Genomic DNA, 288,358 nt, shown 5'->3' with positions numbered 1-288,358 from the left:
TTCATGGCCGCAAGTAGAGGCCCTGAAAACCCTGACATGTAAAATACCAGGTAGACCTTATGTCTCACTCACTGATGAGCAGACAGCAAAGCGCTCACACTGCCATCTGAAACCTCTGAAAATTGCAATAATCCTCCTTTCCATGCGCCCCACAACTGTGAAGTTTAAACGCTTTAAAATCTTACAAGTTGTAAAAACAATTACGGCCATAATTTAAAAAATAAGCAGAAGGCGGCCTTCAAAAGAACGTGAACCTTTAACACTTCACAGCTAAATGGGGCCTTGTGCTGCCGCCGGGAGGAGGCCGGGCCTGAGGAAACGCAGAGGCGTCCTGTGAATTTGTTGATGCCAGTTCAGACGGCTGTTTATTTTCATGATTTCATGGAAGAATTTTAATTTAATGAGTGGTTTATACACTAATGTAAAGCGCAGTTTCGACCCTATAATTATTGTGTCAAGAGATCCTAGCTTAAACAGCAGCAGCTGACTGCAGAAATGTGATTTGTGCCTGATTTTTGCCAGGAGGATCGCCCCCAGAAAGGTCAGTAGCGAGGCGTCCATGCTGCCTTGCAATCACCCAGGTTTCAGCAAGCGTGAAGCGCCGCGCTGTAATTCTACTATTTGCTGCGGGGCACCCCATATATAACATATAACGTACACAAATCGAATATTTTTGTTTTTACAGCTACGAAAATCTGTCATTACAGAGTAACGTGTCACCTCTTTTGAGTGTTTTTTTCCCTTGGAATTCCATCTCGGGCTGTAATGTAATGCTGCAGGCGAGTGGGCAGAGCACTCGGGGTAGGTAAAGGAATTATTATTATTAGGGCACCAGATCTATTTATTAGGTCTTAGTGATAAATTGCAGTATATTTAAAAATGCAGGATTTTACGCGGGGCTCTAAGCATTCATATCTATTTGTAATATCTGTGTATATATTTGTATATGTGTTATAAATTCCATATAATCATCTACGGAATTGTAAAACAGGTTAAGCAAATGGTAAATTAAAGAATTACACAATATTATATGTAAGTACCAACATTTGGAAGCAAGGGGAGATATTTGCTTTGTTATGGTTATTTTTACTCTTTCATGAGCAGTTTCAGTGTTGGCTTTGCTAGCACCCATGCTGAATGTTGGTTGGTATTTTTAAAAGGCAGAGCGCTTCCAGCCGGGCCCCCCTTGCTCCAGCTGCTGAACAATGAAGTTCTCTGCTAAAGCAAACTCATCTTTCTACCCCACTTTGTGGCATCTTCTATTACAAAATGAAATCATTCTCTGAAACAACATACTCCTGCCTATTACTGACTGGTCGTACATAGGTGGGATTTCCTTTTGGATACAAACACTATACTTAATATATAAAGGATTCCTATTTTCACTGCTATAAGAAAAGTTTGCACTTTTGCCCTCAGCCCATAACTTTTAAATCATGATAAAGACCCTTGCCAAAATATCAAAGTAAAGTTGAAATGTGTTAACAATGATCAGAGTGATGTTTTTTGTTTGTAATTTTCCATGATGGACGAAGATAATATTGGTATGCCCCACATTACTCACTCTGTGTTGTAAATATGGTAATGTATACGTAATGAGTGTTACGTATTGGTTGCTAAGCATATAAGAAATCGCTCTTTGAGAATGTTAGTGTACAACTTGTGTTTTAATTAGTATTTGTCACAAAAGTGGTAAAAAAGTACTTAAGCAGTTTTGCGGAAGTAATTACCGTGCAGTCATATTTCTTTCTGTCATCCCGTTGAAACACATATAGTTGACAACCAACATGCCAACTCACTTCATGGGTGGATCAAAGTTAATCTATAATAACAAAAGAGTGTCTAAGGGTCAGAAAGAGCTCAACTATGTAGAATGTCCGAGACACAACTAATGGAAAGACCTACGAGTGATTGGGGAGAATAGTGCACCAGTGAATCTTAAAAGGTGCAACAAGGTACCTCTAAGGTGTAAAAGGTACCCATCAGTTTCCGCTCGGTACCGCCCTTGTCATCATTTGGGTTCTCCTTATGCCCAGGAGAATATGCTATCTGCCACAAGATGTTGGTGTGACTGGCGCTCAGCCAATGAAAGCTGTATGTGTGGGGAGTACCAAAAACAGTATATGTAAGGGTAACTGATTTGCAGTGCGTAAGTGACAAAGTCCAATCCCTACTCCCCTTGTGCCACTAACGAGAAGTGACATGACATTGAGAGGGAATGGAACATATTCTTCAAGGTTGGACTTTTGAGTAGAAAGATAACGTTTTAAATATAGTGTTATGACACAAGTTATTGTAGTACACTAAAGCAATGCTATTGTATTCCACTGATAAGGTCCTACAACAGCATGAAATGGAGGTGTACAATTTGAACTTCAGAGACACAGAGACAATAAGATAAATGTGCGTATATAGACCCTTGACCTTTGCAGCAGAAACTGCTTGACCTAATGACCTTCAACACCAATATCACATATTTTCATCACAGCTCACACATCCAGATAAGGCTATAGCCAGCCAACGAAGAAATGTAACATCGTAATTCTGACTGCAGGGAAGGAATGGTTCCTTAACCACTTCAGCAATTGTAACACCGCCAATGTGGTGTATAGATTACTGTGCTGCTGTGGTCTCCAGTATATCGGATTGACCACAAGAAAAATTAAAGTACGTATCCAGGAACACCTCAGTACCATCAAGGCAGGGAAACTGACTACTAAATTGGTCCAGCACTGCCATAAAGAAAAACATGGCTTTACTTGGACTGTGCTTGAAACAGTGAAGGGCAACCCACAGAATATGGAGGCAGTGTTACTGAATAAGGAAGCGAGATGGATCTACAGAGAACACAGTGACGTAGTAGGTCTGAACGAAATTATTGAGTGGAATAGAGTTAAATAAACAACCCCCCCTCTGTCATATCCTGATGGATAGTGGCTCGTAGACTAGTAATACACTTCCTGCTTATACAGGTGCCTTTGCTGTCCATATGGAGATATACAGGTGCATTTGGGTTGGCCAAACTTATCCTCCGACCTTAAAATGTACACAACCCGGCTTTAACGCACCCTTATCTTACCCAGCGTAGTATGTAGTATTATACACAACATGAGTGTAGGTCTGAGGTATCTAAGGCTGGTTTGCCTTCTTCCTATAGAGGCAACAGTTCTGATATCATCGGTATCACCAAAAGTATTATGTCTAATAATTCTACACTTGCGTGTTGCAATTAGTATAAAGATGACAGTGGTATTGGATCAAAATCTAGTTGCGCATGTAACATCTGAAATGACACGTTCCTTGAAGTGAATAACAACTTACTCCACTCCAAGATGGCGCCCGTGATCTATGTACACAAGCAAGCGCTTCTGAGCATGCTCGGTAACCCACGTGACCGGACATTCCCGGCCGGGCAGCAATTAACACTCATTTAAATAACACCGGCAGCGAGCGCACGGCGTTCCTGGGATGATTTATGGTCCTGGCTACACTTTTGTACGGTGAGGAGATGGGTCAAGGGTTTAAATCTAAATAAAACGTGCCAATTACGGACACTGAGAGATTGAGGCAAGTGGCGGGATTACGATCAATTGGTGTATTCCATCAACGCAGGCACTGTGAATTTTTCGCAGCGCTGCCTTCTAATGGGGAGGAAACTAATCCATCTACACAGGGAGCTATCTGTGTTGTGTTAGACGGCTGTCTTGAAGTGGGATGTAAGTTCGATAGCAAGGCCGTTTGTGACCTAATTGGCATAGAAGTGTAGGAAAATACACCGGTGTGTTTTTCTCATGCAGCACACCGATGGAGGCTCTAAGTACTTCCTTTTGTATAAATTTTTTTATATTTATTTTCCAGATTGATGTATCAACCGACAAAATAAAGGTTGGACGGTGGCTTGATCAGCCGGTATGAGATGACAGGGCTGATTCAGGGTAACTGTCCCAGATATTGGTATTAATATTCTAGAAAATGAGATATTCAGATTGGTCACAAGAACGGTTTCTGATGGTTTTTAATGGGTGTGTTTCTCAACTCAACAGTGTCCAAAAAAGAAGTTCAAAATGGGTGCAGTGACCGAGTGACCGAGTGTTTAATACCCTGATGAATCTGCCAAAAGCATTGGGGCAGTGAAACATGTCGGTATCAGGTAGTGGTATGCAAGATTAAGCTACCAGCCGTTTTAATTCACCAGTACACACTAGTATGAATAATAAAGTTATATAGTGAGTGTGTCTGATGATTTTATATCACTCGTATATGTTGGTCACACTAGTGAGCTATTGTTGTAAGCTTCTTGTCTAGCACCTTCTTGCACGCATTTCTGTTTATATGTTGTATAATTTCTGTGTTTTGTACACTGTTTTCGTTTGGAATTGGAATGGCAACCAATGATGAGAAAGGGGCATAGAATTGGTATCATCTACCTAGCTCCCCGAGGGTTGTTCGCCCGTGAGGTGCCTTCCTTTCCGCCACACATTTTTTCATTCCTTTCATTGTTTATTTGAGTGTGGGTGGATGGACTGTCTGATTGAGGGCAGACATCATTGGATACGTTGAGTTGAGGGCTTCCCTGAAATGTAAGGTTTTTAGATGCAAACAGTGGTTTGTTGCGGACACAAGACATTAGAGAACACACACCTCACCGTGAAGAGGAAGGGGGGTTGTTCTGGTATTCTGTAATAATATAACCAGAATAGTGTACACTCATGTTGAGTAGATAAAAACTACTAACCGTCCCTGGTACAGGGATCTTTTTGTGAATTGACTGATCAGAGTGGAGGGCGATCCCTGTTGTACCTTATTGCTCCCTCTTGGCTCCTTTGTGTTTTTGTATAGCCAGACCCCACCTGACTGCTTAATGGTTTTTGTTACCAGGTAATTCCCAAGCAAAAACCTCCTTGGTGGCAACAGAAAGGAGTAGTGTCCATGTTAGCCTAGATAATGCTTTTTTGGCCGCGCCTGGGCAGCGCATGCGCTGCTCTGCCAGGCATGCTGCATTCAGGTATGGACTTGAAGCTCCACCCATTTTCCATCCATCTTTTTATTTTAATTGGCTCTTGTCACTGTCCTTTGTAAACTGTGGCTTTTCTTTGGTCAAAAGTCATAGTATTCCCTCCTTAGTATCGCCTTGTCCCATCTTGTAACCTTCCATAAGGACTGGTCCTCTTATGTGTGTTGTTACTCATTAGGCTTTAATTACAGCCTCTGAGCACTATTTGGCTAAATGATTTTCTTGTAACACTTCTTTTTTGTTTTTCATAGCACCGCACTCCTCAGATGATATAACGGCGGGCGGGCGTGCCTTTGGTTTGTAGTTTGTGGCGCCGAACGTGGGCACATGTTTTTGTCTTCCTATTTGATCACTTTTTTGTCTTAAAGCGCCCCATTCTGCACTTTCATTTTAATGGCGGGCGCTTCCCTTTCTTTACACACGGCTTGTCTAAAGAAAGGAGCGTGGCCACCATTAAAGTGAAAGCACGGCATGGGGTGCTTTTACCCAAAAAAACATTTGTTTGTCAATTTGACAAACAAATGCTTTTTAAAGAACAAGCGCCCCATACAGCGCTTTCACTTTAATGGCACCTGCACACTTTTCTTTAGACGCGGCTCGGCTAAAGAAAAGGTTGCGGCCACCATTAAAGTGAAAGAGCGGCCTGGTGCTCTTTCTACAAACAAGCATTTGCAATGAAATAGGTCTTGCATTTGCAAGAGTTTAAGCTATTGGCAATGTAAATGACAATGCCTTTTATTAATCTGTTTTCAAAACCAACAGATAAATCAAAGGTATTGTCTTTTTACAAAGCCAATAGCTCAAAATTTCGTAAATGCGAGACCTATTGCATTGCAAGTACTTGTTTGGAGACGGTTGGCAGGTTTACCACTTCTCCTACTGCTCAAATCAGGAAGGTAGGATCTGAAACCACAGTCAGCTTACAAGCCTGTGGTCAGGGCAGAAGGCTGGGGATGGCATCGGACCCGCCGCATCTATGGCAGTCGTGCCGGTCCCCCGCAGAGGCAAAAGGAAGGCGGAGGTGAGCCGTGCACATGGGTGACGCAGCGCCTCGCCTCCCCTTCTAATTGGCAGTTTGGCGCGCAAGCCGTAAGCAATTGGAGTCTCTAACGGGTCGTGCGTCAGAACAGCGTTGCGAAGCAGGTTAGAACTGGCTCCCGGCGTGAAAAGGGAATAAAAGCTGGGGGAGCTGCGAGGACGTCCACTTTCCTCGCCGCCCCCACAGCCGACCGCAAGCTAGGACGTCGACCTCGCACGGAGGTCCCCACAGTCAGCTTACAAGCCTGAAGTCAGGGCAGAAGGCTGATGTCTTCACAACTGTCATGGTGCCAATACACCAATCACACTCTGTCCGTACATTGACTCCTGCATGTAGTCATAATGGAATTAAGAAATATAGACAAAGTAACACTGGTCCCTCATACAAGTGCCTTTCCACCCTCCTACCCACACAAAATCCACTAGGTCCACAAACCAGATCACAGGGTGCATTGCTTGGTTCCCTGTAGAATCTTTTTAAAGACATAGATTCAATGATTCTCTTCCCAATTTAGATAAATGAGTATCTGTCTTATTATTTTTCATTTTAGGTACTCATGATTCCCGACTTGAGAGGCACAGCATATAAAAAGTTCATATTATGTATATAATGATATTCCTTTACTGTAAATTATGAGGCTGTAAGGTACAACGTTATTCTTGCAGCTTGTAATCCACAAAATCAACGGCTTGAGGATATTTTGTTTCTTACCAGAATCACAAGGTGCTTCATAATGCTCTTCACAGCTCTTATGTCACAACGTACCATTGGCCTAACAACAATACGTTCAAACTCCTCTTATGTACGTAATTAATCACGTACATTAAATTCTAGTTTATCTTTCTAACTAACCCAACGGATCCAAAGTTACGTTATTTCACTCACAAATAACCTGAGATGCAATGCATGACATGGTTCATCTTGAGAACACAGGAGTGAAATCTAAGAATTTCAATCACAAAAATCCTAGTAAAATGCATAGAATGGTTTGTCATCTGAAAAGTAAAACGGGAAAACTTACTTAGCGATTTAAAGAAATAAATAACCACTAACACTTGGTGTCAGAGTAGTATGTTACTTGCCGGAAAGCACTTCAACGCCTCTTCAAGAGTTGTAAGTTCTATATACATGCAGTTAAAAAAAATACAATACAGCATTATGACTCCCCTTTAATCCCCTTTAATCTTTGCGTGACTCTTGATGGCTATGTGACTCTTTAGAGTCCAGTTGCAAAAAAGATGCGGTGGATATGTATTCACTGGATGTAAGATTTATAGTTAACGCACCAAATACACACAATTGCAATGTATGCCTTTTATATGTTTTGAGGGTTTGTTCATAGTGCTACTAACTGCTTTGCGTTGTGCATGCTTGCATTTGAATTCCACCTACCTACACTAGGTGGGTTTAGTCTCGATTATCAAATGTGAAATCTTGACTTACCATTATAACTCCGCATCTAAGTACCTTGATGATCCGGGCTGGCGCTAGGCATAGGCAGTGTGGGCAGCTGCCCAGGTCCTCACGCATGTTAACATGCAAGAAAACGAGTTACTTACCTGTAACTATGGTTATCCAGTATTGGTATCTTTCATAGATTCACATGCCTGAATCATTCCCCGTCGTCGAGGCGGGAGTCCCACGGTAAATAAAATATATAACAGCAGTGCCTAAAATTTCTTGTAGTAGGCTGGAAAAGCCTAAAGGCCTAACTAGGCCTCAAAACTTAGCAGCCTATCTACATCATTATGTAAAAAGACCTGAAATAGTAGCCTCAGCCAATCAGCTGTCCTCACCCTCTAGAACCTTCCCAGCTCAGGCAGTTCTCCTCAGATTTTCCCAGCACAAGTGAGAATTAGTATCCATAGACAGAACTGCCCTACCGGGGAGGAGGGTGGGTGCATGTGAATCTATGAAAGATACCAATACTGGATAACCGTAGTTACAGGTAAGTAACTCGTTTTCTTATCCAGTATTAGGGTATCTTTCATAGATTCACATGCCTGAATCAGAATAGCAAGCAGTAACATCATGCCTGTCGATAGAGGAAGGTGGGAGACAAAGAAAACATAAATCTATCCCCACTCAACCAGGAAGGTAATAGAGTACAAAACTTGTTAACATAACATATGTATCAAAACCTTCAAATATAACAGATAGGACAGCATTATAAATATGTAAAGTTTAAAGCAGTATAAGAAAAAATATAAGCTTTCCAACCTTAGTGAAGAAGATGCTGCAGCACTGCATCACCAACAGCTGTGTCATCTTGAACTGCCGACTGCAGACAGTAATGTTCGGTAAAAGTGTGCACACTTTTCCAAGTAGCAGCTCGGCAAATGTTCTCCAGCGTCACTCCAGCGAAAAGGGCCGTAGATGTCGACACTGTTCTTGTGGAATGAGCTTTGACCTTCCTTGATAAAGGTCTATTGGCCTTGTCATGACAGAAGGTAATTGTAGAAGACAACCACCTGGCAATAGTTGCTTTTGTGACAGCTTGACCGAAGGTGGGTCTTCCATAGGCAACAAACAGTTGTGTAGATTTACGGATGTCTTTCGTTTTCTGCAGATAGAATTTCAGACACCTTTTCACATCCAGAGAATGTAAAACCCTCTCTGCAGGAGTTTTTGTATCCGGGAAAAAGGTTCTGAGTTTGACCGGTTGATTAATGTGGAACTGAGTTGGCACTTTGGGAATGAATTTAGGATTGGTCCTAAGCGTAACAAAGTCCTTAGAGAATTGCAGAAAAGGGTGAGTAATAGTGAACGCCTGTATTTCACTAACTCTGCGAGCAGAAGTAAGAGCCAACAAGATTGCAACTTTCCAAGTCAGAAACTTCAGTTCTGCTTTATGGATCGGTTCAAAAGGCCTTTTTAGAAGTTGGGAAAGAACTACATTAAGATCCCACTCCGGAGGAGGAGGACGAACTGGAGGGAAAGCTCGGAATAGTCCTTTAAGGAATTGTTTGATCAAGGAGGATGAACATAAGGATGGTTTGTTGGAATTCTTCCTGAATCTGGATATTGCTGCCAGATGTACTTTAATAGAAGAAAAGGCTAGACCTGATTTAGCCAAAGAAAGCAGGTATGGAAGGATGGCTTCAGGAGGAGCCTGAAGTGGATGAACCTCATTATCTCCACACCATGAACAGAACCTCTTCCACTTGAAACGATATGTTTTGATGGTACTTTGCGCACGTGCTTGCGACAATATCTCCCTGCAGTCCGAGGAGATGTTTAGGTCTTTGAACTCTAGGAAGTCAGGAGCCAAGCGTGCAAGTGCAGCGATTGAGGATCTGGATGATGGATTTGACCTCCCTCTCTTGTCAGCATCGACACTGTTGGTTTGAGCCGAAACGGAGGCTGTTGAGACAGCAGGAGAAGCTCCTGAAACCAATATTGTCTTGGCCAACGGGGAGCAATGAGGATGAAAGTGCAGTGTTCCCTCTTCATCTTTTACAGGACCTTCGGAATGAGCGGAATCGGAGGATAAGCGTACGCAAACATTCCGGTCCATCTCATCATGAGGGCGTTTCCTCTTGACCCCCTTCCTGGGAACCTGCTGGCATAAAACAGGCACTTGCTGTTTTGCTGCGTGGCAAACAAATCCAGCGTCGGTCTCCCCCAAAGCCGAAAAATTGTTTCCACTTGATGTTGTTCGAGTTCCCATTCGTGACAGCCCACAAATGTTCTGCTGAGACTGTCTGCTAGAGAGTTGCGAACCCCTTGTACATGCTCTGCTTTGAGGGATATGCCGTGACTTAAGGCCCATTCCCACATCTCCTGAGCTTGCAGTGACAGGGTAAGAGATTTCGTTCCTCCCTGTTTGTTTATGTAGAACATGCTGGTGGTATTGTCCGTACGCACCAGCACGGACAAATTCACGATCCTTGGTAGAAAAGCTTGTAGGGAAAGAAAAATGGCCCTTAGTTCCAAGATGTTGATGTGCATCTGTTGGTACTGATGAGACCATCTTCCCTGGATCTGAAGGTCCTGAAGGTGACCTCCCCAACCTTCCATGGACGCATCCGTAGTCAGGGTGAACTCCGGAATCTCTTGGAGGAAGGTGAGGCCCGGCGACAAGTTGTACCGCCTTTGACCACCAGAGAAGAGCCTGTTTCATTTTGACAGTGACTTTGATGCGGTCGTCGAATGATCCCTCGACCTGCTTCCACTGACGAAGTAACTCCTCTTGCAACGGTCTCATTCTGAGTCTTGCCATAGGAATGAGGTTGATCGCAGATGAACACATCCCCAGAAGGGAAGCATATATCCGAACTGAAAGCAACTTTTTTGCGGATATCTGTTTTGCTAGTTTGACGAGCTTGTTTTGTCGCTCCTGTGTCAGGTATGCCTTGCACTGGCATGTGTCTAAGACTGCTCCCAGAAAAGTCAATCGTTGACGAGGTTGGAGCTGAGATTTCTGTGAATTGAGGGTCAGCCCTAGATTCGAGAATAGTGAAAGTGTCCTGCTGACCGCCTCCATTGTCGAGTTTCTGGTTGGACCCTTTAACAGCCAGTCGTCGAGGTATGGGAACACCTGGAGTCCCAGGGACCTCAACATTGCAGCCACTGGAGCCAGGCATTTTGTGAAGATTCTGGGGGCCGATTTGAGGCCGAACGGGAGGACTTTGAATTGGAAATGGACGCCGGCCACTTGAAACCTTAGGAATTTGCGGTGGTTCGGGTGAATAGGGATGTGAAAATATGCATCTTGCATATCCAGAGAAGCCAGAAAGTCCCCTTCGTTGAGACAATTCAGAATGTCCTTCAATGTCACCATGCGGAAACTCTGTTTCTTTAGATATTTGTTGAGTTTGCGCAGATCCAATATTGGACGCCACTCTTCCGAATTTTTCTCCACAAGGAAGAAGCGAGAATAAAAGCCCATCCCTTTCTGAGAAGGATGGACTCGTTCTATCGCATTCTTGCGTAGCATCTTTAAAGCTTCTTTGAAGAGTAAGCGCAGGCGAGGGGGAGGAGGACCCCTGGGCGGCGTTGTTGGAGGCTTCTGCAAAAACTCCAAAGTGTGTCCCTTGCTGACCAAATCCAGGACCCACTGATCTGAAGTTATCTTCCGCCATTGATGGTAAAAGGCGGAAATCTTGGCGCCCACGGGAAGGGAAAGGGGGGTGGCCGACATCCGGCAAAGCTCATTGGCGCTTGTTAGAATCTCGTCCTTGATTGCCTGAGCGCCGTTTCCCTCCTTGCCGAGAGAAAGAACCAGAAGCAGGCTGCCTGTTAGAAGATTGGTAGTAGGGCTTGTTGTAGGTAGATTGATACTGTCGATTTTGTTGGTTTGAATAATTGCCTCTGGAGGAGTATCCACGACCTCTTGCTCCTCTAAAGGATCCCCTCTTGTATTGCAGGGTTCCAAGAGATTTCGCTGTATCGGTATCAGTTTTAATAGCCAATAAAGCGTCATCAATGTGCTTCCCAAACAATGACTCACCATCGAATGACATGTCCAAGATCTTGGTTTGGACCTCAGGTCTAAAAGTGGTAGCCTTGAGCCAACCTTGACGTCTAAGCACAATTGCCCCAGCCAATTGTCTAAAGTTGGTATTAGAAATGTCTAGGGCGCAATCAATAATTTCTGAGGCCGCCCTTTCGCCTTCCTGCACAATTCTGCGCACCTCCATCTGTTGATCCTCCGGGATCAGCTCAAGATATTCCGTGATCTCAGACCACATTTGTCTATCATAACGAGCCAGGATAGCTAAAGAATTAGCCGCCTTAATAGATGCTGCTGCGTTTGCTGAAAACTTCTTTCCAATTGCATCAAGCCTTCTTCCCTCCTTGTCAGGTGGCGTTGAAATGGGAGCAGAAGGATTTTTGGACTTCTGCTGCGCAGCCTGAGAAATTACCGAATCCGGTCGAGGATGACCGATTAAACAAGCAGGAGTATCGGATGGTGCTCGATATTTTTTGTCTATCCTCGGCCAAACTGCCGGAATGGAAGCTGGAGTTTTCATTATATTGAGACCTTCCTTCCATATATAATCGATAATAGGTATGGCTCTGACCACTCTCCGATATCCCTCTTTAAAGTCATGTAGAAAGCAGTCCGACTGCTCAACTGTGACAACTAATTCAAATCTATTAGCAGCTCTCTGCATAATATTGTGAAAACCCCCAATATCTTCAGGTGGAGAGTCTGAAGGACGGGGAGGAGGTGGAGAAGGTGTAGGGATGACATAATCCTCCCAAGGATCCACCGGAGTGTTATCCGGTAACTCTCCCTCTTCCCTACTTTCGTCACCATCAGTGGAAGAACTGTCTACAACTTGAGGAATTGGAGAAGTATGTGGTTGTGGTGACAATGGAGCTCTTGGCGACGGAGGTCTTGGCACAGGAACTGGAGCAGGTGACCCAGCGGGCGCACCTTCATTGGGTGGAAATCTCTGGCGATAATCTGCCAACATAGCCTGCAAATCCTGTATTAAGGAAGTTGGTAAATGTGTCGTGTCCTCAGACCGAGGAAGTCTAGTATGAGGTGACTGATATGGTGTTGAATAAACGTCATGCGTATATTGCTCCTGAACCTCTTCTTCATCATCCTCTTGAAATTTAATATTCAACTGAGAAGGGTGACAGGCAATCCCAAAGGGACCATCATCCTCTTCCCCTTCATCTGACTCCTCTTGCATGTATGTCTCCAAAATGTGCGATGGCAAAAGTGGAGAAATATGTGAATAATCCTGCCTTTTATACGTTTTCATTTGAAAATGAGTGAATTGTATCTTTGCTGGCGGGGAACTGTGCAGCCGATGAGCAGAAGTCCCAGTAAACGGATTCTCCATCGACGGTGCTGTCAATGCTAAAGATCTTGCCGTCGACGAGGCCGTCAATGGTATTTTCGTCGACGAGTCCTTCGTCGTCGGGACCGTCGACAATGCCGTCGTCGACGAGGCCGTCGTCGTCGGGTCCCTCGTCGTCGAGACCGTCGATGGTATCTTCGTCGACGAGTCCCTCGTCGTCGGGACCGTCGACGGTATCTTCGTCGACGAGCCTTTCGTCGACGAGCCTTTCGTCGACGGGACCGTCGATGGTATCTTCGTCGACGAGCCTTTCGTCATCGGGGTCGTCGATGGTGTCTTCGTCGACGAGGCCTTCGTCGACGGGTCCGACGTTGGTGTCTTTGTCGACGAAATCTTCGTCGACGAGGCTGTCGATGACGTCTTCGTTGACGACGAGGCCGTCGATGGTGGCTTCGACGACGAGTCCGTTGGTGACAATGTCTTCGTCGACGACGGCCTTGCGGTCGTCGACGGAGCAGACGATTTAGTCGACGGAGCCTTCGTTGAGAAGGATTTCGACGACGGTAACTTGGTTTTTGACAGCAAAGGTGGTACAGACATCGAAGGTGACGTGATAGCTGAAGTGGTAACCACAGAAGTAGAAGAGGAGGTAGAAGTCCAAGTAGTAGTAGGTACAGACACCAGAGAGATAGTCTTAGCCTGGGTTGTACTCACATGTGAAGAAGCCGATGCACTCATAGAGGGTTCTGAAGCTTTCTGAGAGGTTTTCAACATTTTCTTTCTCTCAGGAGAAGCATTGTCCGTGGATCTAGCTCTCTTGCTAGAAGTAGAGGCTTTGTCCTCCTCATCAGTGGAGGAAGACTTCAGCCACAAAAGAACCCTTGCCTCCCTATCCCTGATGGTTTTCTGAGGGAAGGTACGGCAAATTCGACAGTCCTTCACCACATGTGAAGGGTGCAGGCAATAAATACAATCCGAGTGCTTGTCATCCACATGGACTCTCTTCTTGAAGCAGGTTCCACAAGGTTTAAAAAGAGCCTTCCTTTCAGACATTTTAAGGTTTGAAAATCCAAAAACTGAGTAGGCACTCAGGGAGACTCCCTTACACACGAAGTGCGATGAAAATCTTAGGAGAACTGCCTGAGCTGGGAAGGTTCTAGAGGGTGAGGACAGCTGATTGGCTGAGGCTACTATTTCAGGTCTTTTTACATAATGATGTAGATAGGCTGCTAAGTTTTGAGGCCTAGTTAGGCCTTTAGGCTTTTCCAGCCTACTACAAGAAATTTTAGGCACTGCTATTATATATTTTATTTACCGTGGGACTCCCGCCTCGACGACGGGGAATGATTCATGCATGTGAATCTATGAAAGATACCCTAATACTGGATAAGAGGGGCATTGCAGCAGTGCCTTTTAAGAGATTCTGTTAGGATGGTGTTGCAGTGCTGTGAGGCCCAAGGGAGGGGGCCCCTCCCCTGGGCCTCGCAGCTATCAGTCGAAAGGACTTCAGTATGACAACTGTGATTAGATGGGTATTAAAAGTGCCCTCAGGAGTGAAGTGAGCCGAGCTCCCTGCATAAATGAAATGCAGAGTTTCCTTCAGGGCTCACAATAAAAGACAGAAACACATTGCATCACAATGAACATTGTTCACCTTAGGGTTGCCAGCTTTCCAAGAGAATAAAAATACCGGCCATTTGTTGTTTTTAAGAGTTTGCAAAAGGCTCAGACCTTACACTAAATAGGACTTTAACCCCCGGTAATTCCGCTGCGGCGCTAGGGGGGTCGCCACGGGCACGCTGTGCTCATGACGGAGTGGTTCCGTCACGGCCCCACCCGCTCATTAATTCAGCCTCCCAGGTGCGGAATTGATGCAGTGTGGGCGGAGCGGCCGCGGCGTGACGGAACCACTCCGTCATGAGCACAGCGCGCCCGTGGCTCGTGATGGAGTGGTTCCGTCACTAGCACTGAACGGGTTAAAATAATAATATGTATTTATTTGTAACATGACTTTTCTAGCTTTCTTTACTTTAACTTAGAGTCTGGTATTATTAATGCATCTCTAGAATACATTTAAAAGTACTTTTAATTTATACTCACTGTTTGAAGCAGGTACAAGTAAGGGTTAAAAATACCGGCTTTAGGAAAAGTTGTTTTCTTCTTCCAGTCAGGAATTGAAAATACCAGTGGTGCCTTAGAAAACTGGCAAGGTGGCAACCCTGTTCACCTAGGATAAAGGAAAAGGGTAAACGAAGAAGAGAAAATAAAGGTGCAGTGCATCTAAAGGGGGTACGACAAAGGAAAGAACTAAGATAAGAGGGGGGAGAGTGTAAAAGTACATCAGAGAGATGAAAGATGCACGTAATGGGGGCAGAACAGAAAGAAAGAGCACGAGGCTTGATGAAACAGGAAGAGGAAGAGGAAGAGGAGCAGTGTATGTGATGGGCAGAATCGGTTAGAGAAGGGAAGAGTCTGGGCTGGCGCTAAGCACTGGCACTGTGGGCAGCTGCCCAGGGCCCTGCTTCTATGTGAGATGCCACACTATCAGTCATCCCACCTGCTCCTCCAGTGCCACCCCCCAATCTGATCACATCACAAATGTATTTTTCAAAGGTGGTGTTTTGACCTCCATCATCCAAGGGCATGGTGGAATTGCTGGGGGTGCAGGGTCGGGGAAAGGAAAACTGTGGGTGGGGAAGTGGGCAGCAGTAAAGCCAACAATTGTGCTGGCCCACAACCTCAGGAGCATGGCAGCACTTCCCTTAAAAACCTGACCTGAAGCCTTGCCTGCCTTTTCTGCTTTGTTTTGCCAGGTAACAAAAGGGCCCTTTGTTCCAAGGACCAGCCAGACATTATCATGTGAGGTGAGGTAGGTTGGGCGAGCAGGGAACAGCGAGAAAAGACTGGCAGGGTAGGGTTTAGCTAAGCTCAGTCAACTGGGCTTTGGAGCACGGCATCAGTCTACAAGGTCCAGTTATGAAGCCCCCACTCTGGGTCTTGCTGCCATTATCCAGTGCTGTGTGGCCCAGGACTGGGGCCCCAGTCTCGTTGTCTCAGTGCTGTGAAGCCCAGGTGATAAAGCCCCCTCACCTGGTCCGTGCAGCACATGGAGTAGTTTAATGGAAGACGGGAACCAAATACAGGTTCCGGCATCAGCTCTAAATCCTGTGATTCTGAGCAATCCATTAAACTTTCCCATGCCTAAAACCCCCCTGACCTTTTGTAATGAGACTGGTACTTTTGTAAAGCACTCTTTAGACATTGGGCTGCTTTTGTGCTATATAAAAGTGCACAAGGAGGAACCACAACGCAATGTCAGAGTCACCTCACATCCTGGCAATATCCATCACGCATGACACGTGAACTCCCCGCTGAATGGATGGGTGGAAGAGTGGGTGGATGGATGGAAGAATGAAAGGGATGATGGATGGATGGAGTGAAAAGGTGGATGGATGATGGAGTAGTGAAATAATGAATGAGTGGATGGGTGGATGAGCGAATAGATGGATGAGTGATAGGGTGGATGTAAGGAAGGATGAGTGAAAGGATGGATGGAGTGAGAAGGTGGATGGATGGAGTGAAAGTGTGGATTGTTGATGAGCGAAAGGATAGGTAAATGTGGGAAAGGATGGATGGTTGTAAGGGTGGATAAGTGAAAGAATGGATAGATGAGTGAAAGTGAAGGTGCAGGGAGGATGGAAAGTATGGATGCAAGAGTGAAAGTATAAATGGATGGATGGATGAGTGAATGGATGGATGAGTAAGGATGGTTGAAAGGGTAAATGAGTGGATGAGGGAAAGGATGGACTACACATGTGGCTGGATGGATGATTGATAGGATGGATGGATGATGAAAAAGATGGCGGGATGGATGAGTGAAATGATGGATGGACAGGTTTGGCTATGGATGGGAATATGATTGGACGGACATACAGAATGGTGAAAGACTGTATTATGGATGAAATAATTAATGGATGAAAGAATGTAAAGGGGAAATGGTCGATATCAGCAGGTGGATTAAAGGATGAATGGAAAGATGCATAGTTGGAAGAGACAAGATATCTCTTCTGGGGAGGGTTGCAATGGCTTGTTTGGCTTGCTTGGTGCCATAAAAGATTTAGTTCAAAGTGAGGGGTATTTTAATTTTCTGGCTATCCCTTGCCTATGTGTGAAATTTCTGTATTTGTCCTGTGTTTACTTCTGTCATATCTACTTCATATGTATGAAATTTGTAGGGCCACCCAACTGCTACTCGAATTTTACACTATTAATTATACATTTTAGCATGTTTTGTTTTAAGTGCAAGGAGAGCCTTATAGTGCCATGAGCTGCGCTTGAGGTGCATATTGTGCTTGTAGCAATAGGCAAGGTGTCCAAAATAAAGTGTGTAATAGTGGATGTTGTGGGTCAGTGCAAGGGTTTTTTCTCTAGGAGAGGGCGCACAGCTATGTAATAACGCTAATATACCAAAAATTGGTGGTTCCCTGTAGAGTTGAGGTGCAAGCGGGTGAGGAGATATGCCCTATAACCCCCCAGAAAGTACTAACAGACGCTAGTACATTGCTCCGGATATGGTCACCAGGTGACCATATCTGGCGCACAGAAGAGACACTGCTTTCGGACGCACCCGTCCAGAACCTTATTGGGATCGTTGATCCACGTGCTTTTACTACGCCGTGTTTCTATCCTTCTGACCACACACCAAATTGAACGCTTAAACTCTAATATATCATTTTCATGACCCTACTGGATACCTAATAAGACACTTCCTTTCTGGTATTTATCCATCTTCAAGACGATTATTATCCGGTCCAGGGCCCTGTCGGGTCGGAATTATCACCGACAGAGCAACCTTCTCATCCCAAACTCTCTTTGTACAGCCCTGAAGAGTCGCAGGCTGATTGTGCCACGTGCGACGAAACACGTGTCGGCTGGATTTTCCGTGTCTGAACATTAAAAGACACTTCACATCAACGCCTGAATCGTCTAAATATTCAATCATTATTGTGTGTTTTCTCAGGCCTTTGTCTCTGTAATGGTTCACAAGCCGATACTGATATTACTGTCTAACTTATTTTTAGAGTGTGCATGGGTATTTTGTTTTGAAAGTGTGTAATAGTGTTTTCTCTGTGCCTTCTGCAAGAGAGCTGCAGAGAAAAGCACCTATTTGACCCCAGCCAGCCAGTCCAACCTCCCGGTATGGCAAACCTATTGCAGCTCTATGCACTGTACCACAAAGTCTGTCTCCCTGTTTTAAATTCCAACGGTTGATATACTTATAATGAGCCCTGTATAGTAGTTGCTCCAAAGTAGTTCAGCCCTTTGTTCACCACCAGAGCAAGAGCTCCTCAGTAACATCCCCTCTGCAATGCAATGTAAGCACTTGACTCCAAGAGCATATACGTCCAATTCTCTGTGTATGAGTAAGGTGTCAGCTTCCAGTTTCTAGTAAAGAACATGAAATGTTCCACAGTAGTTTTGAGGCAAAAGCTAATTGCTGATATTGTTTCGCTGTCCAGATGATACAAAGGCATAAACTCTCATCTATTAGCGGCAGCAGGAATAAATAGTATGGGTAGATTGGTGCAACTAACCCACACACTGGCTCGAACACAGTCACACCAAAGCTGTCCACTGCCTTATCATCACAACTGGCTTTACTAGTGGTTCCAAAATAAAAGCATCATAAAACTTTTTTTCCAGTCACTGTGCAAGGGATTTATAAGAAAACTTTAACTCTCACTACCACAGACTTCCACCAGAGGAGGTCTCAAGTTGCGTCTTTAAACTACATGTAAGTAGTTCTGCTGTTATTTTTATGCAGCAGTACAAGATTCAAATGAAAGGACTACATGAAATGACGTGAACGTTTGGGAACTGTAAAAACTCACATTTTAAACAGCCTTTTCAGTACAGGGGTGATTTTAACCCTTCTTTGATTCAGCCTCACATGGAGGCAAAGCACTTGTCTACATGCTTAGCTTTACTGAACTTTGCTGCCCTTTTAGTTCTGACTTGTGATTTATATAGCTTTAATAAAAATGAAAAGGTACATGTATTTGCGCTCAACTTATTTCGCTATATGCGGTTGCATAATTTTTACCATAGTGATGACAATCAAATAATATTGCACACTGCCCTAGACCTTTTATCATGCACTAAACTGTAAACGATCAGTTAATATTAAGTAAGGATGTGCATCTTTGTGAGGCCTGTGTCTATCATTTCCATTCAATGTGAATATTGCAGGGGTCTACAACCTTTTCAGTAAAAAGAGCTACTTACTTTTAATGAAAACCATCAAGTGCTCCCAATAGTATTAGTGTTGTAATAGTGACCATGTTAGACACGATTACATTAGTGGCCACAACATGCAAGATATCTAGAAGTGATCGACTTGGTGCACCAGGCAAAGTTGCCAGCACTAATGTAAAAAAAAGACTGTCAATCTTGAACGCCTCTACATGGGTGACACATAACCACAATGTCTGCAATGTCCCTGGTACCAATGTGATTATATTAGTAATAAGTCTTTCCTGTGCATGATGATGTTATCATTCAGATATGAGCTTTGAATATATTTTGGAAATTCAACCATTTTTCTGCAAACACCAACCAATGACTTTTGAAAATACATAAAATTTTGTCTTGAATACACAGTCTCAATTTTGATATACATATATTAATTCAACCCAGCAAAAGCTTCTAAGTTGGTAGGCTGATCTACACAGACAAGAGCTACCAATAGCTCACAAGCTATTCGTTGGAGAAGCCTGGACTAATGTAATCAACCTAATACAACTTTAAAATAGACAGACATTTCATTTGTGTATTTATCGTTTTATCCATGTTACTGAAATGCGCACACAAGGTCCCGTGGCGACACCAAAGAAGATTAGAAGTCATCTGATGTCACTTTCTGTGATGTCACTTCTTGCAATGTCACATGGAAATTAGAGGGGCTTCACATCTTCCCTTTTGCTCTGGCTCAAAAAATCCTTGGACCTACCCTATTGACGATACATACAATCAAGGGCCATATATATAGAGTTAAGCATAGTAAATCTATAATGTTTGTCAATATTTTGTTCTCGATAGTTTGTGTTCTATATTATGGTAATTTGAAATTTCACACTTAACATTCCGTACCTGCACCCACTGATTATCACGCTTAGGCCAGCTGGCAAGACTCCTTTTAGTGGGCAGAACAACAGAAACTCAATAACTCTATACCACCCATCACTAACAATGAACTTTGCCCCTGCACACACTCAAGAAGTTGTAGAGGTTGGAGTCCACTTATATCACTTATACCTTAATTTTTTATGGTGCACTGCTCTTCTGCAATGGATGATGGGATGTGGTCATCCTTTAGCTATCATACAATATCAAACAAATAGTCATGCTGAAAACGTTCATGAATGAAACAAAAACAAAAAGGACAAAAAATTGAGAAATGCAGAAATGAGGAAAATCTATTCACATATAACATGAAGAGTACTTGTATAGAACAATCATGGCCTTGTAGCTGAGTGTTGCACTTGTGGACTCTGCACCCGGCACTCGACACTGGCGTAGCTAGGTCACCTGTTGCCACAGGGTAATTGAAACTGAATGGATACTTCTGGGGCGAATTCCCGGGCTGGAAGGGTAAATTGCTATTCTGCCACTGGATGCCAGGTTGGAGAGAAGTACTGGCATTGGCTGGCACAGACCAAATCTGGACCACACACCACAGCAGAGAAAAACACCAAAGAAAGCCAAGACCTAGAAGTGGAGGGGAGGACACGGGAGAGATGATAGTAGGAGACAAACATGTATTAAACAAGCATTATCTATGCAACAGGTCTCGCAATTGCGAGATATTGAGCTATTGGCATTGTAAATGACAATGCCTTTTATTTATGTCTAAAAAACCTGCAGTAATAAAAAGCATTGTCGTTTTAAATACCAATAGGTTAAAGTTTCGAAAATGCGAGACCTATTGCATTGCAAAGGCTTGTTTGCTTAGCATTGTGGGAGTTGTAGGCAAGATGTTATACTCAAATCAACAATGTCACAAATTCCAGAATGCATAGAAAAAATCTTGACCTACCCACTCATAGCGCAAGGAAAGTTGAGTAATTATCCTTCAGCACCATGTCAAAAACACCCACACTCCCTGAACTAAAAGCCATCACAGCACGAAGTCTGCTCAGTAGGTACTGCATCACCATAAGTCAATCTAGTATTGAAACCATGCCTCGTTCTGGGGTTTCTGTTGACCTCCTCCATTTCATGGCCAAAAGGAAGACCAAAAAGCCAGAGGTTGGCGGCATGAACTGTGTAAAAATAACCTGTGTTCCAGGTGCGTCCCTGCAGCAGCTGTGCCAGGGAGCGATTGGGGGATGCGCCAAAAGGAGCACAGTGAACTAGATGGGGAAAAGCAAGCATTGGTAAAGCCAAAGATCCCACCTTCGGGGCAATTGATTTCTCAATGATTTTTAGCCATGCCGCACAGCATCTCTGATGTTGTGCAGTAAGGTTAAAGAAAACAAACCAAAAAAAGGTGCTATGATGTGGTGGCTGCGTTAGCTTGTAGGCACACTCACCATGCATGTGTGCACCTACAAAATAACACAAGCATTTACTTTTTTTAATTTAACACAATGGATCAATAAATAAAAGAAACATTAAGTAGCATGCAAATGTTTTGATTTTTTTAAGTGAATGTGGGGTGAAGCAACAAGAAAGACATACATGGCTGGGGGTTAGCTTCTCAAAGGACGATGGTGCTGGAACCACAACGCAATGTCAGAGTCACCTCACATCCTGGCAATATCCATCACGCATGACACGTGAACTCCCCGCTGAATGGATGGGTGGAAGAGTGGGTGGATGGATGGAAGAATGAAAGGGATGATGGATGGATGGAGTGAAAAGGTGGATGGATGATGGAGTAGTGAAATAATGAATGAGTGGATGGGTGGATGAGCGAATAGATGGATGAGTGATAGGGTGGATGTAAGGAAGGATGAGTGAAAGGATGGATGGAGTGAGAAGGTGGATGGATGGAGTGAAAGTGTGGATTGTTGATGAGCGAAAGGATAGGTAAATGTGGGAAAGGATGGATGGTTGTAAGGGTGGATAAGTGAAAGAATGGATAGATGAGTGAAAGTGAAGGTGCAGGGAGGATGGAAAGTATGGATGCAAGAGTGAAAGTATAAATGGATGGATGGATGAGTGAATGGATGGATGAGTAAGGATGGTTGAAAGGGTAAATGAGTGGATGAGGGAAAGGATGGACTACACATGTGGCTGGATGGATGATTGATAGGATGGATGGATGATGAAAAAGATGGCGGGATGGATGAGTGAAATGATGGATGGACAGGTTTGGCTATGGATGGGAATATGATTGGACGGACATACAGAATGGTGAAAGACTGTATTATGGATGAAATAATTAATGGATGAAAGAATGTAAAGGGGAAATGGTCGATATCAGCAGGTGGATTAAAGGATGAATGGAAAGATGCATAGTTGGAAGAGACAAGATATCTCTTCTGGGGAGGGTTGCAATGGCTTGTTTGGCTTGCTTGGTGCCATAAAAGATTTAGTTCAAAGTGAGGGGTATTTTAATTTTCTGGCTATCCCTTGCCTATGTGTGAAATTTCTGTATTTGTCCTGTGTTTACTTCTGTCATATCTACTTCATATGTATGAAATTTGTAGGGCCACCCAACTGCTACTCGAATGTTACACTATTAATTATACATTTTAGCATGTTTTGTTTTAAGTGCAAGGAGAGCCTTATAGTGCCATGAGCTGCGCTTGAGGTGCATATTGTGCTTGTAGCAATAGGCAAGGTGTCCAAAATAAGGTGTAGATGGGGCAAACACCAAGGACGGCAGGGGAAAGAATGAAACACTGAGGGCGGATGCAGGGGATAGAAGCAATGGGTGAGAGAGACCAACATATAGCCAGTGGTCGAAGTGGGCAGGATCGGAAGGGCACAACGTGACCCTACTTCTTTTATTAAAACGATTCCATTCCCCTACTTTTTCTTTTCAAAACTGTGTCCCGGGACGGCAGAAATATCAAAGGCATTCAGATAAGGCTTGGCTTGCTTTCATGGACGTTCGGGGACAGGCAGAGAAGGAAAAGGACTCTGTCTCTTCCTTACTGCCCAGACATTGTCCTCTTCTTTTCATTGCTGGCAGCTGGCCCCCACCCTCTTGCTATTATTCCCTCTCTTTCTGTCTTGCTCCTCACTTACTGAAAACCATGCTTGAAGAAACGATTCACAACCTCTCTTTCCTTCTTTCATTTAGTTGCTTCCCTGTGAAATGTATCCAAAAAAGAAAAAGCTGTCTCCGTGGAGCCGACGGGGATGGAAAGTGAAAGCGCGCGATGCGAATGTGAGCATGCGTTGGGAGCCAGAGAGGAGACGCCATGCGGGTGCGCCAGTGGGAGCGTGTGAAGCAGAGGAGACGCCATGCGCGTGCACATCAGATGTCTGTGCGCGCACATGGTTTGTCTCCCTTCGCTAGGAAAAACCACAACAATAGAGTCTCGCCAAGGTGAAGCTGCGCATGCGCTGTGTTCGCTAGGCAAGACCTAAAAAGAATATATCATGTATAGGTACACTGAAAAAATGGTTTTAAAATGAGTGCGTTAAATTGAATTCAGCAAAGTTACATTTGACAATTTCACTCAGCTTTCCAACCTTGAGAATCAGTAAATATTTCCTAAAGTACTGTCTCTGTTAATTCAGTGTACACTGCCTTTGGGTGGGGGTCATTTCTGCATCATTGTTGGCTTCAGGGCTTGTGACACACAACGGGCCAGACTTATCAAGACGTTGCTCCACTTCAAACTCAAGCAAAATGAAGCCAACTAGCATTAAGTCTTGATAAAGTATTTACTTTCTAGCACAACATTGTTTGCCCTTGAAAGTAGCCCAAAAGTAATGCAAAGTAGTGCAATTGAATAAGTTGGCTAGTTTGTGTCAAGGAGGAGTACCCAGGATGGTACATGCCCACCAATATTTTTGCATAAATCTCAAGCTACTAGAAAGGTTAAAGAAGGGTTTGAATCAAAACAATATATCTCCTCAAGGAAGGCATAATATGTGAGAAAAGTTTCCTTTTCTCAAAATTGTCTTAATTTGCATGTATGCTGTAATGTAAAGCACACGTAGACATACACACAGACACACACGTGTGTGTTGGTGAAAGGCAGCCTAAAGTATGACAGTGCTGAAGGGTAGAGAAATAGTGCCATATTTTAGCAGATATGGCTCTGTTCTATTCTCTCCCTTTCACGCAACTTTGGTTTCTGTGCTGCATTGTGTGAAAAATAAGAACATTCGTCCCAGTGTCTGAACACTTCATATTCAGACAAATTGCAGCATGTTTGTTTTTCTGTGTGTTCATTATAAATGAGTGCCATCAAGTACTGATTACACTGATTATGTGCGTCTGCTGACTGCATCGAATAACTAATACACGTGAAAATGTCTCCAAACTTGAGCCTTGTGTCATCAACACGTGTGATCCTGCTGACTCTCTATACAAAGGAGAATAACTTTGTTTTATTCTTAGCTAGATACCCTGTGGTATGAGGTATTTGATTATGATCATTGGTCTTCAGGAAAATCAGTTTGCTGGATTTCAACCCCAATATCTACAGGAGAGCACATTGTTTCTCTAAGAAACTTGTCAGGGGCACAGATAAAGATATTATGCATCATCCGTTCCTTCATTCATTCCTTTATTCTTTCTTTATTTCTCACTTCCTTATTTACTTTCATTCTTTCTTCACCCCAACCTGTTTCATTCCTGACTCCCACTCCGTCACTTCCTTCCCGTCTCCCTCCCTCCTTTGCTCCCTCCTTTCCTACCATGCTGTTTTCCTTCCTTCCTTCCTTCGATTCTGCCCTTGCAATGATTGGATTTCAGTATTCATTAGAACATCAATCCGCCTTGAGCCGTATTGTACATTGTACCTGTGCACACGCTTTGTCTGCAGCAGGAGCAGAGGGGTTTTACAGGATTGGCCACAGATGCATGTGCATCCCTTTCTGTAATACTGATAGAGCCTGCGCACATGTAGCACTAGGGCTATCATGAGAGGGTGTTCCCTCATTTGCATCGAGATGTAGCCCCATGGAAATGAGGGTATCACTTGGCGTCCGCTCCGTATTACCAACGTGGGCGCAGAGGCAAACATGTACCTTTAGGTGGTACACTGAAAGTGCACCACAAAAAGGTGGAGCACTTTCAATGTGCTTCCTATATTCACCTCTCTGGGGGTAGAAAGGGTCCCATGGAAAATGTGCCGTAATCATAATGCGCCCCAGATTGCCAGGCTTATAAGCACTTCTGCCTTCACATTATCATTTTCCTGATTAAAATAATAAGAAAGAAATAATAACGGACTGTCTGACCCTCGATTTTAATAGGAAAATCCCATTTTTGGAGCATATTTCCAAACTATTAACCTATTGTAAAACTGACTTTCACAAAAAGAATCCATCGACCATCCAAGAGATTAGTAAAAGGGACCGAGGGCTAGATATACCAAACTTGTGGAAAACGATAGAGATATAGCTGCTAATTCTAAAAAAAAGTGTTGTCTCCTACCATGAACGGGTGGTTACGGTTGGCTTACCCTTATGCCTTGTATTGGTGGCAAATATCCAGCAACGATTCTACCTAACAAGGTTGAGGATGGATACCTTACATTTTTTAGTAGCCTTCCCTAAAACGGAAAAATGGTATTTCAGCTTAACTAACTGCCCATGTGATGAAAGATCTGCACAATCAACCATGCACTTTATCCTATTTTGTAATTTTTATACAGACCTACGGAAATTGTTTTTAAAGCCTTTATTTTTATCTAATAGACTTTTTAATTATAAACATGCTTTCCGCAATATTTGTAACCTGGAAACGTAAAAATCATTAATTCTGTGATCAGATATGTACAATGTGCAATTAGAAAAAGAAAAGACTATACCTATCTGGAAGCCTTATTATATGAGATCGACGATGACATTATCTAGCTGTGGAAATATAAACTTTCATAAGACTAACTTGTAGAGAGAATTATAGCCCGTGAAATATTATATATATCCCATCTTATACACAAGTATTTGTATTTTATGTAGGAAAATTATTTCTGAAATGTTGTCTTATCATTTTTATACTGTATGAATTGAAATTGTTATGTTTTTATGGTGACCTCTGTATACACCGAATAAAGCTTAAATAATTGAATTGAATTGATTAAAATAATACATTTTGTTAGTTAATATTCTGATTTATATTCCAATTCTATAAAAGGGGAATCAGTCTTTCTTAACAAAAGTGTTCCCATACACTGTGAAACTGTACAATACCTGTTATTGAAAACCAGACAGATCTACAATAGCAAAGTGCTAACGTGTTACTGTGCACTAATTGGTTAATAGTTGCTCGTAAAATTCTGAGCTGGACAGACACTTTAAATAATAACCCACATAGCACCAGGCCTTGTTTTCATATTTCTTGTCTGTAAGGATCACAGAGTTTTAACAAATAACTAAGGAGCATATTATCAAGACAGGCGATAAAATGATTGCTGTTTTAGCGGCAGAAAACGATAATGGGCTTGATAATATGCTCTATGGATTTCCAATTGAAGCCCATGTTAGATGTCCTTCACATTTAACATGGGCTTCAATGGAATTCCATAGAGCATATTATTGAATGAATTATACCAAATGCGATGCAGTGCGCGCAACGAAATTAGTTTTATTTATTTATATGTTTACTTACCTGTTAAAGTCCGTAATCCATACATTACTACCCCCCACCCTGCCCATCCCCCTCCCCACGTCACCGCCCTGCAGTTACACCTACTACCGGTTGTGGCTGGAAAGGAACACTTGCCTTGCCCAAACAAAATGATCTGCATCCTTCCATTACTTAGTAATATATGTTCAAAATGTTTTCAGCCAATAAAATCGGAATGTGGTATAAGAAAAATCGATAAACCATGTACCTGCAAAGTTCTTCAAAACATGTTTGGTATATAAAAGTTCAAACAAGCACAGAGTAAATTATTAATTGCTTAAATACATGAACTCCAAACTGAGCAATACAGTTCAAAAACAATAGCAAAGCAAAGAGCATTGGAGCATCTACAGTACACTACGAAACTGGGGAGGCAGAGGTCGTCTGGGAGTTCGAAAGCAGGAATATTAGTTTTAGTGAGCACTGGATCTCAATTTCCAGGACTTGTTTTTTTTTAGTGCACAATGAATTAAAGTATTTAGCTACTTTATCAAAGCACCTTCCTTGAGCAAGGGCTACTCTTTGCATACAGTTACTGTTAGTTGACTTTGAAACTATCCATTTTGATGTACATAATGCATATGTGAAAAATAAAAGCTGTTTTTCTGCATTTCAATAATAAATAAAGCTTAGTTGGGACATTTGACCATCAGTGGAAGTGCAGAGGAAGGGATAAAAAACAAAATCAGAAATGCAAACAGAAAGAAATGAAATATTTCCAAACAGCACCTCTTTATCTCTTTTGCAGGCTGTCCCTCCACTGGGCACAAACCCAGTATTTTTAAACATGAGATGTGCAGTAAACAAACAGATGTGCAGCCCCTGAAAAAAATAGCTTCTTCCTAAAAATTATTTTATTTTCAAATTATAAGATGTAGGAGGTTTAAAGCAACAGAAGGGATGCCCAGGTGAAACAGGGCTAAAAAGAGGATTTTGGTTCCTAGTGGGCAAATCTCTCGGCAACATGCCTGTCATGGATGCTTTATTTTTGTATTAGACCATCAATACACATTTTAAGCAAAACAGTTCTTTATTAGAACTCTGGAGTGAAGATAAGGTCGGAATCAATTGATAAACTGTTATTGTGTCAGGTATAACTTTCGTACAACATGTCGGAGTTTTCCTGAAACGTCTGAGGAATATATTCTGACTTTACATAAAATGTATTCTCATTTTCGATTGTTGAAACTACATAATTTACATAAAAACATCAGAAAGCTGTTTTCTCTCAATCATTGTGTATCGAGTATCAAGGAAGCGTAAGTTACATCTTGCATACAGTGAAACCTCCTAAGAAGTTGCCCCAACTTCAAAAATCAGGGTAGTACCACCAATAAATCAATTAAATTGTGCCCAAAAGCCACCATCATCTGTTTTATATGATCGTTTTTCGTCACGCCTCTCGAAATACTAAAAAGAAAAGGGGTACAATTATCTTTCATGCAACTCTCTCTACTTAAAGACACCTTGTGGAAACTATTGGGAAGTGCATACAAATTTTCAAGAGCGTGATTTCAAAATAGAAACACTATTGAACTGGCACTGCACAGCCAGGTAGTTATGGATGAGGTGATGCAGAGCCCAGGCTTCACCTTCGGCCCTTTTTCTCCACTTGGGTCCGGGTGAAATTTAAATAATGCTGCAAAGTGTATGTAATTTCTAGCATTATGATTTAATTAGGGGTAAAAAAAATCCTATTGAGGGGGCACCAGAACAATGCAAATTGTCAGAATGCAAGCAGCACTTGTTAGTTTCACTTGTATTTTTAGCACCTTACTGTGCAAAATGTGTCCTCAAATACAGCTTGGATGTGGGGATGCACTTAAAAGGCACAAAATGTGAGATTTAAATTTTTTACAATTTCATGTGATTTTTCCAAAACTTTGCATAGTTACACAAAAGGAAGATGCATGAATTTCGTGCACCCGTAGCCCTGCCACAGTCAATGCATGAATGCAAGTACCCTCTCCACTGCCAAAACTCTTCACGTGTAGGTCTTCAGAGCTATAACACTGTGTGCAATATGATTGATTGGTTGCTTGTCGTTTTCTAGCGAAAAGTTGGAATTGATCTGGAAGGAAAAGAGACTGAGAGTGGGTGTGGTCTCTCTGTAAAAGCATTTGGCAGGTGTTGTGGGGTGCAGGGTTGAGAGTCTTCTCTTTCTTTCAGGTTTCATCAGTGTGTGTTGTGAAGACAATCCCCTGGGGTTAGGGGAAGCCCCTCACACCGCGTCTTTGGAAGGTTACCTCTCCCTCTGTATGGTTTGTGAAGCTCTTGCACCTCCCCATATACAATCCACCAGTGGCTGCTACCGGATGGGAGAGGGAGGAACGGGTTAGGGGGAAACGAAGAAAATGAAGAAAAAAAACACTTACCCAGGCCGACCGCCATCTCCTTCCTCTGCCCTCTTCTTCCTGTCTCTGCCGGCAACAGGAAGCACCCGGGCTCCTGGACTCCCACGCTCCCCACAGCCAATCGCAACGCTGCAATGCAGCATTGTGATTGGTCTGTGTGCCATGGATCAGCGCTCAGACGGGGAATGGGAGGTTTTGCATGTTCCTCCCCAGGCTGATGGGGAAGATGCAAAGTGCGCAGGACTGTTTGGCTGGTCGGAGAGGGCCGGCCGAGCAGTCATGCACACTTCAGGAGTATAAACCACTCCTCTCCCTGATCTGGCCAGCCCCGCCCACCCTGATAGCCACTGACTCAATAGGAAAAATCAAATGATAATAATAATACTTTATTTTCATTTTATTTTTCCTTTTGAGCAGTGGGGCAACGCGCCTCCGCCTTAACAGAGGAGCCGCCACTGATACAATGATAAAGGGGACGAGAAGGGTTGTGGACATCTAATGGAATGGGGCCTGCTGCCAACACCAGAGAACATTTCTGATTGTCACTAACCAACTCCTGTCACTGAGGAGTGCTGTTTACAATAGCAATACTTAACAGCAGGACTGGGCTCTGACAACTAGGAATTGACTTGTGCAATCTTTATGACCCTTGGCGTTTCATTGGGTCATCTAAACTGACTCCTGGCCAATGCCTTTTACAATATTGCCCAGACATTAGGTAACTACTAATTCAGCGATACTGTTGGGCAGAGCATTTGGGGGACAATTTGCACCTTCAAAGTTCTTGGAATTGTGAACAACAAGCCTGTGCTTTTCCTCACTTAGGTTTCGTGCAGTTTCTCCTGGTGAAAATCATACAGGCAAACACTGACAGTTTGCACAATTAGTTGTGATCTCAATTTGAGGAAAAAAGGATGTTTTCACCCAAATCGGCATTTGCACCCCCCTGTAATGCAGCCCTAATTATAATGTTCACTTCTCAAACATTTGCTTGTCGTGACCATTTTTTCGAAAACGAATTATCTTCACTCATATGAAAAGCATTTCATAAAATGAACGCACAAACCAGCTACATATGCACAGATGTGATAGAATCTCATATTATGCACATTAAAAATATGACACTCCAAATTTTGCTGGACGCTTTCTTCTACTCAATCTGACCTCCCTTTGGACATACTACATTTCAGCCTCCTACTCTGAAAATCCATAACTCGAATGGCACTTTTCAAAATGTAAGTAAATGCCATTACTCTGTGTCTTAGATGTTTTCCCCAAATAGCTGGGTAAAGTGAGATAATTCTATGTATGCTAGTATTTGATTCATTTTTGGTGGCATATTTGGTAGGCAACACATTTGTATGAAAACCTCCCTCGAACACACCCCCAGATTTGAGTGACCTAAAAAAAATACATTCCAAAATGAATGGTAAATGTTCTGCCCGTGCTAATATTGGCTTATAAGGCCATGAGTAATTCTGGTTTTGCAGGAAACAGCCTTTGGAAAATACGCAGCCGTCTTATTCTGTACTTTAGATCCCACTAAATTGCCCGTTGGCTTTATTTCAAAGCCAGCGAAGAAGCAAACGATTGGAACCCTTTTGCTTTCGTTGCTTTTTTAACTCAATTATGTTTTGACAATTCTGTACGAGATCTTGGTGCTTGCCTTTGTTTAAGCTCCACGCCTTCCATAGGGCCAGTCAAGCGAGGGTATATGGCCAGTGTCAGGCCTAACGGGGTTTGACAAGGCCATTTAGCGGTTGTAACTCAAATCTAATTCAGAACATCTTAGCGCGGGACCTGTCAAGTAGTTGAAATGCGCAGTAATGGCAAAAGCTCGGGATATGGTCCCAGCCGTGGATCTGTGTGGCATCAAACTGATGTGTCAACAAGGGCTGTTACAATTACAGGCTCTTTCAAGCATACTAAACTAATTTACAGTATTCTGGCGAAGTGAAGGGGGCGGGAGGCAAAGGCGTGCAGGCTTTAAGTGTGGGGTCTTCCAGGCTGCATAGCCATGGCAAATAAAACTGCAATTATTGCCAGGGATTGAATGTTGCCTTTTGCAATGCTGCTCGAGTTCTCTTATAAACGCAGTTTTAAATACGCATTTCAAAATAACACATTTCTCTCGCAACCGCTAAATACTCTTGTCAGCTCTCATTACCCTCAACATGTTTGGGATACACTTTAAATCTGAAAAGCGCTTATATTTTAAACTGGGATACTGCCTCGAATCATACATACTGTCATTTGCTAATTCCTTTTATTGCAACAATAAACACTGCCCTCGAATGAATTGCAACATGTCTGGGTTTATGTTGTTTATCTTACAACCTAAGAAGACGACTGTGGAAAGCCGCTTCAAAATCCCCCCAAAATGTCCCGCACGAACCAAACAGGATTAGAGAAACCAAAGTATAATTTTAACTTGAAATTTTCAGGGGGTGCGGGCGCCATTTAAAAGCGAGCCCATGATTTGAAACAGCTGCGCGAACATATATTTTGCTTTAATGTGCAAATATGTTTAATGGCTCCTCTTGAAAAAAAAATCAAGGTTTTATAATTGATCTGCTTTTTATAAAAAACAAGATGAAGTGAACGCTCTTGGGACTCGTATATGTAATTGTGTGTTCGTTCTCAAATTTATTTAGCAAGTCGGTAATTTGAGAATATGAGTCGGTAATCCAAAAGTGTCCATAAGGAGATGTGCAAGCCACCACAAAACGTCACCACAATAGAAATTATACACTCCCATGAAATTGAAAGTACACACTGTCAAGGAAGACAAAACAAAACAAAAAAAAGTCCTGCGTCTTGTTCTTAATGCTAATTATGAAGGAACGTTGCCTAGTAAATTTCCCTTTGCGAATCAGAAATACACACTGAGAAGTTCATTGTGCTCGCTTTTCAATAAAGTGTGAAATGTGCCTGGAAAACCACTGCTCATATAAAGTGAAGAAAGAAGGGATTCTTTACCTTACCTTTTTTCTTTGAGATCAAAAAATGACTTGTAATTATGGAACTGATGTGAAGCTGCAAAAGAACTGCTATGGGACATATGGATGGACTAACTGGTCTATCTATCTATCTATCTATCTATCTATCTATCTATCTATCTATCTATCTATCTATCTATCTATCTATCTATCTATCTATCTATCTATCTATCTCTCTATCTATCTATCTATCTATCTATCTATCTATCTATCTGTATATATATATATATATATATATATATTACCTACTGGCGGTCGCCAGTAGGTAGTTATAGTTAGGATTGATTTCCATAGGGAAATCGCAACATTCTATTGGGAATAACTTTGGCGCCGGTTGAGGAATCTGCCTGAATTTTTCAGCAACTTTGCCTCGCGGCGCTCCGCTCCTTCCCTTAAAGTTTGGGGGGGGGGATTCGTCAAGTGGGGGCCGAGATAAAAGGGGGGTCCCAAAACATGTTTTCCCCATGTTAATTTCCATAGGGCGGTCGGTCGCACTTTTAGCTCGAACGGCTGAATGGATTTTCACCAAACTTGGCAAAATTGTAGGGACTGGTAGCCCGCTGTGCCTTTGCTATGTCTCAAGATATGTGCTCCAGAGGATTTTGAGTAATTTAGGGTAAAAAAATGTATATATCTATGGCAGCGCCCCGGTACGCGCACCGGGGAGCGCTCTGGGCGCACCACGCGACTTGCGCACGGAAAGCTGATTGGCTCTCGGGTGTCTGTAAACATTCGAAACAGTCCGCAGCGGCCGCCATCTTGTGTCTCGGTAGAACCGAGACACAAGAGGTGGCTAAAAACAAAAGGGGGAAATGACCAAAAGGGGGCAGGGTACACCCCCCCTGACCCACTAGGTTTGATGTGGGGCCATAAAAGGGTCCCGCGGGACAATTATTATTTTTTTTTTCGATTTTCGTGGGGGGAGCGCCTGGTACGCGCACCGGGGAGCGTACCGGGGAGCGTACTTTGGTGAAAAATAGTGAAAATAATAGTGTAAAATAATCATTTTGAGTGATTACAGGTAGGGTAGCTCTGAAAAGAGCTTTTGGGTTCTGTGGCTGTTTTAGGTACCTACAAGTATGCCCCACACACACACACACCCACACGCACACAACCCCACACCCCCACACTCACACACTCCCCACACACACCTCACACACGCACACCTCCACCCACACCCAAACACCCCACACCCCCACACCGACACCTTACACATCCACACCCACACCCACATCCCACACACCCACACTCACACACACACCTCACCCCCCAACACACACATGCACACACAGATACCTCACAGACACACCCCACACATCCCACACACACACCTTCCCCCCCCACAAACACACACACCTCACAGACACATCCACACATACATACACATCCTACACACATACCCCCCACACCCACACACACCCCACACACACACCTCACACATCCACACTCCCACCTACACCCAAACACCCCACACACCCACACCCACACACACACCTTACACACCCACATCCCCACCCACACCCACATATACCACACACCTATACACCTAATCCCCCCAGACACACACACACACACATACACACCTCACAGACACACCCCGCACATCCCCCACACACACCTCCCCCCCACACATGGGGAAAACTCAGTGAAACACTAAAATAATAATTTAAAGTGCTTAGAGGTAGGGTATCTCTGAAAAGAGTTGTTGTGTTGTGTGGGTGATTTAAGTACCAACATGTAGGTACCAATGCAGAGTCTTAAATTCAATGTACACCGTTTCCTCTGTAGATAATTTGCATGTTGTTATAGAAGTTATTGTGGTATATGGAATCCATACCATAGTCTGTCAGGAAAGCAGAAAGAACATGGAGGCAGGAGATGAAAAAGAGATGTCAAATACACATTGGAGATAATATAGTGGGAGAAAGGAAGTATCTATGAGCAAAATTACTATGTAACACAAAAAAGTTGCACAGTATACTATAAGTCTGACTTTACATTATAATCAATTTGGTACTAGTTTAAGAATTACATATAAAAATGAATAATGTCTCAAAGAATTTTTAATTATTAAATAAAAATGTATTGGTTTGAATTTTCATAGTTCAATAAAACTTCCAGCATTACATCATCTGGAATCTCCTCAAACATGCATGTTTCTATATCTTGTAAACATTCAACAAATTGTTGATCCAAAGACTGAGCCATAAATTCTTCATCAAAAAAATCTTCATTTAGAATATCCTCAGATGTCATCTCGAAGGAAATATTGATATTTTCTTGCTCCCCTTCCATTTTTTTGCTGTAAATTCCATAAAAAATAACTATATCAGTAGAGTTAGGGCACTGTTGGGTTTAAGTTTAGACAGGTAGTTCAGATTTTTTAACAGTGAAGTTAACTTTGGGCAGTGTATGGTAACAGGCAGGAAGTAGACATATAAAAAAGTGCCTGTGAAGAAGCGTAAGTAAATTCCTAATTATAGCAGAGAAGCCTAAGTCAATCCATAAATATAACAGAGGAGCCTATCTCTATCTGTAACTATAGCAGAGGAACAGTAAATAATTATTAGAAAACGTTTTTACAAATTAACTTAAAGTGCCCGTTACAAATTATTAACTTACTTTACAGAAAGGTGAAGAAGACAAAATGCGAAAATCCTTTCAAGATGTACCTCAGGTAGTTGTAGTCAAAATGGCCGTGTCTCCCTCTCATTTTTCATTTATATTCATGCACATAACCAATCAAATGTCAGGGAAAAAAAAATAGAAAATGAAAGTAACATTTTAATTGGTTGTAAATTCTAACACTTCAGATGTGTTTTTGTGAAGTAATTTACCTCAGGGTATTTAGAGAGGTCTACAGGCTAAATGGCTCAATGGAATTCCATCGAATTTGGGAAAATGGTAGGCATTGGTATGTAGTATGAGCTATTCTATATTTGGTGAAAGTGTCTCCAGTGGTTTTTATGTAAATTAACTTTTAACATTTTTTTAGAGCGCTTCCCGGTGCGCGCCCCGGTACGCGTACCGGCAGCGCTACGGCAGTCCTCCATTTTGTTTTCGGTAGATTTAAGACAGAAAATGGAGGACAAACAACGTTGGGAATGGGTATAAGGGGGCATCGTAGGCACTCCTTGACCCTCTAGGTTTTCTGAGGGGGTCTTAGGAGGCCCAAATAGGCACAAAAAAAATTATTATTTTTCGCGGGGGGAGCGCCCGGTACGCGCACCGGGAAGCGTACCGGGGAGCGTACTATGGTGAAAAATAGTGAAAAAAGTTAGAAAAAGATAATCATTTGGAGTGATCAGAGATAGGGTAGCCCTGAAAAGGGCTTTTGGGTTCTGTGGCTGATTTAGGTACCTACAAGTAGGTACCAATGCACAGTCTTAAATTCAGGAGAAATATTCTATTCCCCTCATCTGAAAAGTGCACACCATCTCCTCTGTAGATATCTTGCATGTTGTAACGCAAGTTATTATTGTATATTGAACCCATTCCATAGTCTCTCATGTAAGCAGAAACAGATTTATTCACATGTTTCCGTGCTTTCTCAAATTGTGGACAAAATTGATTGGACCACTTCCATTTCTGTCTTTGGCATATATTGGAATATACTAAGGCAGTTTGAGGGAAAAGTGCCATCAATTGATCAAAGGTGTCCTTTAAAAGCATTTCCAGACCTACCCCAGTCAAAGTGCCTAAGTCATTTCCTCCACAGTGCACAATTAAAAGGTCAGGGTGTGGCAAATGCAAAAAGGTTTTCACCAATGGTATCAATTGGTGACATCTCAATCCTCTCTGGCCAATCCATTTAATCTTCACATTTGGTAAGTCAAGGTTGTGAAAATGTCTGGTAGCTGCATACCTTTGAGCCCAGTGAATATAGCTATGTCCAATAATCCAGACAGAATACATGGTGAGAGGAGGTTCTGGTGCAGTCAGATGAAGTGTAGAAATGAAATGGCAGTTGGAACAGTAGGAGTTTGCAAAAAAAACCTGTGGAGTTTCAGGGCTCTTGAATCACAAGCAATGATTGGTAGATTGAGATAGTTGAAAACAGAAAGATAGGGTGCATGGTTGTGTTCTGTGTAAGAAGTAATTTGAATGGTTAAAAAAAGTAATTTAAAGAAACATTGCACCACATAAGCTGGTGTATTGAGTGGTCAAATACCCTTGCTCATTTGATTTGCAACATTGTAGAATAAACTTTTAACCCTGGGAGCTCAGTGAGGAGGGAGTTGCTATGGTAACAGGTAGAAAGGGCTGAGGGGGGAAGGGTGTTGATTTGAAAATAGAGAGGGAAGAGTTTTGATTGGTTACCATGAGGAATATGTGTGTACAATTAGAGGTTTTCTGTGCCATTAATGGTTCCAGTGGCTGGAGAATATACCTTTTGCTCTGCTAAAGAAATATTGGTGTGTGTATCTGACACTGTTGTGAATCTCCTAGAGCATTTGTAAAGGTGAGTTATGATTCATTTAATATAGATAGAGACTTGTATACTCTATGGAGAAGATTGGAAGCAAATTGTGTTTTTTTAATGTTGCTTTGTGTCATGCTTTTTGATAATGCTTGGTAAAAAGTTTTTACTGCATAGAGGAATTGTATTTTGTAAAATTGTGAAGTTTTAGTAGTGACATGGAATGCTTGTACATAAGACCTGTGCTGTGTTTCTTAAATGTGATGTCAAAAACGGTTTTGGGAAAATTGAATGGCTTTTACATTTTTTAAAAAGGAATAAAGAATGTGTGCATGTTTAAAGAAATAAATTTGACTCTTTACAATGATGTTACCTGTGTTAACTCAGTGTAGGAAACATATTGAGTTTGTTTGCATAGAGGTATTGTATTTTGTAAAATAGTGAGGTTTTAGTAATGACATGGAATGCTTGTGTTTCCTAAATCTGATGTCAAACACGATTTTGTTGAAAATGAAATGGCTTTTACATTTTTCAGTATAATGTGGCGCAGAGGTTTAAAAAGTGACGCATCTACCTACATGCGTCACTTTTTAAATATGGCGGAAAAAGGTACATGTTTGGGCTTTCCTGGGGAGCGTAGGTGGTGAGGCTTGTGTCTAAGAGTGCAGTGGACTAGACTTCATGAAGCCTATCCCCGACTGCACTCTTAGACACAGGCGTCAATTTGACTCTTTACTATGATGTTACCTGTGTTAACTCAGTGTAGGAAGCATATTGAGTTTGTTTGCATAGAGGAATTGTATTTTGAAAAATAGTGAGGTTTCAGTAATGACATGGAATGCTTGTACATAGTACCTGAATGGCTTTTACATTTTTGAGTATAATGTGGCGCAGAGGTTTAAAAAGTGACGCATCTACCGACATGGGTCATTTTTTAAATATGGCGCAAAAAGGTACATGTTTTATGCCGCCGATGCGTCACAAAAAGTGACGCATCAGCAGTGCAAAACTGACGCAGGGCCTCATAAATGAGATTCTTTTTTTTTTGCACACTACTTCAGTTTAGTCCTGTCCACTGCACTCTTGGACACAAGCCTCACCTTTTGTGCTCCCCTGGACAGTCTTCATCTCATCTGCACTCCTTCTTAGGTGTCAGAATCCTATCATATGGGGAAAGCTCCATGTGAAAGTGTTTGCCTCAGTCTTATCCCTGCTGTGAGGCAGATGCTTGTACATAGGACCTGTGCTGTGTTTCCTAAATGTGATGTCATAAACAATTTTGGGGAAAATAAAAAAAAATAGATGCGTCACTTTTTAAGCCTTACTCTTTATAATTTCCTCTTCTTCTATTTCTTTTTCTCTCTTTTTGTCCTTCTACCTTAGTTTATTTCCCTTTCTGTGTTCTTCACTTTAACTTTATTTCTAAATAGAGCGTTATGATTTTTAACCTCTTCATTTGTATCTTTTAATTTAAACTACATATTTTACTAATTATAACTTATTTTTTCTTCTCTCTTTCACAGATACAAAGTGTAGTTAAAAAAATTAAAGTTATATTTATTATATGGTAAGTATGACTAAAAAAATCACCCTTTGCTTTAAGCTCACTAACATGTTCTCAATCTACCACACTCCTGTGTCTTTACTCTGCTTCCCTCACTTATTCTTATTCTACTTGTTTACTCCCCTTTCCCTATTTCCCCTCTCATATTCAACTTCTTTCAATCCCTATTCTTTACTTCACTTACCCTCTGTTCCCTTCTTTTGCTTCTTCACTCATTCTCTTTTTCTTAATTATTTACCTTACTCCTACACATACACCTCATCCCCCTCCCAACACATACACACACCTGTAACATACACCCCACACACACACCACACACACACCCCATACACACAAAAAATCCTCCCACACACACACCTCAAACACACACACACATTCCATACACACACATACATCGAACACATATACACCCCACACTCATACACTTCTCACACATATTTCACACAACCTCACCTCCACCCACACCGAAACACTCCACACAACCACACCTACAGACACACCTTACACACCCACACCCCGCCCTACACCCACTGACTCCCTATAAGTCACACACACTGCATTACTTATCTTTTTCTGCTGTTTTACTCAAGCCCATTCAGGTACTGTTTCCTTTACTCTCTTTGTCCTCTCTCTTTGTCACTCCCCATGTGTTATCCTAATTCAATTTTTCTCCCTCTTTCCCCCCTCATTACTTATACTACCTGGTCTTTTCTCACTTTCCCTCATCGTTCTTCATTTATCGTGGTTCCGCCACTACCCTTCATTCTCCATTTTTTACTGTCCTTTCTTTTTCGCTTAACAGCCAATCACAGTCTCACACTATCTCTACTTTAGTGTTCTTCCTCTCTCTTCCTTTCTTTCGCTCCTTTAGTCATTTTACTTTTCTCACTTTCATCCAATTACACCTTCTGTATTTTTTACTATGTAATAAACAATCCCTCTGTGGTCATCTTGTAGCTCTTTTTCTCTTAACATAACTCTCTTTGTGTCCTTCCCTCATGCTAACTGCTTCATTAAATTATTATTTTTTTTTTTGGGGGGGGGGCGCGCCCCGGTACGCGTACCCTAAGGACAAAAAATTGACAGAGATCCTTTAAAAATATAGCTTTAATTTTATAAATGAAAGGTAGTTCTGAAAAGAACTGTTTTTTTTATTCTTTTTGTTGTTTTATATTTTTTTTAATGTTTTTTGACCATTTTGTACTTTTTTTGGCTTTTCAAAACAGTTTTATATTTTTTTTGTATTTTTTATGGGAAGAAACAAAGAGAAAGGGAATTGAAAATGGCTCAACTGGAGCAAAAAACAAAAAACTGAAAAAATTACTTCTTTTGTTTGGGGAAAATGTGATTGTCACCAGCAAGGACGATCAGCTTTACGCTCTTTTCACCATAGGCGATGAGCTTGCCACATTCAGTACAAGTGACTCTAAAAGTACCAAATCGTTCTTGGATACAAGGCATCACCTCTGATGTTTCTGGTCCCGATTGAGTGGATTGCTTTCTTTTGGAGCTGGTCCTTGAACACTGGGGGAGGTGACTGGCCAGTTCCCTGATCTCTGCACGAGAATAGTTAGCAGGATGCTTCCGGATCATGTGCCGAATCATGGTATTATTACCAAATGAATATTTTTTATCTGGATTGCCCCTTGAGAGTTCTGCACCACAGATTCGACATGTTACCTTACATGAACTTTTTTCTTGCCCTCTGGAAGTGAAAAAAACTCCCATACAATGTGTTATTTTGGCTTGTATGGGGTAATTTCTTCCGGCAGCCATCTGCTCCCCTCCTCCTCTTCCTCTTCCTCCTCCTCCTCTTCTCCACCAGCAATGTATTGTTGTGGTGGTCCTCTTGGTGGTTGTGGTGGTGGTGGTGGTGCAGATGCTCCAGCTGCTGCTACAGTAGCCATTTCAAAGTACAAAAGAATTGTTCTGTAGATGTAAACAGGTCTTCCTCAGTCAAAAGACAAAGTCAGAGTGAGGAAGAAAGGTGGGGTTTTTTATCATTTGAAAAAAAAACTGTGCTGAACCAATCAGAAGTGTTCTTTTCAGGTCACAAGACCCAGGCTGGTCACAAGACCCAGGCATTACTCATTTAGAAACCAAACCTGTTCTGCACCAATAGAAAGTGTTATTTTCAAGTCACATGACCCGACGCGCTTACGCTACGCGCCCCGGGGTGCGCCCGTAGTCGCGCTCCGGGGCGCGCCCGCGGGCGCGTAGCGTAAGCGCGTCAGGACGTTTCGCGATCGTATGCGACCGCGTGCTTTCGGTTGCGATTACGCTGTGCATCATATGACGCATCACGCGTGTACGCGATACATCACGATGTTGTTTTCGTTCGCAACAATAGCGCTCCCGGGACGCTCCCCGGTACGCGCCCCAGGGCGCGCCCCAAGTTAAATATAAAAAATAAATAAAAAAAGTTTGACATAATTATACAATAGAAAATTTGTTTTAAAATGTATTATTTTTTATACCTATAAAGATTTGCTATTAAAAAACCATTGAAATTCACTGAAAAAAGCATAGGTTTCACACCAGTTATAGTTAGGAATTAGCATTTAAAAAACCTATTAAATTCACTGCAAAAACCATGGGTTTTACACCAGTTATAGTTAGGTGGAAATTTTACTTGCATAAAACCATTGCAATTCCCACGTTATAGTTAGTTGGACTCACTATAACTTGCGCGTGCAATGCACTGCTGATGACGTCACATATTACATCACTCATGACATGGTCACTATATGTGAGTGTTGGAGTATATAAATGAGTATACATGAGACTAAGTTATTTGAAGAGTGCGTGTTTAAATAAGTGTCTGCTTCTATCAGTGATTGTATAAGACAGTAAATATGTGTTAGTATCTGTATGAAGTGATGTGGTATGTCTAAAAATGACTTCCTTGTTGCAACCGCTCGCAGCGCTCACAGCCAATCAGCAGCAAGCTCGTGCTCGTAATGCCTCAGCCAATCAGATAGCAGAATTCCCAAATATCGATATCTGTAAATTTAGATATTTCTCAAAAACTACTGAACGGATTTACACCAAATAAACAAAAGCGTGCTTTCTAGAACAAGACCCTTCTCCCTGCCAAATTTGGTGTAATTCCGTTCACCCAATCGACCTGTAGCCTTGTCTAAAGTTTCCAATGGAAAACATGTATTGGGACCCCCCTTTTATCTCGCCCCCTTGAGGAATCACCCCCAAACTTTCGACATCAATGCTGATAATAACAAATAATTCATTTTGAAAATTTCATTAAGATTCATCAAACGACTCCAAAGTTATAAGCAAAACTAAAAATGCTCTTCCTATGGAAACTCAGTTGTAACTATAACTACCTACTAGCGACCGCCAGTAGATAGTTATAGTTAGGACCTATTTTCCAAAGGAAAAGCATTTTTTCCCAATAACTTTGGCGCCGTTTGACAAATCTTCACGAAATTTTCAAAACTTGTGGCCCACTCTGGTCAGCTCCTATCCTGAAAGTTTCAGGGTGATTCGCCAAGCGGGGGCCGAGAAAAAAGGGGGTCTCAAAACATGTTTTCTCCATGTTAATTCCCGTAGGAAACTTTAGACACGGCTACAGCTCGAACAGCTGAACGTAATTACACCAAATTTGGCAAAAAGGTAGTTTTTGTTTCAGAAAGAGACCCTTTTTTAAATGGAGTAAATCCGTTCAGTAGTTCCTGAGAAATTACAAAAATAGAGGTCGGAAAATCCGTTTCCAATAGGAAATTTTAGACAGGGTTACAGCTGAAACTGCTGAACGGAATGACACCAAATTTGGCAAAAAGGTAGCCCTTGGTTCAGAAAGAGACCGTTTTTTTAATTGTGTGAATCCATTCAGTAGATTTTGAGATATTAAAGGAAAAATGTGTTTATATATCTGGGCGGGACCTAACTACACAAGCAGGAGCTTGGCTTTATTGGCAAACAACACTTCAATCCAGGAAATGTTGGCAGCCATCTCGATGCAATGCTTTTTAGGTCTCGCCTAGCAAGCAGCGCATGCGCTGAGCGCTTGGTGAGATCTATTGTTGTTGATCAACCCAAACACCACTGCACTAACCTAAACCCTAAAACACTACCACCAGCACAAACCCCTACACTAGCCAAACACCGCTGTACTACTCTAAACCCTAAAACACTACCCCCAGCATGAACCCCTACACTACCCAAACACCACTGCACTACCCTAAAACATGACCCCATACACTACTCAAACACCATTGCACTATCCTAAACACTAAAACACTAACCCCAACATCACACCGCTCCTTTTGATTTCTTGCACCTGCCCTTTGGAATAAGTTACCTTTCCACCTTCTTTCCATCAAGGAGCATCAGCAATTTTGCAAAGCCTTGAAAACATGGCTCTTTCCCTAGCATGTGGCCCGTCTCTTTCTGTTGTGTTGCCCATTCAGTGTTTGTCTCCTTCCACCCGGTTCTTATGCTGCAAGCGCCTTGAGACCTTGCGGTGATAATGGGGCTCTATAAAAACTTATGACATTGACATTGACAATGACACCCTACACTACACAAACACCACTGCACTACTCTAAACCCTGAAACACTAACCCCAGCATGACCCCCTATACTACCCAAACACCACTACAATACCCTAAACCCTAAAACACAACCCCCAGCATGACCCCCTACACTACCCAAACACCACTGCACTACTCTAAAACACGACCCAGTACACTAAACAAACACCACTGCACTACCCTAAACCCTAAAACACTACCCCCAGAACGACCCCCTACACTACACAAACACCACTTTACTACCCTAAACCCTGAAACACTACCCCAAGTATGACCCCCTACACTACAAAAACACCACTGCACTGCCCTAAACGCTAAAACACTACCTCCATCACAACCCCCTACACTACCCAAACACCACTGCACTGCCCTAAACCCTAAAACACTACCCCAGCACGATCCCCCTTCACTACCCAAACACCACTGCACTGCACTGCCCTAAACCCAAAAACACAAACCCAGCATGACCCCTATACTACACAAACACCACATCACTGCCCTAAACCCTAAATCTACCCCCAGCACGACCCCCTACACTACACAAACACCACTGCACTACCCTAAACCCTAAATCTACCCCAGCACGACCCCCTACATTACACAAACACCACTGTACTACCCTAAACACTAAAACACAACCCCCAGCACAACCCACTACACTACCCAAACACCACAGCACTACCCAAAAACCTAAAACATGACCCCCTACACTATACAAACACCACTGCACTACCCTAAACCCTAAATCTACCCCAGCATGACCCCCTACACTACACAAACACCACTTCACTACCCTAAACTCTAAAACACTACTCCCAGCACGACCCCCTACACCACCCAAACACCACTGCACTACCCTAAACCCTAAAACACGACCCCCTACACTACACAAACACCACTGCACTCCCCTAAACCTTAAAACACTATCCCCAGCACTATAGTAGGAGGAATTGAAATGGGCCTAAAATTACTCAAAATCTTAGGATCAGCAGAGGGCTTCTCAAGTAGGAGAAGCAAAAGAGTTTGCATTCAACCAGAAAGAAGGATTGCCTGAACAAGGGACTCATTAAGTAGGCCATTCACAATGTGATTGACTGCAGAAACCACCATTTTGAGAATGCAAGGTTAGCATTCGAAGTGACTGCTTAATTGCAGACATTTTTAGAGGGAATTAATATTTTAGGGTTTAGGGCAGTGCAGTGGTGTTTGGGTAGTGTAGGGGGTCGTGCTGGGGGTTGTGTTTTAGGGTTTAGGCAGTGCAGTGGTGTTTGTGTAGTGTAGGGGGCGGCTGGGGGGAGTGTTTTAGGGATTAGGGTAGTGCAGTGGTATTTGCATAGTGTAGGGGGTCGTGTTTTAGGGTTTAGGGTACTACTAACTGGCTATTCACATCATTTTAGTCCAAAGTTTCCAGAAAAGTGTAATTTACACATATCCACCCCAAGAAAAATGAGGTGGAGACAAATATACATGTGTAAGTTACTACTGTGAAAATAGTAGTACATTAAGTGCCACACATGGCCAACCAATGGTACTGGAACAACATCCCCCAATGTAGGAAGTAGCTTTAAATAAAATGCCACAGGAAATGCTGTTAAATTAAATTATTTCAAATAGTAAAAAATATAAATACATTTAATATAATGTTACAAAATATATAAAGTTAGTACTTATGTATATTTAATTTTAAAATATTGTGACAACCATTTTTTAACGTAAAACATGATGAAACATTTATCAAATATAATTTAACTACTTAACTTTAACTCTGCACATCTCTTTTACTAGTTATTAAAGCATACTAAAATATACTTTGCATAGAGATTGTAATATTTAATCTAAACTTGAGAATAATTGTAATTACATTTTTTTAATTAAAGATTTATTTTGTAAGTTAATAGCGCAGTAGCATTTTTGAATTTGTTTTACTATTATTAAAATAAATATATAAACTTTATTTATATTAATATTTAATGTACAATTTTTTTTTACTATTTATTTCCAAGTTTTTTCTCTGTTTTTTTCATATCTCATAGGGAAACCCGGCAATTGGGGCAAAGCTCTCCACATGGTAAAATATCGAAAACATAAAGGCTTATTTAAATTACAAATAAATATTAAAAATATCCTTTGGGGCCATTAATCTAGCCACTATTAGGTACATTTTGACTCATAGTCCTCACTGGAAGATGTTGTAACGATATTCTCTTGGCAGAATTTTTAGCTCTGGTATTAGAATGTTGTCCCTTCTGTTGGGTCTTCTGTTTAAACTTAGATAAGATGCTTAGGATGTTAGGAAGTAGGACTGTGGATTTTTTATGTGATGTGGTGGTGGAACCAAGAACATGGAATGTTGTATGTGGCAGCTGAGGGATTATTGTTTGAAATGTGAGCTTGCTGGTCATTTCCTCCTGATCCTCATCCAGTAGTTATCCTAACTTTGAAATAAAAGAAGCTAAACTTACCCAAATCAAGGTCTTCTTTTCACCTTCCCACCTATCAAAGATCTGCGTCCCTGCCCAGTATTGACCACTCACAGGGGGATTAGATCTTCAATGTCTATATATGACTTTTAGTATGGTACTATTCATACGTTCTGCACAAAAAAGTAAGTCACACTTAGCCTTTGAATCCTTCTCTGTGCTGTGGGGTAACCAGAGTTTTTGCTCTGTCCGACTGGCTCAATTGACAGTGCTGGGGCCAATTTGGTAAAACCCACATATACCTCAATGGCCCTTATTGTACACAGCAATGATTTTAATGCAGAGACAATCTCTGATAACTGATGTGAACAATTACAGCCTTATTGTTCAGGGATTTCATTCATTCATTCATTGTATTTGCATTAGGAGGATCAGAAGAAATACAAAAGACTTTGACAGAGCCTCGTTGTACTTATAAGAAAGGTCACCATGTTTCCCAACCTCTTGTAAAGCGGAAAATGGGGTAGAACAGGGGACATTAATAACACAAAATGTATTTAAGGGTTCATACTGTGTGCTGTCATTCTTAATATACTTAAACTTGGATAACAGAATTGGCATCTCAGCATTTATTTTCACCCCCATGGGCAATACATTTACTGTTATGTTATGTTATATAAAGTTTTATTAAGCGCTCAGCTACTCGGACCGAGTGTCCCGGCGCTGTCAGACCCAACACAACACAACCATCACGGCCGAGGGGAGTTAATTGCAGAACAACCACGTCTTCAGCTCCTTCCTAAAAGACAAAAGGGTCCCGCATTTCCTAAGTGACGGTGGTAGCGCATTCCAGGCTCGGGGAGCAAGGTATCCAAAAGAGCGGCCCGATGCGAGCGCGCCTGACTGCCGGGATAGTGGCCAGTGAAAGGGATGCAGAGCGAAGTGCTCTGGATGGAATGTGAAGTCCCAACCGCTTCCTTAGGTAACCTGCACCAGAGCCATGGAGTGCCTTAAACTACTAAACTACTAGTTACTAAAGCCACTTCAGAAGGAATATTAATATTCAATGTAAAATTATATTTACTTGTTGTGCCTATGGCCACAGCAGCTATGTTAGAAATGAGATCACTGGTTGGCTGAGGTAGGCACTCAGGCCAGGCAGAACCACTACTCTATTCAGAGTAGGCTAGATACACACTAAAAGATAACCTGTGCTCACTCTCTGGTAGCTTTGCACAGAACACTTAGGCTAATCTAAAGAGGCAATGTGTAAAGTATTTGTGCAAAACACACACACACAGCAACACAATGAATACCCCACAAAAAGACTCCACACAGGTTTAGAAATAATATGTATCTAAAATAATACCAAAATGACAAAAATCCAATCAGTAGAAGCCAAGATATGAATTTTTAAAGATAAAGAGCCAGATGTAGGTAAATCTAGTTTACCGACTCTTAAATACCGATCCATACCGATTCGGTATTTAAGAATTGGAAAACTGGATGTAGGTAAAATATCGGTAAAATTTTCCGATTCGGTAACAGTCTGTATTTACCGGATCGGCAAAACCCATTCAACCCTATGGGCCTCCAGGCCCGTAGTAATGAATGGGAATTACCGAATTGGTATTTACTGATTCGGTAAATGCCGAATGGGTATTTACCGAATCGGAAAATCAAAAAAGACCTATGTGAGCCTGTCAACCAATCAGGAACACCCACCACACCCCACAACAAAGCAACAGAGGAACCAACCAATCACATGCAACCACCCCACCCCAGTACCTGGAAGTGGCCACACCCATGCAGGTGCAGAGCAACTGAACTGTTTGGAGAGCTGGAGGGAACACATAGGAGCAGGCAGTCCTGAGCATATCTGAGCAGCAGAATGGAGTCCCAGGATGTCCAGAAGGATGCAGCTGAGCGCAAGAGAAAATTGAAATTCAGCCCAGCAGAACTGCAGCTGCTGGTTGAGGAGGTCATCAAACACCACAGTCAAAAGGAACACCTGGCTGGAGATCCAGTCCAAGGTAAATGTCATTGGGGTCATACACAGAGACATAGAAAACCTCAAAAAAAGGTATGATCTGCGGATCATTACCAAAAATAAATTGCAGCACACAGGAAAGAAGCCGGAGCCACAGGTGGAGGGTGGAACAGAGCACCAATACTGACAGACCTGGAGCAGCTGGTGGAATCTACCCTGGAGCCTGAAAGTATCCATGGGATTGGGGATGCTGACAGCTCAGCCAGAGCTGGGAAAAAGAAAGGTAAGATGCATGGACTTCAAACCCCACCCTTTCCCCAGATTCCCTTCCCCAATGTGGTTGTCTGCATCACACTTCAGAATTGGTTTTACTTATTACCAGCAATGCTTCATGGGAGACGTAGTCATAGGAACATACATCAATGCAGTCAACATAGAAATCAGCAAGGCATGCCACACAGTACATACAAAAGCTGTTCAGGACTAGGCAATTGTGTGATAGGAATTTGATTTAATAATAACACACAGGTGAACAACACCACTGACCCAATGTTCATATCTGTCCACAGGAGCGTCATCGCGCAGTACAGCGTAGGAAAGGGAGGAGAGGGCACCGGCAACGGAGAGGAGTGACAAAACAACTGATAAAGCAGGTCCAAGCACTGTGCTTCAAAACACACCGCCAATGCAGGCAGCCACTACACCGGAGCGACCCACCACACCACAGCCTCAGTCACCTCTGCTGTTTGGGTCACAACAGTTTGAACCACCAGCACTCTCCCCCACACCAGCCTCAGAGTCATCTGTGCTGGAAGGCCAAGGAGGCATGATGTGCCCCCTCTCAGGATTCTTGAGACATCAGATGAGGAAGATGTGGATAGTGGCACACAAACAACTCCATCTCAGGCTGACAGCGCTGGGCATCAGACTTCGTCTGGAGCTGTGCAGGCCGGTGTCCGGGGATGAAGGGCACGGGAGAGAGGCGAAGGCGAGGATGGAAAGGGGGTCTTCTGTGGTCTTGAGGCCACCATGGTTAAAGTCCAGCACCTGCAAGCGAAGGGCATTTTAGCAGTTCATAGACAAGTGCGCACTTTAAATAGCAGGATGCCCAACATAGACTGGGGGATTGGCGCAATGACAGAGTGCATGCAGTCCATGGCAAAGGGAATGAGGGATATGACACAGACCATGAGCGTTCTCTGCGACAAACTAGACAGTGACCACTCCGAGAGGCGCAGGGATCGTCAGTGCATGCGCCAACAGACTAAAGCCATGAACCGGCTTGCAGCAGCAACCTCCCTACTATGCTGGCGCTCTATTAACATGCAGGACGGTATTGTGCACTGCTGCACTGATTTGTCGAGGGGGATGGGGAGAGTCACCTTTGCCATGGAGCTCTTGCTCACACAACAGGAAGCCACTGCTGGAGACACAGGTGTCGGGGACACAGAAGACTCCACCAGCACCACTCCACCACCAGCATTCCTCTTCCTGACATTCGAAGGAGCAGCAGGAGGCAATCTGTTGACCCAGGCACCACTGCAACCGGTGACACCCAGCCTCGTGCATCCCGCACTGTAGTGCATGGGCGCAAACATTGATGATGCCCTCAACCCACAGGACAGGTCATGGCGAGGGAAACTGTGACCACCCAGTGTGGAATACAGACATTATAGTACCATGGTGTTGTGTCAGTGAAGTGTGGTAGTGACTATTAAACTCGTACTTCAAATACTAAGCCTGTCTGTGTCTCCTTACTTACTTAGGTAATATCGCCGTGTGATCTCTGCCCGTCTCAGTCTCCCATCTGTTGCTGGTGCTGCTCCTGTTGCATAGGGCTCTGCCTGTTCTGTGTCATCATCAATGTCCTCATGATGTGTGATCTCCACCTCTGTGCCTTCCTTGATGGCAAGATTGTGCAGCATGGCACAGGTCGCTACCATTTTGCAGCAGAGGATTGGAGTGTACTGGCGTGCACCTACGCTCTTGTGGAGGCAGCGGAACCTGCTTTTGAGGAGTCCTAATGTGTGTCCAACAACATTGCGAGTTGATCTATGAGCCACATTGTAACGCCTCTCACTCCTGGTAGATGGATTGAGGTAGAGGGTGAGGACAAAAGACCGCAGGGCATATGTGCTATCGCCTAGGTGGAAAAGAGAGTGCCTTTAGTTACATACTCATGATACATTCATGTGCTATAACTATCAGGGTGTATCACAGTCATTTACCTAGCAGGTATCCATCCCCAAAATCTCCAGCAACAAGGCGTGTGCATATCCCACTGTTCTGGAATATGTACGAGTCGTGGGTACTCCCAGGGAATTTAGCCACAATGTCTGTAATGATGTTGCCAGCATTGCATATCACCTGCACATTGATGGAGTGCGTTGACTTCCGGTTCCTGTAAATGTGTTCTGTGGCTGCAGGTGGGCAGAGTGGGATGTGGGTGCCATATATGCAGCCTATCACATGAGGGAAGTGTGCCAGTTGATATAAATCTGTTTTGGTCTTCGTAAGTTCCGCAGGTGTGTCAGGGAACCGAATATAATGATGCATTCTCTGCATCATGGCCTCAAGGAACTTCCTAAAGAAACGGGACAGGCAGCTCTGGGACACACCGCCTACTGCAGCAATCACACTCTGGTAACTATCAGAGGCAAGCAGGTGTAGGCTACACAGCACCTACACATGGGGTGGGATGGCGTGCGCCCTTGGTGTTGGGTGCTCCAAGAGTGGGTGCAGGTCCCTGATCAAGTCCAGGATGGTGTGGGGGTGTAGCCTGTACCTTTGCAGTATCTCTGACTCAGTCAGTTGGAAGAGTGTTATCCTCTGCCTGTACACTTGCTCCTCCCTTCTCCATACCCTCTCTCCTGCTGCCTGTAGCCGTTGCCTCCTTGCTATGACGTAGAATGCCGCCATTCTGGTTACACTGTTGCATTTTGGGGCCTTATTTTATAGCCTGCACCTGGTTACCACCTGCTTTCAATCCATGGTAAATACCGACTCTTAAATACCGAATTTCATAGAATTCTGTATTTTTTTGGTTTCCTACATCTCCATAGACATTTTTTACCATGTCTTATTTACCGATTCGGTAAATAAGAATTTGGTAACTAAGGATTGGGTAAATTCCGATTCGGTAAAATACCGACTCATATTTACCGAATTGGTAGATTTTTGACTCCTACATCTCATTTTCCAAATACCGGTCGGTAACGGCCGAAATTAGCGAATTTCGGCCCTTACCGACCGGTATTAGGCTACCTACATCTGGCCCTAAATGGAAAAACAGTAAGGTGAGACCCATCTGCTTTCTGAGCACTCATCTGCATTCTGATGGATCTTCCTGAGTAGGGAGGTATGGAAGGGAGCTGACACTTACACTTCCCTACAGGGTATAGATGTCAGGGTGGAACACAGACCTGAGGTAGACCGTGCCAATGCTGGTGGTCTATTTAGTTTTTTTTTCCTTAGTGATGAGAACTCCCTAGAAGTTGGGTAGATCTCCCCACTTTCAGCTGGAGAGATATGTGTTAGACCTGTCATCCTTAGGGTGTTCTTCCCTTAGACATTTTGCCTTTTGCCTTCACATTTTACTGATGCCTTGGTACTCTGAGCACTTTACCACTGCTATCCAGTGCTAACGTGCGTGTGCTTCTCCGCTAGACATGATGACACTTTAGTATACTTGATTGGCATATTTGTTGTACTGGTAAGTCCCTTGTAAAGTGTATACCATATATGCAGGGCCTGTACTTCAAATGCTGCTAGTGGGCTTCAACGAATCTATGACATAATATCGACCACAAAAATATCGAAGTACAAAAATATCGCAACAAAAATATCGAGGACAATAATATCGGGATCCTATCTCTAAAAAGGTAAGTACAAAAATATCGAAAATAATATATCGATGTCAAAAATATTGTTTTTTAGAAAATATCGTTTTTTTAATGTAAATAAAATGTAATATTAACAAAATAATACTTATGAATATAATAAACATAGTTAAAAATATATTATAATATTTAAAATTAATAAATGATGTAATAAAAACTAATATTAATAAAAATATAATACATAGTATATACTTAATTAATTTTAACTCTAAAATATTTATTTTAATAACTTATATATAAATTAAAATATATTAAATTACAAATAAATGTATATACAAAAATTAATAATATAAATAACAATTATTAATAATGTAAAACTAATTAAAAAAATACGTAAATTTTGGATAGCGTACGGGCAAAAATTACTATTCCCACTCCAAAGAGTGCAACAGTAGGGAAAGTGTTGGATAGCGTAGGGGTAAAAATTACTATTCCAACTCCAAAGAGCGCAACAGTAGGGAAAGTGTTGGATAGCGTAGAGGTAAAAATTACTATTCCCACTCCAGACAGTGCAACAGTAGGGAAAGCGTTGGATAGCATAAGGGTTAAAACTACTATTCCCACTCCAGTGAGTGCAACAGTAGGGAAAGCGTTGGATAGCGTAGGGGTAAAAATTACTATTCCCACTCCAGTGGGTGCAACAGTAGGGAAAAAGTTGGATAGCGTAGGGGTAAAATTTACTATTCCCACTCCAGAGAGTGCATCAGTAGGGAAAGTGTTGGATAGCGTAGAGGTAAAAATTACTATTCCCACTCCAGAGAGCGCAACAGTAGGGAAAGTGTTGGATAGTGGGAGGGTTAAAATTACTATTTCCACTCCAGAGAGTGCAACAGTAGGGAAAGTGTTGAATAGCGTAGAGGTAAAAATTAGTATTCCCACTCCAGAGAACGCAACAGTAGGGAAAGTGTTGGATAGCGTAGAGATAAAAATTACTATTCCCACTCCAGAGTGCGCAACAATAGGGAAAGTGTTGGACAGCATAGGGGTAAAAATTACTATTCCAACTCCAGAGAACGCAACAGTAGGGAAAGTGTTGGATAGCGTAGAGGTAAAAATTACTATTCCCACTCCAGAGAGTGCAACAGTAGGGAAAGTGTTGGATAGCGTAGGGGTAAAAATTACTATTCCCACTCCAGTGAGTGCAACAGTAGGGAAAGCGTTGGATAGCGTAGGGGTAAAAATTACTATTCCCACTCCAGTGGGTGCAACAGTAGGGAAAAAGTTGGATAGCGTAGGGGTAAAATTTACTATTCCCACTCCAGAGAGTGCAACAGTAGGGAAAGTGTTGGATAGCGTAGAGGTAAAAATTACTATTCCCACTCCAGAGAGCGCAACAGTAGGGTAAGTGTTGGATAGTGGGAGGGTTAAAATTACTATTTCCACTCCAGAGAGTGCAACAGTAGGGAAAGTGTTGGATAGCGTAGAGGTAAAAATTACTATTCCCACTCCAGAGAACACAACAGTAGGGAAAGTGTTGGATAGCGTAGAGATAAAAATTACTATTCCCACTCCAGAGAGCGCAACAGTAGGAAAAGTGTTGGATAGCGTTGGGGTAAAAATTACTATTCCAACTCCAGAGAACGCAACAGTAGGGTAAGTGTTGGATAGCGTAGAGGTAAAAATTACTATTCCCACTTCAGAGAGTGCAACAGTAGGGAAAGTGTTGGATAGCGTAGTTGTAAAAATTACTATTCCCACTCCAGAGAGTGCAACAGTAGTGAAAAAGTTGGATAGCGTAGGGGTAAAAATGACTATTCCCACTCCAGAGAGTGCAACAGTAGGGAAATAGTTGGATAGCGTAGGGGTAACAATTACTATTCCGACTCCAGAGAGTGCAACAGTAGGGAAAGAGTTGGATAGCGTAGGGGTAACAATTACTATTCCAACTCCAGAGAGCGCAACAGTAGGGAAAGTGTTGGATAGCGTAGGAGTAAAAATTACTATTCCCACTCCAGAGAGTGCAACATTAGGGAAAATGTTGGATAGCGTAGGGGTAAAAATAACATACTTATAAATAAATGTTTTATTTTAAATAATAAAAATATTAACTATTAAATAAATATAAAACATTTACAAATACCAATACATAATTATAAAAAACATGTGAACAAAATATATTTATTAAAAAAATTATTAAAAATACCATTTCATAATATGTAATTAACAATTAATAATTAATTAACAATTTGATAATTAACCAAACTATTAATTAAAGAACATTATTACTTATTTACATTTAAATTACTTCCCACCCTATTCCCCTATAAACCCACAACCCACTACAAAACATAATTATCAATTAATCAATTAATTACAATTTTTTTGCAATTTTTTAAAAATAATTACCAATTAAAGTATTTTAATTTATAATTCCTAATAATTATTAATTAATGTAACATAATTAAATTACTTCCCACCCTATTCCCCTATAAACCCACAAACCACTACAGAACATATTTATCAATTAATCAATTAATTACACTTAATTACCAATTAATTACAATTAATTACCAATTAATAAATATTAATTTATAATTCCTACTAATTAATAATTAATATAACATAATTAAATTACTTCCCACCCTATTCCCCTATAAACCCACAACCCGCTACAGTACTAAAATACAAAATTTAATTAAATTACATAAAAATAAATTAAATACATAATAAATACATAATAATATACACAAAAATAATTTAAAAATCGATATTAGTAACATCGAAATTATTAACATCGATATTACTGACATCGATATTTAATACTTCGATATTACTAATATCGATATTTAATTTATCAATATTGTTTACCTTCTATATTTTGTCCCATCGATATTTAAACTTCGATATAATTGTATATCGATATTTAAATATCGATATTTTGTCTGCATACCGGCTTCAACACTGATTGTGTAGCCTTTCAAACCTGTCACAGGCCTGCCACTGCAGTGCCTGTGTATGCAGTTTACTGCTACTTCAACTTGGCATTTAAAACTACTTGGCATGTTTTAAACTCCCCTTTTTATTACATATAAGTCACCCCTAATGCAGGTCTTATAGGCCAGCATTGGAAATTCCTTAATTCACATTTTAAACTATATAATTCCTGATCAAAGAGGAGTTTTTTTCATGTTTCATATATTTGGTATGGTAATGATAAATCTTCCTTGCTGGTGAAGTTGGATTTAACATTTCTCTGCACTTAATTCTGAATGTGCATGGCTGCCTGCCCCCAAAACACGTCTTGGGTGGGTGACAGCTACACTTTGTAAATTCCCTCTAAACAGCCACAAACACAGGAATGTGAGCCTCATCTGCATTCTGGTGGGTCTTCCTAGGCAGGGAGGTATGGGAGAGGCTGATACTTACACTTCAATGGATGTTGTCCTATCTACACAAAAGCACTGATTTACCCACTACAGATAGCCTGGTAGACAGCACTGGGTTGAAAGGGATCCTTACTCACTTCAGGGAGCTGCTTTGAAATCCCCACCACATCAAAGGTACTTTTGGGTATTATTACTGGGTATCTGACCCACTAAAATCAGACACTTATGGATCCTGAACTGAACTTCTGCCAGAAGGACTGCTATGCTGCTTAAGGGACTCAACTGGAATGGTTTTCTGGAAGGACTGCGTTCCTGCTTGTTGCCCTGGTGCCGCCTGCTCCCTAACTCTGCAGAAGGAGAGATGAACTCTGCCTTCCCTCCCAAGGGCTTGCTGACTTGCCTCCTGTTTTCTGAAGTCTCAGGGACACAAAAGACTTCCTGCAATTCTGATGATGCTAGACTCTGCCTTCTGTGAGTCATACCTTTGACTGACATGCCCTCTCAAAGTTCTGGGCAACCAAGTGGATTCTGCAGCTGTTTTTCTATAAAACTGATGCATTGTCACCTTTGTGCCAATCGGAAACAACACATCAGCTTTTGACGCCAAAGCAGAGGCTGTTCCAAGACAGAAAACCTGTGCGGATGGACAATGACACATTGCCTTCACGTCTGCGAAGCTCGTAGACGACGCAGGGACCCAACTGTGTGAAAAAGATCGATGCTTCGTGTCTTCAGCATCGATGCTTTGCTCCATCCAAGGTACTTTGTCAGCGGGCCCTGCGCCGGCCCTGCTCGGGTCTGTAGCTGGCCTGCCCTCCATCGGGTCGGCCTGAACTTTGGATTTGCACTAGACACTTGTGACCTCAAGTAACCTTTTGATCACTAGTGACTTCTAAGCACATTTTTTTTGCATTTAATCTTTAAAAATGTACTTCTCGACTTCTTCTAATTGGATTTTTGTAAATTTGGTTTTAATATGCTCAGATAAATATTTTCTATTTGTCTAAACCTGTGTGGAGTCTTTTGTGGTATATTCATTGTGTTGCAGTGTGTGTGTGTGTTTTGCACATTGCCTCTTTGATAAGCTGCAGCCAGCTCAGTCAAGTGGGCAACAATGGTGCAATGTCCCTTGACAAACCTTCTATAGTACCCAGTGAGGCCCAAGAATGCTCTGACCTCAGCCTGGGTTTTGGGGGGCAGACAGGCCATGATGGTTTCTTAACTTGGCCTGAAGAGGTTGCACATTCCCCCTGTCCACCAGATGTGCCAAGTACACTAAAGACCCCTGACCTATATGGCACTTACTTGCCTTGAAAGTCAGTCCTGCCTGTTGCAGAGCCTGAATCACTTCCTGGAGATGAAAAGGATGGTCCTTCCAGCTGCTACTGACGACAGCTATGTCATCCAGATACCCGGCAGAGAGGGCCCCCATACCAGCAAGGACCTGTTTCACCAGCCTTTAGAAGGTGGCAGGGGCATTCTTTAATCCAAAGGGCATCACTCTAAACTGGTAGTGCCCCTCTGGGTGCTGTACACAAGGCCTCCTTGAAGGTGTTAAAGACTTTCTGGCAGACCTCAGTCCAGATCACATGCCTGGGCTTCTTTTTTGAAGTTAGCTCAGTCAAGGGGTCAACAATGGTGCCATATCCCTTAAAAAACCTGCTACAGTATCATGTGAGTGCCAGGAAGACCCTCACCTCAGTTTTCTTTTTAGGGAATTACCAGCCAGGATAATTTAAATCTTGACCTAGAGGAACTGCATCTTACCCCCAGCCCTCCATGTGGCCAAGATAAATCCTGGAACCCTGTCCTATCTGACAGTAACAGGCCTTGATAATCAGGCCCGCCTGCTGCAAGGCCTGAAGCACAGCTTGGAGGTGGTACAGATGTTCTTCCCAGCTACAGCTGTAGACAACTATGTCATCCAGGTAGGCAGCACATAATGCCTGCATCTTGGCAAGAACCCTGTTGACCAACCTCTGTAATGTGATAGGAGCATTCTTCAAACCAAAGGGCATCGCCCTAAATGAGAAGTAGCCCTCTGAGGCAGGGACCACAGACCTCTCTTTTTTCCCTCTTAGTCAGAGCAATCAACTAGTACCGTGATGTCAGGCCACAAGTACTGAGAAACTTGGCAGCATCCAACCTGTCTATGAGCTCAACAGTTCGGGAGATAGGGTGTGCACCAGTATTCGTGATAGAATTGAGGCCCCTGTAGTCCACACGGAACCTAAGTTCTGGAACGGTTCCCGTGAGGCAGTCTGGGTACCAGGACCAGGGACTGTTGGAGGGCTTCCTCGCCCCTAACACCAGCATCTAGTAGACCTTATCCTTGATACTGGCCTTCACCTTGTGTGACAAGCTGTAAATCTTATGGTGAAGAGGTGGACTGTCTGCAGCATATATGTCATGGACTCATAGGTGTGTGAGTCCAGGGGTAAGGGAGAACAGAGAGGCAACCTGCCCCAGCAACTGGTGCCAGTCACTCTGCTGGTCTGGGGTCAGGGTAGGGAAGAAGTCTACACCTTCCAATGACCCATTCCACCCTTGGTAAGACAGGAGGTCAAGGAGAGGCTTGCTCTCCTCTTTCATTCTTCATTTGTCACCCACAGCATGCTCACTGTGCACCTCTCAAAGTGAAGTTTTAGGCTGTTCATCTGGAGCACCCTTAAGGAGTTTCTAGGGCTCCTGAGATCCACCAAAAAGGTGTATTCCCCCTTTGGCTCCTTCACCTAAAATTGAACTGTACAGCAATCCTGGAGAGCTCTGGAATTCACAGGCTCCATAACACACACTTTCTGGACAAGTTGCATCTCTACCAGAGTGGTCTTTGGGCCATACCCAAGCTTCATAATCTATTGACTAGCCTCAAGGTTTGAGTTTTGCCTTCTTCCAGAAGTGGTGCATCAGGTTGGGGAGGGCCTGCATTTATCTAACCACGTCCTGAGGGGACGTCCTGGGAGATTGCTCCCACCCCTCTCTTACAAGGCTAAGAGGTCCCCTAACAGGATAGCCATAGAGGAGTTCAAAGGGGCTAAACCCAACCCCCTTCTGAGGCACCTCCCGGTAGGCAAAGAGAAGGCATGGTAGGAGGACAAACCAATTAGGCCTCAAGGGCTCATGAAGGTGCATTATCATGCCCTTCAGGGTTTTGTTGAATCTCTACACAAGATCCATTGATTTGGAGGTGATAGGGTGTGGAGAACTTAGTTACTCTGCTTTCATTTCACATGGATTTCATGTATGCTGACATGAAGTTAGTGCCTCTGCCAGACACTGCCTCCTTAGGAAATCCCACGCAGGTAAAAATCCTCAACAGTACCCTGGCCACTGCAGGTGCAGTCACTGACCTCAGAGGGTTGGCCTCTGGGAAGCGTGGGTGTGGTCCACCAAGACCAGAATGAACCTGTTGCCTAAAGCTGTCTCGGGGTCCACAGGCCCAAAAATGTCAAAGTCTACCCTCTCCAAGGCAGTGGCAACAGTAGGTATTTGGGTCAGGGGAGCTTCAAGCTTTTTTCCTGACTTTCTACTGACGTGGCAAGGGGGACAGGACCTACAGAATGTCTTCATCCGGGGCCAATAAAATTGGGCAACAAGCCTAGCGAAGCGAATGTCATGAGCCAAACTCTATAGAAAGGCCCTGTAACACTGAGGGACCACCACACGTGCTGCCCCAGGTCCAGGAACATTAGGCTCAATATATAGGAGGCAGTTCTTCCAATAGATCAGGTGATTTCCAGAGGTGTCGCCTCAGCTTTTCTCATCCAGTCCTTTAGAGTGGGGCACCGTTTCTGTGCTTTGCAGAATTCCTCTCTGGTGGGCCCACCATCAACTTATCAACTAGCAAGCTCATTCAAGTCACGCAGGGTAGCAATGTCCTCCTTGGTTGGGTCATGAGCATCCTCCACAGGTGCCCCATAAACCTGGACCACCGGAACTTCAGGGGCTGGTTTTGTATACCCCATTGCTCCCACATTTCTTGTTAACTGCCTGGGCCATTGTTCCCAGCTCCAGATGCCCTTTATTCCCATCCTGGGCAGCCATGTACCTTTTTTTTATTTTTTTTTTTTTATTTCAAAGACCTTTATTGGTAGGTTACATATACACAGCTGTGTGCCTACAACCAATCTCTGGCCGGCAGCATCATACTATATTTCAAACAATTATATAAATCATAAAGTGTGTAGTAAATACAAGTTAACACAGCAAGTCGCCTATAACCTCTACAGGCCGGCCGCGTTGTATTAGGGAGTTCCTAGGCGTACTTTCCTGAGAATCATCATTTCACAACATTCAATAAAAAAATAGAAGATAAGAAATTTCTCGGGGGTGGTATATCCACATCACTTTTCACTCTCGTTCGTCACGCAGCTGCACCTCCCACCTCAAGTACCCCACACACACAGCCTCCCCGCTCGCGTATTTGACGCACCACCGATGGGTAGACTCACCCGTCGGGTCCCCCTTACCCCACTTTTAGCTACATAACTGCTGGGGGCCCGTAACGCGCAATCTGTATACACTGTACTGAAATCCTCAGGTGATGGCATACAGCATAGCTATGTCCCTGTTGTCGTGCTAGTTATCTCCGCCCTGAGTTGTCAAGTGCAAGTAAGTTAGCAGGGCCGACCATATGTCCCTGGGTCTGGATGAGACAGGTAACAATTCAGCATACAGGGCAGATTGTTCTTGGCAGTGTATCAGGTCATTCAGCCAATCTTTAAACTTTGGCGCACTCCCCCTACTCCATCTACAGGCTACTCGTCTTTTTGCCATTAGCAATGCCAGCGCCGTATAACGGCGATATGCCAGTGGAATATGTTTGACGTGACTCAGTAAGGCAACTAATGGCGTAGCTTCTATATTTATATCGGTCATGCGTTGCAATGCTGTAAAAACCCGATCCCAGTACTCATGTATTGTCGGGCAATTCCAGGACAAATGTACAAAATCAGCCTGCGGGGCATGACATCTATCGCACCTATTGTTATCACATAGATGGTACTTGTGTAGACTGACCGGAGTGTGGTACAATCTATGGAGGTATTTATAGTGTATAATCGTCAACCTGCTACTGGCCGAAATCCTTTCAGTTTGCGAGCAGCAGTATTCCCATTGCTCTTCCGTTATGGGAGTGCCAAGTTCTGCCTCCCATTTTGAGCGGGACGGCGTAGCCTCAGTTTTCTGCTGAGTGCGTATGTTGCGATAGAGCAGCGATACTAGCCGTCTTGGCGATGGCTGCTGTAACAGCTTCTGCAGAGGCGCAAGCAGCGGAGGCTCCCCTGGAAAGTCTACATGCAGGGATCTAACCCCTTGTTTAAGGCGGATGTATAAGAAGACATCGAGCGGCGTGCAATGCGCATCTTGAAACATGCTGTCAGAAGTGCGGAATATCCCATTCTCGTACAGGTCTCCCCAACGTTTAATGGACGTGCGATCCTGCAATTTATGAAAGAGGGTTTCCTGCAAGAGGAGCATGTCTGGATGATACACCAAAGGTAATAGCGGCGAGTATGGTATAGGGGCCTCGAATTGACGCGCAATACGCTGCCACGCCGTGATCGTGGCATTCACGGTCGTCTGAGTGCGTTCCCTGGCATTTAATGCCATGTATATAGCGCCTTCTATCGGTATTGGATGAACAAGCCAGTGTTCCGCTGCCAGCTGCGGCATATATTTGGGCTGATGTATCCAAAAATATAATTAATGCGCCTGAGCAGAAATATAATATTGTTCAAAATCAGGGATGTCGAAGCCACCCGTCGAATATGGTCTAATTAACACAGCCCATTTCAGTCTCGCTTGTTTGCCTCCCCATAATAAACAAATTATCTCAGTTCTAAGGGCCTTGAAGAAATGGCGTCCTGGAAAATAAAGTAATATTCAAGAATAGGTATAAAAGCTGGGGTAAGATCACCATTTTGATCAGTGACGCCCTCCCTGCCATAGACAACGGGAGTCTAATCCATCTATTAACTTTGTCTGTTATTCGGGTGAGTGCCACCCCGTTGTTGAGCCTCATGAGCTCCTCCTTATTTCTGGTAATGCCGATCCCCAAATATCGGAGTTCGTCTGCGCACCACTCCAGGGGGAAATCCAACGGAAATCGCTCCACTGAGTCAGTCAGGGGGAAAATACAAGACTTTCCCTAGTTTATTTGAACTCCAGATAGGCGTCCAAAAACAATAAATTCTCGCAAGAGCGTATTCAAATTATTCTGCGGATCTTTAACGCATAGGGTGATGTCATCCGCATACATTGAGACAAGGATTTGTCGCATGTTACATTGTAGGGCCATGGAGTTGTGATGTTGATGCAGACACGCTGCTAGGGGTTCCGTGGCTAGGGCAAACAAGAGTGGGGACAGAGGACAGCCCTGGCGTGTCCCTCTAGTGATCGAGAATCTCGGTGACATCCGGCCATTGATTAGTACTTTGGCCCCCGGTTGATAATACAAAAGGCGGATCCATGACAGGAAGAGTGGCGGAAACCCCATTCGACTGATAATTGCAAATATGTAATGCCATTCGACAGAGTCGAAGGCTTTAGTCGCATCCAAGAAAATCGCCGCTAAGGGCAGTTCAGAGGCTACGTTACACATGATGGTAAAAAGAGTCCGCAAGTTATGGGAAGTGGCTCTTCCAGGGACAAACCCGGACTGATTCGGGAGTATTAGGTGTTCCAACAGCAAAGTCAGTCGTTTAGCAACCAACTTCGCCAGAATTTTGGCATCACAGTTGTGCAAAGATAACAGCCTGTAAGACCCGCAGAGGTAGGCTGGTTTGTCTGCTTTTAGCAGGGATATGATGAGGGCCTCCCTCATTGATGGGGGGAGAGAACCCACTTCCAAGGACTCTTCTTAGACTCCACGAAGGATAGGGGCCATTATGTCAATGTAAGTTTTATAAAATTCGACTGGGATGCCATCCATCCCTGTGGCCTTGCCGGATTGTAATTCCATTATGGCCTCACGCACCTCGTCCAGTTCAAACAGTGCGCACAAAAATTTACGATGCACATCACTGAGCCATCCAAGAGCCACATCTCCTAAGTACTCATCCAGCTGCATACCCTGGGCACCTGAGGTGGTATATTACCTTTCATAATGCCTGGTAAACTCTGTTAGTATACCGGACGTATCACAGCAGTGAGTCCCATCAGCCCTTTCCAGTTCTACAACATAATTGGAATAGCGTGGTATGCGGACTATATCCGCCAGCCTTTTGCCCGGCCGCTCCCCCTCTCCGTATCTGCGAGCCTGCCAGTGTTTGCCCCTGAAATGCATCTCCCTCTGCGCCTCCTCTGTGTATTCTGTGAGTTTGGTTCTGAATTTCTCCTGCGTTTCCTGATCTGGAGTATGCTGTAGTGTTTGTTCTAAACCTTTGAGGTCTCGTTCTATCTGGCCTAGCGTGTTCATAATATCTCGGAGCACTCCCGCCCCTTTGGAGATGCAACACCTCCTCAGTGTGACCTTGAAGGCCTCCCAAATGGTCTCTACCTTCTGTACTGAGCCCTTATTGCGGTCAAAGAAACATAGTATTTCTTTGCGCAGTTCTTCTTGGAAGACTGTGTCCATCAACATTTTGGGATTCATTCGCCACGTACTGCGCGGTGGGCTGAAATCTGCAGAGGAGAGTACTAATCTGACAGGACCATGATCAGAGTATGTGCGGGCTAAGTGTTGTGTTGAGCAGATGGCAGGCCCAAGTCCTCGAGAAACAAACCAATAATCCAGCCTCACTCAGGTGGCTGATTGAGCTGTGAAGTGTGTGCCTTCTCGTGTCGAGGGGTGCATGTGCCTCCAAGCATCAAGAAGGTGGTGTTCTGCTATGATATCTCTGAGCAGTGCGCCCGCCTTAGTGTGATGATGCGGAGCGGGATGCGATCTATCAGTAGACAGAGCATAAGTGACATTGAAGTCCCCACCCCAGACAATGTGATTCGACCCAATAGCTTTTATCGCCTCCCATAAGGTGAAGTAGAAATCCGGGTCGTCACATTGGGACCATAGCAACACACCAATGTTACTGATTCCATGCCTAAACGTCCCCATATTATGCAGTATCTGCCCATATCATCGCTCTTTGAGCCCACCAGGGAGAAGGGTACTTGTTTCTTAATCAGAATGGCAGTGCCCCTAGCATAGCTGGAGTAAGAGGAGAATACTCTGTGTACAGCCCATCTGGAAGTAAATAGATTAGACTGTTGGGGTAGAAAATGGGTTTCTTGCAACATTGCTATGTGAGTGTTGTGTCTGTCCAGATATGCGAGCACCTGGCGCTTCTTTCGAGGATCCCCATACCCCCTAACATTCCACATGACAATATTCAGTTGCGTCCTATTATCTTGGGCCATTCGGTCGCCACAGAAAAACGAAAGGAAAAAAACAATTTTGGCACCTTTTGCCCTACCATCACAGTGCATTACTGTTTACTATGACTCGCTGTGCAGTCAATATCACTACAACTCTTTCTAGTAATGTACATTTTCTTGCCACAGGGCTGTGTATGCTTACCAAGGTCAAAACATGCAATCCCCAAACATCTTCACCCCCTCCCCCCTCCCACTGAAGCAACCCCAACCTGCCAGTATTATACTCCCACCCCACCCCACCTGAACAGTTCCCCAACCAGGGACATGATATCGTCCCGTTCTTAAGTAAATGGCAAAAGAGCAGGGTTTTTTTCCCCGCTGGGGGCCATGTCTAAGTGGCGGCACATCGGCCCCTCACACCCAGAGCCAACCCCATTACGGCAGTCGCCCCTGTAGGTGTGGAATAGGGGTGCCCAGCGATCTAGTATAAGGCATTTCGGGGGGGAGACATGGTCAGTTACCGTCCATGAAAGGTCATTTCCCCCCAATCATATATATCAGTACTCACGATGGAAGCTACCATATAGATAATAACAGTATTACCAGGAATGTTCATTCTTCCTCTTCACCTGCTGCTGCAAGCGAGGAGTCCGGAGGGCCCTCCTCCCCCTCACCAGATCTGTTTGATTTTTTAATCTGTTTGAGGAAATCATCCACTTGTTGTGGCTTAGTGAAGAATTTCTGTCGGCCTTGGTGCGTCACCCTCAAGCGTGCCGGATAAAGAAGAGCATAGTCAATTTGGAGTTTGCGCAGTTTTGCCTAGACGTCCAGAAACGTTCACCGTTCTTCCTGAACCATAGCCATGAAGTCCGGGTATATGGTAAAGGAATTGCCATCGAATGATAGTGATTTCTTGCTTCGCGCCGCCCTCAAAGCTACGTCCCTGTCCCTATAGTTCAGGAGCCTCGCAATGATGGGTCTCAGGGCAGCGCCTGGTTTGGGCCGGGGCCCCAATGACCGGTGCGCCCTCTCGACTATGAATTGATGAGGGAAGACCTCCGTGCCAATCGCCGCCAGCAGCAGTTTCTCTACGTACTCTTCCATTCTACCCATGTTGGTTGATTCTGGAATGCCTAAGATGCGAATGTTATTGCTTCTGCTTCTCGCTTCCAAATCCTCATTCTTAGCCGCAATTATTCGCAGCAGGTTGTCCATCCCGGAGAGCTGCGAGGTATGTCTAGCCGTGGTGTCGTCCGAGTCCGGGATGCGTTGCTCCGCTTCTTTTAAGTGTTCCTCGTGAACATCCAGCTTATGGACCATGGTGTCCATACGTGAGGACATCCTATCTACTTTATCTGCAATTGTGGCAAACCCTTGGCGAACCTCCCGGAGGACATCTTGTAGGTCTGCAGCCGGGTCGGAGGGTTCACGGAGTGACCCGCTGGCTCCCGCTTGGTTCTGCTGGTCCTGTATCGCCGGGATGGCCTCTTAGCAGCGTCAAAGTTAATTTTTGGTTGTTTCGCACCAGGCCTGCCCATGATAGGTGTGACTGTGGTTGCGCAAGTGGGTCGCACCGGCAGTCCGCACACCAAGTCTCTCAACCAGGACCGTTAGGTGGCAGGGGCGACAGCGCCTATGCTAATGGGGATCAACAGTGGTGTAAAGCCGGGCTTCCGTTATACATCCTTCACCTCAGAGCGCTAGGTCTCCCCGGCGGTGTTCCGTTTATGCCGGTCCCGGTGTGATGCACCACCCTCGTGTCCTGGCGTCGCTCGTCCACTCCGTTAGTATACTAGGGGCCAGGTGTTATGTCAGTACCCACTGCCACAGTGTGAGGCCGCCCACAGCACTCCCGGCGCGACCTGCCATCCACACCTCCCTCCCGGTGCGTCGTTGTCATCAGGGGCGCTCCCGACGTGGGCAGGAGTAAAAAGATCAGGTCTATCCCTGCGGTAATCCCGCATCTCAGGTCGGTGACCGCTGCATCCCAATCCAGTGACCCAGGCCTTACGCGCTCCCTCCAGCATGGACCTCCCGGAACTCGCTAGGTGATCCTCGCAGTACAGTGGGGTCAGACCGGTAAGCGATCCCTTGATGTGCAGGCTGTGTGGAGTCAGCAGAGCAGGCAGCGCGCAGGGAGCCCAGGGGGTACTAACAGCTTCTACGTATCGCTGAGGTGTGCCAAGCAATGGAGTCCCCCCTGGCTCACCTCTATCCTCACACAAGGCAGATTCTCCGACTTCTTGGGTACAGGGGTGGGGTGAAGAGGACCGGGTGGGGGAGCAGCCGCTCCCGTAGCGTTGGTCACTGCAGCAGTCCACAGGCTTCCAGGGACGCGGGGCAGAGTTCACTTCTGAATGCAGCCCGCTGCCTCGTGGAGAGCCGCGGGCTCGTGCAGTTTATGCAGCTGACCTCCAGGAAGGGTCACCTCCGCAGCTTGTTCCCGGCGCACCGTCACACGCGCCTTACAGCTTCATTTCTCCTTCAATTTAGCCGAAACTCGGGTAGCACACATCGGAAGGATAAAGCTACACAGGGGTATAACCAAAATCCCTGATATGTGCCAATATAAGGATATTTTAGAGGATATTTGTCGCTGGGCGGCGAGAGCCGCACAGGAATGCTTCCATTCGCTAGTGCGCCACCTTGCACCCCCCTGGGCAGCCATGTACCTTCTGGTCATTCTGAACCATTCAGGCAATCCCAACATTTCCAAGAGGGACCTGAGCTCCACTGCCTTCCAGATAATGTGATTCAGGTCATTGCCTAAAAGACATTCTTCAGGAATGGGAGGGCTCACAGCTATTTTTAGAGACTTCCATGCACTAAAAGGGAACCAGAGACACCAGTTGATGACTCTAACAACTGTCTGTGATTATGTCTTGATAGAATGTGTTAGGGAGGACCTGATCTGTCGACACCAGCTGACACTTGATAGGAGTCATGCTGGGTCCTGTGTCTCTCAGAGCCTCCACCCATTGATGGTGACCCACTGCCTGTACTTGAAAGTATATGCAGACATGTGGGCTTTTTGCACCCGCTTCTTATCCCCCAGGCACACTAGAGTCACCTCTGTCTGCTCCCCAACTCTAACTGGGACCACCTACTCCCTGAGTGCTACACTCGCCAACCCAGGTGTTTGCCCACCAGTGGGGGGTGTTGTACCCTCTTGGGCATTTGGAGTCTCCCTTGTATGCCACTACGGAACACGCCACGCGATGGAGCCGGCTGAAACCTTTTCAAATGCACTATTTAATGCATAGACATCCAACGGGAGCGATTGATAATTATAAGAGCAGCTCATTTTCCACTGAATAAGAATAAAACTAAGGAGAAAGAGTAAATAAGAAAAAAGAATACTGTTAAAGATACTTAAGTACAAATTTGATTGGACAGAAGATACATTGACATATGATAAAGTTAGAAGAAGAGTTCTATTGTTTGCTAAACCACTGGTATGATGTGTATGCCCTGAGGAAGACTTTTGTCGAAACGCGTTGGTGCTTTTACAACCGCAACCAGTGCTTTCAAGATTACACAGATGTCTACTGACATCTGTGACGGGTCATCTTAACTCTTTAGGGACACTTTGTTCCATCTTTGTTTTCTTTCACATTTCTTTTTTATTGATGTAGGGTGAAAATGCAGAATATATTATTAGTTTGTTTAAAAATGTTCATCATAATTTAGATATATCTATGGAATTTCTTATGGTGGTTAGAAAATATGTGTTTTAAGATCCTTATGTATTTATGAATTTTTGTCTTATTGAATGCACTTGTCACTTTGATAATTATTTATTATTTTATTATGTATTATTTATGTATGTTAAACTCATGTGATCTATGAATTATTTATATCAAAATATCATATGAAACAAAAGACAAAATATATTTTCTCATATGTATATGTCTGTCTAGTCATATTGTAAGTTGTGGTCCAAATGTATGAGTGTGTTACGTGTTTTATAAGTGTACTGAACCCGGTGCAAACCATTTTCTCCAATACTGTACTTGAAAGTATATGCAGACATGTGGGCTTTTTGCACCCGCTTCTTATCCCCCAGGCACACTAGAGTCACCTCTTTCTGCTCCCCAACTCTAACTGGGACCACCTACTCCCTGAGTGCTACAATCGCCAACCCAGGTGTTTGCCCACCACCTCGGAGAGCCCATACTTGTAGCACTCTGTGCTTTGGGAGACAAACCACCCGGTCTACTGAATAAACAAAAAATAGGTAGAAGTGTTCCCTGAGAGAGAAAAACCACACATCAATAAGAACAAGTAATGAAAAAACTAACATTAATCAGCGTGAATAATAATCAAAGTTGCCATAAGTACAGCTGGGTGCTCAGCTAGCTTACAACACCCACTACCTAAGTGTGCTATCAGCACGTTAACAAGATAACATGCAAATTGACATCCAAAGTGAAAGCTAATACCGCACACCCTCCTTAAATTGATCCAAAGAAATATTATGGACATTTGTTCATCCTAAACTTAAGTCAATCAATCAGTGCAATCATGAGATTATTACAACAAATCCAGTACTATGCATGGCATGTTAAGTAGTCCACGGACATCTTCTGTAGAGAAGTTATTTTTATCGGTTTCAAAACAATTCCCAGCAAACAATTCCCAGAAAAAACACCAAATCTCACAACGTAAGTTAATCATCAGAAAATACACAGGCAGAAACCAGTGTTCTGATAGATAATTGATTAATGAAAAGCAAGAAAGGAAGAGAGAAACAACAAGAATATACATCCAAGACCACGATCTCCAATAGAGAGAATCACGCGTTGAAAGTAAAAAAGTATAGACCCGTAACATAACCATAAGTACAGTAAAACAGAAAGACTTGAGCATGACTCATAATCTCACCAAAATACCTAATGTCAAGAGAAAGAAAAAAAGCACTAAGCCAAAGTGATGAAGGTCCATAAATATTATTGACAAACGTAAGAAACCCACCAAGAAATAACAATGTTGTCAACAAAGGATCCACAATGTGACGGATGACTAATAATATTGAACAGGTGTCAACTCAAAATGTCCATGTATTGAGCCTGGCATTCTAATGGAAAGATAAAAAAGACATATCAAAATATATCATGCGTAAAGTTGCGAGCCTGACCTGGACACCATAATGGAATGTTAAGAGAAATCATTGTCATGCATTCCTAATAAAATGTAAACTCAAGTCCTTATGATCCATAGCGGGGACCAAAGAGTATGGAAGAGGTACGTACTCAATATTGCCTGTATCTAATCATACGCGTCTCATTGGTAAACTGCTTATCAAAGAGCCCCATATTTTCAGACTCAGACTGAGACTGATGACTGCTGTTCTCTTGGGAATTATTTTGGGAGCCTTTTGAGAGCACATAACTTTTCTGGGGTTAGTCCAAACTTAGGAATCAAGATTGTTTTCATGGGAGTGCATCTAGTCTGGTTCCCAACCACTAAAGTACGAAGTGTGCCACTGTAAACATGTGTTCCCACTTGTTAGAAATTGGATCTCTGGTTGGCTAAGGCTTGCGCCAAAGCCAGGCAGAGACCACCATTCTAGTCAAGGAAAGAGATTTGCACTCCAAAGATAACCCCTGCTCATCCCCTTGGTAGCTTGGCACGAGCAGTAAGGCTTATCCCGGAGGCCATGTGTAAAGCATTTGTGCACGTGTACAGCAACAACATCCCAAGGTCACTACAAAAGGAACTCCACAAAAGGTTATATCAAACATAGCCTTTGTATTCTCATAACACATTAGAATAGTAAACACATGATATACATGGTGCCACCTGGCACTAGGTCATATGTACAAGGGAATTATTTCACATGACAGGGCCCACTGGACTGCTGTCAGTACCATCACAAAGCAAACTTAGTAAAAGTAACACAGATCATAAACGTACAACCAGTAACCACTGGTAATCACTGTACTTAGCATCAGCCTGTAACATAAACTACATTATGCACAGTATCATATCAGGCGCGAATTACATTCTGCGCCAACCTCACCAGCATAAATATATTATGCAATTCTCTCATAAGTCTAAACACATCAAACCCTAACCTCCTAAGCATAACTCACATTAGGGGCAGAAATCACAGTGAAACATAATCTCACTAGCATAAACCATAATATGCAAAACAACCTCATAATCATAAAAACCACACTTAGAGATATAACACAGGGTGCGTAATCATACTACATACATTACATTTCCTAGCACCACAATCACATTAGGGCCTGGCGCCCTATAATCCTAACAGTCCCCCTGGCCAACTGGCCATCTCAAAAAGGGGCTCAAATGCCCTATGTCCCAAACGTCAGGGCATGCTGCCAAAGCAGCGAAAGTCAAGGGTGCGCAATCTGCGCAGGCCTAAACATTGCAACTGGCACTAAGTGCTGCGCAGCTGTGAATGGATGGGGGCGATGGAGTGCATCTTACAACGAATTCAAACATGTCCCCTCACGCAAAGAAAGACCTAAACGGTGCAGCTGCCCACTACTTGCTGGGCAGCTGGGAATATTCAAATGAGGCATGGGCTCTCAATGGCCCATAAAACTAAGGTGCCCCCTTCGTTGGAGCCACACAGGGCTCTGAAAACAAATATGCAAAGCGTGGGAGCCACACAGGGCTCTGTAACAACTATGCAAAGCGTTGAAGACACGTAGGCTCTTAGAACAATTATGCCCCGTTGTTGCAGCTCACGAGGAGCTGTGAACAAATAATGCCCCTTAATGAATTGGCCTGCAGACTCCATAGCCAACAATGCCCCCTAATAATCAGGGAGCCTCGTGGGAGTGGCCCGCTGCCAGATGGGCCGCTAAGACTTGGTGCCTTGAACAGGCACCAACACAATGAGCCATTACTCACCGGCTCTCAAGTTGTGCTGATCCGGTCTCCTCTTCACCCGGTCCCGCTCCCTCGTGGTCGGGGCTTCCCCTTGCTCCTGGGAGCCCCCGCTGCTGTCGGCTGCCTCAGCTGTCCTTTACTCTTCACCCGGGCCTCCTCCTGGTACCCGGGGCTTCAGGGGCGAAGGAAGGGCTTCCACCGGCACACGGGAGCCCTGCTTAAGCTGACGCCACCTCCCCATTTTACCTTTTCCGGCCATACAGTGGGCGCGGGGCTTCCCTCAGGGAAGCAGAAGTCCCACCCCACGTCAGGCAGCTCCGCCTGACTTCCGGTTTCGCCGCCGATCGCGGTGGCTTCTGTTCACGGCCGCACCGCGGCGTGTGCACCCGCCAGTCTTCAGAAACAAAGAGCAGAGTGGGCACCCACTCTTCTATTATGCAGCAAAATACAGGAACCAGTATGCGGGGTGGGCACCCGCAACTCCTAACTTGAAAAGGTATAAAGCGGGGTGGGCACCCGCTTCGGCCGGCATCATGCGGAATCCCTAAGCTGGGGATTCCCCCTCAGAGGGCTGCAGCGCCACGCTGCGAAACCCACACCCCCCTGCAGCAGAAAAGGGCCAGGTGCTCTTACAAATAAAGCAAAGCGCTCACAGGGCGCTGGAGACAGCAAAAAGTCCTGGGTTCTGGAAAATAAAGCAACAGGTCCAAAAAGTCCTTTAGGCATCCGGGGCAATGCAGGGCCCAGAAGGGGCCAGCACACAGGGCCCTCCAACAGGGAGGTAGCCCCCATGGCGGTCCCTCCTGGGCCCTAGCAGCAGCACACAACCCCATCTCCAGTCAGGATCAGGAAAAGAGAGAACAAAAAGTCCAAAGGAGGGGTTCAGGGACAGAGCTGATCCCAGGGGAGAGCACACAGGGCCCTCCAGCAGGGAGGCAGCCCCCATGGCCATCCCTCCTGGGCTCCAGCAGCAGCAAGCCCCCCCCTCCAGTTAAGTGAACAGGAACACTGAACCATTTCATGAGGACACAGCCCCTATATTTATATTAGCAACTCCCTTTGTGTTGCAGCACAGGGTTTGGGCATACCAGTTAGAACTGGTATAGGGGAGCTTTGGAGCACTTTGTTTTGCTCAGCTCCTCTCTCCTTTGTCAGGTGGGGACTCAGGGATTAGATGCATCACAGAGGGCGGAGCCGGCATTGTGGAGGGAAGTCACAGTCCTATTCAGGTCCCAGGTGCAACTCCTCCCTCCCATCTACATGCATATCTCCCTATTCACCACTGGGCAGATTCCCCCCTGTCTCCTGGAGCCACCCACACCTCTCAGCTCCTGTCAATCTAAAGCCAGACATGCAAGTCACATCAGGCACGCAGACACACAGAAATGCCAACTTCTAAAAGTGGCATTTCTCCACCAGTCACCATAAATATGCACACACCGTTGCGCAGCAGTTGTTATCACGATTTCACACATACTAAACTCGCCACTGCACTCCTCTCATACCAGGAAATACCATGGACACACATATCCCCATGCATTCCTATGGGAGGGCAGGCCAATCTCACCACACACTCAGAGAGTGCTCGCACTTTACACTGGGCCACAGTGCTAAAGTGCACAGAGCCCAAAAATCACTACCACTATGTCAGAGCTCAAGGCAAAAAGTTCAGGGGTAAACCTGCCAAAAAGGGCCTAGTCCAACACCACTCTTCTTGTCCCCACCCCCAAAGTGCTCTTCTGGAATCTTATGAACCCTCAGGGCTAACTCATCAGCAGAAAACCATTTTTCAATATCATCTCCCACTACATAACTGGGCACCAGATCCTTGGGGATGCAGACCTTTTTGTCTCTTTCAGACACTGCAGGTATGCTGCCACCACTGCTGCTGGAACCCACCTGTTTTGCTTTCAGTCCCAGCTCCTTAAGGCTCCTTTCATGTGCCAAATGCTCCAAAGTCAGTTTATCCTCCATGCCCAGTTTCTTCTGTTCCATGCCCAGTTTCTTCTCCTCCATCCTGTGCTTGGCCATCTCCAGCCTGAACTCTCTCACCCCTCTGTTCTGCCAGCTCCTCTGTAGACAGGCTGCAGGAAGATACACTATTTCCTGCTCTGGCAGAAAGCTCCAACTCAGGGTGCAAGTAATGCTCTTCATCTGCTGCTGCCTCTCATGAATTATATACAAACCCTCACTTTGCCTATCCATCACATCATCTCCTTTTGCTACTGTAGCCAGTGGCTGGTGGATTTCCACACAGGCCCTCAGCCCCTATTTCAAATTCTACCATTCTGATGGTGTTCTTGGCTGGAAGTCCCCTCTCCTTATAGAACTCCTTAAGCTGGGCCAGAGTGTAGGACTCCATGTTTGCCAGCTCAAACTCCATACTTGTAGAGGTGGATTCAGGTACAACAGTCAGAGAAAATTCAGGAAAATCAGAAAGGTCAATCAAGGAGATTTAAACTCGAATTGGTCTTAGATTATTTATTTGGGATGGTAGTGTAACACAAGACTACTGTGGGCCATGTATAAACAAAAGTCAGATTCCTCACCGTGCCAGAAATTGTGTGAATGGTTGAGGGGGTGAAACCCTTCTCAAGCAGCAACCAAAATTATTCTCAGGGGAAGCCAAAAGCACACTCGAAATTAACCTGTGCACAACGCTCAGATAGCTTGACACAGAGCAGTCAGGCTAAACTCAGAGGAGATCTATAAAGTATTTGTGCAACACATGACACATTAACCCAGTGAGAACACACCACAAATGGAGCACACCATATATTTAGAAACATAAAGTAATTTTTAATAAATAAAACAAGACCAACACAATAAACATCCAATCAGTAGAAACAGAGATATTACATTTTAAAAACTTTAGTAACAATTGCTCCAAAAGGCACAAAGTGCAAGATGTAGATATCTGGTCGCTCCGGACCTGGACAAAGTCACAAGTTCAAGCCAACTGCAATGGAGCACGGGCCGGCTAAAGGGACCATGTTAGGTCCGCTGATCAAAGTACCTTCAATCCTGGTTTGCAGAACATTGCAAGGATCTGCGTCAAAGATGTGCCTCACAGCTGAGGTGATTAGTCAGTTCAGAGATGTGGTGAGGTTGTCGTTTGAGATCCTGAGACGTCGTCATTGAAGATCCCATTAAAGAGGGCTTGCGATGTGAAGTACAGAGTCAGGGATGCATCACCCAGCCAGGGATAGGCAACTAATCTTCGGAGCTTTGAAGCTGTGATGCAGAGTCTGGCATCAGTGCTGCCGTCAATGAGGATGTATCGCACAGCGGGGGTACTAATGCGGTGACGCGCAGCAACGCAATGTGAGTCTTTTGTGGTGGTTCCTATCCACGCAGCAGTGACGATGCATCAGTTCTCCTCAAGGTTACAAGGTGCAGCAGAGGAGATGCTTCAGTTCTGCTGGATCCCAGAGACTTTGGTCCCTTGCAAAAGAAAAAATGCAATTCAATAAATATAGTCACAATCGTTTCTATATTCGGTGTGACATGTCCAGCCGGACAGAGGTCCAATCTTTACTTTTGAAAGGTATGGGAGAGGAATTCTCCACAGTTCAATAAAGTGGGGCACAAGCCTGTAACCTACTCAAACATACAGAGAAAATACAATGGACAACGTGAAACAAAGAAGGGCTTTTTAGGCAAAAGCGGGCGGTTCTTCAACTTTCAGAATTCAAATAAAAGAACAGAAATTTCATTATGCACTTTTACATGTTGAATGACACATGGTACATAAATGAATAAAGTGCGTAATTAGAGTCAAGGGCGTTGCGATCCCACTATCTAATCATGGGGATCATCATCAGGACATTTGTATAATGCCTAATTAAATCAAGCCTCATCTGCCTAAGGAGAAAGAGGGCAGAAGGAAACAAAAGTTAGGGGGATGGGGGTAAAAAGGATTATAGAATAGTTTCAACAAAATAGACTAGAGCATTAATACCAACCAATTATGAGTGGAATGCCACCAAGCAGTCATGTGGTGGTCCATACAGGGGAGTGTAAAGTGCGGTGAGGAGATAGGCTGTCTAACGTAAGATACGGGTGAACCAGGACATTCATTGCGTAAAAAGGTGTTCTACATGGAGCAGTGGCTAGTGTGACGAAACAGTGGTTCCGATTACCGTGAGGAATTGGTTACTGACGGAAGTGGGGCAAGGAAGAAGCCCGTGCAGTGTGGCGGCGATCAGCGGCATGCTAACAACGGGAGAGGAGGGTGCTGCGACAACCGCAGTGATAACGGAGGCCCGACCGATACAGGGAAGCAGTTAAGACAAAAGGAGTGTTCGTGTCAGGAGGCTTACCGTAAGAGACACCGAGGGCGCCCTAAAAATGGAGTAGAATGCAGTAAAAGTACAGTAGCTGGTACCTATAAAGAAAAGACTATCAGTGATCGTAGTGATCTAAGTTTACACAAGTGGCAGCAAGGTGCAGCGGGCGCTTACCAGAGTCAGGTACCTAATGAGCGTCAACGAAGTAAGTGATCGCTTCAAATTAAGCAAGGATTGCCTAGAAGGGGAATAAGGCAACAGTCAGAGAGGAACAAAGCCTCCTTTGGGGTAGCCATGAGTGTTACTGTGTGTGTAGACTCACCGCGGGTACAGGAGCAGTGTCCGTCCGTCACGATGGAGTGGTGTGCCGTTTTTAGAGCATGCAGTCATATTTGTGAGTGAGACGGCGATTCTGATTGGGCGTGAGAATCAAGGGGTAATGAGAATAGAAAAAGGACAAAGAATATAGAAGAATGGGCGGCCATCTTAAGATAGAAAAAGGACACAAAATTTAAGAGAATGGGCGGCCATCTTAAGATTGTGGTGAAACAGGTACTTTAGAGGCATTGAGAGAGCAAATCACGCATGGAAAAAACATTAATGAAAACAAAAATTATTAATAAACCAGAATATAAATAAACAGTTCTAAACAATGTTGTAGTGCATTGTATGCTTAGGACCGTGGGACAAGGAGCAGTCCCGAATAGTAACCAAAGTTCTAATTAGTTCATATGAGGGTGGTCCAATCCTCCAGGAGGTTCAGGCCAGAATTCAGGCTATCCGTTTTTAGGATCCATCTAAGTTCCTCTTTGTTGAGTATCCGTGAGAGGTCGCCGCCTCTTGGGGGTAGAACCACCTGGCTGATCACAGTCCATCGAATGTCACTGTCATTGTGGCCTTTGGCAAGAAAATGTTTGACTAGAGGGGCATTGTCTGTTTTACAACGGATTCTGCTTCGGTGGTGTGAAATCCATAATTTGATCTTTTGCTTTGTTTGCCCCACGTAGATCATATCTCATGTGCACAGAATGGCATACACAAGATTACAGCTGTTGCAATTGGTAAATGTTTTAAGCGTGTTTTTCACATCTTTAAAAACAAATTCTTTGCATTCAACGACATAATCGCAGACAACACAGTTACCACATTTGGAATGGCCCCTCAAGGGGGGGAGAGACCAGGAGTCATTTAGCGTGATGTTGGGGGTATTTTCACAGGGAAGAGCTGCCCTAACCAGTTGGTCTTTCAGGTTCTTACTCTTTTTGAACGCAAACATTGGCATTTCCAATTTTACATCACCGGAGTTCAAAATGGGCCAATTCTTCTTGATAGTTTTCCGGATTTTATTGGATACTACAGAAAATGTGGTAACACAGACTAGTTTTTCTGTGTCTTTCTTGGGTCTGCTTTCCAGCAGGGTCTCACGTGGACAGTACCAAGCCCTTTTCATGGCGTTCCTGACCAAACGGCGCGGGTAGCCCATGAACAATAGTTTGGAAGTGAGTGTGCTAACCTCATTGAAATAGTCAATTTTTTGGGAACAGTTTCTTCTAAGTCTTAGGAATTGCGAATATGGGAGACTATCTTTCAGAGCTCTGGGGTGACAACTGCTGTAGCTTAATAGAGTATTACGTTCCGTAGGTTTATGGAATATTGAAGTGAAAAGAAGACCGTCCTTGTGTTGGATACAGAGGTCTAAGAATGGGATACTGATGTTGCTGTGGGTAAGAGTAAATGTCAGCCCATTACAATTGTTGTTAAGCCAGTGGAGGAAAGCTGTTAAGGTATCCACAGGGCCACCCCAGATGAGAAAACTATCATCTATGTATCGTCTCCAGGTTGTTATCCCTTGATGGAATGGGTTGCTTGGGGGTAGAATGGTGTTTCACTCTAGCCAATCCATATAGAGAATCGCTAGGGTTGGAGCAAAAATAGCCCCCATTGAGGTGCCCCTAACCTGCTGATAATACTGGCTCTCAAATACAAAAAAAAATCTGGTGAGGCAGATCTCTAACAGTTGAAGAATAAAAATAGTGGGTACATTGTGTGGACGAGGTCTGATGTTGAGTATAGTTTCCATGACTAAAAGTGATTCTTTTTGTGGAATATTAGTATAGAGAGACTCCACGCCCATGGTACATAGAGTCTCTTTATCTGGGTCAAAAGGGTGATTTTCAATTATATTTATCATAGATGTGCTGTCTTTGATGTAGCATGCAGTATTAGGTACAAAGCCCTTAAGAAAGAAATTCAAATAGTGTCCCAGGGGTTCGAGAACAGAACCGCAACCTGAAACAATAGGCCTGCCGGGTGGTGTTTCTAGTCTCTTATGCACCTTAGGGAGGGTGTAGATCACAGGGGTTCTAGGATTGGAGACATTCAGAAAGTTGAATTCATGTTTGCTGAGGAAACCCTCTTCGAGGGCCTCAGTCGAAATCTGTTTGATAAGCACTTGTAATTCCTTAGTTGGATTAGTCGGTAATTTGCAATAATGGTCAGTGTTGGATAACTGACGTAGAAGCTCACTTTTATATTCTTCAATGCTTTGCAGCATGATACCGCGACCCTTATCTTCCGGCTTAATGACAAGGCTGTTATTCGGACTCAATGTGGATATGGCTGTTTTCTCATCCAAGGTGATATTATAAGGAATAAACAAATGTGATTTGGATAGTTGTGAAATTTCTTTAAGGACAACTTTTTCAAAAGTGGGGATCTCACTGGGGATCATATTGGATGTGGGGTTAAAGGTGGATGGAGGTCTGAAAGGTGTGGTAGTAATTTTGGGTGGACCAGGTTTTTGTTCAAAGAAAGCACAAAGTCGTATCTTACGAAAAAAACCAAGTAATTCTGATTGTAGGTCAAGAAATTTTGGATATGTGGTAGGGACGAAGGAAAGTCCTTTGCTTAAAATTGAAATTTCATGGCTGGACATGGTATGGGAGGAGTGGTTAAACACGGGATGGTCATGTACAGTAATCTCAGGTGATGGTTCTATCCTATCTACTACCATTGGTAGAATTTGTGTCTGGTCTGTCTCTCGCCCGGGGGATTGTACCACCTTGATTGTCGTCTCCCTCGACTACTTTTCGGGGTTTCTGGTCCTCCTCTCCCTAAAAAATGGGGATTTGGGTTACGACCAGAGGTACTCGTCCCCTCACCAGCCTCAGAATTGTCGGATGACTCGGCTGATGAATCAGAGAAACCTACAAGTGTCTTCCTCCTGTTGAAACGACTCCAAGGTTTGGGGTTCTGAGGGTTGTGATTAAAGTTACGATTAGTGTAGACATCTTTTCGGAGATAGGGGTAAGCCCTTTCCTCTGTAAATGATTTTATGTCTTTCTTAACTTTGTTTGATTTCTTGTTTTGTTCAATGCGATTACATTAGAGTACAGTTTTCTCAACTTTCTCTAGGAGTTTTTTGGCCTCTGGTACGGTGTTACTTTCATTAATTTGTTTCTCTATATCCTTGATGATTTCACCCAGCTTTTTAAGTTCTTCAGAGGCTGTTTCAATACCAAGGACTAGCCAGTGCCTAGAGCATGTAGTACCTATGTGACTGAATCTGGAAATATATTTGGGGTTATCTGTGAACACTCCTGGTATATTTCTAACCTGAAGCCCCAATGGTATGGTGTTGGATTTGAGATACTCTTTCAGCATGAGTATAATTAATTCAAGACAAACAAATTTCTTTCTTTGTTTCTCTAAATCTTTAGAGAGATTAGTAGCAGCGGTCACTGTGGGGTCTTCTGAGTCAGTGAATAGTGATGGACCGTCACATATCTTTTTAATATACTCATCCGAGTATAGTGGAGCGTGATTTGACATACCAGTACCTGTGCTCATGGGTGAGAAAAAAAGGGGGTGAGTGTAAGAGCGAGGAAGGATGTGGCCCACTTGGAAAGTGGAAGGCGCACAGCGCCCTTGCAATCCTGCGATTGCGCTAAATATATCTGAAGACAACAAGGGCACCCAATAAAGTCATCAAGGGACCTTGGGAATCAATTCTTTTTCAAACAACAGTGGTCCCTTACAAGAGCCGGACAGAGGTCCAATCTTTACTTTTGAAAGGTATGGGGGAGGAATTTTCCACAGTTCAACAAAGTGGGGCACAAGCCTGTTCCCTACTCAAACATACAGAGAAAATACAATGGACAACGTGAAACAAAGAAGTGCTTTTTAGGCAAAAGCGGGCGGTTCTTCAACTTTATAGGTACCAGCTACTGTACTTTCACTGCATTCTACTCCGTTTTTAGAGCGCCCTCGGTGTCTCTTACGGTAAGCCTCCTGAAACGAACACTCCTTTTGTCTAAACTGCTTCCCTGTATCGGTCGGGCCTTAGAAATATACCAGGAGTGTTCACAGATAACCCCAAATATATTTCCAGTTTCAGTCACATAGGTACTACATGCTCTAGGCACTGGCTAGTCCTTGGTATTGGAACAGCCTCCGTAGACCTTAAAAAGCTGGGTGAAATCATCAAGGATATAGAGAAACAAATTAATGAAAGTAACACCGTACCAGAGGCCAAAAAACTCCTAGAGAAAGTTGAGAAAACTGTACTCGAATTTAATCGCATTGAACAAAACAAGAAATCAAACAAAGTTAAGAAAGACATAAAATCATTTACAGAGGAGAGGGCTTACCCCTATCTCCGAATAGATTTCTACACTAATCGTAACTTTAATCACAACCCTCAGAACCCCAAACCTTGGGGTCGTTTCAACAGGAGGAATACACTTGTAGGTTTCTCTGATTCATCAGCCGAGTCATCCGACAATTCTGAGGCTGGTGAGGGAACGAGTACCTCTGGGCGTAACCCAAATCCCCTTTTTTTAGGGAGAGGAGGACCAGAAACCCCGCAAAGAGATCGAGGGAGACGACAATCAAGCTGGTACAATCCCCCGGGTGAGAGACAGACCAGACACAAATTCTACCAATGGTAGTAGATAGGATAGATATAGGTAACAAGGGTCCTCCCTACGGTAATTTCAGGTCTAGAGGAGGGGAGTGGCAAAGGAACAACAATAAAAGGAGGGGAACCTCTATTATGACCTATCTATCTTAATATAGTAGCATTCAAGTCTATTTGCAATTACATAAGGGATGCAACAAGGTACATAGAATCATTCACTTAGACATAGTATTTATTATTATCCATTTATTTTTCTTTGTATCAAAAATATTTTTTCATTTTTTAGTAAATATGTAGTCAAAATTGTGATGCAGAAACATAATAGCGTTTATACAGTTATATAAAATACAGATCTCAGACATTGTTCAACAGGAACCCCTAAACAATCTGTAAGCAAAAAAATGTGTCACTCATACCTACATTCATACAGGTTCAAACTTTCATATCTAGTGTGCTGACAAAACTAATACAACATACACAGTGAAACAAAAAAGTCCTGTATTAGACTCCTCAGGGTATAACACATCTAATAGAACACTAAGATACGACTTCGTGCTTTCTTTAACAAAACATTGGCCCACCCAAAATTATTACCACACCTTTCAGACCTCCATCCACCTTTAACCCCACATCCAATATGATCCCCAGTGAGATCCCCACTTTTGAAAAAGTTGTCCTTAAAGAAATTTCACAACTTTTCAAATCACATTTGTTTATTCCTTATAATATCACCTTGGATGAGAAAACAGCCATTTCCACATTGCGTCAGAATGACAGCCTTGTCATTAAGCCGGCAGATAAGGGTGGCGGTATCGTGCTACAAAGCATTGAAGAATATAAAAGTGAGCTTCTACGTCAGTTATCCAACACTGACCATTATTGCAAATTACCAACTAATCCAACTAAGGAATTACAAGTGCTTATCAAACAGATTTCGACTGAGGCCCTCGAAGAGGGTTTCCTCAGCAAACATGAATTCAACTTTCTGAATGTCTTTAATCCTAGAACCCCTGTGATCTACACCCTCCCCAAGGTGCATAAGAGACTAGAGACACCACCCGGCAGGCCTAACACTATGTGAATTTCTTTCTTAAGGGCTTTGTACCTAATACTGTATGCTACATCAAAGACAGCACATCTATGATAAATATAATTGAAAATCACCCTTTTGACCCAGATAAAGAGACTCTATGTACCTTGGACGTGGAGTCTCTCTATACTAATATTCCACAAAAAGAATCACTTTTAGTCATGAAAACTATACTCAACAGCAGACCTCGTCCACACAATGTACCCTCTATTTTTATTCTTCAGCTGTTAGAGATATGCATCACCAGAATTTTTTTTGTATATGAGAGCCAGTATTATCAGCAGGTTAGGGGCACCTCAATGGGGGCTATTTTTGCTCCAACCCAAGCGATTATCTATATGGATTGGCTAGAGTGCAACACCATTCTACCCCCAAGCAACCCATTCCATCAAGGGATAACAACCTGGAGACGATACATAAATGATATTTTTCTCATCTGGGGCGGCCCTGTGGATACCTTAACAGCTTTCCTCCACTGGCTTAACAACAATTGTAATGGACTGACATTTACTCTTACCCACAGCAACATCAGTATCCCGTTCTTAGACCTCTGTATCCAACACAAGGACGGTCTTCTTTTCACTTCATTATTCCGTAAACCTACGGAACGTAATACTCTATTAAGCTACAGCAGTTGTCACCCCAGAGCTCTGAAAGATAGTCTCCTTTATTCGCAATTCCTAAGACTTAGAAGAAACTGTTCCCAAAAAATTGACTATTTCAATGAGGTTAGCACACTCACTTCCAAACTATTGTTCAGGGGCTACCCACGCCGTTTGGTCTGGAACGCCATGAAAAGGGCTTGGTACTGTCCACGTGAGACCCTGCTGGAAACCAGACCCAAGAAAGCCACAGAAAAACTAGTCTGTGTTACCACATTTTCTGTAGTATCCAATGAAATCCGAAAAACTATCAAGAAGAATTGGCCCATTCTGAACTCCGGTAATCTAAAATTGGAAATGCCAATGTTTGCGTTCAAAAAGAGTAAGAACCTGAAAGACCAACTGGTTAGGGCAGCTCTTCCTTGTGAAAATCCCCCCAACATCACGCTAAATGATTTTTGGTCTCTCCCCCCCTTGAGGGGCCCCTCCAAATGTGGTAACTGTGTTGCCTGTGATTATGTCATTGAATGCAAAGAATTTGTTTTTAAAGATGTGAAAAACACGCTTAAAACAGTTACCAATTGAAACTGCTGTAATCTTGTGTATTGCATTCTGTGCCCATGCGATATGATCTACGTGGGGCAAACAAAGCAAAAGATCAAATTACGGATTTCACAACACCGAAGCAGAATCCGTTGTAAAACAGCCAATGCCCCTCTGGTAGAACATTTTCTTGCCAAAGGCCAAAATGACAGTGACATTCGATGGACTGTGATCAGCCAGGTGGTTCTACCCCCAAGAGGTGGCGACCTCTCACGGATACTCAACAAAGAGGAACTTAGATGGATCCTAAAAACGGATAGCCTGAATTCTGGCCTGAACCTCCTGGAGGATTGGACCCCCCTCATATGAACTAATTCGAACTTTGGTTTCTATTCGGGACTGCTCCTTGTCCCACGGTCCTAAGCATACAATGCACTACCACATTGTTTAGAATTGTTTATTTCTATTCTGGTTTATTAATAATTTTTGTTTTCAGTAATGTTTTTTCCACGCGTGATTTGCTCTCTCAATGCCTCTAATGTACCTGTTTCACCACCATCTTAAGATGGCCGCCCATTCTCCTAAATTCTGTGTCCTTTTTCTATCTTAAGATGGCCGCTCATTCTTCTATATTCTTTATCCTTTTTCTATTCTCATTACCCCTTGATTCTCACGCCCAATCAGAATCGCCGTCTCACTCACAAATATGGCTGCATGCTCTAATAATGGCACACCACTCCATCGTGACGGACGGACACTGCTCCTGTACCCCCTGTGGAGTCTACACACACGGTAACTCTTATGACTACCCCACAGGAGGCTTAGTTCCTCTCTGACTGTTGCCTTATTCCCCTTCTAGGCAATCCTTGCTTAATTTGAAGCAATCACTTATTTAGTTGACGCTCATTCGGTACCTGACTCTGGTAAGCGCCCGCTGCACCTTGCTGCCACTTGTGTAAACTTAGATCACTACGATCACTGATAGTCTTTTCTTTATAGGTACCAGCTACTGTACTTTCACTGCATTCTACTCCGTTTTTAAAGCGCCCTCGGTATCTCTTACAGTAAGCCTCCTGACACGAACACTCCTTTTGTCTAAACTGCTTCCCTGTATCGGTCGGGCCTCCGTTATCACTGCGGTTGTCGCAGCACCCTCCTCTCCTGTTGTTAGCATGCCACTGATCGCCGCCACACCGCACAGGCTTCTTCCTTGCCCCACTTTCGTCAGTAACCAATTCCGCACGGTAATCGGAACCACTGTTTCATCACACTAGCCACTGCTCCATGTAGAACACCTTTTTACGTAATGAATGTCCTGGTTCACCCGTATCTTACGTTAGACAGCCTATCTCCTCACCACACTTGACACTCCCCTGTATGGACCACCACATGACTGCTTGGTGGCGTACCACTCATAATCGGTTGGTATTAATGCTCTAGGCTATTTTGTTGAAACTATTCTGTAATCCTTTCTACCCCCATCCCCCTAACTTTTGTTTCCTTCTCCCCTCTTTCTCCTTAGGCAGATGAGGCTTGATTTAATTAGGCTTGATTTAATTAGGCATTATACAAATGTCCTGATGATGATCCCCATGATTAGATAGTGGGATCGAAACGCCGTCGACTCTAATTACGCACTTTATACATTTATGTACCATGTGTCATTCAACATGTAAAAGTGCATGATGAAATTTCTGTTCTTTTATTTGAATTCTGAAAGTTGAAGAACCGCCCGCTTTTGCCTAAAAAGCACTTTGTTTCACGTTGTCCATTGTATTTTCTGTGTATGTAGAATTCCTCTCCCATCCCTTTCAAAAGTAAAGATTGGACCTCTGTCCGGCTGGACATGTCACACCGAATATAGAAACGATTGTGACTATATTTATTTAATTGAATTTTTTCTCTTGTAAGGGACCACTGTTGTTTGAAAAAGAATTGATTCCCAAGATCCCTTGCTGACTTTATTGGGTGCCCTTGTTGTCTTCAGATATATGGATCCCAGAGACTGGCAGAGAGCTGTAGACCCTCTTCTAATGGCCCAGGACTGGGGTGGCACCACTTGGCAGGATAGATTCACAGATGTCATAGACCAGATGCAGGAGCCTTCTGTCCTTGAGCTCAAATAAGGAGGGAAGTTAACTATCCCTTGGAGTCACTCTAAGATCCTAGGTTCAAGTGCCAAGTTCTAGCGCCAGGACGCCCCTTTGCTGGGGCATCTGTGCGCTGTATAAATAAAAATAACATAACATAACATAAGTCCAGTCCTTCTCACCCAGGCAGGAGGCCAGCAGGCAGCAGGTCAGCACAGCAAAGCAGCAGCACAGCAAGGCAGTAATCCAGCAGAGTGCAGCTCAGCATAGTGGCAGTCCTTCAGCAGCAGAGCAGTCCTTCTTCCTGGTAGAGTATCCACAGGTCCAGAAGTGTACTGAAGAGTTGGTGCTGAGGTTGTGCCTTTGAAGTAAGGGAAAAGCTTCTGGAGGTTTCCTTTTGAAGTCCCCAGGATTCCTGCCTTCCTTGTCCTGGCTCCAGACTAAGTACAGGGGGCCTCATTTACGAGAAGTGGCGATACACAGCATGAAAGCAGCAATGCGCCACTTCTCAGTGCACCCTCCTTACCGCGCCAATGATGCGTCATATTTACAATATGATGCATCATGTCGCAAGGAAGGACAGATACGTCAGTATAACTGACGTATCTGTCAGTGCAAAAAGTGGCGCATTGCTGGAGTTGTCGGAAGACAGATGCAACTCCAGCAATGTTCCTTTCACATGGGGCAAGCCCCATGTGAAAGGGCCTGTGTCACCCTTACACCTGCCATGAGGCAGGCATAAGGTTTTGACGCATTGGCGTCCTAGAAGTGGTGCAGCAAAATCTCATAGATTTCGCTGGGCCAGTCCTATGACCCTTTCATGCGGGGGTACGCCCACCCTGCATACATTATACCTGGCACAGGCATAATGTAGCGCAGGGGTTTACAAAGTGATGCATCTACCTAGACGCGTCACTTCGTAAATATGGCACAACATGGTGCATCACTTTTTTTGATGCATCAGTGGCGCAAAAGTGACGCAGGGGCCCAGGGTGTATGCAGCCCTTAGTGTGGAGGCAGGACACATCCTATTCAAGTGTAAGTCGGGCTGTGCCCAGCTCCTCCCTCCCATCCTGCCAGTGATGGCCCATCCAAGCTAGACCTAAGCTCCCTATTGTGTGTGGCTGTCTAAGAGGAATAAACAAAACTCAGCAGTCAGCTACAATCAGTAATGTGACCCAGGTACAGGCTATAGACACGAAATGGCTAAGGCAGGAAAATGCCAACTTTCTAAAAGTGGAATTAAAAAAATGTAATTATAAATCTGACACCATAATTTAGGATTTTTTGTTACAAACCTGAAGACACCAAGTATGAACTGGTTACCTGGTCCTATTTGGAAATTAGAGCTTATTAAATGTAATAGGGCAATCCAAATGTGTGGTGGAGGTAGGCCTTGCAGCACGGAAAAACAAACTTAAGACTATTTCGCTACCAGGACATGTAAAACTTAAAACACTGCACCCTGCCTTCAGGACTTTTGAGTGCCTAGCCTCTGAGTGACTTATATGTACGAAAAGGGATCTTGCCAGGTGGACATGGCAGTTAATCCCGCACACACAGGCTGCAATGGCAAGACTGACACATGTTTTAAAGGGCTACTTACGTAGGTGGCACAATCAGGGATCACTAGTAGAATTACAGGCCCCGGAGCACATGCAGTGCCACTTTACTTTGGCATTTCAATTAAAGTATATTTGCCAATTGGGGTTTATGCCAAAGTTACCATTTCTTAAGGAGTGAGTACATACACCTTCCACTGGTTAGCAGTGGTAAAGTGCTCAGAGTCCTAAGGCCAGCAAATGAGATCAGCAAAAATGGAGGAGGAATGCAAAAGGTTGGAGGGAAGAATACCCTAAGGCTGACAGGTCTAACAATATTTAGAGCCTGGATTAATTTAAACCTGGGTCAAGCAATGTAATCATTGTCTTGGCAACTTTGATTTGGAGCCAATTGCTTCTCAACTTAGTCTTGATACAGCCAGCACCTTAGTCAAGCAATTTCTCTCTGCTGAGACATTAAAATAGATCTAGGAGTCATCCTTGTAGAAATAACCACCTGGATCAAATCTCAATATGTTCTTAAACTATACCTCACATAAGAGTTCAAAGCTACTGGTGATAGAACTAATTCCTAGGACAACACACCAGCCCAAAAGATGTCTGCTAAAAGCCAGAACTCATCTGTACCTAAATATGTCCGAACATCAGAAAAAAATAAAGAGATGATAATGAAAGATGAGAGACTCTAACCTCCTTGCATTTTGTATTGTGTGGGAGTTCAGAGTGTTGATCAGGGAGGAACCGTCAAGGAGGTGCAACATAGCCAAAGTGCCATGATGAATGTTGTCAAGGAATCTCATACTGTAATGAACACAGTGTTTGTGCCATATCCAGTCTAAATTTTTATCAAATGTTATCTGACCAATTATGGCCTAAGGGGCAGATTTACAAACAATTTGCACTGGGTTTGCATCATAAATGCGGTGCATACTAAGTGTAAAGGGTTTAAATGAGATTTATTTTCCAGGGCAAGACTTTTTTCTAGCTGAAAAATAATCAAAAAAGACCACAAGGTAGCACTACTATGCTCTACTTTGCTCTGCTTAGTGTCAAGGGGGTGTACCATGGATGGTACATTGGCAACCCCATGCAACCTCCCATGGTTGTTGACACAAAGCCCTGCCTACGTATAAAGGTAGACAGTGCTTTGTGACAGTTCTTTCAACTGTGCATGTTTGGTGTACTGTACTGCATGAATACAATCATGGAAAGGTTTTATATATACTACATTTGAGCCTAGTATTTTGTCCTGACATTACACCATTTGAGAACAAACCTTTGCTAGACATCAGGTAAACTCCTTCCCACTATGGTGCCAAGGATGTGTGTGTGTGGTGCAGTGCTGCCTAAAGTGTACCAGCACTGAGAAAGAGAGAAACAGCACCATATCCACTACCATTTGACACTCTCCTTTGATGTAACACGCTGCAGCTTTGGTTGCTGCGCTGAGTTGCATCAAATGTTAGAAAATCTGCCACAAGTTTCTAAACTATTTGGAAACTGACCTGTCGCTGTGTTCTTTAATAAATATATTAGAACTCCCTTCTTAAAATGTTCCAAAGTAAAACAGTTTCTACAAAAACTGTTAAAAAATCCTTTAAATACAGGGTTCAAAATGACTGGAAAATAATCACCTCGAGACGAAATCCAAGACAGAATTTGTGACCATGCAAATGGTAATCAGGGAATTAGATCAACTTAATTGCCCTGCTTAAGAAAAAAACATGAGAACTGACTTAGACCGTGTGTCAACAGATCGTTGGCTCTTACCAAGGAATTTGTAGCCATGTATGGCCAAAAATGCATTGTGAGATTGGAAGATCAAATTAAAGAACCAACACAGAAATTACAATAATATGAATTCTTAATTCGTCTGTGAGCGCAAGGTGACACTGAAGCTATGCTGTTCACATTGTCCTAACGAAATCTTTGCCTCTGATAAAAGTGGCATGTCCTTAAACAAGATCAACTGAAGGCCACTCAAGCAAAACACTCTTGTGGCGTTAGATAAACAGGATCCTATTTGATATTAACTGAGTTAGATGATAAATATGCTCAATGGTGGAAGAAGGGAAAGTTATTGAGACAAGAAAAAAAATAAAGTCACATGAAACACAGGATTCATAAATAGAATTAAAATACCATTCATCTGATCGCCATGAAACTTTGAGAAGTTGTTGAGTACACTCCCGCCAAGGTTTATGGCATACATTTTTTTAAATAGCTGCCCCCCAGGGCCCTCATAATCTTTCGAATACTGATGTACGCACCAGACGGAAAAACAACAAATCGTGTATCCACAAGCACTCGAATAAATAAATAGAATTAAAACAGCATTCATCCGATCGCCAGGAAACTTTGGGAAGCTGTTGAGTACACTCCCGCGAAGGTTTCTGGCATCATTTTTTTTTAACTATCGGCCCCCCAGGGCCCTCATAATCTTTCGAATACTGATGTACCCACCAGACGGAAAAACAAAAAATTGTGTATCCACAAGCACTTAAATAAATAAATAGAACTAAAACGACACTTTAAAATGTTTTCAATATTAAAATGAATAAGTTTCAACAAAAATGACACAATGTAAATTGAATGTTATCATAACGAGTTTCATTGAATTTCCTTTCTTCGGAGATCGCAGCAACGCGTGACGGGTAAGCTAGTACTTAATAAAGCCTATGGCTTTGTAGCAGAGCATTTGAGTTGGGCATAATTTCTGCTAGGAGGAGTGCACGCACGCTTTTTTGCGCGGTGAATCGGATTAATAGCCGGGCTGCCTTTGACCCGGAGGTGCACCAAGGCAACAAGTGTCCCGGATGGTCTTCAAAGGATGAGGCTTGCATATATATATTAAACTCACTGGTTTTCTTTGGCCAAGTCATGTGATCAAGGGCTCCAGGGCCCGAAACGCGTCATGGCGATCAAAGGTTGCACTTAATAAAGATTAAGCAAAATTACCTGCTTGGGTCCGGTTCGTCTTTGGTGTGTCCAGTGGATGATAGGCTGACGAAGTTCCTGTTATATATATATATATATATATATATATATATATGTATATATATATATATATATATATACATATATATATATATATATATATATATATTCACTGAAAAAAACATGGGTTTTAGGGATGTTACAGTTAGCTGGACATTTCACTCATACAAAACCATCGAAATTCCTCTGTTATAGTTAGTTCTGCTAACTATAACTCGCGCGTCCACAATCCACTGCTGATGATGTCACATATTACATCGTATACTGACAAAGTGACACAGATATTCACACAGTTTAGTCACTATCCAATATATTTAGTGAGACACTATAAATTAGTCAAGTAAACAGTCAATCACACTGCTACTAAATCCTCCATCCAGGGGGCAGATTTATAACCCCCTTGCGCCACTTTTGCGTCATTTGTAAAATGGGAAAAATGACGCAAAAGTGGCGCAAGGAGCTTGTAAATCTGCCCCCAGATATTTATATTTATATATCCACTCATTCTTCAATGCAGATTGCTATATATATAATACATATTTAAATAACAAACCACACCACTTTCACTGGATGATGTCATCAGTGATGTCATCAGTGATGTAATTTGAGATGTCATCAGTGATGTCATCAGTGATGTCACTAACCATGCCATGAATGATGTAATACGTGACATCATCAGCAGTGGATTGCGTCCGGGTGTTATAGTTAGCAGATCTAACTATAACGGAGGAATTTCAATGGTTTTGTACGAGTGGAATGTCCAGCTAACTATAACACCCCTAAAACCTATTTTTTTTAGTGAATTTTTAAGTTTTTTTAAATGCTAATTCCTAACTATAACGTGTCTGAAACCTATGGTTTTTTCAGCGAATTTCAAAGGTTTTTTAAATGCTAATTCCTAACTATGACATGTCTGAAACCTATGGTTTTTTCAGTGAATTTCAAATGTTTTGTAAAGGACAATTTTTAAATGTATTAATTGTTAAATTTATTTATTTTATACTGATTTACTACACTTTTTCAAACTATTTATTTTTAGATATTTTATTTTTTAAATTACATTATAATTACATTATACATTACATTACAAAATATACTTTCTCAGAATGAATTACTTTAGTTTAAATACTTTGCAAATAGGCAATAGACTTTTAAGGACAGTAGTTATAGTTGTTGCAATGGGCAACACAATTTCAAACACAATGCAACATTGAGCTCAATGGGAATTTCTAATTAAATGCAATTCATTACTTTATGGATTACTTTTCTAACCACAGGACTGGATCCTAGATTCAGTCCTGGGACATCTCTTGTAAACAGTTGAGTAAAATCGTTTTGGTTACAGTAGTGATTTTTAAGGAATATTATTGTATTTTAAAAGTTGACACTCAGAAACTTTTTCACATAGAATCACCAATGTTATCCTATGGAAGGAAATTCACTTAACAGGTAAGTAATGTTATCGTTACTTTTTCTTACTCAGTGGTGGATCCTGGGTCTAGCACTGGTGCATCTCCTGTAAACAGTTAAAGAATGCGTTTAAGTTATACAGGCGATTGTTAAGGAATATTTGTAGTTTGTGAAAATCGACGCTTAGAAACTTTTCTGGTGAAAACCAGACAATGGATTCCTATGGAAGGAAATACAAGTTACTGGTAAGTACGGTTAGAATTACTTTTCAGGGGCTGTGCTGGGCTTAAAGATGCAGCACTGGGTTCTCTCCTGATAACAGGTGAGTAAATCAGAATTCGTTGTTCGAATGATTTTAGGTGAATATTTTAAAGTTCGAAAACTCCACAGAATCTCCAAGTGAAACCAGTCAATGTTAGCCTATCGAAGAAAATTCAAGTTACTGGTAAGTACGGTTAGAATTAATTTTCAGGATCAGTACAGGGCACAAAGATGCAGCACTGAGGTATCTCCTGATAACAGATGAGTAAATCGGAATTCATAGTTCGACTGATTTAAGAGGGTTCCTAGGGTCAAACTAGCCCACTAGGTACCTCCAATAAGCGCCACAGAGCTGTGTTGCGGAGAGGTGTAAAAAGGGGCGTGGCCTCTGAACACCTGTCTGCAACGCAGCTCCCTGGCGCTAACTGGAGATATCTATTGAGCTATTTGGCCCTCAGGTACTCTCAGTATTGAAAGAGAATTAATTACCCAACTTAAAACACGCAACGGGGCACAGTAGTGAAGGAAGGGGACGTGGCCTGAGGTGACATGTCTGCACACACGCCCTGTGGCACGTTTTAAGTTAGAGTATTAATTCCTCCTCAATCCTGTGAGTCCCTGGGAGCCAACTACCCACCAGGTACCTCCAGATGTTCAGAGCTGTGGAAATCAACTGTGTATAAGGGAAGGAACTCACACATCAACAAAAATGTATTTATTTTAATACTCAAATAAATTGAAAAAATCAAATTACACCTTTTTAAAAAAATACGGATAATAGGGGTTTTGGGTGGGGAAGTGTATTCAAATTGTGCACAGAAAGTGTACACACTAACCAATAAATATACTTGTTTTAAAAAATAAATATAAAAGTATTTATTTTAAGACTCGTATAATAAAAGAGAGAAAGAATTAAAAGAAAAAGAAAGAGCAAATACGTATGAGGATATAGAACAAAACTAAAACTGTTTAACAAGTTTCACGTTTACAAAAACACGTGCGCAAGTTAAACAGTGGAAACGTGAGCAAGTGTCAACTGAAAAACGTGACAAAAAAATTGGAAGAGCACTAAATTGGTTCCATAGTGACATGAATAACCAAAACGTATATGAACCACACCCGTAGGATGATTAGTTTAGTTTCTGTGATTAAATTACGGGTAACCAATCTATGAGCAAGATAAGGTTTACGATCGTCGGATTCATCTTCAGTTTATCGTCCATTTCCTCAGAGGAAACATAAAGTTAATGTATATATTGTAATATATAAAACATTATGCTCCCTCCAGAGGAGTTGGATGTATGTCGATGGAAGGAGGAAAGAATTTTAAAGAGAGGTAAATTAATAGTATAAGTTTATGCTTTATATATTTTTCTAATGCAAGTATATTATTATGATTTCTGAATGTAGTGTGTAAAAGTATAATTGTACTTTAGAAACGAAATGACGTAAGAAGAGTTCATGTATTATCGTCGCAAATTGAAAATACTACAAAGACGCAGAAAAAAGAAGGTTTGAAATAAGTACAAATTAAAAAAAATGATCAAGTAACTCTCTTTTTCTTCTAGAGTGAAAATAGGTTTATCAGTATGTATATTGTGTAGTACTGTGACGTATTTTCACTCATGAGGAACTGGAGGTTTATCGTTGCAAGCAGTAAACATGAAAAAAAAATATTAATGTCAATTAACAAATAATAAAAGAATCCTTTTTACCAATCACAATGTTTTCATAAAGAGTAATTGAAAAGAAATATACAAAAAACAAAAAAGAAAGATGAAGTAGTGAGGGAGTGTTTGTAGTAGCACTTCTATTCTACTTTATCTGAAAGTAAATCATGCCCTCTTATATTAAAAAGAATTTGGGGCAACACTTTAAAAAAGATTTGAATAGAAAATAGTGTTTGCGGAGAAAAAAGGGAGTGGGTGCATATTTATATAGCGCATAGTTGACCCAAAACTATATCAGCAATTTAATGAGCACCATATTTACAGTACATTTTCAGGCAGGCGTAGATTACGTCATTTCTCTTAAAAAACCGGATGTGGACGCAACTCAGAGGCTCGAACACTGATTTCCAGCACCAAGTTCAACAGTGTACCTGAATGACCACATACGTATATATTAGCTGCCCTTCATGTGCCAAAAACTGCATCCTAAAGCTTTCATAGCCCTGTATTACTACAGCTACAACACTCCACTGAATGTACAACAAACATTCATATTTGCAGAAATACGTCATGTTCACCATCTTTTATGTGTGCAACTATGGATGAAAATAGGGTCAGTGATACCCCGTACCTTCCATGTTGGCCATGCTGTGGTACTTTACAGATATAATGACACATTTGCGTTTAAGACCCGGGTGACGTCAGCACTACAACACGGACACCAGAATCAGTTGATTTCTCATATAGCTCACGACAGAACCACGCCCTTAGCTCCGGAATCATGGTTCACAGCCGTGCGCAGCACTGGCATACGTCAGTCCAGCCCACTTCGCTTACGCTTCCAGGAAACCACAACAAATTTAACAACACTTTCCTAATGCTAAACCGACGATAATTTTAACGCTATCCTTGTAAATATGCCCCCAATATCGCAAGAAATACAGCGAAAATTCATGTTCACAAGTGAAAACCTTGTTAATATAAGAATGTCCATTTAACATATCAATCCACCTTGCATATTAAACATGCTTAAGTCTACTTCAGAACAGATGTTAGGATTCAACATAAATCGCAATTAGTGAGAGTTTTGCTATCGGTCCTCAAATCCAGGCCCCCCCTTGTAAATACAACGCTGTTGTCCTACCTCCCTCTTCCATGTTATATTGTCATAGGAACACCTACTTTGCCTCTGGGAATGCCTACATTGCAACTCATTAGAGATATGAGGCGAGCCCTTAGCAAACCGGCTACTAAAATGCATTAATGCATCTTAGCGTCACCTAGTAAATAGGGCGATATAATTTTCACTGCATTTTTGGCTTTTTAAAAAAAAATTGCGGTGAAATGGCACTTGTTAATATGCCCTCAAGCTTGCTATGACACAGCGTGAACCTCAACAGCAAACAGCTGTGTCCCGGGGGTAGACACCCCGAGACACAGCAGGAGCTGCTCCTGAGGGGTGGTGTTCCCCAAGGCTTTTGACTGCTCCAGAAAGGAGACCAAGCAGCCCCCCTCTCAAAATATAAAAAGCCCCGGAGGGTAGTAATCTCCGGGGCTTAGATGGACCTTTGAGCTCCCTCACCCATTTATTTTGTAGCACCGAGGAATGACGGTCCTCACCTCAGGGTCTTCATCAGGACTAGAGAAGTAATGAGCACATATATTTTGTGGCGTTTGGGAGGTCCCACTTCGGTTGGAGACTCGCGCCGTTGAAAGGATATTGTGTTCTTCTGAGAAAGAGAACTGTAGGTGTGTGTATGGAGTCCCAGATGAGTTGGGAACTAGCGTTGTTGAAGTGATTTTGGAGAACCCCTCCAAAGGGGAGTAGCTGTTCGTGTCCGGTAACTGTGTCCGTTAGTTGAGGTAGAAGGGTGTAGATCAGTCACACCATCTGTATCTCTGCTGGAGTGAATCCTCAGCGTAATCTAGATTATATGTGCTCATTACTTCTCTAGTCCTGATGAAGACCCTAGACTGAGGTACTACCTGCCCTTACCATAGGGGTCGAAACGTCGACAGTATTTTCTTCGACATACACGCTACAACAGAATTAGCCATATATGGCCACCGTGTAATGTTTATGTAGGGAACCTTGTGATCTATACAAGACTGGAAAAGTTCTTTGATTGATGCAGAATTGTTCACAGGACACAATTCCTTTTCCATGTCCCCCTATCTATTCCAACCACACCCTACCTTACTTAATCCAACCCCCTTTTCCTTTACACCCACCGAGCACTGTATTGAATAATGACTCCATCAATTATTATGTACTGTATGAAATGAAATATAATACATGTGAAAGTACTGGACATCACTGAATACAGCTGAATTAAATTCAGTTTCAAATTTCCTCAGTTTTTGTGTGTACCTCTTAACATTTATTGATGAAATTATGTTATGAAATGTTATGTAACCGACCATTTTTCTTGTAACTACATGTTGACCCAGGTCGGTGAGTAAAGGGTTTACCCCGTTATTACCTACCACTGGTATGAAATGTAGGCACGTCCAGCGGAGAGCCAGTCAGGGCCATCCCACCCCGTTTGTATAGATGGAAAAAGAAACGGGGCTAGGACACATCCCTGTCTGACTCCCGTCTCGATCTTAAATGAACATGTACATTACCCATTCGCCCCATACCGTATGCAAGTGATGGCATTGTTGTATAACTGGCATATAGAGTGGACTATCAGGGGGTCAACCCCCATCCCCTCCAGCATGGGCTACAGCTTCTGGTGGGAAACACAATCGAAGGCCACTAACAGACCCATAAAGGCTGTATAGATCTTCCCACCTTTAACTTTGGTGTACGTGTCTATGCAGAGTGATAGTTTAAGGCATTGATCCACCGTCCCCTTACTTCTTTGGAACCCATATTGCGCCTCCATCAGTATGTTATGTTCTTGGGCCCAATCCTCCAATCTGTCTAGTAAGAGCCGGCCCATAAGCTTGGCAGTGGTGTCCAGAAGGGAGATAGGACGGTAGTTCTTTGGGCTGGCCCTGTCTCCTTTCTTGTAAATAGGAACTATTACACTCTGGTTCCAGGATGGTGGAGGGCCCTCTGCCACCATGCCTTTAAAGACATTTGTAAGAAGGGGAAACCACATACCGTAATTCCCCTGGATAAGATCAATCAGGACCCCGTCTGGGCCCGGGGATTTCCCTGGAGCACAAGCCTCCAACCCTTTTCTGACTACAGATAAAGAAAATCTCAGACTACCCTGAGGCAGAGGGGCCAGCTCAGAAGATAATGGCACAGGCGAGGTGCTGGAGCCAAAGATACTTTCAAAGTGGCCTACCCATGGGTCCTCATCTATATGTGAGTACAGGGAGTGATACGTTGCGTCTTTAAAGTGAGAGGCATTTATAACCTTCCAAAACTCCCTGCTGCTGCTCAAGGCAGCAGCTTGCTCAAGGTCAACCCAGGCCTTCTCCCTGATATCCTTCTCTCTTCTTCTTCTGGCCTGTTTATAGTCACTATGGAGCAATCTTATCAGTGCTGGGTCTCAATGGTGTGCCTTTAAAGGATTGATAAGGGCTTTTCAGGCTGCCGAACATGATTGATCAAACCATCGACTGGTTCGGGTCAAATTTGCCAGCTTACTGTGTATGACTGCTACTTTTAATTTCACTAAGAGGGCTCTAAACTGGGAGACTAGTTGTAAAGGGGCAGAACCCTCAACCAGGCAGTATAAGATTTCTTCTCTTTTCTGGAGCTATTATTTTGACACCAACTTCAGCTTCTTAACCTGTGCCCACTTTAATTGGTAGCCATTCTTCCTAGTTAGCAATATGTTATCTACTACCTGTTGATGTTTGTCCCCTTACAGGGAAAGCTTAAATGAATGAGTAGTATCGTGTGTTCACTATAGCATGTAAATTAGTTTTCTAGGTGGGCCACCTTTCCGCATATTATGGAAAACACTAAAATAAAGTCAATTGTTGACTCTTGATTGCCCCGTTTTGAATATTTTCCCTATCTGACCTGCTTTAGTATTGTTAATTATTTCCAGATTGCTCATGAGGAGGAGACTATTTTGGGTGTTGCCATATTAATTGTGTGATAAAAGGGTGAGGGGGTTGCCCTGTGAGTCGTCCAGGACACACACCTTAGCCCCGTTGTGCTTGCAAAGGTGAGTATTAAAGTCCCACACCCAGATAATATTAAGTGAGCCCTTTTTTCTGAGAGAATTGATATTCCCTAGCTCCCTAGTAAGATCATCTGCCATTACCTTTGTATTCCTCCCAAATTCATTGTTATAAACATTTATTAAGGTACAGGGGCCTTAGTTTCTGTGGTCAAGTTGGAAAAGCTGGATGTGGGAATTTGGTGTGCCGACCTGTCTTACTTGTACGGGTATGATGTTAGACATGCATTTTTAACCCCAGAGTAGTGTTGGGGCCCTCCACATATCCCGAGAGAGGTTGCCCTGAACTTGGTCTGCCACTATGTCCAATGCCTGGCGTTATACCCTGTTTATAAAAGTGCTCTAAAGTTAAATGGATAATCTGGGTGGTCTGAAGGGACGATCTGTGGAGGTTGCTTAGAAGATGACTTACGTATGCATTATTGAAGTGTATCACCACACAATCTCCCACAATGGATTACTGAGCTACCCAGCCATCCCACTCTCCTAGTCCTGATGATTTTGTTGGCCAGCTGATGGTTCCTCAATCCCTAATCCTTGAGATGGTATGAAAGCCAGTGCAAGCATTTGTCCATTAGCTGGGTCGTGGATTCGTTTTTTTAAATGTCCCGGAGAAGATGTACATTGGCCCGGGACCAGTGCCAGGGGGGAGGCTGCTCATAGAAGATGAAGAACTGGAAGGAGATATTTGTCTGTCGGCGTAGTAAGTGAATCTTGTGATCCATATGTGTGAGAGACTGCCCTTGATTCCTCCCTCGTTGAAGGTACCTGTCGAAATGTGTCCCTTAAGTCCGTGGCTTTAGAAGTTGGAGCATCCTGGTGTACGTTGGTGTGGTCAGTAGTTGTAGATAGTGACCCGCCGACCTTTGTGCCTGGGCTTGTTGAAGTGTAATGCACCATTGGGAGAGGCAAACCTCAATCCTCGCTGGCGTGAGCTAGGGTTTCCTCTGCAGGTAAACGTGCATTGTGGTTTGTAAGGGGCTCAGTCAGGATTCAGGCAGGTGTATTAGGTAGTTCTAGACTGGTTAAAAATGCTCAATCTGCATTAGCTTAGTTAGAATAGGGCCGAGTATTAATGTTATCCTTTACCTTACTTCTGTTCATAAAATCTAATCAAGCACTAAATGTGGGGGTGGAATGTTTACAGTCGAAGGCTTTGCTGATGTTGGAGAACTCGCTGTGGGCACTTTGGTATGTACAAACCTGGGTATGGGAGCACGAGTAGGTTTAGTTTGCTTGGGCTTGATAGTCGCACTGGCCCTACACCGCTTAGCTGGGGGATCGTTTGAGGGATCAATGGTTGGGGCAGTAAAGGGTGAGGGTGAGGGGATGAGATCCCTTCTAGATGTATTGGGTGGGGCTGTCGTTACAGGTGACAATTCCTGTTGACCCGAAGGGAGGTTGCCAGATGTTATCAAATGTGGTGAGTAGATTTGTAGGGGAACCTCATTGGCACTCCCTATTTCTGTCCCCGTAGAATAAGGGGGGTTCCATTGATAGGCCCCTCTCCGTTAGCTCAATTTCATGGGTCAGGATGCCTGGTGCTCTTGACACAAATGTGACCTGTGTTGTTACAGTCCCTCCTCCAACTCTTTCCGTAGGGCTTTTTTACTTAACCATATTTACAATACAAGACTAACCAGGAAGCAATTACCTTCAGTCAGATGCAGGACGTTAGCCTCCCACAGGTTCTGACGTGCATAGACGGGCCCACCATTGTCCCATGCTTTGCCTGGGCATGACCTCGCATGTGCCGCGGGTCAGAATCTGTGTTTTGAAGGCGCTCCAGGCGCAGGGGAAGATGGGGAATGCAGTCCCCCAAGCGGTGTGCTCCTCCCAGCCGCGGTGCCCAAGTGCAGGAGGTAAGGCACAGCTACTTCACTCTTCTGCTCACTCCCCCAATTCCGGAAGGAAAGGTTTGGTGCAGCTACACCCAATGTGGGCCGGTGTTGGTGTTTTGAAGGCGCTCCAGGCACAGGGGAAGATGGGGAATGTAGTCCCCCAAATGGCGTGCTCCTCCCGTCATGGTGCCCAAGTGCAGGAGGTAAGGCACAGCTACTTCACTCCTCTGCTCACTGCCCTCAATTCCAGAAGGAAAGGTTTGGTGCAGCTACCACACACACACACACACACACCCAAACACATATGCACACACACAAATATATACTCAGAAACAAAACCTACGGTTAAATATAAGTTATAGTTAGGAAAACGTTATTCATGTTCGGGATACAGAGCCAAAATAAACCCCACAAATATTACAAATTTGAAATTTATAGTTATGTATTAATATTATGATATCTGCACCACTTATGCACTTATTTCTATCTTATTTGCGCAAAACACACCTTAAACTCCACAACCACAACAAATACAAAATGTATACTTATATAAAAAGACCAGGTCCAACATAAATATATATTATCTACTGGTGATAGCCAATAGGTAGTCATAGTTAGGACCAATGTTTCCCATAGACAAAGCGTTTTGGGGCATATTATCAAGGAACGGAGTTAAAATTATCGCCGCTTTAGCGGCAGGTAATTGCCGCTAAGGCAGCGATAATGGGCTTGATTATATGCCCTTGAGAACTCCAATAGAAGCCAATGTTCTGGTGTTAAGATGGGCTTCTATTGGAATTCTCAAGGGAATATTATCAAGCTCATTATCGCTATTTTAGCGGCAGTTTCCTTCCGCTAAAGCTGTGATTATTTTAACGCTGTTCCTCCATAATATGCCCCTTTGTATTTTGCTAATAACTTTAGCGCCATTTCACAAAGCTTCATGAAATTTCCCCCAAAAAGTGCCCTACTTTGCCTAGTTCTGCATTGTAAGTTTTGGGGTGTTTCGTCAGGCAGAGGCTGAGAAAAAAGGGGCCTCCCAAAATGACTTTTCGATATGCAATATATATGGGGATTTTGCAAATGTTAGACATGGCTACAGGCCAAACCGCTGAACAGATTTATACCAAATTTCACAGAAAGCAAGCTCTTGGTCCAAAAAGAGAAGTTTTTGTAATTTGCTGTAAATCTGTTCAGCAGTTTTGGAGTTATTACAGAAATACAAATTTGTATATCTAAGGACATGGATCCACCGAGGGGCCGCGGGTACCCCCAGGTCCAATTATGTATTAATTTATAAAATATATAAATTCACTGAAAAAAAACTAAGGTTACAGGGACAATATAGTTAGGTTCACATTTTACCTAGACCAAACCACAGAAATTCAACAGTTATTGTTATACAATCTAAAGAAACTGTAACTTGTGACGTTAAGTAATTTTAGGCACCCCGAATTTTAGTTTCTTAATATAAGTATAACTTTAACTGCTCAATTTATATATATATATATATATATATATATATATATATATATTCACTGAAAAAAACATAGGTTATAGACCATATATAGTTAGGAATTAGCATTTACAAAACCTTGAAAATTCACTGAAAAAAACCATAGGTTATAGACCATATATAGTTAGGAATTAGCATTTACAAAACCTTGAAAATTCACTGAAAAAACCATAGGTTATAGACCATATATAGTTAGGAATTAGCATTTAAAAAACCTTATTTTACTCACACAAAACCATTGAAATTCCATATATAGTTAGTTGTACTAACTATATATCGCGCACCAGCAATTCACTGCTGATCATGTCACATATTACATCATTCATGACATGGTCAGTGACATCACTGATGACATCACTGATGACATCTCAAATGACATCACTGATGACATCACTGATGACATCTCAAATGACATCACTGATGACATCACTGATGACATCTCAAAAGACATCACTGATGACATCTCAAATGACATCACTGATGACATCACTGATGACATCTCATTTGACATTACTGATCACATCACTGATGACATCATTCATGTGATAATACGATGAACCTCTTCAGACTCTAATATAACCTTAGATACAATCAGTGTAAACAGACACTCATAGACTGTCACTCATCCATGGAGTTACTCAGACACTTAGTCAGTCATACAAAGAATCAATCACACCTCCATTTCCTCAACTATACAGTTATACACACCTTACTTATTCAAACATATACTAAAACATATTTACTCACTTATACAATCCTGGATACAAGTTCACAATGATCCATACAGCCACTCACACATTCACTGGCTCTTATGCACAGTTATTTATATATGTCAACTCTCACATGTACTGTATTTTACATATGTACTTACTTTAACATGTAGCACTGAGATATCCATTCACTCACCAATACACTCATGCACACAGTCAACTGCCCATACAGCTGTTTCCACATGCACTTTTGAACCCATACATCTAGTCAATCAACTGCTCACACATCTATGCAGAGAGTCATACACCTCCCAGCCACCCACACACACACTCAGTCTCCCATACAAATGCTTGGGCAACCAATCAATAACCCATATAGTTAATCATATAGCTACTGATCAACACATGCAGCAGTTTACAGAACAACAGACATAATGATGCACAAATTAAGACAGTTTAGTCACTAACCCATGCACTCAGTGAGACACATTTAATCAGTCACTCATACAGTCAGTCATGCCCCTACTAAATCCTTCATCCAGACACTTATACATCCACTCAAGACATATTTTACCTTTACAGAAAAATACAGTCACTGGATGTTGTCATCAGTGATGTCATCAGTGATGTCATTTGAGATGTCATCAGTGATGTCATCAGTGATGTCATTTGAGATGTCATCAGTGATGTCATCAGTGATGTCATTTGAGATGTCATCAGTGATGTCATCAGTGATGTCACTGACCATGTCATGAATGATGTAATATGTGACATGATCAGCAGTGGATTGCGGGTGCGCGATATATAGTCAGTACAACTAACTATATATGGAATTTCAATGGTTTTGTGTGAGTAAAATAAGGTTTTTAAATGCTAATTCCTAACTATATATGGTCTATAACCTATGGTTTTTTCAGTGAATTTTCAAGGTTTTGTAAATGCTAATTCCTAACTATATATCGTCTATAACCTATGGTTTTTTCAGTGAATTTTCAAGGTTTTGTAAATGCTAATTCCTAACTATATATGGTCTATAACCTATGGTTTTTTCAGTGAATTTCATTGGTTTTTTAAAAGCTAATATCTATAGCTGTAAAATGTATTCTTCTTTAAATCCAAAAATATATTTTATATGTTTATTAATAATTTTTTTTTAAATATTTTTTTTGTTTCGCTCCCGGTTCGCGAACCGGGAAGCTTCCCGTTAGCTCATCTTGATGCCGCGACCCAGTCCGCGAACCGGTAAACGTTCCGTTAGCGCAACTGCCGCGTTAGAAATCAACATCGTGACGCGTCGCGGAAGCGCGACGTATCACGTTGTCGCGTAATGTGTCTTATGACGCGCTGCGTTAGCGCACCCGGAAGTGCTCCGGTACGCGAACCGAGGCGCGAAGCGCAGCGACCCGGAAGCGATCCGGGGCGCTTTCCGCAGTGCGTAACATAAGCGTGAGAGGTCATGTGACTTGTTAATAAAACTTTTCATTGGTTCATTTAACTTTTGGTTTCATAATCATGTAAGGCTAGGTCAGGTGACCTAAAAATAACACTTTTCATTGGTTTAGAACTATTGTTTTTCCCAAATGATGAAAACCCCTCCTTCTTTCCTCACTCTGACTTTCATCTTTGTGAGAGGAAGACCTTATTTCATACTAGAGCAATGGCTTCAATGGTAGCTTCAGCTGGTGGACCCCCACCACCACCACCACCTCCTCATGGGAAGAGAGGACCACCTCCCCAGGTCATCACCAACACAGAGGAGGAAGAGGAAGAAATAGAGGAAGAGGAGAGAGAAGGACCACAGTTCTTGGAAGCGGTGCCCCGGGTTTCCCATAGGAAAGCCAGTTTCATTTGGCAGTTTTTTTCAATGCCTCCAGGCCAGAAGAAAGTGAATGCGAGGTATGTCACCTGCCTCATTTGCAAAGAAAAATTATCAAGAGGGACAGATAAAAAGTATAGTTATGGGAACTATACTATGCATAGGCACATGAGCAGGTGGCATCCACTCAATTACAGCCGGGCGGAAATACGAGACATGGAACAGAACCCAACAGCAACTCCTGTGGCCAGGTCAACTTCGTTGATTTCTTTGACAGCAGCAGAGGCACGGGCAACCGTGCCAAACATCCAGGATAATTTTGGGCATATGAAGTTTACTTGTCTGCACTGCGGTCCATTGATATCATGTGGCAACATGAGTATCAATTCAATAAACCTAGCTTACAACAATCATAATTGCCCTAACCGCCCCACACTGTAATTTTTTTTTGCTCCTGTTGAGCCCTTTTCAATGCCTGTTTTTTGTTGTTTCCCCCCCCCAAAAAACCAACAAAAATATAAAATTGTTCAAAAAATACAAAAAAAACAAAAAATGTTAAAAAAATAAAAAATAAATATAAAACAACAAAAACATAAAAAAAAGTTCTTTTCAGAACTACCTCCCCTTTAAAAAAAAATTGCTAGAATGTTTAGCACTCTAGCAAGCTCTATTTCTTTTAGTTCGCTCCCAGTTCGCTTCCCGGTTCGCGAACCGGGAGCGAACCAAAAAAAAAAAAAAAAAAAAAAAAAAAGAAGAGTAAGTATAAGGAAAGTAAACAGAGAGTGATGTTAAAAGAAAGACAGCTATAGGGAGTAAACCAGAGATACTGTTTAATAGATATATTTACCGAAGAAAAGACGGAAGAGGGTATAATTGTGGAAAACAAAATAGATAAGGAAGTGAAAGAAAAAAAAGAGAGTAGAACAATAACAAAGAAGAGTTTCTTGGAGAATGTGAGTGAATGTTCAAAATAAGATTAAAACATGGGGAATAACAGAGAGAAAAAATAGAAAACAGAAAACAAAAAATAACAGAAAAAGATTAATTGAAACAGCAAAGAAATGTAAATAACATAGAGCCATATCATCAACATAGGCAATAAAAGTTTTGCAGCTTTTATCGGCAGAAATATGTCACCAAAGCCGCTTTTGCGGCAGAAAACTGCCGCTAAAACCACTTTTGCACCAGTTTTCTGCCAATAAAAACAGCAATAATTTTATTGGCTGTGTTCATAATATGCCCCTTAGTGTGCTTCAACTACACAGAGAAAGCATTATGAACAAGTAGTGAAAAAGTGATCAGTCAAAGACACTAAGAGTAATAGAGACGGAGTGAGTGAACAAGAGTGAGGAAATATGAGAAGAGAGGGACTGAGAAAAGGAGTGGAAGGAGTTGAGTAAGTAGGTAAAAGAGAAAAGAATGAGGAAAGTAGCAAAGGCAGGAAACTGAGGGTTAAAGAAATAAAGCTGTGGAACTAATAGTAGGTGAATGTGATAGAAATGTAACGAAAAGAATACAAAATATTTACCTTATAATTGTCGTTAAATTACTCACTTTTTGTTTTTATACTTTCAATCTGTGAAAGAGAGAACAGACATTTGAAAAATATTAAAACATGTATTTAAAAATTACAAAAGACAAGGGGAAAGATTGAAGGACAAACAGTTTTTCAACAACTTTGACACTGACAGAAGCTTCTGCTTGAAAGTTTGACTAGCGGTACAAGGAACATGATATAAACAAGTGTAAACTGCTTTACCAGGGAAGAAAATTGTATAGTAAAAATATGTTCACAATTATTATTTTTACAGAACATCGATGGTACAGTCCTGAGGAAGACACAACTTACGTGTCGAAACGCGTCGACAGGAAACCATCATTTTTTTATAATGTTTATTGAAATTTTATCACTAATAGACCATGTATAATTACAATGAAGTTTGCATTGACTCTGAACATTGTAATGCATTTTTATCATATGAACTTTTTATGAATATTTGAATAATTAAAACCAATTGTATTGGAAAAAGCAGTTTTGTCTAATGTTGTTGTAGCTAATTCTATCTACATGTGTACCTGCTAGTCACGTTTGTGCATGCCTGGGAATTTTTGCTTACATATAGAAGCTTCTGCTTCTCCAGGCCCCCTACACAGTACTAAAGATATACATTTTAAACTAACAGTATCTTGATGCAGATGAAGTGAGGCCTATCTTAAAACATGGTGCATCTTTTGCACTGCTGTTGTCTCAGAAAAGTGTCGCAAGACACTAACATTTTAAATGATTGCTTCAGGATGCCAATAAGATGTGTCCTATCCAGAGGTTTGTTTGAGGTGAGACCTACTCAGGGTTCCAAATGAAATTTCGAGTTGTTTGAAGAGAACAGAGGACATAATACATGTGGAGGCCTACCAACGAAGTGATTAATGTCCACTGCACTCTTGAACAAATGTCAGACCTCCTCTGTCTCCAGGAACAGGCCTAAACCTCATCTACACAATGTGGTGTGTAATGTTAGGAAACACAGGTAATATAATTGAAAAACATGGACATTTTTTTGCTCATTCCACAATCATATGACCTGTGTTTCCTTTGCTTAGGTATCTCATTGTGGAAATGTAGTCTATCATATGAAAGACTACGTAGAATATGAGCACTGTATGCAAGAACTTTGACACTTACAGAAGCCTCTCCTTCCCATCCCTCCTACACAGTTCTAAATGTACATCATAAATGGAAACAGTACAGAATTAATTATACATGTTAAATGGTTTATTTTTGCTGTTCTCAGAATTTATCAAATTTCACTAAAAACAGTGACTTGAAGGTATTCATCATATAACAGCGGGGAAAAAAAACACAATCAAAATGATTGTGTTTAAAAAACCCATACAACATAACAAATCAGAATTCAGAACTCCTTAAAGTTAACTTACTTTCCATGACGTCAAAGGATGTCCTATGAACAGCTTACACTCTGTTGTGCTGTTATTACTTTCAGCCCGCCACTTTCTGAAAGAAAACCTCCATCGTTTTGAAAAACATGTTACATACAATAAATGACTTCTTGCTCTCTACCACAAGTTTCCACAAGGCCAAATCTTGTCAGAGCCATTTATAACTCTTGGATTTCTTGTAAGCCAATCCCGTCATTTGGCATTTCCGCAACTTTCAGAATTAAAATGTTGAAGATCATTTTCACAATCCTGGACTAGTAATATCTTCCCCTTCTTCCTCAGTCATGTTCTACATTCCCTATGACACTGATACTGCTTACTATGAAGCAGACTTACACTACCTCTATGACTACTACAATTATTTAATTCTCTACATCACTTTTAATCACAAAGCAATGTAAAACAGTAGACAGCATTGCAGACTTACATTCCCTCTACTCTATGTTTTGATTGGCTGCTTCAATTAGCTTATAAAAAGAAATAGTTTTTCTGAACTCATTCAAAGTGCACTTATTTCTCCATGACGTCCAGTCTTATGGTTAGAAGTTATGTCTCTGAACTACACTTATCCTCAAGGCCAAATCGTGTAGGAGCCATTAGAACTTCTTGAAATTCCTCAGAGCACATCCCGAGATTCTTTCCCTAAAATTTTGGTTTTAAAAACACCAGGTAAGAGTTTTTAAGGTCATACGGCAATTTTTTTTTGAAAATTAAAACAGAATGATTGCAGAATGACCAGCCATTTCTAGACTTTAAATAAGCTGTGTAATGTCCTGATGTTATTGAAGGACCGTCATGATATATAATTGCTGCAGTTACAAAAGTCCTTCCTGATATTGACAACTGCGAAGCCACAACATTTTTAATTAAAGTTGTCAATTTTGTTCCATCAGGCCTACATCGTTGGAACATTAAAATGACATACTGGCCATATGTTTGTATAAATAATGTGGACATCATTTCAGATTTACATTGGCTACACTCCATGTTGTGATCAGCTGCTTTTACTAGCTTATTAAAGGAGACTGATTTACTGTCTGGCAAAGTTAAATATATAAATCTTTCTGAGTCTACACTAGTAGTACTTGATACCATACAGTTCTCGCAGTCATGCTGCCATTGATAAGAAAGCCCAAACAGCTGATCTACATCTACACCTTCAGCATGCAATACATCAAGGATATACATTAAAAACTCCTGACAATCTTGCTGAATATTTTGAGAGAATTGTGTTTGGCCTGAACATCTGTCTAACAGATTTCGAATTTCAGACACACTTTCTATGTTTGTTCTATCAGTGCTACATTTTTCTAAGACAGAATTTAACAAACTGCAAAATCTTTGATCAGAATTGACCACAATCTCTTCTTTTACATTTTCTAGAGAAAACAAAACATTAACCACTACATTAGCATAGCAGTTGACACCAGAACTGTTTTCAAATTGAAAACCAACAACATCTTCAACAGAATCCTTTTTGTTTCTGCTTATAATTTCAGGTTCATCGACTTTTCGTCTTTTTGCTACAACCTCCCTAGTATTGGTCACATTTCTTCGTTTCCGGCCTACCACATGTTTCTCAAACAAAGGATATTGAGGCAAATGTGGCGCATACTCTCTTCTTAACCTATTGTATTCCTTAACACAATCTAGATCCGCACAAATGTTTGTGACATCACACTCAATCAAGTACAATCCCGATAAAGTTCTAACTCGTGACAATGCCACATATGCCATACCCTCCTTGAACACAGAACTGCCAATATTCACCAATGCACTGTCTACACTTAAACCTTGCGATTTATGGATTGTCACCGCATATGCCAAGCAAACAGGAAACTGCTTACGGCGAACATATAAGTCTTTTACAAGCAAAAATCTAGCAGAACAACGACCAATTAGCTGTACTTCCTCAATGCCATCAAATTAAATTTTTAAAAATTCAATTCCATCTCTATTTCTGTATTTCACAAAATCAACAACATTACCCATTGATCCATTTACCAGACCTCTTTCAACATGTAAATTCCTTCTTAAAATTATACGGCAGTTCAAGCACACATTCAGAGTCTTTTCAAAACCTGCAGTTTTAGATATACTCTTCTCTAATGAATCCAATTTTGTTTTCAGATTCTCAGACAAAATAATTGTTGATCCCATATGCTCTACTCTGTCAATAGCTTCCAGTTTCACAATCTCTTGCTTTTCTAAATGCAACATTTTGTTGTTGAATTTGGCACATTCTGCAAGAGTTGGCATCAAACATATTCCAGATTTCTTCTCAGTAATTTTCTGAAAAATATTCTCAGGCACAACATCTTGTTCTGGATATAAATTTGACAGTAATCGTGCATGTAAAGCTTCTTTCCCATGCTCGGTCACTTTTCCAATTCTAACATCTTGTAGAATAGTCTTGTAAACTTCATCCCTCGCCTGACGCATATTTTCATGCAGTTCAGCATAATTGAAGTTTAACCATATATTGACGTTGCCAATGCTGCCTAGGCACTTCCTGGTATCTTCATGCGTGAGCATTTTGAACACAGGTTACCCTTTCACTGGTGTCAGCTGCAGAAGATCTCCGAAAACAATGATGTGTTTGCCACCAAATAACACATCATACTCTGTTTTGAGAACTTCTTGCATTCTCAAATGCACAAAGGCAAGCATGACATTGGAAACCATGCTTACTTCGTCAATGATAAGAAGTTTCATTTTCCTCAAGATTCTTGAAACTTCAAAACAAGCATCTCCAGATAGCTTGTGATATTGTAATTTGTTGTCATGCTCCACTGGCAGCATCAGTAAACGATGTAAAGTAATCCCTTTAATGTTATGTGCTGCCAGTCCAGTTGGAGCGGTGACAACACAAGACAGCGATGACTCTGTCCTTTCCTGCAAATAACATGAAATTACTTTAATAAGGAAACTTTTTCCAGTTCCCGCTTCTCCACTCACGTACAGTCGGACAGGCTTCAACGACGTACATGAGCACTCTTTCTTGTCATGACTTAATCCATGATCAATTTGCATGGTAACTTCGTCATATATTTTCCTCTGCTCAACGTTGAGTTGTCTTTCCAACTCTTCTAAGTTAACCGCATCCTCCTGAGCATGTGCCATGGCTCTTTCCACTTCATTCATAGCAGTGGCAGCTTCATTTTCGATAACAGGTCCTCCTAGTGGATCCTGACTCAATGAAGCAGAACTCTGACTGTCCTGAGAACTGTCTCTGGCAATCTCGGCTGCAATCATTGCTTCCTGCTCAATTTCCGCATTCAACATTTCTAGATATTTGGGAAAAGCAGGACATTCTATGGTCTCCTTGGCGGCATTGAAAGAGTCTTCGTAACAGAGAAAATCTCCAAGCAGTTCCTCTTCTGCACGCCAAGGCTTGAAAAGTTGCAAAAGTGCTAAATAGAAAAACTCCTTTTTTTCAGGAGATTCGCCACTCAATTTTCGATGGTTTACCGAGTGGCATTTTCTTTGCTTGACCAGACATCCCTCACTTCCTATTACAGCATACACTCCTTTCTCAGTATCTTCTTTGATGTTCCTCTTGAATATGTAATTTTGAAGAACCTCATACAGACAAACATTCTCGAGGTGAATGCTTCGATTTGGATAATATGTATCCAACATGTTGGTCTTCAAAATGTCGGTACTGTTTGGCTCCTTTTCCGCCAAATACTCAATTTCCCGCACAGGTTTGAGAACTCGATTACGCGTTGCAGCAAGACCAAGACTCGCCCAAATGATACTCCTGGACTTGGCATAGAGACTTGCTGAAGACAACCGGTCAGAACATTCGTACGCTCCAATTTCTCGATGCGACAACATCTTCAGACTGAAACTGTACAACTTCTTGCTGAGGCTCTTTTCATGGGAAATGTCCTCCCACATATCCTTCAATTCTGTCTTCTCTTTTTTGGTGATGTAAGACGTCACATACCGAGCCACAGCCATACAGTTATCAGCCACAAACTGTATATCCATGTTAGCATTCCACATGGACAAAATCACCGGGTTGTAGTCGTTGATGTACTTGGACTCTTCGTTCCTCTTCAAATTGTATGTGTTTTTAGGTGATTTCTTCATCACATTATGTCGCAGCGAAGACATCAAACTGTTTACTCTTCCTTTAGAAATCACCGGTCGTGGAAAGCCGAAACGACATTTGGTGTAGAACTTGTCCTTGTTTCGGAATTTACGACGACGGTACTTTCCACATCGATGGCTTTGGAAACGCAGAACTTTTTCTCTTAGGCTTTTCTTCTCCTTTGCGTTTGGAACAGCACACGTAGAATACTCTTGTATAAAACTCATCACTGAGTCTTCTGGATCCGTTCCAAATTTAGGTGCAACCTTGATCCACAGCAACATATGTATGTGAGGAGCACCTCTTGCTTGGTACTCCTTTCTCCAGAAGAAATCCAACACCTCTCCAAGAGGTGGATTCTTCTTATTCATGATGAAAGACATCATAGCTTCAAATCTATGATTGAAGTACCTACATACATTGACTGGATCCAAAGAGCACAGTTCTCCGGGTGTCTTGAATTCGATGTTTTCTACGTTAGCATTTGCCTCTCGTAGAAATTCAAGTAAGTCTTCCCAGCCATACTCGGCACAGCTCAGAGTGAGGAACCATGTGGGAGTTCCTAAGTTCCTCAGCATACATTTTAAATCACCATGACGACGGTACCAGTACTCATTAGTACCACGCTGACACGCCATGAGATTAATCAGGTGAGAATCCAAAATACTGTCTTGGACATTGACTTTATCCATAAAGTCACTTGCCGAGATGTTTTGCATGTGTATACCACTTTTCAAGATGTGGTTCACTGCATATGACAGTCCAGACAGATCGCTTTCAAACAGGAGATGAAACAAATAGGGAATGCATTGTCGAAACCTAGCATCTCCTGCATACAATCGCAAAGTCCGGTATTCAGAAGCAGGAATTTGATGAGGTCGCTCATCATATCTTCCTCCCTGACCTGTTGGAAAAAGCTGTGGGAAACACCGAGCTTCCAAACTTTCCTCCCAAACACTAATGGGACTCCCTTTGGCTTGTTTCATTTGAAACAACTCAATAGCATTCCCCATGACTTCCTTGGAATGCAAAGGATGAACACTATAATGTTCATATATTTCTTCACTAGTAGAGGGTTCTACTTTCTCAATTTGACCAGCACACAAATCGCTATCCTCTTCCTCACTTACTTCCTCTTCTGCAACATATACATTCTTATAGTATTTATTATTTTTTTTCAAATACAATGTTGCCTTTTTAACTTTCCTAACATCCACTAAATCTTGCCATATTTTCTTATTCTTTGTCGGAACCCCATTAACTAAGATAACCAGAGGTTCCTCTTCCACTTTTTCTACTCCAATTGTGTTAATGTTTTTCTTCAAATCTAGAGGCAAATAAACAACTCTTCCCTTTAATCCTCTCTGTAAATCTGATGGAGGCAATTTCCCTGTCTTTGGCTCCATTCTTACAATAGCCTGAAAGGGATGGATACTTTGAATCAAAATAGATTCATAAGTATTTAAATCCTTCAATTCAGAAGGAATCTCAACCAATTCCAGATTATTATGAACTGCTCTAGCAGGCATCTGGTTTTGATTTAATTTGCAACAACAATAAGTACACACACGTTGATCCAATCCCAAATCAAAACAATTTTCTGCCATCAAGTATGTTGCGAAATCCTTCCATTCACTATTATTTTCCCTTTCACTTTTTGCATATAAATCCACTAACATAGTCTGATTCTTATAATAAGTGCGTCGACAACACACACAAGTGAAATTTGGCCTCTCACTTGATTTGACCTGAAACGTCGCAATTTCCCTCTGGAAATTATCTGTACTGGAAACCTGTACACTATCTTCCACATTACCCGCTTCTTCTTGGTCAATTTCAACATTCTCCTCTTTACTTCCAAAGTAACAAAACTCAATTTCTTCACATATATTCTTCACATCTATTTCAGAACCATGCAAAAGAGCAGCGCATAATTGTTTAAGCATAATTGCTGGACTCTTAGCATAATACAACATTCTAACTAATTTCCTCACTTTATTATGATGCACTGCTAGCATCCTGAAATGATGAAAAACACTCTGGCATACTCTCCTGGAAAGACAAGCCAGTGAATGACCATGCAAACCTGTCACTTCTCTCACTCTGCAAGGATCTAATTCTTGCAACAACCTCATTTTCTGCTTCAAACTTTTCTTATTAAATGACCATACAAAATCACAAAGCAAATTGATGGAATCCTGTCGCACACTGCAAATACTACTACACTTCCAGGTGTACACAGGACCCTTAGCACGTCTTCCTAAAACCTCATTACCTAACACCTCTTCTGCCTCTGTTGTCACAAGTTTTTCTTTTTCAACTGGACAACCATCTTTCACTTCATAAGCACGACCACTGGTGTCAACTGCATGCACCAAATCATTATCCTGGAAATAACTCTCCTCATTAAAAAATGCCTCACAGCTTGAACTATGCATCCATTCTCCAGAAAAAACTTCACAAAAATTACTACGATTAACTATTCTCTTCCATCTACTATTTCTTTTGAAATCATAAATTGCCTTGTTTAGCTTCCTAATTCTATTGATTATCAAAATAAATAACTTACGTTTAATTTCAAATGCCTGATCAATAACTTTCCCAACTTTTTTTTTCTCTTAAAAAAAAGCACTTTCTGTTGACCTTTCTTAATATTTTTTAACAAATTGCCAATTATCCTGTTGCGGAAAATTCATTTACGAATGTCCCTAAACTGTTGTTTCCTTCTACTATCATGCACAGAGTTATCTCTTGCTCTAGCAGTAACATTTTTGATTAGCCTTTCCTTTCCGTTTGAATTGCTTCTCTTTTTCTGGACTGAAACATTTTCTGTAGTAATATTTTTTTTACTACAAATATTTCTTATGAATGTTTTTGTACTCTTACCCGGTGCTTTCTTGGTGACTTGACGATTTTTTTTTGTAGAGGACTGCTGCTGTAAATGATGGACCTGCTGTCTTTGACGTTTTGTAGCCTTTCTCATTCTCTCCTTAGTTGGCATTCTCAAAATTTGAAATTATCTGCAGTTGAATCTGTGGTAAAATATAATAAAAAATTTTATTAACCACTATTACCAAACAGTAAATCAATAACAGTCAACAAAAACTTAACACACTACTTAACATTTTTACATATAATATTTTTTAGTGCTTTGGCAAATTTAGAATACAGAAATAGCAGAAAAGAAATGGAATTCTTCTTCATTTACCTGTCCTGTTTTATATGTGAATCTGATCTAATTTTATGAGCATATTTTAATATTTTATTGAAGACACTACACATAACCTGTTTTTGAAGGTGTGTTTAATTTAAAATTTAACAGTTTACATTTTTACTTTTCATTTATTGTAAATTTTAAAAATAAATGTTTATAGTTCCATAGGCTCAAGCAGGTCAGCTTCCCACCCTATGTCATATAATTCGGACAAATCTGCATCCTCATCACGTTCTTCTTCATCCTCAGGATTTAAATCATCCAAGGGATCAACATCCACTGATGTTTCAATTATGAGTTCAATGATGAGGTCGAAATCAACTGATTGCTGATTGTCGCTCATGTTGATGTTGTCTTTATCTTTAAAGAAAGATAACAACAATGAGATGTTGCAGAGTAAGAGACAAATCTCAGAGATTATAATAGTAAAATTGTTTAACAAGAGTAACATTTTGCAGCTATTATTTAGCCATGTCCAGCGATGCTGAGCAGGTGAAGCCTATGTCTAATTTTTCAGTGAACAGGACTCATCTCTTCTTAACCTTGGATAAGCCTCACCGACTCTGTGTCCCCTGCACATACTTAAATGTAAAGGGGCAGATTTATGTTAAATGGCACATCCCCAGGCATGCACCAGTTAACGTGCACCACTGCTCTGCCACCCATGGTGTGCCGCATTTACAATCAGATAGGAAAAAGCTGCGTCAAAACCCTGCGCCTGCTTTAAGCAGGCATAGGTCTTGACACAACATTGTGGAGATGGGGCACCCCTGAGCCTTGCTGGAGCTGCATCGCACTTGCGATACAACTCCAGCAATGCGCCACCTTTACGGCACAGATGCGTCACGCATCTGTGCCATTTTTGCCCCATGCTGCGCCGCATTGTAAATGCAGCACACCATGGGTGGCGGAACAGTGGCGCAGGATGACTGGCACATCCCTGGTGATGCGCCAGTCATCATAAATCTATCCCTAAGCTTCTTATCTTGTTAGAGATGAACCGCCATATGTATCATCAAACTATTTTGCATTTCCTAAATAGCGAATTTTAAGGGATAAATAGCGATTCTTTACCATTCCTAATTTGCGATGAGCAAATTGCTAATTGCAAATTACCCATTCATTTCCATGGGCCAGGAGGCCCATAGGAATGAAGGTGCAATTTGCGATTAGCAATTAGCTCATCACAAATTAGGAATTTTTCCAAAGGTGCAGGGGTGTCTCAAGAACACCCTGCTGCACCCCTGAAAAAGAAATTTGGGGGCATATGGCGCACATACATGCCCTAAGGGCATGTATGGGCGTCATATGGCACCTTTTGTTTTTTGGAAAAAAAGCTTTTTGAAAAGAATTCGCAAATTACCACCAACTAGAAGTTGGTGGTAGTTTGCAAATCCTTAATGGCATTTTTTGCATATTTTTTGTTTGATACATTGCATTTAAGGAATCGCAAAATTTGCAAATCCTTCAGTGCATTCGCAAAATAAGTAATAGCAAATTTTGCTATTCCTTATTTTGCATCAAACTTGTTTGATACATACCATTTGTCTAATTAGCATTCGCAAAGGCCGAAATTCGCAGAATTTTGACCTTTCCGAATGGTAATTAGCTTGATACATATGGCCCCAAGTGAGGCCTGTCTTGCAACATGGTGCATCTTTTGCATCACTGCTGCATCGGTTTCATGTGGCACGTTTTTTTTACACCATGACACATCTGCCTAAATGCATCAATTTGTAATTTTGTCGCCTCATAGCAAATCTTTTGCACCACCGCTGCATCACAAAAGTGACGCACAGTGGCACAAAAGAGGCATACACCTATCATAAATCTGTCCCTAGCATTTTAAATGATTAATTCAGGATGACGATAAGGTGTGGCCTATCCAGAGGTTTGTTTAAGGTGAGGCCTACTCAGGATTGCAGATTAAAGTTACGCTTGATGAAAAATACAGAGGAGATAATACATGTAAAGGCCTACCAATGAAGTAAGTAATGTCCACTTCATTGCGCCAGTCATCATAAATGTATCCCTAAGCTTCTTATCTTGTTACAGATGAACCGCCATATGTATCATCAAACTATTTTGCATTTCCTAAATAGCGAATTTTAAGGAATAAATAGCGATTCTTTACCATTCCTAATTTGCAATGAGCAAATTGCTAATTGCAAATTACCCATTCATTTGCATGGGCCAGGAGGCCCATAGGAATGAAGGTGCAATTTGCAATTAGCAATTAGCTCATCGCAAATTAGGAATTTTTCCAAGGGTGCAGGGGTGTCTCAAGAACACCCTGCTGCACCCCTGAAAAAGAAATTTGGGGGCATATGGCGCACATACATGCCCTAAGGGCATGTATGGGCGTCATATGTCACCTTTTGTTTTTTGGAAAAAAAGCTTTTTGAAAAGAATTCGCAAATTACCACCAACTAGAAGTTGGTGGTAATTTGCAAATCCTTAATGGCATTTTTTGCATATTTTTTGTTTGATACATTGCATTTAAGGAATCGCAAAATGTGCAAATCCTTCAATGCAATCGCAAAATAAGGAATAGCAAATTTTGAATTAATGACATTTTAAGTCATTTCCCCATGTACAGTGTTTTCAAATTATGATTTGAAAATCGTTTTTAGGGAAAAGGAATGGTTTGTAAATTTCTGACAAGGACATAATGGTGTATGCTTCTTTATAAGGCATTTCAGTGTCTCTGATGTCATTTTTCCCATATTACATTAAAAGACCTTTCCCCGTGGAGCACATTCCTTGTAAATATGCTCCCACCTGTGCATGGTAAATTTAGATTTTGACTGTTTGAGTTACATAGCCATGTTAAAAGTGACCCAAAAAAGTTGCAAAGGCTTAAAAAAAACACTTTCATGTGTCTTAAGGACATTTTGAGTCATTTCCCCGTGGGCAGTGTTTTGTAAGTGGCGCAAAAGAGGCATACACCTATCATAAATCTGTCCCTAGCATTTTAAATGATTAATTCAGGATGACGATAAGGTGCGGCCTATCCAGAGGTTTGTTTAAGGTGAGGCCTACTCAGGATTGCAGATTAAAGTTACGCTTGATGAAGAATACAGAGGAGATAATACATGTAAAGGCCTACCAATTAAGTAAGTAATGTCAACTTCATTGCGCCAGTCATCATAAATGTATCCCTAAGCTTCTTATCTTGTTACAGATGAACCGCCATATGTATCATCAAACTATTTTGCATTTCCTAAATAGCGAATTTTAAGGAATAAATAGCGATTCTTTACCATTCCTAATTTGCAATGAGCAAATTGCTAATTGCAAATTACCCATTCATTTCCATGGGCCAGGAGGCCCATAGGAATGAAGGTGCAATTTGCGATTAGCAATTAGCTCATCGTAAATTAGTAATTTTTCCAAGTGTGCAGGGGTGTCTCAAGAACACACTGCTGCACCCCTCAAAAAGAAATTTGGGGGCATATGGCGCACATACATGCCCTAAGGGCATGTATGGGCGTCATATGGCACCTTTTGTTTTTTGGAAAAAAAGCTTTTTGAAAAGAATTCGCAAATTACCACCAACTAGAAGTTGGTGGTAATTTGCAAATCCTTAATGGCATTTTTTGCATATTTTTTGTTTGATACATTGCATTTAAGAAATCACAAAATTTGCAAATCCTTCAGTGCAATCGCAAAATAAAGAATAGCAAATTTTGCTATTCCTTATTTTGCATCAAACTTGTTTGATACATACCATTTGTCTAATTAGCATTCGCAAAGGCCAAAATTCACAGAACTTCGACCTTTGCAAATGCTAATTAGCTTCATACATATGGCCCCAAGTGAGGCCTGTCTTGCAAAATGGTGCATCTTTTGCATCACTGCTGCATCAGTTTCATGTGGCACGGTGTTTTTTACACCATGACACATCTGCCTAAATGCATCAATTTGTAATTTTGTCGCCTCATAGCAAATCTTTTGCACCGCCGCTGCATCACAAAAGTGACGCACAGTGGCGCAAAAGAGGCATACACCTATCATAAATCTGTCCCTTGCATTTTAAATGATTAATTCAGGATGACGATAAGGTGTGCCCTATCCAGAGGTTTGTTTAAGGTGAGGCCTACTCAGGATTGCAGATGAAAGTTACGCTTGAAGAAGAATACAGAGGAGATAATACATGTAAAGCTCTACCAATGAAGTAAGTGATGTCCACTTCATTGCGCCAGTCATCATAAATGTATCCCTAAGCTTCTTATCTTGTTAGAGATGAACCGCCATATGTATCATCAAACTATTTTGCATTTCCAAAATAGCGAATTTTAAGGAATAAATAGCGATTCTTTACCATTCCTAATTTGCAATGAGCAAATTGCTAATTGCAAATTACCCATTCATTTCCATGGGCCAGGAGGCCCATAGGAATGAAGGTGCAATTTGCGATTAGCAATTAGCTCATCGCAAATTAGGAATTTTTCCAAAGGTGCAGGGGTGTCTCAAGAACACCCTGCTGCACCCCTGAAAAAGAAATTTGGGGGCATATGGCGCACATAAATTTTAACAACATTCCTTTACGTCAAAAACGATTTTCAAGTCATAATTTGAAAACACTGCACCCGGGGGGAAATGACTTAAAATGTCCTTAAGACACATGAAAGTGTTTTTTTAAAGCCTTTGCAAGTTTTTGGGTCACTTTTAACATGGCTATGTAACTCAAACAGTCAAAATCTAAATTTACCATGCACAGGTGGGACCATATTTACAAGGAATGTGTCCCACGGGGAAAAGTCTTTTAATGTAATATGGGAAAAATGACATCAGAGACACTGAAATGCCTTATAAAGAAGCATACACCATTATATCCTTGTCATAAATTTACAAACCATTCCTTTTCCCCAAAAACGATTTTCAAATCATAATTTGAAAACACTGCACATAGGGAAATGACTTAAAATGTCCTTAAGACACATGAAAGCGTTTTTTGATTGCCTTTCCAGCATGGTTGGGTCACTTTTAACATAGCTATGTAACACAAACATTCAAAATCTAAATTTGCCATGCACAGGTGGGAGCATATTTACAAGGAATGTGCCCCACGGGGAAAGGTCTTTTAATGTAATATGGGAAAAATGACATCAGAGACACTGAAATGCCTTATAAAGAAGCATACACCATTATATCCTTGTCAAAAATTTACAAACCATTCCTTTTCCCCAAAAACTATTTTCAAATCATATTTTGAAAACACTGCACATAGGGAAATGACTTAAAATGTCCTTAAGACACATAAAAGCGTTTTTTGATTGCCTTTGCAGCATGGTTGGGTCACTTTTAACATAGCTATGTAACACAATCATTCAAAATCTACATTTGCCATGCACAGGTGGGAGCATATTTACAAGCAATATGCTCCACAGAGAAAGGTCTTACATTAAAATGGGAAAAATAACATCAGAGACACTCAATTGCCTTATAATGAAGCATACACCATTATGTCCTTGTCATAAATATTATAACCATTCATTTTCCTCAAAAACGATTTTCAAATCATAATTTGAAAAGACTCCACAGCTCCTATGCACAATAACACCCTGTCAGTACTAATACTTCACATTTTCTCCAATTACATTTTCTCAAAGAAACAAAATCTATTTGTAAAACACTTGAGACAAAGCAACATTTGAAGAACACAACTTTCTTCATAATTTTCTCCTTAAAGCACACTATTCTCTATCTAAATTAAAGAAATCTTTTCTCACCTTAGCAAATACTTTGAGTTTCAAAACAGTCTCAGAAACACACCAATTTGTCTTCAGCAGAGCAAAAGGTATGCACTTCAGAGTCTGCAGCTATCAAAAGCACAGAAATGCTGTAATTCTTCACACATATCTCTCATGTCACCCAATCAAAACTCTTCCCTCACTTTTTTCAAATGAAAACCCTTCCCCCCTCTGCCATTTCATGCCTTTTCTGCATGGCAACCACCTCTTGGAAGACTTCTGGTGTTTGCAAGTTCACACAACAATGTTGCAATTGAACTCTGAACTCTCAGTGCACCTCATATCCAGTGCATTCTTTCATTTAATGATTTTTTCTTGACCACTCAAAATACATCTTTCAAACAACTCATCCATGCACCCTAACTTTCTGTTTTCAGCAATCAAAATCCACCAATCACTGTTACTGCTTCATTAACACAGAAACTCCACAGTTTTTTTCATTTTAAACTCTTATTTTTTCAACTGCCATTTCATTGCCACACTTCATCTGACTGCAGGAGAACCTTCTCTCACCATGTTTTCTGTCTGGATTGTTGGACATAGTTACATCTATTGGGCTCAGAGGTATGCTGAGAACAGGAATTTACCTAACCTCAATTTACAAGATGTGGAAATTAAGTGGTTTGGCCACAGAGGATTAAAATGCCACCAATTGATACCATTGGTGAAAACCTTTATGCATTTGCCAAAACCTGACCTGTTAATTGTGCACTGTGGAGGTAATGATTTGGGCACTTTGACTGGGGTAGGTCTGGAAATGCTTTTAAAGGACACCTTTGAGCAATTGATGGCACTTTTTCCTCAGACTGCCTTGGTATATTCAAATATATGCCAAAGACAAAAATGGAGGTGGTCAAACCAATTTTGTCCACAAATTGAGAAGTCGAGGAAGCATGTAAACAAATCTGTTTCAGCTTACATGAGAGACCATGGAATGGGCTCCCTGTACAACAATAACTTGCGTTACTACATGCAAGATATCTACAGAGGAGATGGAGTTCACTTCTCAGATGAGGGCAACAGAATTTTCATTCTGAATTTAAGACTGTGCATTGGTACCTACTTATAAGTACCTAAATATACCATAAACCCAAAAGCTCTTCTCAGAGCTACCCTACATCTGATCACTCACAATTATTATTTTACTCTAACTTTTTTCACTAATTTTCAACAAAGTACGCTCTCTGGGGCGCTTCCCGGTACGCGAACCGGGAGCTAACCTCGCTAAATTTTTAAAAAAATGTTTTTTTTTCGCACATATGGGCCTCCTCAGCCACCCTCAGAAAACCTAGGGGGTCAAGATAAGTCTACCGTGCCCCCTTCTACCCATTCTGAACATTATTTGCTCTCCATTTTGTATCTTAATTCGACCGAAACACAAAATGGTGGACTCCCGTAACGCTTAAGGTTCGCGAACCGGGGCGCTCACCAGTTCGCGTACCGGGTCGCTCCCTGGGAAGCGCACCATCAAAAAAGGTGGGAAAGTAGTTTACAGAAAAGCGACTGGAGACAATTTCACCAAATATAGATTAGCTCATACTACATACCAATGCCTACCATTTTCACAAATTTGATTGAAATTCCATTTAACCATTTAGCCTGTAGACCTCTCTAAATACCCTGAGGTAAATTACTTCACAAAAAACATCTGAAGTGTTGGAATTGACAACCAATTAAAATGTTACTTTCATTTTCTACTTTTTTTACCTGACATTTGATTGGCTATGTACCTGAATATATATAAAGGAAGAGAGAGAAACACAGCCATTTTGACTACTACTTCCTGAACTACATTGCAAGATCATTTTCACTCACAACTTAAACTTCTTTTTAGAAAGTGAGATATTATTTTATAAATTTGAAAACATTTTCAGATAGTTATATACTATCCCTCTGTAAGAGTTAGACATTGAGAAAGGCTTCTTTATTATAATTATGGATTGATTTAGGTTTCTGTGGTATAATTATGAATTTACTTAGGCTTCTTCACAGGCACTTTTTTAATAGTACTACTTCACGCCTGAAACCATACAGTGCCCATAGATTACTTCTCTGTTATAAACTCACAAGTACCTGTCTGAACTTAAACCCAACAGTGCCCTATCTCTACTGATATATTTATTTTTTATGCAAATTACAGCAATAAAATGGAAGGTGAGCAGAATGTTTCCTTCGAAATTGTTCTGGAGAACAACACAGAAAAAGATATTGAGGACAATGATGACTCAGATTTCATGGATGAATCACGGGACCATGAATTAGTTCAATGTGTAGAATCTGTGGATCATTTACTTCATTATGATGACGGTCAAATGTGGGAACTTATGTTCACTCAACAAGAGGATATATCGGACAGTCAAATGCTAGACGTTCTATTAAATTTTGAAAAACAATCCGAAAAATAAAATTGTATGTAATATTAAAAAATTTTTGAGTCTTTAATCATTTTTATATGTAATTCATAAACTAGTTAAATGTTAGAAATGTTATTAAATTTTGAAACACAATCACAATAATAAATAATTGCTTAAAAAATAAAAGAATTAAAAAATAATCAACAAAACCAACAATCAATTAACATACAGTATTTGAAAAGTCTATCATTCTTTTTTCCTTATAGTACGCTGCCCAGAACGCTTCCCGGTTTTTTTTTGCCCCGCGGGGCCCTTTTAAAGCCTCCACATTAAACCTAGGGGGTCAGGGAGGATCTACTATGCCCCCTTATGGTCATTTCCCCCTTTGTTTTGGCCTCCTCTTGTCTCTCGATCCTACCGAGAGACAAGATGGCGGCCGCTCCGGACTGTTTATAATGTTGACAGACACCGGAGAGCCAATCAGCTTCGCTTCGCGAAGTTCCGTTACGCGTAAAGTCCGCGAACCGGAGCGCTGCCCAGAGCGCGCTTACAGATATATATCTTTTTTTAAACGTTAATTTCTCAAAATCCACTGAAGCACATATATTGAGACCTAGCAAAGGCACATCGGGCTACCAGTCCCTAACAATTTTGCCAAGTTTCGTGGAAATCCATTCAGCCGTTCGGGCTAAAAGTGAGGCCAACCGCCCTATGGAAAACTCAATGTTAAAAACACGTTTTGGGACCCCCCTTTTTTCTCGGCCCCCCCTTGACGAACCCCCCCCAAATTTCCAGGGGCTGCTCAGAAACAAAATGTTCCATTTTCCAGAAAATTTCAGCCAATTCCGTCCACAAACGCCAAAGTTATTAGACATAGAATTTTCAAAAATCCCATAGAGAAAAAATCCTAACTATATATACCTACTGGCGACCGCCAGTAGGTAATTACCTACTGGCGGTCGCCAGTAGGTATATATAGTTAGGATTTTTTCTCTATGGGTTTTTTGAAAATTCTATGTCTAATAACTTTGGCGTTTGTGGACGGAATTGGCTGAAATTTTCAGGAAAATGGCACATTTTGTTTCTGAGCAGCCCTTGAAAATTTGGGGGGGGTTCGTCCAGTGGGGGCCGAGAAAAAAGGGGGGTCCCAAAACGTGTTTTTAACATTGAGTTTTCCATAGGGCGGTTGGCCTCACTTTTAGCCCGAACGGCTGAATGGATTTGCACGAAACTTGGCAAAATTGTAGGGACTGGTAGCCCGATGTGCCTTTTGTAGGTCTCAATATATGTGCTCCAGTGGATTTTGAGAAATTAACGTTTAAAAAAAGATATATATCTGTAACAGCGGACCGGGCAGCGCTCTGGTTCGCGGACTTTTCGCGCAACGGAGCTTTGTGAAGCGAAGCTGATTGGTTCTCCGGCGTCTGTCAACATTCCAAACAGTCCGTAGCGGCCGCCATCTTGTCTCTCGGTAGGATCGAGAGACAAGAGGAGGTCAAAACAAAGGGGGAAATAACTATAAGGGGGCATAGTAGATCCTCGCTGACCCCCTAGGTTTGATGTGGAGGTTTTAAAAGGGCCCCGCGGGGCAAAAAAAAATAATAATAATAATAATTGAACGGCTGAATGGATTTGCACGAAACTTGGCAAAATATTAGGGACTGGTAGCCCGATGTGCCTTTGCTAGGTCTCAATATATGTGCTCCAGTGGATTTTGAGAAATTAACGTTCAAAAAAAGATATATATCTGTAACAGCGCTCCGCTTCGCGTAACGGAGGTTTGCGAAGCTGATTGGTCATTCTGTCACTGGGCTATAGTTGGGCTACATCTGGCTGATATTTGGGCTACATTTGTTTTTTTGTGTGTCTGGCGGCCATCTTTGGGCTACATTGGGCTACATTGGGCTTCATTGGGCTACATTCGGCTAATTAGCAAATAGCTCATCGCAAACTAGGAATGGTAAAGAATCGCTATTTATTCCTTAAAGTTCGCTATTTAGGAAATGCAAAAAACTTTGATGATATATATGGCGGTTCATCTCTAACAAGATAAGAAGCATAGGGATACATTTATGATGACTGGCGCATCACCAGGGATGTGTTAGTCATTCTGTGCCGCTGTTCCGTCACCTATGGTGTGCTGCATTTACAATGCGGCGCATCATGGGGCAAAAACAGCACAGATGCGTGATGTATCTGTGCCGTAAAGGTGGCGCATTGCTGGAGTTGTATCGCAAGTGTGATGACGCTCCAGCAAGGGTCGGGGGTGCCCCTGTCGCAGGGTTTCTGTTCTCACACAGAACTGTGGACAGAGGATTGGAACCTCGGCGAATTAGGGTGTCCCAAAACTCACGTTAGTAATCAAAAACTCCTTAGCAAGCTAGGTACAGTGTCACATTGGATATAACAAACTCTCAATGTTTAGACAATCCAGAATATGAACTTATAGTACCTCAGGATACGTGGAACTCATGAACAGTCGGTCGTTATAGATTTCTTAGAAACCAGAACATGGAGTTAAGAAGAACAGATGTGTATTTGAAATGTTTATTTACTAATGCCGTCTTCTCAGGCGTAGTACCTTAGATAATAAAAGTACACATATTATCAGTAGCAAAATTACCAGCATAGTTACTAGTACATAAAAAGTGAATGGTGATAGTATGTTAACATGCTGTAAATGAATAAGAGTTAGCAACACTTATAAGCAGCCGCGGGCCGTGGAGGGAGTTACGGTGAGGCAGGGAGGCGGGGAGGGGGAGAAGCAGGGTGGAGAATACAAGTACACATATTATCAGTAGCAAAATTACCAGCATAGTTACTAGTACATAAAAAGCGAATGGTGACAGTATGTTAACATGCTGTAAATGAATAAGAGTTAGCAACACTTATAAGCAGCCGCGGGCCGTGGAGGGAGTTACGGTGGGGCAGGGAGGCGGGGAGGGGGAGGGGCAAGGTAGAGAGGGCTCCACCCTGCTTCTCCCCCTCCCCGCCTCCCTGCCCCATCGTAACTCCCTCCACGGCCCGCGGCTGCTTATATCTCACCCTCCCTAATACACATATTATATTATTTGCTAAGAAGGTCTCTTTGTGTTGGTTTAGGGCGTGCCCATACTTTAGTGTCTTAGATTTGAAGGAATCACATCAGCATACACCAGCTCTCTCTTCATGTGAACCGCATCAACTGTTGTGTATGTGTGTTCGGCAAAGCAATATAAAACCCGCCTCATGCCCAGAATTGGCAGAAGTTGCACTTATGTTATGAGTATGAAGTCGTGGAGATCAGACCTCATAACAATTCTGTATCGTGTTGTTCTTGAAACTTTAGCACTCGCTGTACAGATATAGTTTAACAAGTAAAGCAGATAGTAGACCAATAACATATTATTCTCATGTAAACCACGATGAACTACTAGGTGGAAAGCTAAAGCAACAACTAAGTGTCGTGTGCAGAAGTTGCAAAAAAGGAAAAATGGCGTTTAAACCGGTAATGAGCCCATGCTAACTTAACACGGTGTAAAGATATCCAGGACCTAGATGACACCTCCTCATGATCCGGAAACGAACTGAATAAGATAATAGAAGTGCCATCTCATGAGAGCAGATTGCAAGTTTATATGTGGACGGTCCGCAAGGTAAAGCATTAAAAACTAGGAAAATTTAATGCTAAAGAAAAATAAAACAGCCAAGTACTTTATCGAGTCTTAAGCCAATAGGCAAGGTAAATAATAAAAACTTGACAAATAAGTCAATGAATTGTCAATGAAATGCTAGTACTCAGCATATCAAACATGAAAAAGGTCTATGACATAACTGTGTATGCAAAATAAGCTGCAACAGCCTCCAATAGGAAGTCACCGTCTTCATCCGAAAACAGTTCAGCCATCCAATTTAAAAGCGGAAAAGAACATACGTGCTCTCCCAGCACCGGATCCTCTATCACCATCAGAGGACAGTTCGGTGGGTTTTCAAGAAAGCTCTCTTCCAAGAAAGACTGTGCTGCCGCCAGTAAATTCCAGGGACCAAGTAGTCCATGCATCAATGCCACAGCCATAATCCTTTCGCCAGGACAAACCAACTCGTGAGTAATGATAGGAGTCATCAGCTGATTAAAGTCGACGTCAGGAGAAACCGGTCCGCAGAGACACAAATCAATGGCCCAATCGAAATCACAGGTCAGGCAGTGAAATACAGGCTGGACACAGGTGAAGTAGGAGAACCGAAAAGATAATCCATATGCCGTGCTTAATATCGCCAACGGCATTGTGCCATAATATTCTAGCATGCGATTGCAGAACAGTGTCAGCAGCTGCAGGGTCGGAGGTTGCATAGGAGGGACATCCATATTTAAAAATGTAAAAAAGCACAAGAGCGTCCGCTGGTAATGCAAGTAAAAATGCCAATCCACGAACCAGAGTGCAGAAAATACAATGAAAGGAAGCAGGGATGACTCCAAAGATTTTCTCAAATGAAGTCACGAGACCACTGGTAACAACTTTAAAAAAGTGCACCAGGGACTTTGTGGAGGATGCGTTAAAGATAGTCGGAAACATGTTGCTGAAATTGAAAGGCAAATGTTAATTGAAAAAGGTTTTGCACCTCTGTATGGGTGTTCGCTATGTGAAGTACGAAAGTTTCACGGGCCGAACTCAAGGCCACCTCTCTCTGAGACAAAAGAGCTCTTATTCTTGCCATGCCGTTGAAACGTGTCTCAAGGTTGGTATTTGTGGCCAGATTGAAAACTCCCTATGTTCATGTGTGGGAGGAAATAGAACATTTCTGCAGCAAATAACCCGTTCACTTACTGTTACGATAAAAGGAATACTTTTAATTAACTCAGAACAATCTTCATTATTGAGCATCAAATAACTACCATTTTCCAACAACTTGAACGTGGGGATGATAGCAGGAACTGGCGTGCCTTGCAACATGCAAGCCATATTTGGTCGGTGTTTGTTGCATGAACCGTGTAACTGTATGTGCCTACACATTAGTGAATGATCTGGCGTCTCAGTGCATTCCTCTCCATTCAGATAAACTTCTTGATCATCTTTGAAACATCTGTATGTGTATGGAAGCGACCAGACCTCATGAAGAAAAGCACTACCTAAAGGTTCATAACGACCTATTGGTATATATTTCATACAATTTGAAAACTTATATAAAGCAAAAGGCAGCGTTATTAAACCGTGGATAAGGCATGTTGCCAAAAAACCCGCAATCCTCTGCTGATGATGTCACTGAGCATGTCATGAATGATGTAATATGTGACATCATCAGCAGTGGATTACGGGTAATGGTATCTCTAGTTTACTCCCTTATAGCTGTCTTTCTTTTAACATAAGTGTCTGTTTCCTTCCCTTATACTTACTGTTTTTGGGTTGCTTCCGGTTCGCGTACCCGCGAGCGAACTGGGAAGCGAACTAAGAGAAATAGAGGTTGGCACAGTTCCAAATATTGTACCAATTTTTTAATAACGGGGAGGTAGTTCTGAAAAGAACTTTTTTTTTTATTTTTCTGAACATTTTTTTACTGTTTTTGAATTTTTCGGAACAGTTTTATATTTTTTGGGGTTTTTCTTGGAGGGGGCAATGAAAACGATTCATTGTAAAGGGCTCAACAGGAGCAACAAAACAAAAAAAAGAAGTATTTATTATTTTGGGCGTTTCGGACAAATTTGCATATGATAGTCAATAGCTCTGTTGATCAGAGTGATGCTTTTTTCTCCGTAGGAAATGAATCCATCGCAAAATGCGCAGATGTGTTTTACATCACCAAATCTCATTTGTATATTTGGCACCATCTCCCTGCTCTCTGGTCCCGTTACTTCCGGTACAACAGATCTTCTGGCCATAATAGGGAGATTATCTAGGTCGTTCCGAAACTGTGCAGCACTGTAGTTGTTAGGATGCCACCTAGTCATATGGCGATGCATTGTGTAGTTTCCGAAACTGTATTTTTTGTCGGTCCCTCTGGACAGTCTATCTTGACATATAAGGCAAGTTACGTATCTTGCATTTACTTTTTTCTGACCTTTGGGAATTTAAAAAAATTGCCAAATGAAGTTTTCTTTCCGGTGAGACGTCCTGGGCTGCTCAGGCAAAAACTGCCTCGCTTCGTGCTCGTCCTCCTGTTCCTCTTCTTCTTCTTCTTGTTGAATTACAACTTGAGCAGGTGGTCCACTCTTCCTTGGATGTGGTGGAGGTGGTGGGGAAGCACCAGCTGAAGCTACTAAAGAAGCCATTGCTCAGTGATCACAAAGGGTCTTTCTCTCACAATGATGAAAGTCAGAGTGAGGAAAGAAGGAGGGATTTTCATCATTTGGGAAAAACAAGAGTTCTCAACCAATCAAAAGTGTTCATTTTAGATTATATGACCTAGTCTTACATCATTAGGAAACCAAAAGTGAAATGAACCAATGAAAAGTGTTATTACCAAGTCACATGACTTGCTGTGTTTACGTTAAGCGCTTTGCAGGGCCTCCCGGTTTGCTTCCAGAAACCTGCGCTTTGCGACTCGCTTCGCGTACCAGTTCGCTAACGTAGCACGTCATATGACGTATCACGCGACAACGTGAAACGTCATGCGGACGGGAGGCGTCACGATGTTGTTTTCTAACGCGGCACTTGCGGTAAAGAAACGTTTACCGGCTCGCGGTCTATTTCGCGGCATCAAAGTCAGCTAACGGGAAGCTTCCCGATTCGCGAAGCGGGAACGAAGAAAAAAAAATATTTAAAAAAAAAATTATTCATAAACATATAAAATATATTTTTGGATTTAAAGAAGAATACATTTTACAGCTACAGATATTAGCTGTTAAAAAACCAATGAAATTCACAGAAAAAACCATAGGTTATAGACCATATATAGTTAGGAATTAGCATTTACAAAACCTTGAAAATTCACTGAAAAAACCATAGGTTATAGACCATATATAGTTAGGAATTAGCATTTAGAAAACCTTATTTTACTCACACAAAACCATTGAAATTCCATATATAGTTAGTTGCACTAACTATATATCGCGCACCCGCAATCCACTGCTGATGATGTCACATATTACATCATTCATGACATGGTCAGTGACATCACTGATGACATCACTGATGACATCTCAAATGACATCACTGATGACAACATCCAGTGACTGTATGTTTCTGTAAAGTTAAAATATGTCTTAGATATTGAAGAATGAGTGGATGTATAAGTGTCTGGATGAAGGATTTAGTAGGTGCGTGACTGACTGTATGAGTGAGTGATTAAATGTGTCTCACTGAATGCATGGGTTAGTGACTAAACTGTCTTAATTTGTGCATCATTATGTCTGTTGTGATGTAAACTGCTGCATGTGTTGATCATTAGCTATACGAGAGGCTATATGTGTTATTAATTGGTTGCCCAAGTATTTCTATGGGAGATTGAGTTTGTGTGGGGGTGGCTGGAAGGTGTGTGACTCTGTGCATAGATGTGTGAGCAGTTTATTCACTAGGTGTATGAGTTCAAGAGTGCATGTGGAAACAGCTACATGGGCAGTTGACTGTGTGCATGAGTGTATTGATGAGTGAATGGATATCTCAATGCTACATGTCATAGTAAGTACATATGTAAAACACAGTACATGTGAGAGTTGGCATATATAAATAACTGTGCATGAGAGCCACTGAGTGAGTGGTTGTATCGATCATTGTGAACTTGTATCAGGGATTGTATAAGAGAGTAAATATGTGTTAGTATATGTTTCAATAAGTAAGGTGTGTATAACTGTATAGTTGAAGAAATGGAGGTGAGATTGTTTCTTTGCATGACTGACTGGGTGTGTGAGTAACTCCATGGATGAGTGGCAGTGTGTGAGTGTCTGTATACACTGAGTGTATCTAAGGTTATATTAGAGTCTGAAGAGGTTTATCGTATTAGCACAAGAATGAATCCAAATGAGACGTCATCAGTGATGTCATCAGTGATGTCATTTGAGATGTCATCAGTGATGTCATCAGTGATGTCACTGACCATGTCATGAATGATGTAATATGTGACATCATCAGCAGTGGATTGCGGGTGCGCGATATATAGTTAGTGCAACTAACTATATATGGAATTTCAATGGTTTTGTGTGAGTAAAATAAGGTTTTCTAAATGCTAATTCCTAACTATATATGGTCTATAACCTATGGTTTTTTCAGTGAATATATATATATATATGTATATATATATACTTCCAAAACACGGCCCCTCATTCCGACCTCTGGGCGCTCTTCGGTGGTGCGAAAGGAAAATGGCAGAGCCTCGCCGATAATACTTACCCCAACACTCCTTTTCCAAGCAGTAATTTCCTCGCACTTGCAGTATGAATGACGCTAACTCCAAACTCGCTTTTCACTCATGATTTATTCTCAGCATTTTCAGCATACCAGCTACCCCTACGCGTTTCGAGGCAACAATCCTCTTGATCACGGGGATCACAACAAACGACATTAGTGGCAATACGATTATGTATCTAGCTTAGATGACATCATTTCCTCTAATCTGCCGCTTGGCATTCTGGTAATGGTATTTTTAAGCTTTTTCATATATAAAAACATTCAAATGTTCATTTTCAATTACATTTAAATCGTCACAGTTCTTTTAGTGCATTTCATCATTATAATTGTTACTTCATAACAATTAATAGTTATATTTTTTCGGCAATTTCAGTCCATGGAAAATATTTGCTAAATGTCCCAAACTTGCGTAATATTTATATCAATCTAGCCCTCCAATGGGCGAAGAAGTGAACATTTTTCTTGTCACTTTACAGACACATGTCTCAAAGCATCATTCTCCTTATTCATGCCTCCAGTGGGCAATTAATAGCTTCACTTCCTGAAAATTATCAATTTTTGTTTCCATTTTTTGCACTCCTTCATGTAAAGTCTTAGGGCCAGATGTATCAAAGGGTTTTACCCATTCTGTGTCAATGGGAAAATGTGTTCATACATATGGCCCTTAATCACTGTCCAGCTAATCCAACTCATTTATACATACTTTTTCAGATATGCACAAAAGTGACGTTATAACCTCCGAATTATAATACAAAGAAAAATTGTAAAGTTTAAAAACATAGCATTCTTTCGGGAAAGCTAATTCGAACTCATTTTATCATGGTTTGAATTTTTGGCACAATTCTACATTAATATTAGCTTTGAATTTCCATAAGTAAATAAATTTTCTTTCTCAAAAGCAGTTTACTATTTAAAGAGATCTGTGTTCTTACAACAATTTTTTACATAAATGTGAATGTAATTCTTTGTCCTGCTTAACCCCCATCGGGGTTAGTGTTCTGAAGTTTAAGATATGCTTGGATTCCTTTTGTCTTAATATCTTTTCTCGATCACCAAATGCGATGCAGTGTGTGCAACGAAATTCGTTTTGTTTATTTTTATGTTTACTTACCTTTTAAAGTCCGTAATCCATACATTACTACCCCCACCCTGCCCCTCCACCTCCCCACGTCACCGCCCGGCCGGTACTCCCACTACCGGCCACGGCTGCTAAGTGACAATGCAAAGCGTGCCCCCTGCAGCATAAGGAGGCATTTTTAGGGCTGCCAATTCAGTCTTGAAAATGTTTTACTTTTTGTCAGGCCTAAACCATTCTTTAGAAAACATATGTCACCCCTAAGGTAGGCGCTAAATACCAATAGGATAGGGTGCATGGTATTTAAAAAGTAGGAAACTTATATTCAATGTTTTACATTTCCTGGTAGTGAATAACCTCTAAAGAAATTTCTCGCTGTGGGAAGGCTGGCTTTATGATAGGAAAGCACTGAGTTACATCAAAATGCCTTTTAATGCTTAACTTCAGTTTGGGATTAGCTAGAAAAATTGTTCAAAGACTCTTTTAATACTAATATAAAATACAACTTAATGGTCACATTGGATTTTATATTATTATTTTGAAATTTTCACTTTTATAAAATTGTCATTCCCTGCCTGAGCCAAATCTGCCTTTCTGCTAGTGTTCACTATAATCCAGGAGCTAAATGGTTCCTTAATTAGGTGTGGAGTGACTCCTTGAACTGAGACAAAGGGAAAGGAGTTGGACTTCCCTTGAGAGGATGGTCATCTGGGTTGTGCCAGGAACTTAATCAACTTCAAAGAATGCCTACCCTGTCACAGGCAGATGTAGGTCACACCTGGGCCTGCCTTGTCTATTGCCCTGTTACGTATAAAGTGGTCAGAGTCTATTGCTTTACTAAACATCAAATGCCAAAAATAAGCATTGCATAACTCAAATTATGAACAGTCCATAGATCCAGTGCTTATTTTATTTTCATACATGATTAACTGGATACTTAGTATCAATCAATAGGTACCAAAGGTGGTTGAGTTAAACAGCCGTGTAAACAAGCATATCAATTAATTCATTGAATCAAGTAATTTTATAAACATAGATAAGAATCAATTCATTTGTAATTCCTCGTATAGATAGCTTGAAGTTGTCAAAAAAAGTCACATATTATTTACATGGTAATATGACAATGCGCTCATAGTGATCAGAAATAGGAGGTAGTTAGAAGGGATAGGTGTGATGGGATGAGGTGGGGACTGGGTAAAGGTGTTGTGACCATAAAACAATCACAGTGAGATTCAGTGTAACCTTTTGGGTCTGATTTAGATCAAAAGTTCCATAAAACTCTTTAACATAGGATCCGTATTACTCCATAGCTTTCTCCTATGTTTAGAGAAATGGTGTGGTCTGGTCGTCTACGTTTTGACCCCTGGTGTAAGGGTTAATGGAAACCTCATGCTGGGGTCTTCATCAGGACACGAAAAGGACAGAAGCGCCTATGAATAATATGATTGAAATGAATATATCAAACTATTAGCCTAGATCATTAGTACACTAGGACTGGACTAGGAATCAAATGCATACTTTACGTAAGGCCATCCAGTGGCTCTTAGGTTAGGACCATCAAGGGTTCCTGTGTGAGAGGATAAACCTGCAATTAATCAGAGGGATCAGTATTAGACTAAGGTACAGGGGGAGGCATCCCCTGCATACATTTGGATGAGGAAGTTAACAGGGGGGGCACTTACTGGGTCGTAGTAGCTTTCCAATAGATAATTCTTGTATTTGCAAATTCGTCGTATTCCAACGATGGTCAAGGGAGTGCGCCAGAGGTCACACTTCCCCGGTGGTACTGGAGGATGAGAATAATTACATATGAGGGTCTAATGGATTACATCTGTCATCGCGTTCAGTTAGAAGGGGCCAGGGTCCTATCTAGACATTGTGTAAGACTAGCAGCACATATGTCATGTTTTAGAGAGTAGCCCGGTAATGGTGCAAGGGTGAATAATTACATAAAAGGGTCTAATGTGTATCGCGTTCAGTTTAATGAGAAAAGAGCTCGGTAATAGTTGCCATTTAAAATAATTGAGAGCCACAGTGATAACATCGGTGATTAAGAGAAGGTAAATTGGGCCGTGGAAGTGTGTCATCTTGAAGAGACAAAGACTGCGCACTACCAGTAAATGCACGCATCTTATTGCAGTTGGGGGTGATGCAGAAATGCGTTGCGCGCTGGATCGGGTTGGAACCAAAGGGGCATCGTGAAACCTGGTATTAAACTCGGCACTGCCGGTAGCGTCTAAACATGGACTGAAGGTCGGTACATGAATCCGCCTTATTCAGGGAGCGCGGAGAAGGGTTAAAGTTAAGACACCTGGGTTTGTTTCTCTGTTTGTCTTACAGGGGTAGGTGGCGAAAGCGGACAAAGCACGCCTGCTTACCTAATCATCACCTGGATTTTCACACAAGCATCCCACACAGTCGGCTCACGGACAGTGACTGAGCTGCCTCGAGGTGCAGCAGCAGGATACTGTCCGGAGGCTCGTCCATACCCAGCCAATCAGGAGGCAGTATTCGGTATTGTCCAAGGGATCGTGGTTAAAGATACTGTGAGGGTAGCCTGGGTCCCTAATGTAAACGTGATGGGTCTCTTTACCGGTATCAGTAATGTCACAAAACCTTGCCTAGCAATAAGGTGACTCGTTCCTTCTGATAACGCCGAGCAGGGGAGACCTTAAACCGTCATGGATAAATCATTATTCACCAGGGACATAACTGAACAATACTCGAGTCGGCATAAAAAGGGCGTCGATTTTGTTATACATATTCAATGTGCACAAAAAGGACTGCAACCAATTGCATGCAGCATGAGTGGGTGGTCCTAATGGACATATCCATTTATCATGAAAACATATAAAACAGACGCAAACATAGATGTAATCATAGTCTTAGTAGTAGTTGTTCAATATCCCAGAATTGTATATTAGTCACGAGCTTCATATTCACTTTGCTCGAAAAGGACAAAAACCACTTACATGCATCATGGGCAGGAGGTCCAAATGGACATATCCATATAACATGGAGACATAGACGTAAACATAGTCCTAACAGTGGTTGTACATTATCCCTGAAATGTATATTGGTCATGAGATTCCTATACAAGGGGAGGGTTCATCTCAAAACATCCACCACTATGTGGTTGTATATTAATCAGATTCAATCAAAGCCATCTGAGCAAATGTGGCATCCAATTCATTGAATCCATTCTGGACGGAGTCGAAGGACTGCATCTACTTGCATTCTCTTATATTCATGATTGAATTCAGGTCACCCCCCCCGTGGACCCAGCGTGATTTTCTCAATAACTACCCACTTCAAGGATTCTGGTGTGTGAGTGTTTGCTAGAAAGTGGTCCACCAAAGGTGCGCCTGCCGTCCGACATCTTATTCTACTGCAGTGTTGCAGTACACGGTTCTTTATCTTTTGTTTGGTTTGTCCAATATAAATAGATCCACAGGGGCAAAAAATAGCATAGATCACTCCATTGCTGTTACAGTTCGTAAATGATTTCAGGGTAACAGTCAGGTTATTGTGTATAATGGTCTTGGTTTCTAGACATAATGCACAGGCTTTGCAGTTGCTGCACTTGTAGTTTCCAAGTGTGACAGGTAAGTACAGCATTGATTGAATGGTGGGGACCGGTGAACTGTCCAGCATAGAACGTACAACGTAATCTCTTGACGCTTTTAGCCTTTTTAAAAGCGTGCATGGGCGAGTTAGGTATTTCAATAGCATCTGACACAATATTCCAATGTTTGTTAACTATCTTCCTTATTTCATGGCTCTTGCTGCAATAAGTAGTAACACAGATCATCCTGTCTTCTGGAGTATTTCTGTTTTTGGGTACAAGCAGATTTTCTCTGTCGTTGAACCAGGCCCTCTTCCGTGCCCTTTGAACCAACTTTTTAGGGTAGCCTCTTTCGAGCAGACGGGAGATAAGTTCAACCGATTCAGCAAAATAATGATCCTTCAAGGTACAGTTCCTCCGGATCCGGAGGAACTGGCTGAAGGGTAAGTTGTCACGTAGGGCCCTGGTGTGATGGCTTGAATATCTTAACAGCGTGTTCCGCTCAGTTGGTTTTCTGTACAGGGTCGTGGAACAGAACCCAACAGCAACTCCTGTGGCCAGGTCAACTTCATTGATTTCTTTGACAGCAGCAGAGGCACGGGAAACCGTGCCAAACATCCAGGATAATTTTGGGCATATGAAGTTTACTTGTCTGCACTGCGGTGCATTGATATCATGTGGCAACATGAGTATCAATTCAATAAACCTAGCTTACAACAATCATAATTGCCCTAACCGCCCCACACAGTAATTTTTTTTTGCTCCTGTTGAGCCCTTTTCAATGCCTGTTTTTTGTTGTTTCCCCCCCAAAAAAATATAAAATTGTTCAAAAAATACAAAAAAAACAAAAAATGTTCAAAAAAAAAAAAATATATATAAAACAACAAAAACATAAAAAAAAGTTCTTTTCAGAACTACCTCCCCTTTCAAAAAAAATTGCTAGAATGTTTAGCACTCTAGCAAGCTCTATTTCTTTTAGTTCGATCCCAGTTCGCTTCCCGGTTCGCGAACCGGGAGCGAACCAAAAAAAAAAAAAAAAAAAAAAAGAAGAGTAAGTATAAGGAAAGTAAACAGAGAGTGATGTTAAAAGAAAGACAGCTATAGGGAGTAAACCAGAGATACTGTTTAATAGATATATTTACCGAAGAAAAGACGGAAGAGGGTATAATTGTGGAAAACAAAATAGATAAGGAAGTGAAAGAAAAAAAGAGAGTAGAACAATAACAAAGAAGAGTTTCTTGGAGAATGTGAGTGAATGTTCAAAATAAGATTAAAACATGGGGAATAACAGAGAGAAAAAATAGAAAACAGAATACAAAAAATAACAGAAAAAGATTAATTGAAACAGCAAAGAAATGTAAATAACATAGAGCCATATCATCAACATAGGCAATAAAAGTTTTGCAGCTTTTATCGGCAGAAATATGTCACCAAAGCCGCTTTTGCGGCAGACAACTGCCGCTAAAACCACTTTTGCACCAGTTTTCTGCCAATAAAAACAGCAATAATTGTATTGGCTGTGTTCATAATATGCCCCTTAGTGTGCTTCAACTACACAGAGAAAGCATTATGAACAAGTAGTGAAAAAGTGATCAGTCAAAGACACTAAGAGTAATAAAGATATACATTTTAAACTAACAGTATCTTGATGCAGATGAAGTGAGGCCTATCTTAAAACATGGTGCATCTTTTGCACTGCTGTTGTCTCAGAAAAGTGTCGCAAGACACTAACATTTTAATGATTGCTTCAGGATGCCAATAAGATGTGTCCTATCCAGAGGTTTGTTTGAGGTGAGACCTACTCAGGGTTCCAAATGAAATTTCGAGTTGTTTGAAGAGAACAGAGGACATAATACATGTGGAGGCCTACCAACGAAGTGATTAATGTCCACTGCACTCTTGAACAAATGTCAGACCTCCTCTGTCTCCAGGAACAGGCCTAAACCTCATCTACACAATGTGGTGTGTAATGTTAGGAAACACAGGTAATATAATTGAAAAACATGGAATTTTTTTTGCTCATTCCACAATCATATGACCTGTGTTTCCTTTGCTTAGGTATCTCATTGTGGAAATGTAGTCTATCATATGAAAGACTACGTAGAATATGAGCACTGTATGCAAGAACTTTGACACTTACAGAAGCCTCTCCTTCTCCATCCCTCCTACACAGTTCTAAATGTACATCATAAATGGAAACAGTACAGAATTAATTATACATGTTAAATGGTTTATTTTTGCTGTTCTCAGAATTTATCAAATTTCACTAAAAACAGTGACTTGAAGGTATTCATCATATAACAGCGGGGAAAAAAAAACACAATCAAAATGATTGTGTTTAAAAAACCCATACAACATAACAAATCAGAATTCAGAACTCCTTAAAGTTAACTTACTTTCCATGACGTCAAAGGATGTCCTATGAACAGCTTACACTCTGTTGTGCTGTTATTACTTTCAGCCCGCCACTTTCTGAAAGAAAACCTCCATCGTTTTGAAAAACATGTTACATACAATAAATGACTTCTTGCTCTCTACCACAAGTTTCCACAAGGCCAAATCTTGTCAGAGCCATTTATAACTCTTGGATTTCTTGTAAGCCAATCCCGTCATTTGGCATTTCCGCAACTTTCAGAATTAAAATGTTGAAGATCATTTTCACAATCCTGGACTAGTAATATCTTCCCCTTCTTCCTCAGTCATGTTCTACATTTCCTATGACACTGATACTGCTTACTATGAAGCAGACTTACACTACCTCTATGACTACTACAATTATTTAATTCTCTACATCACTTTTAATCACAAAGCAATGTAAAACAGTAGACAGCATTGCAGACTTACATTCCCTCTACTCTATGTTTTGATTGGCTGCTTCAATTAGCTTATAAAAAGAAATAGTTTTTCTGAACTCATTCAAAGTGCACTTATTTCTCCATGACGTCCAGTCTTATGGTTAGAAGTTATGTCTCTGAACTACACTTATCCTCAAGGCCAAATCGTGTAGGAGCCATTAGAACTTCTTGAAATTCCTCAGAGCACATCCCGAGATTCTTTCCCTAAAATTTTGGTTTTAAAAACACCAGGTAAGAGTTTTTAAGGTCATACGGCAATTTTTTTTTGAAAATTAAAACAGAATGATTGCAGAATGACCAGCCATTTCTAGACTTTAAATAAGCTGTGTAATGTCCTGATGTTATTGAAGGACCGTCATGATATATAATTGCTGCAGTTACAAAAGTCCTTCCTGATATTGACAACTGCGAAGCCACAAAATTTTTAATTAAAGTTGTCAATTTTGTTCCATCAGGCCTACATCGTTGGAACATTAAAATGACATACTGGCCATATGTTTGTATAAATAATGTGGACATCATTTCAGATTTACATTGGCTACACTCCATGTTGTGATCAGCTGCTTTTACTAGCTTATTAAAGGAGACTGATTTACTGTCTGGCAAAGTTAAATATATAAATCTTTCTGAGTCTACACTAGTAGTACTTGATACCATACAGTTCTCGCAGTCATGCTGCCATTGATAAGAAAGCCCAAACAGCTGATCTACATCTACACCTTCAACATGCAATACATCAAGGATATACATTAAAAACTCCTGACAATCTTGCTGAATATTTTGAGAGAATTGTGTTTGGCCTGAACATCTGTCTAACAGATTTCGAATTTCAGACACACTTTCTATGTTTGTTCTATCAGTGCTACATTTTTCTAAGACAGAATTTAACAAACTGCAAAATCTTTGATCAGAATTGACCACAATCTCTTCTTTTACATTTTCTAGAGAAAACAAAACATTAACCACTACATTAGCATAGCAGTTGACACCAGAACTGTTTTCAAATTGAAAACCAACAACATCTTCAACAGAATCCTTTTTGTTTCTGCTTATAATTTCAGGTTCATCGACTTTTCGTCTTTTTGCTACAACCTCCCTAGTATTGGTCACATTTCTTCGTTTCCGGCCTACCACACGTTTCTCAAACAAAGGATATTGAGGCAAATGTGGCGCATACTCTCTTCTTAACCTATTGTATTCCTTAACACAATCTAGATCCGCACAAATGTTTGTGACATCACACTCAATCAAGTACAATCCCGATAAAGTTCTAACTCGTGACAATGCCACATATGCCATACCCTCCTTGAACACAGAACTGCCAATATTCACCAATGCACTGTCTACACTTAAACCTTGCGATTTATGGATTGTCACCGCATATGCCAAGCAAACAGGAAACTGCTTACGGCGAACATATAAGTCTTTTACAAGCAAAAATCTAGCAGAACAACGACCAATTAGCTGTACTTCCTCAATGCCATCAAATTTAATTTTTAAAAATTCAATTCCATCTCTATTTCTGTATTTCACAAAATCAACAACATTACCCATTGATCCATTTACCAGACCTCTTTCAACATGTAAATTCCTTCTTAAAATTATACGGCAGTTCAAGCACACATTCAGAGTCTTTTCAAAACCTGCAGTTTTAGATATACTCTTCTCTAATGAATCCAATTTTGTTTTCAGATTCTCAGACAAAATAATTGTTGATCCCATATGCTCTACTCTGTCAATAGCTTCCAGTTTCACAATCTCTTGCTTTTCTAAATGCAACATTTTGTTGTTGAATTTGGCACATTCTGCAAGGGTTGGCATCAAACATATTCCAGATTTCTTCTCAGTAATTTTCTGAAAAATATTCTCAGGCACAACATCTTGTTCTGGATATAAATTTGACAGTAATCGTGCATGTAAAGCTTCTTTCCCATGCTCGGTCACTTTTCCAATTCTAACATCTTGTAGAATAGTCTTGTAAACTTCATCCTTCGCCTGACGCATATTTTCATGCAGTTCAGCATAATTGAAGTTTAACCATATATTGACGTTGCCAATGCTGCCTAGGCACTTCCTGGTATCTTCATGCGTGAGCATTTTGAACACAGCTTGCCCTTTCACTGGTGTCAGCTGCAGAAGATCTCCGAAAACAATGATGTGTTTGCCACCAAATAACACATCATACTCTGTTTTGAGAACTTCTTGCATTCTCAAATGCACAAAGGCAAGCATGACATTGGAAACCATGCTTACTTCGTCAATGATAAGAAGTTTCATTTTCCTCAAGATTCTTGAAACTTCAAAACAAGCATCTCCAGATAGCTTGTGATATTGTAATTTGTTGTCATGCTCCACTGGCAGCATCAGTAAACGATGTAAAGTAATCCCTTTAATGTTATGTGCTGCCAGTCCAGTTGGAGCGGTGACAACACAAGACAGCGATGACTCTGTCCTTTCCTGCAAATAACATGAAATTACTTTAATAAGGAAACTTTTTCCAGTTCCCGCTTCTCCACTCACGTACAGTCGGACAGGCTTCAACGACGTACATGAGCACTCTTTCTTGTCATGACTTAATCCATGATCAATTTGCATGGTAACTTCGTCATATATTTTCCTCTGCTCAACGTTGAGTTGTCTTTCCAACTCTTCTAAGTTAACCGCATCCTCCTGAGCATGTGCCATGGCTCTTTCCACTTCATTCATAGCAGTGGCAGCTTCATTTTCGATAACAGGTCCTCCTAGTGGATCCTGACTCAATGAAGCAGAACTCTGACTGTCCTGAGAACTGTCTCTGGCAATCTCGGCTGCAATCATTGCTTCCTGCTCAATTTCCGCATTCAACATTTCTAGATATTTGGGAAAAGCAGGACATTCTATGGTCTCCTTGGCGGCATTGAAAGAGTCTTCGTAACAGAGAAAATCTCCAAGCAGTTCCTCTTCTGCACGCCAAGGCTTGAAAAGTTGCAAAAGTGCTAAATAGAAAAACTCCTTTTTTTCAGGAGATTCGCCACTCAATTTTCGATGGTTTACCGAGTGGCATTTTCTTTGCTTGACCAGACATCCCTCACTTCCTATTACAGCATACACTCCTTTCTCAGTATCTTCTTTGATGTTCCTCTTGAATATGTAATTTTGAAGAACCTCATACAGACAAACATTCTCGAGGTGAATGCTTCGATTTGGATAATATGTATCCAACATGTTGGTCTTCAAAATGTCGGTACTGTTTGGCTCCTTTTCCGCCAAATACTCAATTTCCCGCACAGGTTTGAGAACTCGATTACGCGTTGCAGCAAGACCAAGACTCGCCCAAATGATACTCCTGGACTTGGCATAGAGACTTGCTGAAGACAACCGGTCAGAACATTCGTACGCTCCAATTTCTCGATGCGACAACATCTTCAGACTGAAACTGTACAACTTCTTGCTGAGGCTCTTTTCATGGGAAATGTCCTCCCACATATCCTTCAATTCTGTCTTCTCTTTTTTGGTGATGTAAGACGTCACATACCGAGCCACAGCCATACAGTTATCAGCCACAAACTGTATATCCATGTTAGCATTCCACATGGACAAAATCACCGGGTTGTAGTCGTTGATGTACTTGGACTCTTCGTTCCTCTTCAAATTGTATGTGTTTTTAGGTGATTTCTTCATCACATTATGTCGCAGCGAAGACATCAAACTGTTTACTCTTCCTTTAGAAATCACCGGTCGTGGAAAGCCGAAACGACATTTGGTGTAGAACTTGTCCTTGTTTCGGAATTTACGACAACAGTACTTTCCACATCGATGGCTTTGGAAACGCAGAACTTTTTCTCTTAGGCTTTTCTTCTCCTTTGCGTTTGGAACAGCACACGTAGAATACTCTTGTATAAAACTCATCACTGAGTCTTCTGGATCCGTTCCAAATTTAGGTGCATCCTTGATCCACAGCAACATATGTATGTGAGGAGCACCTCTTGCTTGGTACTCCTTTCTCCAGAAGAAATCCAACACCTCTCCAAGAGGTGGATTCTTCTTATTCATGATGAAAGACATCATAGCTTCAAATCTATGATTGAAGTACCTACATACATTGACTGGATCCAAAGAGCACAGTTCTCCGGGTTTCTTGAATTCGATGTTTTCTACGTTAGCATTTGCCTCTCGTAGAAATTCAAGTAAGTCTTCCCAGCCATACTCGGCACAGCTCAGAGTGAGGAACCATGTGGGAGTTCCTAAGTTCCTCAGCATACATTTTAAATCACCATGACGACGGTACCAGTACTCATTAGTACCACGCTGACACGCCATGAGATTAATCAGGTGAGAATCCAAAATACTGTCTTGGACATTGACTTTATCCATAAAGTCACTTGCCGAGATGTTTTGCATGTGTATACCACTTTTCAAGATGTGGTTCACTGCATATGACAGTCCAGACAGATCGCTTTCAAACAGGAGATGAAACAAATAGGGAATGCATTGTCGAAACCTAGCATCTCCTGCATACAATCGCAAAGTCCGGTATTCAGAAGCAGGAATTTGATGAGGTCGCTCATCATATCTTCCTCCCTGACCTGTTGGAAAAAGCTGTGGGAAACACCGAGCTTCCAAACTTTCCTCCCAAACACTAATGGGACTCCCTTTGGCTTGTTTCATTTGAAACAACTCAATAGCATTCCCCATGACTTCCTTGGAATGCAAAGGATGAACACTATAATGTTCATATATTTCTTCACTAGTAGAGGGTTCTACTTTCTCAATTTGACCAGCACACAAATCGCTATCCTCTTCCTCACTTACTTCCTCTTCTGCAACATATACATTCTTATAGTATTTATTATTTTTTTTCAAATACAATGTTGCCTTTTTAACTTTCCTAACATCCACTAAATCTTGCCATATTTTCTTATTCTTTGTCGGAACCCCATTAACTAAGATAACCAGAGGTTCCTCTTCCACTTTTTCTACTCCAATTGTGTTAATGTTTTTCTTCAAATCTAGAGGCAAATAAACAACTCTTCCCTTTAATCCTCTCTGTAAATCTGATGGAGGCAATTTCCCTGTCTTTGGCTCCATTCTTACAATAGCCTGAAAGGGATGGATACTTTGAATCAAAATAGATTCATAAGTATTTAAATCCTTCAATTCAGAAGGAATCTCAACCAATTCCAGATTATTATGAACTGCTCTAGCAGGCATCTGGTTTTGATTTAATTTGCAACAACAATAAGTACACACACGTTGATCCAATCCCAAATCAAAACAATTTTCTGCCATCAAGTATGTTGCGAAATCCTTCCATTCACTATTATTTTCCCTTTCACTTTTTGCATATAAATCCACTAACATAGTCTGATTCTTATAATAAGTGCGTCGACAACACACACAAGTGAAATTTGGCCTCTCACTTGATTTGACCTGAAACGTCGCAATTTCCCTCTGGAAATTATCTGTACTGGAAACCTGTACACTATCTTCCACATTACCCGCTTCTTCTTGGTCAATTTCAACATTCTCCTCTTTACTTCCAAAGTAACAAAACTCAATTTCTTCACATATATTCTTCACATCTATTTCAGAACCATGCAAAAGAGCAGCGCATAATTGTTTAAGCATAATTGCTGGACTCTTAGCATAATACAACATTCTAACTAATTTCCTCACTTTATTATGATGCACTGCTAGCATCCTGAAATGATGAAAAACACTCTGGCATACTCTCCTGGAAAGACAAGCCAGTGAATGACCATGCAAACCTGTCACTTCTCTCACTCTGCAAGGATCTAATTCTTGCAACAACCTCATTTTCTGCTTCAAACTTTTCTTATTAAATGACCATACAAAATCACAAAGCAAATTGATGGAATCCTGTCGCACACTGCAAATACTACTACACTTCCAGGTGTACACAGGACCCTTAGCACGTCTTCCTAAAACCTCATTACCTAACACCTCTTCTGCCTCTGTTGTCACAAGTTTTTCTTTTTCAACTGGACAACCATCTTTCACTTCATAAGCACGACCACTGGTGTCAACTGCATGCACCAAATCATTATCCTGGAAATAACTCTCCTCATTAAAAAATGCCTCACAGCTTGAACTATGCATCCATTCTCCAGAAAAAACTTCACAAAAATTAATACGATTAACTATTCTCTTCCATCTACTATTTCTTTTGAAATCATAAATTGCCTTGTTTAGCTTCCTAATTCTATTGATTATCAAAATAAATAACTTACGTTTAATTTCAAATGCCTGATCAATAACTTTCTCAACTTTTTTTTTCTCTTAAAAAAAAGCACTTTCTGTTGACCTTTCTTAATATTTTTTAACAAATTGCCAATTATCCTGTTGCGGAACATTCGTTTACGAATGTCCCTAAACTGTTGTTTCCTTCTACTATCATGCACAGAGTTATCTCTTGCACTAGCAGTAACATTTTTGATTGGCCTTTCCTTTCCGTTTGAATTGCTTCTCTTTTTCTGGACTGAAACATTTTCTGTAGTAATATTTTTTTTACTACAAATATTTCTTATGAATGTTTTTGTACTCTTACCCGGTGCTTTCTTGGTGACTTGACGATTTTTTTTTGTAGAGGACTGCTGCTGTAAATGATGGACCTGCTGTCTTTGATGTTTTGTAGCCTTTCTCATTCTCTCCTTAGTTGGCATTCTCAAAATTTGAAATTATCTGCAGTTGAATCTGTGGTAAAATATAATAAAAAATGTTATTAACCACTATTACCAAACAGTAAATCAATAACAGTCAACAAAAACTTAACACACTACTTAACATTTTTACATATAATATTTTTTAGTGCTTTGGCAAATTTAGAATACAGAAATAGCAGAAAAGAAATGGAATTCTTCTTCATTTACCTGTCCTGTTTTATATGTGAATCTGATCTAATTTTATGAGCATATTTTAATATTTTATTGAAGACACTACACATAACCTGTTTTTGAAGGTGTGTTTAATTTAAAATTAAACAGTTTACATTTTTACTTTTCATTTATTGTAAATTTTAAAAATAAATGTTTATAGTTCCATAGGCTCAAGCAGGTCAGCTTCCCACCCTATGTCATATAATTCGGACAAATCTGCATCCTCATCACGTTCTTCTTCATCCTCAGGATTTAAATCATCCAAGGGATCAACATCCACTGATGTTTCAATTACGAGTTCAATGATGAGGTCGAAATCAACTGATTGCTGATTGTCGCTCATGTTGATGTTGTCTTTATCTTTAAAGAAAGATAACAACAATGAGATGTTGCAGAGTAAGAGACAAATCTCAGAGATTATAATAGTAAAATTGTTTAACAAGAGTAACATTTTGCAGCTATTATTTAGCCATGTCCAGCGATGCTGAGCAGGTGAAGCCTATGTCTAATTTTTCAGTGAACAGGACTCATCTCTTCTTAACCTTGGATAAGCCTCACCGACTCTGTGTCCCCTGCACATACTTAAATGTAAAGGGGCAGATTTATGTTAAATGGCACATCCCCAGGCATGCACCAGTTAACGTGCACCACTGCTCTGCCACCCATGGTGTGCCGCATTTACAATCAGATAGGAAAAAGCTGCGTCAAAACCCTGCGCCTGCTTTAAGCAGGCATAGGTCTTGACACAACATTGTGGAGATGGGGCACCCCTGAGCCTTGCTGGAGCTGCATCGCACTTGCGATACAACTCCAGCAATGCGCCACCTTTACGGCACAGATGCGTCACGCATCTGTGCCATTTTTGCCCCATGCTGCGCCGCATTGTAAATGCAGCACACCATGGGTGGCGGAACAGTGGCGCAGGATGACTGGCACATCCCTGGTGATGCGCCAGTCATCATAAATCTATCCCTAAGCTTCTTATCTTGTTAGAGATGAACCGCCATATGTATCATCAAACTATTTTGCATTTCCTAAATAGCGAATTTTAAGGGATAAATAGCGATTCTTTACCATTCCTAATTTGCGATGAGCAAATTGCTAATTGCAAATTACCCATTCATTTCCATGGGCCAGGAGGCCCATAGGAATGAAGGTGCAATTTGCGATTAGCAATTAGCTCATCACAAATTAGGAATTTTTCCAAAGGTGCAGGGGTGTCTCAAGAACACCCTGCTGCACCCCTGAAAAAGAAGTTTGGGGGCATATGGCGCACATACATGCCCTAAGGGCATGTATAGGCGTCATATGGCACCTTTTGTTTTTTGGAAAAAAAGCTTTTTGAAAAGAATTTGCAAATTACCACCAACTAGAAGTTGGTGGTAGTTTGCAAATCCTTAATGCCATTTTTTGCATATTTTTTGTTTGATACATTGCATTTAAGGAATCGCAAAATTTGCAAATCCTTCAGTGCATTCGCAAAATAAGTAATAGCAAATTTTGCTATTCCTTATTTTGCATCAAACTTGTTTGATACATACCATTTGTCTAATTAGCATTCGCAAAGGCCGAAATTCGCAGAATTTTGACCTTTCCGAATGGTAATTAGCTTGATACATATGGCCCCAAGTGAGGCCTGTCTTGCAACATGGTGCATCTTTTGCATCACTGCTGCATCGGTTTCATGTGGCACGTTTTTTTTACACCATGACACATCTGCCTAAATGCATCAATTTGTAATTTTGTCGCCTCATAGCAAATCTTTTGCACCACCGCTGCATCACAAAAGTGACGCACAGTGGCGCAAAAGAGGCATACACCTATCATAAATCTGTCCCTAGCATTTTAAATGATTAATTCAGGATGACGATAAGGTGTGGCCTATCCAGAGGTTTGTTTAAGGTGAGGCCTACTCAGGATTGCAGATTAAAGTTACGCTTGATGAAGAATACAGAGGAGATAATACATGTAAAGGCCTACCAATGAAGTAAGTAATGTCCACTTCATTGCGCCAGTCATCATAAATGTATCCCTAAGCTTCTTATCTTGTTACAGATGAACCGCCATATGTATCATCAAACTATTTTGCATTTCCTAAATAGCGAATTTTAAGGAATAAATAGCGATTCTTTACCATTCCTAATTTGCAATGAGCAAATTGCTAATTGCAAATTACCCATTCATTTGCATGGGCCAGGAGGCCCATAGGAATGAAGGTGCAATTTGCAATTAGCTCATCGCAAATTAGGAATTTTTCCAAGGGTGCAGGGGTGTCTCAAGAACACCCTGCTGCACCCCTGAAAAAGAAATTTGGGGGCATATGGCGCACATACATGCCCTAAGGGCATGTATGGGCGTCATATGTCACCTTTTGTTTTTTGGAAAAAAAGCTTTTTGAAAAGAATTCGCAAATTACCACCAACTAGAAGTTGGTGGTAATTTGCAAATCCTTAATGGCATTTTTTGCATATTTTTTGTTTGATACATTGCATTTAAGGAATCGCAAAATTTGCAAATCCTTCAATGCAATCGCAAAATAAGGAATAGCAAATTTTGAATTAATGACATTTTAAGTCATTTCCCCATGTACAGTGTTTTCAAATTATGATTTGAAAATCGTTTTTAGGGAAAAGGAATGGTTTGTAAATTTATGACAAGGACATAATGGTGTATGCTTCTTTATAAGGCATTTCAGTGTCTCTGATGTCATTTTTCCCATATTACATTAAAAGACCTTTCCCCGTGGAGCACATTCCTTGTAAATATGCTCCCACCTGTGCATGGTAAATTTAGATTTTGACTGTTTGAGTTACATAGCCATGTTAAAAGTGACCCAAAAAAGTTGCAAAGGCTTAAAAAAAACACTTTCATGTGTCTTAAGGACATTTTAAGTCATTTCCCCGTGGGCAGTGTTTTGTAAGTGGCGCAAAAGAGGCATACACCTATCATAAATCTGTCCCTAGCATTTTAAATGATTAATTCAGGATGACGATAAGGTGCGGCCTATCCAGAGGTTTGTTTAAGGTGAGGCCTACTCAGGATTGCAGATTAAAGTTACGCTTTGTGGAAAAGTAAATTCTGCCATGTTCTGTGTCCCTACGTGTCATCCATCATATGTTATGTGTGCATGATTAAATATGCATATGTATTCCCTATGTTCGATTCAAGACGCAATTATAGTAGTGTCCACCTCTAGTATGTCAGTTTCCAGTCCTCGTGAATACTACGAATATCAGGCCTATGTAAAGCTACGTTGCCACGTCTCTCAGTGTGCACGTTATTTCATTGTAAAGTTCCCGTTTCTAGGCCTCAAAAGGGCCTGGACACCAGATTCAGCTCCTGTCTCCTGAGCCCTCGCTGAGGAGCGATACAGCCCCCACCTGTATCCTCGACCCTTCACTTACTTCCTGCCTCGTAGTGCCCGGCTCACCCTGGCTCTGCCTCTGAGTCTGCCAAGAATATGTTATGATTCCAGTTATCAGTTCAGTCCTCCTTCTCTGCATTCCTAAAGCTACTGAATCGCATCAATAGTTTCCGTCATTGTCTAGCCTTCACGTCTCCACGTTAGAGAAATACTGCATTTAATGGTCATTTAATATTCTTCATCACGCGCTACCTGTAGAATAATGCATGGTCCAGTCTTAGAATCAAGTTAGCCTTTCCCCTCCTGACTTCTAGTTTATATCAACATGTTCTCTAAACATCAGATACTAGATACTGCTTAGGTACATGTCGCCCTGACTCTCCAGACTTCAGTCTCTGCTCCTAGCACAGAGTTCATAGCCCCCAGCTTCTCCTAGTGATACGTCATTGCCAGCTTGCGCGCACCACCAGGTTAGAGGTCCCGGCTCCTTAGGTAGCCCCCTCCATGTTTCCGCCCCATTCATGACATATTCTGTTACGTTTGCATCACATGTCTATGTATACGCCCTGTTACACCCACTTTCACCCTTATCTTTCGCGACTGCTACGCGTCACACCCTTTGCTCCACCCACTGCTCCGCCTATCATATGTACTGTAATGCAACTGTTTTACTATATATGCTTGTGTATTGTTATTAAATGCTAGCGCGCTCATCCCAGATCCAGCCCCGGCAGCTGCTGGGCCCTGCCATCCTATTCCTATGCAGGTTGTCCTGTTCCTGTCCTTTATGCTGTAATAAACCTGCGAAACTCCTACTACCTCGAATCTTGACTCTTATTTATTGAGCTATCTGTTATTCATTTATACATTCAAAAATAGGGTATTATTTATTTATTTACCACATAATGGCGCCCGAACAGGGACTTGCCCTTTCCCCACGCGCCGGTGAAGCCACGCCGGCCCCCTGACCCTCTGCAGCCGTGACGGAACCATACCGTGCACGTGCAGATATTTCTGCTTCAAGTATCCCTCAGGCCCACGGAGGAGACGGAGGAGGCGGTCCAGCATCCAGACGAGGCGGTGGAGGAATGCGGCGAGTCCCGACCAGAGCCCAAGCCAAGAGTCCAAGGTCCGAGGTATCCGGAGGTCCACCCGTAACTTAAGTCCGAAGTTCGTTGTCCGTCGTCGAAGCAGTCCAGTCCAGTCCGAGGCCTTCCGTTCTTGCTGCCCGGTGAGTACCATTACTGGGGTAGTATCTAGACAGGGTCAATCTAATTGACTCTGGTCCGTGGGTTGGTGGTACCCAGACACACAAACGAAGTGTCCACTTCGGTGGATGCGGGTCCTGACGTGTCTCTTTATGAGACCGGTAAGTTTCGTACTGTTTCAGCAGTGCATCTAGTTTCTGTTCCAGTCAGTTCTGTTCTCGAGAAAATTCATATAAAGTCATATATTCTGTGTTCCGTATTCCAGGTAGTATTCTGTTCGAACTGTTATTTCTAAATGTTTTTCATGTATTTTAATGTCGTGGTATGAATGGGGAATAAGTATCGTGTTCATTGTGTATTGTATTGTGTCTAGATTACAGTCCAGTCATGCCCTTGTTTTCAAAATTACGTCAGTTAAAAACTAGAAAGGGTTTGTTAGAGGAAGCAGTTCCAGTCCCGCCTAGGGACAGTCCAGGTCATTTTATGTATCAGAAGCATGGCATAAGTGCCATACTATATCTAGATTTATGGGTAGAGTATACAAAACAGTTAGAAGAAAAGTATAGATGGCCCGTATCGGGTACATGGGATGCCGAGTGCATCATGCGAGTAGAAGAGGCATTATGGAAAAAGAAAGCCAGACAATCACAGAAAGATGCCATCGAGCTATGGCATAAAGAAGCTCATAAAAGAACCGAAAAAGAAATCAGAAAGTCAGAATTAAGTAGAGAATCCTCGGAACGAGCACAAGAAAAAGAACTAATCGAGATAGGTGAACAAGTCAAAGCCGAACAGTCAGACAGACAGAGGAATGCCCTCATTAAGGGTATGTATCCTCTTCTTGCCGAGGGCTTGCCAAAAGCGACCCCGGAGGCATCCAGTAATTTTCCGCCACCACTAGTTCCGATCAATTTACGTCACAAACCAACCGCAGCTGATATTTTCATCTCGTCCTATTTGGACGACACAGTCCCAGAATATGCAAATCCTGTTCCCGCTCCACCAGTCCCTGTAAATCAGGCACTTCCCGTTCCTCCAGACACCGGGGCACCCTTTGCAGCACCTGCTACGGTCCCCCCGGTCCAGCCCGCCATACAAGTCCAGTCCGCATTCCAATTTCCCACCCTGCCAGGACGAAAAGCATCAGTTGATGATTCTAGTCTAGGGGCCGCAGGAGGAGGTCCTCCTCGAACCCCGCCGCCACATAAGCGTTTAACGGCAGCCGAATTACATATGCAAGCGTCACAACGTACGCCCAGACTGTCTGTTGCAGAAATAAGAAAATCCCTTGCCGAATGCTGCTATGACCCAGTCCCAGGCGAAGATGATATGGTTTTATATTCATTACGCGTAAGAAATGTGGCCGAGTATCTAGTCACCCTACCAGATATGAAGGAAGATCTAGACAGAATATATCGTTTCATCCGTACAGGGGAAGATCCAGAAAGTATTAGTGATGTCATGTCCCAAAGGAAAGCTGAGACCCAGCTCATGATATTAAAGTTTCTGATTAATTGTCTAATAAGAGAACAAGATTACCCGTCCAAAAATCAGGCCAAAATGAAAGCCCTGATGAAGTGGAGTAATAGTATAGCCGAGGGTAAGCACAAGACTATCGGTGCTATGGAGAGTATGTACAAGAAAATCCGTAAAGAAATAATAAAGTTACACGAACAACGTAAAGCAGCACAAGTAAACGAGAAAGAAAGTAACCCTGATACTGAAGAGTTAGACGACGAGAATTCCGCCAGAATAGCGTATGTAGGACAACCTAGATTTCCAGATCGCCATTTACGTCTAGAACCCAAGTCTACGTTCCATCATCCAGTACCAGACCAAGGTTCTCTAGAACAAGTATTTCAAGCTACCGATCACATTCTGAAATCACGAATCGGTTACAGTGAGTTAAGTACTATGCATGAACAAGAACTAGCCCGATCAGCAGTCCGATGGATTACTGATTCTACCACTTTTCCAGACGAAATAGTGGCACAAATGTTTCTGAAAATGCCCCCAGCCGAGCAACGACTGGTGGGTATGTATATGATTCAGCACCTCATTACTCTGTATGAGGGTCAACATTCTGATCCAGGTCCGTTACATGATATCCTGAACGAGTTACTCCAGTATAGATGGAGAGGTCTAGGTACCGATTTAATTAGTGTCATTCTAGAACAGCGCCACAAATATAGAATGTTTCTGAACCCGCATTTTGTTCATGTCTCACCCCCAGAAAGTAAACCATTTTACATAGACAGACAGAATCCGTTACGAGAAGTCCACCCAGTTAGAGGAACGGGTGGCGAAATGCAGCGAGTGTTTGTATACACTCCGATCACAAAGATGGAACTTCTGGAGATGAAGAAATTAATTCCCTGTCATGATAAAGATCCAGCAGGGTTCCATAGAGAATTAAAAGACATGCTCCGTATGGGAGAATACACGTATCCAGATATAATTAAAATGTTAAAGGTTCTGTTGCCCGCAGGGGTGTATGAAAAGCTCAAGGAAAAAGACTGGGAGGTGGGAGAGAAAAAGATCGATTGGGCAGTCCTAGAAGCTGAAGATAAGATACGAGTACCAGGTACCGGTCTCGGAGCGAAATGTAAAGAATTACCTGAATTATTGATTCAAGTTTTACCCAGATTATTAACAACTAAAAAGGAAGACTGGGATGCAATCTCAGCCTGTAAACAGAAACAAGACGAAGATATTAGTGATTTTTATTCTAGATTCGAGAAATGTTTTAGCATCAACAGTGGCCTCAAGACAAGTAGTGAGTCATACCCTCACCTTTTTGTTACTAAATTAGTCGAGAATTCAAGTTCACCAATTAAAAATCGAGTTCTGAAAGTCGAAAGTACCTGGCAAGCTAATACCCCGTCCCAGATGTTGCAGATGCTCCAATACCACCAGAATAGAATCAGAGAAGAGCAAGAACATGAAAGAAAACGTATGAAAGACACGAAAATGAAAGTACTAGTTGCACAATCTGTTCCTCAAGACAGTCAGAAGAGGGGTCCGAATCAAGCCAGTCATCCTGCAGCTCCCGTTAAAGGGAATTGCAATTATTGTAAACAGCCAGGTCATTTTATAAACGAGTGTGCAGTTCTGAAACACAACATAGCTACTGGTAAGACTAAAGAAAGACCACGTCCGCCTAGACAAGAACAAGTTTCACAGACTCCTCAGTTACAGAATACACCACAGACAGTTACAGCACCGCAGCCTATCGCTGCAACACAGCATGTCACACAGCAGATGTACCAGTATGCACAGTCTGAGTATCCAGAGTACCAACAGTATTCATGAAACAGCCTAGAGAGGGAGGTAGGCTTGCCTCTCATCGAGATACCTGTAGATCAAGAAGGTCCCTATGTTCATAGTCAAGTATTAGGGAAAGACAGAAAGTTTTTGATTGATACAGGGGCAAGTAGGACCACAATTAGTCACGCCGAAGTTCCAGGGGCTCCGCTCTCAGGCTCAAGAAATGTTTCCCTTGGATTTTCAGGAAAGCCTATCGTAAATGAGATCTCAAAACCAGTTTCTCTAGAAGTAGGTCCATTGTCCCGCACTACTGATCTGTTACTTACTAAGTCATGTCCAGAAAATCTATTAGGCATTAAGACACTGAAAGAGTTAGGTGCAGTTATATGCTGTTCCCCAGAGGGAATACGATTGTTCCTACGTGACTTTAAGGGTCACTATGTATTACGAGATTTTGATTCAAGACTGTCTAATGTTCCACAGCACTTATGGGCGCAAGGTCCAACTGATGTAGGTTACATGCAAATCACACCCTATCGTGTGACTCTCAAGCCAGGTGTAGTGTTACCACGAATCAGACAGTACAGATTGCCACCTGAGGCTGTAGCAGCCTTATCCAAAATTATTGACGAGCTTATTGCTCAAGGAGTGGTTGTAGAAACTGACTCCAATGTATGTAATTCTCCGATCATTCCAGTCATGAAACGTACTGATCCAAATGCACCCCCAGTATATCGATTAGTGATTGACCTACGAGAGCTTAATAAGTGTATTATTCCTCAGTACCCAGTTGTCCCAGACATCTCTTCCCTATTAACAGCCATTGATTCCGAAGCCACGTTCTTTACTGTAATCGACCTCAAGAACGCGTTTTTTAGTGTTCCCATTCATCCAGACAGCCAGTTCCTTTTCGGATTTTGTTTAAATGGAAGGAGCTATAAATTCACACGAGCTCCTCAAGGTTTCACAGAAAGTCCTAGTATTTACAGTCAAGCACTTAAGAGACAACTAGACAACATTCACATGCCAACTGACACTGCCCTGCTCCAGTATGTCGATGATCTACTGATCACAGCCCGTTCTGAACGTGCTTGCGAGCAAGCATCCCTTACAGTCTTGTATTTCCTAGCCGAGATGGGGCACAAGGTGTCCCCTTCTAAGCTTCAATTCTGTGTCCAGCAAGTGGTATACTTAGGACACTTACTGTCCAAGAGGGGTAGGCAGTTGACACCAGACCGTATCCAGTTAATAGCGAGTCTTCCTCAGCCCAAGACCCAGAAGGAGGTACGTGCTTTTATTGGCCTTACTTCTTATTGCAGACAATGGATTCCTCAGTATGCATTTCTAGCCAAACCACTGATACAGTTAACGACACAGGAGGCAGCCGTATCGACTGTTCTCCCTTGGACATCTGAACATACACTTAGTTTCAATGAGTTAAAGAAAGCTTTATGCCAAGCTCCAGTTCTAGCGACACCGAACTACAGTAAGCCTTTTACACTTTTCGTTACAGAACGTGAAGGTACAGCATTATCTGTTCTCACACAAGATCAAGCAGGACAATACAAGCCATGTGCTTATTTTTCGAGCACATTAGATCCTGTAGCCCAGGCTCTGCCTGCGTGCCTCAAGTCAGTTGCAGCCACAGCACTAGCTATCAGGCAAAGTGATTCCATAGTCTTAGGACATTTCCTGACAGTACAAGTTCCACACTCTGTGGAAGTTCTTTTGAACCGAACACAAACTCAGCACTTGACAATTGCACGTTTAACAGGTTATGAATTGACATTATTCCAGCCACACATAGAAATCAGACGCTGCAACATCCTGAACCCTGCTACACTGTTACCATCAGTTACTTCGAATTCTGCCACACATGACTGTGTGGAAGTAGTTAACATTACGACAAAGCCAAGACAAGATCTGACAGATACTCCGTTACCAGATCCCGACCTGACACTTTATGTGGATGGTTCATGTATGAGAACTAGTACAGGAGAACTAGTCGCCGCGTATGCAGTGACTACTGACACCGAAGTTATTGAGACACACCGTATTGACACCCTGTCCGCTCAAGCGGCAGAGCTAGTTGCTCTGACACAAGCCTGCATACACGCCAAGAACTTGAAAGTTAATGTCTACACGGATTCACGTTACGCATTTGGAGTCGTACACGACTTCGGAGTGCTCTGGCAGGAGAGAGGTTTCATGACTTCTCATGGAACCAAGATTCAGCATGGTCTCCTTATTCAAGCTCTGTTAGATGCCATACACTTACCGACATCTATCGCTATCATGAAATGCAAAGCACATACGAAAGTCACTGACATTATTTCCCAAGGTAATGATCTAGCAGATCGCACAGCCAAGCTTACAGCACAGACTCCAGACATTCCAGTTAATCAGACACATACTCCAGATCCGACTACATGTATGACAGTTAAGGACCCTACTCAAGATGTCATAGACATACAGTTACATGCTACTCCCGAAGAAATTAAGAAATGGTCCGAACAAGGAGGGGTCCAGACAGATCAAGGATGGTTAACGAAGGGTAGAGCAACATGGTTTCTCCCCGACTCTATGGTTCAAGTCATTGTTAATACCGCACATAGTCCAGCACATTTAGGAGAAAAAGCTATGTTAGACAGTATCCAGAATATTTGGTTCAACAAACATTTACGAGCTGCAGCCAAGCAGAAAGTCCGTACCTGTATGATATGTTGTCAGTTTAATCCAGGTAAAAGTGTCCCGGTGGAACAAGGTGGATTCCAGCCCCCTGACCACCCTTTTGAAGTCCTCCAGATGGATTATATTCAGATGGAGCGATGTCGAGGTTTCAAGTATGTCCTTGTAGTTGTATGCGCTTTGTCCAGGTGGACAGAAGCATATCCAGTCCCAGATTACACAGCCGCGACCACTGCTAAGCAGTTGGTTCGTGAGTTCTTCCCCCGTTATGGACTCCCTAGAGTCGTATATTCTGATAACGGTCAGCCATTCTCATCTGAACTCATGAAGCACGTTTCCCTGTTGTTAGGGTACCAATGGAAGTTTCATTGTGTACGCCATCCTGAAGCAGCCGGTCTCGTAGAGAGACATAATCAGACTCTGAAAATCCGTATCGCCAAAGTATGCAAAGAAAAAGGTGTGGACTGGCTAGTAGCTCTGCCAGTCGCTTTATTTTATATGCGCATGGTCGCACATTCCAGATCAGGTCTGTCCCCGTATGAGGTCGTTTTCGGCCGCCCCCCTAATATGTGGGGTACTCCTAGACCCCGAAGTATTACCGATGTTTCAAGTAATATGCTGACAGATTACCTAGCTTCCTTGATGTCTGCCCTCAACTCATGTCGTTCACAGGTTGCCGCCGCATTTCCAGACAATACCGAGGTGGCACCGCATGAAATCGTTCCAGGATCCATGGTGTTGGTGAGGAATTTTGACAGATCAAGTCCGCTGGAGCCTCGCTGGAAGGAGCCCTGACAGGTCCTCCTCACCACCCGTACAGCCGTGAAGTTGGAAGGTCGCAAAGGCTGGGTGCACCTTTCTCATATAAAAAAGTTTTATGGACTGAAACCCGTCTTAAAGAACATTTCCCAGGATTTGAAGGATTGCCAAAGCACCATTTTTAAGGACTGTCCCGCAAAAGACAATGTTACTACACCCCCCCTGTTAGAGAAAACTCCGCAACAGGAGTATAAGTTAAAACTCCGGTCTAGTAAAATAAGTCAGTCAGTTTGATTGTCTAAGTCCTCCCCTAGGTGAAACGGTTAGACTGTTTCTGACATGTATAAAATAGACCCCCATAGTGAGAGAGTCAGTCAAAACTCAATCCGATGTATCGTTTTTCTAAGTTTCATATTATTTCTCAGCATTATGATTTCCTGCACCAGTTATGCATTTTACCTGTATCTTCCAGTTCCTCATGTAAATATGTCTTCTAATGCTACTGTAGAGCACATGTTTAGTGACCTACCTCCCCATGAACTCTCTTACCGCCTCGCTATGCGAAATAATTCCTTTATCCGCATGTTACATTACTCACATCAGACCAGCAATGCCACTAATTGTTGGGTGTGTGGTCGACTCCCCCCTTTCCAGACACCGAAGGGAGTTCTGCCACTTTTTCCTTATCCATTTTCACATAATGGTTCGTGTGGAGCATGGTCCACGTTAACGTCATCCTCAACAGATATGTCTTTTCTTAACAGTACATGTTTCCCAGACAAGCAAGGTCTCCCCCACAGAACAGGTTTAGATCTAGAAAATGAAGTGTATAATTTAGGTAACTATTCTTCGAATTTCATGGTCCTGAATGTTCAGTCTGATACTACTCCAGACTTACCTGCTATTTCAGTATTACCAGTCAAAGGCGAATTATGTGTCCGAAATTATGGTTCTGTACATGTAGGACATAGTGATTGTACTACTATTGTCAAGTATAGTGACAGTGGGAAATCTATTTTCAAAGCTTCACGTCATTCTTATTTTATTTGTGGTCAAACTGCATATGTTCGTCTGCCCCTCGATTGGGAGGGAACCTGTTACATTGCCTTCCTACTGCCACCTGTTTTCCTAGCCCCACCTGATTATCATAGAAACACACATCTAGTACACATTAGACATAGAAGGGAGTCCCCAATTGTCGATTATACTGAAACTGTTCTAGAACAATATACAGATTTCAATAGAGGTTTCTTCTTCTTTATAGGACCTATCCAGAATAGTAAACTGATCCGTAGGTTAACCAGAACCCTCGAAGCTGTAGTAAATGAGACTGCCTCTGCTCTAGGTAACTTAACCGAAGAGCAATCTGCTATGAGATTTGTCGTTTTACAGAATCGTCTCGTCCTTGACGTCATACTGGCCGATAGGGGCGGGGCCTGTAGAGTCATCGGATCTAGTTGCTGCATTTTCATTCCAAATAACGCGCCGTCTGTTTATTCAGCTATAACCAGACTCCATAAAATTGCCCATCTGATACACCAAGATCCAGGCACCTGGACATGGTCCGGTTGGTTCTGGAATATAATTTCCGCATTGGGATGGAAAATATTGTCCTTCCTAGGTATTGCAGTAGCGATCATATTCAGCTGCTGCCTCTGTATACAATGTGGCCCTGCGATTTGCGGCATTTGTGCTACCTCTTGTATTCCTAATCCCAAGCCCCGTTCTAAATCCCGTTCCAGGATAATTCGAGACGAGCAAATGATACTGTATGAAATGATAGATGGTATCATGAATATTGATGTTTCCTGATGGAAACGTAGTGACAAGGAGGGAATGTGGAAAAGTAAATTCTGCCATGTTCTGTGTCCCTACGTGTCATCCATCATATGTTATGTGTGCATGATTAAATATGCATATGTATTCCCTATGTTCGATTCAAGACGCAATTATAGTAGTGTCCACCTCTAGTATGTCAGTTTCCAGTCCTCGTGAATACTACGAATATCAGGCCTATGTAAAGCTACGTTGCCACGTCTCTCAGTGTGCACGTTATTTCATTGTAAAGTTCCCGTTTCTAGGCCTCAAAAGGGCCTGGACACCAGATTCAGCTCCTGTCTCCTGAGCCCTCGCTGAGGAGCGATACAGCCCCCACCTGTATCCTCGACCCTTCACTTACTTCCTGCCTCGTAGTGCCCGGCTCACCCTGGCTCTGCCTCTGAGTCTGCCAAGAATATGTTATGATTCCAGTTATCAGTTCAGTCCTCCTTCTCTGCATTCCTAAAGCTACTGAATCGCATCAATAGTTTCCATCATTGTCTAGCCTTCACGTCTCCACGTTAGAGAAATACTGCATTTAATGGTCATTTAATATTCTTCATCACGCGCTACCTGTAGAATAATGCATGGTCCAGTCTTAGAATCAAGTTAGCCTTTCCCCTCCTGACTTCTAGTTTATATCAACATGTTCTCTAAACATCAGATACTAGATACTGCTTAGGTACATGTCGCCCTGACTCTCCAGACTTCAGTCTCTGCTCCTAGCACAGAGTTCATAGCCCCCAGCTTCTCCTAGTGATACGTCATTGCCAGCTTGCGCGCACCACCAGGTTAGAGGTCCCGGCTCCTTAGGTAGCCCCCTCCATGTTTCCGCCCCATTCATGACATATTCTGTTACGTTTGCATCACATGTCTATGTATACGCCCTGTTACACCCACTTTCACCCTTATCTTTCGCGACTGCTACGCGTCACACCCTTTGCTCCACCCACTGCTCCGCCTATCATATGTACTGTAATGCAACTGTTTTACTATATATGCTTGTGTATTGTTATTAAATGCTAGCGCGCTCATCCCAGATCCAGCCCCGGCAGCTGCTGGGCCCTGCCATCCTATTCCTATGCAGGTTGTCCTGTTCCTGTCCTTTATGCTGTAATAAACCTGCGAAACTCCTACTACCTCGAATCTTGACTCTTATTTATTGAGCTATCTGTTATTCATTTATACATTCAAAAATAGGGTATTATTTATTTATTTACCACAGCTTGATGAAGAATACAGAGGAGATAATACATGTAAAGGCCTACCAATGAAGTAAGTAATGTCCACTTCATTGCGCCAGTCATCATAAATGTATCCCTAAGCTTCTTATCTTGTTACAGATGAACCGCCATATGTATCATCAAACTATTTTGCATTTCCTAAATAGCGAATTTTAAGGAATAAATAGCGATTCTTTACCATTCCTAATTTGCAATGAGCAAATTGCTAATTGCAAATTACCCATTCATTTCCATGGGCCAGGAGGCCCATAGGAATGAAGGTGCAATTTGCGATTAGCAATTAGCTCATCGTAAATTAGTAATTTTTCCAAGTGTGCAGGGGTGTCTCAAGAACACCCTGCTGCACCCCTCAAAAAGAAATTTGGGGGCATATGGCGCACATACATGCCCTAAGGGCATGTATCGGCGTCATATGGCACCTTTTGTTTTTTGGAAAAAAAGCTTTTTGAAAAGAATTCGCAAATTACCACCAACTAGAAGTTGGTGGTAATTTGCAAATCCTTAATGGCATTTTTTGCATATTTTTTGTTTGATACATTGCATTTAAGAAATCACAAAATTTGCAAATTCTTCAGTGCAATCGCAAAATAAAGAATAGCAAATTTTGCTATTCCTTATTTTGCATCAAACTTGTTTGATACATACCATTTGTCTAATTAGCATTCGCAAAGGCCAAAATTCACAGAACTTCGACCTTTGCAAATGCTAATTAGCTTCATACATATGGCCCCAAGTGAGGCCTGTCTTGCAAAATGGTGCATCTTTTGCATCACTGCTGCATCAGTTTCATGTGGTACGGTGTTTTTTACACCATGACACATCTGCCTAAATGCATCAATTTGTAATTTTGTCGCCTCATAGCAAATCTTTTGCACCGCCGCTGCATCACAAAAGTGACGCACAGTGGCGCAAAAGAGGCATACACCTATCATAAATCTGTCCCTTGCATTTTAAATGATTAATTCAGGATGACGATAAGGTGTGCCCTATCCAGAGGTTTGTTTAAGGTGAGGCCTACTCAGGATTGCAGATGAAAGTTACGCTTGAAGAAGAATACAGAGGAGATAATACATGTAAAGCTCTACCAATGAAGTAAGTGATGTCCACTTCATTGCGCCAGTCATCATAAATGTATCCCTAAGCTTCTTATCTTGTTAGAGATGAACCGCCATATGTATCATCAAACTATTTTGCATTTCCAAAATAGCGAATTTTAAGGAATAAATAGCGATTCTTTACCATTCCTAATTTGCAATGAGCAAATTGCTAATTGCAAATTACCCATTCATTTCCATGGGCCAGGAGGCCCATAGGAATGAAGGTGCAATTTGCGATTAGCAATTAGCTCATCGCAAATTAGGAATTTTTCCAAAGGTGCAGGGGTGTCTCAAGAACACCCTGCTGCACCCCTGAAAAAGAAATTTGGGGGCATATGGCGCACATAAATTTTAACAACATTCCTTTACGTCAAAAACGATTTTCAAGTCATAATTTGAAAACACTGCACCCGGGGGGAAATGACTTAAAATGTCCTTAAGACACATGAAAGTGTTTTTTTAAAGCCTTTGCAAGTTTTTGGGTCACTTTTAACATGGCTATGTAACTCAAACAGTCAAAATCTAAATTTACCATGCACAGGTGGGACCATATTTACAAGGAATGTGCCCCACGGGGAAAAGTCTTTTAATGTAATATGGGAAAAATGACATCAGAGACACTGAAATGCCTTATAAAGAAGCATACACCATTATATCCTTGTCATAAATTTACAAACCATTCCTTTTCCCCAAAAACGATTTTCAAATCATAATTTGAAAACACTGCACATAGGGAAATGACTTAAAATGTCATTAAGACACATGAAAGCGTTTTTTGATTTCCTTTCCAGCATGGTTGGGTCACTTTTAACATAGCTATGTAACACAAACATTCAAAATCTAAATTTGCCATGCACAGGTGGGAGCATATTTACAAGGAATGTGCCCCACGGGGAAAGGTCTTTTAATGTAATATGGGAAAAATGACATCAGAGACACTGAAATGCCTTATAAAGAAGCATACACCATTATATCCTTGTCAAAAATTTACAAACCATTCATTTTCCCCAAAAACGATTTTCAAATCATAATTTGAAAACACTGCACATAGGGAAATGACTTAAAATGTCCTTAAGACACATAAAAGCGTTTTTTTATTGCCTTTGCAGCATGGTTGGGTCACTTTTAACATAGCTATGTAACACAATCATTCAAAATCTACATTTGCCATGCACAGGTGGGAGCATATTTACAAGCAATATGCTCCACAGAGAAAGGTCTTACATTAAAATGGGAAAAATAACATCAGAGACACTCAATTGCCTTATAATGAAGCATACACCATTATGTCCTTGTCATAAATATTATAACCATTCATTTTCCTCAAAAACGATTTTCAAATCATAATTTGAAAAGACTCCACAGCTCCTATGCACAATAACACCCTGTCAGTACTAATACTTCACATTTTCTCCAATTACATTTTCTCAAAGAAACAAAATCTATTTGTAAAACACTTGAGACAAAGCAACATTTGAAGAACACAACTTTCTTCATAATTTTCTCCTTAAAGCACACTATTCTCTATCTAAATTAAAGAAATCTTTTCTCACCTTAGCAAATACTTTGAGTTTCAAAACAGTCTCAGAAACACACCAATTTGTCTTCAGCAGAGCAAAAGGTATGCACTTCAGAGTCTGCAGCTATCAAAAGCACAGAAATGCTGTAATTCTTCACACATATCTCTCATGTCACCCAATCAAAACTCTTCCCTCACTTTTTTTCAAATGAAAACCCTTCCCCCCTCTGCCATTTCATGCCTTTTCTGCATGGCAACCACCTCTTGGAAGACTTCTGGTGTTTGCAAGTTCACACAACAATGTTGCAATTGAACTCTGAACTCTCAGTGCACCTCATATCCAGTGCATTCTTTCATTTAATTATTTTTTCTTGACCACTCAAAATACATCTTTCAAACAACTCATCCATGCACCCTAACTTTCTGTTTTCAGCAATCAAAATCCACCAATCACTGTTACTGCTTCATTAACACAGAAACTCCACAGTTTTTTTCATTTTAAACTCTTATTTTTTCAACTGCCATTTCATTGCCACACTTCATCTGACTGCAGGAGAACCTTCTCTCACCATGTTTTCTGTCTGGATTGTTGGACATAGTTACATCTATTGGGCTCAGAGGTATGCTGAGAACAGGAATTTACCTAACCTCAATTTACAAGATGTGGAAATTAAGTGGTTTGGCCACAGAGGATTAAAATGTCACCAATTGATACCATTGGTGAAAACCTTTATGCATTTGCCAAAACCTGACCTGTTAATTGTGCACTGTGGAGGTAATGATTTGGGCACTTTGACTGGGGTAGGTCTGGAAATGCTTTTAAAGGACACCTTTGAGCAATTGATGGCACTTTTTCCTCAGACTGCCTTGGTATATTCAAATATATGCCAAAGACAGAAATGGAGGTGGTCAAACCAATTTTGTCCACAAATTGAGAAGTCGAGGAAGCATGTAAACAAATCTGTTTCAGCTTACATGAGAGACCATGGAATGGGCTCCCTGTACAACAATAACTTGCGTTACTACATGCAAGATATCTACAGAGGAGATGGAGTTCACTTCTCAGATGAGGGCAACAGAATTTTCATTCTGAATTTAAGACTGTGCATTGGTACCTACTTATAAGTACCTAAATATACCATAAACCCAAAAGCTCTTCTCAGAGCTACCCTACATCTGATCACTCACAATTATTATTTTACTCTAACTTTTTTCACTAATTTTCAACAAAGTACGCTCTCTGGGGCGCTTCCCGGTACGCGAACCGGGAGCTAACCTCGCTAAATTTTTAAAAAAATGTTTTTTTTTTCGCACATATGGGCCTCCTCAGCCACCCTCAGAAAACCTAGGGGGTCAAGATAAGTCTACCGTGCCCCCTTCTACCCATTCTGAACATTATTTGCCCTCCATTTTGTATCTTAATTCGACCGAAACACAAAATGGTGGACTCCCGTAATGCTTAAGGTTCGCGAACCGGGGCGCTCACCAGTTCACGTACCGGGTCGCTCCCTGGGAAGCGCACCATCAAAAAAGGTGGGAAAGTAGTTTACAGAAAAGCGACTGGAGACAATTTCACCAAATATAGATTAGCTCATACTACATACCAATGCCTACCATTTTCACAAATTTGATTGAAATTCCATTTAACCATTTAGCCTGTAGACCTCTCTAAATACCCTGAGGTAAATTACTTCACAAAACACATCTGAAGTGTTGGAATTGACAACCAATTAAAATGTTACTTTCATTTTCTACTTTTTTTACCTGACATTTGATTGGCTATGTACCTGAATATATATAAAGGAAGAGAGAGAAACACAGCCATTTTGACTACTACTTCCTGAACTACATTGCATGATCATTTTCACTCACAACTTAAACTTCTTTTTAGAAGGTGAGATATTATTTTATAAATTTGAAAACATTTTCAGATAGTTATATACTATCCCTCTGTAAGAGTTAGACATTGAGAAAGGCTTCTTTATTATAATTATGGATTGATTTAGGTTTCTGTGGTATAATTATGAATTTACTTAGGCTTCTTCACAGGCACTTTTTAATAGTACTACTTCACGCCTGAAACCATACAGTGCCCATAGATTACTTCTCTGTTATAAACTCACAAGTACCTGTCTGAACTTAAACCCACAGTGCCCTATCTCTACTGATATATTTATTTTTTATGCAAATTACAGCAATAAAATGGAAGGTGAGCAGAATGTTTCCTTCGAAATTGTTCTGGAGAACAACACAGAAAAAGATATTGAGGACAATGATGACTCAGATTTCATGGATGAATCACGGGACCATGAATTAGTTCAATGTGTAGAATCTGTGGATCATTTACTTCATTATGATGACGGTCAAATGTGGGAACTTATGTTCACTCAACAAGAGGACATATCGGACAGTCAAATGCTAGACGTTCTATTAAATTTTGAAAAACAATCCGAAAAATAAAATTGTATGTAATATTAAAAAATTGTTTGAGTCTTTAATCATTTTTATATGTAATTCATAAACTAGTTAAATGTTAGAAATGTTATTAAATTTTGAAACACAATCACAATAATAAATAATTGCTTAAAAAATAAAAAAAATAAAAAATAATCAACAAAACCAACAATCAATTAACATACAGTATTTGAAAAGTCTATCATTCTTTTTTCCTTATAGTACGCTGCCCAGAACGCTTCCCGGTTCGCGAACCGGGCGCTACCCACGCAAAAAAAACAAAAAATTATTATTTTTTTTGCCCCTTGGGGCCCTTTTAAAGCCTCCACATTAAACCTAGGGGGTCAGGGAGGATCTACTATGCCCCCTTATGGTCATTTCCCCCTTTGTTTTGGCCTCCTCTTGTCTCTCGATCCTACCGAGAGACAAGATGGCGGCCGCTCCGGACTGTTTATAATGTTGACAGACACCGGAGAGCCAATCAGCTTCGCTTCGCGAAGTTCCGTTACGCGTAAAGTCCGCGAACCGGAGCGCTGCCCAGAGCGCGCTTACAGATATATATCTTTTTTTAAACGTTAATTTCTCAAAATCCACTGAAGCACATATATTGAGACCTAGCAAAGGCACATCGGGCTACCAGTCCCTAACAATTTTGCCAAGTTTCGTGGAAATCCATTCAGCCGTTCGGGCTAAAAGTGAGGCCAACCGCCCTATGGAAAACTCAATGTTAAAAACACGTTTTGGGACCCCCCTTTTTTCTCGGCCCCCCCTTGACGAACCCCCCCAAATTTCCAGGGGCTGCTCAGAAACAAAATGTTCCATTTTCCAGAAAATTTCAGCCAATTCCGTCCACAAACGCCAAAGTTATTAGACATAGAATTTTCAAAAATCCCATAGAGAAAAAATCCTAACTATATATACCTACTGGCGACCGCCAGTAGGTAATATATATATATATATGTATATATATATACTTCCAAAACACGGCCCCTCATTCCGACCTCTGGGCGCTCTTCGGTGGTGCGAAAGGAAAATGGCAGAGCCTCGCCGATAATACTTACCCCAACACTCCTTTTCCAAGCAGTAATTTCCTCGCACTTGCAGTATGAATGACGCTAACTCCAAACTCGCTTTTCACTCATGATTTATTCTCAGCATTTTCAGCATACCAGCTACCCCTACGCGTTTCGAGGCAACAATCCTCTTGATCACGGGGATCACAACAAACGACATTAGTGGCAATACAATTATGTATCTAGCTTAGATGACATCATTTCCTCTAATCTGCCGCTTGGCATTCTGGTAATGGTATTTTTAAGCTTTTTTATATATAAAAACATTCAAATGTTCATTTTCAATTACATTTAAATCGTCACAGTTCTTTTAGTGCATTTCATCATTATAATTGTTACTTCATAACAATTAATAGTTATATTTTTTCGGCAATTTCAGTCCATGGAAAATATTTGCTAAATGTCCCAAACTTGCGTAATATTTATATCAATCTAGCCCTCCAATGGGCGAAGAAGTGAACATTTTTCTTGTCACTTTACAGACACATGTCTCAAAGCATCATTCTCCTTATTCATGCCTCCAGTGGGCAATTAATAGCTTCACTTCCAGAAAATTATCAATTTTTGTTTCCATTTTTTGCACTCCTTCATGTAAAGTCTTAGGGCCAGATGTATCAAAGGGTTTTACCCATTCTGTGTCAATGGGAAAATGTGTTCATACATATGGCCCTTAATCACTGTCCAGCTAATCCAACTCATTTATACATACTTTTTCAGATATGCACAAAAGTGACGTTATAACCTCCGAATTATAATACAAAGAAAAATTGTAAAGTTTAAAAACATAGCATTCTTTCGGGAAAGCTAATTCGAACTCATTTTATCATGGTTTGAATTTTTGGCACAATTCTACATTAATATTAGCTTCGAATTTCCATAAGTAAATTAATTTTCTTTCTCAAAAGTAGTTTACTATTTAAAGAGATCTGTGTTCTTACAACAATTTTTTACATAAATGTGAATGTAATTCTTTGTCCTGCTTAACCCCCATCGGGGTTAGTGTTCTGAAGTTTAAGATATGCTTGGATTCCTTTTGTCTTAATATCTTTTCTCGATCACCAAATGCGATGCAGTGTGTGCAACGAAATTCGTTTTGTTTATTTTTATGTTTACTTACCTTTTAAAGTCCGTAATCCATACATTACTACCCCCCACCCTGCCCCTCCACCTCCCCACGTCACCGCCCGGCCGGTACTCCCACTACCGGCCACGGCTGCTAAGTGACAATGCAAAGCGTGCCCCCTGCAGCATAAGGAGGCATTTTTAGGGCTGCCAATTCAGTCTTGAAAATGTTTTACTTTTTGTCAGGCCTAAACCATTCTTTAGAAAACATATGTCACCCCTAAGGTAGGCGCTAAATACCAATAGGATAGGGTGCATGGTATTTAAAAAGTAGGAAACTTATATTCAATGTTTTACATTTCCTGGTAGTGAATAACCTCTAAAGAAATTTCTCGCTGTGGGAAGGCTGGCTTTATGATAGGAAAGCACTGAGTTACATCAAAATGCCTTTTAATGCTTAACTTCAGTTTGGGATTAGCTAGAAAAATTGTTCAAAGACTCTTTTAATACTAATATAAAATACAACTTAATGGTCACATTGGATTTTATATTATTATTTTGAAATTTTCACTTTTATAAAATTGTCATTCCCTGCCTGAGCCAAATCTGCCTTTCTGCTAGTGTTCACTATAATCCAGGAGCTAAATGGTTCCTTAATTAGGTGTGGAGTGACTCCTTGAACTGAGACAAAGGGAAAGGAGTTGGACTTCCCTTCACCCCCAAGCGCCTCCTCAGATCAACCAGCCACGCCCTCGCCGCCGTCCCCCGCATCCGAAGAGCGACAACAGGAGGAAGGTCCTTCTCCTACCTGGCCGCCAAGACCTGGAACTCACTCCCAACCGACCTGCGCCTGACCCAAGACCACCTCTCCTTCAGGAAGAAGCTGAAGACCTGGCTGTTCGAGCAGTAACGGCACCCCCCCTCACCCCAGCGCCTTGAGACCCTACGGGTGAGTAGTGCGCTCTATAAATGACCTGATTGATTGATTGATTGATTGATGGTCATCTGGGTTGTGCCAGGAACTTAATCAACTTCAAAGAATGCCTACCCTGTCACAGGCAGATGTAGGTCACACCTGGGCCTGCCTTGTCTATTGCCCTGTTACGTATAAAGTGGTCAGAGTCTATTGCTTTACTAAACATCAAATGCCAAAAATAAGCATTGCATAACTCAAATTATGAACAGTCCATAGATCCAGTGCTTATTTTATTTTCATACATGATTAACTGGATACTTAGTATCAATCAATAGGTACCAAAGGTGGTTGAGTTAAACAGCCGTGTAAACAAGCATATCAATTAATTCATTGAATCAAGTAATTTTATAAACATAGATAAGAATCAATTCATTTGTAATTCCTCGTATAGATAGCTTGAAGTTGTCAAAAAAAGTCACATATTATTTACATGGTAATATGACAATGCGCTCATAGTGATCAGAAATAGGAGGTAGTTAGAAGGGATAGGTGTGATGGGATGAGGTGGGGACTGGGTAAAGGTGTTGTGACCATAAAACAATCACAGTGAGATTCAGTGTAACCTTTATAGTCTGATTTAGATCAAAAGTTCCATAAAACTCTTTAACATAGGATCCGTATTACTCCATAGCTTTCTCCTATGTTTAGAGAAATGGTGTGGTCTGGTCGTCTACGTTTTGACCCCTGGTGTAAGGGTTAATGGAAACCTCATGCTGGGGTCTTCATCAGGACACGAAAAGGACAGGAGCGCCTATGAATAATATGATTGAAATGAATATATCGAACTATTAGCCTAGATCATTAGTACACTAGGACTGGACTAGGAATCAAATGCATACTTTACGTAAGGCCATCCAGTGGCTCTTAGGTTAGGACCATCAAGGGTTCCTGTGTGAGAGGATTAACCTGCAATTAATCAGAGGGATCGGTATTAGACTAAGGTACAGGGGGAGGCATCCCCTGCATACATTTGGATGAGGAAGTTAACAGGGGGGGCACTTACTGGGTCGTAGTAGCTTTCCAATAGATAATTCTTGTATTTGCAAATTCGTCGTATTCCAACGATGGTCAAGGGAGTGCGCCAGAGGTCACACTTCCCCGGTGGTACTGGAGGATGAGAATAATTACATATGAGGGTCTAATGGATTACATCTGTCATCGCGTTCAGTTAGAAGGGGCCAGGGTCCTATCTAGACATTGTGTAAGACTAGCAGCACATATGTCATGTTTTAGAGAGTAGCCCGGTAATTGTGCAAGGGTGAATAATTACATAAAAGGGTCTAATGTGTATCGCGTTCAGTTTAATGAGAAAAGAGCTCGGTAATAGTTGCCATTTAAAATAATTGGGAGCCACAGTGATAACATCAGTGATTAAGAGAAGGTAAATTGGGCCGTGGAAGTGTGTCATCTTGAAGAGACAAAGACTGCGCACTACCAGTAAATGCACGCATCTTATTGCAGTTGTGGGTGATGCAGAAATGCGTTGCGCGCTGGATCGGGTTGGAACCAAAGGGGCAGGGTGAAACCTGGTATTAAACTCGGCACTGCCGGTAGCGTCTAAACATGGACTGAAGGTCAGTACATGAATCCGCCTTATTCAGGGAGCGCGGAGAAGGGTTAAAGTTAAGACACCTGGGTTTGTTTCTCTGTTTGTCTTACAGGGGTAGGTGGCGAAAGCGGACAAAGCACGCCTGCTTACCTAATCATCACCTGGATTTTCACACAAGCATCCCACACAGTCGGCTCACGGACAGTGACTGAGCTGCCTCGAGGTGCAGCAGCAGGATACTGTCCGGAGGCTCGTCCATACCCAGCCAATCAGGAGGCAGTATTCGGTATTGTCCAAGGGATCGTGGTTAAAGATACTGTGAGGGTAGCCTGGGTCCCTAATGTAAACGTGATGGGTCTCTTTACCGGTATCAGTAATGTCACAAAACCTTGCCTAGCAATAAGGTGACTCGTTCCTTCTGATAACGCCGAGCAGGGGAGACCTTAAACCATCATGGATAAATCATTATTCACCAGGGACATAACTGAACAATACTCGAGTCGGCATAAAAAGGGCGTCGATTTTGTTATACATATTCAATGTGCACAAAAAGGACTGCAACCAATTGCATGCAGCATGAGTGGGTGGTCCTAATGGACATATCCATTTATCATGAAAACATATAAAACAGACGCAAACATAGATGTAATCATAGTCGTCTTAGTAGTAGTTGTTCAATATCCCAGAATTGTATATTAGTCACGAGCTTCATATTCACTTTGCTCGAAAAGGACAAAAACCACTTACATGCATCATGGGCAGGAGGTCCAAATGGACATATCCATATAACATGGAGACATAGACGTAAACATAGTCCTAACAGTGGTTGTACATTATCCCTGAAATGTATATTGGTCATGAGATTCCTATACAAGGGGAGGGTTCATCTCAAAACATCCACAACTATGTGGTTGTATATTAATCAGATTCAATCAAAGCCATCTGAGCAAATGTGGCATCCAATTCATTGAATCCATTCTGGACGGAGTCGAAGGACTGCATCTACTTGCATTCTCTTATATTCATGATTGAATTCAGGTCACCCCCCCCGTGGACCCAGCGTGATTTTCTCAATAACTACCCACTTCAAGGATTCTGGTGTGTGAGTGTTTGCTAGAAAGTGGTCCACCAAAGGTGCGCCTGCCGTCCGACATCTTATTCTACTGCAGTGTTGCAGTACACGGTTCTTTATCTTTTGTTTGGTTTGTCCAATATAAATAGATCCACAGGGGCAAAAAATAGCATAGATCACTCCATTGCTGTTACAGTTTGTAAATGATTTCAGGGTAACAGTCAGGTTATTGTGTATAATGGTCTTGGTTTCTAGACATAATGCACAGGCTTTGCAGTTGCTGCACTTGTAGTTTCCAAGTGTGACAGGTAAGTACAGCATTGATTGAATGGTGGGGACCGGTGGACTGTCCAGCATAGAACGTACGACGTAATCTCTTGACGCTTTTAGCCTTTTTAAAAGCGTGCATGGGCGAGTTAGGTATTTCAATAGCATCTGACACAATGTTCCAATGTTTGTTAACTATCTTCCTTATTTCATGGCTCTTGCTGCAATAAGTAGTAACACAGATCATCCTGTCTTCTGGAGTATTTCTGTTTTTGGGTACAAGCAGATTTTCTCTGTCGTTGAACCAGGCCCTCTTCCGTGCCCTTTGAACCAACTTTTTAGGGTAGCCTCTTTCGAGCAGACGGGAGATAAGTTCAACCGATTCAGCAAAATAATCATCCTTCAAGGTACAGTTCCTCCGGATCCGGAGGAACTGGCTGAAGGGTAAGTTGTCACGTAGGGCCCTGGTGTGATGGCTTGAATATCTTAACAGCGTGTTCCGCTCAGTTGGTTTTCTGTACAGGGTCGTGTACAGGACTCCATCCCTTTCTCTGATGCTGATGTCCAGAAAATCAATTGAATCATTGCTGCAACTGGAGGTGAATTTAATGTCCTGTGATTGGGTATTTAGCCATTGAGTGAAAGACTCAAGTTCATGTTGTTGTCCTGTCCAGATGATCAGAATGTCATCTATGTAGCGACGGTACTCTAAGATGTTGTTGAGATAGGGATTGTGAGGGGAGAGGATGTAGTGTTGTTCATAGTCACTCATGTAAAGAATCGCCAGGTCTGGGGCGAAGGCTGCCCCCATAGCCACACCTTTACTTTGCATGAAGAATTTATTTTGAAATACAAAAAAGTTCCTTGTCATAGCGATCTCTAATAAGTCAATTAAGAATTCTGTGGGGACCTCTGCTGGTTGCGGTCTTGAGGCCAAGGCTCTACGTATCGTTGTTAGCGCTGGTCCTTGGGGAATGCTCGTGTATAATGACACAATGTCCATTGTGACAAGCAGTTGATTGTTTTTGTCGAAGGGTCGTTGGTCCACAAGGTTAATCACCTGCATGGTGTCCCTCAGGTACGTCGGAGTTGCTTCCGCCAGTGGTTTTAAAAAGACATCCACATATTTACAGAGCGGCTCCAACAGAGAACCACAGCCCGATATGATAGGTCGTCCTGGTGGTTTAGTAGGGTTTTTATGGACCTTGGGTAGGACGTAGATGGTAGGGATACGTGGTTGGTTTACATTCAGATACAGACATTCTTTCTCAGTGAGAAACCCAGCCTCCTTCCCTTTCTCAGTGATAGCAATGATCTGGAGTCTGATCTCCTTAGTCGGATTGGTTGCTATCGGCCGATAACTGGCCCCATCTCTCAATTGGGAGTATATTTCCTGTGTGTAATCATCAACGTCCATGATGACTATTGCTCCTCCCTTATCAGCTGGCTTGATAACTAACGCTTTGTTGTTCTTCAATCCATCCAGGGCGGCACGTTCTTTCTTTGTGATGTTGTGTTTCACATATGGTCTTTTAGCACAAGTCTTGAGTACATCCTTTAGTACTAAACTTTCGTATGTTAAAAACCGATGGTTGATCATAGCCGTGTGTGGCGTGAAGGTGGAGGGTGGTCGTAGGTTGGTGAATGCTCTTGTCGTGTTCAATGTTTGTGTAGGAAAAAGTTTTTAAGGCGAATCTTGCGGAAAAATTTGGCTAGTTCGGTTTTAATGTTGAACAAGTTCACATGAGATGTCGGGACGAAGGAGAGGCCCTTGCTGAGGACCTTTGTTTCAGCTTCTGATAGTGTTTGTTTCGATAGATTCATGATCGGATTCCCTTTATTCACCAGCGGTAGGTTTTCCTCCGGGTACTGATTTCCCCGTGGTTGTCCTGCTGGAATCTCACTTGTTTGCTGTTGTATCCTTGTTGTCTCCCGTCGTCCCAGTTCTGTGGAGTTTGTCCTCTGGTAGGGCGTCTGTTCCATCCACCACCCCTCCCTCGGGGGGGTCTCCACGTGCTGTCTTCTAAAAAAGGCTGTTGAGGTCTGTTTGGAAGGTCCTGTGGAGGTTGGTACCATTGGTCTTGATTCTGGTAGTTGCCGCTGGGTCCAGCCGTTTCGTTATCACTACTACCGCTGTATGAGGAGTCCGAGAAGTTCGTGTACCTCCTTCCACCTCGGTAGCCACCCCTGTATCCTCCTCTTCCTCTGTAGAAGAAACGGCCCAGGTTGTCTTGTTTGAAATAATCCTCCACCAGATACGGGTATGTTTTCTTTTTATTGTAGTATTGAATGTCTTTGGCCAATTTCTCTAATTTTTTATTTTGTGTTTCAACGTCAAAGTCTTTGAGGGTCTTATTCAGACGTTCGAGTGTCTCCTTCGCACTTGCGAAGGTTGAATGGCTGGCAATTTCCGCTTTTAGATTGCTTATCTCCTTTGATAACTGTTCCACCTGGTCCCGTGCGGTCTCCACCCCAAGGACCATCCAATGGCAGGAACAGTTATTAGCAACAAAACTGAAGCCCTCCTTGAATTTAGGGTTGTCCACAAATATTGCTGGTTAGTTGCGGACTTGTAGGCCTGTAGGTATGACGTTGGCTTTAGGATACCCAGTTAGGAGATGACCATGTAATTTCGTGCGTACTAGTTTTTACTCCAAACGCTCTAATTTATTGATTTTCTCATTGAGCGAGAACTTAACTGTGGTGGTGTTAGTTGAAAGGAAAGCAGACCCTGTCTCACCCCCTATGAGATCTCTAATATGGTCTTCAGTATAAGAGAGGGTTTCGGATTCAAACATGATACTACCCTCAATAAAGTCCTCGTGAATAAATGCAGATAATTTAGCAAAAACTCTCGCAAGACAGCTCTTGCACCGAGAGTGATAAGTTTTAACGGGGTAAACCCTACAAACTATCTGACCTGGGTCAGTTGAACAGGTACGTATAAAGTGGTCAGAGTCTATTGCTTTACTAAACATCAAATGTCACAAATAAGCATTGCATAACTCAAATTATGAACAGTCCATAGATCCAGTGCGTATTTTATTTTCATACATGATTAACTGGATACTTAGTATCAATCAATAGGTACCAAAGGTGGTTGAGTTAAACAGCCATGTAAACAAGCATATCAATTAATTCATTGAATCAAGTAATTTTATAAACATAGATAAGAATCAATTCATTTGTAATTCCTCGTATAGATAGCTTGAAGTTGTCACATATTATTTACATGGTAATATGACAATGCGCTCATTTGCCGTAAATTACGATTATGGGCCGTAAATTACGATTACGGGCCGTAAATTACGATTACGGGCTGTAAATTACGATTGCTGGCTGTTGGTCATGTTAGCCAAGGGGAAACACCTGGTCAAGGTCCACCCATCCCCCAACATGGATCAGCTGACACACAGCAGCCAATGCCAGCCAACAGCTCCATTTTGCCATGGTGTATGCTGCCACTGCCTACCATCCCCCACCACGCTCCAGCTAAAGCCAATTAACACTAATTGACCAGTACCACAACACACATAAAAGCCACACACAGTGAAGGAACAGGTTTGGCCACAGAGAGACTGTTACTACAATGCTTCCAGTGCCAGAGACCATGGAGATGCGTAGAAAAAAAAACATTCTCAGCAGAGGAGACCACCATGCTCATGGAATACATAGTAAGGCACCACAAGCGCCTAAATGGGCTACCACCATATTGCACCAGTGGTGCACGGAAGCAAGAACTATGGCAGCAGATAGCCGCTGCTGTCTCAGCCCTGGGGGTGGAGAGGCGAACTGTACAGGACATTAAAAAAAGTGGCAGGACGAAAAGCAGAGGGTTAAGGAAAAGTACTCCAGGATAGAACTGAGGGGAGTCCTCCCTGCTGCATGCCCTGGACCTCGCATCCAGCTCACCCCACTGGAGGAGGATATCCTAACAACTATACACCCCCACTTGGTCCATGGGCTGCCTGTTAGTGACGTCGGCTACGTGGTACCAGGTAAGTGGAATGAAAAGAAAAAGTGCATGAAGAGATTGTCTCTGTTACACTGTCATAGTGATCATGGAAATTGTCCAAAATGCATATAAATATATGGTTAGTCAGAGATCATGTGTCACCCACTACGTAGCACCACAAGTCCCAGAATCCTTTGCATCAGAAAAGGCTAATACCCCCCCTATTAAAAACATGTGCACAGTACTGATGCCATACATACACAACCCAGCTAATTCAATAACTGTACATATTGACTGAAAATGTGCAGTGACAAATGGAAATTTAAAATTAAGTTAAATAAATAAATGTGCAAAGACAAACATTAGCAGGGAAGCGCCAGTACCAATGTGACATGCAATTCAACCCTTGCGCAAACACGGATGTGTCGTGTACATATGGTGGTGCACTGTGGTGCAGGGATAAACAGATGTGTGTTGAATCCGATGGTGTCTAGGGGGGGCTTTGCTGAAGTTGTGTCGCAAGAGCGTTGCAACTCCAACAATGTCCATGCACTTCCCATACCTAACGTGCTGTGCTACTCCTTACGTCTGCTTCAAGCATGCGTAAGGTTGCGTCGCAGCGGCCTCTGATAAGTGATACTGTGAAATCATGTAGATTACACTGACACACTTGGACGCGGCATATCCCAAAGGAGTGCACACCCTACCTACCTCCAAGCTGACGTTGCGCAGGGCCTCACAACATGACGATTCACCATAGTAGCGTCACGTTGCAAATAATCCTAAATGTGTTGTCTGTTGTAAACCACCGTCGTGTCACAGAAGTGATGCAACAACAGTGTAAATTATTTTTCTAGGGGGTCGTAAACCTGCCACAAAATCTCCAAAAAGTACTTCACCCTGTGCCAGCCTAAATCACAAAGCAGATGGTGAGAGTATCCGCTGATGTAAATATGTCCAACACATATCCTGTTGTCCAATTTCCACTCTGCCATGCCATTACATCCCCAACACACCACTGCTCCTACCTCCCCCGTCTGCGGCAGTTCCGCACAATACTGTTATCACACGGAAGATATGGGCAAATCCCCGAAACGTTACACAAGCACATTTCCCATTTGTCAACTTTTCTCTCTTCTCACCCATTGACACATCCAGCCAGAGCACAGACAACTGCAGTAGCAGAGGTCACCGCATCGCATAGGAGGAATCGGCAACGTACCGAGGAAGGCATGTCAACCACACAAACTGGTAAGTCAAAGTGGACAGGAGATGATCAAAACGCATATATCGTCAGAAGACGAAAGAGGGACAAATAGTGCCCAGCTATGTAAGTCAACCATTTATGCTACATTTGCTGCATTACAATTGGAGTTGTCAATGGACATTCACCTTTAACATATGACATTTGTGAACAGCGAAAGACAAATCATAAAATGTCTTGGCTCATCATACCTTTGTAAATGTGGTACACAACATGTATTACACCAACAAACCCAGAACGGGGAAAGCAATCCTGTAATCGAGGGCCACAACAAGTCAAAAGGGTGTACACACCATATTGTAATAGTGTATGTAGACCTAATCAAGAAATAGCATTTGCACCGATACGGAAATGAAGAGCAAACAGTGAGATACCAGTCTCTGTAGTATTGACAATGCATACACTGTCCAACTTCTAATCTGTGATACATACTTCATTCAGCACAGTCCACACAGCTGATCATGTACTGCGTACATTGGATGGATAATTTCCGGACATCAACAAAACACGATAGTGGACTTTACCTCTGGATTCGTAGGCATGCCATTGTGACATAGGTAGCATCAAGGTAGTGGGCCCAATCTAAGTTATGTGTGGGATCACTCATTACATAATGTATGACACACTTCTGCAACGGTGGTGAACATGACTGCTTGTGCCCGTCCTGTGCCAGAAATTGAATGCATCACATGTGGCAGCAGGAATGTAAAGTTGCTAAACAAACTTATCATTGTAGGTACAATGTTGTCCTCCCAGAACCCCAGACGTCTACTGACTTCTGCTACTAGGTTGGACTTGACATCTGTCCAGGGACCACCTACTGCTCCGGTGCAGGGCCACGGTAAGTCAAGCTTGCTGAATGCTTATTAATTGTGCCTTTCACCTCCACCGTATGTGTTGTACAACACTGTTATCCTGCATCACAATATGCTCACATAGGGCATTTGAACACATGGCCAATAAGACCCTGGTGGCAAATGAGATGCTGACACAAAATGTATGCCAAGTGTGTGCACAATGGACATACAATAGCACAATGTGTCATAAGAAACGTCCACAACACAACAGGCTTGCAATTCAATGATATGCCAAATCCCTAGCAAAATTAACATGGTCAAATCAACATGAAATTGGTATGGCTGAGGCACACACTGGTGCCAGTTGTGTACCTGAGAGATGGGTGTAGGGGCTGCTAAGGTGAATCTTCATGCAGTTATGCCTGCCAAATGATTTGGCTGAAAGGCAACAGGATAATCCAGTGCAGGTGGGAAGATTCAAAGCTTCTCACCTCATCTGCAATGTGTGATCTAAACCAAATGTTGTCTTCTGCTTGCCTCCCTTCTACCATATTCAAATGTATAGGTGAGTGTATGAAATATGAGGTTTGGATGTCTGCTGCACAAGACACCATCTGTTGTCATGTAAGTAGTACCATGATGTTGGAAATGGAGCATGGGAACAGAGAACACTCAAAGGATGGACATTAGTAATCTGTGTTCTCTCATTCAAAAATGAGCTGTGTGACCTCATGGGTAGGGAAGCACAAATGTGCCACATCAGGCCCCTGACAACTGCACATCTCACACATGAACTCCTTTCTGACTTGTCAACAGACAACATTACACCCATGAAAAAAGTCAGTCACAATGGTAAGGGTGAAATCAGTAACCTTTTCATACAAGTTCGTCAGTTGATGTGTCATCTTCTTGATGTCAGTGCTGCACGGCTGTAAGCTAGCAAATGCTGCTTGTGAGCAGGTACCCACATGTTAAGTCAATGAGCTACACATGCTGCACATCATCCTTGATTATCCACAAATGGCTAATGAGAATGTAATTTGATCTCATAGCTACAATCTGTTGTACTAAAATATGGACATGTATTTCTCATCACAGGTGCTGACAGGATGAGACCACTGCAGCGGACACCATCCCGGGGGTTGCATTACATCCTGGCTGCAGCTGTGAAAGTGTCGCGCACCTGTCCCTCAGGTAAATCGGGCATGAGGAGTGTCAACAGCTTAGATTACAAAGCCATAACAGAGATCGAGATCCCCTTCTACATGGAATCAACAGTTGTTGATTACAAAGTGAAATACAGACCAGGAGTGACACATATGCATGTCTGTCATTTGGTTAGGCAGATCGTTGAGAATGTTGTTTCTACCCTCTACAGCTATTTCTACAACAACTATGATGAGACAGGTGCAGCAGGATACACCAGGAGGGAACGCAAAGGGACAGAGAGTTGGGGCTGGAGCTGGTGAGTTTGCTAGTATCATGTAGATCTCCGTGTAACACCTCAGGGCTATGGTGTGAGCGGCCATTTGGGTGGTACCCTAACCTGATCACATGATCCTCATCTGCTGATGCAAAGTGCAGTAAATACAACCCTGGTGGTGCTGCACATGTAATACCTGGTCAATCACTAATACAGTTGCAACCTCTGTGTTTCAGATGATGCTGAGGGAGAGGCTGACAGAGCGACAACCAGTTCTGGTCGACGGAAAATCCGAGGGGAGAATCCTCTGATCCTCCAGGCAGCAATGTCGGCTGCAACTCATGCCCAAGAGGAGGAGGATCAAGATCAAGAGGATGATGACTTTGAGGAGGATCATGAGTACATTTCTAATGACTCCGAGGATGACAATACTGACGTCCTGGACTCACATCCTCTGACAAGCAACGCCCGTCTGCCTCCTCTCAAACCATCATCAACACGGCATACATCAAACCATCCACGGCTCCCATACATCCACTCACAGACATCGCTCACTCACGGCCCTCACGTCCGGGACCGACATGGTGGTTCCCCTACCCACTCTTCCCTACGCAGTTTATCCCAGCCATTCTCTCCAACAACTGTTGGGAAGTACCAGCCCTGTTGTGGACCTGGTATCCCCTGGGCACCCTACTCCTGCCCACAGACTTCTACCTGCCACCCCCACTGTTGTTGGACCTGCTCATCTCATCCCTGGCAGACACCAGCAGAGGGGGCCTGCAGGTAACGATGGTGGCCAGTGGGAGCAGGACTTCTTCCGACAGCAGGCAGATGTGAGGCAGGACATTCGGGCCATAGGGGCTACCCTGTCCGACATTTCTGGGTCCCTGCAGGACATGGCCCAATTCCCTCAGGTGGTGGACAGGGTGGGCCAAGCTTTGGATAGGATGGATAGAACTTGGCAGGAAATGTCTAGAAATATGAGAGACCTGATATCCATCCAAAGGGAAGAGAGTGCAAGACACCATGCCTTGGCCATGAAGATGATGGAGGGCATGGTGAGAGTGATCCAAAGTCTACCTTCACGGCCAACGCAGGGAGGGGAACAATCATGTCGGCCTGTAGGACAGCACATCTCCACACCTGTAACACCAACTGCACAGCACGAGCGAAGGAGCAGCGCGGAAGCAGTGAGCGAGGAGCGAGCAGGTGAGGAGGGCGATTCCGTGGCTCTGTGGTTGTGGCTCTATGGTTGACTCCAACTGATCGGTCCCTAGCCCGTGGGTCTTAGTAGCGGCTGCATCACAGTCAGCGTGTAGCCGCGCTCAGCAATCCCACAGCCCCACAGTTCCTCGTCAGCGGTGAGCCGCGAGCGCCATCGCACAGCACGCAGCGCTCAGGAGTTTCTCCTCAGCCCCTTACCGGCGGCAGGAGCCGCGACCCTCAAGCCTCCTACCGCAGCGAGTGCGGCGTTGCGTAGCGGCAGGAGCCGTGTGTGCACCAAAAGCCAATCTCACCGGCGAGTCACCAGCAGCAGGAGCCGCGAGCAGGTGTAGCGAGCCCCGAGCTTCAAGTCCACAGCGGCAGAGATAGCGGGCAGAGGGGAGCCGCGCAGAGCTGTGTGGCGGCGGGAGAGCTCAATTATCTCGAATCATCATACTTACCTACAGCAGGAGTCACGGGCCTCGCAGCAGCAGCAGCTGCAATCACTAACAGCACAGCGACAGGAGCCAGGTGAGAGAACCCTTGAAGAGGCAAGAAGGAAGCAGTAAACGGCCCTTGCTGGCGGCAGCAGGCAGTGTGAGAAACCCCACAGTGGAGGGAGCAGTAAAAGAGCATTAAAAGCAGCAATACTTACTCTCGCAAAAACACCTGCAACCACCCCGCATAACTCAAGGTAAGGTAAGGCGCTACCAGCCAGCCAGTCAGCCAGCAAGTAAGGGTGCGTACTATAGGACCAGGTGCCTCTGGAAGCAGCAACAAGCAACAATAACAAGTCAGCAGTCCTGCATCCCTAATCCCGGACCCCAATACCCAAGACCTCAAGAACTAGTACCGTGTACAGCCCACCATGAGATCGGGGAAAATTAGGGGGGCACCAGGCGACCAGCAATTAAAACCAGAAAAAGAGGGAGTGGAGGGAAAGAACTTAACAGAGGACCCAACAGTGCCAACAGAGGCACAAACAGAGGACAAATCAGAACTGGAAAAGCCCAGAAAGCTAAAAGACAGGGGGCAGGAACAGTGTTTGGATTTTGATCCCATCAGGAAAATGGCTCGGGGGGCAGAATAGAAAAGGACAACACACGACCGCTTAATCACACCCCCATCGGGGCAACCAGTTCCCCCATCAAAGCCAGCAACAAAAGCAGTAAACGGGCTCTCATCACCGATTTCCTAAAAGTATGTCGCAGCCTATCCCCAGGGAAGCAAAAAATGCATAAGGCAGTCAAGGAAGCAAAGGAGGCAAAAGAAGCTGAAAAGTACAGGCATAAAGGGGACAGTGTGGACAAGGAGATGCACAAGGACAAGGACAAGGTCAGAACGCAAACAAACACAGAGGATGCAGAAGATGCTGAACATAAGGTCCCCCCTGCTTGCGTCAGAGGATGCAAGTTGTACCAATATTATTCAGAGCCTACTATCGGCTCACCATGGACTCCATCAACAGGCCATTCAGGCAGAAGTCCACAAAGAATATGAAACCAAAGAGGAGTTAGCACATACACCTATACAATGGATCAGCCAAGCCCAAACAAATAACCTAAGGCAGCAAAACCAACGACTGCTAATGGTCCAACGAGACGGTACTGTGAAGAGGCCAACTTGGTGTTCGGGCAAGACAGCTTCGACAGCTCCTGCGCTATACTAAGCACACCTGTAGACCCACAACTTGAGCCACTCCCAGCTCAGAGAGGGAGTCAAACAATCAACGCACAGGAACATCCTCCTATAAACTCGAATCCGCGACTCAAGCAATCACGAATGGCACGGTACCTGACGCAGACGCCCAGCCAAAGTAAGACAAACGTACCACCTCTTAAAAATCCCCAAGAGATTGAACTAATTACTCCTGTTAGTCACCAAGAACTCCAAAAACTATCTTCCCCACGACGATGCACCAAGAAACACGAGGGTCATTACCCCATGGAACAACAAGAAGACTAATCAACCGGACTATTCTGGGATCAGTTATTAGGCACTATGAAGACAATCGGATCAGCTGTAACCTATCATGCTGACAAACTAGATACCCAAGTTGAGCTATTAAATATACTAGCTTTACACGTGCAGGGAATAGATAAAAAACTACATGACCTAAATGCAATGATAACAAGGGTACAACAAGCACGGGACACCACATATTATACGTGTCACTGCCATCAAATAATTGACAAGCTTGCAGCCGTTCCAACTATAATGTCAGAGTTGTTGGGGGTAGTAAGGGAAACACAATTAAACGCCCCAAATACAACGGAAGGAGGGCTCAAGGAGACAGATGGAACTAACAAGGATGCCATTGCCACTAACATTACACCAATAAAAGTAGAAAACAACCCGCAAGAAAACAAAGGTAGAAATACCTCAGTCACCGAGAAAGGCAGGGAATGAATAGAGGAACATCAGCATTCAGAAAGCTCAACATCATGCCTGAATCAAAGTTCTTCATCGAAGGTATCGGCACAAAGCAAGGAACCAGAAAACTTTGAAAAACCTCTCTCGAAACGGGAACGCAAACGCATGAGGAAAGCAAGGAAAAGTAAAACAAACAAAGTCAAAGCCCTCCAACAAGCACCACTGATATCAATCCAGGAAAAACAAGACAAAAATGACAAAAGGGATAGAGATACTGTCAACACGACGAATCAAAAAGATAAAGAAAGTAATAGTGACTTACTCAGCATGACGAACCATAAAGTCTTGGCAACAAAAGAAATTGCGGCCATAAAAATTTAAATGGCAAAAACAAAACAAAAAAGGGAAATCAGTCAACCAATAAAATTTACGATATATTCAAGTCATCAGCAGAGAAGGAAAAGGACAAAGTAAAAACGAAAAAACTGTAAAACCAGATACAACTCAAATTCTAAAGGACAAAGAAAGCACCGAGCAGGAAACAGTAACAAATGGGAAAGGAGAATTATCAACAAGAAATAAAGAAATCAAAAATAATTTACACCCACGTAGTACCATAGACCCCATCGAAAACATACACCAAGAAGAAGTCAAATCAACCCAGCATGTCAAAATACAGCGACAAGCCCCAACAGAAGTAATAACAGGGAATCCGATCAATTACAATGAAAAACAATCGCCTACTGCCCATAACTAGATAGAACTGATTCCACACTACAAATCGAGAGGATCTCATGACACATTAAATCGAAGCGCAATAATAAAGCTACTCCAATCTTTACCTGCCCTGAGCCATATAACATCTGGCGACTTGGAAAGAATTGAATTAAAATCTACTCCCAAGCAAACGGGGGCAGAAATAACAATAGCCACTTGGACAAACCATTTAGTCACTGAACAGATTTTGAGGCACAAGGAGGCATTCGAAGAGTGGGGTATAGAACTAAACGAAGTGGAACCCCTCGTTACCCGAGCCCCCTACAACAACTTCCACACATAGAGGGCGTCCTAAATGGAGCTAAAGGACCAGAGACCCATGAACAATTAAAGGATGACGTCAAACTCATAAGACAAATCACAATCACAATTTCACACCCAGATAAAGCCAAAAATGAGGTCAATCAACATTTGAGATCTCAAATCATGCAACAAGGAGTTGCATGAATACAATCTCAAAGAAAAGCGAAAACATTGCAAGACATTAACATCTGTTCTTGGAATGTGAATGGTCTAGCATCCAAAATAGGAGAAATTGACTTTGCTGACTTCATATTACAGTACGATATATTGCTGCTGCAGGAAACCTGACAGACAACATTTACTCCTATGGTAGGCTACAAAGAACATTTAAACTTAGCTAAAAAAGAGTCAGCACATGGAAGAGCCAAGGGTGGCTTATCAATATACATCGACACAGATATCCGATGGGAATAAGAAAATATTGACCTGGATTCAAGCTGGATGCAATGCATTAAACTTGCAGTAAATACCGCTTGTACATTGATAATTATGAACATATACATCCACCCAGCCCACAAACACAAGGGGAGAGATATACAACAACTGGCCACCACCATAAAAACATTAAAGGCAACATATCCACAAGCCAACATAATATTGACTGGAGATTTCAACATGAATTTGATGCAAGAACAAGAGAAAAATCTACCAAATGGAATACCCGTCAGGAGAGACAACTCAACCAGACGTGACACATTTGGAAAGAAATCTGCTGCATTGCTGGACAAACGAGCATTATATACGCTGAATGGTCGAAGCCCACAAGATAGTCCGGCAGCATTCACAAGAGCGACGGCAAAATCAGGAGCAACCATTGATTTCACCTTAGTAGATCCAGACCTATTCCCCAGTATCACAAATGTTCAAATACTAGAAAGAATAGAGAGTGATCACTACCCCCAAACTTTTACACTAATTGATTTCAGAAAAAAGCCTCCACCATCAAGAGCTCTGACTAAACTGTATAATTTAAACCAGTTAATATGGAACGAAAACACCATAGACAAAATCTTGGAGTTCTGCACAGCTTCTCTGACTACTATAGGTGAAAAATCACTGGGGATAGAGGCGTGGGAGTCCTTAATTAACAACTTGAATAGAAAGTTTATACACAGCCCCAAAAACCGAAACACGTCACGGATCAGCGGGTCAGAATGGTACACTAAAGCTCTGAGGACAAAAAAAAACAAAATTAAACAAAGCATTGAGACAAATGAGAACTCACGGTCAACAACCTTCCCGGGAGGTCTTAACGACAATTAAAAAAATGAAAAGTGATCTAAAAAAAGAGACCCGGGATGCCAAACGCACATATAATGAGCAATTCTGGACAAAAATGCTCTACGCAAGTCAACAACAAAATTCCAAACTGTTTTGGGCCCAAATAAATGCTCTATCCAATGGAAAAAAAACGGCATTTCAACTCCGATATAACTGAGCATGTATGGCAAGCTCACATAGAAGCTACATATAACTCACAGACTAGTACCGTAATTGACATACGGATGGCGATGCAATTAAACCAAGGAAACCCCAGTGAGACTCTAAAAAGAGAGCAGAGGAAGGCAGAGATACAGAAACCATCTATGTATGCTCCATACCACACGACAAGCAAGCCGAACCAGAAACAAAACAGCAACTCGCAAAAAAACAAATGGAAGGAAAATTGCAACAAGATCAGCCAGAAACAGCAGGGTCAGATCAATCAATAGTTGACATTCAGACTACACAAAAACAAGTAAAGAACATCATAAAAAAACAGAGATCAGATGGGGCGCCGGGACCTAATGGTCTGCCAAACGCCCTATTCAAAAAAGAGTCAGCGTTCTGGTCCAACCATCTAGCCATACTGTTTGAGAACATTTTAGAATCTCACACTATCCCCGATTCGTGGCGAGGAAGTATTCTGCACCCAATATTTAAATCTGGGGCTCGCGCAAATCCTGCAAATTATAGGCTAATAGCCCTCATAGATGTTGAGGCAAAAATGTACGCGGCAAACTTGCTTAAAGACCTAGAAGATTGGGTAGAGAACATCAAACTGATCCCCAATACACAAACGGGCTTTCGAGCCAGAATGGGTACCCTAACAAACATATCCGCCGTAACACTCCTGGCTAACCAAGCTATTGTAAACTCACAAGTATTGTACGCATGATTTATAGACCTCAAGGCGGCCTTTGATAAGGTCCCCAGTCAAGCCTTGTGGGAAAAAATGAAATCTTGGGGTGCACCGACAAATTTACTGAATGCAATAATCAACCTTTACTCAAAAACATGGGTTCAAGTAAAAATGGGAGATGGCCGAACTCTAACTAACAAAATTACAACCATCAATGGCCTAAAACAGGGGTGCGTTTTGGCCCCCTGTGTATTCAACATATATACAGCTGATCTAGACTACAACCTACGCTCATCATTAGGTGACCCCCCAAAACTGGGGAACGTGAGAATAGTAAGCTTACAATTTGCAGATGATATTGTGCTGCTCTCCCAAACGCCTCACGGGCTGCAACAACTGATCAATAAATTAGTAGAATACACAGACCTAAACCAACTACAGATAAATTTCAAAAAAACAAAGTTCATGTGTTTTTCTAGACCACAGAAAAAAATACCAAAAATTATTTGGACGATCGACAGCAACTGTTTGGACCGTGAGGGGACATACAAGTATCTGGGATTTACTTTGGACCGTCAACTTAATTACAAACTACACCAAGAACAGCAAAAAAAAACAAGCCAAACAGCTATTATTTGCATTTAAAACTTTGCAAAAGAAACTCAGTGATAGTTCCACCACTCACTTACTAAAGGTTGTGGCATCAAAATTTCTACCTGCAATTACATATGATTCTGAACTTTTAAACTTAAAGGATGCAACATCTCTGAATATCGCCCAAACCAGCCTCTGTAAAAAATTGTTTAATATTCCATGTCACATCTCTCAAGATCGGATTAGACTGGAATTTGGGCTAAAAAATCAAATTATGTCAAGACAAGGAGCGCTGGTAAAATACTACTGGAGAATACGGGTAGCAAAGGACGACTCTCTGGCACATTACTGTTGGGTGGAGGTCGAAAAACTATCCAAATTGACTAATTCCGTTTATCCAATCCTAAAGAAATCGATCGAGGCTCTAAAGTTGGAGGAAGCATGGCACACCATAACGGCCTATCCGGAGTTTAAACAATTGGTCAACAAAATAATTAATCAAAGGTCCCAAGAACAGGATAAAGCCACGTTGTCCAAGAAAACACAAGCATGGATGGTGCTGCCAACATATAAAAAGCTAAAGACCCAATCATATCTTTCGGAACATTTTGCAAACCGAATGAAACAGCAACTAATTTTAATGAGACTGGGAGTGTACCCGACTAAAGATCTAACACCAATATGGAAACGCACCTGGCCTTCAATGGACTGCCGCCTCTGTGGACAAGGAAATGAATCAGTGCTCCACCTACTTTGTATTTGTCCGGCATTATCCTCCAAACGGAAAGAACTGCTGCGGCCGTTAATGAAAAAAGAGCAGATAAGGACCTGCAGATCCGCAGTAACAAAATGTTTAGGAGGATCAACAGTGCAATTGGCATGCAAATCATTAAAGTTCCTAAGCCTGGCGGCAAAAGCACTAGAAAAGAAAGAGATGGAACTGATTTTGAAAAACGATTAGATAATCATCTTGAGCCAATTTAGGAATAAGAAACAGTCACTACAAACTAGAACAATTAGCTTAAAACTAAAAGCACTAAGTGCACTGTTGTTTTTCTTTGTTTCCTCTGTTTCACTGATCAAAAAGGTTTTAACGTGAAGTCATTAATTAATGTCTATTTTACTCATGAATTTTAAGTCACAAGCGTTAACGTGTTTTAGCGGTTAATCCGCTCTTTTTATGATTTAAACCAAATCAAATAAAAGAAATACTTCCTTCCGACTGCACAGCACCACAGCCAAGGTACCCAAACACACCCGCACCCTGAACGCCCACCACCCCCACTACCTGCCTAAACACAACCAACCTCTGCATAGTCACTCCCACCACCCCCACTACCTGCCCAAACACCACCAACCTCTGCACAGTCACTCCCAACCACCCCCACTACCTGCCCAAACACCACCAACCTCTGCACAGTCACTCCCACTACCCCCACTACCTGCCCAAACACCACCAACCTCTGCACAGTCACTTCAACCACCTGAACAACCAGCCCTTGTCCAGCCACAGACACCTAATGTGCAGACACCATTGGCACCTGCACCTCTTGATCAGCCTGGACAACACCCCCACACACTAAGGCGACAACCTCAACCTCACCCCTCACCGCGTTCCTCCCCCCCACTATTGCGGAAACGCAAACATGACCGCCATTGACATGGCCAATTTGTTATGGGCTCCTTAGGAGTATTTTGACAATAAATATCTACTAAAGTAGTATCCTGTTGTGTACCATGTCCCTTCTGACGATGTAGGCATGTGTGTGTGTGTGTGTGCGAGACAGGTACAAGTGTAACACATCATAGCAACACGTTGTCATGTGCATAGAATGTGACTTACTAAATATGTGTCTATATTTGGGGATAGACATTCAAAATGAAGTCAAACTAGTCAGACAAAGTATGATTCTGCAAGTTATTTATGTAGGAACACAAACAAACCGTCCGTTTGGAAGGGAGAAAGGAAAACAAATGATGATCTTCATGCAGAAGGAGAATGTAACTTGGATTTGGGTGGGGCAAAAGAAATATAATACGTCAGTTAGCGTCATGGGAACCAGTCTATTCACAGGGGGAAAAAGAAATCTGCGTCCAAAACAATGTCTCAGTCCAACAGTCAAGTGTCTTTCTGGTCATCCTCCAGGACCACAATGTCTAGATCCTCTGGGTCGGACACATCCACACAGCTGGCTGATGCAGGAACAGGCACCACACGGGAACGTGACACACGAGGAGTACGGGGGGAAACAGTGTGGGGCAACGGACAGGGGGACACATTGACGGTGGTATGGGAAGGCACTTGGGAGATGAAAGACATAATAGCTGTGTTCAGGGACTGGACTTGGGTGCCGAGGTTGTCCATTGATCGGACTAGGTTCGCTTGCATCGAGCGTATCTCCAGACACACCTGTAGCAAGATGCGAGCGGACATGTCAGGTTGACCCTCGACCATCCAACTCAAGTCCCCTGGCACAGCCACGGGAGGAACAGCACCGGCACTGGGGGGGACACAGAAGGGATGTGGTGCCTCAGGTCCGGAGCGGATGGGTTCGGCTTGGCGGCTACGAGGAGGGGGACAGGTATCAGGGGATTGAGCTGGAGCCCCCGATGGCGTGGGGGACGCTAGAGGTAGGGAGGGGCAGATGGCAGGCCCAGATTGAACGTTGGCCTGCCCCGGGGACACCTCTTCGTGACCCACTGGTGATGTATGTGTGGCTGAGTGGCCATCCCCCACATCATGGTCCGAGGTGTCCGGTCCTTCACCCCCCCCCCCTTCAATGTCCACAGCCTCCACCCAGGACATAGTACCAGTGTCGTGTTCTTCTTCATCCCGGATGGGTGAAACCCCCTGGCCTGCAGATGTTGAGGGCCCCTCCTCCTCCTCCTCTCCTTCATCGCTGGTGGAAAGAGGGTTTAGCCGCCGCCGAACTGATGGTCTCCTTCTCCGGACTTGTTCCTGTGGATCTCCTGTCTCACCAGCCGTGCCTGCAGAAGTGTAAGCAAAATCCTGATGTGGTGGTTGTTCCATGCATGACGCAACACATACATAGAATAGCCTAGGTCCGATTTTGTGTGCCTCTGATCACACTGTATAGTTATCAGGGGCCGATTTACAACTTCTGGCGCATCTCCGCTAATCAGCAGAGGTGTGTCTGATGAGTTGCAATGCATCAGCCCACCCGTGCGTCACCCCTGATGGCCCGCATGTACAAAGCGGCACACCATGGGGCTTGGGTGGCAGATGTGTGATGCATCCCTGGTGGAATAGCCGGGCTCTGCTGGAGTGGTGTGGCAAGTGCGTACCCGCCTCCAGCAAGGCTCAGGGGTGCACGATCGCTAACATGCTGCGGCAATCCTTACACCTGCTTCAAGTGGGTGCGTAGATTTAACTCCGCTTGGCCATAATAGTGACTGAGTGAAATCTTGTAGTTTCACTCAGCCACTTTTATGATGCGATCCTGCACCGTATGCGTCATGTTGTAATAAGCCAGCAGCATGGCGCTTTGTGTGCTCCGCCGCTGCGTCACTAAAGTGACCCAATGGCGGTGCACAGAGGCGCAGGTGCCTTGTTGATCTGCCCATCAGTCCTTATGGACTTAATGGTGGTTGGGAGCACACTGCCTCACAGTCCCAGCACAGTTTGCCCCTTTGCATTCGGGTAAATGCTGTTTACAGTACTAACTAACTCCTGAATCATCTGTGTTTGCTGGGAATGCTGCCAAGTTCCTCTCAGATCACAGTAACACTCACAGGCACACAGCAAACCCAGATGATTTACTTTGCTCTCTGAAATTGCTGCTCTCTACTGATGAAGCGCTCATTCCAGGAACACGTGTCTAGCAGCAGATTTGGTGTATGACTCCAGATTATTTCAAAGTAAGTTTGAACTGTGTACTGCATTTACCAGGATGCAAAGGGACAAACCGTGCTGGGACTGTGAGGCAGTGTGCTCCCAAACCCCATTCTGTCCATGCACTTACATTACATGTATGCACACTGTCATATACTGATTTGAGTTTGACATGGACATCTCATGTGTATTATTGTGGCTTGCGCAACTGCATTATCCAAACCTCAACCTTGGCATTGTTGTGATCTGTGTGTCGTGTCACTGCTGCATGTGCCAGTTCAACTACAAGTCCACCAGAGGAGAACATGAAGAGTCCAGATATAATAGATATTGGCCATTGATATGGAATTGCAGCTATTTAACGTCTGGACAAGTGTCATCTGCGTTGTAGGATTGTATGGGACAAGACAAATGTGGGTCACACATCCACGTGGGGTCTGGAGTACTCCTCTAGCTACATTGTGTGTCTAGCCTTTTGATGTCCCCACACATCTTCGGACAATCCAGTGCCACATAGTGGCTTACTTGACTTACAAGGTAGTGCAGTACACCGCTGAACAGTGGTGGGCGGTTGAGACAGCTACCTGTACATGTAAAATGTCATATAGGCCACTGAGGGTGAGACGTCTGTCAGTGGACACACCTTGCCAACCTATGAAAACTTGTGAGTGATGCAAGGATCTCAAAATCTGTCATGACTCCAAGGCACATGATAATCTGTCTCAATTGGAACACAACGCTACAGGTGCAATGCTAATCACAACATCCAATCCCCTATGGCCTGCCATGTGCAGACTGGACAGTCTCTGTACCATCGCTCATCCAAGTTAAAAACTCTTCTGTTTCCAAAAAACTAGTTATAATGGTTCTCTATTTTTAATTCATATCCGCTTGGTTAGTCTTAAGCGCTGGGATGCTCCCGAGTGGCCATGCGCTATAGAAGAGCCTTTTAATAATAATAATAATAATAATAATAATGCACACATCCGTTATGATTGACTTGGTTCAATTTTAGTGGTGCTGGCAGAGCAGAATTCAATATGGATGCATGAGTGTGGCTCATTTACCCAGTTGTCATGGGAAAACTACAACTCCCAAAATGCACTCTGGCCTGTATAGTACATATGCCACAGTGTGCCTCTTGAAACCTGGTGACTGCTGCTTGGACATGGAATTGGCTAATGGAGGCATGTGACACACAATGGTACAGCACTGTTTCACTCACATCATACTCCCAGACTCATATTGCATATGATGCACTTACTAGGTCCATGCTGCTCGTGCTCCTCCAGCTGAGCATGGAGGGTCAGCCAAGCTGCTCTCAGGACCCTCCTGTACAGTGGTGACAGGCGAGGACGATGTACATGGTGCTGGGAGGACAGGCCAGCTAGCTCCGTAGCCTTGCTACGGGCCCACCGCTTCAGGTCCTCCCAGTGCTTGCGGCACCCCCTAGCCCTCCTGGTGGCCACTCCTACTGCACTGCAGCGCTCGGCGATGTTGGCCCATAGCCTGCCCCAGGCTGCAGTGCTCAGCTGGTGCTCAGGGTCCCCATATAGCTGAGGGAATTTCTCCAGCACCCCCTCCACCAAGATGTCCAATTCCCTGTCTGTGAAAGGGGGGGCTCTCCTCATATTCCTCAGCCATTATAGGGAATTAGGTCAGATGAGAGCAGCAGGATGCCTGAGGATCTGATCAGTGATAGAGGATGACTCAGAATGACCACAAAATGGCTGCCAACTACTTCCTGTGATGTATTTCCTGTCTCCCACTTCATGTATTACCTTGCCTGTATGAAATTATGTGTTCTAGTTTATTTTCATAATTTACGGCCCGAAATCGTAGTTTCCGGTTCCGGGTCGTCGTTTACGCGCACGCGCATTACGATGCGGCGCCGGAAACTACGATTTTGCGCCGTAAATTACGAAAATGACCCGGAACACATTATGTCATACAGGAAATGTTATACAGGTAGTGGGAGACAGGAGATACATCACAGGAAGTAGTTGGCAGCCATTTTGTATTCATCCTGGGCCATCCACATTCAGTAAACAAATCCACTGCCATCCTGTTGATCTGATGTAGGGGAAAGTGAAATGACAATGCAGGTGTGATTCATGAATATGTATCAAAAGGGGGAACAGATCATTTCAAGTCATTTATGCACTGACAGGGGGTAGGGGGCTGACAACATCCATCCCACTTTCCTGATCTCATACTTTGCATTATGGGACATGTAGTTCCTATTGAGTACTCAGTATCAGAGTTGAATGAAGTGTTATGTAACATTGGTGTGGAGAAGTGTGGATATGTCAGATACATATGGGGGCAGGTATACGAGCCCTGTGTGCACCAATTGCGCCACAGTAGCGTAACTTTGGTGGCGCAGCAGCGCTACGCCACCTCCATGCTGTGGGGTATCTTCAACATGACGCATCTGTGAAATGTGTCATATTGTAAGGCCCTGCACCACAGTTGTGCATTCCTGCACAGGGGGGGCCTTCCAGCACACAAACACCTCCGAACAGTGGCAGGGTGAAATGTACACTCAGTCATTTTCATGGCCATGCTGCGTCACAACCCTGCGCCTGCTTGTAGGAGGCCTAAGAATTGATGCAGCATGTTAGGCATTGGCTGGCCGCTTGTCTTGCTGGAGCTGCATTGCGCTTGCGACCCAACTCCAGTCGTGCTTCACCTTTATGACAGCATATGCTACACGCATCTGTCTATACTTGGCCCACAGCGCACAGCTTTGTAAATGCGGCACATCCATGATGGCGCAAGGGATGTCTGCTGTGAGGCACAATTACTGGGGCATCCCTGCTGATATGCAGAGTTGCAAATCTTATTGTAAATCTGACCCATGGTGCATGAATCTCCCATGACATCATCACTCACATTCTGGGCCCATCATTTGTGGGGGAGTCAATTCTGTAGTGGTCATAGGCCTGAGTATGCAACCTTTTGTGATTTGGTGACCCATCCTTATGAGGTCCAGGTATGTCTGTCAGGACATGTATTGTTTGTCATAAGTGTGAATAGTTTGTTTAAGGGATGTCCACTATGCTGCTTGCTGACATGGACACATGACCTGAGGCACAATCCACCTTTTGACTTCTGTCAGCAGCTGTGATTTGCATGCAGTTAGTGTGGTTTGCAAAGTCGTCTCAGGGTGGCATTTATGGACACTGTTGTGTCTGTCCACATTTCATCATTGACAACAGACAGCAAACCACATGTTGGCCGTGACACTACAGGTTGCTCATGCGAAATAAGTGGCAACGAGCTGATCAAGGACTTGCATGCCCTGACGTCGGTCATGTGCAATAGCCCGCTCTCCCACATTCAGAGCTAGTCGAGGTTCGAGAGGCATGTGTAAGCCATGCATTAGAGCAATGTTGTGCAAAACACAACAGGCTAGTATGATCTTGCACACGACTACTGGGGAGTACAGAAGCACACCCCCGTACGGTCGAGACATCTGAATCGCGACTTCAACAGACCAAAAGTGCGCTCGATGATGGCTCGAGTACGTATGTGTGCCCTATTGTACCTACACTGAGGCACAGTGTTTTCATGCCTGTAAGGGGTGAGGAGATGTAGAGAGAGTGCATACCCAGCGTCGCCTAAGGAGGGAAGAAAGGGCAGTTGTTAACATTTCACTCTTTGACTTTCACAGGACATGATCTATACGTTCATACATGCAGTGTCTGTTGGGCCATGTATCTTATTGTACAATCATTACTATTGAGGAGCATTCAGACATTTCAATGACGCATATCACTCATTTTCAGTGCTTGGTACTTACCCAGTAGCCGCATGTTACCAAATTCTCCAGCAGCCATACGCCAAACAAGAGGTGACATGCGGAATATGAAGCTGTCATGTGTACTGCCTGGGAACACTGCATGCACATTGATGAACCTTCCGCTGGCATCACAGACTGCTTGAACATTGATGGAATACCATCTGTGTCTGTTGCAGAAGATGTGTGCAATGTGGCGGGGTGGCTGAAGGGCCACATGGGTGCAATCAATTGCACCCAGCACACGTGGGAATTGTGCAAGGAGATAAACATCTCTTGCTGCCCTTTGTCTCATGGCCAAAGTATATGGCATTTTGATGAAGTTGGGGGCTCTATCAGTGATACATCTCAGTACCTGATGCAGGCACCGCGACTGGCTCGCCTGGGAAATGCCCACATGGTCACTGGTGACCCTTTGGAAGGACCCAGTAGCAAAGAAGTGGAGGGCAGAAAGGATCTTGAGGTATGCTGGTATTGCATGTGAGCAGCAGGTCACAGAGTCAAGTTCCTGCTCCCACTCACATACCATTTCCAAGATGACTTCAGGTGGGAAACGGTACCTGGCCCTTACATCCTGGCTGGACATTCCAAATATGTTGACCCTCTGCCTGTAGATCCTCTCTGCTCTCCGCCTCCCCCTTCCTCCTCAAGTAGTTTTGCCGCATGGCAAGGGGTAGTGCTACAAACACGTTCAGTGACATCCTGAAAAGGGATTGTTTGTGGATGCTCTGCATTCATACATACTGCAGGGCTGGGATTGGCTGCTGTGTGTCAGCTGATCCATGTTGGGGGATGGGTGGACCTTGGCCAGGTGTTTCCCCTTGGCTAACATGACCAACGGCCAGCAATCGTAATTTACGGCCCGTAATCGTAATTTACGGCAAAGTGCCGTAAATTTTGATTACGGGCCGTAAATTACTCCCCGGCGGCGGACGTAAAGTTAGTAGTCGTATGTCTATTCTGTGAATCCCGAAAGTATTAAGTTCATTCTGTGAATCCCGAAAGTAGTAAGTTCATTCTGTTAATCCCGAAAGTAGTAAGTTCATTCTGTGAATACCAAATAGTAGTAAGTGCGTTCTGTGAATACCAAATTGTAGTAAGTTTAGGATTTTGTCTTACGTTCATTCTGTGAATCGGGCCCTGTGATTTTAATCAGCAGAGGAATGCCAAAATGTTAACAATGTAAAGTCGGTTAGTCAATTCTTTAAATGCTGATATCTCAAAAACTACTCAACAGATTACAACGAACCAATGAAGGCACACTTTCTGAGACAAGTACTATATTCATGCCAGCTTGGTGTAATTTCATGCAGCAGCTTTGGATATAGGTGTGAGCAAAATGTCCTATGGGACATAAAATGTAAATTCACAATTTGTTTTTCCCTATTCCATTATCCCACTCTCCTTAGCTGCTTGGCTATGCGCTTGCCACATTTTCAGCAGGTCCATTCATGGAGTCAAATATGACAGGCAAATAAATACATTCTTTTTCAATGGAAAGTGCAGCTAAATCATGACTACAAAGCGGTGACCACCCCTGTGTAAAACATATGAGTTATGATTCTGGCTCCAATGTCAAACACCATTGAAATTTACCAGTTGTGTTTATAAATGCACACAGTGTACAACGTAAATGACAACATCCCTGTGATATTCTCCTGTTAACTGTATATGTGTTGCTGCGCCATTGGCAAATATGTGTTTTATGTATTGAGTATGGCATGAATTATGTTGTGTGTGATCATAACTATAACTGTTGAAATTCATTGATCCAGAACCGTAACCCAGTTTTTAAATGTTTTTTTCAGTGAATTTCTTAGATTTTGTTATGATGTATTTAACTTTTGGGACCCCTCTCCCCCACCCACTATTTATCTGACAGAGTTCATAGATTCGCAAATGTAGTACAAATCTGACCATGCAGTCAAAAGTTATAGGCAAATCAAAAAATGCATTTTCAAAGGACAATGCAGCTGGACCATAATTACACAGTGGAGGTACCATGTTTGGCTGTTTTTTTTGTACAAAAACAGCAGTTTAAAAACCCACATGATGTCATGGTCATGTTTGAATTCCTTAGCAGCTCATGGTGGAGCATGAGTTATAATTTTCACAGCTAACTATAAATGGTGAATTGTAGTGCTTCTTTTTGCTTTTGTTTCAGAGCTATAATTTACCTTTTGTGCGAATTGTCAGTGTTTTTTTGTTTTTTATGATTGTATGATAACCAGCTCCATCTCATCTAACTCACCTTAGCCCTATCTCCTAGTGACAGGCCTGGGCCCATGCCCTTTCACAAGAACAAGCAACACAAGGGTTTTTGGCTTTACACAATCAGCTTTCCTCCTCCTTCCTTGATGTGCTAGTCTGTTTACTATACCACTGTAACCATGTTACAGGGTCATAGTGAACAGAATACAGTGACGAATAAGCAACCTGAATGCATATTGGTGCAATAAAAGTACCATTTTAAAAAATGGGTTTCTGCTTAGCATTAGTCTGCCTAGTCCTGGCCTTGGCCTGTTCACCACTGCAAGATTTACCAAAAAGAAAAGCATTGGCAACACCAAAAAGGTCTGTCTTTAGCAAACTAGTACAATCATTTAAAGTATATATATATATATATATATATATATATATATATATATATATATATATATATATATATATATATATATATATATATATATATCTTTCATAAATTTAACCATTCTATACAATTTTAATAGAACACCACGGGTGTTTCCTAGCAGGAATGTTTCCTTAGAACATTCATTGCAGGCAGGTTTCCTTTGAACAGGTATAGAAACTTTTTTAAATTTGTATGCACTTTAGAGAAAAATATAATTCTTGTTGGAGGAAAAAGAAAGATTAAAATTGACTATGAAGTACAGCTCTAAGGTGAACAACCACATGTAATCATTGCATACGACACTGTGCACCCCAGTTCTATATACCCCAAGTTTGTTCAAGGTTAGAATACGGCTGACATCCCATAACCCCTACTATAACGTGCAAGGGGGGAAAACACACCTCACATCCCCAGCAAGGCACAGCAACCACCCTGCATGCATGCTAGCTATAACTAGACACAGGCCTCTTGGGTCTGCCACCAATCGAAAGACGGAGAGGGCCTATAATTCCCTGAAACTTTAACCGCTTCGACGCTCATGACGAGCTCAGCTCGTCATGAGTTGTGCTGCTCGCACGCTGATGACGAGCTGAGCTCGTCATGTAACGCGGCTTTTTAAAAAAAGCCGCGCAGCGCGAAAAAAGCCGCCGCACGCATGCGGTTAAACTCTTATGTTAATGCAGGACACGATTGTGCGATCTCGCTTGTAAGCCAACAATAGATGTGTTTGTATGTACTTTTTTGCAAATGCCAATAAAAATGTTTTACAAAAATAAATATTGACTATGAAGTATTGTAACTTAAAGACATATATTAAGTACACAAAATAAGCATTGTCAAAGCCAATAGGTCTGGGTTTAATGCGTTAACAAATGGGAAAACAGGCTTGGCACATTGAAGGCAAACTGATGTAATAAACAAAAGCGGGCTATTTTGAAGAATACCTTTCTTTTATTTCAGTCCTGTTGCTATTCCTATGTACAATTAAATGTGGACTGCAAGGGAACTTTCATTACAGCCTAATCTTTTGTTGCACCTTTATAATGAAGGCTGCAATTCCAAGGACAGACTCAGATCTGAGCATTGGCACAAGTGATAAAAAAGACTGTAGCACTACAAATAAAAAAAATATTGTGACGGAAAATGTAGGTTTAACATTCAGTATTTAATGTATAATGTACTGAGTGTACTTTTAAAATGTAAATAGTGCCTCATGAGTTTCAAAGTTAACCATTGACAAGAGGAAGGATAAACCCACACACCCAACAGCATCATTGTGAGAGAACAGCATTCGACTGGGCCAAGACATAATTGAGAAAGTTTTTTGGCTAATCAGCCATCATCAGCCAGGCTAGCTTGAATCCAGTGGCAAAGTGAGCAAGGGACCCACGTCTGGGCATACCCTGCCAACTTAGGGCGAACAAAGCAAAACCAAAGGGGATGATGGATGGAGTGTTAAACAATGCAAGCACCCAATCCTGGCTGAGCAGGGCTGAAAGCACGAAACCGGTCCTAGGATGCTTGTTTCCAGTCCAGGGAGGACCTGGCTTGGCAGTTCGGGCTGGACTGTTCCCTTGGGGCACAGGGTCAAGACTGATTTGCATATGGCTGGGTTCAAACTGGAAAGACATGGTGAGCAAATAAACGATGGATTTAGGCCCAGATCTCTGTACTGGGGTGAATGTATGACATTGTTCTGCATTCTGTCCATCAACTGTTGTTTTTGTATTTGTCACCCCGAGTGGGACGGCTATGCTCAGACGTGAGTCCCGTGCTCTCCATGCCACTGGAATCAAGCTATCCTGGCTGATGAGGTCTGGAAGCCCGAAACCAGGTCCTTGAATGCTTGTTTCCAGTCCAGGGAGGACCTGGCTTGGCAGTTCGGGCTGAACTGTTCCTATGGGGCACAGGGTCAAGACTGATTTGCATATGGATGGGGTCAAACTAGAAAGGCATTGTGTGAAAAAAAACAATGGATTTAGGCCCACTGGGGTGAATGTATGACATTGTTCTGCATTCTGTCCATTAACTGTTGTTTTTGCATTTGTCACCCCGAGTGGGACGGGTATGCTCAGACGTGAGTCCCGTGCTCTCTATGCCACTGGAATCAAGTATCCTGGCTGATGAGGGCTGGAAGCCCGAAACCGGTCCTAGGATGATTGTTTCCAGTCCAGGGAGGACCTGGCTTGGCAGTTTGGGCTGGACTGTTCCCACGGGGCACAGGGTCAAGACGGATTTGCATATGGCTGGGTTCAAACTGGAAAGGCATGGTGAGCAAAAAAACTATGGAATTAGGCCCAGATCTCTGTACTGGGGTGAATGTATGACATTGTTCTGCATTCTGTCCATCAACTGTTGTTTTTGCATTTGTCACCCCGAGTGGGACGCGTATGCTCAGACGTGAGTCCTGTGCTCTCCATGCCACTGGAATCAAGCTATCCTGACTGATGAGGGCTGGAAGCCCGAATCCGGTCCTAGGATGTTTGTTTCCAGTCCAGGGAGGGCATGGCTTGGCAGTTCGGGCTGGACTGTTCCCATGGGGCACAGTGTCAAGACTGATTTGCAAATGGCTGGGTTCAAACTGGAAAGGCAAGGTGAGCAACAAAACGATGGATTTAGGCCCAGATCTCTGTACTGGGGTGAATGTATGACATTGTTCTGCATTCTGTCCATCAACTGTTGTTTTTGCATTAAAGAAAGGATTGGCACTGCAGCAAATTCAAGCTAGTAGGTACTCCAAAGAAAATGTAAAGACGCATTTGCAATGCAATAGGTCCGCATTTATGAGAGCTTGAGCTATTGGTATTGTAAATAACAATGCCAATAACTCGCAAATGCGGAACCTAGTGCACTGCAAATGCAATTTTTCTTAAAGCGTGCTTTCACAATAATGGAGGCAAACCCCCCTTTCTTTAAACCCAACTTGGCTAAAGAAAGAGGTGCGGTTGACATTAAAGTGACAGCACAGTATAGGGCACTTTTAGAAAACAAAAAGCATATGTTTGTGAAGTTGACATGTGTGATGAGGCATACATCGTTGCACTTTTTTTCTTTATCTGTCAGAGCGGTTCACTGATAGGCAATAACTATTTTTTTTAGCAGATGCTAAACCCCTTTAAGGAAAAAGCTTGGCATGGTAAGAATAGGTGGGGATCTGAGAGGGAAAGCATCAAATAGAGAGAGAGAGCAAGAAAAATATGCACCCCAATAGAGGGCTAAAAGAAAAATAATAAAGTAGCTGCCTGAATTGAAGCAGTGGAAGGATACACGTCATTCAATCTAAAGGAAAACAAGTTGTGCTTCAGGGGAGGGACTAGCTACAAGTAAATGTTAGTCGTTAAATAGGATGCGGCCAAATGAGATTTGCAAAAAATGGTCTGGTGCACACCCCAGGTAAAGTAAAATACTGTGCAACCTTAAAGTATGTTTTTTTATTAAATATGTTACAATGAAAACATATAGAATACAACAGTACTAGCATAAACACTTTACACACTGCCTCTAAGATAACCTAGCTGCTTTTGTGCCAAACGTCCAGATGCGTTAGAGTTTGTTTGTGACTTCATCCTAACAGAGAAATGTAGCTGCTGCTTGAGTAGGGTTTATCCCCCTCAACCAGTAACCAAATTCCCTACAACTGTTACCTATTTTGTAAAGACATTTACAAGAAACCCAACTAATGATAAGCAATGGGCTTACGCAAAGCCCACTATCATCATTGATATTATCTCAGCAACCAGCTAAACCCTGTGTGTAGGAGGCAAGACCTAAAAAGGATGAAGAATTGAAAGACGCATTGGTAAAGTAAGTAGTGGCCCACCAGCCCTAACACAGAAGGGTACACACTTTAGGTGGATATTCATATGTAATTGAGCTGAATGCTATTGCTCAAATCCAAGAGAACCAATGGATGAAATGAATGAAATGGGTAGTTTTATTGCCCCATGTTTTATGCTATTGTGGGCAAAAGAAAGTGTGAATGGCAGATGAATGAACAACAAGTGGACAGAGAGAACTTTATGTATGTGTGTCTTATATATATATATTGATACAAAACATATGTGGGGATTAATTTTCAGACCCCCTTGACATGTGTGCATCAATCCAGATGGAACAGTGATTAGGGTTAGAGAAGCCTGTTAGGTAGCCACTAGAGTACCTTTATTATTCATCTTACACTTGTAGAAACTTTATTAGCATACTTTCCCTATACACATTACGTGACTACGAGCTAGTGCACCTGGTCCAAATTCTCCCGGTGCAATGGGGACATGGCACTATTACCAGAAACAGATGCATACCATAAATTAGAGAGTTTGCAACGACGAGTGACTATTGAATTAACACGGGGGAGAACATGTGTAGATATAGGACGTGTTTATATGATAACACAAGTCTAGAGAGTAATGAGTACAATTACCCTCTCTCACACATATTTAATTAACTGCAATATTAAAATCATGAGAAGCTTTCTTTATGATAGAAACATTGTCTAATGTGTATGAAACCAATATACTTATAGGCTTCGTGACCATTCCAAAATGGATGTCACTGTGACTTGACTTGTATCATTCATGTGATGTCGCATACTTGATCGTCCTATGTTTATTTTCATGACTGTGTATTCAAAACTGATGCTGTTCTGACACACCAGTGTGTAAGCAAGACTGCTTGGACAGTCGAAATGCGTTACTGGCAAATAAAAGCCTTGGTATTGCAGTTATACTGAGAGTGCGATTACTTTGTTCAAAAGGAATTCTACTTGTCCAGTGGACTTCACTAGCATTTCACACCACCTATCCATGGGTTGAAGGGGCAGGAAGGAGCATTTCGAGCAATAGAGTTGTTTGGGATATATATATATATATATATATTCACAGAAAAAACCATAGGTTATAGACCATATATAGTTAGGAATTAGCATTTACAAAACCTTGAAAATTCACTGAAAAAACCATAGGTTATAGACCATATATAGTTAGGAATTAGCATTTAGAAAACCTTATTTTACTCACACAAAACCATTGAAATTCCATATATAGTTAGTTGCACTAACTATATATCGCGCACCCGCAATCCACTGCTGATGATGTCACATATTACATCATTCATGACATGGTCAGTGACATCACTGATGACATCACTGATGACATCTCAAATGACATCACTGATGACATCACTGATGACATCTCATTTGACATTACTGATCACATCACTGATGACATCATTCATGTGATGATACAATGAACCTCTTCAGACTCTAATATAACCTTAGATACACTCAGTGTAAACAGACACTCACAGACTGTCACTCATCCATGGAGTTACTCACACACCTAGTCAGTCTTGCAAAGAATCAATCACACCTCGATTTCCTCAACTATATAGTTATACACACCTTACTTATTGGAACATATAATAACACATATTTACTCTGTTATACAATCCCTGATACAAGTTCACAATAATCCATACAGCCACTCACACATTCACTGGCTCTTATGCACAGTTATTTATATATGTCAACTATCACATGTACTGTGTTTTACATATGTACTTACTTTGACATGTAGCACTGAGATATCCATTCACTCACCAATACACTCATGCACACAGTCAACCGCCCATACAGATGTTTCCACATGCACTTTTGAACCCATACATCTAGTGAATCAACTGCTCACACATCTATGCACAGAGTCATACACCTCCCAGACACCCACACACACACTCAGTCTCCCATACAAATACTTGGGCAACTAATCAATAACCCATATAGTTAGTCATATAGCTAATGATCAACACATGCATCAGATTACAAAACAACAGACACAATGATGCACAATTTAAAACAGTTTAGTCACTAACCCATGCACTCAGTGAGACACATTTAATCACTCACTTATACAGTCAGTCATGCACCTACTAAATCCTTCATCCAGACACTTATACATCCACTCATTCTTCAATATGTAAGACATATTTTAACTTTACAGAAGCATACAGTCACTGGATGTTGTCATCAGTGATGTCATCAGTGATGTCATTTGAGATGTCATCAGTGATGTCATCAGTGATGTCACTGACCATGTCATGAATGATGTAATATGTGACATCATCAGCAGTGGATTGCGGGTGCGCGATATATAGTTAGTGCAACTAACTATATATGGAATTTCAATGGTTTTGTGTGAGTAAAATAAGGTTTTCTAAATGCTAATTCCTAACTATATATGGTCTATAACCTATGGTTTTTTCAGTGAATTTTCAAGGTTTTGTAAATGCTAATTCCTAACTATATATGGTCTATAACCTATGGTTTTTTCTGTGAATTTCATTGGTTTTTTAACAGCTAATATCTGTAGCTGTAAAATGTATTCTTCTTTAAATCCAAAAATATATTTTATATGTTTATGAATAATTTTTTTTAAAAATATTTTTTTTTCTTCGTTCCCGCTTCGCGAATCGGGAAGCTTCCCGTTAGCTGACCTTGATGCCGCGAAATAGACCGCGAGCCGGTAAACGTTTCTTTACCGCAAGTGCCGCGTTAGAAAACAACATCGTGACGCCTCCCGTCCGCATGACGTTCCACGTTGTCGCGTGATACGTCATATGACGTGCTACGTTAGCGAACTGGTACGCGAAGCGAGTGCCAAAGCGCAGGTTTCTGGAAGCAAACCGGGAGGCCCTGCAAAGCGCTTAACGTAAACACAGCAAGTCATGTGACTTGGTAATAACACTTTTCATTGGTTCATTTCACTTTTGGTTTCCTAATGATGTAAGACTAGGTCATATAATCTAAAATGAACACTTTTGATTGGTTGAGAACTCTTGTTTTTCCCAAATGATGAAAATCCCTCCTTCTTTCCTCACTCTGACTTTCATCATTGTGAGAGAAAGACCCTTTGTGATCACTGAGCAATGGCTTCTTTAGTAGCTTCAGCTGGTGCTTCCCCACCACCTCCACCACATCCAAGGAAGAGTGGACCACCTGCTCAAGTTGTAATTCAACAAGAAGAAGAAGAAGAGGAACAGGAGGACGAGCACGAAGAGAGGCAGTTTTTGCCTGAGCAGCCCAAGACGTCTCACCGGAAAGAAAACTTCATTTGGCAATTTTTTTAAATTCCCAAAGGTCAGAAAAAAGTAAATGCAAGATACGTAACTTGCCTTATATGTCAAGATAGACTGTCCAGAGGGACCGACAAAAAATACAGTTTCGGAAACTACACAATGCATCGCCATATGACTAGGTGGCATCCTAACAACTACAGTGCTGCACAGTTTCGGAACGACCTAGATAATCTCCCTATTATGGCCAGAAGATCTGTTGTACCGGAAGTAACGGGACCAGAGGGCAGGGAGATGGTGCCAAATATACAAATGAGATTTGGTGAAGTAAAACACACCTGCGTATTTTGCGATGGATTCATTTCCTACGGAGAAAGAAGCATCACTCTGATCAACAGAGCTATTGACTATCATATGCAAGTTTGTCCGAAACGCCCAAAATAATAAATACTTCTTTTTTTTGTTTTGTTGCTCCTGTTGAGCCCTTTACAATGAATCGTTTTCATTGCCCCCTCCAAGAAAAACCCAAAAAAATATAAAACTGTTCCGAAAAATTCAAAAACAGTAAAAAAATGTTCAGAAAAATAAAAAAAAAAGTTCTTTTCAGAACTACCTCCCCGTTATTAAAAAATTGGTACAATATTTGGAACTGTGCCAACCTCTATTTCTCTTAGTTCGCTTCCTAGTTCGCTCGCTGGTACGCGAACTGGAAGCGAACCAAAAACAGTAAGTATAAGGGAAGGAAACACACACTTATGTTAAAAGAAAGACAGCTATAGGGGAGTAAACTAGAGATACTATTACCCATAATCCACTACTGATGATGTCACATATTACATCATTCATGACATGCTCAGTGACATCATCAGCAGAGGATTGCGGGTTTTTTGGCAACATGCCTTATCCACGGTTTAATAACGCTGCCTTTTGCTTTATATAAGTTTTCAAATTGTATGAAATATATACCAATAGGTCTTTATGAACCTTTAGGTAGTGCTTTTGTTCATGAGGTCTGGTCGCTTCCATACACATACAGATGCTTCAAAGATGATCAAGAAGTTTATCTGAATGGAGAGGAATGCACTGAGACGCCAGATCATTCACTAATGTGTAGGCACATACAGTTACACGATTCATGCAACAAACACCGACCAAATATGGCTTGCGTGTTGCAAGGCACGCCAGTTCCTGCTATCATCCCCACGTTCAAGTTGTTGGAAAATGGTAGTTATTTGATGCTCAATAATGAAGATTGTTCTGAGTTAATTAAAAGTATTCCTTTTATCGTAACAGTAAGTGAACGGGTTATTTGCTGCAGAAATGTTCTATTTCCTCCCACACATGAACATAGGGAGTTTTCAATCTGGCCAAAAATACCAACCTTGGGACACGTTTCAACGGCATGACAAGAATAAGAGCTCTTTTGTCTCAGAGAGAGGTGGCCTTGAGTTCGGCCCGTGAAACTTTCGTACTTCACATAGCGAACACCCGTACACAGGTTTGCCTTTCAATTTCAGCAACATGTTTCCGACTATCTTTAACGCATCCTCCACAAAATCCCTGGCACACTTTTTAAAAGTTGTTACCAGTGGTCTCGTGACTTCATTTGAGAAAATCTTTGGAGTCATCCCTGCTCCCTTTCATTGTATTTTCTGCACTCTGGTTCGTGGATTGGCATTTTTACTTGCATTACCAGCGGACGCTCTTGTGCTTTTTTACATTTTTAAATATGGATGTCCCTCCTATGCAACCTCCGACCCTGCAGCTGCTGACACTGTTCCGCAATCGCATGCTAGAATATTATGGCACAATGCCGTTGGCGATATTAAGCACGGCATATGGATTATCTTTTCGGTTCTCCTACTTCACCTGTGTCCAGCCTGTATTTCACTGCCTGACCTGTGATTTCGATTGGGCCATTGATTTGTGTCTCTGCGGACCGGTTTCTCCTGACGTCGACTTTAATCAGCTGATGACTCCTATCATTACTCACGAGTTGATTTGTCCTGGCGAAAGGATTATGGCTGTGGCATTGATGCATGGACTACTTGGTCCCTGGAATTTACTGGCGGCAGCACAGTCTTTCTTGGAACACAGCTTTCTTGAAAACCCACCGAGCTGTCCTCTGATGGTGATAGAGGATCCGGTGCTGGGAGAGCACGTATGTTCTTTTCCGCTTTTAAATTGGATGGCTGAACTGTTTTCGGATGAAGACGGTGACTTCCTATTGGAGGCTGTTGCAGCTTATTTTGCATACACAGTTATGTCATAGACCTTTTTCATGTTTGATATGCTGAGTACTAGCATTTCATTGACAATTCATTGACTTATTTGTCAAGTTTTTATTATTTACCTTGCCTATTGGCTTAAGACTCGATAAAGTACTTGGCTGTTTTATTTTTCTTTAGCATTGAATTTTCCTAGTTTTTAATGCTTTACCTTGCGGACCGTCCACATATAAACTTGCAATCTGCTCTCATGAGATGGCACTTCTATTATCTTATTCAGTTCGTTTCCGGATCATGAGGAGGTGTCATCTAGGTCCTGGATATCTTTACACCGTGTTAAGTTAGCATGGGCTCATTACCGGTTTAAACGCCATTTTTCCTTTTTTGCAACTTCTGCACACGACACTTAGTTGTTGCTTTAGCTTTCCACCTAGTAGTTCATCGTGGTTTACATGAGAATAATATGTTATTGGTCTACTATCTGCTTTACTTGTTAAACTATATCTGTACAGCGAGTGCTAAAGTTTCAAGAACAACACGATACAGAATTTTTATGAGGTCTGATCTCCACGACTTCATACTCATAACATAAGTGCAACTTCTGCCAATTCTGGGCATGAGGCGGGTTTTATATTGCTTTGCCGAACACACATACACAACAGTTGATGCGGTTCACATGAAGAGAGAGCTGGTGTATGCTGATGTGATTTCTTCAAATCTAAGACACTAAAGTATGGACACGCCCTAAACCAACACAAAGAGACCTTCTTAGCAAATAATATAATATGTGTATTAGGGAGGGTGAGATATAAGCAGCCGCGGGCCGTGGAGGGAGTTACGATGGGGCAGGGAGGCGGGGAGGGGGAGAAGCAGGGTGGAGCCCTCTCTACCTTGCCCCTCCCCCTCCCCGCCTCCCTGCCCCACCGTAACTCCCTCCACGGCCCGCGGCTGCTTATAAGTGTTGCTAACTCTTATTCATTTACAGCATGTTAACATACTGTCACCATTCGCTTTTTATGTACTAGTAACTATGCTGGTAATTTTGCTACTGATAATATGTGTACTTTTATTATCTAAGGTACTACGCCTGAGAAGACGGCATTAGTAAATAAACATTTCAAATACACATCTGTTCTTCTTAACTCCATGTTCTGGTTTCTAAGAAATCTATAACGACCGACTGTTCATGAGTTCCACGTATCCTGAGGTACTATAAGTTCATATTCTGGATTGTCTAAACATTGAGAGTTTGTTATATCCAATGTGACACTGTACCTAGCTTGCTAAATAGTTTTTGATTACTAACGTGAGTTTTGGGACACCCTAATTCGCCGAGGTTCCAATCCTCTGTCCACAGTTCTGTGTGAGAACAGAAACCCTGCGACAGGGGCACCCCCGACCCTTGCTGGAGCTTCATCACACTTGCGATACAACTCCAGCAATGCGCCACCTTTACGGCACAGATACATCACGCATCTGTGCTGTTTTTGCCCCATGATGCGCCGCATTGTAAATGCAGCACACCATAGGTGACGGAACAGCGGCACAGAATGACTAACACATCCCTGGTGATGCGCCAGTCATCATAAATCTATCCCTATGCTTCTTATCTTGTTAGAGATGAACCGCCATATGTATCATCAAAGTTATTTGCATTTCCTAAATAGCAAACTTTAAGGAATAAATAGCGATTCTTTACCATTCCTAGTTTGCGATGAGCTATTTGCTAATTAGCCGAATGTAGCCCAATGAAGCCCAATGTAGCCCAATGTAGCCCAAAGATGGCCGCCAGACACACAAAAAAACAAATGTAGCCCAAATATCAGCCAGATGTAGCCCAACTATAGCCCAGTGACAGAATGACCAATCAGCTTCGCAAACCTCCGTTACGCGAAGCGGAGCGCTGTTACAGATATATATCTTTTTTTGAACGTTAATTTCTCAAAATCCACTGGAGCACATATATTGAGACCTAGCAAAGGCACATCGGGCTACCAGTCCCTAATATTTTGCCAAGTTTCGTGCAAATCCATTCAGCCGTTCAATGATTATTTTTATTATTTTTTTTTGCCCCGCGGGGCCCTTTTAAAACCTCCACATCAAACCTAGGGGGTCAGCGAGGATCTACTATGCCCCCTTATAGTTATTTCCCCCTTTGTTTTGACCTCCTCTTGTCTCTCGATCCTACCGAGAGACAAGATGGCGGCCGCTACGGACTGTTTGGAATGTTGACAGACGCCGGAGAACCAATCAGCTTCGCTTCACAAAGCTCCGTTGCGCGAAAAGTCCGCGAACCAGAGCGCTAACCGGTCCGCTGTTACAGATATATATCTTTTTTTAAACGTTAATTTCTCAAAATCCACTGGAGCACATATATTGAGACCTACAAAAGGCACATCGGGCTACCAGTCCCTACAATTTTGCCAAGTTTCGTGCAAATCCATTCAGCCGTTCGGGCTAAAAGTGAGGCCAACCGCCCTATGGAAAACTCAATGTTAAAAACACGTTTTGGGACCCCCCTTTTTTCTCGGCCCCCACTGGACGAACCCCCCCCAAATTTTCAAGGGCTGCTCAGAAACAAAATGTGCCATTTTCCTGAAAATTTCAGCCAATTCCGTCCACAAACGCCAAAGTTATTAGACATAGAATTTTCAAAAAACCCATAGAGAAAAAATCCTAACTATATATACCTACTGGCGACCGCCAGTAGGTAATATATATATATATATATATATATATATATATCACCATCTAAGCTACAATAAGTAACTCATGAACGGCCACTCCAATCGTGCTGGTTTAGTTTCTTTATTGGAGACAGCATAGCACAGCATGACGCGTTTCGCCTCCACGAGGCTTAATCATATGCAGCATTGCAAGGGATGGGTTCGTTTAGCTTTTTTAAAATCAACGTAGCTTGAAACATTGAAGAGGGACTAGTGCCCAACAGTTCGAACTTTAAAGTGACAGCAGGGTTTTCATAATTCATATTGAATAGCGTAGTGTCGGTAAGTACCAGCAGTTACCTCAGGAAAGTTCCATGAAAATAAAGTATTTCCATCATACCTGTGTCCTGACACTATGCTTCTCCCCTTTACTGATTTTCGCTCCCTTGATATGCTGCATATGATTAAGCCTCGTGGAGGCGAAACGCGTCATGCTGTGCTATGCTGTCTCCAATAAAGAAACTATACCAGCACGATTGGAGTGGCCGTTCATGAGTTACTTATTGTAGCTTAGATGGTGATTTGTGTAAGGTGTCTGACACACCTTGGAAGAACGGCTCCGACCCGCCACACGAAACACCTCTCACAGGTATATGACGATGAGCAGACCCGTTTTACAGGTGCACATTTTTCAGTGCTTTATTGTGCAAAATGCTCGCCCCGCAAATCCGCCATGACACGTTTCGCTTCCTCCAAGTAGCTTGATCACATGACATGTTGCTGACATAGAGGAGGGTATTTAAAGTGCAAAGTGCGTGAAAAGGACTGCGCTCAGTGCAAATAATGCATGGAAACTGATGACATACTATTGAATGTTACCACTTGATTGAAATAAAGACACAGGGGGCCATTAGGATGACCGGTGATCTGGACCTCCCGCCATAAGGGTGGGGGTCCCGTGGCCAGCATTAGGATGCGCCCGCCACAGTGGCGGGTGCATCCAGCATTCCAACCATTGTGGCGGGTGGTGCACTCAGCACCGCTCGCCACAATGGCAGGAAGGCATGCTGTGCACTTCCATGCACAGCATGGCAGGCACCGCGCGGTGCCTGCCATGCTGTGCATGGAACTGCTGGGGGGTACCATAGGTACCCCCCATGTGCACCCGCCACCCCCTGAGTCCTTGGGGGCCCGCAACGGGCCCCCACAAGCAACTTTCCGTGGCAAGGCATCTGCGGTGTCTGATAGACACCGCCATCAAATAAACCCTTTTCCGCCCCTGCCGCAAGGCGACCGGGGCGGAAAAGCGTCGGACGGTGTTTCCGTCCGCCGCGGTTACCCCCGCCATAGTAATATGGCGGTGGGGAAATGGGTGGCGGGTAGGCAAGGATGTCGGGCGGATCGCCACCGCCCGCATGGCGGTGGCGATCCGCCCGTCATCCTAATGGGCCCCACAGTGTCTAAAATCAATGATCAAACATAGTAAAAAAATTCCAAATATATAAAAAAAATACTATATACAGTATCCTATATATACGGAACATTTTAATAATAAATATATAAATATATAAATATAAATATATATACTAAGATACGATGTAAAAATTACTTTTAAAATTGGTAAATCTGTCATTGAATGTACCCAAGATGTAATGAAAGTTAATCTACATACCATAACCTAAGGTGCTTTATCCATTATAAATAAAATTACTAATGTGCACATGTTAAAATCAGGGAATGAACGTTTAACCTAATCCTAGATGTTATTCATTATTGTAACGACATTCATTCTAGGCACATCAATATGGTAGTATACAATCCTGCACCAGCCCTCATATTGCTCCCCTAACTGTTAACTGGAGCTACAGACAGGTATATATATCCTCGCTAGCATTCAATCCCCTGGGGTTTTTGCTATCGAGTTCCAATATATTGCGTATCTCAAGGAGACGTAATCTAGCTTCTCTATCTCCTCCACGTTTCAGGGGTGGTACTGTGTCAATTAAAAAGTATTGAGGATGCTTAGGGTCACTCTCATGCCTCAGCTCAAAGTGCCGTGCCACTGGGTAAGCCTAATCTTTCCCTGTAATAGCCCTAATATGCTGCAGTATCCGTTCATTAGCGGGCAGTCGGGCACTACCCACGTACCTCAACCCACACGGACACTGCAGCACATAGACCGCATAGTCAGTCTTACAGGTTAACCTCTTATTGATGGGCACAGGTTCAGTTTTAAATAGACTGATAAAGTGAGTCTTATTGCGCCCATATCGGCAAGCTTTACATGTTGGACATTTTCTAACTCCTTTGCTTAGTGCCATCCATGTGCTTGGAATGGACACTTCGGGCCTGTTGCTCACCTTAACACTTCCCATAGAGGAAGATTTTCGGAATGTTAGGTCAGGCTTGTTTGCAACTAGGCTACCTATGACAGGGTCCCCTTTTACCATATTCCAATTTTTATAGAAGATCTTCCTGATTTATGCATGCTGTCTGTTGAACGTTAAAATGATTCTAGATTGTATCTTTGGTTCTGTGTTTTCAGCCTTAGCTTGCTTGGATTTTGGAATTAGCGCCTGATGTCTTGTTACAGATTTTGTGCGCTTAATAGCTTTATTCAGGACCTCCTCAGAGTATCCTATCTCCAAAAACCGCAATTTATTGGCTTCCTGTGCTCTAGTGCATTCTATGTCTGAACTACAAATTCTTCTGATTCGCAGCATCTCCCCATAGGGGATACTGTGTATCAGATGATGCGGATGTTGGCTTGCCGCATGTAGCAGAGTATTGCCCGCGGTTGGTTTTCTATGTAATTTAGTAGCCAGCCGGGTATTTTCCACATAAACCTCTACGTCAGGAAAGCAGATGGACTTTGCATAGATCGTTGAAGTGAATTGTAGATTTAAATTATTATCATTCAATCCATCAAGAAATGCTTGCACATTGCTGTGTGAGCCCTTCCAAATCATAAATAAATCATAATGTATCTTAGGTACAATACTACATGTTCCTCCATAACAGCTCGATGTTTCCCCATAAGGACCTGCTCCGACACAGCCCCATGTGTAAAAATGCAAAGCTGGGGGAGAAGCAGGCCCCCATAGCAACACCCCTTATTCGCTAGAATACCTTGTTGTTAAAAAGAAAGAAGTTCTGCTCTAAACAAGTTTGTACCATAGTCAATATCATTTTGTTGTGCGATGAAAAATTCATTGGGGGTTTGTTTAAATAATTTTCCACAGCTTTTAGTCCATCGCAAAGTCTGATTGACGTATATAATGAAGTAACGTCCAAAGTCATTAACAAACACTCTGAATCCCTAGTCACATCTTCTAATTTGTAGATAGAATCTGTTGTGTCCTGTACATAGGAGGTCGATCCTTTTACCCAGTCCTGTAAAAAATAATCAATATACTTTGAAATATTTTCTGTTGAGCTATTTATGGCTGAAATAATCGGCCTCCCCGGTGGTAAATCTATATTTTTGTGGACTTTTCGTATTAAGTAAAATGTTGGAATTACCGGATGTTCTTTGATCATTCCATGCTGATTTAATTGCTAGGATATTGCTCTTCCTGTAGCATAGTGGATCATCCAACTGTGATTCTGCTTCTTTCATATACATACATACATATATATATATATGCACTGAAAAAACCATAGGCTTCAGGGGTGTTACAGTTAGCTGGACATTTAACTCATACAAAACCATTGAAATTCCTCCGTTATAGTTAGTTTTACTAGCTGTAACTCTCGCGCCCGCAATTCACTGATAATGATGTCACATATTACATCATTCATGACATGGTCAGTGACATCACTGATGACATCCCAAATGACATCACTGATGACATCATCCAGTGAATGTGGTTTGCTTCGATATTCAAATAAGTAATATATATATATGCATTGCAGATTGAGTGGATGTATAAGTGTATGGATGGCGGATTTAGTAGCACTGTGATTGACTGTCTAAGGGCCAGATGTAGGTAGGCCAATACCGGTCGGTAACGGCCGAATTTGCCGATTTTCGGCTGTTACCGACCGGTATTGGGCATTTGGGATGTAGGGGACCCGAAAACATCCGAATCGGTAAATTTACCGATTTGGTAAAGTTACCGATTCGGAAACCTTACCGATTCAGAAAAAATACCGAATCGGAAAATATACCGAATCTGTAAAGTTTCCGAATTGGTAAATTTAGCGAATCGGAAAAAATACCGATTCGGAAAATATACCGATTCAGAAACCTTACCGAATCGGTAAATTTACAGATTCGGAAAATATGAAATGGTAAAAATGAGTTTTTGAGATGTAGGAAACCTCTTAAATACCGAATTTGCATGAAATTCGGTATTTAAGAGTCGGTATTTACCATGGATTCAAATCAGGTGGTAAACAGGTGCATGGTATAAAAAAGCCCCCAAAATGCAACATTTTCACCAGAATGGCGGCATTCTATGTCATTGCGAGGCGGATATGGCTACAGGCAGAAGGAGAGAGGGTCTGGAGGAGGGAGGAGCAGGTGTACAGGCAAAGGATCACTCTATTCCAGCTTACTGAGCCAGAGATCCTACAAAGGTACAGGCTGGCTCCCCAAACTATCCTGGACCTAATCAGGGACCTTCACCCACTATTGGAACATCCAACCACAAGGGCACACGCCATCCCACCCCATGTGCAAGTGCTGTGCAGCCTACACCTGCTTGCATCTGGGAGTTACCAGAGTGTGGTTGCTGCGGTAGGTGGGGTGTCCCAGAGCTGTCTGTCACGTTTCTTTAAAAAATTCCTTGATGCCATGTTGCAGAGAATGCATTTCTGCATCAGCTTCCCTGCAACGCATGCAGAACTGCTAAGGACAAAGACAGACTTTTATCAGATGGCGCATTTCCCAAACATAATTGGCTGTATTGATGGTACCCACATACCAATATGCCCACCTGCTGCCACAGAGTACATTTATCGGAACCAGAAGTCCACCCACACCATAAATGTACAGATGATCTGTGATTCCAAGTACATGATCACTGACCTAGTAGCCAAATATCCCGGGAGTACCCACGACTCCTACATCTTCCAAAACAGTGGGATCTACGCACGCCTGACAGCGGGGGAATTTGGCGAAGGATACTTGCTAGGTAACACACTGTGTGAAACTCCCTTAATACGTATTACAGGTGGATGTGTGTGTGTGCATGTGAGTAATGTTTTTTCTCTTGCCATTAGGGGACAGTGCATATGCCCTCCGCTCCTTCATCCTCACTCCCTACCTCAACCCTACAACACCAAGTCAGAGGAGATACAACAGGGCACACAAAACAACCCGAAACATTGTGGAGCGCACCTTTGGCATGTGGAAGAGCAGGTTTCGCTGCCTCCACAAGAGTGGAGGTGCCCGCCAGTACACACCAATCATCTGCTGCAAGATGATTGCAGCCTGTGCAATGCTGCACAACCTTGCGGTCAAGAAGGGCACAGCAGTGGATCTCTCAGATTATGAGGACCATGATGATGAGGAAGCAGTGCCTGAACCACACGCATCTGGAGTTGCAACACCAACTGATGGCAGACACAGGCGGGATGAGATCGCACGCAACTACTTTTAAGTAAGTAAGGAGACACAGACAGGTGGAGTATGCAACAAATGTAGTTTAATTTGGTAATGAGGTAGGTTATTAAAGCACAACTGTGCAACAAAAAGTATTTAACTGCAATGATGTCAGTCCTGGTTCACCTCACCATGAACTTTAAAAGTAATTTCCTTCCTCGCTTCCCTGTAACACCTGTAGGTTGCTCACCCTGCTCACTGTCTTGCTGGCCTGTGGCCTCAGCGTGGCGCCTGCGCCTCCTTGTTTCAGGGACAAGGGTGCTTCCTATGCTGCTCCTGCTAGTGCTCTCCTCACTTACAGGCACATCCAGAGCAGCTGTATGTGCAGTTTGGGCATTTAATAGCGCCTCAAGAGCACTGGTCATCCTGCCCATGCCCCTCGTGTCCTCATTGGTGTTTTGGGTCATAGCCTCCTGCATGTTACTGCTTCTCCTGCATGACAGGGATGTGGCAGTGGCCAGGCGGTTGATGGCTTTATTTAGCCCATGACCACGCTGTCTTTCTTTGCGCCTTGCCTCGAAATCAGTGTCTAGTTTTGTGCATAGCAGCTGCACCGAGTTGCCAATTCCGAGAATCCCTGCTGCCATCTCTTTGTTGACTTGTACCAGCTCACTGATGCCCTTTCCTATTTCTCCTATGTTGCTGTTCAGGGACCTCATTTGTCATTGGCATGCCTGGATGGCTCTTTCCTGCATCCTCTGTATTCTCACCATGCTCCTCTCCAGTCCACGGAACACACTTGGACCCTCAACTGGTGCATCTGCTGGTCTCTCTTGGACTCTGCGGCGTCTTGCACCACTATGGGCCACCCCTGCACTGGAGTGCCTTGTACCAGTGCTGACATCTGCAGGCAAGTTGTGTGTTTCGTCGCCCTCAATGTCAGCTGCTGCTGACTCCATTTATAGGAGTGGGGCCACAACATGCCTCCTGCTTGGTTGTGATGCAGGTGTGGGATCATGCTGTGATGCTGGCATTTCTGGGGATGACAGCAACAGAGGGGATTGAGATCTGCCAGGGGACGCCAGGAAATCTTGAGGCATTTCTGAGTCTTGTGCAGGAGGATGGCTACTTGATGCACCTGTGTCCTGTGGTACGGTGTGGGTAGTTGGACCTGCTTCCTGACTCTCCTCCCACTCAGGTGGTGTGCCTTCAGTCTCCTGCAAGCGCCTGCGAGACGTTCCACCTGTGGACATATGAGCGTACATTATCTAAGCGCTACTGTCTCACAGTCACTACAATTAAATATGTATCACATTGGCTATATTCTCTATGCAGTCATTTACTTCACTAGTTGGTTGTTGTGCTGTATGACATGTTATTACATCTCCTGACTACATATCGCATCATGCATTGGCCCTGTTTAGTGCAAGCAGTACTGGACTGGGGTTCACTTGGCCACAAAGGGTACAGGTAAGGATGATGGTATGGGGGAATGCTGTGCATGTCGCTTACCTTTTTTGCTTGCAGCTCTGGCTGAGCTGTCTACTTCTCCCAGTCTGCAGACGCTGTCCGGTTCAATGGTTGAGGCCACGATCTCCTCCAGGTCAGTAAGGGGGGTGTGCTGGGTTCTTGCCTCCACCAGTTTTTGATGCCTGCTTGTGATGTTCAGCCAATTTCTTTTTGGTTTGGCTCCTGAGGTCATAAAATCGTTTTTTCAGGTCCTCTGTGTCTCTGGTGGTCACCCCAACTGCATTTACTTTGTCCAAAATGTCCAGCCAGATTTTTCTTTTGGCAGATTCTGCCACAGTGAGGCACTGCCTGCCAAACAGTTTGTGGTGCACCTTCACCACCTCCTCAACAAGGACCTGCAACTAAGCATGGGCGGATTTTGCGGATCCACGATTCACGAATTTGCGGATTCACGGATCGTGGATCCGCAAAATCCGCGGATTTTGCGGATCTGCGGATTTTGGGGGCGGGGCTTCCTCGAGTGTGTGGGCGGGGCCAAACGGACGGGGCTTCCATGTGAGCGCACATGCCTCTTGTGTGTATAAAAGGTCAGAGACCGATCAGAGCAGCAGATTAAGAGACAGAAGCCCCTGGTCACAGGAACAGCACGGGGATTGTGCTCTTAAAAGTCAAAGATGCAAATGCCACGATTTTTTTTGGGCTGATGAATGAGTCACCGCATTTGCGCTTCAACTAGTTCCAGCGACCAAGTGTGTGTTAATGCAATCGCGCCGAAGTGCGCAGGGGTCCCTTGAGTGAAATGTCCATCATAGTGGGTAAATGGCGGGAAGACGGTGCACACCTCGAGTGTGTGGGCGGGGCCAAACGGACGGGGCTTCAATGCGAGCGCACATGCCTCTTGTGTGTATAAAAGGTCAGAGACCGATCAGAGCAGCAGATTAAGAGACAGAAGCCCCTGGTCACAGGAACAGCACGGGGATTGTGCTCTTAAAAGTCAAAGATGCAAATGCCACGATTTTTTTTGGGCTGATGAATGAGTCACCGCATTTGCGCTTCAACTAGTTCCAGCGACCAAGTGTGTGTTAATGCAATCGCACCGAAGTGCGCAGGGGTCCCTTGAGTGAAATGTCCATCATAGTGGGTAAATGGCGGGAAGACGGTGCACACCTCGAGTGTGTGGGCGGGGCCAAACGGACGGGGCTTCAATGCGAGCGCACATGCCTCTTGTGTGTATAAAAGGTCAGAGACCAGCATCACAGCGGATTTCCGATGGGTATATTTGGGAACAAGGCACACCTGCAAGTGTTTCCTGTTGAGGTTTATTTTTTGTGTCAGGACCGTCGTGCCAGAATGAACCCTGCCCTTCAAATTTATGCAAGAAGACACTGTAAATAAGACACTGTAAATAATTTACGATGGCGCCGGCAAGCTGCCAGCGCCATCCTGCAAAAGTTACTTAATTAGCTTCAACAGGAAGCTCCAACTGATAAAATAAAGCAGGCGCTCGAGACCCTGCTTTATCTTATCTGTTAGAGCTTCCTGTCGAAGCTAATTAAGTAACCATTTGAGGATGGCGCTGGCAGCTTGCCGGCGCCATCGTAAATGCATTAGGCTTGAACTTTTGACCGCAAAATCCGCTCCGATCGCGGATTGCGGATTCTCGGTAAATTCGCGAGAGTTCGCGGATCGCGGATTTACCGAAAATCCGCAAAATCTGCGATCGGAGCGGATTTTGCGCTCATGCTTACCTGCAACTCCATGCTGCTGAATTTGAGTTTCCTCCTCCTCTCAGGCTGCTCTTTTTCCTTGCTGCTTGCCATTTTACACTTTTAAAAGTGCACCAAACCCTTTCTGCTGCTCAGTGACTCAGCTTAGCTCCAACTGCCTTTCCAGGAGCTTCTAATTAGTTGCAGCTGCCTGTGTAGCCACTTCCTGGGAGGGAGGGAGGGGGAGGGTGGTAGCACCTGATTGGCTGCCTACTTAAGTTTCACTTTTGTTTGCTTTCCGATTCGGTATTTACCGAATCGGTATTTACCGATTCTGTATTTACCGATTCGGTAATCCCCATGCATTCCTATGCGGCAAAAGGCCCATAGGAATGCATGGGGAATACCGATTCGGTAAATACAGAATCGGTAAATACCGAATCGGTACTTTCCGATTGTCCGATACCGAATTTTACCGATTTTTTCTACATACCATTTACATACCATTTACCGATTCTAAAATACCGATTCGGTAAAATTCGGTATTTTAGAATCGGTAAAATCGGTTTACCCACATCTGGCCCAAAGTGACTAATTTAAAGTGTCTCACTAAATATATGGGAGAGTGATTAAACTGTGTGAATATCTGTTTCACTGGATCTCTTATTGTGTAAACTACTACATAACTTGGTTACTAGCTATGTGAAAGTCTATATTAGTTATTAATTAGTTAAGTGACTATTTTATGGGAGAGTGAATGTGTGTGTGGTTGGGTTGGAGGTGTGTGGCTGTCCAAAGATCTGTAAATAGTTGATTTAGCAGGTATATGAGGTTAAGACTGCACGTGGAAACACTTGTTTGGGTGAGTGAATCTCTTTATGGGTGTGCTGATGAGAAAATATATTTCTCAATGATACATGTCCAACAAAGTAGAAATATAAAAGGCAGTGTATGTGACAGTTGTTGTTTATAAATAAGTATACTTAAGACTCAGTGATTGTATGAGTGACTGTATCAAAAACTGTATACTTTTAACAGTGATTTTATAATACGCTAAGTATGAGTTACTACCTATATGAATAAATAAAGTGGTGTTTGTATAAGTGTGTAGCTTAGTAAATGTAAGTATGATCAATTGCTTGTATAAGTGAGTAGGATGACTGCATAAGTGAATAGGATGTGTGCTGGTGTGTAATGTCAATGTAGGTGCATAAGTATATTTAATATTGTTCTATTGATCTTTGTTAGCATGTATGAGTGAATCTAGAGGCAAGTCTTTAGATGTGTGTGTAGATCTAGGAATCACTGAGTGGGTTTTTAGACCGTTGTATTAGTGTGTTAAATTCATTCAAATATGGTACTCTGTATTTTACAGTGAGTGATCAAAGGTTATACTAGTGTATGGTGAGGTGTATCTGATTGTCATGTGCACGATGTCATCAGTGATGTCATCAGTGATGTCATTTGAGATGTCATCAGTGATGTCACTGACCATGTCATGAATGATGTAATATGTGACATTATTAGCAGTGGATTGGGGTGAGCGAGTTATACTTAGTAAAACTAACTATAACAGAGGAATTTCAATGGTTGTGTATGAGTGAAATGTCCAGCTAACTACAACACGCCTGAAGCCTATGTTTTTTTCAGTGAATTTCCAAGTTTTTTTTAATGATAATTCCTAACTATAACCTGCCTGAAACCTGTTTTTTTTAGTGCATTTCTAAGATTTTTTTAAATGCTAATTCCTAACTATAACCTGCCTGAAACCTATAGTTTTTTCAGTGAATTTCAAAGTGTTTTTAGATGTCAATATCTAACTACAATTAAACATGGGTGGAATTTGAGAATTCGCGATACGCGAATTCGCGCAAATTCGTAATTGCGATTCCCAAAAATCCGCCAAAATTCGCGAGCTTGCGAATTTTTCTTTGCGAGTTCGCAAGATTTTTTTACCAGTTCAGGAACGAGAACTTGCGCATGCGATCGCAACGGTCACGAACATGTTGTTTCCACTTAACCAGCCTGCTCGCGATGCCTTTTTCCTGTTTTGGATCGCAATGACGTGTTCGCGTTCACAATTTCCGGTTTTGGGTCACAATGACGTGTTGGCGTTCACAATTTCCTGTTTTGGGTCGCAACGACGTGTTTCCGATCGCAGCGTCGCTCGGCCAGCTACCAAAATCTCGCAGCGCAAGCAAACAGGGAGGAAAACTCATCAGCGAACACAAAATCATGGTCAGTCAATGCCCCGTGCTCGAGATTGTATTTTAGAAGTGCGAACAAGAAACAAAATCCTCCAACTCGCGAATTGCGGATTATTGGATAATTTTGCGCGATTCGCAGATCGTAAAATTGCCAAAAATACGCAAATTCCGTGAGCGGAATGAATTTTCCACCGATACTTAACTACAATATCCTTATAACCTATAGTGTTTGTTAAGTAAAATTTAAAAACACGTGTATACTTTTTATAGTAAAAACAAACTTAACAGTAGTGTTTTATGACTTATAATTAAACCTCCTGGTTTAATGGTATTTATTTTTGGGACATTTCCATCTATATTTCTTCATTTTTTTAAAAAATAATTGTATGTGTATTTACCCATATATATTTCGGGTTTTGTAAAACAATGAATCTGAAATTAGTATATTTTCCCATTTATTTTAAATATAAATATGCCCTCATGGCTGAAAGACTGATCGTTTTCACTCATATGAACACTCTTAGATGATAAACTATACACAACCTTCATATTAAAATCTGCAAGTTTTTTAAACAAGGATATATATTGCTCTTTAAGGCTCTTTACTAAAAGTCTTTTATTGTTTTTACCCTTTTACTTTAAGAACGACAGACCTATTGGCCTACTACTCATCATTGACAGCATTTACAAACGCTCAAAAAATAACCCAATTTCCGTATTTATCCACACTTTAAAATAAATACAGAGAGGAAAATAAATACTTTTCTGTCCGTATTTATCTGTACAAATCAGTAAAAACATAAATCAAGGAGCCCTACCTATAATTTAAAAATATTTTCAACTTAATTAGCAGTAATTAACATATAAGTGTGTGGTAAAAGTATGATGCAGCACCTATAATACCTGACTTTCAAGAACAGCGTTCACAATTCGATTCCAAAGTCCATCAGCATCTTAGCTCACCACTATCTCACTGTAGACAACACCTTGCTTAACCGCATGCGCACTAGCAGTTTTCCCGCTGTGCGCTGCGTTTTTTTAAAAAACGCGTTACATTACGAGCTCAGCTCGTCATGAGCGTACGAGCGTCGTCACTCATGACGAGCTGAGCTCGTCATGAGCGTGGAAGAGGTTAATGTTCCCAACGCCCCAAGCGCCGGCACACCTTTCCGAGGGTAGCTTTATGCTTTACAAATGCTGGCATTTTTTTAATTAAAAAGCATAGTGATAACAAATATTATTACGTTTTTTTTCTTCTATTGAAAACAATATTTTTTTATGTCTTCTATTTAGATGTTTTAATATCATGAGAATGCAAAGGACATAGATTACTTGGTAACACTTTTTAAACTCTCCAACGTATGTAGATAATAATGACCTTATACGTGTTACTATGGAAATCGAAACCTTTACAGCTTCACAGTCTGTAACTTTTCCCAACACGTGCACAAGTAAAACAGTTAAAACGTGAGCACGTGTAAACTGTAAAACGTGACATCTACATAGGTGGAGCTGAATCTTTCTTCCATAGACTACTAAACAATCAAAAATGATATAAACCACACCTATTGTTCGATTAGTTTAATTTTCGCGAGTTATTTCTGCGTCGCCCATCTGTGATGAGGGTTCCCTTTTCTAGCATCGGATTCTTGTTTTGCGTCAGCAAACATGTTCCGGAGTTGTAAGTTGTTTCATTATGGCACAGTAGATAGTTATAATTTCTGGGTATTTGTCAATATTTAAACATTTATATCTAGGAAAAAGAGTTATTGCATGTTTTTCCCTTTTTCTCTGTAACGTCAGCAGCTTGTTTTCAAAAACAGATAGAGTACAACAAACATTGCTCCTTTTCTGGCTCCTTTCAGCTTATATATTGTGACTTTCTATATTATAATATTGACACTGTACTTCGCTTCAGAGGTGTTGGTGACCCGTTGGCGCAAACCCTAAACATTTACAATCAACGTCACCCCCTTCCAGTTAGTGTGTTTTCCCCTAGGGATCGTATAGTGTTAATATGTACATTATAATGTTAACAGTTATGTTGATCTCAGTGGAGTTCATGACCCGTAGGCACAAAGAGTAAAGATATATAAGCAACGTCACCAGCTTCTGGTTTTTAGTCTGTTCCCCCCTTTTGATCATATACTGTGAATATATATATTATAATTTTCACAGTCATGATGTCAGAGGAGTTTATGACCCGTCGCCATGAAGATCAAACTTTTTGACCTCCCGGATAAAAGAAGCTCAGAAAATAATTACAGCTCAAAAGTATTTCGTTATGGATGTTCTTTTAGATAACTTTATTTTCCTTTTCTTTTTACTGTAATAATGGTATCAATCGTTATATTGTAATAGATTGTCCTATTGTTACAGAAGAGAAATTGTAGATTTTTCGGCACCATCTGTAATACAGCTTACGAAACATTAGAACGTACTTGATCAGATATTTTTTTCAGGGAGCATATTTTCCGAAATTGCAGAATAAAATAAATATAGCTTTTATACATACTTTGTTACTTTAAATATTTGATAAACCCTACATTTCTGAATGTTATTTTCTAATTTCTATTCTTCTCATTTGCGGTTCCTATTCACCTTCTCCCTAAAGAATATATAGGACCAGTTCTGTATATTGTAATAGTACTATCATATATTTTCTTAAGTGAGTATGTGATTTGTTAGCGGAACAGTGTGCGACCTCTAAGCACTACGACAGAACGTTCCTGAATTCTACAGAATACAAATTTGAAAAATAATAATGCATATATTTCTATGTAATATGAAGTCACTTGTATTTAACTGTTTTTTACTTGTTCTCCTGACCTCAGATAATGTAGTGAGGGAGTGTTTGGTGTAGCACTTTTCTACTTTATCTAAAGGTAACTTAAGCCCTCTTACATTATCAAGAATATGGGGCAACCCTTTTACCAACTATAGCAGAAAAAAGGAGGGTATGGCCATGCTTAACTGATATTTTATTAAATTCCATTTTTAATTGTCACCCTTTTCATATATACAGCGTCAGTTTCTGAAGTAAGTTTATTTGTATTTGCTAAATAAAAACCTAGACTGAAATTGTTGCTGCGCAACCATACTTCCCAATCAGAAAAGTAAATACCACATTATAAGTAAATAGTGCTCCTGGGAAGTATCCCACCCGCAAACTTGATAAAAAAACAAGACACTGTCATTTTTCTGCCGTGATTTGTACACGACACAGCAATTATATAAATGGCCTTAAAACATATAAAACATATAAAAACAATTTTTACCTTCATAATCCCTGTCCACCACCTTGTGACCACTATTAACTCTGTACACTGTACAGAGTTAATAGTGTTCCTAACCACCTCGTACTACTTTCCTTTCCCATACTCCTTTGGAAGGGCGTCACAAAGTCACTGACAACAGTGAACCGTTCCCACCCAATAAGGAGCAACCTTGTGCTTGAAACACTTTAGCCAATAAAATGTCCATGTTGTTCCGCAGAGGAGGAAGGAATGACTGCCAAAGCTTCTACTTTTAATGCTTCATAGCCAATGAATATTAAGCTTTGTAAGGTCCTGCTTGGAACATGTAACACAATGAAATGTCCCTAATACTCCGCGAAGAGGGAAGGAATCACTGACAACACTTCTACTTTCAACAGTTTACAGCCAATGAACATTAAGCTTGGGAAAGTCCTCCTTGGAGCACATCAGCAAATCAGATGTCCCTCCTACTCCACAGAGCGGAAGTGAATGGCTGGCAACACTTCTCCTTTCAATAGTTTGCAACCAACCAACATAAAGCTCAGGAAAGTCCTCCTTACAACATGTAAGCCAATTAGATGTCCTTGTTACTCTCCTGAGCAGATGTGAATTGCAGAAAACACTTCTACTTCCAATATTTCGCACCCAGTGAACATTACGCTTGTTGATGGAACACCATAGCCAATTAAACATTAAATTTGTTCCACGCAAACATACAGAACACGTCGTCCTACATATTAACACATTTCCTATAACAAAGTGACTATATCCATGACAAAAGTGAACACTGCCTAATAAATAAACATTATTCCACATTATATTAAAGAAAAGCCGCAATAGGCCGCATTGTTGTTTTCCCGATATAATTTCCACAGCCTACTGCACCCCCCTCCCAACATGAGTGAAGACCCGGGACAGTGGGGGCCCCAGCGAACCCCTGCTATTATTTTTATTATATTTTCCACTGACTTCTTCTATGACTAACGGTTCCTATGGAATTTTTTTTAAACTCCAGCACAGTAACTGTTTTGATTACCAACATTGTGTGGTGAACTTCTAACCTCTATGCTCACTTAACTGTTTCATGAACTGTTACTACGGTAAAAGGCAGTAAGCAGTTTGGGGATAGGGTTGAAAAGTACTGGCTGTACAGAAACTGTTATATTTACCCAGAATGTTTACATAACAGAAAGGAAAGCAAAGTAAGACAGAACACCGTGTTGCAGATTTACAAGCCCCTTGAGCCACTTTCGTGTCACTTTTCTCATCCTAAAAATGATGCAACAGTAATGCAATGAACTTGTAAATCTGCCCCTATGCACATTACGAGCAAAAGAAGTACACAATTCTTTCAATTCTTTATCGATCACAATTAGACAGTGTGATTTCACGATTCAGAATGCACTTCAATAAATACTTCGTGCCTATTTAAATAGGAGTCGGGATTGTCGACATTACAAAACTTAGGGGCATATTTACAAACACGGCGTTGACGCTTTAACTGCAGCAAACTACAACAAAAACGGCGAAAATGGACTTCAAAATACTTTGTTATCTTACCGGAAGGTTTTTTCAACATTGCTATTTGCTATACAAGAGTGAGAGCTAGCCCCCGGGGCTATAAAATAAATGGTGCCTACCCCCTGGACACTGCTGTTTCCTCTGAGAGGGCGGGAGTTTCTTGGCTCCCGGCCTCCCATAGCAAAGTTGGTTAGGATTTTGAAAGAGAGAGCAGGGAAATCTGTTCTCTCTTTCAAAATCCAAACTAGATTGCTTTTCCACATGCGTGTTAGCATCTCCCCATGTGGAAAAGCAGTGCCAGCTCCCGAAGGACGTGGGAAGCCGGCGGGACAGTGAGGGCATTTTGGCTTCCCCACGGTCCCCAACATTTTTTATAAGACCCGGGGGATGGGGTCCCCGGGAATATTAGAAATTACTGATAGGAGCTATTTTTTTTACGGTAAAATTAGAAGTCGCGCGCCCAGCACGGCACTCAGTGCGGCCCCCTTGTATGCACGCGCTGGATGCACGACTCATAATCTGTAGGGTGCACGACTCCAGCGCCTTTCGTGCACAACTTCTATGCGAACTAGGACGAACTACTGACCCCTACTGGTCTGAAAGTCCTGGAGTGCGGAAAATATGTGAGTTACTGTCTAGAGTCTCATGCTGCTAAGCTGAGCTGCTGTTGGACTCGGGGATGAAAGCGTGAGCACAAACTGTGTGTCATATGCTGTGAAGTCATGTGCCACATCTGTCCAAGTAGTGTCAACATGTAGTTATACCTATTCGGAGGAACTTTTGTTTCAAACATTGTAACTTGTGTATTGTGCTTAGGGGGTGTTATATAGGGAGTGCAAAGGTAAATTTGCGCGTATCAAATGAATTCGGTATTTGTAAAGTGGAAAGCACCGTCTCCTATAGGTCTGATGGTGCTGGGGGCGTACCCTGAGGTGCTGCTGGCGCTGGGGACAAAGCTGATGAACTACTGACCGCTCGCTCTTGTGAACTTTTAACCTGCACATGACGGTAAATGTTCAATAAAATGTTTCAGAACTATATTGTTAGGTTAAAAAAAATTAATGAACTTTTAACCTGCAGGTGTGGTAGAATGTTCCAGAAAGTGTGTTGATAAAATAGGTTGAACTTCTGACCTGTATGTGGCGCAGAATATTAAGTAGCTTTTCGTATGGAAAATTCAAAATTAACCAATGGAGATAAGTTTTGGAATGTCGTTGAAGGAATTAAGTATTCTGATTTGTTCTTTACATGTATTTATGTGTGGAGCGACAGAGAAATTGTGCCATTACTGGTTCCATTCTTGATTAAAGCGGTGCTTTACATGTAGTGCGTGACAAAGAAAGATTCCATGCGTGTGTGATATTTGCAATCTGCATACCAACTACAAAGGTGAGGTAGAAATGAACAAGGTGTGTTATGTGTTCTGTAGTGGTGATTAAGTATATGAGGTGATGTTTTTAAGTTTGATAGTATTTTTTATTTCAAAATAATATAGTGTTAGTAAAGAGTGGTGTTTCATATTGGTTATAAAATATGCATAAAGTTTGACCTGCTGTCAAATAAGTACTTTATATATGTTTAGGAATTTTTCACAAAGAAGAAGTGTTTAGCAAAGGAGGGGGTGGGTTTAGGGAAGGTGGGTATGTTGGTGATTAAAACACAGGATTTAGTAACATGCAGATGTCGAGCTACTAAAGGTGATGTAGTACCTCTGCGACTATTTATAAAGCGCCCTATGGCATGGTATATGTTTTACCCGCAAATTTGCATGTTTTAATACGTTTTGCTGATGAGCGTTTCGGGAGACATCTATTGAAATGAAGCCTCTGTATGGCTATAGTGGTGCTTCTACGTTTGCTGAGGCTCTTTCTTTTATTGCCTAAAGTTAAGCTGGGCGGGCGTGGAGGTGGTGTAGTGGTACTGCGACTATTTATAAACCGTCTTATGGTATGGTGTATGTTTTCGTTGTGAAATTGCAGGTTTTAATAGCTTTTGCTGATGAGTGTTCCGGCAGACACCTGTTGACATTAAGGGGTCCATTAGGATGGTGGGCGGGCTTTGCCTGCCCGCCACCCTATCGGAAAACGGGACCGCCCGCCTTAAGGGCGGGGGTGCCATTAGGATGTGCCCGCCACAGTGGCAGGCACATCCTGTATTCTCAGCATTGTGGCGAGCGGTGCTCTCTGCACCGCCCGCCACAATGCTGACAATACATCACAGTATTTTCATTTCCAAAGCGGCAGGCACCGCGCGGTGCCTGCCGCTTTGGAAATGAAAATGGTGGTACCCCCCGTGTGCACCCCCCACCCACCTTCACTCTGGGGGCCCGCAGGGGGCCCCCAGAGTGAAGACCACCTGCCTTTCCGTGGCGACATTGCCGCCACGGAAAGGCATTGCACTCTTGCCATTGTAATATGGCTGGCGGTGTCTCATAGACACCACCACCATATTCAACATTTTCCTCCCCGTCCACCCGGAACTGTGGCGGGCGGTGTTTTCTTCCGCCGTGGTCCCCCCGCAATACTAATATGGCGGGGGAATTCAGGGAAGGATGTCGCCCGACATCCTAATGAACCCCTAAGTCTATGTATGGCTATAGTGGCGGTAACGGGAGTGCTGGAGCTCGTTGTTTGATTTCGTAAGGTTAAGCAAGGGCAGGGGTGGGGGTAGGGGAGGTGGGTATGTTGGTTATTATAATACGGACATTTGTAACCTGGACATGTGTAGCTAGTAAAGGTAATGTAGTGCCACTGGGCCCATTTATGAACCGTGCTATGGGATGGTTTATGTTTTACCCACCAATTTGCATGTTTGAATACTTTTTGGTGATAAGTGTTCCGACAGACACCTGTTAAAATGTACCCCGTGCATGGGTATAGTGGCGCTACTAAGAATGGTGGGGGTTTCTGTTTGATTTCCTACAGTTAAGCAAGGGCGGGGTGGGTATGGGGGAGGTGGGTATATTGGTAATTAAAACACAGAATTTAGTAATGTGCAGATGTTGAGGTACTAAAGGTGATGTAGTACCACTGGGAGCACTTATAAAGCTCTCTATGGCATGGTATATGTTTTACCCGCAAATGTGCATGTTTTAGTATGCTTTGTTGATAAGCCTTCCGGCAGACAGTTGTTGAAATGAAGTTCCTGTATTGCTGTAGTGGCTCTACTATTTTTGCTGGGGCTCTTTCTTTAATTTTGTAAGGTTAAGGAAGGATGGGAAGAGGGTGGTGTAGTGGTAGTGGGCCCATTTATGAATCGCTTTAGGGTATGGTATATGTTTTTCTGGCAAATTCCCATGTCTTTACCTTTTGGTGATGAGTGTTCCAGAAGACAGCTACACAAATCACACAACATTTCTGTGGATAACAAATCTTCGTGCTGATAGACACTCTTGAACTGTGGTAGAAGGCTGCCAGCGTTGATGGCAACGTATGAAACTTGGTGCCATTGTAGATTTCAATGGAAGCTTAGACTATTTCTTTGTTACTATGGTGTAGTAAGGGTTTTAAGTGGGAAACAATAAACTGGGGTGCTTTAAAAGGGGGGAAAACCTCTTAAAGGGGTGTGGGCTATGCAAGAAGGGGTATGATCTAAATCAAGATAAGTAGCATTGTGTGCTTTAGAAAATCCCCTCCAATTATCCTACGTTCGGAAAAAAACATTCTTTAAAGGATTTCCCTTCCTTCTACAATGTGACTCACCTAGCATGATGTCTCCAGTTCTCAGTAGTAAGCCAAATGAGCATGCATACATCGATGTGCATGCTGTCACTGCAGTGCAATTAAAAAAATTTGACTATCTCTGCGATGGCCGAAAATACACCCCGATAGAGATCCGTTTGGAGGCTCCCTGAAAATATCTGCCGGTCCTCAAACCCAGATCAATTAAAGCCCAGCATCTATCCATCCTAAGCACTGTGCCTTCCAACCATCTTTTAATTGATACATACATTCCTCCTTTTATACATACATACATCTGTTCCTGCACTTATCTTAAGCATCTATCAGCCCACTCGCCTATGGTAAGCACTGTGCCATCCATGCAGCCATACGCCTATATATCCATAGATGCATCTGTCCCAGAACCAATCCTAAGCATCTATCAGCCCACCCGTCTATCGTAAGTACTGGTCCAGGCATTCATTTATCCTTCCATCCATACATTGATACATCCATCCATCTACCTATCCATTCATCCATCCAGCCATGAATCCACTCACCCTTTTTTCAACTATCCGTCTGTATTTCCGTGCACCCTCCGCCCTCGATCCTAACTACGCCGTATTATACTCATCCACCCAGCCTCTTAAGGGGTCGAAAAAGCTGGCGATAAGCATTGACAGGCAGATGTTTCTTATAAAGCACGGTTTTACTGATTTATATCAAGATTTCAAGGCCAGACAAATCGTTATCTTGTTGATTCATTTCTTTCAGCAACTGATTTTAGTGCTCATTTAGGTTGTCTCGTGAATCAAAATCACATAAATTATACAGAATATAAATCATAAGTGCAAAATCGTGCAAAAAACTGGAACAAAAGCAGATGTATGTAGAAAAATATTCCCTTTTTATCTTCAGATTAGGGTACTTAAAAATACAGACAATATAACAAGAAGGAAACAATATAATATAAAATTCAGAGCCTTCACTGTAACTATTGCCAATACTTTTATTCCTGGCGGAAATTAAACAGATTACAGTAAAAAAAAGCGTAGGTCGACGTTTCGGTCTCTATTTTTTCATTAACGAGACCATCTCCAGGACTGACATGTATTATGCAGACTCATGGTGCTGTTAAAATAGTTTCACAGAAATTAACTCGACCATTTTTGAGGTTCTTCAACCCTGGGTCAACTGCACAAGAAAATAATAGACACATACCATCCGTGTCCTTTGCTTAGACTAGGGTAACAACGTTTTACATAGTATTAAAGCATAGCATGACTGTAACACAGAGAACGTAATAAATAGACATGCTATTTTCTCTCTCCTCTCTGTATAATTGAATCCAAATTATTAGACATGAGGTCACCAACTTGAAAGCACACTTAGCTGTATCTCACGACTTTTTGAGATCAGGTATGTTCATATGACTCAATTTAAAAGAACCATAGAATGCCAATTACAGATGGCTTAACTATTATTTCCATCTTTTAAACATAATACAGATTATGGCACCTCTGATCAAGCAGTCAAGCACACTCGGACTAAATTAATTTTTTCCTAGTTTAATTATGAGTTCCACCATATGCCAAAAGTAAGAAATGAGTCTCAACTTGCCTCTTTGTATTTTAAAAAAAGTTGCAAATATCGTAATAACAATGTCATGGAGCTGACATAGGTATGAGAAAACTGAATTGTTAGAATTGTTTGCCTATATTGTCTAAGATCTGATGAGATACAGATCATGTATTGATTTTGTAAAGAGATAATACATCAAAAGTTGAAAGTACAAAATATAACAATTTGTGAATTATTAACAAAAGTGTTCTTCAAAGTCAAATAAGTATGTTCTTGTGCAAAAGAATGTGGGTGATATAATGTAACAATTTTTATTTGTATGATTTTCTGTAAGAACAAATGGTAAATACTTCTGTTCTACATTACAATAGGGGTCATCAACTATAATACATATCAGTCCTGAAAATTATCTCGTTAATGAAAAAATAGAGACCGAAACATCGACCTACGCTTTTTCTTCTGTAATCTGTTTAATTTCCGCCAGGAAGAAAAGTGTTCGCAATTGTTACAGTGAAGGCTCTGAATTTTATATTATATTGTTTCCTTCTTGTTACATTGTCTGTATTTTTAAGTACCCTTATCTGAAGATAAAAAGGGAATATTTTTCTACATACACCCACTTTTGTTCTAGTTTTTGCACTCTTTTGCACTTATGATTTATATACTGTATGATTTTTTGTGATTTTGATTCATGAGACAACATAACTGAGCACTAAAATCAGTTGCTGAAAGAAATTGATCAACAAGGTAACCATTTGTCTGGCCTTGAAATCTTAATATAAATCGGTAAAACCTTTAAATAAATCTCTTGAAGGCACACTTACCCTACCATTTTACTTTGCCCGAGCCTTCAAGGGTAGTTTGGGTTGCCCATTTTACTCTTCATTATCTTATAAAGAACAACAAAGCTTTGAGTTGCTCTTCATTGAGCATAGTTCACCACCCTTCTCTGGTGGCATTTTAAACAAAGGTTCCTCTAGCAAAAGAAATGTAAAGGAACTTTTCAGTGTAAGATGTTAATTTAGAAACATAACGTTTTGTCCAGTTGTATAAAGGAACACTGCTTTAAAGTGTCCGTGACTCACAGATACTAAATCCCTGTACTTCTTACATTTGAGAGAGTATACCAGAGAGCTAATTTAGGGTAGTGAGAACCTGCAGATCTATATTTCCATGTGAAGCACAGTATAGGAATATAAAAGGAATTGCAAAGCTTTTATCTTCATATTAAAGAGGGGGTGTCAGAACTAAGTGAGCCAGGCAAAGCATGTGTTTTCGAAGCACTAAAACAAGACACTGTGTAAGGTCAGAGCAAGGTCGTGCTGGAGTTGCCTGCTTGTGGTCGTCTGCAGAGGCGCAAACAGAGCGACATTTTGGGGAAGCCTAATTCTTTCACCAATAGGCAGAGTGGGGATGTAGGGGCTGTAAAAAGGGGTGAATAAGAACAGAGTCTCATTTACAAAATATGGTCTTTTGAAGACCTGTGAAGTACTCGGGTGCGGCTCTGTGTGTGCACCCGGGAAGCTGTCTCAGCGAGGCCGGGGCAATCGGCATTGCGCGCCTGGTGGTCTGTCTGCTAATCACCCTACGATGATGTGGCTCCTGCGTTGCAAAAAGAGAAGGGAAATCCTGAGAGAAAATGGCTCTCTTTAAAGGATTTCCCTTGTCCTACAATGCGACTCAACTGGCATGATGTCGGCACTTCTCAGTAGTGAGCAATGTGCATGCTCTCACAGTCTCACTGCAGTGCAATAAAAAGAAATGGACTACCTTTGCAAGGCCTGAAAATAGAGCCCCATAAAGACCCGTTTCGAGGCCCCCAAAAATAAAGTGTTGGTGCTCAGACCCCCACAGATACCCCCTCCAATTAAATCCCTGGGTGCAGTGTTTTGTTTGTGAAGTTGTAGATACAATTGTTAGGCTAATAATGGTAATGTCTGTGTGTACCGTTTGGTTGATAACATCATCATAGATTACAATTTTTAAAAATACTATCTATAAAGTTGTCTGCGGTGGGTTGCAGAGAGAGTACTGTGGGGTGGTGGGGTGTGGTGGAGAGGTGAAAAGTACGAGGTAGTGCAGTTACATATAAATTGTAAAGGTGTATGTAAATAATTCAATAAATACTTGCTGTATGTTCTATGACACTACTTGTCATCCTATTGCTCCCCCGGCGTGCCCCATCAAGTGGCAGCACTGGGTCTGGAAGTTGTTAATAGAAGTTTTGTAATTGTATGTTATTTTTTTAACATGGTGAACAGATGTAAAAAATAATTTAATCTCTTTTTAGTTTTGCAGAAAATTATTTTGTTTGCATTAAAAATTTCAAAAGCCTAGAAGAAGTGAAAAAAAAGAAAAGAGAAGAAAAACATATGTTTGATCAAAAGGAAAGATCTTCAATTAGACAAAAATGCCAGTAGTACAGAAAGTTTGTTCTGGTAAAAGCACTAGACAATTTGTGAAAAAAATATTACGAACAATAATGAGAAAAACATCACACAAAGCAAAAAGAAGAATTTTTGAAGTAAGGTGAAGCAGATTTCAATTTCAAATACCAGGAAAAGGAAACATGATAAAGAAACAGTATCTGTTACTCGGAGACAGAAGCAATTTCAAGAAATACATCAGAGACTTTTTCGATCTAGAGTGATTCAGAATTTAATGAAAACATGCTGCAAATATAAAAGGAAAGTGTTGCAATTCAAAGAGAAGCAGCGTACTGAAAGTATAGTGGATACTGCTTCAAATTTAAAACAGAACCTAATCATTCTGATTTTGAAGAGAGTCAAACTGTTGGATAAAATAGTCAAAGTGTTGAAAGACAAAAGTAGAAAAAAGAGACTTCGGAACAGAACCAACTTTTGCAAAATCTTTAGTGGGCATTGGAAACATACTTCCACTAGTGAGCCTTTTTTTAATGAGGAAAGTTGCTTCCAGGAAAATAGTTTACCATTTGCAGTTGATACTGGAGGTCATTGCAATGAAGTTCAGGATGGTTGTCCTCTTCCAAAGGAGGAAATGGTTGATAGAAGTGCAGAAGAGTTAATAGCTGAAGAAGTGCAAGGGAAACATCCACAAACTCCTGTGTATAAGTGGGGTTGTGGTAGTATTTGTAGTATTCGACAGGAATCTATTGATATAATGCAACATTTGCTACGAGAATATATACAGAAAAGTATTAAACAGAAGATTAAGTTGTTACATGGACTAGATATATGTAAGGTAAGAAAATATACTGAGAAGTATGGGCATTCTATGGCTTGTGTTTCAAGAAAAGTTTGTAAAAGTGTTTTTCATCACTTGAGGAGGTTAGCAGTACACCATGTCTTTTATATGGTTCTTTATCAGATGTTCAAAAAAAGTGTGATGATATTGAAATGCGATATTTTGGTTCAGAAGAGCAGTCCATAGAAAGTGAAAGATTGACAATTACAGATGTTGGAGGAGATGGGAAAGTGATTAGTACTGATCAGTTTGAAGAAGATATTGCAAAGTTTAATGTAGTGTGCTCTGAAATACCAAACTAAGGGGTCCATTAGGATGGCGGAAGGATCGCCACCGCCATGCAGGCGGTGGCTATCCGTCCGCCATCCCTGCCCGTCCGCCACCTTTCTTACCCCCGCCATATTACGATGGCGGGGGGGACCGTGGCGGAGCGGAAGACCGTCCGCTGCTTTTCCGCCGCGGTCGGCTTGCAACCACGGCGGAAAAGGCCTGATATGGTGGCGGTGTCTATCAGACACCGCCAGCCATATTAGGATGGCCTGTGAGGAATGCCTTTCCGTGGTGTGAAAGGCATACGGTCTTTGCTTTGGGGGCCCGTTGAGGGCCCCCAGGGTGAAGGGGGTGGTGGGTGCACATGGGGGTACCTATGGTACCCCCCAGCATTTTAATGTACACCATGACAGGCACCGCGCATTGCCTGTCATGGTGTACATTGAAATGTACAACGTGCATTTTTTGCATTGAGGCGGCCGGTGCTTAAAGCACCGTCCGCCGCAATGTAAAAAATGCAGGATGCACCCGCCACTGAGGCGGATGCATCCTAATTGGGGGCACGGTTCCTCCGCCCTTGTGGCAGACGGTACCTGCCCCTGACCTCTATGTTAGTGTTTGTTGTCGACGTACTCATTATAAAAGTCAAAGTAGGAATGTTGATTTGTAGTTGAAAGGAGAACAATGGTAAGTGGGAAGAATTTGCAACTTACTTGTTTGTGGAAGGTCAATTTGAGTTAGGTAGTGATCAATGTATATGTAAATATTGTTACAACAAATTAGAAGAGATCAAAATGCCTGCTAGAGAAGTACATAATACCTTAGAATTAGTAGCTACTCCGGAGGAACTGGCCAAATTGAATATATATGAGTCGGTTCTAATTCAATCTGTTCATCCTTTTCAAACTATAATTTGGATGAGCCTAAAACAAGTAAACTGCCACCAACAGACTTGCAAAGAGGGCTGAAAGGAAGAGTGGTGTACTTACCTTTGGATTTTAAGAACAATATTGAAACTATTGCTAGAGAGAAAGAGGAACATGAGGCAGTAGTTATTTAGTAAATGGTGTACCAACAAAGAGTCAGAAAATATGGCAAGAATTTGTGGATGTTAATAAAGTTGAAAAGGCTATCTTATATCTTATAGAGAACAATATTTATTACAAAAATGTAAATGTGGATGAATAGGTAATAAGTTTAGAAGATTACTCTGAAATTTCAAGTGGTTAAATAGAGAAAGTGGACAAGTCAAGGACTGAAGAGATTTGTGAATATTACACAATATGTCCTTTGCATTCAAAAGAAGTAATAGGAAGCAGCATTGAGTTATTTCAAATGAAAAAAGCTCAAGGAACTCCAATGAGTATATGGGAGAAAAGCTTGGAAGCTTGTTGTTTCCCACAGCTGTTTCCTTCTGGAGAAGGTGGACGATATGATGACCGACCTTTATGGATTCCAGCTTCAGAATATCGGTCAACAAGAATTATTCTGAAGATCCTAGATTTCGACAGTGCAGTCCATAAATATTTCACCTTTTGTTTGAAAGTTATCTGTCTTCTCTGTTGTATGTAGTGAACCACATACTTAAAACTGGAGTTCATCAATCACTTCTTTCTGCAAAAGAGTTTGTGGCGAAAGTTCAAGAAACAGATGAAAATTTAGAAGCACAGTTAATCAATTTGATAGCATGTCAACGTGGAACAAAGGAGTATTGCTATCGTTGTCATGGAGAACTCAAGTGTATGTTACGGAACTTAGGTAAACCAACATGGTTTGTCACACATAGCTGTGCTGAGTATGCATGGGAAGATTTGCTTGAGTTTCTAAGAGAAGCGAATTCCAATATAAATTTTTTTGAAATAAAGACTCCTGGTGAACTGTGTTCATTGGATCCTGTAAATGTGTACTGAAATTTTAATCATAGGTTTCAACCTATGATGTCTTTTAGCTGCAATAAAAAGAATCCACTTCTTGGAGAAGTTACCGATTTCTTTTGGAGAAAGGAGTATCAAGCAAGTGGTGCACCTCATATACATATGCTACTATGGATCAATGATGCATCTAAATTTGGAAATGATTCTGATGAAATAGTATTGTCCTTCATCGAACACTATGTGACATGTGAGATTCCAAGAGAAGAAGGAGATAGAAGCTTGAGACAGCAAGTTTTACGTTTCCAAAGTCATCGTTGTGGAAAGTATAGCAGAAGGAAATACAAGTCTAAAGGAAAATTTTACACCAAATGTCGGTTTGGTTTTCCCCGTCCAGTCATTTCTAAAGGAAGAGTAAATTCTTTTTTTTCCTCTGTAAGGCACACGATAACTCGGAAATCTCCAAAGCATCCCTACAACTTAAAATGAACAGAAGTGTCAAAGTATATCAATGACTACAATCCAGTCATTTTAAAAATGTGGAATGCGAACATGGACATCCAGTATGTTGCAGATAACTCAATTCCTGTTGCACCTTATATTACATTGTACATAACAAAATCAGAAAAACAGAGATGAAACAAATGTGGGAAGACATTGCACAAGAGAAAAGCCTTAGCAAAAAAATTTACAGCTTTACTTTGAAAATGCTTTCCCACTGAGAAATTGGATCCTATGAATGTTCAGACCGCTTGTGCTCTTCAAGTTTATATTCAAAGTCATGAGGAATCATTTGGGTAAGTTTAGGTCTTGCCTGCAAACGAAATAGAGTGATGAATTCATTGGAAGAAATTAAACAATTAGCAGCAAATTAACCAGACAGTACAGACATTCTTAAAACTAATATGTTGGACACATGCTATCTGAAAAGGAGTCGACATCTGGAACAGCTATGTCAGTATGAATTACTTCAACATTACAGCTTCAAAAGAAATGTTAAACAGAATTTAAAAGAAGGAACATTTGCAGTAGTTGGATTTCATGGTTGTTTAGTAAAACATGCAAAGGGTAATCTTATAAACCACAAGAAACTTAGGGGCCGTCCGCGACCCCTGAGGAGGAGGGAACGTCCGCATGGAGAACCCGCCGCGGAAAAGCATATCTTCTACGCCATCCTAATATGTCTGGCGGTATCTGAGAGACACCGCCACCATGTAAGAGCTTTTCCGCTGTGGTTGTAAGCCGACTGCGGCGGAAAAGAGGCAGACAGAAACCAAGACCCACCAGCCATCCTAATTTGGCGGTGGGTCTTTGGAGGCTCCGGGGTGGTTCTCCCGCATCCTCCGGCCCGGCGGTGGCTTCCGCCGGCCCGGAGGATGCGGGAATACCGCGGTTGTAATGTGGCCCTTAGTTGTGAAACTCCAGATAAGTGGGAATTTTACTATTTAGCACTTCTGCAACTGTTTAAACCATGGCGTAGCAAACATGAATTACTTGGAGACTTTGACTGCTACGAAAATTCTTTTAATGCCTTAAAGATAGCATTGGATGTACAATTTTCCCTACATATTTAAAAATGTTGAATGATGAAGTTGAATAGGAAAAGACTATAACAGCTGAAATAGCTCATGAAAGTTTTCAAGATAGTCAAAGTAGTGTTCCATGTAGTCAAGATCCTATTGGATAACCAATGCTGGAAAATGAAGCAGCGATTGCTGTTCATGAGGTTGAAATTGCAATGCAACAAGCACACAAGGAGAATATTATATTGGAAAACTTAGAAGAACAAGTAAATGTTGAACAGAAAGAAATATATGTGTGAGTGAGAGAACGGATATAACATGGTTTGTTGCATAAAAAAAAGAATTTGTGTGTTCATCTTTTAAACCTCTTCTGATGTACATCAGTGGTCAAGCTGGGGCAGGTAAAAGTTTTTTAATTAAAGTTTTGACCAGTTATCTTCAAAAAACTTCACATTTATGTTGTGTGGTAACAGCTCCAACTGGATTAGCTGCACACAATGTTAAAGGAGTTACTTTGCACAGATTATTGATGTTACCAGTTGAGCATGATAATAAATTAAAATATCCGAAGTTGTCCTGAGAAGCTTCTTATGAAGTGTCAAGAGTGCCGAAGAAAATGAAACTTTTAGTTATTGATGAGGTGAGCATGGGCTCAAACTTAATGCTTGCTTTTGTACACTTAAGAATGCAACAGGTATTAAAAACAGATTACGGCGTTCTCTTTGGAGGAAAGCATTTAATTGTATTTGGATATCTGCTACAACTAACCCCTGTAAAATGAGAACCAGTGTTTAAAACTCTTCTACATGAAGACACTAAGAGATCTTTGGGAGGTATTGGAAATGTGAATCTGTGGTTAATTTTGAATATAAAGAACTCACTCAGAATAGGCGACAAGCAAGAGATGAATATTATGCAAATATTCTAATAGATGTAAGAATTGTGTTCTAAGCAAACATGGTAAACAAGCTTTTCAAAGTCGTCCACTAAAGTACTTGTTTACAAATGAAAACACACCAGCAGAAGTAATGTACAAGAAAATGAAAGAAAAAAGTCTATAGTTTGCTTAATGCCTACAGTCGAAGAGTGTTATACATTTAATAGAGGAAACTGTACTTTGTAAAAAGTCCTGCATTATGTTTAAGTGAACTGAATACATGTCTTTTATATGGTTCTTTATCAGATGTTCAAAAAAAGTGTGATGATATTGAAATGCGATATTTTGGTTCAGAAGAGCAGTCCATAGAAAGTGAAAGATTGGCAATTACAGATGTTGGAGGAGATGGGAAAGTGATTAGTACTGATCAGTTTGAAGAAGATATTGCAAAGTTTAATGTAGTGTGCTCTGAAATACCAAACTAAGGGGTCCATTAGGATGGCGGACGGATCGCCACCGCCATGCAGGCGGTGGCGATCTGTCCGCCATCCCTGCCCGTCCGCCACCTTTCTTACCACCGCCATATTACGATGGCGGGGGGACCGTGGCGGAAGACCGTCCGCCGCTTTTCCGCCGCGGTCGGCTTGCAACCACGGCGGAAAAGGCCTGATATGGTGGCGGTGTCTATCAGACGCCGCCAGCCATATTAGGATGGCCTGTGAGGAATGCCTTTCCGTGGTGGGAAAGGCATACGGTCTTTGCTTTGGGGGCCCGTTGAGGGCCCCAAGGGTGAAGGGGGTGGTGGGTGCACATGAGGGGTACCTATGGTAACCCCCGGAATTTCAATATACACCATGACAGGCACCGCGCATTGCCTGTCATGGTGTACATTGAAATGTACAACGTGCATTTTTTGCATTGAGGAGGCCGGTGCTTAAAGCACCGTCCGCCGCAATGTAAAGAATGCAGGATGCACCCGCCACTGAGGCGAATGCATCCTAATTGGGGGCACGGTTCCTCCCCCCTTGTGGCAGACGGTACCTGCCCCTGACCTCTATGTTAGTGTTTGTTGTCGACGTACTCAATATAAAAGTCAAAGTAGGAATGTTGATTTGTAGTTGAAAGGAGAACAATGGTAAGTGGGAAGAATTTGCAACTTACTTGTTTGTGGAAGGTCAATTTGAGTTAGGTAGTGATCAATGTATATGTAAATATTGTTACAACAAATTAGAAGAGATCAAAATGCCTGCTAGAGAAGTACATAATACCTTAGAATTAGTAGCTACTCCGGAGGAACTGGCCAAATTGAATATATATGAGTCGGTTCTAATTCAATCTGTTCATCCTTTTCAAACTATAACTTGGATGAGCCTAAAACAAGTAAACTGCCACCAACAGACTTGCAAAGAGGGCTGAAAGGAAGAGTGGTGTACTTACCTTTGGATTTTAAGAACAATATTGAAACTATTGCTAGAGAGAAAGAGGAACATGAGGCAGTAGTTATTTAGTAAATGGTGTACCAACAAAGAGTCAGAAAATATGGCAAGAATTTGTGGATGTTAATAAAGTTGAAAAGGCTATCTTATATCTTATAGAGAACAATATTTATTACAAAAATGTAAATGTGGATGAATAGGTAATAAGTTTAGAAGATTACTCTGAAATTTCAAGTGGTTAAATAGAGAAAGTGGACAAGTCAAGGACTGAAGAGATTTGTGAATATTACACAATATGTCCTTTGCATTCAAAAGAAGTAATAGGAAGCAGCATTGAGTTATTTCAAATGAAAAAAGCTCAAGGAACTCCAATGAGTATATGGGAGAAAAGCTTGGAAGCTTGTTGTTTCCCACAGCTGTTTCCTACTGGAGAAGGTGGACGATATGATGACCGACCTGTATGGATTCCAGCTTCAGAATATCGGTCAACAAGAATTATTCTGAAGATCCTAGATTTCGACAGTGCAGTCCATAAATATTTCACCTTTTGTTTGAAAGTTATCTGTCTTCTCTGTTGTATGCAGTGAACCACATACTTAAAACTGGAGTTCATCAATCACTTCTTTCTGCAAAAGAGTTTGTGGCGAAAGTTCAAGAAACAGATGAAAATTTAGAAGCACAGTTAATCAATTTGATAGCATGTCAACATGGAACAAATGAGTATTGCTATCGTTGTCATGGAGAACTCAAGTGTATGTTACGGAAGTTAGGTAAACCAACATGGTTTGTCACACATAGCTGTGCTGAGTATGCATGGGAAGATTTGCTTGAGTTTCTAAGAGAAGCGAATTCCAATATAAATTTTTTTGAAATAAAGACTCCTGGTGAACTGTGTTCATTGGATCCTGTAAATGTGTACTGAAATTTTAATCATAGGTTTCAACCTATGATGTCTTTTAGCTGCAATAAAAAGAATCCACTTCTTGGAGAAGTTACCGATTTCTTTTGGAGAAAGGAGTATCAAGCAAGTGGTGCACCTCATATACATATGCTACTATGGATCAATGATGCACCTAAATTTGGAAATGATTCTGATGAAATAGTATTGTCTTTCATCGAACACTATGTGACATGTGAGAATCCAAGAGAAGAAGGAGATAGAAGCTTGAGACAGCAAGTTTTACGTTTCCAAAGTCATCGTTGTGGAAAGTATAGCAGAAGGAAATACAAGTCTAAAGGAAAATTTTACACCAAATGTCGGTTTGGTTTTCCCCGTCCAGTCATTTCTAAAGGAAGAGTAAATTCTTTTTTTTCCTCTGTAAGGCACACGATAACTCGGAAATCTCCAAAGCATCCCTACAACTTAAAATGAACAGAAGTGTCAAAGTATATCAATGACTACAATCCAGTCATTTTAAAAATGTGGAATGCGAACATGGACATCCAGTATGTTGCAGATAACTCAATTCCTGTTGCACCTTATATTACATTGTACATAACAAAATCAGAAAAACAGAGATGAAACAAATGTGGGAAGACATTGCACAAGAGAAAAGCCTTAGCAAAAAAATTTACAGCTTTACTTTGAAAATGCTTTCCCACTGAGAAATTGGATCCTATGAATGTTCAGACCGCTTGTGCTCTTCAAGTTTATATTCAAAGTCATGAGGAATAATTTGGGTAAGTTTAGGTCTTGCCTGCAAACGAAATAGAGTGATGAATTCATTGGAAGAAATTAAACAATTAGCAGCAAATTAACCAGACAGTACAGATATTCTTAAAACTAATATGTTGGACACATGCTATCTGAAAAGGAGTCGACATCTGGAACAGCTATGTCAGTATGAAGTACTTCAACATTACAGCTTCAAAAGAAATGTTAAACAGAATTTAAAAGAAGGAACATTTGCAGTAGTTAGATGTTATGGTTGTTTAGTAAAACATGCAAAGGGTAATCTTATAAACCACAAGAAACTTAGGGGCCGTCCGCGACCCCTGAGGAGGAGGGAACGTCCGCATGGAGAACCCGCCGCGGAAAAGCATATCTGCTACGCCATCCTAATATGTCTGGCGGTATCTGAGAGACACCGCCACCATGTAAGAGCTTTTCCGCTGTGGTTGTAAGCCGACTGCGGTGGAAAAGAGGCAGACAGAAACCAAGACCCACCAGCCATCCTAATTTGGCGGTGGGTCTTTGGAGGCTCCGCGGTGGTTCTCCCGCATCCTCCGGCCCGGCTGTGGCTTCCGCCGGCCCGGAGGATGCGGGAAAACCGCGATTGTAATGTGGCCCTTAGTTGTGAAACTCCAGATAAGTGGGAATTTTACTATTTAGCACTTCTGCAACTGTTTAAACCATGGCGTAGCAAACATGAATTACTTGGAGACTTTGACTGCTACGAAAATTCTTTTAATGCCTTAAAGATAGCATTGGATGTACAATTTTCCCTACATATTTAAAAATGTTGAATGATGAAGTTGAATAGGAAAAGACTATAACAGCTGAAATAGCTCATGAAAGTTTTCAAGATAGTCAAAGTAGTGTTCCATGTAGTCAAGATCCTATTGGATAACCAATGCTGGAAAATGAAGCAGCGATTGCTGTTCATGAGGTTGAAATTGCAATGCAACAAGCACACAAGGAGAATATTATATTGGAAAACTTAGAAGAACAAGTAAACGTTGAACAGAAAGAAATATATGTGCAAGTGAGAGAACGGATATAACATGGTTTGTTGCATAAAAAAAAGAATTTGTGTGTTCATCTTTTAAACCTCTTCTGATGTACATCAGTGGTCAAGCTGGGGCAGGTAAAAGTTTTTTAATTAAAGTTTTGACCAGTTATCTTAAAAAAACTTCACATTTATGTTGTGTGGTAACAGCTCCAACTGGATTAGCTGCACACAATGTTAAAGGAGTTACTTTGCACAGATTATTGATGTTACCAGTTGAGCATGATAATAAATTAAAATATCCGAAGTTGTCCTGAGAAGCTTCTTATGAAGTGTCAAGCGTGCCGATGAAAATGAAACTTTTAGTTATTGATGAGGTGAGCATGGGCTCAAACTTAATGCTTGCTTTTGTACACTTAAGAATGCAACAGGTATTAAAAACAGATTACGGCGTTCTCTTTGGAGGAAAGCATTTAATTGTATTTGGATATCTGCTACAACTAACCCCTGTAAAATGAGAACCAGTGTTTAAAACTCTTCTACATGAAGACACTAAGAGATCTTTGGGAGGTATTGGAAATGTGAATCTGTGGTTAATTTTGAATATAAAGAACTCACTCAGAATAGGCGACAAGCAAGAGATGAATATTATGCAAATATTCTAATAGATGTAAGAATTGTGTTCTAGGCAAACATGGTAAACAAGCTTTTCAAAGTCGTCCACTAAAGAACTTGTTTACAAATGAAAACACACCAGCAGAAGTAATGTACAAGAAAATTAAAGAAAAAAGTCTATAGTTTGCTTAATGCCTACAGTGGAAGAGTGTTATACATTTAATAGAGAGCTTATGAAATTGGAAAATCAAGAAATAGTTCACATTGAAGCTATTGATAAAAGTGAACATCAAAGAATAACAATTGTTCTTTCAGAAAAACTACAGACTAAATTGGATTCTTTGGAAAATTCTGTATCAAAAACTGCTGGCTTAGAAAAAAATGGAGATGTATGTTCAAGTTAAAGTTCAAAGTTTATTGTTTGATTACTTAAAATCATTACAATTTACAAAAGGATAAAATATCATAAAATGCTCAACAAAAATTGTCACTGAACCATAACAATCATGTTCAACCAAGTTCACGAGGCGGTGCCAGACCAAGGCCGACCAAAAGGAGACCATGGCACAAATTAACACTGGACACCTTTCGAGGAGCCTATCAAGCTCCTATAATTAACGATCATAAGGGAATTATGCCAACTGAGCTCAATCGGTTTGTAAATGCAGTGAGCGAAGCAATTGATGGCATAATTCCGCTGAAAACGTATAAACCCCGCCAAGCAGGCAGACAAGAAATCTGGTACTCCGAAGATCTGAGACAGATGAAACAAAAGTCCAGGAAGCTGGAAAAAGTATGGAGACATTACCGGAGATTGGAGGATAAACAATGCTACTTAACATCCCTCAGGTCATATCATAAGGCTATAAGGACGGCTCGAAAAAGTTATATTGCTATGCAACTTGCAGAGGCTGGAAAGGACTCTAAAGCTCTTTTTCAAATCCTGCAAACTTTTACTAAGCCTGCAGCATGTGAGACGGCAGAGGCTGCTTCTCAAGAATTATGTGATGAGATCTCACACTTCTTTATGAAGAAAATTGATATGATCTATGCAAAGATATTGGCCACAAAAACGACTGAGGTAGCCGACCCCAATAACCCCCCTCATAATAGTATACAGCAGAATGTGCAGGTCAATTGTCTAAAAAACTTTCCCCCTATTTCCTTAGAGGAAGTCATTGCCCTAACAAATATGATTAAGAGCGGTAACCCGCAGGACATTGTCCCCGCCCGCATCATGCCCATGTTGGCCGAAATCCTTGGTCCAGATATTCAGAAACTAATTAATCTATCATTAAGTACGGGAGAAGTTCCGAGAGACTGGAAAAGGGCATTAGTGAGACCGTTGAGGAAAAATACCACCATTCCTTGGACGGATCTTACTAACCTACGTCCTATCTCTCTCCTTCCCTTTATGGGTAAAATGATAGAGAAATTCGTCAATAGCCATCTGTCCAGTTTCGTCGAGGAGACACATGGACTGGATCCATCCCAGTCGGGTTTCAGGCCGAGACATAGCACCGAGACCACCTTGCTGTCAGTCGCAGACGATCTACACATGTTCCAGGATGGGGGTTATTCTGTCATCCTTGTTCTGTTGGATCTGTCTGCGGCGTTTGACACCGTGTCACATGACATCATGACCACCAGACTTGTGAACATCGGTCTGGAAGGTGGAGCTCTGGCATGGTTAAGGAGTTTCCTGACAGATCGCACCCAGACAGTCACCTTGGGTGCATACCGGTCAGAGGAGTTGGGGATCTCAAAGGGGGTGCCACAGGGCTCATGTTTAAGCCCGACCCTGTTTAATATCTATGTGGCCCCCCTAGCGAACATCATGAGATCCCATGGGTTCATCCCTATGTCATACGCGGATGACACCCAACTCCTCTTTCCATTTAAACATCTTACGGACAAGGTCAGGAACTCTTTCTCCCTGGGGATGAAGGCAGTGGCCCACTGGATGGCATCTAACTTCTTGCAATGTAATGTTGCAAAAACAGAAGTGATGCTGTTCGGTGAGGCAAAGCTCCTATGGTCCCCAGACTGGTGGCCGCAAGATCTAGGCCCAGTCCCAGAGCCAAAGCAGGTGGTCAAAAATCTCGGTGTGCGTCTGGACCAGGAGCTCTCTTTGAAGCAATACAGCAACCAAGTGGTGAGCTCATGTTTTCATGTGATCGCCATGTTGAGGAAAGTCTTCCTTATGCTCCCTGACTCAACTAGGAGGACGCTAGTGCAGGCCCTGATACTGAGTCGTCTGGACTACTGCAACGGGATGCTCCTATCAGCAAACGAGGGAGTTATTGCGAGATTGCAGGTAGTCCAGAACACTGCGGCCCGTCTTGTCCTAAATCAGCCTCCCCGTACTCCATCGAAACCTCTCTTGAACACCTTACATTGGCTTCCCATTAAGCAAAGGGTGAAGTATAAGATAGGTTGTATTATACATAAAAGCCTTCAGAATAAAGGCCCAGGGTATCTAAATGAAAGATTCTCCCCCTATAAACCTGTAAGATCCTTGAGATCTAGTGATCAAGCCCTATTACAGGTCCCGAGAGCCAGAAAGGCCAGGCAAGGTGGAAGAGCCCTTTCAATCGCCGGACCAAGGCTGTGGAACAGCCTCCCTCTCTCTTTGAGACTCTGTCAGGAATATCTCCCGTTTAGAAAACAGTTAAAAACCTTTTTATTTCAAAACTAGCGATACCTGTACACCTACTGTCACAAGCTGAAAGGTTTTCAAAGGCGCGGAGATACTCCTCCGGGAGGTGATCCTAGTGCGTTATAAACCCGCAAATATATATAAATATAAACATATGATTAATATAAAAAAACAAAATAAAAACAACAGTATAAAATGTGATACACAAATAGGTCTTGGGCTAAAGAGCTGACTGCTGTTCCACAGGCAAGAGTTCTTCTGAGTTTTTCAAGTATCATATTAGTGCTTCGTGAACCGACACAGATGACTTTCTGAGTGACATATAGTCTTATAAGAATTCTTAAGCGGCAGCCATCGGCTTTCGCTGCTTGGTGGAGCTTAATCGGCATAGTTCATCTGAAGGTGTTACAGTGACTCAAGCCATTTGTTTAAAGTGCTGAAGTGCCTGGAAGAGTTGGGCCTGTAAAGTGTAAGCTGTCACAATAGTACTTATGTCTGTCTGTATTTGATGACTTTAAAACAGAAAGTTCAGTGTGTTTGCAAGGTAATTAAAATATTGGTCATTCTTCAAGATCCTGCTATAAGAGTTATCCAGTTTAGAAAATTGTACCTGGGACTCTTGCTTGTGTGAGTGTATAAAATGCAATAGAATTTTGGCCATGCCCCGTTACTTGAGCTATTCTATCTTTCCGTTTTTCTCTAAGTCTGCTTGCCGCAGAAGTTTCCTTAATTCCGCAAAATATTTTACGCCCCGGCAGGACAAAATAATTGAGGAACCTTCCATCCAGCGTATCACAGCTTGCATGCATGTACGGATGTTCGACTCGTTAATAATGAATTTTAAAAGCAGTTTCCTCATATCCTTGACTGCAGGGCATACGCATAACAAATGAGTTATTGTTTCGTTGGCTTACCCGCATAATCGACAGTATGCTGCTTGGTCTTTACTTTTCTACGATGGCTGTAAGTCCTTTGAGTCGTGCATTCCTAAGCGATTATGAATACAGCTCTTTTTTATCTCAATGCTGAAATGTGCTGATAAATAAGTTGGAGGCTTTAAATGAGTGTAGAAATTAATCACTGTCCATGCATGACGTAGTTTGGACAAAGTTTTTTTGTCTTCCGAGAGAGATTTTTTCTTTGCTGAATTATTGCTGGATTTGTTGAAGTTTGCCTGATCTACCCTGCTGTCCCATGCTGATTTGATATTGAGTTCAGTCAAGGATTTTCCTAAATAGGCTATCCATGTATTTGATGTTTCTTGATCCATCTGGCCTTTGATCTCTTCCCAGCATAAACTGTTCAATGTGCCAGGCTCAGATGATCTAAATGTATGGCACAGCTTCGCAAAGGAGTTCATGCCCCGGAATATCTGATTCTGGAGGCGGAATTCCAGCCATACCTGTGCGGCGGATGCGGACTTAGGGAGATTAAAACCGGCCTTATAGACCTTTGTCTGGAGCTCGTTTAATAATTCAGACTCCTTTCCACACCACGTCTCTAGACCATATGACAGGGTGGGTAGGATTTGAGCTGCCATCACTTTTAAAAGGTGGTTGTAGGCTGGGCAGCCCAGTTATTTATTCAGTAGTCTGTAGGCGAAGATTAATGATTGGGTTTTAGCTCTTAAGTCCAGTTTTTGTTCCTCATGGGAAGTTCCCCATCTCAGTTTTATGCCAAGATATTTATAAGATGTTTGCTCTTCAACTAGTACCCCATTAACATACCATTTAAACTTATAATTTTTAGGGTCCACTAGGCGTATCACCTTGGTTTTCTTTTTATTCAACTCAAAGGTTTTCCTGGTCCAGGTAAATTGCTAGGTTGTTAATTGCTCATTCCAGGCCAATCGGGCTTTGACTCAACACCATGATGTCGTCGGCGTACTGTAGAAAGGGAATTTGTTCTTTAGACAAATTTGGCGGGTGATACTTGGCCGATTGCATGTGTTTAGTTATGTTCGCGAGAAACAAATTGAATAGGCTTGGAGCCAAGACGCAACCTTGTTTTTGGCCATGCTCTGTTTTTATGCTGGCTGTAACTCTGCTCCCGTCGCCTAATTTAACTCTTGCCCAGGTTTCACCTGCCGGTTAATTTTGAAGCGTAATCTGAATGTAGAAGAAGGTTTAGTGAATGGAGCAATGGGGAAAGTTGTTGATTTTGTGAAATATCAAAATAGAAATGGAATTGAATTCTTGAAAGTTAAATTTGATCAGATTACAGAGGTAAGACAGATTGCGCATTCTGTTGCACATTTTTTGCTTGTAAAAGACCTGTATGTTTGTAGAAAATAGTTTCCCTTCTGTTTAGCATATTCAATAACCATTCATAAATCTCAAGGTTTAAGTGTAGATAATACTGTGGTAAATGTAGGAAGAACTGTGTTTAAAGAAGGAATGGTATATGTTTCATTATCTCATGTTAGAACGTTGTCTGGTTTGTATTTAATTGATTTTGATGAGAACAAGGTTAATGCTGATGTTAATTGTGCAGGAGAATATAATCATTTGAGAAGACTTTATGCTCCAAGTTTAGGTGAATATCCTATTTATAAGAAACGTGTTGTGTGTTCAAAATGCAAGCATGTTGAAGAATCAACTATGGTTGAAAAGCAGAAAGAAAATCAAGAGAAAAGAAAAAATGTAAAAAAGCAGAAAATACAAACAAGTGATGATGTTGTCAGATACCAATTAGAAAATGCTTCTGGTGTCAACTGCTATGGTAATGTTATTCTAAACTTTATATTTTATCTTGAAGATGTTTATGGTGAAATTATGGAAAGTCAGGAAAAAAGATTATGTTCGGCACTTTATACTTTATTTCAAGAATTGAGAACTGATAGAAGTAAGATCCATTCTGCTTCTGGTATTCGCCAACTGTTGGATACATGTACTGGATCTTTAACGTTTAGTGCTAACATACAACATGATGCACAAGAATTTCTGATGGGTATGCTTGGAGTACTAGATGATGAAGGAATACAGATTGAGAATTTATTTGGACTCAGTTACAAATGGGAACATAAATGTAAACAGTGTTCGTTAACTTCAAGCACTATAGTTGACAGAGAACAATTTCCATATTTCGATAATACCTGACTGCAAATCTGTACCATTTTCCAAATTAGTAAAAGAAGCTGATAACAAGATGATGTATTCTCATTGTGAACCAACAATGCTATCTACATTATGCCTACAAAGATATGAAAAATATTTGATTATAATGCTGCAGCGCTGTGGACCAAATGGAAGAGAAGTGGAAACCAAAATTAAAAATGTTGTTGCTAGTCAAATATCTATTTCTGGAAGAACTTTTGCAACAGTTGCTATTATTTTCCATGCTGGAAGTACTACTACAAGTGGACATTATACAGTTTATTTTAAGTGTAATAATGGTTGGAGTCACTGCAACGATACACACTTGGAAATAAAACCGAGCTTGCCTTATGTATTACCCAAATCATACTTGATATTTCCGAAACAAAGATTTTAGATACACCATTTGGCTTTGAGGGAAGGTGTAAAGATACTTTAAGGAATTCATACTGGATGCTTTCAAAGCAAAAAATGTTATACATTATTTGGCGTATTGGGAAAATGTGCACAGAAACTACAAATTAAAGGTAACATTTGAAGATTGGAAATAGTATTGGATGTGCTATTTGTGTTGATTTTGTATTATATTTGTGAGAATTAGGGATTTGGTATTTTTTAACAATCTAGTTGATTGTTTTTTTTCCTGCTGTTTATGAAGAAACTACTCTGACATCACTGTGAATAGTGAAGTTAAGTAGTAGCTGATGACAGCAAAAAAGGGAGAAAAATTGTTATCTGAATTTTACATTATTTTGTATTATTTAAATACTCATTGTAATTTGTGAAATGTATCATATTACATAGCACTTTTGCAGTTTATTTTAATGTAGTTGAAAAGTTAGAAGAAACAGTACTAATGACAAATACACCATAGTAGTTATATATTTTAAACAACTTTGAAATTCACTGAAAAAAACATAGGTTTTACAGATGTTACTGTTTGAAATTTGCATTTAAGAAACCATAGAAATTCACTGAAAAAAACCATAGGTTTCAGAGACGTTATAGTTAGTTGGACATTTAACTCATATAAAACCAGAGAAATTCATCTGTTATAGTTAGTTTAGCTAACTATAACCCCTGCAATGCACTGCTGATGATGTCACATATTACGTCACTCATTACATGGTCAGTGACATCACTCATGACATCACTGATGACATCATCCATGTGATAGTCTGACACACCTTTTCACACTCTAATATACCCTTTGATACACACACTCTAAAATACAGACTACCATTTTTGAAACCATAGACACACACCAATACCGTATAGTAGATACCAATCCACTGATTCCTATCTATATATTGTGAACCAGACATACACTGATACAGTCACTCATGCATGATGTCACTCATCATTACATCAGTATAATATCCACTTATATACCTATAAATACATTCACACAGTGCTACTGATCCATAGAGTTACTCACACTTCTACTCAGTCATGCCAAAAATCAATCCCTCACATGTACTCACCTATGCAGATATATACACACCACCTGACTTATGTATACACACACACCACTTCCCCTATTTATATAGATACTATCTCATATTTACTCTCTTATGCAATCACTAATACAAGTACACATTTGTGTACGTAGACGCTGTTGCAATCACTCTCTCTCATGTATAGTCAATTATACAACCCAACACTTACATATACTATCTAAAAACATATACAGTTACTCACATATATATAACTGAGACATCAATTCACTAATCAACACACCTGTACACACAGTCAGCTACACATACATCCCTTCTGAGATATACTGAATTTATAGAACCAGTAAATCAGCCATTCAGACATGTATGCACAGAGTCAGATACCCACCACCCACACACATAGACACTCAGACACCCATACTGATACTCATACAATCAATCAATAACCCATATAGACACTGATGTAGCTATTCACCAACCCATGCACCTGCTTACACACCAACTGAGAGACTAATAGAGACATTCACACAGTTTAGTCACTAACCCATACATTCAGTAACATACGTTCAATTATTGACTTATAGAGTCAGTCATGCATCTACTAAATAATCCATTCAGGCACTTTTATATCCATTTATTCTTCAATAGACTTTGGCATAGATATATATAAAAACATTTAAACTTTACAGAAACACACATTCACTGGATGATGTCATCAGTGATGTAATCAGTGATGTCATTTGAGATGTCATCAGTAATGTCATGAGTGAAGTCACTGACCATGTCATGAGTATATATATATATATATATATATATATATATATATATATATATATATATATATATATATATATATATATATATATATATATATTCTTCAAAGTTAGCTCAAATTTGCGGATTCCTGATGCATCAACAGCGGTGCAGCTTCCATGGCGGAGCCAAGCCGTCATATATATTCCAACCCTCTTTCCAGAAGAACGGAGTACACTCACAGGTGACTTAATCACAAAACAATCCTTTAATTCTCAGTAATTAATCGAATGCTTTACGGGCATGTCATCGCTACCAACCAACGCATTTCAGTCTCCCCGAGACCTTGATCACAGTTGAGTTTTGTGGTTCCAATCACTGCTAATAATTTCAAAATACTCATTATGTGACTTCCTGTTTGCTTACAGGGTTTTCTGGGACATGTAGTTTTTATAAAACTGAGATTCCCTTTATATACATTCCTACTTGACCATTTGAAGGAAATAATTTGATACAACAATTAACACAATTTTCACCATAATTCAAACATCAACCAGCTAATTTGCTGATTATGGTAAAGTGAGGTCTTTTTCAATTCACTGTGCTATTGGTTAAGTTTTTACATTCAATTCCCCATCACTTCTCAACAGTCTAGCCCTCCAGTGGGCATACAATTTATAATATATTTCATCACTTTTGCATAATAAATTGGAATATTTCATTCCGGAAGTTCAGTCTTCCACTATGATTAACCTCTGTAACTTCATCATCAGCACAACTTATTCTGGCTAGACCTCAATTCTCAGTGTGACATCATTTTATATAAAATCATTTTTAACAGAAAAAAACAGAAAAATTAAAAAGTAAGTTTAGAAATTAAACAATAAACATGAAGTTTACCCAATGAATGACAAAGGGAAATGTTAAAAAATGTGTTCCATTTCAGGTTTTAAGTGTCAATTAAAATATTGGAAGTCACGTTAAAAATTGTGTATATGTGCCACAATACAGGAGGCTTATAGTTTGAGCTTTATTATTCCAAATGTACATACAACTCTTCATCCTGGTTCAGCCCGTACGGGGTGTATGTTCTTAAAGACAATATTTGGCGTGATTCACATTGCCACAATTTTTTCTCTCAGTTTCCACCTCGTGCATGTTTTTCCACAGTCTCTATTCCATAGAACTTCAAAGATTTCCAATCACTTTCATGTTTTTGCTTCATATGTTTTGCAACTACGTTGCTTCAATCCTTATTAATAGTAGCTCTGACATGTTCAAGGATTCTCTTTTTTAACTCACAAATCGTGCTACTCACATACTTCGAGGAACACCAACACTCAATAATATAGAGCACGTATTGAGTCTTACATGTGATCAGTTGTCGGATCTGCCATATTTTCTTGTTTACTCCGATAACTTCCTTTGTGTTTTTGGCGATCTGACACACCTTGCAATTTTGACACTTAATAGATGCAGTGGTTCATAACCTTGTTTTTTCTGGTCTTTCCAAAAGTGACTCTGCACTAATCTGTCCTTTAGGTGTTTTGCTCTCCTGTATGTGACATTAGGATGTTTTCCCACGATTTCTGGCACAGTTGGATCAAGTTTTAAGATTTTCCAATTCTTTTTTAGAATCCTAGTCAATTGCTTAGCTTCCCGTGAGAAGGTAGTAATTAGCCTGATTTTTTTTGGTTCTTCAATTGGTAATTTTGCCTTTATTATTTCTTCCCTATTCTTTTCCTCAGATTTTTGCCGACCTTTCGCAATTATTATTGGGGAATATCCTCTCCGCTTGAAATTCTGGACCGTCCATTGACTATGTTTAGCCCATTCTGCATCTTGTGAGCAAATTCTTTGGATTCTTAAGAATTCGGCATAGGGGATACTTTGGATTAACGAATTCTGGTGTGAACTGTTAGCATGCAATATAGCATTCGTCGCAGTCTTTTTGCGATGCAATGTCGTTTGAATTTTGCCATTGTTTATATAAATTTCTGTATCCAAGAATGTTACTCATTCTTTACTCATTGTGTATGTAAATCTGAAATTTGATTCCGTGGTATTTAGAATTGAGAAGTAGTTTTTGAAATCTTGTTCACTTCCATCCCAGATTATTAGCAGAGCATTAATGAACCGCAACCAGACTATTGTTTTTTCAGGCAAAGTGCTGCTCGCACCAGCCCATTGCCAGGCAGGCGTAATTTGGACTAAAAATAAATCCCATTTCCGTTCCATTTGATTGTGTGTAGATCCCATCACCAAAGAGGAATACATTTCATGTCAAGCAGAGGTTGATCATCTCCAGGATCCTTTCATTGTGTTTTTGTACTGAATATTCAGTTTTTTTAAGAAATGTTCACAAGCTGTTATGCCAATGTTATTTTTGATGTTTGTATACAGCGAGATCACATCCATTGGGATCAAACTGAATGATTCTTGCCCCGGTATATCCTGTGGATGTCTCAGCATATCGCTTGTGTCTTTAATATATGATGTCAAATTTCAAATGAATGGCATAAGGAAATAGTCAACATAGTTTGCTATTGGGTCATACAATGATCACCCGGTGGCTTCGTTGGGTGCTTATGGACTTTTGGTAAAAAGTAAATTGTTGCCATGATTGGATGTTCTGTTTTTAGATATTTCACCTCATCCTCATCCACCAAATCCAGTGACTGCCATTCCTTTAGCTTTATATCCAGTTCAATTTTGAATGTTGACGTTGGATTGGTTTTTAATTTGCCATAGTACTCCACATTCTCAAGTTGACGATGTGCTTCTTTTATATAGTCTTTCTTGTCCCAGACAATGATATTTACTCCCTTGTCTGCAATTTTCAATATGATCTTTTCATCTTGCGTTAAATCTTTCATCGCCTTTCTTTCAGCTTCATTCAGGTTATCATCATACTTTGTTTTTTGATGTTATAAATATCATGTAATTCTGCATCATATCTACTTGTTCACTGGCAAACCCACTCGGGACTACAGTTTGGAAACTGCAAGTACCATGATGCCTAGCTGCACACTCCCACATGGGGCGGGACTTGAAAGTATATAATATGTTTCCCAATATATGCGGTTGTTTTCTTATCTTTGCCAGTGAACAAGGAATGCTAATTCCGAAACGCGTTTGGCTCATATGAGGGGGCCGATATGGAACTTTGATTCTGCTGTGGTCTGCATTAAAGGAGGTGATTATACTCTTCGTGTGGGTGTCTTCAAGGAGGGATCCTTTGTGGTGAATGTTTAGCGGCTTTCCCAGCCACGAGGTCGCCCTGCTGTGGAAAGCGGATCCGCATCTCGTGAACACAAGCTACATATGACCGCTCAGCCCTCCACAGGGCTTGGTCGCCCCACTCACTGCTGCCGCTCCTGCCTGCCTTTGCCGCCTCCTGCCTGCAGATTCCTTCGCTCGCTGCCCGCTGCTCCTGGGAATTTCCCACTGCTCCTGGGAATTTCCCGCTGCCCGCTGCTTCTTGGAATTTCCCGCCGCTGCCTCCCTGCGGCCCCGCCCCCCTGTGATTCCATTCACCGCCCCGCTCCCGCCACCCAGCTGCTCCTCCCTCCCGGCTCCTTACTTAAGGGGACCACAGAGTGTGACCGCTCAGCCCTCCACAGGGCTTGGTCGCCCCAGTCACTGCTGCCGCTCCTGCCTGCCTTTGCCGCCTCCTGCCTGCAGATTCCTTCGCTTGCTGCCCGCTGCTCCTGGGAATTTCCCGCTGCTCCTGGGTATTTCCCGCTGCCCGCTGCTTCTTGGAATTTCCTGCCGCTGCCTCCCTGCGGCCCCGCCCCCCTGTGATTCCATTCACCGCCCCGCTCCCGCCACCCAGCTGCTCCTCCCTCCCGGCTCCTTACTTATGACGCCCCCAGAGCGACCGCGCAGCGGACGCACGCAGCGGGAGCGCCGATTGAGCGCCGAAGGTGCGCCAAGGGTAAGCCCGTCTGCGCCCGTCCGCGCCTGGCCCGCGCCCGGCGCCAGGACCCCTAGCCCTCCCCGCCGAGGCAAGACGACCCAACTGACCTACGACGCCGCCACTCTCAACGCACTCAATGCCGGCCGGACCCACGCCTGCTGCCGAGCCACCCCGAGACGCACCCACGGACCCTTCACCTGCTGCACCTGCAAGTTCACCTGCCTCCGAACCTGCCCCGCACCCGCCAAGACAAACACCAGCAGCAACCACCTCAAGTGCATCCTGATCAACACCCGCTCCGTCCACAGACACGCCGTGGAACTCTGAAACCTCCTCGACGCTACATCACCGGACGTCGCCTTCCTCACGGAAACCTGGATGAACGCCTCCTCTGCACCCGACATCGCCATCGCCATCCCGGACGGGTACAAGAGCATCAGGAGGGACCGCATCAACCAGACCGGAGGTGGCATCGCCATCGTCCACAGGAACACCATCCGCATTACGACCGACGCCAATGACTCCTTCGCCGCAGCCGAACATCTCCACTTCCAGATTCACACCGACCCTAAGACAACCCTCAGAGGCACCCTCGTCTACAGACCCCCGGGACCACGCTCACAATTCAGCGAAGACATCACAGACTTCATCAGCCCACACGCCCTCCCCTCCACTGACTACATCCTCCTCGGGGACCTCAACTTCCACCTGGAGAACAACAAGGACTGCAACACCACCGCCCTGCTGGAAAACCTCGCCAACCTCGGACTCAAGCAACTGGTCAACACCACCACCCACTACGCCGGCCACACGCTTGATCCCGTCTTCTCTTCCAGCAAGTACATCACCTTCAGCCACGCCACCGGACTCCACTGGACCGACCACAGCTGCGTCCACTTCAGCTTCAAAAGATCCACGACCCACCACCACCCGCAACAGGTACCTCACAGGAATTGGAGCAAGATCACCGCAGACCAGCTCACCACCTCCCTCAGCCAGAGCCCACCCGCCAACACAACGGACCCCAACGAAGCAGCCCGCAACTTCACACAGTGGCTGACCGCCTGCGCCGACGACCTCGCGCCACTAAAGAACCCTCCCAGCAGACGCAGAAGCAAGAAGGCATCCTGGTTCACCGACGACCTCAAGGACTCCAAGAAGACCTGCCGCACCCTCGAGAAAGCCTGGCTCCTCGACCGGACCACCACCAACATGACCGCCCTCAAACACGCTACATGCAAGCACCACCAGCTCATCCGCACCACCAAGAAGAAATCCCTGAAGGAACGACTGGACAACAACGCCCACGACAGCAAAGAGCTCTTCACTATCGTCAAGGAGTTCTCCAACCCCAGCACCGGCACCAACGACATCACTCCGTCACAAGACCTCTGCGACTCCCTCGCCTCGTTCTTCCACTGCAAGATCGCCGACATCCACAACAGCTTTGGCGCCCCCACCCACGCACCCAACCGTTGAACCAACGCCCCCCACCGCCACAATTAGTGCCTGGACCACGGTGACCACCGAAGACACAGCCTGCACGATGAACACCATCCACTCCGGATCACCGACAGACCCCTGCCCACACCACGTCTTCAACAAGGCCGACTCCACCATCGCACCCCAACTCCGGAACATCATCAACGCCTCCTTCAACACCGCCACCTTCCCGGAGAGCTGGAAGCACGCCGAGATCAGCGCCCTCCTGAAGAAACCTACAGCGGACCCCACCGATCTCAAAAACTTCCGCCCCATCTCGCTCATCCCTTTTCTTGCTAAAGTCATCGAGAAGATCGTCAACAGACAGCTGACTGCCTTCCTTGAGACGAACGGATCCCTCGACCCCTCGCAGTCCGGCTTCAGAGCCAACCACAGCACCGAGACCGCCCTCATCGCAGCCACCGACGACATCCGGACCCTGCTCCACAAGGGGGAAACAGTGGCCCTCATCCTCCTGGACCTCTCCGCTGCGTTCGACACGGTCTGCCACCGCACCCTAGTCCAGCACCTCAGCAACATCGGTATCCAAGAGAAGGCACTGGAGTGGATCATCTCATTCCTCGCCGGAAGAACACAAAGAGTCCGCCTCCCCCCGTTTCGCTCCGAGGCCACCGAAGTCATCTGCGGCGTCCCGCAAGGATCTTCACTCAGCCCCACCCTCTTCAACATCTACATGAAACCTCTCGCAGCCATCGCACGCCAGCACAACCTCAACATCATCTCTTACGCCGACGACACCCAGCTAATCCTCTCCCTCACCAGAGACCCCGACACCGCCAGAACCTGCCTACACGAAGGGATGAAAGACGTCGCCGAGTGGATGAAGGACAGCCGCCTGAAACTGAACTCGGACAAGACGGAAGTCCTCATCCTGGGATCCTCACCCTCCGCCTGGGATGACTCCTGGTGGCTCCCAGCCCTGGCCACCGCACCCAAGCCAACCGACTATGCACGCAACCTGGGCTTCATCCTGGACCCCTCCCTCTCGATGACCAGACAAGTCAACGCCGTCTCCTCATCGTGCTTCAACACCCTGCGTATGCTTCGCAAGATCTTCCGCTGGATCCCGACCGAGACCAGGAAGACTGTCACCCAGGCACTCGTCACCAGCCGACTGGACTACGGAAACGCCCTCTACGCCGGAACCACAGCCAAGCTACAGAAAAGACTCCAGCACATCCAGAACGCCTCCGCCCGACTCATCCTGGATGTCCCCCGACGCAGCCACATCTCCAGCCACCTGAGGAACCTGCACTGGCTCCCCGTCGACAAGAGGATCACGTTCCGGCTCCTCACCCACGCACACAAGTCTCTCCACGACCTGGGCCCCAAGTACCTCAACGACCGCCTGACCTTCTACACGCCCACCCGCCAGCTACGGTCCACCAGCCTCGCCCTCGCAGCCGTACCACGCATCCGAAGAGCCACCCCCGGAGGAAGATCCTTCTCTTACCTGGCTGCCAAAACTTGGAACTCCCTCCCCATCCACCTTCGGCTGACCCGGGACCATCTCGCCTTCAGGAAACAACTCAAGACCTGGCTGTTCGAGCAGTAGCATACCCCTCCCCCCCAAGCACCTTGAGACCCTCCCAGGTGAGTAGTGCGCTATACAAATGGCATGATTGATTGATTGATATGGAACGAAGAGACACACTATGCAGGACTTTGAAATACAGCAGTGTCCACTTCTCCTTAGCGGCACCAACCCACATGGGTAGTTATTTTAAGAAAATTGAGGATGCAACAAGCACCCACTCAGGACTACAGTTTGCAAACTGCAAGTACCATGATGCCTAGCTGCACACGCCCACATGGGGCGGGACTTGAAAGTATATAATATGGTTTCCCAAGATATGCGGTTGTTTTCTTATCTTTGCCAGTGAACAAGGAATGCTAATTCCGAAACGCGTTTGGCTCATATGAGGGAGCCGATATAGAACTTTGATTCTGCCGTGGTCTGCATTAAAGGAGGTGATTATACTCTTCGTGTGGGTGTCTTCAAGGAAGGATCCTTTGTATTGAATGTTTAGCGGCTTTCCCAGCCGCGAGGATGCCCTGCTGTGGAAAACGGATCCGCATCTCATAAACATGAGCTGCATATGGACCGAAGAGACACACTATGCATGACTTTGAAATACAGCAGTGTCCACGTCTCCTTAGCGGCACCAACCCACATGGGTAGTTATTTTAAGAAAATTGAGGATGCAACAAGCACCCACTCAGGACTACAGTTTGGAAACTGCAAGTACCATGATGCCTAGCTGCACACGCCCACATGGGGCGGGACTTGAAAGTATATAATATGGTTTCCCAACATATGCGGTTGTTTTCTTATCTTTGCCAGTGAACAAGGAATGCTAATTCCGAAACGCGTTTGGCTCATATGAGGGAGCCGATATGGAACTTTGATTCTGCTGTGGGCTGCATTAAAGGAGGTGATTATACTCTTCGTGTGGGTGTCTTCAAGGAGGGATCCTTTGTGTTGAATGTTTAGTGGCTTTCCCAGGCGCGAGGACGCCCTGGTGTGGAAAGCGGATCTGCATCTCGTAAACTCGAGCTGCATATGGAACGAAGAGACACACTATGCAGGAATTTGAAATACAGCAGTTTTCACGTCTCCTTATCGGCACCAACCCACATGGGTAGTTATTTTAAGAAAATTGAGGATGCAACAAGCACCCACTCGGGACTACATTTTGGAAACTGCAAGTACCATGATGCCTAGCTGCACACGTCCACATGGGGCGGGACTTGAAAGTATATAATATGGTTTCCCAACATATGTGGTTGTTTTCCTATCTATGCCGGTGAACAAGGAATGCTAATTCCGAAACGCGTTTGGCTCATATCAGGGGGCCGATATGGTACTTTGATTCTGCAGTGGTCTGCATTAAAGGAGGTGATTATACTCTTCGTGTGGGTGTCTTCAAGGAGGGATCCTTTGTGTTGAATGTTTAGTGGCTTTCCCAGCCGCGAGGACGCCCTGCTGTGGAAAGCGGATCTGCATCTCGTAGATCCTTTGTGTTGAATATATATATATATATATATATATATATATATATATATATATATATATATATATATATATATATATTACGCTCCATGGGGTTGTCCAAGTAGCGGGTAGCACCCGAGCCTGTGTGCGCCTTCCCCAAAGCGTTAGTTGGTATGGGCAGTTGCGTGTTTGAAATAGGCCCGACGCGTTTCAGAAATTTATTTTCCTCATCAGGGGCCAGCAGTAAAGTGCAGGACGTCTACCATCTCCCTATATGAAAACACACATTGTGCTTGTGGGAGATGTAGTCCATATATCCTGGATGGATGCACTTTCAAATTACTGCTCGTTCCAAAGGCTCTACCATGAGCCCCAAACATCACTCCTGTCCTCATCCATCACACAGCTCCACATACAAGACTCCTTGGATAGCGAGTCTCGTGGCCCCCGTTTCTTCGGGGTGGTGCAACCCAGCGGCGGACCGCCGCTAATGTATTACGCTCCATGGGGTTGTCCAAGTAGCGAGTAGCACCCGAGCCTGTGTGCGCCTTCCCCAAAGCGTTAGTTGGTATGGGCAGTTGCGTGTTTGAAATAGGCGCGACGCGTTTCGGAAATTTATTTTCCTCATCAGGGGCCAGCAGTAAAGTGCAGGACGTCTACCATCTCCCTATATGAAAACACACATTGTGCTTGTGGGAGATGTAGTCCATATATCCTGGATGGATGCACTTTCAAATTACTGCTCGTTCCAAAGGCTCTACCATGAGCCCCAAACATCACTCCTGTCCTCATCCATCACACAGCTCCACATACGAGACTCCTTGGATAGCGAGTCTCGTGGCCCCCGTTTCTTCGGGGTGGAGCAGCCCAGCGGCGGACTGCCGCTAATGTATTACGCTCCATGGGGTTGTCCAAGTAGCGGGTAGCACCCGAGCCTGTGTGCGCCTTCCCCAAAGCGTTAGTTGGTATGGGCAGTTGCGTGTTTGAAATAGGCCCGACGCGTTTCGGAAATTTATTTTCCTCATCAGGGGCCAGCAGTAAAATGCAGGACGTCTACCATCTCCCTATATGAAAACACACATTGTGCTTGTGGGAGATGTAGTCCATATATCCTGGATGGTTGCACTTTCAAATTACTGCTCGTTCCAAAGGCTCTACCATGAGCCCCAAACATCACTCCTGTCCTCATCCATCACACAGCTCCACATACGAGACTCCTTGGATAGCGAGTCTCGTGGCCCCCGTTTCTTCGGGGTGGTGCAACCCAGCGGCGGACCGCCGCTAATGTATTACGCTCCATGGGGTTGTCCAAGTAGCGGGTAGCACCCGAGCCTGTGTGCGCCGAAGAAACGGGGGCCACGTATGTGGATGTGGAGCTGTGTGATGGATGAGGACAGGAGTGATGTTTGGGGCTCATGGTAGAGCCTTTGGAACGAGCAGTAATTTGAAAGTGCATCCATCCAGGATATATGGACTACATCTCCCACAAGCACAATGTGTGTTTTCATATAGGGAGATGGTAGACGTCCTGCACTTTACTGCTGGCCCCTGATGAGGAAAATAAATTTCCGAAACGCGTCGGGCCTATTTCAAACACGCAACTGCCCATACCAACTAACGCTTTGGGGAAGGCGCACACAGGCTCGGGTGCTACCCGCTACTTGGACAACCCCATGGAGCGTAATACATTAGCGGCGGTCCGCCGCTGGGTTGCACCACCCCGAAGAAACAGGGGCCACGAGACTCGCTATCCAAGGAGTCTCGTATGTGGAGCTGTGTGATGGATGAGGACAGGAGTGATGTTTGGGGCTCATGGTAGAGCCTTTGGAACGAGCAGTAATTTGAAAGTGCATCCATCCAGGATATATGGACTACATCTCCCACAAGCACAATGTGTGTTTTCATATAGGGAGATGGTAGACGTCCTGCACTTTACTGCTGGCCCCTGATGAGGAAAATAAATTTCCGAAACGCGTCGGGCCTATTTCAAACACGCAACTGCCCATACCAACTAACGCTTTGGGGAAGGCGCACACAGGCTCGGGTGCTACCCGCTACTTGGACAACCCCATGGAGCGTAATATATATATATATATATATATATATATATATATATATATATATACATATATATATATATATATACATATATATATATACATATATATATATATATATATGTGTAAATATGTATATGTATGTATTTGTGTGTATATATATATATATATATATATATATATATATATATATATATGTATATATGTATATATATATATATATATATATATATATATATATATATATATATACACAAAATAGCCAGACTGCATCTCCAGTTCCCATGAACGGAACAGACGACCAAACTAATCCAATATAAGGCAAAAGAGATTTTATTGACTTAGCAGCAAAACGAACTGACACGTTTCGGGCAGATGCCCTTGATCACAGTCAAATGTTTACCCACAATGCCTGGATTTTTAAAATGCTAGTGCACACCATGTGATTAAATTCGACATAGAAAAAATACTACTATGTTTGTATGGCACACCAGAGTGCAGGGGTAAGAAAAAACCACATCCAATGTTAATATCACATGGATACAAATTCTAAACTGAATAAATTCATTAATTATGGCACGATTGTTTCTGCATAAATGCTTCAATATGGTCAAAACAGTATGATACTATCAATACACATCCAGTGCAAATCATCGCAATATGTAAACATGACACTCAGTGCAAATAGACAATTTAGTTTAAAAGTATAATATAAATACTTAAAAACATTTTAAATACAAAATGAATTGTTATTATAAAAACTGTCCTTTATCAATGTGCAATTCTACGCAATGTAAACCTAACACTCTGTGCAAAAGATGCTAATTAATACTGCACTGTTAAGACCATAAAAACTATTTACAATCCTGCTGGGACATCTAAAATTGATGGCAACCCCTTCTGATGTTAGTAATGCTTCGGGGACATCTACTCATAATGGCAACCCCTCTGTTCTCTGATATAGAGCCTACGTCTAGTAAAATGTCTCCTTTTGAACTATTCGTGCCCCTAACACCCATGATAACGAGTGTAAAACTACTTTTGTAGACTGGTTAATACATCCATATCTACATTCTCTACAGGTCAAAGAAAAATACAGGTGAATAACGGAAATGTTAAAAAATAAACAGCAAAGGAAATAACCTTTGGACAATAAAAAAAGGGGATATTACAATGTGGAAGCGGCCTCTTAGATCAATAGTGTTACAATTCAGTAGTTGAGAGTTAGGGTGCAAGTTAGTACTAGTCATAATTGATTAGTTCACCCTATAAAAAATGGTATAAATCTTCAGTGGTGTTGAGCCCATTCGGTACCTTAGTATCCAGTTCAAGTATCATCTTGGATTCCAGTTGACGCAGCATCTTGTCTCTGTCTCCTCCCCTACGCGGTTGAGGGACAGGCGTCAACACAAAGTAACTGAGACACTCCAAGTTGTTGTTATGCACACTCTTGAAGTGCCTTGCCACTGGATAAGAGTTATCATTATTTACAATCGCCCGAAGATGCTGTAATATCCTGGCGTGCACCGCAAGCCGAGTACTCCCGACGTACCTCAGGCCGCATGTGCACACCAGGACATAAACAGCAAATTCTGTCCTGCAATTGTAATTACCCTTAATCTGCAATGGCACCGGACTGAATGGGGTCATATAGGTGCTGTATTAACACCAAATGTGCACGCACGACAACTTGAGCACTTAAAGAACCCAAGTCGTTGTGGAAACCAAGATTTTTTCTTCAAAAGTTCAGGGAATGAATTGGAGACATGGCTACGTAAGGAGGGTCCCCTCCTAAATGTAATTATGGGATTATCAGGAAGATCAGTAGCCAGAACACCATCAGTTTGGAGAATAGGCCAACTTTTTGTCAGAATCGACCTAATCTTCCTATCCTGGCAGCTGAATGATGTTAAAAACCTGATAACCGAGTTCTCAGGTTCTTCCCTGTTCCTAGTGGTCCCACTAGTTTACTCTAATAGGGAATCCCTGGATCTTTGCTTCATTCTGCTGACTGCCCTTTTGAAAGCTTGATCACTATATCCTCTAGCTTTAAATCTGTTAAGGGCTTCTGCTGTACATTTCTCCAATTCTTCTACATTGCTGCAAATTCTTTGTAAGCGGAGCAATTCCCCATACAGGATATTGTCAATTGTGTGTCGCGGGTGGGCACTACTAGCGTGCAAGGTGGAATTACCTGCAGTGTCCTTTCTAAAGAGGGTGGTTGCCAAATTACCCAACCTGGAAGAAACCCTGACATCCAAAAAGTCTACTGAGTTCTTACTAATATGGTGAGTAAACTTTAAATTGTAATCATTGATGTTCAGTTGTTCAACAAAGTTCACGGCACTGGCTTCATCCCCCATCCAAATTAACCCCTTAAGTGCTGCCGTCGGCCAACGGTCGTCACGGGCACTACCTCCCCAGTGCTGCGTGCGACCGCTGGACGTCCAGTTCAGCACCGGATAATGGACAGCGCAGCACTGGGGAGGTTTGTTTACTAGCTCCCAAGTGGTTAAAAACACATCATCTATGAAATGTGCCCACATTTGCACATGTTCTGAGACAGTATCATGGTGGTCACCCATGAGGACCTGCTTCTCATAATAGCCCACGTGCAAGCACGCATAGCTAGGGGAAAAGCAGGCCCCCATGGCCACACCCCTCTTCTGCAAATAGACATCCTTGCCAAACATGAAGTAGTTATGGTACAGGCTCCACGATACTAACTCTACCAGCATCTTATTATGATTTTAACAATCTGCTGGTCTGGTGCTCAAAAAATATTCTAGAGCCTTAAGTCCAGTAGGGTGTTCTATGCTCATATACAGAGCCTCGATGTCTAACGTTATCAACAATGAGTTCTCAGTCCATGTGGTGTTTTTGATTTTGTTCAAGAAATGCCCAGTGTCCTTGATGTATGTGGGAAGACTAGTGACCAGGGGTTGCAGGAAATATATATATATAATGTCACCAGGAGGTAGTTATAGTTAGGATTGTTTTCTATAGGAAATCCGCAACATTCTATTGGGAATAACTTTGGCGCCGGTTGAGGAATCTGCCTGTAATTGTCCTTAAATTTGCCTCGCTGCGCTCCGCTTCTTCCCTGAAAGTTTGGGGGGGATTCGTCAAGCGGGGGCTGAGATAAAAGGGGGGTCCCAAAATGTGTTTTTCCCATGTTAATTTCCATAGGGCGGTTGGACTCACTTTTAGCCCGAACGGCTGAATGGATTTTCACAAAACTTGGCAAAATTGTAGGGACTGGTAGCCCGATGTGCCTTTGCTATGTCTCAAGATATGTGCTCCAGTGGATTTTGAGTAATTTAGGTTCAAAAAAATATATATATCTGGGTGGAGCCTAACCACACATCTGATCTGATTGGCTGTCAGCACTTCATCCAAGAAGTGTTGGCAGCCATCTTGGGACCAATATACATGATAGCACCTCATTAAAAAGCATTGTAGTTAATAGAGCGTTTTAGGACTTTAGTTATATTATCAATCATTTGTTGATGGTACCATACTCATTTTAGGAATTGTGGTGTGTTATAAGGTGATTTTACCATGTGAAAAAGCCTTCTGCTGTGATATCATGAATCATGTTTGAAAGAAAACTAATATCTCATGATTTTCCCACAGTGGTTTAGAAGGGGATCTATAAGCTAAACTGAAAGCATATTTTCTGTAAATTCACATTATCTTTCTCAGTCATGTGAGAATGAAGTCTGACATTCTCAGTAAAACATGTACATCCAACAAGGACAGAGACTGTCAGTTGATTCCTTTGTGTTCTACTGCAGCCTCTTACAGTGTTCTAAAGAACAACTAGAGAGCTAACAGTCCTACTTATTACAAAGGTATAGCACATCTGAAGCCATCGTGATGGGAATAAAGTGGTAACTCTTAAAACATTTAATTTAAAAAGGAACAGAATGAGGGGGTATATTATGCGATAGAAAGTATTATTAGTGCTGCAGAAATAAAAATTAGGGCACATTTTGAGTGACTTCTCAAATCCTCTTTTATTTCATTAAAACATTCTGACATGCAGTCTCCCAAGATGGCCACCAGAGACAAAAGAGCCCAAATGTAGCCCAAATATCACCCAGATGTAGCCCAAGTATAGCCCAATGACAGAATGTCCCAGAGTGTTCTAAAGAACAACTAGAGCACTAACAGTCCTACTTATTACAAAGGTATGGCACACCTGAAGCCATCTTGATTGGAATAATGTGGTAACTCTTAAAACATTTAATTTAAAAAGGAACAAAATGAGGGGGTATATTTTGCCATAGAAAGTATGATTAGTGCTGCAGAAAGAAAAATTAGGGCACATTTTGAGTGACTTCTCAAATCCTCTCCAATTTCATAACAAAATTCTGACATACAGTCTCCCAAGATGGCCACCAGAGACAAAAGAGCCTAAATGTAGCCCAAATATCACCCAGATGTAGCCCAAGAATAGCCCAATGACAGAATGTCCCAGAGTGTTCTAAAGAACAACTAGAGCACTAACAGTCTTACTTATGACAAAAGTATGGCACACCAGAAGCCATCTTGATTGGAATGAAGTGGTAAGTCTGAAAACATTTAATTTAAAAAGGAACAAAATGAGGGGGTTCATTTTGCCATAGAAAGTATGATTAGTGCTTCAGAAAGAAAAATTAGGGATCATTTTGAGGAACTTCTCAAATCCTCTTCTATTTCATTAAAAGAATTCTGACATGCAGACTGAAACATGCACTTTGAATACCAGCAGCAGACTTCCCTGGTGAGCAGTAGCTTTACTACAGTGATCTAATGAGCAACTAGAGTGCTAACATTCAGAATTTATGGCAAATGTGTGACACATCTGAATGCCTTCTTGATGGAACCAAAGTAAACAAGCATTGAAAATGCAATAGCTCTCGCCCTCGTTTAAGTTAAAGCCATTCTGTTTGTAATGAGGTGGCTTTTTAGCTTTGCTTTTATTAGTGTTTTTTAAACTTTCATGTAAATAACATGCATCTGTATGCATATATGTATATGTATGCGTGCATTTATATTTGTATTTATATAGATATACAGATTATATATGTTTATATATGTATGTATATATATATATATATATATACATACACATACATATATATATAAATGCATATATATGCATATATATATGTGTATATGTGTGCGTGTCGAGAGAGGTAGAGAGGTAGAGGTGTAGAGGTAGAGAGGTAGCGGTAGAGAGGTAGAGACTAGTAGAGAGAGAAGTAGAGAGAGGTAGAGAGTAGAGAGTGAGTAATAGAGAGTAGAGAGTGAGTAGTAGAGAGTAGTAGAGAGAGTAGCAGAGAGTGAGTAGTAGAGAGTAGTAGAGTGAATAGTAGAGTGAGTAGTAGAGAGTAGTAGAGAGTGAGTAGTAGAGAGTAGTAGAGAGTAAGTAGTAGAGTGAGTAGTAGAGAGCAGTAGAGAGTGAGTAGTAGAGAGTAGTAAAGAGTGAGTAGTAGAGAGTAGTAGAGAGTGAGTAGTAGAGAGTGAGTAGTAGAGAGTAGCAGAGAGAGAGAATAGTAGAGAGTAGTAGAGAGTGAGTAGTAGAGACTAGTAGAGAGAGAGTAGTAGAGAGTGAGTAGTAGAGAGTAGTAGAGAGTGAGTAGTAGAGTGAGTAGTAGAGAGTGAGTAGTAGAGTGAGTAGTAGAGTGAGTAGTAGAGAGTGAGTAGTAGAGAGAGAGTAGTAGAGAGTGAGTAGTAGAGAGTAGTAGAGAGTGAGAAGTAGAGAGTGAGTAGTAGAGAGTAGTAGATAGTGAGTAGTAAAGAGTGAGTAGTAGAGAGAGAGTAGTAGAGAGGTAGAGGTGTAGAGGTAGAGAGGTAGAGGTAGAGAGGTAGCGGTAGAGAGGTAGAGACTAGTAGAGAGAGAAGTAGAGAGAGGTAGAGAGTAGAAAATGAGTAATAGAGAGTAGAGAGTGAGTAGTAGAGAGTAGTGAGTAGTAGAGAGTAGTAGAGAGTGAGAAGTAGAGAGTGAGTAGTAGAGAGTAGTAGATAGTGAGTAGTAAAGAGTGAGTAGTAGAGAGAGAGTAGTAGAGAGGTAGAGGTGTAGAGGTAGAGAGGTAGAGGTAGAGAGGTAGCGGTAGAGAGGTAGAGACTAGTAGAGAGAGAAGTAGAGAGAGGTAGAGAGTAGAGAGTGAGTAATAGAGAGTAGAGAGTGAGTAGTAGAGAGTAGTAGAGAGCAGTAGAGAGAGTAGCAGAGAGTGAGTAGTAGAGATTAGTAGAGTGAATAGTAGAGTGAGTAGTAGAGAGTAGTAGAGAGTGAGTAGTAGAGAGTAGTAGAGAGTAAGTAGTAGAGTGAGTAGTAGAGAGCAGTAGAGAGTGAGTAGTAGAGAGTAGTAAAGAGTGAGTAGTAGAGAGTGAGTAGTAGAGAGTGAGTAGTAGAGAGTGAGTAGTAGAGAGTAGCAGAGAGAGAGAATAGTAGAGAGTAGTAGAGAGTGAGTAGTAAAGTGAGTAGTAGAGACTAGTAGAGAGAGAGTAGTAGAGAGTGAGTAGTAGAGAGTAGTAGAGATTGAGTAGTAGAGTGAGTAGTAGAGAGAGTAGTAGAGTGAGTAGTAGAGAGTGAGTAGTAGAGAGAGAGTAGTAGAGAGTGAGTAGTAGAGAGTAGTAGAGAGTGAGAAGTAGAGAGTGAGTAGTAGAGAGTAGTAGATAGTGAGTAGTAAAGAGTGAGTAGTAGAGAGAGAGTAGTAGAGAGTGAGTAGTAGAGAGTAGTAGATAGTGAGTAGTAGGGAGTGAGTAGTAGAGAGAGAGTAGTAGAGAGTAGTAGAGTAGTAGAGAATGAGTAGTAGAGAGTGAGTATTTGAGAGTAGTGGAGTAGGAGAGAGTAAGTAGTAGAGAGTAGTGGAGAATATTCCAAAGTTTGGCACAGCACCACTTGCACAATAAGTCCAATCAAATCATATCACTTAGAGTCCTTATTATAGCGCTGAATCTTGGTGTATATTCAAGTGCTTTTATTTTCCTTAAGTTTATGTACCACAGCCAGCCGAAACGTTTCGTTCTGTACAACAGAACTTCTTCAGGGTGTTCTTATTTCCTTCAAGTTATGTCGGTATCCTGTTGTCAAATAACTAGATATTTCTTCCAAATGTTAGACGAGTCGTAAGTACATTCTTATTCAAAGTGACTAGGTATCAATTTTACCCACACAATTCGGGCAGACTTGAGTAATTTATGGCATCCTCAAAGTCAGTCTTTCAAAAATTCCAAAGTATAAGACAATATAATCCAAATCCAAATGTTTCTCAAGAAAAGTAATTTTCAATCGTTCGGAATATCGGTGTTTGGGCAGACATGACCCACGGACACGGTTTATGACTTTTCTTGAGAAACATTTGGATGTGGATTATCATGTCCTCTACTTTGGAATTTTTGAAAGACTGAATTTGAGGATGCTATAAATTACTCAAGTCCATGGATGCTGCTGGGAACGCCCCCAGCAACACCCATTGCACGCCCCTTTAAGTCAGTCTTTCAAAACTTCCAAAGTATAGGACATGATAATCCAAATCCAAATGTTTCTCAAGAAAAGTCATTTTCAATCGTTCGGAATATCGGTGTTTGGGCAGATATGACCCAGGGACCCCCAGTATGCAAGGGGAATTAGACCCCCCTCTGCAAACGCGCCAGTGGCCTGCGTTGCAGAGAGGTGTAAAAAGGGGCATAGCCTCATTACACCTCTGTGCAATGCAGCCCCCTGGCGCATACTGGAGGTTCCAGGTGGGCTAGTTGGCCCCCAGGGACCCCTAGTATGCAAGGGGAATTAGTTCCCCCTCTTCAAACATGCACGGGGGCTGCGTTGCAGAGAGGTGTAAATAAGGGTGTGGCCTCATTACACCTCTCTGCAATGCAGCCCTCTGGCGCATACTGGAGGCTCCTGGTGGGCTAGTTGGCCCCCAGGGACCCCCAGTATGCAAGGGGAATTAGTTCCCCCTCTGCAAACGCGGCAGGGGGCTGCGTTGCAGAGAGGTGTAACAAGGGGCATAGCCTCATTACACCTCTGCAATGCAGCCCCCTGGCGCATACTGGAGGTTCCAGGTGGGCTAGTTGGCCCCAAGGGGCCCCCAGTATGCAAGGGGAATTAGTTCACCCTCTTCAAACATGCACGGGGGCTGCGTTGCAGAGAGGTGTAAAAAGGGGCGTGGCTTCATTACACCTCTCTGCAATGCAGTCCCCTGGCGCATACGGGAGATTCCTGGTGGGCTTTCAGGTCTTATATAGTTAGGAATTAGCATTAAAAAACCTTTGAAATTCACTGAAAAAACCATAGGTTTCAGGCCTTATATAGTTAGGAATTAGCATTTAAAAAACCTATGAAATTCACTGAATAAACCATAGGTTTCACACCAGTTATAGTTAGCTGGAAATTTTACTGACATAAAACCATTGAAATTCCCACGTTATAGTTAGTTGGACTCACTATAACTTGCGCGCCTGCAATGCACTGCTGATGACGTCACATATTACATCACTCATGACATGGTGAGTGACATCACTCATGACATCACTGATGACACCATCCTTGCGACAGAGTGACAGACCTCCTTTCAGTGTAATGTAATGTAACCTTTGAAATACATATTCAAAAATAGAAACTAAAATTTTCAAAAAAATAGAGATACCCATACCAGTTACAACAACCAATTCAGTAATACCACCATCTATATACACATCCACTCATTCACCAACAGTTCTATATAGTCACTCATACATATATTCACTCATCATATGTAGTGAAACACCTATACATCCTGTTACACACCGACAGTCATCCAAAAGTTACTCACACACATACTCACACATGCAAATAAACTATTGAACATCCATTTATTTGCATATACAGCTATACACACACTACCACCTTACTTCTAAGGAAACTTACACATACTTACTCTCTTAAACAATCACTTATAGAAACACATACTTATTTTAACAAGAACTCTTTCAATCTCTCACTCTCACATATACTCACTTATATACATCCATACTCACATATACTAGATTAAAACATATGTAGTTACTGATACACTAGTGAGACAGTCATTCACTCACTAACACACACATATACACACTCATCCACCCATATAGTCCTGCACATATGCTGTCTTCAAAACACATACAAACAGTGAGTCAGTCATTGATGCATCTATGTGCTAAGTAACACCCCCACCAAACCATACAGACACTCATACTGATACTAAAAAAAAACATCTAATAACCCATATACACACACATGTAGCTACTCACCAACCCATGCAGCCACTTATACACAAAGTGAAACACTGATACAAACATTTAAATATTTAAACAATACTCGCTAATATATGTATTCACTAAGATACACTTAATAAGCCAGTTAACCAATCAATTTTTGTTTTTTTAAAACATCCATTTAGACACTTATTTAAACATTTATTCTTCCATCGACCTTTACATATACATATATAAAACATATTTATTTTTCAGAAAGACACACATTCACTGGATGGTGTCATCAGTGATGTCATGAGTGATGTCACTGACCATGTCATGAGTGATGTAATATGTGACGTCATCAGCAGTGCATTGCAGGCGCGCAAGTTATAGTGAGTCCAACTAACTATAACGTGGGAATTTCAATGGTTTTATGTCAGTAAAATTTCCAGCTAACTATAACTGGTGTCAAACCTATGGTTTTTTCAGTGAATATATATATAGTTAGGACCTATTAGCCATAGGAAAACTGCAACATTCAATTGGCAATAACTTTGGCGTTGATTGAGGAATCTTCTTGGCCAGCTCAATTCTGCTCCTTCCCTGGAAGTTTGGGGGTGACTGGACAAGCAGGGGCTGAGAAAAAAGGGGGGTCCGAAAACGTGGTTCCCATGCAATTTCCCGTAGGACCTTTAGCCACGGCTGCAGCCCGAACGACTGAACAGAATTACACCAAATTTGGCAGAGAGTTAGTCCTCAGTTCCAACTTGTGCCTTTTGCTTATATGGTGTCAATCTGTTCAGTAGTTCATGAGAATATTACGGTTAAAGTCATTTATATATCTCTGGGCGCGGTGGACCCACGGATTGTGCGAGGATTGGCATCGTAGCATAAGCGCACCGTCTTGATCACGCGTTCAATGCTAATTGGCTGTCAAGCGGTTGTAAACATTCAAAACCAGGAACTGTTGACAGCCATTTTGTGCCTTGGTAGAAGCAAGTCTGAGTTAGTTAGTGGAATATGTGTTCAAAACGGAGAAAGGGGGCAGGGTGGAAATAATTTTACCATGTAGACCTGCTTAGGGGGTCCTAGAAGGACCCTCAGGGCCCACGTTTTTTTTTTAAACCGGGATGCGTGCAGGGTGCATGGACTGTGCCATAAAATAAATAAAATAAAAAGGAGTGTTTTTTAAATAATTTGTCTCCGGCGGGTTAAATTCCAGGGGCAAAATTATTAAATTGTATGTGGCGCCCAGAGGGGACCCCCAACCTCGGGGCTTGTCAGCGCCCGGGGCTAAAAAGAAAAAAATGGTGGGGGGTAGGTGTTGAAGGTCCTGAAAGCCGAAGGGACCATCACCCATTGGGGATTTATATGTTGTGGGAGGGGGACTACGTGGCTCCCCTACTGGAGCACTCGAGGGCCCCGTTACCCACTGGGGCTACAAAAAAAGTATGGCATGGGAGGGGGGCTGTAAGATCTCCAAAGCCCCGGGGACCACCACTCCCCGGGGCTTTATGTATTGTGGGCGGGCCGGTTCCTGCAGTGTTCTGGGATGTCCATCCCGCCCTCCCATAGCAAGGAAATCTGTTCTCTCTTTGAAAATCAAAATCAAATTGCTTTTCCACATGGGGAGTTGTATGTTAGTAGCTTGTGATGTGGAAAAGTAATGGCGAGTCCCAAACGCGAAGATGTTGTGCATCAAAGGCTACAGATTAAGAGTCGTGCATCCAGTGCATGCACCCCATCGGGCCGCACTGAGCGCTGCACTGGTTGCACGACTTGTATTTTACCATAAAAAAATAGACCCTATCAGTAATTTTTTATATCTCTGGGGAACCTATCCCCCGGGTCTTATAAAAAATGTTGGGGACCTTGAGGGGAGCTATAATGCCCCCATGGTCCCGCCGGCTTCCCGCGTACTTCAGGAGTCGGCATCACTTTTCCGCAAGGAGAGATGCTAACTTGTATGTGGAAATGCAAACTGCTTTTTATTTTGAAAGTGAGAACAGATTTCTCTGCTCTGTCTTTCAAAATGCAAACCAAGTCTGCTATGGGAGGGCGGGAGCCGTGAGACTCCTGCCCTCTCAAAGCAAACAGCAGTGTCCCGGGGGTAGGCACCCCGGGACACTGCATGAGCCGGCCGCCGGGCATTGCGGGCTCCAGGGCTCTCAAGGGCTATAGGCATTGGGTCACGCAGTCTGTCTCTCAATACACAAATTTCTGGGGGTGGTGGTTCCTGGGGTTTGAGGGGGGTCGTTGAGGCCCACACACTTTTAATTTTGTTGGGGAGCCTTGGCGCAAAAGTGGTGCTAGGGGGTTGTAAATCTGGTACACAGTGTTTTGTTTTAGTTTGGTTTCCTTTTTGGTCTTGTAGAGGACCCAGGGTTAATATAATGGTTTTTGTACAGCCAGTACCTTTCAACTCTACCCCCAAACGGCTTTCTACCTGTTACCATAGTAACAGTTCATGGAACACTTAAATGAACACAGAGGTTAGAAGTTCACCACACTATGGGGCCGATTATGATGGAGTCCGTCCGCCACCATAGAGTAGGAGGGACCGTCCGCAGGAGCAGCGGCGGTCCCTCCGTGCTTGAAGCAGCACCCGCCGCAATGTTAAAAATGAAAGTTGTGCATTTGCATGCACAAAGCGGCAGGCAATGGTACCCCCATGTGCATCCCCCACCCCTCCTTCACCCAGGGGGTCCGCAACGGGCCCCCGAAGTGAAGGTCCGTATGCTTTTCCACAGCGGAAAAGACGCCGCGGAAAAGCATACATCTTACGCCATCCTAATATGGCTGGCGGTGTCTGATAGACACCGCCAGCCATGTTAAAGCTTTTCTGCCGCGGTCGGAAGGCGACCGCGGCGGAAAAGCTGCGGACAGATTTCAAGACCCACCGCCATCCTAATATGGCGGTGGGTCTTTTGAGGCTCCGCAGAGGATTTTCCGCATCCTCCATCATAATCTGCCCCTAGGTTGGTTAGAAAGAAGCGGACGCCCTGGGACGGATTAAGGCAGGTCAGAGGGGAAAAAATTGAACTACAAAAGAGAGCAAGAGTGACCTGCCACCTTTATAAACACAAGGTCCTAATCTAGGATCCTAACATATAAATCAAACTACGGAGCAACCATCAAGAAAGAGAAATACCATCAGACCCAACAGTCCATAGAAATATACATTTATATATTTTATTCATATTTCTCAGTATTTTTTATATATGTATTCTTTTACAAAAATAGATAAAAACATGTGCAGATTTGTATTCTCAATAAACTATCAAACTGTCCCGCTACACTCCGTGGAAATCTAAAAATTACCATCATCACACATTCAGAATCTACACATACCTAAAATCTCACATTCATACCTCTACATTCATTCACACACGTACATAAGGGCCACACGATGAATGGACAATGGATGGAATGAAATTGTCAATGATGTATACAGGTGGGCTAGAAGATGTTAAAGGGACTGAACTGATGACACAAAATCCTGCTGCCACACTGACAACGCCAACGTGCGTTTTGGTGTATGGCCCACCGGGGCCACACCTTCATCAGTGCGAAAAGAATGAACCACGGGGAGGGGGACAAATCAGTAAAACAGAAAAAACACTGTATACACATTTGCAATTTCATTGTATGGACAAATTTAGTCATTCAATATTGTCAGGGTTAAACATCAATGTTAATCTCTCTATATGTTAAACTCAAATCCTGGTGGGTGCTCCGAATACTGATAATCAATAGGTCAATCAAAACACAAGAACGGATGTCTTAAGGCAAGAAATTGGGAAAACAACAGTACGTTCAACAGCACATATATGGATTAATTCTCACTTAAATATTCAAGACACTTATCAAAAAACTCTCTCCACAATTATTCACAGAAATATTCAAGGCATAGCATCAATAGGTTATCAAAAAATACACTACACTATGCCTGCTTACAGGGTGACTTTGAAAGAGGCTGTAGGCCCCACTCTTATTCATGACAGTGAACATTAAATCAATACACCTGGAAGGAAAATATTCAAAAAATAGAAAAACACGCCACCAAGGTAAGGGGAATAGTAACACAGATAAGAGAAGCAGTGTCATACCTATTGAAAATGTGCAGTCCAGGCTAGACCCTGCTGTTTCAGTGACGGTAGGTATAGGGGTTACTGCAGGGCTGGAGACACAAAAACACATACAGGGCACACCTTACGTGATGTCTAGATACCTAGATGGGTGTATAACACAACCCTCAGTTGAGGTATGGCCCCTAAGTGAGGGCGAATATTACCACTCATTGCCAGATGATACCAAGCTAGTCTTAAGAAGAAGCGTCCCAGATTGGAGGGTGCTCAAAGTATGGCTCGGTCCACTAGCGAATATGTTTAGAAAAGGCAGGGGCCCAGATCCGTCGGCAATGATCGGCTCTAGATAAATAAATACGAGCAAAATTAGGCAAGCGCTCAAAATTCTATTATTCAATAATTATAACTGGGGGCCAACAAAAACACGGAAAGTTTTTCTTTAAAGTAATAAAAGAGGGCTGCATCCAAAGTTCGAATCACAATCCCTCATATCCATAGAGTTGTGGAAACTAAAGATAGTTCCTTAGGGTAGGGAGAGAGCGTAAACACCATTCCTTGACGTAGAGATAGAGCATAAAAAACGTTTCTAGGGGTAGGGATAGAGCGTAAACAACGCGGCCACAAATCAGGACATACCTCGCACACAGCTTGTGTGGGCCAGAGGGGATGTGGACTCGGCAGGCAAAGATTATCGAAATCCGGATGTGGGACGGCATAAAAAGTAGGAGGATGCTGCTTCGCGTCTCATGTGTAACGGGCAGCCATCTAAAACATATAGGCGGGAGTAAGGTTCCGAGACAGAAACATGTTTGCATCTATATAAGTGTCCCTATCTATGCGGTCGTGAATACATGGCGGCAAGCATGTTACCTTGATGAGACGAATCGGTGGGATCTCCCTCAAACGTGACGATATGCAGGCACCTGTCCGGGAACTTCGTGGATGACCTAGAAGCGTCTCAAAACAACGCCCGTTTTTAAATGAATCTCTGCCCTCTCTGATCTCTTCTCGCGAGATGGGTAGGAGGTAGCTGAGCACAGAGACAGAAAAAGGATAGTCGTAACCATCCTTATGGAGAGTAGATTCGGCGGCCATCTAAACCTGGCTATTTTAATATGATCTAATGGGCCGGCCGTAGATAGAGGCACGAAGGGAAAATATAACCGGTACAAAAGGGGGTGGTGATGGACGGAGCATCTGAACCAATCAAAGAAGTATGCTCAGACGTGAGTCCCTTGCTCACTTTGCCACTGGATTCAAGCGAGCCGGGCTGAAGACGGCTGGAATACCAGAAACCGGTCCTCGGAAGCTTGTTTCCGGTCCAAGGAAGGCATGGCTTGGCAGTTCGGGCTGGACTGTTCCCATGAGGCACATGGTCAGACTGATTTGCATATAGCCATGTCTGAACTGGGGTGGCAGAGTGGGCTAAAGATCGGTGATGGATCAAACCCAGATCATTTGACTGGGTGTGAGTGTTTGATTGGTTCAGATGCTCCGTCCATCACCACCCCCTTTTGTACCGCTTTGGCCGCCATAAGTGTGGCAGGGTATGCTCAGACGTGAGTCCCTTGCTCACTTTGCCACTGGATTCAAGCAAGCCGGGCTGAAGACGGCTGGAATGCCAGAAACCGGTCCTCGGACGCTTGTTCCCGGTCCAGGGAAGGCATGGCTTGGCAGTTCGGGCTGGACTGTTCCCATGAGGCACAGGGTCAGACTGATTTGCATATAGCCATGTCTGAACTGGGGTGGCAGAGTGGGCTAATGAACGGTGATGGATCAAACCCAGATCATTTGACTGGGTGTGAGTGTTTGATTGGTTCAGATGCTCCGTCCATCACCACCCCCTTTTGTACCGCTTTGGCCGCCATAAGTGTGGCAGGGTATGCTCACACGTGAGTCCCTTGCTCACTTTGCCACTGGATTCAAGCAAGCCGGGCTGAAGATGGCTGGAATGCCAGAAACCGGTCCTCGGAAGCTTGTTTCCGGTCCAGGGAAGGCATGGCTTGGCAGTTCGGGCTGGACTGTTCCCATGAGGCACAGGGTCAGACTGATTTGCATATAGCCATGTCTGAACTGGGGTGGCAGAGTGGGTTGAAGAACGGTGATGGATCAAACCCAGATCATTTGACTGGGTGTGAGTGTTTGATTGGTTCAGATGCTTGGTCCATCACCACCCCCTTTTGTACCGCTTTGGCCGCCATAAGTGTGGCAGGGTATGCCCAGACGTGAGTCCCTTGCTCACTTTGCCACTGGATTCAAGCAAGCCGGGCTGAAGACGGCTGGAATGACAGAAACCGGTCCTCGGAAGCTTGTTTCCGGTCCAGGGAAGGCATGGCTTGGCAGTTCGGGCTGGACTGTTCCCATGAGGCACAGGGTCAGACTGATTTGCATATAGCCATGTCTGAACTGGGGTGGCAGAGTGGGCTAAAGAACGGTGATGGATCAAACCCAGATCATTTTACTGGGTGTGAGTGTTTGATTGGTTCAGATGCTCCGTCCATCACCACCCCCTTTTGTACCGGGAAAATATAGCCGGCATGAAAGGGAATAGAAGAGGCGTGATCACAATTTACTGATACTCCAACATCAGGGATATTGAAACAAATATAAAAATAAAAGTAAGAAAAATTATATTATACAATGTTCTAGCTATACACTGGCAAAAAGAGTGTCCCAACTAAGGAGCACAGGGTACAGATACATGAAAAATAATTCATAATAAAGGGTCATAGAGGGCCCCTCATAAATGTAACCGAATAAGAAAGGTCTAAGGGGAGTCACAGCCGGGAGCCCCTCACTGGATGATAATAGACCTAGGTGGAGGAACCGGAGGTCCTAGATTAGGACCTTGTGTTTATAAAGGTGGCAGGTCACTCTTACTCTCTTTTGCACCACACTATGTTGGTAATGGAAAAAGGTTACTGTGCTGGAGTTTTTAAATTTTTCCATAGGAACCGTTAGTCGTAGGTATAGACTCTGGTAAAGAGTTAGCCTCAGAATTATACTTCAAATTATAAATATCATTTCTATTTGGGACCGCTTACCCCCACCCCCAAAATAAAAAGTCGTATATACTTTTTTTAAATAACTTTTATTAGAACAATAAATAACTGGAAATGTAACTTAAAGATAACAATACAATAAATAACTAGAAACATAACTTTAACAAAATACTATAATACACAAAATGTGATATGGAGCCCAATAGAAGTACGGTAGGTAATCTGCACAACAAAAATGAAAATTAGTATTTAAAATTAGATCGATGTGACTAAATGAGGTCAAACATTACAAGTCAAATTAACAGTTGAAGATATTTCCTTCTTGTAATGTGTGCAGTGTGCCTGATACATTTCACTTGTCTTATAGGCTTGCGTTCAAGCGGTGTCTGTATGGAAGAGGCTACTGCGTCAGAGTTACATTACAGATCAACAAGTCATTAAGATTCAGAGATGAGATAGAGTTAAGTGAGAGATCAAGTCATTATGCAGGACAATATTCTTTAGAGCTTATTTACAAGACTCTTGCACCAGTTTTGTGTTACTTTTCTCATGTTGAAAGTGACGCAAAAGTGGTGCAAGGGGCTTGTCTTTCATTTCTAATGCATTTAATCAGAGGAATTGTATATCTAGGTCACTGCATACTAAGTGTAAACACTGTGGCCAACAGAGTTCACAACTTGAACTCAGCTTTGGTTGGTCACGGCAGAGTGGACAGCAGCGTCCATAACTTTAAAAGAGAAAGAGAAATGATGTGCGAGGGAGAGAGAGAAAGAGAGAGAAAACGACATTAAAACTATGAGAGAGTGAAAGTTATAGATGGAACAGTTAACAGTGAAGAAAATACTCGTAGCTCACCTTTTGCCTTGGCTGTGTTTCCAAGTATGTGCTGGTTCATAGTGCACCCTCCAGTTTAGTGATCTGAAATATAGTATATAGAGTTAGTCATAGTATAGTACATACAAAAGTGGCTTAAGGGGCTTGTAGATTTACCTCTCAGACTGTTGTAATCTATCTATTGTCACTGTTCGGAGGTAATTGTACATTCCTACACAGAAAAGCTACTGAACACTACCCACTCTCTCCTTTCATAGATGACGTGTCCTTGTTTTGGAAAAAAAGCTTTATTGCTCACCTTGTGCCATTGTTGTGATTCAAAGAGGGTGCACCACGTGTCGTAGCAGCCACGCATCATCGCAGAATCCTTGAACGTTGAGTTTTAGAGGTGTTGGGGGGAGCCAATTTGTGAAACACAACCTGTAAAATAAAAAGGAAGTGAACATTGTGTGTAATTTTTTTATCAAAGGAGAGAGGAAGTGAGAGAGTGACTGCAAAGAATATTCGCAGCTCAACTTTCTGTCACCAGTGTGTTTTTTACCACGTGCTGGGACATAATGCACCCTGAAGCGCTACATCTAAAAGATAGTAAAAGAAAGATGTTATGTTTGGTAATTGTTACTATCTTAATGTGGAGTTGATTAACAATGGCCTTTCACACATGTTCCCTCTCACATTTAAAAGAACTATTTGTATAGTTTATATTCCGGACTTTTGAGCAATTATAAAAACGTTCCTGCTATTAGGAAATTTTGTTTTACATGTAATTTGATACACTATATAGGACTGCGTTTGTCTAAATCGCTCCGTCGCTTTTTTGTATCCAGTGTGCTGCAGCCCATCGACTCCCTCCGATGCGCACCCAGGCCTCACTACTCACCTTTTCGTGGACAGGACACCTTCTGCACATGTAGTCCCGATCTGCCACCAAGAAGTCTCATATATGGTGCCGAGTCTTGATATCGGTATGGCTAACGGCATCTTCGTGCTCCCATCATCCTCGCAGGTTCCTCACCCACTCAGTGCTTCTGATACCACTAACTCAGTGACCAAAGAGGCCACACAGGTAGTGGTAGGCCCCCCTACTCGGTGGTTCGGGCCTACATGATGCGTTTGAATCACTAGGACGGGCCATCACAGTTCTTGGGATGGGAGCAACTCTAAAATAGTGTAGAGCACGTGCGCCCTTTGTTTGTTATTGGTAGGGTCACGTGTGCTGTGGGCAGGGTCCCGTCATGAGCTATATGAGAAATCAAGTGATTCGGGTGTCCGTTTTGTAGTGCTGATGTCATCCAGGTCTTAAAAAGAAATGTGTCATTATTTCTGTAAAGTCCCACAACTTGGCCAACATGGAAGGTACGGGGTATCACTGACTCTATATTCGTTCATAGTTGCATACATAAAAGATGGTGGACATGACGCTTTTCTGCGATTATGAATCTTTGTTGTACATTCAGTGGAGTGTTGTAGCTGTAGTAATACAGGGCTTTGAAAGGTTTAAGTTGCAGTTTTTGGCACATGAAGGGCAGCTAATATAGATACGTATGTGGTTATTCAGGTACACTGTAGAACTTGGTGCTGGAAATCAGTGTTCGAGCCTTGGTGTTGCATCCACATCGTGTTATTGTAGAATAATGCCATAATGTACGCGTGCCTGAAAATGTATCAGTTTTGGGTTGATTTTGCGCTATATAAATATGCAAAAAAAAATGTTTTAAAAAAAAGGAGGAATAGCCCACACTTACTGTCACAGGTAAGATGGTTGCATATGCTATTTATAGCACAATATAATGTGGTAGGGCATTTTACAAACACAATAAATACACAGACACAGATAGATAGTTGAAGTGGGTATGGGCACGTGTGCTCGACTCTATTTTATTACGTTATTGTTGGTAAGAAGTAGAATAGTAATCATGATATCATACATAGCTATTCAATCGTAAATGGTGTATGACTTCTGCTGTACAAAGATAGGAGCATTGTATGTCAAATAATACACAGAAAGTTCTATCGTAAAGAGTTCATGAGTTGTGGTGGACTGAGGTAGGGGCGGTTTGTGTGGACCCTCGATGATGGATGGTCCAGGCAGACCGCACTGGTAAAAATGTGTTTTGACTATTGAATTTTGCCTTAACAAGGGCACGTGGCTATTATTTATGGTGTACTAAAGTAAAGTAAAGTCCACATTTGTAAAGCGCACAATCACCCGTAAGGGTCTCTAGGCGCTGGGGGCCGTCGGGAAGATTAAGCGAGCTATTGCCCAAAGTCACATGGTGCTGGGCAAACCTGCCGCCAGAGCCGGGGATCGAACCGTGATCCCCAGATTCCAGCGTCAGTCGCCCTGGCCGCGGCGCCACACCTCTCCCACTACTGAGTACTGAGTTAGTGGTACGTCTGATGTTTATCGTGTGCTCACCCTGCGATGATGCGTGGTCTGAACGGGCTGCACTGAAATCATTCTCTGTTGCATACTGGAGTATATGAACTTTGAGGGGAGAAAAAAACCTAGCATTGATGGTTATCAATTGCTGTGAAAACTAGGTATACTGATTGCTCCTCATAACAAATTGCACGATTGCTCTTCACACAGTGCATTATAGCTTTCACAAATTGGGGACGTATATCTGGTGGCGATGTTGAAGGTGATACCCCAGAGGCACTTGGTAATGCTGGTGGTGGACGTACATTTTGGCGCAATCTTGTACATTGTTTGTTATCATCGTTTACATGATGCAGCTATTGAAGGTGCTTGCACATACGAGCAGTGCAACAGCACTATTTTTTTCTCTGCTTTAAATAAATCAAGGCTGAATTTAATGCTGTCTGTAGTGTAGATGAAAAAGTAAATTCAAGTTGAAAACTCTACTGTGCACAGTGTACATAGAAGCTAGTAGTCAGTACAGTTACAGAACAATGGGGCCGAATAGGATGGTGGATTGATTGCCCCCGCCGGGCTGGCGGTAGCCACCGCCGGCCCGGTGGGGGCAATCCATCCGCCATCCTCACTGAAATTACCCCCACCACATTAGGATGGCTGGGGGGTCCGCGGCGGACGGGAAGACCGTCCGCCGCTTTTCCGCCATGGTCGCCTTGCGACCGTGGCGGAAAAGGTATAATATGGTGGCAGTGTCTATCAGACACCGCCAGCCATATTAGGATGGGCTTTGGGGAATGCCTTTCTGTGGCTGCAATGCCGCCACGGAAAGGCATACGGTCTTTGCTTTGGGGGCCCCAGGGTGAAAGGGGGTTGGGGGTGCAAATGGGGGGTACCATACCCCTGCGTTTTAAAGTACAACATGGCAGGCACCGTGCGGTGCCTGTCATGTTGTGCTTTGAAACGTACAACATGCATTTTTAGCATTGCGGCGGGTGTTGCTTTCAGCACCGCCCACCGCAATGTTAAAAATGCGGATGCACCCACCACTGTGGCGGGTGCATCCTAATTCGACGCATGGGACCTCCGCCATTATGGCGGACGGTCCCTTGCCACGACAGGATGGCGGGCGGACGGACATCCTAATCGGCCCCAATGTTTTTTTTCACTTTTTTTAACAAAATCTGAATACATACAGTATAATTGTCTCTGCATTAAATTAATCAAGGTTGAATTTACTACCGTCTATAGTGTAGATGCAAAGGTGAATTCAAGTTCTATACCCTGCTGTCTGCAGTGTAGGTCTTAGGGTGGAGTACATCATCAGCAATTATAGTGGAAGTGGAAGATCGAACATGTATGCAGCGTGCATTTTATTATTCAACTAAATTTATAAGTGATATAAAGTAAGTTTTTCAAGGAAGCATAATAAAGAGATATTGTGTAGGGTTTGATGGGTGTTAAACTTAGTTTGGTTTCTTCTGAGTTAGTGGTATCTAAAACAAGAAGGTTCTGTGAGCCTGCGATGATGCGTGGTCCGGGCAGGCTGGACTGATAGTAATGTTTTTTGTGTTGTGAATGGTGCCTTAGTAAGGCCACGTAATCATTTTTGGTACACTGAGTTACTAGTATCTTTGGTGCTTAGCTTGTACATATTCAGCGATGATGCGTGGTCTGGGGGGGAGGGAGGCACAGTAATTGGAGTAATGTCTTTTTTCGATTGGATTCTGCATGAATTCCACTTAAAAGTGATAGCATGCCTCATTGCTGGCATAAAACTGTTCACTCTTCTTTCCGATGATTTATGGTGCACTGAGTTAGTAGTATCTTTGGCGCTGAGATTGTACGTACCCTGCAATAATGCGTAATGCAGGGGGGCTGTACTGGGAGCAATGTTTTTTGCCTAGTGAATTCTGCTCCAATAAGGCTACGGGGAAATACCTCTGTAATAGTTAGTTGTACCAACTGTAACTCTCGCACCCGCAATCCACTGGTGATGATATCACATATTACATCATTCATGACATGGTCAGTGACATCACTGATGACATCACTGATGACATCTCAAATGACATCACTGATTACATCATCCACGTGACAATCAGATACACCTCATCATACACTACTAGAATCTTTCATCACTCACTGTAAAATATACCATACTTGAATCCATTGACACACTAATACAAGCATCTAAAACCCCACTCAGTCATTCTTAGATCTAAACAAACATGTAATCAATTATCTATAGATTCACTCATACATGCTGTCAATGATCAATAGAACACTATGAAATATACTTATACACCTATATTGACATTACATACCAGCACCCATCCTATTTACTTATGCAGTTATCCTGCTCACTTATGCAAACAATGGATCATACTTATATTTACTGAGCTACACACTTATACAAACACCACTTTGTTTAATGATATAGATAGTAACTCATACTTAGTGTGTTATAAAATTACTATTACAAGTATACAGTTATCAATACAGTCACTCATGCAATCACTGAGTATTATGTATACTTATTTATATACAACAAATGTCACATGCACTGCCTTTTATTATTCTAGTTTATTGGACATGTACCATTGAGAGATATATTTGCTAATCAGCTCATCCATATACATTTTCACTCACCCAAACAAGTATTATAACATGTAGTCTTAACATCATTTACCTACTGAATCAACTATTGACACATCTTTGGGCAGTCACAAACCCCCCACCGAACCACACACAGATTCACTCTCCCATACAAATAATCAGTTAACTAACCAATAACTAATATAGACTTTCACGTAGCTAGTAACTAACTGGTGCAGCAGTTTACATGACAACTGAGAAATCCAGATATTCACACAGCTTAGCCACTATCCAATATATTTAGTGAGACACTATAAATTAGTGAAGTAAATAGTCAATCACACTGCTACTAAATTGTCCTTCTAGACACTTATACATCCACTCATTCTTCAATGCAGATTGCTATATATATAATACATAATACATATTTAAATATGGAACCAATCCACATTCACTGAATGATGTCATCAGTGATGTCATTTGAGATGTCATCAGTGATGTAATATGTGACATCATCACCAGTAAATTACGGGCGTGAGAGTTACAGTTAGTAGAACTAACTATAACAGAGGAATATTACCTACTGGCGGTTGCCAGTAGGTAGTTATAGTTAGGACCTATTATCCATAGGAAATCCGCAACATTCTATTTGGAATAACTTTGGCGCCGGTTGATGAGTCTGCGTGAATTTTTCCAAACGTTTGGCCAGCTCAGTTCTGCTCCTTCCCTGAAGGTTTGAGGGTGATTGGTCAAGCGAGGGCCGAGAAAAAAGGGGGGTCCCAAAACGTGTTTTCCCCATGCAATTTCCCTATAGGACCTTTAGCCACGGCTACAGCCCGAACGGCTGAACGGAATTACACCAAGTTTGGCAAAGAGGTAGTCCTTGGTTCAGACTTGTGCCTTTTGCTTATTTGGTGTAAATCCGTTCAGTAGTTCCTGAGAAAATGAGTTAAAGTAATTTATATATCTATGGGCGCGGTGGATCCGGGTATCTATCTGCGTACCCTAAACTCAGCCTTCACTCACCCTGCCATGTACGAGCTGCATGCTGATTGGCTGTCAACAGTCAAAATCAGAAAGTGTTGGCAACCATCTTGTGCCTCGGTAGAACCGAGGCACAAGAAACCAAAAACAAACGCCACAAAACACGAAAAGGGGGCAGGGTAGACACACCCTAAACCCATAGGCCTGCTCAGGGCCAAAAAGAATTGTATTTTTTTTTTAATCGCGGATGCGCGTAAGATCCGCACATCCTAGCGATAGAAAAAAGAGAGAAACGCATTCTTCACCCCTAAATAAGGTAATTTGCCCCCGGGGGGGGCAAAACCTGGGGGCATTAATAAAAAAAAGTGTTGGGGTCCCAATCCCCCCCATACTGCCCCAGGGACCGCCACCCCAGGGGCTCATAGTTAATGTATGCGGGGTGCTTACGGGCCCCCCGCAGCCCCGGGGACCGCCACCCCCGGGGCATGTACAAAATGGGTGGGGGGGCTCTCAGGCTCCCCCAGTTTCCTGGGGACCGCCATCCCCCAGGGCTTTAAAACTTTAGCTGGGGGGGGGTCTCTCAGGCCCCCTCGGTCCCAGGGACCACCACCCCGGGGGGGCTCTAATTTAATGTATGTGGGGGCTCATGGGGCCCCCTGCAGCCCCGGGGACCGCCACCCTCCGGGGCTTCTCAAATGATGCGAGGGGGGCTGCGTGGCCCCCCTCCTGGAGCTCTTGAGGGCCCTGGGGATGGCACCCCCCAAGGGCCGGCTCATGCAGTGTCCCGGGGTGCCCTCTCCTGGGACACTGCCGTTTGCAATGGCAGGGCAGGAGCCTCGCGGCTCCCACCCTGCCATTGCAAACTGCTTTCCTATTTGGAAGAGAGAGCAGGAAACCTGCTCTCTCGTCCAAATAGGAAAGCAGATTGCTTTTTCATATGGGGAGTAGCATCTTAGCTGCTCCCCATATGGAAAAGCAATGCCGGCTCCCGCAGGAGGTGGAGAGCTGGCTGGACTGTGGGGGGATTGGGGACCCCCCACGGTCCACAACAGAGTGGGCCAGCACCGGGGGATGGGGTCCCCGGGGCTACAAGTGGCCCGGGAGGGTGGTCACGCGGCCTCACCTGGCCATAGGGCCCGGACCCCCCAGCAATCTCCCCCGCCTGCAAAGTCAAATGATACATCCCACAATCAACTACCATACTTCAGAGAGTGGGTATAAAAACGGCCATGTTTAATTTTAAACATTCATAAACATGACTAAAACAGTACAGATTAAAATTGATAAAATCAATAACACATTTTTAATATCGACATTCAAAATTTTTCTCTATTAGATTGATTACTTTTCCTCCAGTACTAAGGGGCCCTCCGGCTCGCATCTCCAAATCTGAGTACCCAGGCAAGGTGCAACCCACCTGCGTCCTTGAGTGGTGGGCCCCTGCCCTCGGGTCCTTGTCCGCCATATTCAGGGCCCACCCCTCGACCACCAGGCTGCCCAGGATCCCAGGAGGCTTGTAGGGAATACCACGGTGCCGCTTCCCCCTGCCCTAATTCGTGACCTGGGACCCTCGCCTCCCCAGCTGGTGGCCTCATTCTCGCTGTGGAGAGCTTACCATCTCTCCCCTCAGTGCTGGCCTAGGGAGCACACAAGGAGGACTCCTGTTAACCCTGTAGATCCAAAACAATGTTCCGTGGCCTCTTTTCCGCAAACGCACCCCCCCTCAAACTACTAATCCAAGGGACGGGTGGGTGGGAGTCGATAGCAGGAGTGGCGCGGTCCAGGGTCCGTCCGGTGCAGGCGAGGGAAAGAGATACCGAACTCAAGTTGCTGGGGCCTAAGTAGGCCTGTGTCTCCGCCCTCTCCTGCACCGGACTTACGTCACTGCTGCCCCGGAAGGGAATCCCGCGGCCAGTCGCCCATTAAGCTAGCCCGGCCGACTGAGTCGTAGGGGGCGTGGCAGGGAGGCCGGGCCCTAATGGCCCGCTCCTTGAGCCCCGCGCTTTGAATAGGAGGGGGGCAAGGTATCCCCCCTCTAAAATAATACTTTTAAAAAAATGGGCCATGCCCTGGGGGATGGGGTCCCCGGGGAAAATTATGGCCTCATTGTATCACTCTGCAAAAGTGCCCCAAGCACGTTTGCAGAGGGGGAACAAATTCCCCTGGAATACTAGTGGTCCCTGGGGGCCAACTAGCCCACCACGTACCTCCAGTATGCCCCAGGGAGCTCCATTGCAGAGAGGCGTTCTGAGGCCACGCCCTTTTTTTGCACCTCTCTGCAACGCAGCTCTGTGGTGCTTACTGGAGGTAGCTGGTGGGCTAGTTGCACCCCAGGGACCCTCAGTATTCAAGGGGACTTACTCCCCCAACTTAAAACGTGCCACGGGGCGCATTGGCACAGTGGTGAAGGAAGGGGGCGGGGCCTGAGTTCACATCACTGTTCCCACTAACGTGCACGGGCGGGCGCGCGCACACGATGGTCACACGGAGCGCGCAGTGTCCTGGATTTAGCGCGCACACTGTGAGACATCCCTATAAGTACGCGCCGCCACTTTTTAAATGCGAGCAGCGCGAAATCTAGGTGTGAGGCAGAGGAGAGACATGGTGCTTGCAGGCGCGCAAAGCCCATTGTGCTGAAAGGTCTTCTGCTTCTGCCTGCCCACACCCCCGTCGTGTGTCAGCCCGGCTGAGACAGCTTCCCGGCACACAAAAGCCACACCGAGTACTTCAGAGGTTTTTAAAAGACCATTTGCATGTAAATGAACTTTGTCGGGACTACAACAAAGAGAGGCGGAGGTGGGGGTGATTGGAAACAGTAGGCGTCAAAACATCCCAAAGGGCAGCTATTAGTCCACCAGTTAAAGTCAAAACCTTGCCAGCAAGCTGCTGAGATTCTAGCTATGAGAAGACTAGAAATACCTTCCGCTAAAGGAATATGGTGCAAATATTTCATCACTGCTTGCGACTTTAATGGGATGTTTCCTGCAATCCTAAACAGACACACTGCGTGGCCATCGAGAGATATTGGCTGGGGCTTTTCACAGCTGCCAAGACTCAAATGCTGGTAAGTGTCAACGGGCCAGAGATCTATGCTGAAGCCAGCCCGAAAAGTCGTGTGATTGCACCTTCAAGGCATCGGGACATGCCACTTTGCCCAGATGGAATACGAGGGGCCTGATTTACATTTCTGCAGACAGCCACTTAAAATATCTACAAAGATATTGACTGAGCCATTAATATAATTGCACAACAATCATAAACTAACTAATTGCCCAATGTATTGTTCTATTCCGAGGACAGTAACAACCAATCCTCATATGGCCTTCGTGTCACCTTATAAGTTAGTTGGTTTTATATTACTGCACCCCAAGTCTTTCCTTTCTAACCCTCTCAACTACATGTACATTTTACTGACTAACAATTAGCCAACAAGAGGAGTGACAGCTGGCAATGATTTCTTGCTTGTCGTAATTTATATGTACTGGTGTTAATAAATTTACCATTTTACTCTCAGATTTTCCTCCCCTTGGGCTTTTAAACTTCTCTTCAAGACTTCACCTACTTTTTTCTCCCCTCAGTTCTTCTCGCTCCAGTTTATTCTCTTAGCCAGGCCCCTAATTCACTCTTCTTTTGCTCACCTAACGCCTTCACTTTTATTTGCACAGCCTTTTTCTGTTGGCTCACTTAATATTTTCTCCATCTGTCTTTGGCCCCTTACTGTCTCTGTCATTGCGGCTAGCTGTCACATATGTTGCACACCACCCTTGTCTTTCCTTACTCGCCCTGCACACGTCAGAGTCCGTCCCATTTAGGTGAGCATCCCGTTACTGTGTGGTTCTAGCTCCTCCCCATAACCACGGGTTGGATTGCTGGCCCACGCCAACCAGCAGACCAAATCGCGCAGTTGCTCCGTGTATGAAGCAGCGTAGTTTCCCCCTGCACGTATGACTTGGAATTGTGAACAGTGCCTGTAGTGATAACACCTGCTATACTACAGCAGTGCTGCGATAGTTGCCACCTGTTCGATAGTTGCCACCTGAGCATGACTAAAAATCAGAACATTACATGTCTGCACGCGGTATATCTCCACCACATTGCCCACACTACAACTGACCACTATAACTTCTCCTATGCATCCTAAGGCATTACATAGTTCCGGATGAGAGAGCTGTGGATAAGGCTTAATCAATTAATAGATTGAAAGAGAGTTTAATAAATAAATTAAATTATAAGAAAGACTGAAGGGTGGGGTTCCCTCTGAAATGATGGAATGCTGGCTTTTGCAGTGGACACAATGTAGTGATTAAGCATTGTATTGAGAGAAGGTAATATAACATAAAATGTCAAATGCCACACATATGTTAGGGACCTGAGGCCTGATGTTGCTTTTAACTCTTAACAAAATTTAGAAAAAATATTATTCAAAATATTTGGCCTACTTTACACCTGTTTCTCTGTATTTATTTTTAAATATTCAAAAAACCAGACACTACTCAGATGCATTTTCAACGGAGTATGGCGTCTGCCAAACTCTAAATCGGGCCCTATGTGTATTGTTTATGTTGTGTGATTGGGTGAATTTTAAATCTGACTCGTATTTGCTAACATTTGCAAACTCTCTTTATTTTAGAGCAAATTTATATTGTAATTGGTGTTGACTTTTCCAAGTATAGGCAACGCCAAGATGTCTTGGCTCCAATAAAGATGAATTATTGGGTTTTCCAATGCTTGTATGTTACATGTGAGAATAGTTGCATCTTGGTTTCTGGGTGAGTTCTGGTTTTGGGAGTGTGTTTATAATGGAGCATGATTGAGAGCTCTGGGGCTGAGGCTGTGGAGCTCGATGGGACGGAAGCTACACAGAGGGCCGGAGGAAGCAACATAGAGGGTTAAGCGGAATCGACATTGGGGGGTTTGGGTGAGGGGATCAACACAGAGTGTTCAAGGAGGGAATCAAATTAAAGGTGATAGAGAGCAATGTGGAGCCGGGTGGAAGTAAATGGGCAAGAGAGCAACGGAAGCGTGCAGGATCGAAGCACACAGGAAGAAGAGAGAGAGAGAGCACAACATATCAAATGACTGTAAAGAAGATCTAAAAAGGGGTGGAGTGAAAACACCTCTGGCTTTACAGATTATTAGGTCTTGCCTAAAAGCGCATGTGCTGTCTGTTATGAGACATTTGGTGGGCTTATAGTGGGCTTGGAGCCTCCCCATTTCTTGCCATTGGTTGGTGTGATTGTTACTCACATTTGCTTGGTTCCTACTTGTCAGATTCCGTATGCTATCCTTACCTCTTGTGATGTTTGTCCCTCCTCTGGAGCAGTGAACCATTGGTTGTGTCCTTCCACTGCTCCCTTTTCAGGCACTACTTTTTAGGTCGAGCCTAGGCAATGCCCATTAGATTCCCAATGTTAGACTAATGTTCTGATTGTTTACCTTTGCCTCAAATTGTAAAGTGCTCTGATATCCTTCGGGATCAAGTTTGCGCTATATAAAACTTTATAAATACATTTTAAAAAACGTAAGTGGCTCTCTGGTATCCTGGTGTTGACTTGGTGATATGGATTGGTGCATTTTGTGCTCGACGTTCTGCTCTTGCTATAGTCATACATAGTAATCATAGGCTGTTTTCATAGTTTACCACATTTTGCCAGTTTTCTTCTGCCAAGGTCTAACAGGTAAAAAAGAAGTGTAAAGCACATCTCGAAACTCAACTACCTTGTGCAGACCCTGAAATGCACTACATAATTAATAGTTAGACCTCGATGCAGTAGGTATTTACAGCATTTTCTTTAATTAGCTCATCATTTATATCCCTCCGAATTCGAAGACAGTGACTGCGATCAATTTTAGTGAAGTAGCAAGAGAGTGAAAAACACACAAGGAGGGAAAGGAGGAGGAAGAGAAACACCAAAATACGTGACAAAGGAGAAAGCAGGAACCTGTTAAATAAAGGGGTAGGTGGTGGATTAAAGGCATAAGGTGAAATCAGAACTACACAGTCTGGGTATTCGGTTCCCCGACTTGGGGCCCTGGCAATTCGTTTTCATTTACAATATTCACTAATGGTAGTTAAAATCATATTTTACACATACTGCATGGAATGTTTTCATTTTTTGTTCAAGTTATTCTTAATAGATCTATGTTCTGTAAAAATACTTAAAGATGTCCTGATGTTGTCTTTTTTCCATATTTATGTGCTATGCGCATCTCAAGTGTATTTCTGTTGTGCACAGTGCTTGACTAGTGGCTGCTGTGAAAGTTTTGGGGATCTAGCCAAACCATGGCGATTGGCTTCTATTTAAAGTAGAGGTGGGCGAATAGGTTTGGCTTACGAATTGGGTGAAGTCGCAGAGGGGCATGGCAGACTATGCACGCGCAAACACAGATCCCCAAGCACAAAGAGATAAAGATGCAAGCAGACAAATGGACATCTAGCCATACCAAGACCTGTGTGCATCAGAGCAAACAGACAACACATATGCACCTACAGACAACAGTACAAAGGCACACATACAGTCTCAGACATACAGGAAGAGGAATACACGACTGTGTGAGTAGATGGATACGTGTGCAACTGTGAATGCACACGTGGTTTAATGTATACACATGGGTGCATGAATGGATTAACAAATATACATTTGTTGTTTAGGACTTGTTTTTTGGCTTACAACGGATTGGATTTGTTTTACTATGATGCGATTTTGAAATTGCTTGCGTTGTAAGAACAGAGAACAAAGATGCTGGCACCTTTTCTGTGGTTTACGTTTTAGTACGATATATGCTTAAGAAGCAGGTTCTAAACTTCTGTCTACTTTAAGAGCATTTGGCAGTGAAAATATCAAACAAAACATTTGAATGGCACAAGAGAATACATAAGTATTCACTATTCACTACATGCCTTTACGGAAAGCAAGTCTGAAACACATTCAGGCAATTACAAAATGTGTGCCTCCATCCTGGTATCTGTGAAGAAACAACCCCTTTTTCAATCATAAATTAATGGCATCTAGAGTATGCACACAAAGCCTTAATAGCCAAGCAACGACCACAAAACGTGTAATAATTATATAGAACAACCCTCACTTATATTATAGTAGGACATTATCCAGAGAGTGAAACAAATGCTGCGGAAAAAAATACTCTAAATGCTGGGCTCCACCTCAAACAGGATGGGCTACAACGGAGGAGTGCAAAACAAACAATTAGAAGGAATAGTCAATAATACAAATTAACAAGCATTCTACTTTGAATACCTAGTATAAATAGTACTCAGGTATTTTGTTTTAAGGGAAAATAAAGAAGTTCAATGTGTGGTTATCATAAGATTTTTTGTCAACATATCTGAAAAAGAAAGTGCAAAGAGAATGTTTTACAGCAATTTAAATCCAATTAAAAAAAAAAACTTGTGAAAAGACCTCTTGTGGGTAAAACTGAAATGTGGGCTTTGGGTTAGGAAATTGTTTTTAATTGGTTGGCTCTAAAGTCAATCTAGTTAGCTAGTTTCTTATTGGATGGCTTTTGTCGCTCTACTTGTGTTTTTTCTTCTCCTGGACCGTAGTTTCTCTACCACCCTTTTGATTGGATGACTTGTATCCTTCCACTGCTCACATTCAGATAACGAAATTATTATTATTTTTAGCACTACACAGGAGTGAGCACGTGTTTTCTTGAGTTCTCTCCCTTGCCCTGTGTGTTGACTCTTTGTTTACCCTTCCGCCTCCTTTTTTTCCGGTCAAATAATAACTTTGGTGATAAACGTAGCATTTCATAAAAGCACACACAGTACATAAACAGCACACTAAATATTATATAGTCTCTTAAAATCTACAAACTAGTGTTGTCCTGGGTGCTGTCCCAGAGCCCCTTTCCCATCGAACAGGGCTGGTTAATCCCCATTTGACAATTAAGGTGACTTTCAGACATGGTCCATGATAGTCACCATGCAACAAAGTTTAATTCCGTCCTTAAGAATCAATATGAGCAGGCCTGACTGACTAAAGCAATCTTCTCACACCGGGGCAGCCAGCGAGTTCAGAGAATACCGAGGCATGTCTTCTCAGGCTCTGGTCTCACAATGCGGGAGGGTTGTGGCATCTAGCAGACCTCTCTGGATGATGCATCGAGACAAACTATCTCTGACTGAATATCCAGACATTAATCCGTAGCTTGCACGTCTAATTGTAAATATGTTATGTTGTTGTGTATATATGTGAACTTGTATAGACTCACAACATTCCCCACCCTATGAACAGTCCTTGAGCTGAGGATCTTCAGTAAAATCTTATTATGATACCACCATTGGAGTCCAGTGCTTTTCTAAACCCAAAGTGTACTTGCCTGTGTAACTAATTCATGTAATTGCGTGTATATCTAAATTGAAAACCTGCCTTAAGACACTTCATGTGGTGCTACATGTGTAGAAATGCACTCTCTTTTAACTTTTTTAAGCAAAGGTTTGGCGTGAAATTTGGCGCTATACCACATATGCTGTCTGGTTCCCGGCGCACATAGCCTTAGTTGCAGCGCACAGAGACCTTATACTGCTGCACACAGAGGAAGAAAATTAGAGGGAACATTGGTTCACATGTGTGCAAACACGCCCTGTGTCGTAGTTTAAGTTGGGGAATTAATTCCTTGTCAATACTCAAGGTCCCTGGGGGACAATTAGTCCACTAGGTACCCCTAGTAAGCGCCACGGAGCTGCGTTGCAGAGTGTTGTAAAAAGGGGCATGGCCTCTGAGCACCTCTCTGCAACGCAGCCCTCTGGGGCATACTAGAGGTACCTGGTGGGCTATTTGGCACCCAGGGGACCTCAGGATTCAAGGACATTTAATCCCGCAACTTAAAACATGCCACATGGCGGGTTTGCACACATGTTACCTCAGGCCCCGCCCCCTTTCTTCACCATTGTACAAATATTCCTCTAAAATCAGCAGAACTATGAATTCCGATTTACTCACCCGTTATCAGGAGAGAACCCAGTGCGGCATCTTTTAGCCAAGCACTGACCCTGAAAAGTAATTCTAAGCGTACTTACAGTAA

This window comes from Lissotriton helveticus, chromosome 9, assembly GCF_964261635.1.
Source record: "Lissotriton helveticus chromosome 9, aLisHel1.1, whole genome shotgun sequence".
NCBI lineage: Eukaryota > Metazoa > Chordata > Amphibia > Caudata > Salamandridae > Lissotriton > Lissotriton helveticus.
Note: the sequence above shows the minus strand (reverse complement) of the source record.